The sequence below is a fragment of the Vanessa atalanta genome, chromosome 18, assembly GCF_905147765.1.
Source record: "Vanessa atalanta chromosome 18, ilVanAtal1.2, whole genome shotgun sequence".
Classification (NCBI taxonomy): domain Eukaryota; kingdom Metazoa; phylum Arthropoda; class Insecta; order Lepidoptera; family Nymphalidae; genus Vanessa; species Vanessa atalanta.
The window spans coordinates 6,666,944-6,870,651 of NC_061888.1; the positions used below are offsets into that span (position 1 = coordinate 6,666,944).

Sequence of the window (203,708 nt, forward strand, 5' to 3'; positions counted from 1 at the left end):
AATTATTAGTTTTCGATAATCATTTTATAACCTTTGTTACAAGACGAAGCGTGAGAGAAAAGACTTTAATTATCTATTGAATTATTTACTCTGATAACATTTATTTGTATCAAATGTGCAAACTTGTTTTTGCTTACTTTTTAATTATTTTTTTCTTTTTTTTTAGTTAAGTCAATTATGATTTTAACTAGTTTGATATTTTTTATAACTACCTCATAATGGAAGTTGGTGCTACTTCTGTTGAATATATATTACCTTTGACAGACCTACAAGATTTGGTATCCCCTTCAATCTAACACGTTAGAAAGAGATAGCTATAATCCTGTCAATTAGAGTTTGATTAGAAATTATATACATCAGAAGTGGCACCATAGCCTTTTTCTTATCTTAGTTTTTTTCATATGAAATTGTGTTCACTGTCATATAAAATATCATATATATTTGAACAGTAATTTTAATAAAAAAAATACAATTATCTAATATACCTCTGATTTTATTGATTAAAGACTTCATAGTGAATACATTTAGTTCATGGTTCATAGTTTTATGGTATTATTATATAAAACGTTATGTGATGGATGAATACAATAATTGTGAGTGATATAATATGTTAATTATATTTTAATAAAAAAAATATTTTGTACTGGAACTTATTTTTATTTCCTTACTATAATAAAAAGCATAGATTTTTTAGTCTAAGGCACAATAATAATTGTCATTTATGGAAATTATTTCAAATATAGTTTTGTCAGTTTGTATATTCATACAAGAAAACACAATCGCCGATTTTACGAATTTTTAGATTTCCTGATTTATTTATTATTTAACCCATGGCTAGAGATTATGACTTATAATGAAAAAACCGATGACTTTGAAATTAGGTTTTTACAATTAATGCTAGTGAAGTAAATTAAACTAAACAGTAAACTAAACAATAGTTGGAGGCACTAATTGCAAGTAGTGTAGACTTCAAAAGATGAAAAATGAATATGTTCCACAAACAGTAGCATTAAAATAAATATTAATCGTTCCATTCGATACTAATGTGGCACTAATCATCGTACCTAAGATTTTAGTCCCTTGCCTAAAAGTATAACAATAATTGATGAGTAGGCCATGGATACAGGCTTGCATAAGACCATCCTGATACATATCACACTTATAGGGATATCAACACTGTCCATTCTAGTTCAGAAGTCAGGGCTGTGATTGAAATACTATAATAATGTTCACAATAAAGTTATTATTTACTGCAAGAAAGTCTAAATATATTCAAAAATAATAATTTATTATACTTTAATTCCGAACAATCATTTTATTATCAATAATAAATTTGGCACTGAAAAGTAGTAATTTATATACACATCTATAAATTATAAATATTTATATATTCACATCGAGATCACTGATTAGTATACACACAACTAAATTGTTCGAAATCCCTTTTTTAATTAGTTTTGTTTTCAGATATTGTATAATTCATTTTTTCAGTTAAAATTTCTTCTACAATCTTTTGAATCATTATTCTATCTTCAAGTTTAATATCTTCGGGTTTTGTCTTATCGTCATAAATTTTTCTATCTATTAAACGGACTATTACCTCTTCGACTATAGAATCAATATTTACATTTGTGTTATTAGTGGGTTCATGTACTTCAACAATATCTTCCGACGGTTCAATGTCTATTTGTACATTCATGTTTGTAGGAACAACTAGATTAATTTCAACATCAGGTATATCTCCTCTCCCATCTTCTTCTTTCTCTACATTGAATTTATCTGATATGTGTGTGTCAGAAAGTTCATCTGCGATATGTTTATGACGTTTCATGAGTTCCTTTAATTTTTCCTTAGCACTAGCCACTACTTCCTTTCGGGTCTCTGATTTTATTTTTGATATGGCTTTTTTCTTTCTTTCTTGTCTATTATACATTTTAACTTCTTCTAACGTTTTTCTCATCTTCGAAATTTTTGCCGCTGCCTGCTCAATTTCTTCTTCTGATACATTGTCTTCGTTATCATCATCCGTTACTACAACAACGTTTTCTTCTGGAATTGTTTCAATGATTTCGATAGTTTCCCCCATACCATCTGTAGTGTTTATTTCAACTTCTAATATTTGATTAGAAGGTTCTTCAAGTAATTCTTCACTGAAATTAGTATTATCCATTTCCTTTTCTTCAACACTCACCCCATCTAACTCCACATCCTCTGTGTATCTTTCCTGCTTGGTCAATTTAAAGGCATCGTCTCTGAAATTCTTTCTTTCTAAGATAAATAAAGCTGGTTTGGTCTTTATTTTAATCGGAGGAAAGAGTTTGTATGTCACTGTAATTTGTGAAAACGATTCTACACTATCTAAAATATTATGTGTTTGAGAAAATGCCTTAAGATTTGATGAATATTTACTCTTTGCTTCAAAAATAAGATGAGTAAATTCTTGTAACTGATCAACATTTAGTGATTCATTTTTACTGTAAGTCCAGTGGTCATTTAATTGCGTGAATCTAGTCACTCCAGTCTGCGCTGCTAAATTACTAATATGTACATGGACGTAAGGTTCATTTTTCAATAACTTGTGAAATCTGTAAAGTTATAAAAAGCATGTAAGAAATTAATACGCAATGTAACGACAATGTTAAAATGGTCTCGTAATATATTAACAAACCTTGTTATCGCAATACCTCCTGGGTAATTTGTCATTGCAACCATAGCTAGTGCTAAGGAAAATATGACATTACAAATTATAATTAGCACTGTCCCCCAGAAAAGTAGTTCATAAATTGGTGATTTAGTTCGTCGTATAAATCTGTAATTAATGTTTCGGGATAAGTATATTTACTGATATTAAATAATTGAATGTCATAAATATTCACTACCTACAGCCTATTCCAATCGAAGAAGAAAAAAGGTAAACAAACCTTATCTTTACGTATTACATGTGTGTTTATTTGGTTATGGTTCAATTTTGTACGATGAAGCGGGTGAATATTGATAACGCTTGTTGTCTTCTCAATAGCTTTATTGAGACTAAAATATTATAATAAATATTAACTATTTATTTTGAGCAAAAGTATCGAACATTGTTTTTTATTAATAGCTCAGCTATATATTGTGTACTACTAATAGTTCTTGATTAATATACATATATACGTCACTTACACTTCCAAAGTTCCGATGTCCGCTTTTTCGACATTCGAAACGCCATTTTTTCGCAAATTTAGTGACTATCATAGATTATTAAAGCTTTCGACCAACCAATCAAAATATCTCGACAAATGTTGTTTATTTGTCTTTTATTCCTTGTTGGAATAGGCTATACATTGTCTATGCACTGTCGTAAAAAATTTAACTATTATCTCTAGTGTTTATGTACAGTCGGCATGATATGTAGTGACATTTAAGATTACCAAAAACATATTACATATAAAACAGATCTAAAATGAAACCAATTTATATTAGGGTCTTGATACTTGACGTATTTAATAAAAGAAAAAAATTAAACAACCGAATTTTACCGTAGGTACCGTGTCTGACCGTGTTTTTTATGCCCTTATCCTTATCCAGGTTTCAGGATATCTCTGACAAATTTCATTAAGATCGGTTTAACAGATTATGTAACAAGCAAGCATACAGTATAACATTAACATTTATAATATTAGTCCTAGTCCGCATATATGTATTTCAAAAAAACTTACATGTATGAGCATACTGCAGCTGAAGATACGTTGAGCAAAGGAAAAACGTATATTATGAACCTGAGCTCTTTGTGTGGTAGAAAAGAGAATAGCAAGATATAAATTAAGGCCGGAAGAACGATTGGTACAAGACGCCTCTCAAGGTACAACCCTATGGGCACCAAAACAATGCTGGGACCAAGACCACGAGGAAGCGCTGAATAAAAGTACCATAGAAATGGTGCGGTCTGGTTTATAATATATGAGTAAAAATTGAGAATAAATATTTATTCAATTATATATGTTATTTTATGTTCATATGACGAAAATAAATTAAAACAAGCGATTAATTTAAAGCAATTAATCGCTTGTTTAGACCTCAGACCAATGGAAAATTGGTAAACGGCAAACATTTAAGCACAATTGGCGTTCACAAATAAGTGAAGCAGAATCTATGAAGTTGCGTGCATGAACTTGTGTCCATGTATTTAACATGTGTCTATGATCAGAGAAAAAAAATCTAATTGTATGCTATTAACCCCCTCCAATAATATTGTAATAGGGATATTACAATATTGTTTTTAAGAAATAAAGAAATAAATATAAATTTTATTTTACATATTGGTTAGTTGATAGAATCGAATGCAAATTGAATCCTTATAATATTACTCTATCATTTGTCACCGAATTTTCCGAAACGCATGTTTGAAAAAAAGTATTTTTTTGAGTAAACAAATTATTTATCGCAAATATCGTAACATTCCGCTTCTTTACTTAACTATGTTACATAGTATTGCAACTTGTAAGACTACAGCGCTGTTAATCTTTTTCTATTGGTCTCTTTGGTTCAAATCAATAAAAATATATAATCTGTTTTATAGTCTAGACGATTATTATTCAAATACATTAAAAAGGATACACCCCAATCGGAACTTTTATTTAAAATTGTATTGAACCAAAAAACCTCAGCTTCTGGCCAAACAAGACGTCTCCAAAATATTGAATCAACTAGTAATGTTAGTGATACTAAAGTAATTCCGGCCGGAATTACTATTTTAAGTAACCTGAAAAAAAAAATATAATCATAGATAATTTCAGATGCCAGTCATCAATCCTCACATAGGTTAAGGTTTAATCATATTTTATCTATACCTAATACATTTGTAATAAGACTTTCATACCAATACAATGAAATACAAATGTACTTTATTAATACTGCTCAAATTGTAATTGTATTCTTGCGAATAATCTCTTCTAGACAACATTGAGATAGATGACATAAAATTAATACAATTATGAATATTAACATTTAATTTTCTCATATCATCATATAATATCTCATATATTCACTTTGTATTCTGTCTATTCCCATCATTCATTTTATATTTGTAAATTAATCATTTAACTTCATTATTAATTGAGCAAATGTAAATAAAAATATATAATTAAAACTTTAAAAAAAAACACAGTTTTTAGTTATTTTGCTGTTTGCCCTTTTGGCATTTTCTCAAATATAATTAAAAACTAATCAAAGACAATCATGAGATGTAGATATAGACAAATTTTTCCTATTTACTAATTTTTATATTCCTAACATGTTGTTCATAATCTTATAACACGTTATGTTTCGTGAGTTTAGTATTTCAAACAAACATATTTATAAAATATGATTTTTAAGAAGTTGGTAATTATCACTTTAGTTTCTGTTAACCTATTAAAAAAATATTTTATAAAACAGTGTAGTTCATTTATGATCAAGGAAATAAAAGAAATAACTTACGCTGGAACATCAATCTTCTTAAAGTAAAGGTCTATTATAAGGTATAAACCAAACAACATCGCAAGTTCAGAGCGGAATATAATAATTGAAGCACCTGCTGATATTATGAACTGCTTATGTTTGCCAAGTAACCATCCTTCAAGTGCTAAGAGTACTAGAAGAGAATTAATATAAAATTATATATTTAAGCTTTTATTATAAAATTATATTATAAAATTATATATTTATTAATGGGGAAGAAGGCCAAGATAGTTAAGAACTCATTAAATTTAATTTTCTTTATTTCGCTAGTGATATCTGTTCTTTATATAAATCTGTAATAAACTAACTATAAAACATTAAGGAAAAACACAATTAAAAACTCATGACCAAGCAAAACATGTTTATGAAAAATATATAATAATTGCCACTAATAAGACAATGAGATAAATAAAACAGTATTTTTATTGAAATAGAAGTATCACCTATTCTAGTCGAAGGAATAGAAAAAAGAAAATCCTTAGATTTACTTATTCCATATGATTTGCTAAAAGCTCAGCTATATTATGCACTACAAACTGTTTTTGATTAAATACCTAATATACTTAATAACTTATGTATATACATTAATTTTACTTCTAAAATTTCAATATAACTTATGTTGACAGTCAGAACACAAATATTTAACAAATTCATAGATTAATAATTCAAGATCTTGAATTACATTGTTTATTATTGATTATTGAAGTCATTTATTTCCCATCACTCTTCCTTGATTCAGAAAAGGCTATATTCAGCAACATATGATTACTATTCAATAGAAACAAATAAGTATTCATTATATAAAAAATACTTCTTAATTTGATAAGACGTAAGCTATTGCCATGGCTGTACCGGTAATAAAAATTAAATGAATCATCTAAACCATATTTCAATTTTTATTTTTTTAATAAATTAACTTACCAAGTGGCAGTGCCATAATATTAGGTAATGGACGGCCCATATAAAACATAAAGTGGTATTGGGTTAAAGTGACTAAAGTAAACCACCAGGCAAAAGTATTCCCAAACTGCTTTCTTAAAGCATTTCGAAGTCGATTCCATGATGCTATTACAGTCAATGCTAAAGTCAGTCTCACTGTAATTAAAACAAAATAGAATTGAATGAATCTTACTTTTCCAAAATTAACATTGTATATGACTATATCAAATCAATTGTAGACTTTTGTGACGTCGACTTACCTACATACTGCATCCAAAATTTATTTACACTAAATAAATGAAATAAAAAAGCAACAGGTGAACATAATGAAGATATCACAAGTGGTCCAATAAAACTACGCGGCACTACACCCGGGAACTCATTATGATCGTACTGGAAAAAATAGATTATTATAAAAACACAGACAGTGCGCAACATATGAGTCCAAAATTAGAACTTCTTTTATACCTCTGATATGTTTAGCCGATGATACAAAATATCATGAAATGCTTGAATATTAAAACTTTCCTCGACTTTTGTGAATGGACATAGTAGCACATGCAAGCTAGTGACAATATAAAATAATTGAACCATTTCTTTTTATTTACGAAAGTTCTTTAAATCACAACTTAAGCCATATCTTAGATTATTTTCTATTCCCGGAGCTGTCTAATACAATTCGAGTCAATTGACAATTCACTCTTTTAATGTCAATGCTCATGTATTGACAATTATTGACATTGACAAAAATCAGTTATGCTTAAGAATATAATTCTATGAAAGTTTTAAATATTTACTATTAATCTGTTATCTCATCTGCTAAGCTATAATAGTCATATAATAACCAATAACTATAACTAGTTAGCATTAAGTTATAGTCCAGTTATGAAATTATAAAAAGGAAATATTTAAATTCTTATATTGTTTGTATTTATGAACGTTTTTGCGTTCAGTTGTTGTTAATATTTACGTTTGGTAATTTATAACATTTTAAAATAAAAGTCCTAGTTCTCTGTGTATGTTGTTTAAGTATTTAATTTTTTTTATGTAAATTAAAAAAATATTTAGTACATTATATTTTTGAAGAATTTTGGAGTATCACTGTGTTTGATCAAGTATAACCTTGTAAATATGCCATATCGAAACGCTACTTTGACAACAATCGTCAACAATGGTGGAACGGATTCTGTGACATTTCTGAGGCAGTGTTCGTTTTCTGATACGAAAATATCAATAATGATCAATATTTTAAAAGTAATAACAACTGCGATAATATTTTAATAATATTTCGCCTTATATTAATACAAAACGTCGAGAATGTGTGATGTTTGTTCGGAGTTTTCACAGCTTTTAGTAAATTGTAAGTTACATTGTTTCGAAATATTGTGAACCATTTACTTTTACGAGTATTTTCTTACTTAGAACTTTGATTATTTATGCTAAATTTTTATTAAATGAATGAGTGTAACCAAAAATTAATCTAAATGCCCTTTTTGTTTGATTTATTTTAGGTGAAACAAGATTAACCGACGATGTGTCCCAGTATCCAACTATAAGTCAATCCGAACTCGAAACAGTATTAAATTATATTCTTTCGTGGCCACAAAGGTAGGAATAGACTTATGAGAGTAGTATTCATTTATAAAATAATTATATTAAGATAAAAATAATTATAAATATTAAATAATTTGTGTGCCTTGAATGGTATGCATTCCTTTCAAGGCACATTTGTTTTTGTATCAATGTATCGTTAAAAATTTATTTTGATAGTTCGAAATCTAATTATTTTTTTTAAAAAATTTTAAATTATATAATGTACTTGTATTTAAGGCAATGTATGTGCTGTTACCGTGATGTGAAGAATTTTGAAAGATTTTATTTGGTGGTTCAAAGCATTCTGTGCTTATCCGTGTGCCAACTTAAACAACTTAAAGATGATTTATTAGCTTCTGTTAAAACTGAAGCAAACAGTGATAGTCAAGAAATACAAAAAGAACCAGAAGTTTTAAACACATTACAAAATGAAGAAGAAAGCTCGGAATCAAAAGAAAAAGTTCTGGAAACAGAAAGTACAAAACCTCCAGAACCAAATGAACCATCTGCAGATGAAGCCACTAGCATAGATAAACCTGCAACTCCTTCTGGTGATACGGAGACATGGTCTATGCAGCAGAAAGAGAAGCTAATGCACATAGTGTCCAAGATATTTCTCCTAAATTTCCCTCTTTATTTAGCATGTAAACATTCAGCACTTAGCCGGCTAGATGACTTGTCAGCACAGGAGATATCAAATCTGAGCTCATATTGTGATCTTCATGATACAGAAATACCAGCATATTTACTACGGAATGTTAGCTTATTTTGTAAACTTGGAGGAGTTTGTGCCATGACATCAGTATTTGAAAGTGCAACACCTGCTAGTCTTCCTTTGTCTATGGCACATGCAATAGTGGCTGCTGTTGGTAACTTAAAATTGTGGTTAAATTTCAGAGCAGTTGCACAACTTTTTATGCCTTTAAGGAGCAAGATATTAAAGTATATGTGTAGTTTGGAAGATAAAGACTTAAGGGTGCCAGCTGTCAAGTCTATGGCAGGTGAGTAATTATAATTTTTTTCATAATTAATTAAATTTTATTTATATATTAACCATAAAAAAATTGTTACCAGATTTTATGTGGGGAGCTGCTAAAGAACCACTTGATGCCCCGCTAGCATTTGACGGAGATGGTTTGGCATTAGCTTTCAAATATTTCAACAGCAGTACATTGACCATGAGGTTGGCTGGAGTAGCACAGATCAATGCACACATAGCTGCACATAATGAGCTTTGTGCAGGAGAACCGGCTGCTGATGCAGAACTAGCCGGACAACAATTGGCAACTTGGTTAACTAATAATAATATCATTGAACACTTGTTCGGTCCCAACTTACATGTTGAGGTAAATAACCTATTTCTTTTTTTGGATTTTGTGAGTTTTAGGATAAACTAGTTTTAAATATAATAATTTGTTACATTACAGGTGATAAAACAATCCCACATGATTTTAAAGTTTCTCGCTGTGGAAGGTCGAGTTACCCCCGAACATGTAGAGTTGGTATGGGCGGCTGCGCAGCTCAAGCATTGTGGTCGTCAAGTATACGACCTACTACCTGGATTTATTAGGGCCTTAGCACCGAAGCCGTGTGCACATCTGTATAGTCTGCTATGTTCTCTACCTCCCAAGGAACACACTGAACAGGTCAGTTTTACTAATGAACATTTAGTCCAAGAACAAACTGGCACTAAACCACGAACAGATCGAATGAAACAATATTCGGTACGGGTAGTAGCGCTATAACGCGGCATGTGGTCTCAGAGCCTGTACCTGGCGTCGGCGCTGATGCGCGCGATGTGGGCGCGCGGCGGCTGCGGCGCCGGCTCGCCCGCGCCCGAGCCGCCGCGCCTCGCGCCGCCCGTGTGCAAGCCGCACCACCGCTCCTCCTCCGAGGCCAGCGTCAGCATGGACCAGACCAACTCCGACGACGACCCGGTAACGACCCTGAATCGATCATTCGTGGGACCGATTCTACTCACTTTTAACACTGTGCCTATGAAACTTTATATAGACACGTTTTGTGTATATGTTGAATTAAAATACGTATAAAAATAATAATGTATTGCTAATTGTAAATTATATAGATAATCTTTTTAAAGTGTGAAGAATTAAGTACCTCCGGGGAAGAGGCGGGACCTACACCTCGAAAGCAAAGCAAACATCAACGTGAACTTACAGGTATAATTAACTTTTGTTTTTCTGGTTAATTACTTAACAATAGTAAATTATTTATATATTTTGTATTTACAGCTGAGCAAGAATGGCTCCGAGAAGGTGAAGAGCTGGCTAAGAAAGAATGTTCTTCACTTAAATCTTGTCAAAAGTAAGTAAATCAGATACTATAAATTGTTTTAAGCCCATACAAAAATTCATTCAGAGTTTGTCACAATTAGATAACAACAACAACAAACTAACTAAACTCCTATTTATACACATTATTACGCGCGAAACAACAGCAATTTGTTTAGTATATAAAAAATAAAAATTATAAACGATGAGTAAAATATAAATTGTACTCTTATAGACGTAATAAGCGAGCAGGAAGCAGCGGAAGTGCCAGCAGCGGTGCCGAAGAGTTGCTTCGACCGCGGAAGAAGAAACTTTACAAGAAGCGTCACAAGCCAGGCAAGACGAGGCATTTCCGTGAGTGCATGGTCCATATATTTCATTGGATCTTTTTAGAGATATATGAACTATCAAAATTTGAGTACAGATCTTTTAACATATTATGCACTAGCTGTGCCCGCGACTTTGTGCACGTTGTTTGAATTTAAGTTATTTGGATATTGTAGCGTGATTTTATTTTTATTCTATATATAATTCTAAAATAAAAGTAGCCTAATTACATCCGCTATCTGCCAGTGAAAGTTCCGTCGAAATCGGTTCAGTCGTTCCAGAGATTAGTCGGAACAAACAGACAGACAGAAAGACAAATATTCTAAAAAATGTTATTTTGGTATATGTTCCGTATATACATACATATGCATTTAGTAAAAAGCGGTTATTTTAATATTACAAACTGACACTCCAATTTTATTATATGTGTAGATATTGCATTAAATTTATATTCTTAATTTGAATAATCGATTTATTTTTTATTTATTACTGTCACTAAATAAGATTTGTAATTAAATTTTCGACCAGTAGCGGCACAATTGAAAACTACGGACTTAGCGGAATCTGTGTCCGACGTGGAGGAGGAGTCGTCCGGCAGCGACACAGCGCACTGTCAACTCCTGTGCGACAACGTCGATGCCAGGTTGGAATTTACTTAGAGTTTTTATGAAACAGCATATCACATGCGGTTTATTATGGGAGCTAGGACTCGTCGTCTTTATATTTATTATATGTCCATTTGGATAACGTACATACACATTTTGCCAGGCAATATTTGGATGTGTGTCTTCATATCCACTTTGACATAACTACTAAAATCCCATCAGAAGATATATGAAATGCTCCGGGTATCGAAATAATAATATTCTCTTTGTTTTACAACTCGAATAAAGAATATGTGCGATCAAGCAGGCGGCTGATGGAACTGCGACTGATGGAGAGCTACAAGCGGCGCGAGGAGGAAGAGGGCAGCGCGTCGTCGGCGCTGTCGGCGCACTCGCACTCGCACCGACACCTGCCCGACCTGGACGAGGACGACTCCGCCTGCGAGGAGGAGCTGGCCAGGCTCGCCGCGCAGGCACTGACGAACGACATTATTGCATGTTTGTAGATTATGTGATGAGATGGATATTACATGGTGCGTCTAACGCTTTCTTGTAGGCGCAGTGCCTGACGGAGTACGGCGGCGTGGGCTTAGAGGCGCGACCGCCCTCGCCCGCTCCCGCGCCGCTGCCCTTCAACGTGGACGACGTGTGCCGGCCCGGGAACACGCTGTTGTGGGATCTGCTGCAGGACGGCGCCATTGTGAGTCGTATGACGATGATACACATATTATTATATCCTACTTTAGTTGCTCCGTAATATTTTAAACAGGTTTTGTTTTCTTTTTTTTTGCATTTAAACAAATATTCGAAGTTTTAATTGAATAAAAAAAATATATACAATATTATGCATAATTAGGTGTCTCGACTTATACAGGTAAAATTCATAGTTTCTTAGACTTATCTTATTTCCTTTATATATAGATAATATAAACAAAAATATCATACATATTTATCTCATATGTTATAATAGCTATAAAATTTATAGGAGCAACTCGGCGAGGGTCTGGCGTTAGAGGCGGAAAAGGCTTTATGTGCACTGCTATGTTTTAGTACGGACAAATTCATCAGAATCAAATTCATAGAGGGATGTCTAGACAATCTCGCTAATCATAGGTAAATAAACTTTTATATTCACTTAATGTTTGCTTTCTTTGCTATTAATGTGTATCTAAACATCATTAACTCGAACAGATCCGTTGCGGTATCGTTGCGTCTACTACCAAAGCTATTTTCGTCATTCCAACAATTAAGAGGAATGGATATGCATCAGGTACAATTTTGTAATTTCTTTATATGTTATATGAAAGAACGAAAATTATAATATTTTTAATTAATAATAATAAAATTCAATAGCAACACTCTACAGTTTACAATAAAATGCGAATGTAACGAGTAGAACTCTGCGCAGGTGGTGATGTGGGCGGAGCGCGAGCGCGGCATGATGCGGCTGTTCCTGGAGGACCTGCGGCACTACGTGTCCACGCGCGCGGGCGCGCCCGTGGGCGACGCGCAGCACTACGCGCACATCACGGAACTCACCGTGCGCCTGCACTTTCTCACCGCGATATTTTCGCCCGTCGGCTCCCCGCACCATTTTAGGTGAGATATACTATTTTATTACCGATGAGTCGATCTTTGATACTGCAGCCGGGCGCTATGCTGAGTTGACCCTCCTTATAGTCACGAAATGAAAACATTCGGTGTCGTATTTCAGCGTTAGAACGAGTAAGAAGCGAGTTACTTTTTGAGTTATTGTATATGTAATGATTGATAGAACTAGGTTCCGAAGTTTTCGGGCAAATTTTTACCAATCTGGTGGCAAGTATTTCATCATCCATAGTCCACGAATAAAACATCGAGGTGCTCTCGTCCACAGACTGACTGTGGAGCAGGTGGAGGAGCTGTGGCAGTGCCTGGTGGCGCGCGGGTCGAGCGAATGCGCAGACTGCCTGTACTCGTGGCTGCTGTCGCACACCAAGTCGCCCGACCAGCATGCACTCGGTCTGGACGCGCTACGCTTTCTCTACGTCGAGAAAATGCCCACACTGGATCCAGAGGTTCATTTAGAAACTTTAAAAGTGTTATATATATAAAATTTGAACAAACCTATTCTTAAAATTCCTGATGTTTGCTTATTTTATAAAGGTCATTAATTCTATATATAAAAATAAATGTAGTCAATGTAATTATAATTTCCATTGACCAAATCATAAATTGTAAATTTTATAACTACTAGTCTCGACCACTTTGTAACAATAACAATACTCCATCTTTGATGATGGAATTATAAATGAAAGTCTGATTGATTGTTCTCAGACTATCAGCATAATGGGCCTCAGCCTGTACCAGCAGCTGTGCAACTTGGCGCGCATGGCGCTGGGCGCGGGCGACTCGCGAGACGCGGCGCACCCGCACACGCTGGCCATGGACCATCTGTGGAAGATCGCGCTCAGGGCCAATAGCACCGGTATATTCACTTAAACTTTCCAAATCAGTAATGTGTAATCTGTTAAGTTATTATTTGTATAAGTCAAAGTCAAAGTCAAAAATCTTTATTCAATATAGAAGTGTTTACACTTGCTTATTGATTGTCAAAAATCTACCACCGGTTCGGAATTTAGCACCTCGGACCTGAGAAGAACCGGTAAAAGAAACTCAGCGGGATATATTTTTTAATTTTTTTTAACCATTTTCCATGATAAGTATGATAAGTATATTTTAGTTATTTGAAACAGCCTGGAGGCGATCATTTCATTCCCAAGGTGTGCAGTCAACTAAAAAGTCATTAGTGTTGTAATATCCTTTAGCACACAAACGCTCTTTATCGACTCTTTTGAATTTTATAATTGAACAATTTTGAACGTTTTCTGGGATCCTGTTGTAAAAACGTATACATTGCCCCAAAAAAGAGTTACTAACCCTGTGTAAACGGGTACTTGGAGTAACAAGTTTATTCTTGTTCCTAGTGTTAATAGACTGTACGTCACAATTTCTGGGAAAATCATTTATGTTTTTGCGTACATACATAAAATTTCTTAATCGTCATATATATACATATATATATATATATGGAAATATCATGAAAAATCTTTTCATGAAAAACCTTATTTTTATTGTCATACAGATGTATCGATGGGCGCTATTCAATATCTCAACAGCTACTATATGGGTCAACAGTTACAGCAAGAAGATGACTTTGTTTCCAAATGTATGTTTCATCTGTCATCTGCCGCTGAGAGATTAATATCTAAAAATGATGACGGTCAGGGCACGTCGCTGACGTCGAGTGTTCCAATAGAGGAAAACAAAGAGACTGAAAAAACTACAGATAAACAGAATATTTATGAACATATGACCGAAGAAGCAGCATTACAGTGTATACAGAGGGCTTTGTTGTTGTTAAAAACACACTTAGACACATTCAAAAGAAGGTATGTTGTTATTTTAATTTAGTGTTTGTAAATATTATTTTGATCAAATATATATATTATATATATATACAGATAACTTAAGCATTACAGAATTTAATAACCTCATTAGATATATTTACCACCTCGCATTCCCATACAGCCTCAACCTTGACTAGTACAGAATGCGTTCAGGTATTGAGTTTACCCACTTTTTTATATCGAGGATTCTATGCTCTAGTGTGAGAAGATAAATGATAGCTAGTATAGTCAATAAAGATATAAGAAACATAATAATTTCGTTACTATATCTGACATGTGCAAGGTAACGTATGGCTAAAAGCCCATGCAATGAGTGCCTATCAACACTACTCGTCTGCCTTAGGAGTCTAAGTAAAAAGAATAATAACGAAGTCCCTCGCGAGGCAGATACGCGTACCACCTGCGGCGCTGGGCGCTGGCGGAGTCGGGCGCGTGGGAGGGGGGCGCGAGCGGCGCGGGCAGCGTGCGCGTGACGCTGCAGCCCGCCGGCGCCGGCCCGCGCGCCTCGCTCGCGCTGCACCAGTCCGACCTCGTGGCGCATCTGCGTGCGCACGTGCACGTCTGGTGGGAGAGACAGGTCTGCGACCCCTAGTTTTAAACGTTGTCGTTATTAAATTCAATATGGTTTACTTATATTTATAAATAAATTATATGATTATAGATACAAGGGGAAGAAGGCGTCACTGCGCTTGCAACGGATGGTCCTCTCCGAATGATAACTCAGGGCCAGGAGTTGACGATCGACTATGATGAGCGGACGCTTTACGACATGGGGTTTAAGGATAACCAGGTTTGGAATAAAAGTAATATTTATAATATACTAGTCTCACTTAGGCATATTTACAGTTTCAGTCTGTTCAGTATTATGGGCTGCAGTCGTTTTGTACCCTATGTTCTTTCCTGTACCCCAGACAACGTGGATGCAAAATTTTATAATGATCCGTTGAGGAGTTAAGAAGTGAAAGTGTAACAAACAAACTCGCATTCGCAGTTATAATATTTATGCTTAAATGTACCCCTAAGAAAAGAAAATATGAATGAGTGCCCCTTCCTATCTACATAACTCACTCCTTGACCGTAAAGTCGCATCTCTTTACCACGTCCCCAGTTGGTGTTCGTGTCGGTGGGCGTGGGCGGTCGCGGCGCGTGGGCGGAGTGGCCGTCCGCGCAGCCGGCGCCGGCGCGCGCCCGGCTGCCCACCCACCTGCTGCTGGACCCCACCTACTTTCACCACTTATTCACGCTAATGCAGGCGCTCGGCCAGATGAAGGAGCCAGGGACTGGGGTGACTGACTATTATATTTTGCTTTTCTTAAATTAATTATAATTTTAATTTCAAAATAATAGAAAGGTTTTTATTTGAAAATAATGAAATATATTTAATTTTGCTCATGAACCTTTTTTGGAAATGTATCATGGCCTAATTTATAATTTTATATCTTCTATCATTTTCAGGAGCCTGTAGCTCATACTAAGGCACAACTTTTATCTCGGCGCGTCTGGGATATTCTTCAAGCTGTGCCTCTTAACCCTACACTTCTGGAAGCATTTCAAAACCCATCAGAAAACAAGCTTCCCGAACTCTTAGACCCCATGAGTCCACAGAAACTAATGTATTCTCTACATATTATAGACAAACTAAGTTCAAACAACAATGGTTCTAATGTGAAGGAACCCACCAGTAGCTTGGATAAGACTGAAGAGAAAGTGAGCGTAGAGAATTGGAATGAATTATTTATTAAGAAGGGTGGACTGAGGTTGCTGTATGATATTATGATGTCAGGTTAGTACATAAAAAAAACTTTCTCAACAATATTCGCTAACTTTTGGCCATGGTAGTTAATATGAAAAAATTGTGTCTTACTAATTCATTGACAAATAAACTCAAGAACTAATTTTGACGAATAAAATATTGGTCTGTTGTATTTTATAAAGATTTAAAGCATTATCTATCTGATACTAGTTAAGGTCGAAAATGCTTGTAATTTAATATTCTATTGTATTAATATTACAAATTAAAGGTTTGTCAACCTTGATAATCTTCAATTGTACAATGTATCATATGTATACATGTAATTTTGTTCTCAGGCGTTTTACAGCGGAGCGACGACAGCGAGTGGCGTCAAGACTGCCTTGCGTTATTACTGCAGTTGCTGTGTCGCATCGGAACATTGCCCACCTCAGAAACCGGACAGACTCCAAAACTACACCCAGTACGTTATTCATACTATCTTTAGTAAAACCATTTAAAGCGATAGAACCAATAAAAGAATGAAAAGTAAATTAACTAGTTATTTTTCTTTCGATTCTTTGCAATTATGTGGCCAAAATTATTTAGTTTGACTTAATACAAATAAAAGAGATTAATTTAAATGTGGAAATAAATCGTATAGATTATTTCTCGTAGATTTTGATTTTAAAATAAATTAATTATTTTAAAAGCAAAAGATTTTATTTGTGTTTTGTCAAATATTCTTGTGAGATTGCAAGCATTATTACATTTTAAATTTATTTAAATATATATGTATACAATGTAAAGACATCTATAGTGTTGTGTGTTTTAGTGAAACTTAAAACAACAAACTAATACAAATATTTTGTCCAAGGCTCTACTGTCTCTGATGAACGTGGAGGAAACGACGGAGAGGTTGATATCTATACTATGCGAAGCGGCCACAATGAAGGAACCCACCACATACAAGACTGGATTTTGGGGGAGGGCGCAGGTGAGTCCCGTGGCGCCTAGAGTCGGTCGGTCGCACCGTCGCGCGGCGCAGAGGTAGTGAGTGTGTGCGTGCGCAGGTGGTGCAGCACGCCATGCGCGTGTGCGTGGTGTGGGCGCGCGGCGGCGGCGACGCCGTGGCGCTGGCGTGGTCGCTGCGCCGCGCCGCGCCGCGCCTGCTGCTGGACGACGCCGACCCCGCCGTGAGTACTGCCTCTGCACTTTTCATATTATTTCGATTAAGTTTCTTTATTACTATATATCTCAGAGGTTTTGATATGAGGCAGATTCTGAATCAGATCTTGAGGCTTCATACTCTAGATTATATCCATAAATAATTATTGAGTCTGTTATTTTATTCGGTTTTAGAATCTGGAAGAAGAAGTGCCTCGGAAAGCACGTGAAGCTATTGGTCTTGAGCCTGAACTGATAGTGTAATTTTCGTGGTGTCTGCAGGCCGAATCCATTCTTTGTTTAGCTTTGACGTTTAGCCAATTTGTTCCGTAGGTTCGTCGCGAGGCAGGCAGCGCGCTGTATCGCCTGTGCGCAGGCGGCGAGACGGGCGTGCTGGCTCCTCTACTGCAACTTTTGCTGCAGCATTTGCCTCGTGCTGCTGACATGCGACCGCACAATTACCACCACCATGAGGTAACCTGGGAAGACGTTAGCTTGTTGCATGTTTTTACAAATAATCTATAAATATATTTTATGCACTTATTACAATTATTTTGGAGTAGAAGAAATCAAATAATAACTTTATTTTGCTTTTTATATATTTGAAGGTTGCTCATCATCACGCCGAAGAAGGAAAAGAGCCATATGGTCCAGCATGTAGAGACTACTTTTGGCTTGTATGTAGATTGATTGATGGGTTACCAGAAGACTTTTTTAAAGGTATTTTGTTGTATTTATTTACGTAATATTAATTAACCTTATATATATATATATCCTTAAAAAAGAATATCTTTGTCTATTAATGATGATGTAGAAAAAATCCATTTTTTAGAAGGTGCAGTCGCAGAAGATAGTGGAGCTCCAGATTTAAACGAACTCTGTGAACAAATCCGTTGTTCTCTTGAAAAACGTGAGATAATAGAGAAACGTTCTGAGCCATGTACCCCTGACGACGGATTGTACGGCCAACTGAGTCTCCTCACGCATTTATCGAAACACCCCCTACGTTTTAAAAACTCAGAACAAGGAACTAGAACTTTAGAAATGGTATATAAATAATAATTATCTTTTGGACGGCTTTTACTCAGAACTATGTTTGAAAAACCGTTATAAATGTACCATTCTCCCTCAGGTTTTCGGGTTTCTGTTCGACGTCCCCAACCCCTCCCAGAGAAATCTTCCCAAGTGCAAGTCGCAAAAGTCTCGCGCTGCAGCCTACGACCTACTAGTGGAACTGGTACGGGGCGCACCAGACAACTATATGGTCCTGCACCACAAGCTTATGGAACATCACAAACCTGGTGAGCGACCTCGATCCGTCCGGATCGTCGGGCAGCCGAACGCGCGTACTAAGCCAGTCCCCCCCGCAGGCCCGTCGTCGTCGTACCCGTGGGACTACTGGCCGGCGGAGGAGTCCCGCTCGGAGTGCGGCTACGCGGGGCTCACCAACCTGGGCGCCACGTGCTACATGGCGTCGTGCATGCAGCACCTGTACATGATGCCGGCGGCGCGCGCGGCCGTGCTGCGCGCCGACCCCGCCCACAGCCGCCACGCGCCCACGCTGCACGAGATGCAGCGCATGTTCGCCTACCTCATGGTACGTCCGCGCCGCACACTTTCGTGAATGATACTTTCTGGATCATAAACGAATATTGCTAATCGAACATTCGCTCCCAAAATTTATATATACATATTGTTTTTTTGTTAAAGAAAAACCTTTTCTAGAGCCGAGCGTCGCTAAAATTGGATGTTAAATTTGTAAATGATACAAAGATTTTGACTATCGGGTAAAATAACTGATCATGCCTATGTTTTTTCATTATATTCTCTCAGGAAAGTGAACGCAAGGCGTATAATCCGCGTAGTTTCTGCAAAGTCTACCAGATGGATCACCAGCCACTGAACACTGGCGAACAGAAGGACATGGCAGAGTTTTTTATAGACCTCGTCTCCAAGCTCGAGGAGATGACTCCCGAACTTAAAAAACTAGTCAAGACGCTATTTTGCGGCGTCCTAAGTAACAACGTTGTATCATTGGTGAGCTATTTACTTTGTTTCATATATTACGTTTTACAAACTTCATTTACATATGTTGGACTACCAAATTTCAATCCACTCCCGAATTCAGCGTCAAGTTGATCTCCCTTGAAACGAACATCTAAATCGGTTACAGGGTAACATAAACTAAGCTGATAGGGCATTAGATATGGTGGGCCATCACAGGTGCACTATATCTAACCTATATAATCAGACCGAAGAACTATTGACTTTACGTGCTTTCGCAGCTGCTTAGAACTTCTACGTGATAAAACCTAGTAACTCGTTACCGGGCCGACCCCCTACCTGATGTAAATTTTCATAAGCTAGCCACCAACAGGGCGTTTTAAATCGATATTATGTTTACCTCATACGTGGCCATTAGTGCATGGTGTAATCAGTGGCCTTGTCCCGCAGGACTGCCCGCACGTGTCGCGCACGCTGGAGGAATTCTACACGGTGCGCTGCCAGGTGGCGGATATGCGCAACTTGCACCAGAGCCTGGACGAGGTCACCGTCAAGGACACGCTGGAGGGCGATAATTGCTACACGTGTTCGCAGTGTGCCAACAAAGTTCGCGCCGAGAAACGGTAATTGTTTTGTTTTTAATTTGATGATAGCTTTCTTTGTAAATAACTCACATATAAAGGAACGATTTAGAAGAACTTGTCAGATTATAGTTTTTATAAATTATGCGTCGTATCGCCATGATCGTATTGATTACACGTTTTGGGAGTTAAAACACTGAGCTGTTCCTAGGCAGGTTGTGCGTCGACCAACGTTCAATAAGAAACTGCCCATAAGCAGACCGACTACGTGTCCACTTAATTTGATCAGTGTTGCTACTTTATTAATAAATACGATTAAATCGGTGACAATACTAAGTATCTTTTTTAAAGTTTATTTTAATTGTTTCAGTTTTAAATGAAGCATAGCATTAAAAGTAAAATACTTATAATTTTTAATTATTGTTTACAGCAAATCTTATTCTTCATAATAAGATATATTTTTATAAAAGATGTATTCATCAAGATTATAATGACATATTGTTTTTATATTTTTAGGGCATGTTTTAAGAAACTACCTCGCATCCTTTGCTTTAATACGATGCGGTACACTTTCAATATGCTCACGATGCTCAAGGAGAAAGTCAACACGCATTTCTCTTTTCCCATGCGGCTCGACATGTCTGGCTATGTCGAGAAACATTTGATGCCGGCCCAATACCAAGGTAAGCATTTATATTTATTCATCTTAACAAATATCGCCGAGATTTTATGTTTGTACAAAGAAAATTAAAAATAGTGTTTAATTATTTATGTGACACTGGTATATTTTTCAGAGGAAAAAATTAAATCAGCTGAGTTAAAAAAAGATGGCGAAAGTAGTTCTTACAATGAAACTGAAGATTCGGATACAGAAGAGCATTATGAGTAAGTATTTTTGGTTTCAATGACATCTTACCTGACACCTGACATTTGACATATAAATAAATAAAAGTGCATTAATGTTAAATAATAAGATTATGAGAGATGATTATTAGAGTACAATTTATTCTACATTCGTTTGCTATGAAAATAAAGCCAGTGTTTCCAATCTAAATATTAGTTTAGAAACTAATTTAATTTATACTCTATATTAGTTACTTGTAATGCTAGATTGTTTCATGCGGATCATGTATTTTTATGTATGTTTGACTAATTTAGTTATCTTGCGACAAAAACTTGGGGAGATTTCTATATAAATTAACAAAATTCAAATGTCTGTCCGTGAATTTAGAATAAGTTTAGTAAAACAAATTGTAATTATTCATGACCATAAGAACGGTAAATAATAATTAATGGGGTTATTATAACGAGTACTCCACGGGTTTAGTTTTAATTTTTAATTTATTATGGTAAATGTCGACAAATCGTCGCCTAGTGTAAGACTAATGTTGCGCGGGCATCCAGATACGAGCTGATAGGCGTGACGGTGCACACGGGCACGGCGGACGGCGGCCACTACTACTCGTTCATCCGCGACCGCGAGCACGAGCTGCACGACCGCTGGCTGCTGTTCAACGACGCCGAGGTCAAGCCCTTCGACCCCGCGCACATCGCCGCCGAGTGCTTCGGCGGGGAGATGACCGTGAGCGCTTACTTCACGCTCTCTCGATAGCGGCACTATCCCATTTACATAGGACCGCTGCAGAGGGTTTTACAGCCATAAGAAAATCGATTAGACAAACTTTTAAGACTGATTCCGTGCCTGGCCCCTTTCTTGAAAATTATTTTGTTGGCGGGTGGGCTTTGCGCGTGTATGCGTTTTATGCAAATTTAGTTTAAAATAGAAATAAGTAATTTTTGAAATGATACCTTCTTATGGGAGGGTAAGCCGCTTCGTTACGTAACATCTTACGGCGCCCGTCTGTCTGGCTGCCCTGATGACAGCAGTAGGCAGGCTCCTCCTCTCTCACTCTAATCCTCTGCGCTAGCCGTATTTCGCACGGTTTAAGTTATGATTTCTGACGGGCGCGCAGAGACGCACACCTTATTGGTTTTTTTTTCGCAATTTATTTTTTTATTTCAGAGTAAAACATACGATTCGGTGACTGACAAATTTATGGACTTCTCCTTCGAGAAGACAAACAGCGCTTATATGTTGTTCTACGAGCTAAGTCCGCCGCGCAATCAGCGTGGTTCAGACTGTGGCCAGCAGGAGGAAGCACAGGTGCTTGGGTCAAAAATATTTGTAAAGTTCAACAGGGCATATATTTTTGTTTCCATTTACTACAATTCTTTCATGATGTCAATAATAATAAAATTCTGAAATATGTTTTTCAAATAATCTATTTTAACCGAAGTTCGGCATCAGTCCTTAATCGTTCGGTGAAATTTAATCACGGCATGAAATAAAAGCGACGAGGAACAATTATAAGACTATGACTCCGCAAAGTCAATAAATCCCTTCTGAGTCAAGGTATTCGTTTCTATAAAAAAATGGCATTTTGCTAATTCTTAAATTAAAATAATTTGTAAAAAAAAAAACATAAATAAATATGCCATATTATTCAACTCGAGATTGTATAGATGATAAAAAAGCGTGGGGTAAATATTTATTAACTTTCAGGCAGGATATCTCATTAATTTATATATATAAGTAAGATATATGTAAGTGTATTTAACTCACATAACTTTGCATCTCAAATGTTGAAAAAGAGTAACTACTGAGTTTCTTGCTATAGTTTTGAAACGTTTGTGTTGTTCAATAGTTCAATGATCAAATGTTCAATATATTTTTTTCGCCTATTTGATTAAACGAAATCTAAAAATATGTTATGTTATCGATTCAATATTGTCTGAAATTTAGTATTTATAATATTAGTTTATAACTGCTATGTCATCAAGTAGATAAGTAAAGTAACGGCATAGGACTGACCAGTCCGTCTGCCCGCAGTCGTCGCGGGCGGAGGAGAGCGCCAGCGCGGCCGTGGAGCGGCGCGAGGCGGCGCCGGCCGTGCAGCTGCCGCCCGAGCTGCTGCGCTGGATCTGGGACGACAACATGCAGTTCCTGCACGACAAGAACATATTCCAGCACGCGTATTTCACGTTCGTTTCCTTCTCGTATATTTACGAGATAAGACGCCGAATTACATTTCATATAAAGGACGATTGGGTCTACCTTTGAGTATAAATATAATACATTAAAAATCTTAACATGAACAAATCAAACGCCTGAGACTTTAATGTCACCAGCGCCAAAAGTATGAACAAACTGTTTGTAGTAAACGTAGTTGTTTGAATTATTTCAAAATTCAGTAGCGTGCTATAACAGATGAATTTAAATAAAGGGTTGCAATAAAAAATATGATTCCACGTAGAAAAAGTGGCCCTGAAAAGTGGGCGCGATCATAGCTGATAGAAAAAGTAAAACACGCTAAGATCGTTGCTCGTGTTTAAGCATTTGTCATCGAACTTAATAATATAGATAGTAAGGAATTCTCAAAGGCTTCGTGTCCTAACAGGTTCATGGGTCAGATGTGCAGCTCCGTACCGCAGTCGCTACTCACGCTGAGGCCGGAGATCACGGAGGTCGCCGCCAGACTGTCGACCTCTTTCTTCATCGAAACTTTTATACACGCCAAGGAAAAGGTTAGTCGGCTCGATGCTATTATAATACTGTTGCATAAAATCATCATTTTAACTAGGTGGTCATGTCTCCTATTCAAAGTCACTTATCTCCAGTGTGTGAAAGGCTGTTCTAAGTCAGATTTTTAATTTAGAACATGAGACACAAAAATCAAAAAAATTACTTATCAAACTACTTTACCGCAAACAGAAACGACAAAATGCCGATCACCATTATTTCCTTAATAATCCTTTAAATATAATCTGATCGCTTTATAAATAATAAAATCAACATAATAAATTTATTGCGAATATATTTTCGGACAGGGTTATATTTCGGGGATTCATTCAAGTCAATTTGATGGCTTTTTGTCACTTTGTTAAACTATATTTATTAATCATTTGTGCCTTTTAAAAGATATATGCGAAGCGTAATTAAAAGCTCAAATTATAGAACATACATATGTGTATTTAACATTTATGTCATTTGTCCGATATTAATCGTCAGTTTTGTAATCATACATCTTTTCACTACGCTCCTAAAGAATATATTACATAAAAACTGTCTTATAGCCTACCATGGTGTCATGGGTGGAGTTGGTGACGAAACAGTTCAACGCGTCCGCCGCGGCCTCGGAGTGGTTTCTCGGTCACATGGCTGATGACACGTGGTGGCCGATGCAGGTAAAGCCTTTTGTAGCATATTAAGACCTATTGTATCTCTTTTAAGAAGTCAACGTTTTAATGAGTATATTTGTGAAATTTTAACATTTTGATATATTTTTTCAGGTGTTAATAAAGTGTCCGAATCAAATGGTTCGACAAATGTTTCAGAGGCTATGCATGCATGTTATACAAAGGCTGAGGTGATTATTATTATTCTTTTATTAATTAACTTCAAACATATAAATGGACGATTGTAAGAAATCCTTTTAATTTCAGATCTAGTCATTGTGCCTTGTATCTTCAGGGTATGGAGGAAAGTGAAGACAATAGCAAATTAGGAGAAGCGAGTTGTGTTACTAGGTTTATAAGGATGTTATTGTCTTTGGTGAGTTTTTTTTTCTTTTATATTTTGCATGATATCAAATAACAAGAAATAAGGTTTTTGTGGTATTTTATTATTGTATTATATCTCTATAAAAACACATATAATCATAGTTTGACCAATTGTATCAATTAGATGACTGCTGTATCTAAAAGTCTGTTTGTTATTATCTTTATCATCTATAATTATAATATATAAATATAGTAATTGTTCTCCTGGACTTGGTTCAACTATCTTATATATATCTAATATATATATAAACAGCGTTTAGTTGCTACAGGTGAAACTTGATCTTTGAGTTGGGCCTATAATTCCTTGGGGTGTCTAATATAATTAACATTTGTTGGTTAAACATTTGAGGCTGAATCTGGAAATAACTGCTGTATTCTGAATGTATAAAACATCGCGATCGATTATTTAAAAAAGTATAATTTCCTGTTGCTAGATGGAAAGCGGAGCGCGGTCTCATTTACGGCACCTGACGGAGTACTTCAGCCTGCTGTACGAGTTCAGCAAGATGGGCGAAGAGGAGGGCAAGTTCATGTTGAGAGTCAACGCTATCTCCTCAATGGTCAACTTCTACTTGGGGCAAAACTCTAACACGGTATTATGAATTGTTTATTTTTAGTTATTTATTATGATCCATTTGTATTAAATTATTATACAATCTTAAGCGATATATTACCCAATTTTCACACAAAAAGATATATTCTAAATGATGGCTCGGCTCTTTCACGATCCGCTTCCGAATTAGAATTATCAATTATATCATATATTTTGTCAAGAGTCGGTCGGTAGCGACTATAAGCGATACTGAGCGGCAAAGTGCTGCAGGTGGAATCCCCCAGCGAGGAGGCGAGTGGCAGCGGCAGCGGCAGCGGTGCGACGGACGGCTGCGGAGACAAGCTGCGGCCCGGCGCGCTCGACAAGATGGTGGCGCTCGTCAGCGGCCTCGTGGAGCGCTCGCGGGACCCCGCCGGACACCTGGCTCTGGCCGAGCCCGACGCGCGTGCGCTGCTGCATGCCAAGGTACGCTGGCCCCGTCCACGAAAAACAGACAAATTTATTAGACAAACTTTGCGCACAAATATATCTTAATAATGACATGTTCCTGTTATTGTCCTAATATAATACTTTGTTTATGTTCAATAATGTACGTTTCAGGGGTTTCCTTTCATCTATCAGCAAACGAGGGACAGTCTAAATCTACAGCAGACTAGATCTCTAATCTTCGCTCTGTGTCGGTGGAACGAAGCTCTCGCCCAAAAAATTGTGAATATGATCTTCCAGGCGATCGCGAAACACTCGGAAGTTAGTATATTTTTTCGGTCGTCAAAGTAACCCGACGACGTAAACTACAAACAATCGTTCGTTCCAGAGCTGCGGGCCGTTTTTTAAGCTCCTGACGCTGCTAGTGGAGGGCAGCGGCGGCGGAGCGGGAGCGTCGGGCGGCCTGCCGTGCTTCACGCAGCTGGTGCTGGCGCGGCTGTGGGACGCCGGCGACGTGTGCCCGCACGCGGCGCTGGAGTGGCTCGCCATGCAGGTGCCGCGCAACAAGGCGGCCCACGCGTGGGCGCTGCGCACGGCCGACCGCTGGTTGGAGACGCAGCTGCTGGCGGCCGGCGCGGCGCGGGTGCGGGCGGCCGCCGCGCTGCTGCTGGTGGCGTTGGTGCCGTCGCAGCACTTCCGCGCGGGGTACGCGCGGGCGCGCCCGCTGCCTGCGCCCGCGCTGCACCTCGCCAAGCTGCCCGACACGGCGCACCACACGCTGCACCAGGTCCGTGGCGAGCCACATTGTACCTTTGATTAGCCATGTGAAATTTTATTAGTAGAGATTTAATGTTCGCTTCTCATTATCCAGGTGTATACGATGCTGTTAGGAAAATTAAAAGCTGCCAGAAAATACACTGACATCGCCGTCCACGGAACTATGAAGCTGACTGCATATTTTGGAGTCATGTCGTATTGTGTCGTAAGCAGGGTAGAGAAATTAATGGTATGTAATTGATCTACTTTAAAACTCAGTGACCTGAGTGAGAAATGTACCTATCCTACAGTTTTCTTTTCCTCTTTAGTTCGGTCAGTACTTCAACGATCTGTGGGAGCTATACCATCCTGCGATATCGGAGCCGTCGGTGGCGGTGCATCCCAACAAGCAGGCACTGCTCACGTTTTGGCACGCCGTGTCTGTCGACTGTCCTGAGAACGTGCAACTAATGCTAGCCAACCAGCGTCTCACCAAACACATAGCATTCAATTATATTCTGTAAGCTACAGTTTTGCTTATATTCTTCATATAAGTCATAAAACATATGAATAAGATAAAAACCATCTAATAGTTTATATCATTGAATATATATAGACATTCGCTTCTTGTATTGTACTATACAAACTCGCAGTGCGGACCACGAGGACGGCGAGGTGGTGGCGTACAACCGCGCGATGTTGCCGCCGTACTACGCGCTGCTGCGCCTGTGCTGCCGCCGCTCGGGCGCCTTCGCGCGTGCGCTCGCGCAGCATCAGAACATACACTGGGCCTTCCGCAACATCGCGCCGCACGCGCACCTCTACCCCGGCGCCGCGGACGAGCTGCTCAGGTTCGACCGGCATTATAATGCAAGCTCAACGAGCTAAAAAAAATTAATCCTTATTAATATATGTATAAGTAATATAATATGATCACCAGGCTAGCGAGAATCCTGGCAGCTCGCGGGGGTGCCGGGGGCGCGGGTGGCGCGGAGGGCGTGGACGCGCGCGAGGCCGCCGCCTTCCGCCGGAGCACGCTCTCCGCTTACTTACAGGGTGAGCAGACGCGTCTCTCGACTAAGCTTATAACTCCGGAGCGGTTTCTCCTAGTGGTTACATGATACGAATTACTTTTGCAGGTTTAAATGGACGGACGTGCTGGACGACGTTAATATCGGCGTTCTGCACGCTCGTTGAGAATGAGGACGATAGACTGTACGTAGTTTACAATGGTGGACTCCAGATGACTTTTGAAGTGAGTAGTAATATAAATTATATAACTTTTTAACTTTTCTTTTGAAATTTATAGTAACGAGTTTGATTTAGAGGTCTAATGCTGAAAATTTGTCGAGTCTACGCGTGGCTATTTATGTGACTCGCATATCTCGAGGACAAACCGAACGCATAAATCGAATTCGATACTTTTCTATAACAGGCACTGCACAGCCTACACGCGGTGTACGTGGAAGGCGGCGGGGTAGGCGGCGTGGGCGGCGCGAGTGCCGGCGCGGGCAGCGCCGTGCGCGCCGAGCTGGGCGCGGCGCTGCGCTGGGCGCGGGCGCTGTGCCGCACGCTGCGCCTGCGCCGCGACGCCAAGGAGGCGCGGGCGTTGCTGCTCGCCTGCAAGGACTGGCCCGAATGCGCCCGCCGCCTGCTCACGCTGCTCAACCTGCACCAGCGCACTCCGCGGCTGCCGCATGCCGCTCTCGGTTAGGACATGTTCTCTTATGTGTATATCAAGAAAAATAGCACCTCGATAATCTTGTGGCTAGAGAATAAAATGTAAATTTCGAGTGTCTGGGCATAAGTCCCGCTCTCTTTCGTTCTTGTCCTATCGGATTTTGCTCAATTGACAAGAAATGGAGAGTAATGGCGACATCATTTGTGTACGATAAATATAATATAACGCGTGCTTTTGCCAATCTTTCCTAAGACCGAAGATCGATGAGAACATCATCCGTATATTTATTTGATTCTAGACAGTTTGTTATGTATAATATTTAAATTTTCAAATGTATTCGAACATATTAAAATTTTAACGTTTATAGAACTTAAAATTATATGTTTGAAAACATGTCCATACACTGGGATCGTCTATCTGATGGCGCCGTCGACAGGTGTTCTCCGTGAGCTGGTTCTGATCGGCGGCGGGGCGGCGCTCGGCGCGCTCGTGCCGCTGGCGGCGGGCGCGCACGCGGCGGCCCGCGCGGCGTCGCGCCCGCGCCTGCGCACGGCGCACGCGCACGCGCACCCGCACTCTCCGCCGCGCCCCGCCTTCTACCGCCCCTACCACAAGTTCATCGGTGAGTAGTAGTAGTACTAGATGCCGTTTTATAGATTATAACGAGCGAGATTCAAATATTACAAATTCAATTTTGCAGACACGTGTTGTCGAGTCGCGCGGAGTCAGCGCTGCATGTCGGAGCAGCTCGTGCTGCTGTCAGCGTTGTGCGCCCTCGAGGCGGTACCGCTTCGTTTTAATTATTTCGCAACCTTCTGGAGAGACGTTGCGACGTCACCGGTGAGGAGCTACTGAATTTAACATTTCAATGTACAATTTCGTCAGTGTATATACTTTTGTTCTGTTCAGACCAAGATAAAAAAAAAAAAATACTGATCGTCTGTGTCTCTCTAGGCGGACGCGAAGTTAGAAGAAATGTTGCTGGAATGTAGTGTTGTGTCGGAGTACGTTGATGCGGTGTTATTGGACGAACGAGAATCGCTAGCCGATCCTGCCATCTACGACTTCATGCAGCATTATTATCCCAAAGTAATCTTCATTTAGTTTGTGTAGTGAGATTAATTTGAATATTGAACTAGACAATTCATTAAATATTTAATTTGTAATTCAGCTGGGAGGGGCGACGAGTCCGTGCGCATCGGGCGCGTCTAGCGTGGCGGGGGGGTCGGGCAGCTCGGGCGCGGTGGGCGGCTCGTCGCGGGCGGCCGAGGCACTGGCCGAGGAGCTGGCCGGCAGCGCAGCTCGGGCGCCGCTCGTCACGTTGGTGGGCAGTACGCGGGCGCTGCTGCTGATGGCAGAGCGTGCACGTCCGACGACGGGTTCATCGTTAGCGCGCGCTTTACATCGAGCTGCCACCGCGTTACACCAAAGGCTGCTTAGACCCACCGGTAAATCGCTTTGCTGAGTTTATTTAGTCTTTGTGTAGCTTTATAATACATAATAGTTAGCTTGCTGTGATATACCTGTAATTTTGACTATGCCGTACGACTAAAATATCTTTGTCCTTAAAAAATATATTACATGTTATTTACGCTATTAGAAAATATCGTTTTCTTATTTATTGCTATTGTAGTAAATTATAATAACCGAAGATATCATAATGTTGCGGCATTTTATTGAGCAATAATAGTTTCCATAATAGAAGAAGAAACCGGCGAGACAGAGGCGGGGGGTCCGACGAGCGAGGCGCGTTGTCCGTCCGCGGAGGGCAGCGAAGGCGAGGAGCCGCTGGAGGAGTCCGACGAGTCCGCCGAGGAGGCGGCGCCTGCGCTGCCCGACCTGCTGCCGTTGCTGTCGCACGCCCTGCGCCGCCTGCACCAGCTGCAGCCGCCCGACGACTGAGCGTCGCTACGAGGACATTACTCTCATTCTGTCTCTATGAGAATATTTCGATAGACTTATAACTGAACCCTGGACTGTGACATCAGAACGACTCTAAAACCCACCTTTATCACATTGAAATTTAGATTATGAAATGAGAGCACTTTAAAAATAAACCGCATTGTGTTTGATATACCTCACGGTTTTTTTCTAGTAAACCGTTACAAATTAGATTTTTTAAGCACACATATCTGTAAATATTATATGTCTGCAACCTGTAATTATTCTCAATATTAAAATAATGGCTACTCTGTAGCGTGAATCGAATTAAATTTTGATTATTAAGTTTAGCTGCAATTGACTAGTTTTATGAAATATCTTACTTTGAAAACATATTTTAAAATTTTAAAACATGTAAACAATATATTTGGGAAACTCTTCCTATTTAACGTTTAGTAATTTATATATTTGTTGCACTACTTACAATGAAAATTGTTTGAAGGCTAAAGAAAATCTAGTAGAAAAAAAAAATTAAAATCGTCGTAATATTGTTACAAAGTGAATCCGGTGCTTATGTTAAAATATGTGCAGTTAGTTTCATTTATTTATTATTAAATTTGTAATTAAAAATTCATGACATAACAATGTTAAATATTTTTGGAACATTCCAAGCTTTGATCAATTAACTTCTACGAAAAGGAGTTAGGGTATATTTCTATCTGTTTTACAATAAGTAAAATACAAATTAATACACCCAATTTGCGCTCTTACGTAGAAGTGTATCGTTTTTAACTTCATATGACGATTTCTTTGTAAGAGTATTTGAAAAACAATTCAGACGACCAAATTTAATATGTTTTGGGTATTTTGGCTTGTTTGTCAAAAGGATAGATGCTCAATATGTAATTTTATAAAAATTTTTAGATATTGCCTTTTTCGTTTAGTGTATAAGGAGTTTGTAACAAACGATGCTTAAAGTAAATATGTATAGAGTCTGTTTCCTACTTGTTTGAAATGACTATTTTATTTATGTTTAACATTGTATGTAATTGGTCGCAGATATTTTAGTATTATATCGGAGGTCGGATGAAACAAAATTAACTATCTCTTTTACCCGTATGTTTTAAACACTGCAGGTATGTGTCATACTTAATTTTGCTTGTTTAATTGTATCACAATTATAAACATGGTCTTTTAATTAACATATTTTTCAAAATTCCTCATTTTGTTACTTTTTTAAAAGATTGATGTTAACTTGTAATACTTTTTATTCCGACCCCAAATGTAAATTATGTTACTTCTGTGACCGTAATATTAGGGTAATTAAATATTGTGTATTGAGTGTAACTAAAATAATGGTAGATGTTTTTATTGTATCGCTTGATCCTGACAGAATCTCTTGGAATAAATTCAATTCATTCCCAGATGAGATCATAGTAAACACCACATGAATACTTAGTCATAAGATGTTTAGAATAGGAATGTTTTTTTTTTAAATTAAAAGGTCCCTTAAATATTAATTGAGACCAAAAAATATTTTTTACAAAATATTTTAATCTTAGCACCCATTTTTTTTAATATAAGAAGCAGGATAGAAGAAAATATAGATGGCTATTTTAAAACAAGGAACAACCTTGGAAAAATTAGTTTTCATCAAAATTATAATTACGTTTCGGCTGTGAAAATTTTGTTAGTTTAGGAATAAATTAAAATTTGTGAAGATTGTTCCACTTACCCACATAAGAGTACCCCAGTGAATTTCACTTAGATCACAATTTTTACCTACTGTAAGAGAATACCCGTCCAAAGTCCACTTATTTTATTTGCCGAACATTTAAACTAGGCCAGTTAAATTTTATAGTCCCATATGTCTTATTAAGTTTTTAAATGTAATGTGTGAAAAAATGTATTGGCACGCTCGTCGTCAATAGAAAAATGTTGTAATTCATACAACATTTGAAAGCTTTTTGAAGTAATGTTCGAAAATTATTTGAAGGCAGCCGACTCAATATGTTTTCCTACAATTTTATTTTTAAGATTTTATATTAGAATAATTTTTCTACATCTAGATTCTGTCATCACCATTTTATACTACAATGTGTTTACTTTCTTCGTAATCGCTAGTGTTATTTAATACTTAATTGAATTAGAGAAAGAAATAGCACACTGCCCAGATATTTACACAAATAATACATTTAAGATGTCTTGTAGTATTTCGTCAATAAGTAGTTTAAAATGTATAGTATTCAAAATTCATCTTTAAATATGTCCATTTATGATACATTCAAATTGTAACATTGTCTACCCATAAAGCTTTTCTTGTAAATTATTTTTGACTGCAATAGGCTACATATATGAAAATCTCATTCTCGAATATTCTACAAAACAATAGCTAACTAGGGAACACTGGAAGCAATAATATTTCTCTGTAACTTATATATTATTATATATAATTGCTGTTAACGTATTTTGATAAATATTTCACTGAATATTGTGTTGTTTTATATTGAAGAACTTCGTTGTTTGGTGAAGGCGGTCACTTTTATAAAAGAGTTATGATGTATTGTGGTGCTAACAATCTGAATTGAGTGACAGGCAGTGGCGACAAAATATATATACGTATATATATTTAATTTTGTCATTTTAGAGCTTATTAATATATTACCGTAAATATAAATATGCTGTAATTATCTTTTTAATAATTTTAAGATTGTATTTTCTGTTTCTGATGAAGTGTGGGCATCTGCTGGTTGCTTTTTTATAGCATTGAGGTTGTATTTTGCGTATTAAATACTGGCTTGTAAAAGTTATTTAAATTTATGTATTATACTTACACCGAGACGATCAAATGTTTTGGTCGAATGTAACTGTGTTATTGAATTAATTTGTGAAAACTTGATAAAAATACTGTAAATCGGACTGGAAAGCCAAAGTAAACAGTATTTTGTAAAAAGTGTTTTATTTTTGAAGATGGAGATTGGAGATATATGACTTTGAATGTAATATTTTAAATGTTCAAAAAAAAAACAATTTGAATGATTAAATAGTTGCGTAAAGAAGTAAAAAAAGTATCATTAATTCTTTTTTATTTTATTAGTAACTTCTATTGGAAATTTATCAAGACAATTTTTTACACATTCTAGGCAATATGTTTTAAAATAGAAAATGCTACATGTTTTACTTATACAGACTGTTTTATCACAAATGGCACAATCCGCCCCTAGAATTAAAATTTCTCCCTTCCCTGGAGGGCTAAATGGATCTTTCATTACATAGCTTGGGTATTTAAGTTCAATCTTTCGTGAAAAAGGTGGACTCACACCTTTATAGTGAGCTTCTTCATTAAGGTCACACTGAGAACACTTAAAATTGTAGGTAACTTGTGCACATTCATCTTTTGCTTTTGAGCTATCCATTTTACTGAAACAAAATGCCATTATAAACAATGGTTTTCATATTGGAATTCAATAAATTTGTAAACTTAAATAAAATAACAAGTTTATTATTAAGGCAATGTTATAAGACCATATTTTTATTTTAAGACTTTAATAGAATAATAAAGTAAACCAAAATAATGATACCTACATATTTCAGATTTTCATAAAATTTTGTTTACAATAATATATTTGTCCAGCAATTATTAAAGAAGGCTATTCACTCTTTATAATTTCCTTAGGGGCTTCTATTGGCCACCACGACGGTTTTAGAACTTCAGCTTGATATTTGCTAACCATAAGAACTTTAGCATCAAGTGCCTCTTTGATTCTTATTAATCCTATTCCATAGTCATCCATCACACCTTTCAATTTTCCCAAATTGCTTTTTGGTTTATTACTAGCTGAGATTACAGAATCTTTTTCAATGATTTCACTTATACTTTGATTGAATTTTAAAGGCATTATTCGTTTGCGAACAACACCCGTATGATGAACTCTAGCTGTCAACTCCTGACCAATATAACAACCTTTATGGAAACTCACACCATGGAGGTAGTCACAATTTACCTCCAAAGGAAAACAAGTTCCTGGTGGCAATTCATCGGCTCCTTCACTTACACCTAGTTTATATCTTAAATATTTATAGCCTTCTTCACAGTCTTTAACCACAATATCCTTTCCAAAAATTTCTACTATCTGTGACTCTTTTGTTCTAACAGTAGAGATAATGCGGAAACCTAAGTCAGCCAGTCGAGGGTCCTTATAGATGTTTACATTAGACGTTGAATCATGGATCTTGTCTGTCTCGGGATGAATCAAAGCCCACATAATAAAACTTTTATCAACGTCTTCAATATTGATTTTGCGTTTTAATTTAAATATTTTTAGGTGTTTTTGTAATACATTAACCAATTTTTTGTCACATTCTATTAAGAAAGATTCGTCATTATCCCATTTATGTATAAGAGTATCGTACATAACCCTACCCTTGGTGTTTAAAAACATTGCATACATAGACTTAGCACCTTCTTCAAAATGCCTCATGTCGTTGGTAATTAGGCCCTGAAGAAAGGAGGATGATTCCTGACCCGAAATCTTGAGCAATGCTCGACTTTTTAATGGATATAAAACTTTTGTCGGCATTTCGTTATGTACATTGCGTGAAAATTTATTAATAACATAACGTTTGTTTAAAATTCTATTTACCTGATTAAATATCATTATATATCACCGTAGATTATATTTTGTGTAATGTTGCTCTAATAATTAGTTTTTTTTATGAAATCATATTATATTGACATTTGACATTGTCATATTCAAAACATGTCAAAACTCAATCTAAAGTTTAGAAAACTCTATGGAAGGAAGTAAGGAAATATAATCACGACGAAGTGTTTAAAATGTTAATGTGTTGTCAATAATTTTAAAAATTAAATGTTTATTTGTTCGGTAAAATAAACGATGTAACGAAGTAACGTCATTTTAATGATGTTTCACACAATACTTTTGAAACATGTGAAATCAATTGGAATTTCATAATGACACAAAGAATTGTCTTAAAATTGAAAATATATTTAACCGGAACCAACCGTACAAACTTCTTTCATTTTATAAACAAGGTCTCATTATTATAACTGAAATAAAATCAAATTGATAAATGTTTTGTGCTGTCCATGCTAAAAATCAGCATTTTCCGATAAGTATACAAATTTTCTTAAATAACGTGATAAATAAATATATGAATGCTTCTTATAAACATTTATTTAATAAACATAAACTCATTAACAGTAATTAATTACACAGCAATAAAATCAACATTTCATAGACAACTTTTAGTATAAGTATTTTAAATGCGTCCTTTAAGTCCGTTATATATATACATATTTAAGCTTTAAATAAATTCTTAGAAAAAAACTGTTATAATAATAACTTAACAAAGTACATAGGTGTTTTCTCGCGTAAAATATTCAAGCATTTAATGCAGTTGGTGTGGGGTTATAGTCATTTCGATGTCTTCTCTTCCATTCATCGGTTTTATCGGAGTTACTTGAGGCGAAGGGGGCACGGTGTCTTGTCCTTGTTCCACGGAAGCAGTAACAAGTTCCGTGGTAGCCGTAGGCTCCGATCGAATAGATGCATTGTCATTTTTGTTTGGAGACGTTTTCGAGACACGACGACGCTTAGATTTTTTTAGATATGGTGCTATTTTCTGAAAAACATGTGAAACAGCATACCGTTAATACCAAGTTTTAGTATATGTCCAACTGTTAAAATCAATCATTGTATTTATTTAGTCTAGGCAGCAGTCAAAGGCTACAAATTTTCTATACAAAATAGTCTTTACATTAACGATGAACAAGCTGCGTACCTGCTGGGGGTCGTTGAGGTAAGCCCCGGTCCGCCTGATCTGGAAGTCGGGCGCGGTGAGACAGCGCGCGAGAAAGAGCGCGGCGGCGCAGGCCCAGCTCGCCCACACGCCCGCGCTGGCCGCCCGCGCCGCCGCCGCGCGCGCGCCGAACGTCCACGACGTGTTCCGCGCGAGCGGTAGGTACGGATTTACAGAGGAGCATCTGTACATTTCAAACTTTCATTATTTTATATGTTTTTATCTCTAATTGTTATCGGTACTCGTATCTTTAACTGTGGGTTATAATGAAGCCGTTCCAAATTAAGCTGAACTAGAACTGAAACCAAGTATCTCGGAGTCTAGATCCTCATTCGATAGCCACTAGTCTAACGAGACAGTACGTACAATACACAAGGTCCATGTAAGCTAATGACTTTATTTTCCTTATATTTCATAAATCGAATACCAAGGGTACCCTAGTATATTGAAGTAACGAGAAAGTTGCTCTAATATGTTTTTTTGTTCAATATCATTGAACAACAAAAAATAATAAACTTTAAAATTTTCGTAATTTAAAAACTTTCGTTTTAGTTAGAGATTATACTCAATCTACCAAATGATGCAGTAGTATTCTTGGATAACGTAACTTACCATAACTCTGGTTCAGAATAGATGCGAACTTCCAAAACCAACTATTTATAAAATCAGAATTGGCTTTGTGCACATAATATTACATTTTCAGCAAGTTTTACAAAACTATTAAATGGTCATTGTTTCACTGCACTACGCAATTAAAGCACTTGCACTCTCATCACCGGGACTTTAATCCAATCAAAAACATATGAGATATAGAAAAATTATGATGCCATAATGTTGATCTTAATTATAATTTAATAATTTCAATTTTAAACTAATTTATAGTAATTATTATATATATGTGTGTATGGATGACATGGATAGCGCTAAGCTTAGCGATAGAACGCGCTAGATTCTAGAGTATGAATTTGCAGTGTAAGCTTAAATTGCAATGTAGCGATTTGAGACTGGAGCGCCTCATTGCGGATTTTACTATCTATACAGATACTTACGTCGTAGCGTTTGTGATGTTGTAAAATGCTGAACAAAACGCATACAGGCCTCTATTGGTACTTGTAAAACTGTGACCGGTGAGACCAACCATTATAAGAGCGAAAAGCAAGGCCGGTGCTAGAATCCGCCAGGGTTGTTGTAATCTGTAAATTGTATATATTTTAATTCAAGTATTATTTTTTCTTTAATATATTCAAAGTGATTTAGTCAAGGTATGATACAGGTTTGTATTTGTAACGGTTTGGTTGAAACATATACGTCCGTGCGTAACACATACGCAAGGGTGTTTCTATTTTAATAACATTTTAATTATTCTCATTATTTTCTATCAACTCCTATGCTATGGTTGGAAAAAATGAGTAGTATTTAAATGCTCTTAAAAATGTATATGTCTGTTATAAATAATTCCTGTCTATTTTACCCAGATCTTGAATAACCGCCCCCGGGGCACATAGTAAAGAAGGTTGCCCAAGCAGCAGCGAAAATCATGGACATGATCGGCATATATTCTGCATACTGACAATCATTGTCCCATCCGAAGAGAGTACGCGATGTGTCCAAAACGAGACGATGAGTTTCATTTACTGTAAAGTAACAATATATTGATATAACATTAACGTGATATTTGACGATAGAAGCAATTTTGTTTTTTCGAATGGACAGTTGCTGTTTGACAGAGTGGCCTCTACAGCGTCACCGGGCGGGCGGGTGGGCGTACTTAAGCAATGCAAAGCCAAGGTAGATCAGAGGGAATGATCTCAGCGCAATGAAAATTTCAAACCGAAGATAAATCACTGCGTTTCCTCTAAGACCTTTATCTTTTACATACAATATTTTAGATATTCGTAAGTATATACAAAATAATTATGCTGTATATTGTATGTTCACTTACCAAACAAAAAACGTCTGTCGTGTTTTGTTACACAAATCTCTTAAATTGATTTTAAAATATATGACATTTTAAGTAGCTACCAAATAGTTTCTAAATACATGTTCAGAAATAATTACTTTTACTGTACCTGTGAGAATGTTAACGTCATTTTCAATTGTGCCCGACTCTGTGTCATTTCGTACTGTATTGTTCATATTAGTCACATTTTTCTCTTCAACGCTTTGGATTCTGGTTACATTTTCTACTTGGACGGGTAAATTTTGAGCATTTCGTATTTCTTCATTTTTTGTATAGTTTGAATCATTAATAATGCTTGTCGAATTAACTGAGCTATATGTTTCTGGCACATCGGGTAAGTCTATAAATCGGAATGCTAGTTCTCTTGGATACAATACGCAATTGTTATCAACGAGTTGCATGGTGTTTCGTAGGAACACATAGTTGAGAATTCCAAAGATCGCCGCCAGAGCGTAGAGTATTAAATGCCATGCTGAAAGAAAGCAATGACGAATAATTAACAATAATTATATAAATATTTTTATCTGTGACAATAACTATTCGCTATACTTTTTGATGCGTAAACTTAAACCTTTTCATAGGCAATATATTTAAGCACGGTAACAATAGACATTAATAGTAGCCGCTACAAATTGACCTCATTTTGCAAACATGAGTCGTCCTATATCTCGTGGGATATATTTTTAACTTTTATTATCAGCAGTAGCCATAAGTTATGGCTCATAACGATCATTTATACAAGGTTACGGTACGATTATTATTAGTTATTCACGTATTTACTTATATTGATTACCCAAATAAAATAATTTAGTTTTATGAGTTTAAAAATAAGAAAAAAGTATTGAAAGTAAACAGATAAAATAAACGTGACCTTTTAAGATAAATAAATATAATGTCAACAATGAATTTCGCGTCCAAATATCAATTATTTAAATGTGATGAGAGAATCAAACTTTATTAGTGACGTCACGCCACACGCCGTTTTTTTATTATAGGCATATTAATTTAAAATTATACCGACCAATACTAAGAGAAAATAAACTTTAGAATCTATTTTACACAAATTCATTTTGAAATTCTAGTTGAACATATTTATAAGAGTACCTCATTAAATCTTAAGTACGAATGTGGGAAGGTGATTTCGTCGTAATAATTAACGACAGTTTCTTTCAGCATAGAGAATGTTTTTCAAACATTTTTAACGGTTGCAAGTTTATTACTTAAATAGAAGGTAGAATTTTCCAGTTGCGGAGATTTACAGTTTATGTGATTCCGTATAAAACTAAATGAAAGCAGTCATTAAGTACAGTTGAGTAAATTTTTGGGGAGAAGAAATGTTAGGGACTACTTCGCTTATATGATTATGAAATTTATTATTATTATTTATTTGACATCCGTTTTATGTTCTATATCGAATAGGCTATATATATATTACGTATCTTTAAACATTACATTTTATATACCACTTCAGTTTTCGTAATTAATCAAAAAAAATCATTAATAGATAATATTATTTTATATACTAGATTATATTTGTTAAAGATAAAACAGTATGGAGTTATTAACTAAACGTTGATTTTATCACAGGAAATCTGATTTTATCTAACTACAGAGTTTATTCCCGATCTTTCGTATTTAATTCGTAGTTTATATTTTTGTTTTCTTTCAATATTAAAATAAATACTAAAATAGATTAGATTCTCTCAATCTTAAAATTTGAATACGAAGATTCTTTATTGTTTTATAATAGCGTTGTATATTACCTTTCCAGACATTTAGATATCTCGAAGCCCGTTCCTCCAGCTCACGGTAGTCATAAAGAAGTATTGTCATTTTGATCTCAAATTATCTCATTTTCATTCTGAAACAATATCAATTCGAAATATAATTAACTTGACCGTCGAGCTACATTTTAATAATTATTTAAACGCCAGCTAATAAATGTTGTGTATCCACATAATTATTTTTATGTCATACTTCACGGTTCAACGAAGTCCCGCATGTTCTACCAATTTGGTCCTTCATCAATCCGTATCCGATCCATATACATATATTATATGTATATGTATGGTACTTAAGTCTAAATTTAATAAACAACAATAACAGTGACCTGTGCTTATATTACGTTAAAATTAAAATGTAACGAAATAAAATAGTAAACCTTTCTACGGTATATAGTTTAAGCACATTTATTATTTAGCCGAACGTTTTGATAGAGTTGCAACTTGCACCTGTTTTGGTAAAGAGCTGATTGCGCGGCTAAAATTTAACAGTTCAAATCTGGATATCCTATCTACAATTATTATTGCCATAATGAGTTTGTTTATTACGTTCTTACGTCTTAACTAATCAAGATCCTAATAACACTGTAATACATCCTCACATACACTCTGCTAGGGCTACAGAAAATGGCAACTCAAATAAAAAGTTATTAAATCTCTAAAATGGAGGTGAATTCTTATTATAACGGAAAATATAGCTTTTTTTCTGTTTTTATAGTTATAAAAGACCGACTATACTCGAGACCAAGCAAGGGAAGGGCCAGTTTTGTTTACCTAACATTCACAGGACGAGGCTATCCTTCCAATGAGATTATTTATGCCGAATAGTCATGCGATTGGTGTCTAATTAGTAAAAAAAACTTTTCGGATGGTCATATTTCCCACGGGCTTGAGCCTGCCTTGACGACTGATGTATTTCATAAATTACAACTAACAGTCCCGCAAATGAGGTCATTGAAGTAATAACATAATTATTTATCGATTTCATTACTGGTCTTGATAAAATTAATATTAATCGTGTTTTATTTTTACGTTATTACCACATACTCCTATGTTTTTTTTTAAATAAAAATAAACTATTTGGAAAAGTTCCTATATTTCATTATTTATAATTGTTTTGTTAATTAAGTTCCTACTCATGAGGAAAAAATCTTTCTTTTGACATTTTTTAAATTGAAAATGAAATACAATATAAAATATTTAAAAAAAAACTAACGTGTTTATTTTAATTTAAAGAAGGATACTTGTTGGGCTTTGTGCAAGATATTCTACCGCCAAACACTAGTACTCAGTGTTTTGTCCGGGATTGAACGGTGAGTGAGCTAGTGTGACAAGGACAAGTGACATAGCATCTTAGTTCCCAAAGTCGGTGACGCATTGGCGATGTAAGGAATGGTTAATATTTCTTACAGTGCCATTGTCTAAGGGTGGTGACTGGTGGTGAACATTTACCATCAGGTGGGTCATGTGCTCGTTCGCTAAACTATACCATAAATATATTGAAGAGTAACAAAAAAAATGTGATAAATATATTTTTGCTTGAATTTAGGCTATGTATATTGTGTAAATATATGCAAAAAAACAACTGGATATAACAATTTTCAATTTAAATGCTTGTTTGAATAGGCTATTGATAGTTTAGGTGTGGTAAGAGTTATTTTTGAACGATGTGAACCTACACCGCATCCTATACAAATCCGTGCACACACATCTGAATTTCATCAACCATTGTTTGCTTTTCTTTTCACTTCTAAGAAAATGAAAAGCTAATCTTATATATATTTTTTTAAATATAAAACTACCATAAAGTAAGCCAAACTTGATTATATATACACCTATGTACAATATGTAAACATTAATTAGTGTTGCTCTATTTAAATATTGTTTTTTTTTTAGTTTTTTTATTTATAAATAATAATAATACCTAGGCACGTCTGCCGTCTCTTCCAAATTAGAGTAATTTGTAAAAAAAAATGTATTTCCTTATTTCATAAAATACTATAGTTAAATACATATTGTGATGTCATTGCACGACTCGTCACAGTTCGACACACTCGTCAAGGCTAACAAGTTTTGATCCTAAATTTAGTTACAATAGTATTTAAAAACTTATTAAAAAGTTGAAATAATTAATCTTTAATTATCACATATTTACATATTATTATATTTAGAAGTAGTTGCAGAATTTAATAATAATTAACAAGAAAATAACGAAACATGAACATAGTAAACACTATCAAAAACTAACTTGTATTAATTACACGGCCATTCTACATTTGTTTTCAAGTCCACCGCTAAATTGGCTAGATGCCACATTTTAAAACCAAGACCTCATTTTGGTATAAATATAATGATGATGATTTATTTTTCATTAGACACACATTATTCGTAATAGTATGTTGAGGACATTCAATAGAAATCCGAAATTATATGTATAATATAAAATTACATCTGCTTGTATTCCTGCGTTTCAAAGCCGACGGTCAGTGTCCTTAGGTCATTCGCTTTTACGAATGATAAAATTATTTATTTTTATAAGGTGTTTTATTTTTTATTAATACATAAATAATATTAAAAGTATTAACACTTAGAATAAGTGAGTTATAAAAGAATATTGGGGTTCAAAGTATTATTTTATTGTATTTTTTCAGTTATTTGCAAGACCCCTTTAAAGGTAAAGGTTTCTTCCAAAGATCTCCTTTATGGTCCACCTCTGGTCTCTTAGGCGCCCCACATGTCCGAACAACTTCTATTTTAATGATTGAAAGTTTACCGTGTCGTGCCTTGTGTTTTTGTATTTTTTCGATTCTGTTTTAATTCTCATCTTACTGTCAAAGTTATTTTGTTTACCCAGGTAGGTATAATATGTATTTGTTTGTATACTTGAGAGGATCGCTACTAACATATATTCTCAGTATTCTCTTTGAGCTGTCGGCCATCAATGTTGTTTTGCATAGGATCATTTCTAAACCTAGTTAACTCTAAACCGGCTCTGGTCTCGTTTAAGATAATACATATTATTCGTTTACTTTATGCTTTTTTAAATACATATTGATTGTTTACTTTAGTTGTATAATTTGTTTAAGAATATAGAAAAACCAATACTACTGAATAATTGTTACTGTATCGCAATCGAATCAAAACGTAATACTTCCTTTCCTTTTGTACTAATACAAAGATCCTGTTCGGTTTGTTCGAAATTTAATCGGGACAGAATCGGAAACGTAACGTATCCGTTATAAATTAGTAGGATTGGCCTCCTGATTATATTCGGAGCGTCTCGTAATCTCATCAACAGAATGACGTAATACTACTTATTATTCATATTCGTTGTTTCACATTTGGCAATACAATACTTGACAATTGTAAGCTATTCTTTGTTTTACCGATGCGATGTTTATATTTTTAAATTCTATTTTCTTGTTTATTAATTAATTAATTACAAACACGTACGTACAACATACGTAACCGTACCTAATATATGTGTGTGTAATATTTTTTAAATATAGGTGAATCGTTTCAACTATAAATAAGCAAAAAAAATAATAGTGTCTTTCATTTTGTGTATTTATTTATACCTTACCTATAAACTTATATAACAGTGGCTAGCTTATTCGAGACCCACTGCAAAAAATGGAAGTGCCTTTTAATGATAGGCACATGAACGTGGACGTCGGCTAGTCATCTATATACACCACACAGCTAGGTATTATTTTAAGCGAACTAAAACTGAAATTGCAATTTTATCTAGTTACAGTATATACACAATCTAAATATATAAAGTTTGCGGTAGTGGTAGACAAACTGAGCTATAAGGTCCATTCATTGGTTTTTAGAATAGGTACAATCGTATTCCTGGTTATCCTCGTAAAAAATTGTATATGTTTAATCACGTATGTGGGAACTTAGGATTCAATTATAGATGAATGTATCAGCGTCGTTGTTATGCGGACGACAGGTTGGTTGAGGAAGAGTTTCGAGAACACCAAAGAACTTGCCAAGCTCAGGGATGAATATCGTCGTCGGTGCGATCTGGCTGGGCTTTGAAACGTGGATAATATGAAAGGGACAAGTTACTTTCCATCTCACACTGGTGACTTACCGTTACCGTTCATGGTTGCTATTGAAGATCTTGATTTGCGTAGTCGGACGAAACCTCTGCGGGAGGGAGTCGGCGTGGTGGGCTGTAGCCTTCGAGGATTTTTGTTAGGTCTCAGGATAGAAAAAAGCAATTTGCTATTTTTTAAATATATTAGGAATATTTACAGAGAGAAGAAAGAAGAGAGCTGTATAATTGTCTTTAATTTAATTTGACTTACTTGATGTTAAGCAAAAGTTTATTAAAACTTTTTAGAATTAGTTTAGAACGTGTCAGATAACTTGAAGAACTTGAAGAAGCTTGGTAATTTAAGAGAACAAAATATAATAGAAAATCGGTTATGGTGCTGACGTTGATGAACTAGGAGACCTCTTTCGTATCATCTTATATCAGACTACTGAAAAAGTTCACAACTTTAAGACTAGGACCTAAAATATTAAATTTTAAATTGGGATTCAATTACAATTGATAGGTATTTGAAATTTTGGATTTTATTCTTAGATTTCAGAAAATTACTTGATTCAATTATCGTCTACGCCACAAAGTCATTACTGACCTGCTTGTTTTTATTGGTTTGTTTCAGCAATAAGAGAACAAAAATGTCATTATACACAAAATAAAATCAATTCTACCGGATTTCTAGATAAGTATTTTTAAATAATCTTCAATAAAGAAAGAAGTAACCAATTCAGGATTTATATAAATAATTATATGTAATAAATCTATCATCAATTTTATTACTAAAAATTTTGTTATAATTTTTTATTTAACCTTGTCCTCTGTTGGGTGCTATTCAGTTCATAATATTCCTAATATTGTGAACTTCAAATACTCTTTATCATTGTTAGAATATCAAACAGACTTTCGATCGCCGACCCGATTAAGTTCTCACATCTCATAATCATACTACCTTATGTCTAATGTTTATTATAAGCCTATACACCCTGGTAATGTACATTTTCGTTGAATTGATTTATATGTTCACGGGAATCCAAAAGAGCACATAAAACTTGTCAGTTTATGTATAAGTATGGTTATCTACTGTTTTCACAGTGCAATGGCTAAAAGAGCGACTTTTATTAAATTATGTTTTATTGTATATTAATGTATTTTACATTTTTTTTTTATCTAAGTTAGGCTTCGATTGTAAACGTTACTTTATAAATATTATGTAAAAATAAAATATTTCACAATTAGTGCTTGACTATAATTCGAGTCAAGTCACAAGTCTTTGTTTCGCAAAAGAGGTGTTAATTAGTCGACATCCGTTCCGTTTAAACACGAGATAAGAATCCTGCGTTTTTGTCATCGTTAAATTCTGCCTGAATAATTTCCGTATATGTATTTCAGATACATTTAGCAAATGTTAATTAAAAAAGTTTTAATGGAAAATTTTAGAAAAGCAATGTAAGCTTTAAAAATAACTACTACAATGTATTTATACTTCTCTAAAGAAATACTTCCGATTTAAAACGTAAGCATTTGCTTTATTTTAGTTGCCAACGCGATCGTTGTTATTTTTATAAGTTTGTATGCACGTTATTGGTAAGCAAGTAAACAAATTTGTTTCGATCTCCCTTTTATCCTTTACAAGTAAAGTTCGACTGTTAGACAAATAACTCCTCTTCTGTAATTAAGTCAAAGTTATGTCAATTTTATAAACCAGTAGTATATGTATGTAAGTATTTTAACCAAAATTGAAAGTTGAGACGTAGGACATGTACATTGTACGTTTTGATGCTTACTCTGGTTGAATCCCGCAACGTGTGTTCTCTCTTGACGCTAATCCTTTACCAAGGATTAAATTAGCGTTAAGAAATGAAAGTTAAGCTCAAAGTATTTATATATATTATATAAAAGCAAACGTTTCAAGTCCTGGATTCGAAGTCTTATAATTATAGCTATCCAGAGGTTCTCTTTACGTGACGTTAACTTAGTTCTTAAAATTTGTGTACAAGGTTAAATAACAATAACATTTTGGAGTACAGATCGTATTGCATAAGGTCGCTTAATTTACTTTAAGTTACTTCTAATGGAAAATACAAATGTTGACCTCGTAATCTTAACTTGAGTGTCGAAAATTCGTCTAAATTATGTAATGTAAAAACTATGAATACTATTTAACATGCAGTGAAAGACCTAGGAATAAAGTTTAAGAAGATCTATTCGAAAAATTAAGCTTTATTTTTTTTTCTTATTTACATGACGTTTTATTTTTTAAACGCTTAAATATTTGAAAAACTATGTCAACGACACATAAATACTTATGCATTATATCATGGTTTCAATTTTTATCATTTCATATCCGATACATTGTTTACTTATCAATAGTTATAAAAAAAATGCATGTAAGTTTGATACAAACCTTGTTATTAAGACATCCGCTAATACGTTTGATTGTTTCCAGTATTTTGCGAAGATAACTATTCACATTTTTATTGATAAAAATGTTATTTCAAAATAAATTGTTTTAATTTTGTGTGTTTGATTCTCACGTATTATAATTATTATAACAGAAAGACACAACACGAAGACCGACAGTCGACGAACTGAACTGACTCAAATAGAATTCAATTCGGCACATGGGACTTTTCTACTATGAGCACCGGTGTTTTGTGCAAGAAAGAGATAGCATGAAAATAATATTTGTGTCTCATATTATACTGTTACTATGAAATTCTTGTGCGTGATAAGGATAACAATATTTACGTAGATGCAGTCTTCAAATTGCAACATGTACTGCGTGACGTAATCGTGTGATGTCATGGCAACGCCATAATATATTAAACATATTTTAAGCTAAGTTTATTGCACTTAAACTTTTTAAATATTTTAATATTGAAAATATAGTTCGAATTTATTATGAAAGTTTTTAAAATTTATTAATTTACATTTTTGTTTTTTATATTCATGTGCAAAATATACAGAATTAAATATTTAAGAGCTCTAGTACGTCTTTACTGTAAGCATCTATTGATTTTTTTACGTATCGTAGTCCTAAACTAGAACTCGATCAATGAAACTTAGCGTGCTTGGGAAGCTGAGTTCACAGATCACTTATTATACATGCGCAGTAGGCTTTAGGAATTTTCCTTATTTGCTTATTTTTCCTTAACGTGTGTTGTTTTATATTTCTTTTCCATGGAATTTATAAAACTCAATCAATTAAGAGAAAAATATGACAATCAAATATGAAGCCATTGCGTAATCAAAATAAACAAAAATGCATACCTATTCTGTCAGAATACAATACAACACTTACCCCAAAACACGAGCGTATTTGTCAAAATGTTTTACGCGATATTGATTGTAATAATTACAAAATTTATAGGATACACGTATGAAAATAGTGTATCATCATTTTACGAGTGAGATACGAAGTTCATTCTAACTGAATCGCAATGCTCCAACTAAATTTGCTGTTAGATAATCGCTTATTCAGCTGCCAGCTGAGTTTTCGGGTTCCGTACTCAAATGGTAAAACGGACACTATTACTAAGTCCATCCATCTGTCCGTCTGTCACCAGACTGCATCTCATACGACTGTATAGATACGGTTCATGAACCGTAATAGTTAGACACTTGATATTTTCACAGATAATATATTTCAAATAACAAATACTAAAGAATAATATAAAAATAAATTAAATATTTATGGGGTACCTGATTTTCCGTACATGATTTTCCAGACATTATTTTTTTGCCGTTTTTATAGATAATGGTACGGAAACCTTCATGTGCCAGATCTACTCGTACTTGGTTTATAATTATCCTGGTTAGGAGAAAGCACACAATAACCAAAAATATAATACCCTATATTTCACATCTAGTCGGTACTCATGTGCCTGGTGTGCAAAGTCATCATCACAAAGTCTCATCGCCTAAAATTCCATCATTCAACATTTTCTTTTATAAATATATATATTTGCTCGTACGCCTACCTATTTAAATTACCTTCCTGATGGTACGTGGTCACTACCCTATGTCTAGTATGTCCTGAAAATGATTGTATTCATATTCAATAAAAGTAATTTAAATCAATTTCTAATCAAAATATAAGTCGTTACCACTGCCCATAGAACTTGGCGCTGTATGAAATTTTAAATACTTCTTACATATCCACCAACCAACATAATCTAATCAAAGACATTAAAATGATCCCATAGACAATTACTAATATTTATATAACCACTTTGACAATTGTGCAGGCATATAATAAAACCATTAGATAGGATAGATATATTAAGAGGTTTGTAATAAAACATAGAAACAATTGATAAATATTTATATTTTTATCGAATATTCAAGATGATGATGAGAGTGTTCGAAGTTTAGATATATCTAGGACAAAACCACAAAGCTTTTATTCCAGTTAATTTATAGCTATATAACAAAAAATTAAACAAATAATATTGTAAAAATAAATAATAATGAAAAAACATAGTAATGAAACTTAGTAACCTAGTCTATCTGTCGACACTTGTGCCATCACATATATCTCAGAAACTACAAACATATATGAATTTTAAATTAAGTCTAGTAACAAATCCATTAAAGTTACAGACGCTTACTAATATTTTATCTGTGATGACAGTATTTCAAAGTATGAAATATTGTGTTTTTTTTGTTCATACATAAATGTTTAATATTTTATATAAAAATTGATGTTGATATATTTGTTCGAGATTAAAAAGCTTCGACACTGTTTGACTCACCATGAAAGTCAGCACATAAATATAAAGGTACTAGTGTCTAGTGATGCTGCGCTTCATCCGTTCAAAACTATAACATTAAATAATTGATATATTTATATATATGTATATAATATTATACACAATAGTATTTAAAGACGGAGAACATTTTCCTTTGTGTTTTGTTTTAAATGAACACTATATTTTATGAATCTGATGCTGAAACACCATTTTTATATACTTATTCCCTATACGACATTAAATGAATATAATTACTATAATGTTTTTTTTGGTATTTCATATTATTTTATAAATGTTTTTCAATGTATAAATCTTATTTAAAGAAGTGAAAAATAAAAAAATATATTATATTTATGTATATTATTCAACACTATCCCCAAAACACATGATTTTTGGATATATTTTTTATACCGGTGTCAAACCTTCTATAATACTGATATCATTTTTTAATACATATAATGGAGTACTAATAAAGAACATATTCGATATAGTTTAATGATTTTGTGAAAGTTGTGAAACTGATTTATTTAACTGTGGTTGAATATTCTTTAATTTTCAAGTTTTTTTTTTATTATTTTAAGCGATTACAACTATAACCGTAAAATTAAATTACATTTTTATAAAAGCATAAACTTACGTACAAATAAACGTATTGTATAGAAACAGAACATAACATTTTCCTGTTTGCGATACAGTTTAATATAACTCTCATCGTTTAGAGGTCACTAAATCTAGTGACTCATGTATCGTATTTATTTACCTATTTAATCTTACCTCATAAACTTTATCACACATGTGTCAGACAAAAAGGCGCGTTCGAATAATTCAAACAAGAATGTTTTACGTATCTTAAGCAACCAGTCTTTTATTTCTAAGCTTTCTCTAACAGAACATATATTCTCTTACACAGATAGGACACCTATCAGACGTCGCTAGGCACTTTCTTAAGCAATCTGCATGGAAAAAATGTGCACATGGCGTTACTCTTGCTGATTTCATTGTACCAAGGCACACGGCACAAACGTCTTCTAGAGTAGAGAGTTCCTCTGGAGTCGCTCGTCTGAATCTTGCTAGAGAACTCTGAGCTTCATTCAACTTTACTAATGCTTCACCGAGTCTGTGGCGGCCGTGCACAATGATACAAATGTACAAGATCAAAAATGCTAATCGCCAGCGCTCGTTCCACGCAAGCATAGGGACCAGAGGAACTGCTATTGCCGTTGTGATACCTCTAGCCCAAACTCCGCAATATAGCGGTTCCATGCCTTCGAGTCGTTCTAATTTCAATGCGGTTAAGGCAATTGGCCATAATTCGAGGAACGTCTTCTCTGATAGAAGATAATAAGTCCCAGTAACGATCGTGTACAAGGCCGTCGGGCGGAAATGCTCCAAACCTTGCTCTAATCCTAGCGTCAAGAGAATGAAAGTCATCGTGACTATGAAGGTTACTGCTTTTGTCCACTCCAAAACTATTTTGGTTGCGGACATTGCGAGATGTTTTACTTGTGAATGACGAGTCACGTTCACGTACGGGGACCAGTCTTCTTTTGTGCAAATTTCGCGCACATAGTTAACTGAGTATGTGATAACATTGTAGAACATTAAAGAGTAGAGGCAGGTCAGTCTTCCACGGTATACTAAGAGGCGATCACATGCAGTAAACAAGAGTAACTGAAAAAGAAAACATTATTTTTTTTTATAGTAGAATAAAAATGAAATAAGTACAGGAATCACTTGGTTTTAATTTTTAGTATAACATTTTTTTTTTAATGTCGTTATTATTTAACCTATAACCTTACTCTATATCTACCTGGCTAATCATTGTGGAAAGATTATTCATTTGAAGAAATAATTTCTCGGCGCGATCAATTGGTGCATACGCCGTTTTCAGGACTCCGAGTACACATGCAGTAGGAGCACGAAGGCGACGAATGATCTCTGTGAAAAATACATAATTAATTATTACCATTACTACATAATTTGCAATTTATTATCTATTTCATGAAGATTTCTTATTTATTTGAAGAATATAAAGATTATATTTAATTTATAAATTTAATCACTTTCATATTTTTCTTTTTTTAAAACAATACATATCAATAGTGATTTTATATAGATACGACAAATTGAGCAATTCCTATGTGTCGTCAATACTGAGTTCATAGTAAACAACAACAAAATCTCTGCAGCTGTCTGCGGAGACAAGGTTATGTTTACAGAATGTAGTCCAAAATAGATAGACATTTGTAAAATAACAAAATCTAATGATCCATTCTTCAACTTCAGAGCTGAGCATGAGCGCGTGAAAATTCAGTGGTGCTTGCCCTGATTTGAACCCGTAATCTTCCGTAGTGTGGAAGAGACTACAGTATCATCGGACGAAGATATACAATTGTAGAAACTACATGGTCTGCTAAGTCTTATGCTTTTTTAAATTATTATGACCCCTGACGACAAAAACAATTTGGCCGACAGTCAGCTTACTGAAGTTGAGACTTATATTTTTCTGAATATATATATGTATAATTAAGTTCATATTGGTTGTATGGAGTTAGATAATCTATCGATCAATACTATCGAATGCTTATTATAATTCGCGCTCTTTGATTAAGCTTTTAGCAAAAATATCACATCCTCTTTGGTGACAGCCTCTATGGTGATCAGTTATTATTAGAAAGGAGGTGGATCATAAGCCTTCTTAAATTATATCTAAAGCGTGTTTGAATTAATTTATCTCTTTTTAGATAGTAAATTGAAATATATTTTAGGGTGTGGAAATGATCAGTTTTAAATGAGTTTGATTTATTAACTTGATTTCCTAAGCATTCGATTTTAATACAAAACAGCAACTTACAATAACATGTATGTCTTATTTCTATATTTATGCTTATATATTCTAACAATTAAACCAGTATTAATTCTTACTTTAATTAAAATTAATGTTCCTAGCAACATAATTTCAAGGTAGTGACTGTCACAATGTATTGGCTACTGGAATCTTTCCGATTCAAAGAACTTTGCTTATTTACATATTTTTTATGATAAAAAAAACTTGTGACAGAAATAATGAATTAGGTAAATGCAGTATGTAGTCAAGAAAATCATTTTATAATTTATTTTTTTTTAATGTTTACCCAAAAATTGTGATGATAGTACAATATTAAAAAAAGTCTAAATGGTTATGCTTCTTTGAAAAAATTGTGAAGTTTCGAAATGTTAAAAAATTATATGAGATATTTCGTTATTGTATATTCTTTTGCTTTAAGAGTCGTTACAGATTAAACTTACAAAATAAAGTATTATATATCATATCAGCATATTTTTGAATGCTTCATACCGCATTTTCTTGACCATGTCTTTTTGAATAATAATATTCTCAAGGGTTGAAAAGTATAAAAGACCAACCCTTGTCTTAGCAAAAGCAGTTCAGAGCAGCCATCCATCGGAAGCAACAGTACACCATTTAACATCACAACTCTGGTAAGTTTAATAAATAATTCATATTTGAATTAAACAAACAAATTTTGTTATTTATATGACGGGTAGCCGGCAGGATTATTTGGTTCGGGGTCACCATCTTCGTCATACATATCGATAGCTGGATTATCGTATATTGATTTCTACAATATTTCATAGGAGACAACATCTGTCATATCCTTCTTAACAACTGACATTCCATGTTTTTCTAACGTGAGAAAGAGCAACTGACCTCAGTAGCCATCCAGAATCAAATCTAAAAACTAAGAGATTACAATCAAAGTATTTAATTATCCGACGCTGCAACATATATATGTATTTTATTAAAATCGAAATGGATATTGACTTTTTCATGAGCTCTCGGCTCTTACGAATATTTAATACATCCGCTTCTCGTATCTAGAGTATTTACTAACTGTTGTATCGGGTTCGAATCTAGCCATTAAAAAATATTGGGCTTTTCTGTCAGGGGATTCTCAATAGTAGTCAAAAGTTTTGAAGTTGGCACATATTGTGTGCACCTGTGCACATTTTTATTCACTGTACCTAACTCCTGCGCAGTTAAATAAGAGTTTGAGCCGCCGCGGCCGAAATAAATACGGAGGGATTGAAACTTGTATCTAACGAAGAGATTTTTGATATTTGGTGAATATCAAACTTGACGGCTTAAAAGAATGTTTATCAAAAGTTAATAAACATTCTTTAAGACATTATTAGTAAATTGGACTGACTGTGACGCACATGCACTGGCTCGGGGCCAGCTTCCGTTGCTCCATTCAGCTTCTCGACAATGACCTGACTCTCCCGCATAAATACATATAATATGAAACACCATGAAAAATATCAATTTTAAAATCTTGTTCGCAATACACATCGTTGATTAATATATATTTTTTGTTGTTTTTATTTAATTTCTTTGTAAGTCTCTTTGTGCAAACTTTAGTATGAAATTTTAAATGTAAAGTGTAGTCTTTGTTTCAATTTAATTTAATATTGTAACTTGATTCAAAAGTTCTTTATAAATTAACATAATTAAAAAATATTTTGATTTGATTTACTGTCAAAATGATAATAAAATGTAACACTAATATACATTTCAAAGAATACTATATGTTTCACTTTTTACTTTTTGTAATTCTCAAGAGTGCAAATATATTTCAGGGTTCATAGTATATAGTATTAACTATTAAATATTTATAAAATATATTATTATTATCTTACAGATAAAAAGATACAGACAAATTTATTTTCAGACAAATCTATTTGAATAAACACAATGTTTAGTAAAAAATAAACCCATGACTCATGACGTTGAATGTTCGTTCGTAAAACATTTATTCTCGATCGCAAGAGAAAATATTTAAGATTTACCTCGCAAATTTTTCAATATCAAAAACGGACGTGACCCGATTCTTAAAATAAAATAACTTTGATTTGTTTATTTTTATTTTAAATTCGTATCTGAGATTTAAGGTTGTTAAAATAATATTTAGGTATTCATTTCCGTTATAATATATGTGTTTATTATAAAAACTTCTTCATACTCTTAGTAGAGTAACTTTATACTCTTTTTAGAGTTCATTTATTCATGTCGCCTTTTTCAGGAAGAGAATTAGTTGTACGAAAAATTTAAGTACCTAAATATTATTAATAGATGTTTATTTATTTTCACATGATTTATTTAATAAAGTACATTTTCTTATCTATTCGAGGGATGGGGCGATTCTGACGATATCAGACTATATATAGCCAATAAATCATAGCCAATATTGCACGTCATATCATCATCACCCTCTTTTCCTGAACCCACTTCGCGTGGGTGAAATGTTTTCATATCTCATACGCTCAAGAGCCGGTGGCTTTAGATTTTGTCTTTCTCTTATAGACAACAATACTCTTGTTGTAATAAATGTTAATCTCACGACATGACCATATTACTAAGGTTTCTGACAGTTAATTTCAAACTCTCTCATTCATCGTTTTCCATTATCAGCCAATATGGTTAGAAAGACGCAAGGCTATAAATTTATTTAAATGAAGGTAATAAATCTCATAAAGGTGATAAAAAGGAATGTCTTGTATTAACTTTTATTTTTATGTATAGTGTAGGGTATGTGCGAATTTACACAACCGTAACAATATGTTTTGTATCTTGTCATAATATGCTATTAATAATAGTATTTTCGTATTTGAAAATAAAACGTTATTTTTATCTTGATTTATAAACAACGCAGAGGGATCGATAACTAAGTCTGAATGGCGCACCCCTTGTTTACAAAACAAGGTGACGTACGAGTTTATGCGAATAGAGAGTCTTAAACAACGCATTCAAAATCATCGAATCACAAAATACAATCGAGTTTCCATTTCCAAAACTACTTTTAGCAATAAACTTAAGTCAATTCGCATGATGTGAGATAAAACGTCTTATTTAAATCATTATTTATAGAGTTTGATGTTTGTTGATTAAACTGAAATGTCAGAAATCAATTACGATAGATGGCAAACACTACTCAATATAATGCCAAATCGGATATGAATTGGAGTGTTTCAAAGTCTAATGACTTCTATACACATCATCTACATACGTATAAATAATGAAAATAAAATATTAATTATCTTGTTAAATAAAACAATGCCTTCCAATTTGAATTTACTTATATACTTATTACTTGGTAAATTAAAATGATTTTTGGTCAACGCAATCATCGTTATCAAGTTTATTCTGTTTTTAATTATTATTAAACTAGCACTTATTTGGTAAATATTAATTTTCTTTATAAGTAAATATCACTTATATCTATTTTTAATAAAAGATTAATAAAATTATATCGTTTACTTACTTCTTACGACTTTTGCGACGGCAGGATACCACCTAGCAGGATAACGGTAGTTCGCAGAGATAAGCAATGGCAGTACCAGACAAGTATAAGCTGCCATTAACCATGCGCCTCCTAGCGCGACCAGTAGTCCTCGGGGCGCCCAATATGGGAGTAGAAATACTAACGATATTAACCACACTGAAAATAAAATATCGTACATTTACAACATATAACATCCAGGGAAAATAATCTCTCCGGACCTTAATTTCAAATCACATATCTTATACCTATATTATTTACATTACAATACAAGAATAAGAACAAGTGTGAATCGTGACAAGGAAAGTGAAATGTATTTTTATAATGTTTGCACAATATTACGCTAGAGCAGTAGTGAAAACAAAGTCACACCATATGACATTAATAATTTTACGCGTGCGTTGAACAACGAAGTCCAAATATCTTTATATATAGCATTTGATAGCACTGATGTACTATCTAAAGTAACAAAATAAATAATTGTTTTTTTTTTCTTTTAATTATTCATTTATATTGTTCATTGTCCACTTACAATCATGTAGGTAATATATAAAACTTATTTGAGTAATTTCAGACAAAAGCGTTCGGACTTCAAACATAAATATTTAGCCTTACCTACACGCTCCACACTTAAATATTTTTAACGATAACAATTAATAACATAAAATAAAATATTAATTTACCGATATTGGCAATTTTGTCCTCAGATTTAAGTGTATGAAACTTCGAGAAAGAATCACTTCGAAGACGTCCGCGCACTCGCGAAATCATTCCCATTTTTTACGTAAAAATTAAACACGTATTTGAAATATATTACTTTCAAGATAGTTATTTGTTAAATATTTCGAGTTATAAACAATTATCACTGAACAAAAGAGTCGAACACCTTTATTACTTGAGTTGTGTTTCACGAATGCGCATTTTACGGGCGGGCGCGGGATGCTGGGCGGGCGGCGCTTGCGCAAGCACTCGCATCGCACTTATCGCTTTGCCAATGAATTAAAATGTTTTCGATTCCAAAGCTCTATATTTCTTAACAAATAGCAATGATATCTAAACATATGCAGCATGACATAGTGTATTGATAATTATTATCGTTACCGATGTCCACGCCAATAATCATAATTAGATATCATTTAAAATAACGTGTCAGTGACTTGTAATTTTTTAATTATTTTTTTCTTTGTAAATATACCTACGTGTTCCTCAAATCGTGGAATGTGGTTACTTGAAGGCTGTACAGAAAATATACGATACTATTATTTTTGAAGAAAAAATACTAGAAATATTATTATATTAATATTTAGGTAATAAATGTTCATTTATATTTGAGAAGTAGCAATAACCATTAGTATTTGTTTTAAACTATTTAGGTACCTACAAAACCATACTTGATTTTATAAATTTCTTAAAAATGAACCCTGCACTTGTTTTGTCTCTAAAAAGTGTTCGTCACACCCATGAAAATAGACCAATACGTGTTAAAAACCACGCATGCATCGGCAGTTTAAAATTAAAAACAACATGTTCGCAAACAAAACAGCGTGATCGTCGGACACACCTACGTCATATGAATAAATGCCACGAGAAAAATCCTTGTAATTCAAGAAGATATATAAATGATTTATATACATTGCTGTTGATCTTTCACAAACCATTGCTGTTTCGACTTTGTACGCTGACTTGTACGTTAATTTAAAGGTATTAACATTAACATACAAATGTATGTATTTATATCATTGGATATATTCAGACACTCCCACGAGTTTCATTCATAATTTCTTAGAATAAAAGATGATTTCAATATGAATTATGCTACAATATACTTATTCTAGTCGTGTTATCGTTTCAAATACAATATGATTGAATAAGTAAAAATCACAATGTAAAAGCTTTTATTTTTTATATGTCAAATTATTATATGTATATAGTCTTTGGATATAATACTACAGCATGATCTGAACATATAACAAAACAACACAGACTGTGGTATGACAATATGAAACTTAAAAAACAAAAACTAATAACACTCTTGTAACTTAATTTCCATTTTTAGTCATAATATATTACGATGATAGGATATGCTAATGAGGTATTATAAAATTGTCATTTTACGCCTTAACTAGCTACTCTTCACACGGGTAGAATAGGCAATTAAGGGTCTATGCAAAAGGTTTCTATCGTTATATCAAGACTTAACGACAAGTCCGCGTTGATATGATTTAATTTGATATGACATCATCATATTTCAGAAAATTTATCAAAAACTTAATTAATTACAAAATATTTTTCATTAATCACTCCGTTGATTGGTGAAAACCTTATTAAAATCTGTTCTGTAATTTTTCAGTTTATCGCTTATTTATATATCATGTAGTGACAATTTTAAACTGTTTCAGAACTCTAAAATGCATCCCGTAGTCTTTGTCCTCATCTTAGCTGGTTCATGCCTGGCTCATTATAGAGGATACGAATCCAGAAACCTTATAGAAAGAGATGAAGCACATGCCGAAATGGAAGGGTAATTCTGTGTCAATCGATGTTGTGCAATGTACTATATGGTACGGTAATTTTATTTGCATATATTTGTTTTGCCTTAATATTAATTGATAAATAGCTTAAAGCTTGTTAAATGGGCGTGGTGAATTAAGATTATTTATGTTTGAACTTCGGGTTTCCAGAGCTCGACGAAACGTAGCGTAAATTTGTATGAAATCTACAAAACGGTTTGGCAATTTATGCACAAATGTATAACACAAAGCTTTATGTTACACAGAATCGTTGAGTGCCCCGTTTGCGAAAATTCCCACAGCTGGTTGCTTCCACAAGAAGAATGTGACATTGTAAAAGGCAACAAGCGGTTCAAAAAATGTCACATGGGCACTTATTTAAACGAGAAATGCGGAAATCGTTTGGATTGTTATCGGGTATTTTTAATTACTCTTAAACTTTGTATAAAGGTAGAAGTTGTTAACTGAACGCAGTCTTTTATTGTTAAATGCGAATATCTTCGCTGTAGTTGAGTGTGACATAATGAGTAATTAGAGGATAATTATTTTTGTTATACGTACAGGGTCCGGGAGAATCGTGCACTGAAAAAATGGAATATGATATCTACGGGCAGAAGTGTGCACGCGGGTACTACTGCAACAGTGCCCTACACGTGTGCACCGGCCTTCGCTACACTGTAGATCCACTTTCACATTTGATACTTTCAAATCGTCTCTATCGATATCCTCTTCATTCCCAAAATGACGACTTAATTGATAAATCTGCATTTTTTGTCGCTTAAATCATGTTTTAATTATTTGAATGCAAATATTACCCTCAGCTATACTAACTACTAATAAACTAATACTCAATTATTTTTATTTTATTTAACTAAACCAACCTAATCCAAGCCTAGTAATTGCACGTCAATATATTTCCCAACAAACATTTTTGTCGAATAAGAAGAAATTACGCGACTAATAATGGTATAAGTGTTTAATAGAAGTAATATTTAGTCGTGTAAAAACGTCGTAGAAACGTCTATACGACTATTACACGGTATGCAGTCTTGTAACCAGCGTTATGGCAGTAGAAACGTCTTTGCGACTTTTATACCGACAATTGTCGTATTAGAGTGATGTATAAAAATTCTATACGAATTTAAGTGAATATGACTTTTTTAAGACATTTATATCACTGAATGTCCTATGAGAATTTTAAAATACACTATATATTACACACACCGCCCTTCATTTGCGTAGATGAATATCGAATCGAATAAGATAGAAAAAGCTGGGCGAACATAAAAAGTCTCTACTTTAAGAGTAAAGTTAAAATAACCTATGCATAATTTCTTACCTCCAATTGTATTATATCGAATATAAGTACGCGACAAGTTAACTGTAGGCTAACTGGAGATGGTTCCGTACAAAATTTAGTGAGTTATGAGCAATGCAAATGCAAAGCAAATTAATCACAATTCACTAAATTCACACAGATGAATAAATAAAAGATAATGTTCACAATCAATTAAGTTTGTTCGTGACAACTTTCAAATTCAGTTTACAATTAATATTTTTTAGAACCAAAAGTTACAGTTGGCATGTTGTGGCGACCTGTCAAATGTTTGTTGGGTTGTATACATATATGGAAAAATAACCAATATACCTAATATTAATTTAACATAACCTGTCATAAATATTTATCCCAAACCAAATCCTCTGACAAATAATATAGCCATTAGGCCCTTCAACGTCAGAGAGAGTTGCTCACAAATGAGAGTTGACTCTGGTTTTTCTCAATTTATTACAGCTTTGTAAGAAATGTTTATATTCAGTAAATTCTTTGAAACTCCAGCAAAATGATATGCACTGATTAATAAATACAATGTTCTATAGTCTATCCCAACTAATAGAGGACAAAAGCCAAATAGACAACAATTGACATCGAACTGACTCGGTATCATTGGTCGAGAGCTTGAATAATCTATATACTCATTATTTTAAGAATTTATTTCTAGGATTTAAACGTTGACCAAACTGTTATGGGAACTTAGGAAGCAAAATTAAAGTAGATATAAGTAGTTTAGTGGAATAGTGTTGTATTTTAAATAAAGATATATTAAACAAGAACAATATGATGTCCAAAGACGCGTTAAAAAAAATACAACAACAGAAACATTAATGAGAACTTTGTCTCCGTCATTATCCTTTTTTCAAAATTTATTCACTGACTGTCGATAGTCCAAAACTATCGATACTATCGATAGTATCAATTGTATCGCTGCTACCAATAGTATTGCTTACTATCGATAGTATCGCCGTTATCAATAGTATTGCTAGAAAGCCATCATCACCAGTGTCGTTTTGACCAAAACTATCGATAGAATGGATAGTATTGGTCAAAACTAGATATCCTGAATAGTTTTCGATGACAACTATCGATAATTCTGTAACACAGATTTCAATTTGACGGTGTAATTAATAGTAAATTTAGTAAAAGCTTACCCAAAACCTAATTAAAAATAAAAACGGGAACAAATGTAAAATTGCAATTAATTTTGAACAAACTAAATACGAATGATATCCCTGATACAAATCATCATAAAATATAACCTATATACACTATATAAATCGATCATAAAATCGATTCAAGCAGCTGTCAATTACGTTAAAGTAATAATAACTAATAATCGTTCTTTTATACTATTTATATAAATTAGTTATATAGCGATTTGAGATATGTCATTAGATTAGTTGCACTTACAATGATAAATTCAACTGCAAATTTATTTACGGACAACAACGAATATAGACACGTTGTTATATTATTTTAAATTATACAAATCACCTAAAAATTGCGAAACTAAAACACTAGGACCTAATTTTTCACCAAATTACCATATATACTGCTTAGAAATTAAAATGTTTTACAAGTACGTATACAAAAGTCTCAATTATTTTAATGAATTTACTTCAATATTGACAAAAACTAGTGCAATAACGTTGATCAAATCGTATAGCTCGAATATCGGTTTACTTCGATTGTACTTCTAATCGCTATCCATATTGTTCGTCAATTTTTGGCTAACAGTCTAAAACTGTTTGTTTAATCGTAAGATTATAATAATTTAAATCTTTACGAATATATTATTTAATCATTTTGATAGACTATAATATTCCTTTCAAGCGATACCAAAATATTAAATTAATTATTTGACTAAATGTCTTACCGTTAACAAGATCGTTAACAAATTAAAAAAAAAAAACAAATTAAATAAATTATAAACAACATCTTGTGAGATTCAAGTGCAAAACGTTAGAAACATTATAATATTACTATTAATGACAGTAAAAATTAAAATGTTTTGCTTTTTACTCTGTGTGCAACTACAGGAATAAAATAGTTTGTGGTCGGGGAATTCCAAGTTTATAAAGTAGTTTAAGTTTATTTCAACTGGTTCATACGTGTCTAGAGAGTTCCAAAACAAATTATTTTAGTGTCCAGTCCAACTTAAAACTATTAGTTTCAAAAGCGGCAGTCCTAACTGAAGGTAGGTAATATTTGATATAGGTATATTTAGTAATATTGTTCTTTGTGTTTCAAATTTAAAAACTGATAAGTCAAAATGACATCTACTCCAAACGAAATACTATTTTCCGATTTTTATCATAATTGGTGAATGTTTCTGAAATGAATTTTATTTTACAGTGATAAACAAAATGTTTTGTGAAGTGTGCGGCATAGTTGATGAACATTATGATGAAAATGCGCTTGTTTTTCACAAGGATACGCCTAAACATTTATGCAACTTAATATTACTAAACTACAAACACAAAAAGTAAGTTGTACATTTTAACAACAAGTAGTTGATAATTTGCGTCTAAATAAATAAATAATTTCTTAAGAAGCTAAAGTTGAAATGTGTATTGATTCATATACCTTATTCATATTTATTTATTCCTAAGACATTATAGACTACTTAAGTAATTAATTAGATCTTAAATCTGTTATTTATACACTAAATATTGTTTTCTTTCTATCGCTACCAAATTACAATATGGAAAAAAAAAATTAAGACTTCAATTTTGTTGGTAAATGAAGTATTTCATTAATTTTCTAATCTATAATAGCAGCTATTCTTTTCTACATGTACTCTACAATAAATTTTCAATAAATTTTTTTTGCTTAGACGGTTGTTCAGGAAGAACCGAGATGGGGTGATAATTTTGTGTAGTGCTAAATATATGTCAGAAAACACTACTGGTGTAACTGTACAAGACAGCGATCACCACAAAATCATAATTTATGTAAGTATTATTTGTATTTTTTGTGTTATTTAATTGTATTATTTTAATAAAAATTATGATCATTTACATACTTGATATAATGTCTTAGATAGTAGAGTAGACAAGATAAGTAGTGATTCTTTCAATTTCTTATCTATAAATTGTATAGCTGCAATAATATTACTTAAGCATAAAATAATTTCATGGTAAAAAATATATAAAAACTATTCAAGTTACATCTATTTATAGACTAATTATAATAAAATGGTGAATTCTTAATGGTTCGTTAGTTCTTTTTAACAATCTTTTCATTTTATTAAGAGTATTGATTTATAGAGAGCACATTTTGAACTAAGTTCAAATAAAGAATAAAGAAAGCTTCTCTCGTTCGCCTATTTCTTTGTCCTTGTGTTATATTTGCAAATATAACATGACTGTATTATTATACCATATTGATAAAGTATATATGGATAGATTGTTCTAGTATATAAAATGTTAGTGTACTATTTCTATGTACAGGCTAGATGATATAATAATTTATTAGTTTCAAATTAAACAATTTCAATCAAAAATACTTTCAATACTTGGTATGCTAAAGTTTTTTCCACGAAATATGCTCCCAAAGTAAATTGCCCTTATGCAGTCATTGGTTATTTCTAAGGATTGTCTAATTAATTAATCCTTACACATCGACTGATGAGGAGTGAATGTTTTGTTTCTTTGGAGTTCAACATGTAGTTTGGACTTTTTATTCTACTTACTATTCTGTTAATTTAGTGGCATGTTAACTTTTTTATTGAATTATTATTTAATTTTTACAGGTAAAACCCAATGAACAAGTAACATTTTCATTCAGCATTCAAAATGATATGAAGAATGAGGATTTACTGGTGATAGGTGTTCAACTAGCTCACCCGCAGCCACAATTTACAATGTCCAAACATCCCTTCATTTTTGGAAAAGATCCCAATATTTTGATGAAAAGTAAGTACATATATTTATATTTTTTTCTTTAAGTTGTTGATTAATTTTGAGAGTTATTGTGATAGGTGGTACATTTTTTTATTAGTTGATGCAATATACCTTGCTGCCGTTACCTACTTTGTATGGGTAAAATTTAATATCAAGTACCCTTTGCTAATCCTTCCCATTAAATTGGTATTTCCAAAAATTTTTTTTTACATTTTTTTTCTTAAAACAATGATATTTAAATTGTAGCAAATTTTAAAATGTTATTTTTATCACTTATATTGAAAAAAAACCTGTGCATTGGTAACTTGCCTTATGATAAAAGTAAGATAAGTTTTGAGTACATTGTTCAATGCTATCAAACAAATATGTAATTCAAAAGGTTTAGATGAGTCAACTCTTTGTATATATATTAATATTATTTTATCAGAAATGTGCAATAGTTTTCACTCTTACTATTTACAATTATTTTATGTATTGTTATAATTTTTAGTTTTCTTATCAAATACATGTTATTTTTTTTATTTTTTTATTACTATTGTATTATCTGATGATCTGATGTTGCCTGTTTTTTTGCATGAAGTGCAATAAAGTATACATATTTAATTAATTGAAATATAAGTTGGGTTTCTTGTAGTATCTTGTAAAAACTATTTTTCGTTTTATATAATTACATTTAGTTTTATGACTCAATGTTAGAGTTTTAGCAAGTTTTAAGAATATGTTCTTTAAATAGTTATTTATTATTGAAAAATATGCACATTTCCTAAAAATCATATATTCATAGTAAGTCTCAAAGGAAATTTGTTTATAAGTGTATGTATAAGTTCCTTGTATTTGTTTACAGAAGAGTAGTTCTTTTTTAACTATTTCTTTTATATGTGTATGACTTTTGACTATATTACTTATTGTCACCATGCTCGCACTATATCTTGCTATTGATATAATGTACTGTATATGTTATTCTCACAGAATCGTCTATAAAGGAAGATGTTAGTGTCAATTTTAAAGCAGTGGATATTGGACAGTACGAGATGCCTATAATGTTTACTTTTCATAGAAGAAGTGATGAGAAAAACTTAATATTCATACGTGAAATGGTGAGTGTACTTATCACATTTAGTAATGGAAAATATATGGATTATTTGTAAAGAAATACTGTTATCAAAATATTCATTTAAATACTACATACATACTGTAAAGGGCCATATTGATCTATATGTGTTTAAGGTACTTATTGGATAAGGCTAAATGCTGTATTGCTTAAAATTGCTTCGTAAATATGCCATTATTTCTCGTAAAAAATTAAGGAAAAAAAAATGTTATTGTGGGTTATCCCTAAGAGATAGACATTTACCATAACGGACTTTTTTGAAAACCTTTTTAAGGTGTACAGTACTGTAGGAAATTATTTTGATCTATCTCGTAGGGTTGTCAGCATTTGCAATGTTAGCGCAAAAAAATGTGTTTATTAACGACATCACTTTAGAAACCTCTAAAATAATCAGTTTCTCTACTATATTGTGCATGGATTATACATATAAACATTCCATGTGAGGGAGAGTTATTGCGATGTGAATATCAATAAGCAGTTAATACGATTTATCATCAGGTGGCCTATTTGCCAGTCGACCTTTCTATACTAAATAAAAAAAATAATAACTTGAAAAAACTTATTGAACACACTTTAGCAATAAATACAAAAGATAATTTAACTTAGTCAAAACTATATATAAATGGAATTGATATTGTGATAGTTATTTATAATATTTTAATTTACAGGTAGTCCTGGTACAAGAGGAGTTTTTATTACTAGGAAGTAACAAAAGTCCATACACTTCTTCAAATTGGGAGAAAGCTGAGCATTTCGTCGAGTCAACTACACATGTGTATGTATATATTTTTTGAGTGACTCGGTAACATGATGGTCATTGGTACGGAATAATAGATCAATCTAAATATTTTTAAGATAAATTATATTACTAGTTATTTGACGTAATTTGTAGTTTTGTATTTATTTAAATGTCCCTAAAATATCAAGTGAGATAAGAGCAACAAGTCGTTATTTACTATTTCATTACTTTAAAATAAACATTGATACCACATAATAATTCATTAATAGGCCTTATCAAGTTAAATACAAAATTCCAAAGCTATTGAAAATTTTACTGCCCCGCGGTCTTGACGAGAGGGCTTTGGAGGAATTGAAAGAGTCTCCTGAAAATCTAATGAAGTTGAGGAAACTATTAATATCTACCAGGTAAAGTTTTTAAAAAATTTTTTTTGCCATACATATATACATAATAAATAATCTATAAGGAACTATTAATAAGATAACATAGTCTATAAGTTAATAATCTTACTCAACTATATTATAAAGTTGACTTCAATGAGATGAAATATCTTATAGTTCAGTATGTATAAAAGAAAGTAAGGTCAGCCAGACGCTTGTTATGCCAGCAGGTACCATGTATGTGTAGATTTGATCTTAATAGCAAATGTTTTATTAAGAGAACAAAAATATATAAAACTTCCTCCAATCATGATTTCAATGTACAAATTATTGTATATATACTGAAAACAATCCAAATCAATTTGAATTTTTGGTTACTATTTTAGCCTTGTTAAAGTTGTTAGAGTTCTTAGCATTGAATACAACATATATTTCTAATATAATAACAGTGTTATTAATTCAATTATTCAATGCATCAAACGGATCAGGAAGTGATAAATTATGTGATAAGCTCATCCATTTTTAGTGTTTTAATTTGTTATTGTGGACTTTTCGATGGGAATATTCATGTATATTTTTCAATTTATTTTATAAATTAAAGGTCCTCTTTGTAAAAATAGGTTTATTTACTATAAAACTTATTAAAGTTGTATATTATGTATAAGAAAAGAGAAAAACGTCTTCAGGCCTTTGTCTAGAAGTTGGATATTTACTGTCTGTTGTTTTTTTTATATATAAAGTACTATATCATTATATCACCTTATCATTTTTAGAGCAATATTTGATGAAGGACCAACAAAAAACAACTACATGTTATACTTTCACCATTTGCTCTGGTGGGAGGAAATTATTTCCAGAATTAATTTAAGGGTGAGTTATGTTACTTCTTATTAAAACAATGTACTTAAAAAAGTGTTCTTATATATTCAAATCAACCATGTTTGTCTAGTAGTTCATAAGGCTGCAGATCCTAATGTCCTGAGTTCAAATTCTGGTTCAAAATCAGTCAGAAGGACATCATCACTATCGAAAAGCTTATAATTATAGTCAATTTGAGTAAGTGGAGTAAAGATAAATAACAATCACTGACATGAAATTGTTTGGTCAATACCTAAATATCTAAATTTGTTTACATAATCTGTGGTATTAAATATTATTTATGAATTATTAATAAATATGAATTAGTCTTAAACAAAAATGTTATAACAGAGTTCCAGTAAGTAGAGGGATAATTATATTCAATTAATGAGCCAATTTGAATTGCAATAAAATAAGTTTTTATGTTGGTTGTTTTTTTTTTGTAATATAATTTCTATTACATATTTCAATTGAGTTTATTTTTATTATGCCTGCATGTTATGCATTATAGCTTTATTTTTTTTTTTTCAGAAATATAATATGGCAGGTGTTCAAATTGAACAAAGAGGAGATGTTTTTGTGCTGGAAGTGCCCGGTTTGGCTGAGAAAAGACCGTCGCTACTAAGAGGTAACTAAAATCTATGTCTTATGTGTTTTGTCATTATACTATGCGTTTGGAAACGCTGTATTTTAAATTTAATGAGATAATCAACACAATTATCACATTACGTTGAATTTTATTTTATTGTTACATGTCTGATGGTTTCTATCATAGTAACATCATTATCGTACAGATGGCGCAAGAGTCGTATCGACTACTTCTATAACAGATGCCTACGCGGAACGTTATAAAATAAGGCGCACGCGTAATGCAGGGGCGAACTAAATAAATACCTATTTTGAGAGTTGTTAAGGAGAATGATGATGACGTTTTTTCGGCTTTGCACGATCGTCGCGTTCGATATGTTTTTCTTGCATGCACATCAAAACTAAAAATTACATTCACTAGTTATTACATAATTGAATGAGATAAAGTGAGTCATGTAAAACGCACTAGTATATAAATGGTTATGGTGTTTGTTATTTAGTATCCTTTTTTATGGTGAAAGTCGGCAGACGAGCAAATAGGCCACCTTATGGTAAGTGGGCACCGCCGTCCATAGACAATGGCGCTGTAAGAAATATTAACCATTTATTATATCGCCAATGCACCACCAACTTTGGGAACTAAAATATTATGTTCCTTGTGCCTGTAGTAGCTATACTGGTTCACTCATCCTTCAAACCGGAATACAGCAATACTGGGTAATGCTGTTAGGCGGTAGCTTATATCTTGTAGATTCTTAAGTGATTTATTTATGTTTCATTTTCCAGGCGATCGGGTTTTCATCCGCCCAGCGACAGCTCAGAATGTGATATTCGAAAGTGTCATCAAGGATATTGATGACTGCCATATTCACTTGTCTAATATTGATCAATCGTGAGTACTCCGATTCTCAAATTATAAAAGTTTTATGTCGATTCGAATACCTTAAAATCGGAGGACGCGACATTAAAACATACAAATCATCATCATCGATCATCGATACAATTCGGAATGAGGTAAATAACTCGAGTGAAACATATTTTCGAAACGATTTCAGGTTCGCGCTGTGCTACAGCGCGGGCGCCACGTACGACGTGCGCTTCCTGATGTCGCGCGTGCCCGTGGAGCGCATGCACGAAGCCGTGTCGGCGCTGTTCAGCAGCAAGCAGGAGAGCCGCGTGTTCCCCCGCCCCGCGCCGCGCGCGCCGCCGCTCCGCGCGCTCGCCAAGTGAGTCGCGCCCCCCTCGCCCGACAGCGTTACCGGCGGGATTGATTCACTAATCGATAAATCGATTCGCGATTCGAACCCCCTGTTCCACTTACTTTTGCCATTACTAATATATTAAATCTACTAACGATCGCACCGCAATTTGTTTTTGTTAGGTTTTATAACCCACTAATATCTGGCAATGCGGAACAAAAGTCGGCGGTGGAGCACATCGTGGCCGGCACTTCGGGCTTGGCGCCTTACATCGTGTTCGGGCCGCCGGGAACTGGAAAAACTATGACTATTGTCGAAGCTATCATCCAGGTATAGTGAAATCGTTGTTTTTACCAATAAAATGATCTCAAGTATCGTTAGCTTCAAACATCAACATTTTAGCTATACAATATTCCGATTTAAATGGCGAGTGAGTCAATGTATACTCTATTCCAACCATAACAGGAAAAAAGCCAAATAAACAACATTTAACAGCAAATTGACGTGATATCATTGGTCGAGAGCTTGACTAATCTATGACATTCATTCACATATGGATTTGCGTAAAAATGGCGTTTTGAAGAAACATTTAACATTTAAGAAAAAAAAAAGATGAATAGTGAATAAAATTTAAGTACACAATTATAATGTACCAACGTACATTACAATGTACAATAGTCCGCTTAATAGTTGTTGAAAACATTCACACTTTCGCACACATTAATTTTTCTTATAATTTACAGCTGGTAGTGCGTAATACGAAAAATCGCATTATGGTGTGCACTGACTCCAACATGGCGGCGGACCACATTGCTCTGACGTTAATGCAGTACAACAAAAAGCTAAACATAAGCAACTTCCTCCTTAGAGCCAACTCGCAGTCTAGAGAATGGTATGCACTTGACTTCCTGCCGATATCAATCCGTAGAGTAAATATAGCCTATAGAGACTTTAATTTGAAATTCTCGGCCTTGCATTTAGACTTTTAAATTCTTTATGGCATTAGTAAATTCGTTTCAAAATAATTGCCTCGGGCAGCCCTTACAACATCTACCGATTCAGACAGTGATTGTTATATCTGCTGGGCCTACACGGCACTAATGCGAGTGTACACGCGACAGGAGCGTGATGCCGCCAGCACTGGCGGGCGTGTCCAACGGCACGAGCTACGAGAGCTTCTTCTCCGTCAGCAACGTGCACGTATCCAGTTACAGGATCTTCGTCACCACGCTACTGCACGCTGCCAAATACGGATCGTGAGTTTCCTTTAAAATACACCTTGAATTTTTATTATATTTTTTACGTCACCGGCGGACATAAATTTATCACAACTGACTTTCTTTTTAGAGATATAAAGTTATAAATGATGGTTATATTATATAAACTGCAAATTAATATGTCCATACAATAAATCAATTTACACAAAACATTATCATCCTAATCCGTACTATATCCATTGGGATAAGTCCTTTTGCAATGGAACCAATTGACGCTTGTCGGCAAAGTTAGTAGTTACCACCATAGTGAATATTTTTAAATCTTCATCAAAAATAATTGTGGATTTGAAAATACTTGTACATTCTAAGACAAAGAAAATTTTAGACGTTGGTTTTTACCATCGGTACGTTTTTACTTATATTGATTTGTTTTACGTTCTTTTTTGTACATTATTTTTATAATCACAAGCATTTTATTTATACTAGTTTCCGCATGCATGCATGTAATACCGAGACTGATGACTAACTGACCAACATCTGAAACAGGATGAGGAGCCAAGCGGCGTACAAATTGCAAATGACGCATCTGTTCATCGACGAGGCGGCGCAAGCGTCGGAGCCGGCCACGCTGGTGCCCGTGACGGGGCTGCTGGCGCCCAACGGTCACCTCGTGCTGGCCGGCGACCCGCAGCAGCTCGGCCCCGTCTGCATCTCCAAGGAGGCGACAGAGAGAGGGCTAGGTGAGAGTACTACGTCGCCATTCATCAATCTTCGTTATTACTTTAGTATTTTTTTAATTTTGTAATATTCCAATAACAGAAGACGAAAATATAAAAAATCTTAGAATCTATTAATCCGTGCGATTTAAAAAAATTATATGTTATACAACAGTTTCCAATATATATATATATAATTTTACTAATCATACAATACTATCCACTTTACTTTTTACTTTACTTCCAAAGTTCGATAACAACTTCGACGACATTCAAAATGCAATGTTTTCACCGATTCCTAATGATTCCTAATTCCATAGATAATTTTAGATCTCGACCAATGTTGCCATGTTAAATCTAAGAATTGATTTTAGAGTTTTGTACCCATAGGGTAAAACGGATCTTATTACTAAGATTCCGCTGTCCGTCCTAAATTCGTGTCTGTTGTATGGGACAACAGACACGAATTTATTTACTATTTTTTTTATAAATAATGTTACGAAACCCTTTGCGCGCATATTATTCATACATTTAATGATTGCCACCAGGTCAGTCGCTACTAGCACGGTTGAAGCAAACACACGAAAACCTTTACACAGATCCAAACTATATAACGATGCTTGTCAAAAACTTCCGATCGCATCCGGATATTTTGGCAATACCAAATGAATTGTTTTACGATAATAGTTTGGAAGTAAGTATGTTCAGCATTCGTGTATCTTTTTCTTATTTTGAATACAAGAAAATATGTAAATATTTTTTCTTTCCCTTCCTATCTATATTATAAAAAAGACTTATACATAAGAATACAAAGAGATAGATTATAAGTATAGTGATAGGGATAGATTATGTTTTAAGACAACATTAAGAGTTAATAGTAATCCCAAAAAATTTTTTATCGAACTTTTCAGCCCTTGGCAGCCTTAGATCCACTCAGTGACAAGAATATCCTGGGCTCGGAGGGCCGAGAGGGCGCAGTTGTGTTCCACGCCGTGCACTCGCGCGAGCAACGCATGGGTAATGCGCCCAGGTACAGCAACCTATATTGTATATGCGTTGTTATCAAAGGTGTTATATTTTATTTTAATTAAACATTAAGTCTGTTTGGATGGGGTCATGTGGTTAAAGACTAAACCATCTTAGATCCGTAGTTAACGGCGCAATGAGGATATAGGAAAGGGCTTAATTTATTTTTATAACATTTTAATAAATAATTTCTTAATCATCTCAATTTATGACGAACCAATTTCAGTATATTTAAAATAGTAAATCGAATTACTAACGATATTTTCTTATTAAACTTGCTCGTGTTGCTCGTTATAATTTTTCGAACACCACTTTCCTGGTCCTATATTTAAAAAAAAAAAAACAATATCTCTCGACTAAATTTATATTTAAATAAGAGACGTAAATAACGTGCACGGCATATGTGTGTTTCAATATTTTTTTTTTTTTTTATATTAATTAAGATATTATAGATATTGTGATAAATTATTGAGAATATATTTTATTAAAATATTTTAAAAATAGAAATGGGCTTAATCGTCACCCGAACCGACACAGTGTATCATGTTCATGCGTACATGTATATTTCTCAAAATTATGCCATATTACATAATCATAGCAAAATTTGAAATATATAAACGTAAAATATATGGCTTTCTACCATTAAAAAATTGTATGCAATTGCAACCAAAGTATATTTTAAAAAACGTAAACTACCAATCAGCCTGTAAATTTTCCACTGCTGGGAAAGACCTCCACTCCCTTTTTGTGGAGAATTTATGGAACTTACTCCAATAAATTCAATATATTCGAACTGATTTACTCATGTACATGTAAATGAAAAATATTGTCAATAAATATTAGTATTGTTTTGTACACTAATTTGTGTTAACCTACGCCCATTTGTTCAACAGTTACTTCAACGAAAAAGAACTTGAAATGCTGAAGAGATATACAAAGGCTTTAATTGAAAAACACCAAGTGTCTCCCAAAGATATCGGCATCATCGCTCCATACATTAGACAAGTATTTAAAAAAACATACTATTATTGGTTTTCGTTTAGGCTATACTTGGTGGTTCGAGATAACGCATACTACATATTTACTACATACTAAATCAAATAGGCTCAATTTCGAATATTCATTTCAAAATTAACCCTAGAACACTAACTTTATTTTTTAATGCCTATACAAGAGTCATGGGCGCTGGAATAGCGCTCACAGCTCCCTCTAACCTACCACTTATTCGAAATGTACATGCTACCAAGAACTGACATTTTTTTACCAATATGTTATGATGTAATTAATACATACTTTTAATGGCATGTTAATATAAAAGGTGTACAAGATGAAAGGCTGGTTGACCAGTGAGAACTATAAAGAAATTGAAGTCGGCACGGTGGAGTCGTTTCAAGGGAAGGAGAAAAGAGTTATCCTCGTGTCTACAGTGAGGGCTAACTGTAGACTTTTGGACTACGACGCCAAATATGGTCTCGGCTTCTTAGTTGACGATAAGGTTAGTATATCAATGTACGTGTTACTGTAAAAGCTCGAACTACGGTATATCTTAAGATTTTCTAGTAAAACCTAAGATTTACCGATTATGTATATAAAATATTATGGTCCATTTGATGTTGCAATGGTAAAAGTCCGAAAAAGTCCCTTTATAATAAAAACTTACATTTACCAAATCATGTCGATATTTATTAGGTTTTACTGGAAAATCTTAAGATTTACCTTAGTACGAGCTTTTACAGTAACATATACAAAAAAAAGAAGAAAAAAAATGTTTTATAAAAAAACCTTCTTAGACATGAGATAATAAGCTTTTTTTTATTACTTTTGTAGCGTTACAACGTAACATTGACACGAGCTAAAGCCAAGCTGATCATAATTGGCAACCCCACGTGCCTGACGCGCGACGTTAAATGGCGTAAATATATGGATTACTGTCGACAGAAAAACAGTTATTACGGACATGAAACACAGCAGATAGAAAGAAGCTCCGCTCTACTGACAGAAATAGCTAGGTCACGATTCGATAAATGCCGACTCTCTGACTTTTTAATGCCGAAAATTGAAACTGTTACAAAGAAAAATAAAAAGTAGACGCTTTTGATTTCTTTGGAACTTTTAAGATATATCGACAGAAATATTTTTTCATAAGCATTTAATCTAGTTGTTTATTTTAATGAATGTAAACATTCATTATATTTTTATAAGAAATCATGTTTGATACCATACTTGTTTATTTTTCGTTTATTATTACCGTTTATGCATGAAAATAAGCAGGTACATGCTCAATCGTTTTTATGTGTGTGTAAATTTTCTTTTTTCTCTTTTATATTCTTTATATGGTTTACAATTGCTCCTCTCTCTTTTTCTTTTTAATTAATATTTCCTCCTTTCTTGTCTTAAACAAAAAAAAGAATCTTAAATTTATTTTTCACCACATATTTAAAGCTAATATTAAAAAATATATCTTTATAAAAAAACTATTCCAAATTTTAGGCTATAAGACAAAAGTACATTGATGTAGGAATGATACAATTAATATTGAATGTACTTCAAATGTATATATATTCCTGTGATATTAAAATAATTTTGATACTTATAAAGAGATGTAAGGTTGAGTAACTATTTTGACAAATATTATATAGAGTTACATTTGAACATTGATTATAATTGAAACTTAAATTAGAATTATTATTTTGGTTCTATTAATTACAATATATATAAAATCAATACTTATTATAAATAAGTAAAGGGGAAATTTGTAAAGATATTATTTAATTTTAATTTTTTTATTTGATTAGATTAATTTAAAATATTTTGCTCTTTATTTTTAGTAGATGACAAAGGCTATTGTAAAGCTTAAATCTTTTAAAACTGAATGTTAATATGCACAGTTATGGTGCTCAATTTTGATTGAAATGCTACAGACCATTGTAAATTAATTTTAATATTTGTTTAAATATTAAGGAGATTAAATTAATTAAACAATCTATATAATATAATATTCTATGGTAAACCCTTCGATATTTAAGTAATTATTAAAATAAGCTACAATTTTTAGAAAGAAACTTTTGCGTTTTTTTATATAAACAATTATAATATATGTTTTTTTTACCAATTTATACAAATTGATAAATGGATTTCAGGAATAAATTGAACATTTAAGGAGACAAATATATCCTTTAGTTTTAAGATGTAGTTGTTATAATAATAAGAAAAAATATAATTATATATATTACATCTAAGTTATCATATGATGTGTGTTAGCAAGTGGATTAGTTACATAGGATTGACTGTGGGACGACAGTCGAAAACTAAAAATAAAAACTTGTATTTGTTAAATAATTCAATAAGACATGAATGGAATCACCGTCGATGCTATATGACTAATTCTAGTAAAATTATTATAGGATTACCAAATGTTTAATTTAATTTTTAAATTCGTATTTTACTATACAACATGATAAAAAAGTTTTGATCGAAATAAAATATATTTTTATAGACAACTGTCTTTTTATTTTCAATCACTGTACAGTTGTAACTTCGATTAATCTTATTGGAAACATTATTTGACGAATTAAAACTAGTCTGCTAAAAGACACTAGTGGATTTCCTCCATGAGACATTTCAATTTATCTTTGATAGATACTACATTATTATTACAGCCATTAACTTTAACCAATTAGTCTATTAAAAATATAATCAGTATCAGTACTAGTACTGATATTCGTAAATGGCATGGAGCTCGGATATCGGATATCCGAAATAAAAATCTATCAGAAATTATTTTTAAACAAAACCACAGAAAATAAATGTGCATAGTCCTTATTACATTGCTGTCAAGAACAGATCTACCCTTATGATCGGCAGTGCGTGATCCAAGTTATTCGACGTGAAATCGTGGTGCTCGACGTGGGGCATTAAAATCGCCAAGAATCACAATCTCTGCGGATCGGATCTGATGCAGCATGGAATTTGTAGCTAGTGGGACGAGCAGTCAACGAGTCAGTTATTTTCGGTATTACCGGTATGGAAGTTCCATTGAGGACAGTAGGTTGTATGATACAACTTCTTCGTGTCTTTAAGTAGGAAAAAAGTCAAAAGTCAGTGACACTGACATAGCATATGACATAGACATACATCTATATTCTGACATCACTTCACAGTTCACATCAGTAAAATTGACATTCGAGTGACAGTGGTTGTGAAAAATGTGCATGGCAGAGCTTTTAAATTAAAATTATTTTATAAATCAAAATCTTATATTTATGTCCAATCCATTAATTACAAAAATAGCGTGTAAATTACAGTAACATATATAAAAATAAACCAATTATTATATAATGTATTTATGTTATTTCAGTACATAAATGTCTAAAGCTTATTAGATTTGTGATAAAATATCAGAATTTGTTAAGAGATGAATGAAATTGTGAAATTTGTTAATATATTGGAACCGAGGAACTCTCAATTCGGAATATTTAAATTTATGACACGATCATGGGAGCCCACAAAAACCTTAACCCTTGATAAATACTATTTCCCGCAAGAACTCAAAAAAGTTGTCGCCGATTCTGTGTACATCGATGCTTTTATAGAAAAGGTAAATATTAAGTAATCATTAATGAGTGTCGTTGATTACTATATCTGTAATTCTTATTTAATTACATGGTTATTACTCAGGAAAGTATTAGAAATGGCATTCCAAAAGAACAACTTAGAAAAGAGGTATTGGATTACTTAGAAGAAATTGCAATGGATAAGAAATTACATGTAATTCGTTGGATGGGAATTGTGTTCCTCAAGATATGTTTTATGATGAAGATAGAAGTATTTGTGAATGAATCTTCGGTTTTAAAGGTATAACATTTGTTATTTATAATATTCAGAAATTATTTCATTAATTTTATGGTAAAGATTCAATACATTTATTAAATCAATTATCATTTAATTGTGATTTAAATTTATATTAAATGTGCTATTGTAAAACTTTGTATGACATTTGTTTTATATTCAAGTTAAAATCGTCGATGGGGAAGAATCCTGTGTTGTTCTTGCCGACACACCGGAGCTATGCTGATTTTTGTCTAATGACGTACCTTTGTTACCATTATGACATTGATCTACCTGCTGTTGCTGCAGGAATGGGTATGTAACATATGTATAATGCGTAATGTATTTGTTGATTGATTGATGAAATTAGTATATTAACTTAGTTTAAGATTATCAGTTCATGACTAGAAAAAAGGTATACATATTACAGTAATAATTTTCATAGATATATTAATATATCTGTGAATAGGGTTGTCAGGCATCCAGATAAAGCTGGACATAGTTAAGCTTTTCCTGATTGCGTGTCCTGCCAATATAAATGGTTTCCTGCTTGTCCGGATTTTGCTAGTCTTTATACATTTTATTTTTTTCATTTGGCAAACGAGATACATTCGATTTTATTTATATTTCATTAGAAATTAACAAGATTTATGGAAATAAACAGAAAAGCTTGATTTTACATACAATTTGTTACCATATCATTTAATACATGTCCGGTCTTTTTACCCAAATGTCCGGCCAAACTAGCTGGTCTGTCCGGCTATTACGTTTGGTGACCTGGCAACCTTACCTGTGAACATTATAACGGAGGTGTAAGAATTTGTACAAATATCTGTTGTTCAAGTTATTATTATATAAGATTAATTTGAGTCATAGATTTTGGAAGAAATTGTATATACTCTATTATTTATATTTTATAGCACAATAAAGATCATAGCTGCAATAGAACACAATACAACAGTTAGATACCTTAATTAAAAATTGTAAATAAACAGTGTGATACACTTTTACATGTATTATGTTCGTTATTTTTATATGCGATCGAAATCTTGGCTTCACATATTTTACGAGGCAAAATAGTAGGAAATCAATTAGGTTTGCAAGTGTCAATTCCGTAAATCATTCTCGTGGATATCTATTTGAGAATTCCTTGATAAAAAAATTAAATGAGTTACTTTTCTCAAACAATATTGAACCAAGCTTATTGGTCTCTGCAACTTTTTAGTTAGCCATTAGACCAACGGGTAAAAAAGGAGCGAGAATAATAAAGCAGAGAATTAATATAATTATCTGAAACATGTATTTTTACGTACACATGTCCGTTATACAACCATCGGCCATGTTTACGTTATTTGTATAAATAACATTGAGAATGTTTGCTTACAATGATACCTATACAAGCAAATAATTACTGTGCTTCATCTTAGAATACCTTTGTGTAAATATATACATTTATTTCTATTAGTATTACATGTTTGTCTCGCATGTTAGATGAAATAAAATATTTGATAATATTTCATCGTATGAAATTAATTTACAAGCTTAATTAAAAGACTAAGAAAGTGTATGACTGTTATATGTTTAGGGTTTAGATAATCTTTCTTAGTGTGCGTCCATAATTTTTTGATTGGGTCTGGGTAGGTACCATCCACTCATCAGATATTCTACCGCCAAACAGCAATACTTAGTATTGTTGTATTCCAACAGGCATACAGGCACAAGGGTCATAACATCTTAGCTCCCAATGTTGATGGCGCATATATCTTAACATTATATCGTCGTAGCAGTCTTCAGGCTCAAATTATATTATATTATGTGAAAATAGCTCTGTGTATATTTTATCTCATCATGATAAAACTACTAAACTGATCGTATTGACATTGAACATAGATGCAGAATGATATCTCGATAAGGATATAGGCATTTAAATAACGGGAAAAAATAATTTTATGACGTCGGCACGAATGGTGTAAAATGCAAGTAAGCAAGTATAGGAATAGTAGGAATTTGCGCAAGTCATTCATCTCTCTTAATCCTGTGTTGAACCGAGATGGCCCAGTGGCTAGAACGTGTGCATAATAACCAATAATTGCTAAATTAATTGGGTTCAAACCCAGGCAAGTACTACTGAATTTTCATGTTCTTAATTTGTGTTTATAATTCATCTCGTTCTCGGCGGTGAAGGAAAACATAGTGAGGAAACTTGCATGTGTCTTATTTCAATGAAATTAGACACATGTTAATCCACCAAACCGCATTGGAGCAGCGGGGTGGAGTAGGCTCCAACCATAAATAATTCGTATTTCTTACTATGACAGTGTCTAAGAACGACGATGGTCCCTTATCGTCAAACCACCACATGTCACATTAATTATCCGTATTCATGTTATTCAAATAGATTTCTATTCTATGGCCGTGGTCGGTCAAAAAATGCGTGAGACCGGCGGGTTTTACATCCGCCGCACTCTTGTGGGTGCGCCGTTGTACTCGGCCACGCTTCGCCACTACGTGCGCACTCTGGTCGCCAAGTACAGCGCGCCCGTAGAGTTCTTCCTTGAGGGAACCAGGAGTAGGAGTAATAAGAACCTACCTCCCAAATATGGTGAGCAGTACTTGCACCTGAATATACAAGGCAGCAATGCTTAAATGCTTTTGAAACTTATGCTAAACTGTAATAAAGTCACCTTTCACTCATGTAAGTACTAATATAATATAAAGGATTATATCGGAATTATTAGCAAAAATCCGTCTGGGGTACCCCTTTAAAAGTTTTGTTCAAGGGGGGCTAATTTTTCGTTATAAACAGGCATGCTGTCAATGACCCTCCTGCCATACTTCGCAAGCGAAGTGACTGACATCACAGTGGTGCCTGTGAATATAAGCTACGACCGTCTCATGGAGCAAGGACTGTTCGCGTACGAGCACCTGGGTGTTCCAAAACCAAAGGAGACTACAGGGGTTTGTAGTCACTATGTTTATCTGCATTTTTTGTTCTAAAGATGAGATTTTTGATTCAGAACGGCAGTATTATCATACGTTAGTTTTTGGAAATAAAATAAATAGCCACTATAAACACGCATTTCCATATAGCTGTAATAAAGTTATCGTTTTCAATTTGTTGCAGGGTCTCCTTAAGTCTCTACATAAGTTAAACGATCACTATGGCAATATTTACATAAATCTCGGCGATCCAGTATCTGTAAGAGAATATGTCGGCCATCAGTTGCCACTTTCTGCAGAAATGTTGAAACCTTTAGATTTGCAACAACTAACTGCGGATCAGTTTAAGAGTGTACAAGACATCGCCAATCACATGGTGACAATGCAACAGAATTGCACAGTGGTGACGATATCCAATTTACTATCGATCGTTTTGATGGAAAGTTTGACCAAGAACGAGGCGTTGATTTTAGATCAGGTTTTGGAGAAAATTGAATGGTTGATCCAGGTTCTTAGAGCCCTCGGTGCATCAGTATTTGAAAACAATGTTAAAAGTAGCGTCGAAAGAATATTGGTGGTGCACAAGAATTTGATGAGAGTGGACGGAAAAAATAGATTAAGACTCGTATCTAGTGCTCTCGTGAATATCAATTCCGATGTTCAGAAGAAAATGAAAGGTAATGTCTACACTTCGTCTAAATTTTATTATGACAGGGGATTATATCAGTAAACTAAATATATCTGTGTAAAATCTGAATACTTTAAATGAAATGATTAGATAAATAAAAAGTGACTGTCCTAAAAAAAATAGTTCAGTTCAAGCGTTAATATTTTTTTTGTCAATTATCAAATTAAATAATATCACTGTGGTATCTAATCGTTTCGATAACAAACATTTGGTCAGATTTTTACAAATATCTAATTATCAAGTGATTTCAAATATTTTAAATTTCTTATCTAAAAAATACGACAACAATGTTTTCTTTATATTAATCGGACAAAATATGATGTCTTCCTGACTGACTTCAGCCATGTCGGTCGACTATAGTCTCCTGTACCCTACGTGTCTTATAATCGTAAGCAAGTATGTCCGCAAACATAAGTGTAATCTCATAATTCGATGGGATGAGAAATCAAAGAGTAAAGGCGAAGGTTCACATGTTTTATGAGCTTTCCGAGGCACAGAATTGCCAACACTGCCCTCTGCCAGGCTATTGAGCTATAGCTGCTATGTCCGATAGCTTATTTATTTACCCGACTCGTGATTTAAACCAATGATATATGCCTAATTAGTCTAGTGGGCTAAAATATAAATTAAATACACTTAATATATATTATAAAACACGAAACACATTATATGATAAGTATTCATGAATTATTCTATTCCGGAATGCTTCTGTGGCCCTGAGAATGGGATTTTAAATAATTTATATAAAGTAAATTGAATTACGAATTATATAAGAAATCAAGTTTTACAAAATGTACTAATTATTTTTTTTTATGCAAATTATAATAAAGATAGCGTGTATTTAAATGGAACCTAAATTTTGTGATTGTTATAAAAATTAAAGGCGTAACTTTTATAATAATTTATTTTTAAGAAATATTTGAGTGCTAATTATAAACTTTCCTTGGAAAGGATTTGGGCTCAGGTCATTAAGAATTTCATCTTCTTAAGGATTTCCTTCTTACTGAACTGAGTTAGACAACCCTAATTCTTTCAGTAGTAAATAGTAATTCTAAACTTGTCGAGTGTTTGAATGAACACATCTTTCCTCTCGCTACTACTGCTTTCTACTACGTGAGAAAAATTTAATGAAATGGGACGGAAGTATGTAACTAGAAGCCATGGAAACGCGCGTTATTTGTATTGACCAATAAGCGTGCGCGGTGCTATAGTTTCACATCAGTTGGCGCCAACACATTTGCCGAGAATATGTAAACTAGATGAAAGCCCGACTTCGCTCGGGTGAAATAAATAAAACGAAACAAATACGGTTTATAATTTACTTTTCAAATATATTTTTATAAACTTTGTGTTTATCAAACATCCATATTATCTATTTAGGTTAAAACTAACAATGATCATTCTTTACATAGCTTTCTAAATGCACCCGGAAACATCAAACATGGCCGCCTGTTGATTTTTATGTCATTGAATTTTATGGATTTAAGATGGAAATATCTTGATTATACGATTTTTGCGGATATATGTTGTCGATTAATAAATTATAATTTTTACCGATGTATAATTGTGGATAGACTTCGATCGGCTCTATCGTATCGCACGAAATTATTAACATAGATTGCTTATTATCAAGGTGAGACGACAGATTTTACACATCAAATGCTACTATTGTAAGGCTCGCTCCTTTTTGTGTTTCTCTTCGTTGAGACACATTTTACTGCCATAATTTTAATATAGATTCAGTCAAAACAAAACAGTTATCATTCTTTAGTTTACCATAGACGTTTGTGACCCTCGGTATCACAATATTTATATACTTTTTTAGCTTTAATGCAGCTATAATGAGAAATCTGATTAGTTTACTTTGTTACTAGTCGCACAGCGTGGTTTCGTCCGCGTTAAACGTTACTACTACGTCACAACTGGTCCACGGTTGTTATACATAACATGGGAATTCCATATTTAATATATTTAAATGCTTGTAAGAAATTTAACACTTATTACTTATCCATAGGTCACATTTTAAAGGCAGAAACCATTGTGAATGCGATACCGATAATACAATTACAGCTGTATGTAAACCCCGTCCTACATTACCTGGTGCCGCCCGCCTTCATATACCTTATAACCACGAGAGGGGTCACGAATAAAGGTACGAATTATGTAATAGATAACCCTTGTAGTTAAGACTTTTCATGTGCATATTCATTCCATGACTAACATCCATGGTTTAAATGCGGATTTATCATTGATTTTTCATATGCTTAATTTTGTTTTATACTCGTGATACGTTTAGTGCTCAGCGGTGACGGAAAATATAGTTGCGGATTTAGAATGGATCGGGGAATAAGTAACTCCTCTTATAAGGGATTGGGTCATACAGAACCACTAATCGGTGTGGAGACATGCTTTAATGTTTATTTCTTATTAAGTATGTTTTTTGTTACAATTGTTTTTTTTGTTTTGTAGAAGAACTATCTGCGGACTACTATAGACTTAGGAAATTGCTTATACACGAATTCTTCCATTTGGAGAAGACTGAAGAAGTTGTAAGTATACTTTTGATTTATGTCTGTTTAAATTTGTCACGTTATCAAAGATTGTGTATATTATCATAGGTATATGATATAAAGGCATTCTTACGAAGACCATATTTAAGTCTTTATTTAATGTTTGTACAAACTCGTCTGGCCCACTTAGCTTGATTTCGGTTTGAAGTAGAATGAGAACTAGTTTAATTACAGGCTTAAGGCGTAAAATCTTATACATCGATAAGACCGCTAATGGTGCATTGACATAATAAGGGCAAGTTCACGCGAACGCGAAATTATTCGCTTACCTGCCGGTCTGGCCTCAACCATTTTGGAATTTAATATTTATTATATTGTGATAGAGTGATGCTAAAATTATAAATGCAAAAGAAACTCTGTCTGTCGGTCTGTTTGTTAATCGGTCGTGGCCAAACCACTGTACCGAATTTGAAAAAAAATAGTATGTAGTAAGCTTGAACCCCAAGAAAAGACATAAGCAACTTTTTTAAACCTAAACCCTGATGATCAACGACTAAGAGGCGAGCGAAGCCGCGGGCGACAATTAGTGTCTTATAGTGCGTTCACCCGGTTGGGACCGCCCGGCTTCCGCGCCTCCTACTTCCACTTTTGTGATGTCGCGAAGATAATACTTGATCGTTAATTTTTTACTTAAACTTTACGGAAACAATAAACATAACACTCATACTCGTCATACTTGTTAAATTTCAAAATACAGTTAAAGTTAAAATAATGTATCATTAAATATGTACGAGTTTGTGTTTTTGCATATTATATATGTAGGTAGGTGTTATTTTTGTGACAATGTAAATTAGTATTTCCTTACTATTAAATAATTGTCAATTGTTTTCATTAAGTCGTTGAAAACAACACGATACAAGTTAAACCGAACTTTATACTCATGTATATTGCGCTCTAGCTGTTGAAATCAAACCTTCAACATCGTCAACATTTACATGATGTTATCAGCAGTCACCGCATTGTAATAATCATCGATACTCTTAATTAAATACATTACGTATTTAATTAAGAATAAAGCATTCAAGATTATTTTATATTTTAAAGCCATTGGTCAAATAATTTAATAAAACAATAAAAATAACCATGTTTTTTTTATTGTACATGAATAATACAAATAGCACATTAAAATAATTAAGATTCTCTTGTATTTTTTGTTGTAATTTTTTATATTTCGCGTTCTTTACTAAAGTTTACTTCAAAGAATCGACTTTATCGACTATTTCCCTCGCGATTTTACCTGCGTGTGGTTTTGTACACCTCTAGCAAAGAAGCGCTACGATAGCGTAAAAAAGTATAAGTAACGTCTTAACCTGCCTTCGTAAGTGCTATGGTAGCGATACAGAAGTCTGTATCGCTTCTATATGTCCAAAAAAAAGAGCCCAGCCAATACGATAGAGGCATGGAGAGTTTGTAAAGCATACAAAGGCGTGCGATAGGTGATTGAACGATCAAAAAGGTATACAAGAAGGTCTTTATAGAACCACTTTTATAGAATACACCCAGGATTGCGAAGAAATTGTAAATCTTCACTTTTTTTTTACTTTAATTAAATTTATTATAAGAATCAGTGACAGAACATAGATGTCAAATATTATATCAAACAAATATTGGTTATGATCTGTTATGGCGAATCAGCTTAAATGATTTTATGATTCCTTATACGTAAAATATTGGTACGAGCTCGAATTTGCATTCATTCAATAGACTTAAGCTTAATACTTGATTACGTTGATTGGCTTATTGAACTCGTCGTAGTTTTATTAGAACACGAAATACAAAATGGCTTATCATAAGGGTCAAGTTTGCCATCGAATGTAAGGAAAGTGTTTGTTTTAATAATCATAGGTTGTGATTATGTCAAAATAAATATGTAATGGCGCCTTGTTACAAAAGCATTAGACGTCTACTAAATAAATTCTACCGGCTTACGAAGTAGTATGATGCTAGTAACAACTATTTTAAACCTTTAAAATCTACATTTACAAACTACGGCTTATTTTTACTAATTTTAGTCTAAATATATAATTATTATTATTAATATTTAAATATTTTTGGATACTCTTTACTTTATATTACTATTCATCTTTCTTAATTTCCGCGCCTTTTTCCTATCTATGATTATGTTATAAATCGGGGGCGTTGATGTAATCCTATTGTCAATAAGATTATTTAAATTTATTGTATAGCCTTTAATCTTGTAATAATCACACAGGACATCAAAAATTCTTATAGACAAATATAAAATATCATGCCTAATGGAGACAGTTTCAGTATTTTTAAGTTTTGTTTCACAAAAATACCACTTCAGGTGCTTCTGTCGAGCTACAATTCTCCAATGTTGTAAAATTTGATTTAAAATTCTCATGATATATTTTGTAAAGTTATAAACTACATAATACTACTTAGAATTTCCTTAAATAATTTAAGCAAAATTAATAACTCGATTATAGCGCATTTACCTTCGTTTCTCTTTTTTTGGATCTCGTAGTGTTATTTAGTATATTTGTAACTCTGTTTTGTATCCAACGCCTGTACTAAAACTCTATATCACACCTTTATATAATCAAACTCAAAATTGTTACTAATAAATAAATACATAAGAAGATATACAAGATACAAACTTCAATAAACAGGTTAAGGAAGATACAAACTACTTTATATAGCAAAAACGTGATACAGTGTCTCCTCATACCCCTTGTGTGTTAAGTGGAAGGTGATTGGTTAAATTACCCTCGTGTAACTGACCCACAGTTTTTTAAATAAATTAAATAATCTAAAATTAAATAATATTATTACAATTTCTCAACAGACATGTATAAAATGTTTTCTCCGATTTTAAAATAAATTCGTATTTTTTAACTATATTGTAGTAGTAAGCTAAAATACTCGTTGGGCAGACGTTCAATGCTGCGCTACAATACTGCGTGCGTAACGACGTGACGTCACCCACGTACACTCCTGGGAGCGCCCACGCGCTGCACACGCTGCTGCGCGTCGCCGTCACACCCGCGCTGCGCACGTTGCTTACTTGTGCGGAAGTCATGGCGCAGGTGAATAAAGCTTCTTTTATTTATTTTTTTCGTTAGTAATTGATGATTGATGTCGTCCTGATCGATTATAGTGCACAAATGTGCGCGCAAACACAGGTGCACTCTCCATTGCCTCTCTCTCATAATCCGATGGGATGACAAATCGGACACGACCAGAAAGAGTTCAGGGGCAGGAACAACGGCTTAAAGTGCTTTCTGAGGATCAGCAGTGTATACACTCAAAACTTCCAGCCCACGGGATATTACTGAGAATTTTTCTATATAAAAACCCATTAATATTTTATCGTGGTTGGAACCTAGGGTGTGAACCCAGTACTTCGGGATCTGCCTTCGCCTTATATTTAGCCACTAGACCAACGAGGCAGTCAGTAATTCGTTAATAAAACTTTATAATTCAATCGCAGGAGTAAAGCACATACCAAAGATTTACTAATTTGCTTTCGAAAATATGTAAAAAAACAATGCTTCTTATGTTAATTGTCAGAAATATTTCAATATTACCAAATATTTCAGTGTAAAAGATGTGAGCACAAACGGGTCTTGAAGTTAGTCCAGGAACGCGTGGAGAATGGTCGGTACCACCCCTACTGTCTAAGCCTCGAGGCGGCCAACAACTGTTTGCAAGGACTGACCCATTACGGAGCTCTCGTCAAACAAAGGAGGTAAATTATATATTTTTACATATTTTAATTATCACTAATTCACATGAAATTAATTAAAAACAATTATATATTAATAAGTATTAATAGTGTGGTATTGGCCGCATTAAATTTGTATTATATATTTATAATATTAAATGCAGTAGAGCTTAAACTAAGGCTACACAGAGTGGATTCCAATTAAATTCGGCCTTTGCCATAAACAAAATCGACAATCTATTGGTTTTGAAGTTGCCCTGGGCCCGCTTACCGTTAGTGGTATAATGGAGTTGAATGAAGTCACATAGGCTATTGATATTAATAAATAATACTGGTAATAAACTTAGATTGTTAAGTAATGTCTTATTTTTTTTTTAAATAGGATAAATTTTTTGTTTCAGCAAACAGCAACAAGTTACCTATGATACGGTGCCAATAAAACTCGAGGAATGTCGTCTTTTGATATCATCAATATTACCAAGAAATGATGTTGATTTTGGTAACAATAATTCGGTTATATTTAATCAAGATGACGTCAAAGCTAAATTGTAGAAAAAACTCGCCTTAAAACAAAAAATATTTACGAATAACTACTCACCAACCTGATGAATTCGGTTACAAGCGGTTATTTCCAATTTTTATCTTTGCATTTTATAAAAAGTATTTTTTAGAATATAACTATTGGGTAACTCGTCACATAAGTTCAAATTCGTAATATCTAAAACATATGTTTAACGTGGACACTACGGCAGGGCTGGATTAGGCAACTATCTTGAAGCCATTATGGATAAAATACCCCAATTGCCTAGAGGCAAAGTTGTACAAAATAGAAACAAATGTATTGTATTTAAAGATGACATTCCCGCTGTGATATTGTTACAACAATTAAATACATAACCAAATACACAAATATGGTCGGGCGACTAACTGTAAGTGGGAAATGGTACAATACAAAAATATACACGAATGGTACAATACAAAAAGAAACAGTGACAATCGTTGCATAGACAAGAGATTGACATAAACTGTGTAATTAAAATGACGCAAAAGTCTTAACTACTGACTTTCTTGACAGTTTTTCTGGGTACAATCTACTTTCTGAACCGGTGGTAGCTTTACGTTTAATTCGATATAAGTGACGTGACGATTCAAAAGTGGTTTTACGAGCCTATGAATATGATTGACTTTGATCCTGTGCCTCGGGAGCGACATAAAGCTCCGAAATAATATAGGCAACCTGAGCATTCATTTCGCTAGTCATTGAGGTTGGTCGGCGGGATCGATATTTCGTCAGGACTACTTTATTTTTAAGGAGATAATATAATTTTTTATGGTATAAGTTGGCGGACGAGTATATGGGCCACCTGATGGTAAGTGGTTACCACCGCCGATAGACACTGGCGCTGTAAGAAATATTAACCATTAAAAAATCCTTATATCGCCAATGCGCCAACAACCTTGGGAACTAAGATGTTATGTCCCTTGTACCTGTGGTTACACTGGCTCACTTCCCATTCAAATCGGAACACAACAATACTGAGTAATGGTGTTTGGCGGTAGAATATAAATGAAAAGCTTATTCTTCAACGTGCGTGTGCGTGTTCTCACGTTGTGGTATTCGTCGCCTTCCACGGCCACGCCCTAGATTAAGACGATCGAGACGGGTACTTATTATTATTATGCATATTTTGGAAAGCTAGACTTTTCTAGAGTTACTTCGTAGAGTTGGTAAAGGTAAAGATTTTTTGTACCTGGGTTTAATTAAATGATTATTGTTACCATAGTATTATTTTTACATTTAGTTTGCAGTTATTTAAAAATAATCTGTGTTATTTGATTCGTAAAATCATATATCGATATGCTGTGTAATTTTATTAATTGTTGTAGTTTTAATTTATCTACATTCCGAACCGGAAGCTTTTTTTGTAACAGACATGATATAAATCGTTTTTATAATTTAAAATTCAGTATAGATTAAAGTAAATTTGTTTTAATTTGAATATTTGAAATTTACTGTTTTTAATTCCACATCATAGTTTAAACTTAAATGTCAACCGTATTTTATTTGGTATATGAATTTATTGTGAAACGGTTGTCGAAGTATATGAACAATGAAGTAATAAATTGTATGAGTCGTTTTTTTTTTAATTATTACATTATGTTACTAATATATTAAATAGTATACAGTTCATAACTATACGAACGAGGGGAAAAAAAAAAAACAAATATTTTTTACGCTATTTAAATTAAATTTGGTAATATTATTTTACTTGTGTAGCGAATCGTTTGAATTTTGTTTTTTCTTTATGTTCTTAAATTATTCCACAAGACTACTGCCGTATTATTTGCCATTAACAATGTTATTATAAAAGTATTTTTATTTATTAATTAAATATATTATATAGTATTAATAGACAATTTTTTTTTATTTCGAATGTCAATTAATTAAGTTTCTTTTTTTATAATAGTACAAACACAATTTTATTTATTTTGTTTTTCGCAACGAAAGATAAAAAAAAATATTTTTAATGGACCATGGTTGCGCGTCATAGATAATACATGAAAACGTGATAGTTAGCTTTTTTAATTGTATAGAGTAGCTGTGATAATTCATTATTGTAGTCATTAGAATTTTTATAATTTATCGGTTTTTAGAATTAATGACGGTTAAATATTTTCATTGTTAATATGTTTGTAATGGAAGCTTTGAATAAAGTATTTGAATAATTTCATGTGTCTTTATTTTTATTACTGTTAATTGTTTTTTATATGTTACTTCGTTTTAATAAAACAAAAATAGTCTTATGTAATAAATGAATGGCCTTATTCCAGCATTTCCAGCCGTTAACAGTTCGTAACATTGCTAAAATACGTAGATACGTAATAAATAACAAAAACTTGTAGGTTTATATTTTTTTTAATCCCTTCAAAACCAGCCTCGTCGAACTTTAAGTTCTTTTTGCAGCAAATATTCTAATTTTAAATTATTCATTATAAATTCGATAAGAAAGTGGCTTCTATATGAGTTTCTTGTATTACAATGATATTCTGTCATCTTTTTGCTCTGGTAAATACAGTTTAATTAAACTTCAGCGCATATATACATATATATATATGTAAGCTATTAAGAATCCTTCGGCAAACAATCTGACCTTGAGGGCTGTATCTGTTACTAGGTATTACTTCCTTGAATCGAATACTTGTGCAATGGACACTAGTTCCATGATGGTAACTTTGGACTGATAGCTTATTAGGCTTCACAAAATTTTAGTCTCTTTTAAAAGAATCTTTAAAACAATACTGATAATTGACAATTTTTTGTTGCCTTCCTTAGAATACTACTAAGCAGGGTTCGCGGATATATATCAATTGATTTTTTCCTATCTTCTCAACAACACTCACAGATCTATGCTTAAGGCCTGACTCTGAATGATTACTTTTTATGATTAGTCGATAACAAATTAATATTAAAACAAAATTAGTTGAATTATCTCACAAACAAATGAAGACATAATAATAAAAGGTACTTGTTTTTTAAGTGTTCATTAAAAATATATTTCTCAAATAGATAGACACTAATTCCTTTCTTATTTTTTTTTAATAAAAATTGTGGTATTTCTGCACTTGTATTATTTGTAAAATACCACAATTAAGCCTGGATATATATCAGATATACATATATCGGATGTATATAAAACAATCGGATTTTTGATATTTATTATAAAAATCGATTTTTTTCAAACCCTGCTACTAAGTACTACACTCTATTCCAACCATAACAGGAAAAATAAAACAAATAAATAACATCAGACAGCAAATTGACGCGATATCATTGGTCGAGAGGTTGATTAATCTATAATATTTACAATGGATTTGCGAAAAAACGTATTGAACGACGACGGAACTGTTATCGGAATTTTGGAAGTAAAATTAAAGTGGACATAAGTAGTTAACTGCAATATTAATCATAAACTCTTAGTAGTGTACAACATAGCTGAGTTATTAGCAAATCACATGAAATACGCAAATCTAAAGTTTATCTTTCTTCCTGCTTCCATTGGAATAGGCTATAAGTACGTAAAATATACGTATAGCGTAGCTAAGACGTTTTGATCGATTTTGATTGAGTATTTATTTTAACTTTTAGTAAACTTATTCAACTATAAAAAAAAAAAAAATATTTTTCTGATGCTTTCTGAATGATCATACTTTATATCGATTGAATTGACTAAGGTAGTTGTAATTATGCACACATACGCAATTACTCGCACATATGCTTATAAAATTACAGAAACTGAGAAAAGGCAATTGGAATAAGCGCTCTTAATTTTAATAAATCGTCACTTCCGCTGGAATCTTTTAACATAACGACGTACTGTCACACACTACTTATCTCCGCGATGCGCGAACAAAATAAACGAGTCGGCTTTGTGTCTGTGTGTCGTTTTGCTGTTGGCCCTACTGGAGTTTACAGCGTCACCGGACGTGGAGGCACAGACTTGAAGTTTGAGCCCTGTCGGGCTCCGGGTAACATTCGTCCTGAGGGTGTCTTCTATGAGATCGTACCTCGGCTAAGAACGTAGTATTAACACATTACGAAACGTATTTATAAAAAAAATCACGCAGACAATCGAGTGACGGAAAAAGGCGCGAAAGCGAGACAACCTGTCTCTCATCCGCCTATGACTAGTAAGTTTTATTTTAATAAGATTCGTTAGGGCTGGTATATTTTTTACATGAAATTCCTCGAATATTCAAAAAGGCGCTTTTGATGTGTCTGTTTTTTTAATATTTTTATTACCTTCGTTTTACCTGTGTCGATGTGAGATGATTTCATTTAAATGAAACATTTGTTATATTTAATTTATATTTACAAAGTATCAAGTACATGTCGAAACTATAATATATACAAGTATTATATTTTATTTGAAAATTTATAAAACAAAATAAGGAAACAATATAACATTATCCAGACTTGTGATTAAATTCAATCTTGGCACTTGGCCAAATGAATCAAATTAAGAGAAAAATTATCTTAACATTACATTTCATAACAAAACAATAAGATTGTGATCTATAAAGATAAAGAGATCAAACATTAGTAATAATTCAATTTATCTGAATTATTTCGGAACGAGATGTTCCATCTGATGTTAAAGTGTCACCTTCGTTCGAAGACAGTGGGACTATAACAATTTTAAATAAACGTCTAACACCGGCAAGGTGTAACCAATCACGAGATATAAGATGTATCTCGTGACAAGACAAGTGAAAGACACAGTATTACAAATTATTCGTGGATAGAACAACTCTTTATTTGAATAGGCTATTTGACAATGCGAAAAATAAAGTGTCAATTATTGTAATCACTATATATTATTAGTTTAAAAATGGTTATTTATTAACGAAAGTTGAAACTAATATTTAATTTATGCAAAAATCTATAAATAAATATGCATTTTTTTAACGTTTGTCACGTGACACAAAACGCTCCTGGTCGGGCTTATGATGAAGTCACTTGCTTGATAACCTCGTTCACCTACTGTATGTGGATTATATGCGTCACAAATTACAATATAGGCACGTGACGTCACCGACCCCATTGCAGCGCCATATTGTCTAAGTAGCGTTTTCGCGCGCTATTTAAATATTGAATTTTTAATTTTACATTTTTCAGCAAATATGTACTAGAATTAAAAAACACAACTTTTACTGGGTTCCTTAACCTCTACTTAACAGTATAAAGTGTATTTTAAAAACCAGTCAAATAGCCCATTAGTAACAATAATGAAATTTATCCACTATCTTACAAGATAATCTTTAAGCATATATGATAGATACTGATGAAAAATTCGGATTAGTTATAAATATAATACATACGATTGTTATAAATATAGTACATATTTTAATAATTATTATAGCGAAATATTATGCCGTCTTATAATATGCAAAAAAATAACGAAAGAATATAACAACATAAAATAAAATAAATTATTATTGTGTCTATGGACGTGTTACATACAGTATTAATTTTACTATTAAAATTAGTTTAATTTGAATATATTATTATATATACAAATTCATTAAATGTGTGAGTGATTTATATATTATATAATGATTTGATCTATTGTGCGTTAGTACAAGTACAGAAGTATATAGATGTGGCATATTAAAGTTAATTTCTAGTAATAATTGTAAATTGATTTAAGTCGCTTTATACAGAACCACTACTTGGTATAGTCTATTCCGATCGAAGAAGGATTAAAGATTAACAAACCTTATATTTACGTATGTCACGCGATTTGCAGCTCAGCTATATTGCACACTACTAACTGTTCTCGAATAATATATATTTATTTATATTACGACAAGAATCCACTAACTATTAATGTCAGCTTTAATTTTACTTCCAAAATTCCGACAACAGTTTGTAGACGTTCAAAACGCCATTTTTCAAATAATTAATGACATAGACAATTCAACCTATCAACCAATGATATCGCGTCAATTTAATGTCAAATGTTGTTTATGTAACTTACGACCTTTTGTGATTGGAATAGACTATATACGTTATTATTAAGAACATTCCAAGATTACATCAACAATAAGTAATATTTTCTATACTTATATAAGCACGTACTTAAATAACAGATGTGAATTTAAGAATGAGATTAATTTAAAATTGTTTGTCTTATTTTCTCTCTAATTTTGTTTTTAAGTATATAATAAACATTGTCTAAAATTTGGTACAATAATTTACACCTTATCCATTGAATAGTATTTGTTACTAATTAAGTTTTAGGCGCGTTTTAACGTTTGATTGATGAAGACAGATCGTATTTCCATCGGACATAGCGCGATAAATGCTTCTGGTACCGGGTTCCTTACGTGGACGAATGTCAAAGAACTATCGAATATCTGGTCTTGCTGTACGTCCACCATATCTGTCAATGGTATCTGGAAAATTAAAATTTATTTATTAAAAACACAGTATTAAGGCCAATAGCTTAAATAAATTTGACATTTTACACATCTTAAAGGAAAGGATTAAATTCAAGTAATTAAGAATATTGTACCTGTCCCTCGCTAAGTGGATACCACTTCTCAACCGCCTTGTTGCCGTAGCAAGTGTCCAAATGTACTCGCTGGAAGGTCATACCCATGCCGTGGTGTGTGGCGCCGTCTTTATTCTGGATTAAAAAAAAGTTGTATATTATTTAGGGATAAAGAATATTTATTTAAAAACATAATTAGTCAAAAATGAGACTACGATAATTTATGATTTTGGCCTCAGAAAGATAGTAAAAGACATACACGTTGGCTTTGCTTGCGTGACTTTATTATTATTTTATATATAATTCTAGAATAAAAGTAGCCTAAGTGACTCCTTATTACATCAGCTATCAGCCAGGGTAAGTCCCGACAAAAACGACAACAGTCTAGCCGTTCCGGAGATTAGCCGTAACAAACAGACAGACAAAAATTGTAAAAAATGTTATTTTTGTATATGTACCGTGTATGCATATTATATTATATAATACATATACATTTAGTAAAAAGCGGTTATTTTAATATTACAAAGAGACACTCCAATTTTATTATATGTATAGATTTTGTGAAGATATTGCAAAATTAAGCTGATGGTTTTCTAGGATATAATAAAATATGGCGATATTAATAAAAAAAATTAAGATAGATAGCTCAGGAGAAATAAGCAAATTCCTTATTTATATGTAGTTAATACTTTCATAAAAAGTTATTATGATTACCAACTAATTAAATAAATAAATATATAATTGGCCATATATGCCCAATGTCACGAATCTACGTGGAAGTTAATGTATAACTACAAAGAAAGTGTAACTCACTTTGGCCGCTATATGAGAGTGGAAAGCTGCCAACACGACGTCCGGAGCGCTGACGAGGGAGCGGGAGTACGAGGGCCGCGGCGAGTTCTCGTTGGCGCTGTAGTGCATCGTGATCAGCGGCTGCAGCAACATCTGCTGCGACACGTGCGCGCCCAGCGTCAGGTACTCGCTCGTCTGCTCGGGGGATTTCGACTGGGAAATAACAAACGTTACATATTATACTTTTTAGTTGACCTTGAATTGCTTCAAATCCATTATAAAATACTTTACATATTCAAAACGGGCTAATACATATAAATTTCGTGTCATATAATAATGAATTATATATGAAACGAAATTTTATCAAACTTTAAATTAATTATTTTATTCGAATAACAGTCACTGATGCCAAAGTGCTCTATGGTAAATAGTATCAAGCCAAGTATTAGAAATGTAAAGTTTCACTGGTCGATTGTCGAGCTTCTAGCTAAAAAGGGCACAAATCCCCCAAGTCCCTGGTCGGGTCAATGACAAGTTATCAAGAAGGGTTTTTTTAACGAGAATTTCTCAGTAGGAGCTCGAAGTCTGCAAGCTGCCACTGCCACAACTTTCACGGGATTTGTGCCTTAGAAATCAAGTAAAGCTACAAGTCGGTCCTGTGGCTGATCTCCTCAAGGTCATGTCAGGTTCGTCCCATCGGATTATGAGAATGAAGGAATAGACAGAGCACTTTGGGCCGGAATCTCGCATCATCGCGTGTCAGTACCGCGCAGACTTGTGGGACGCGCTCGAGCAGCAGGCGGAAGGTGTGTCGGGTGCGCACGTTGTCCAGCACGCCCTGGTTGAGGCCGCGGTTGTCGTCGCGGCTGAGGCGGCGATCCTGCATCACCTGAGAACGGATCATTTATGAAGTACACGTTTACTTATTAACCGACTGCAAAGGCAGGAAGTTTCTCTACATTTGCATCGATTTTTCAAAACTTACATGACCAATATCCATGATTCACTTAATGGTGTAATCTTACAGTGTAATCTACGTCTTTATAAGTATACGTTATTATATACAAGGGTACATAATTCTTATGGAAACAGTATTTTCATAAGAATTGTGTATCCTTCTTTTGACTCCTTCCCGTTTCGTGGGGGCGCGGCCCACGGCGGCAACGTGGGTATCGTGCGCCACGCTTTAATGTTAGCTAGTAGGGTAACTATCGATTATCCTTCTCGTTTCCTACAATAATGTCACCCATCCCTCGCCTCGTGGTCTTCGCGTGCGTCAAGGGCAAGGGAGCGCGCCCAGGAAGAAAGTCTCGCGTGGCGTGTATCGCGCAGCGTACCTCCAGCTGGCCGCTGCGCAGCGCGGCGGCGCCGAGCGGCGCGGACGTGAGCAGCGTGAGGCGCGCGCCGCCGTCCTGCAGGAAGGCGGCCGCCGGCAGCGGGTAGAAGTTCGCCTGCAGCGGGAGCTTCTCGAAGTACCGGCGCTTGATCATCTGCACGCGGTATATGTATGTAATGGAAGACGGGGTCGGACTGTTCGGTGAGGAATTTTGATATAGAATCGGAACCGCATTCCATTTTTATTATAAACAAAGTCCAAGTGGACATACGAGATTGTAATTTCTGATATTTCGTTTGAAAGCGATCGGTAATACTTTTGCTCATAAAGTGGACCCGCGGCTCCTTCCGGAATGATTGGATACCTCCTCCGCTATTACCCGGAGGCTTTGAGTATCAGGTAACAATAATATATTTCATCAGTCTGCTAAATTCGAAATTCACCTGCATTCCATTGAGGTCCGTGTAAAAGATGTCTCCGTTCTTGATGGGGGTGGAGAAACGCATCGCGAGCTCCAGGTCGTCCACCTGCGGGTCGATCAGCAACGTGTTGCTGATCTCCAGCTCCGCGTGCGGCAGCGACGGGTTGTTGTACACTGAGATCTGAGGATGGATGATTTGATTGTAGAATACATTTATTTCATTTAAATTCGGTAGGCTGACTGACAAATGAGACATCTGATGGTAATTACCATCCCACCATGAAAATATTAATCATCCCGCCACCAGCCTTGTGAACTAAGGTGTGAGGTCCCTAGTGCCTTCGGTTACACTAGAGATTTATTGCAAACGATGCACAAAAATATTCGAAATAGATTTTTTTTATATTAATATTGCCTTTGTATAAGTCTGTTTGGGAAGGTAACGTCCACTCATCATGTCATACTCTACCGCCAAGCAGCAATACTTAGTATCGTTGTGTTCCGGTTTGAAGGGTGAGTGAGCCAGTATGACGTACAAAATGAAAATATTTTTTATTCAAGTAGGCTCATAAAAGCACTTTTGAAGCGTCATGTTACATTGTTTAATTAAAAGTAAAGCTATCGCCAATTCGGAAAGCAGTTTGTACCGAGAAGAACCGCTAAGAAACTCGGTAGTTACTCTTTTCCGCCATTTTAATTACAATATAGTAATATCTTGTATTCAGTAATTTGCTTTATTTATTATCCTCATCGTGTCTATACGATGACGGTTACTTTGTGCGCTTATCGTGACGTTTAGACGCAGTCTATCGAGAGAATTAATTATTGTTTTACGCATGGATTGTCAAGTGGTTATAAATTACAATAAAATATAAGTATATTATAAGTGCTTTTTGTTATGTTTTATCTTGACACTTAATGGAAATATGTATTCTGATTAAATGAAATATTATTCTAGTTTCGATGAGACTATAGATAGTTTACTAGTAAAATAATCACCTCCGATATTCATAGAGTTTAAATTCATTTGTCTTTATAGTTCATCTCGTGGTCGGCGGTGGAAGAAAACATTGTGAGGAAATCAGCGTGTCGGATGAAAATCTGCCACATGTGTACCTTCCTTTTCTCTGTCTCCTAATAACCGTCTCGTAATAAGGAGAGGCCAGTAGCGAGACATTTATAAATAATTAGTATATTGTTTCTATGTGCCCTCAAAATAACTCATTATGAATTCAACTAAATTTACTACTAATCACGACACCGACAAATACCTCTACATTTATCATCAGGTGCCTGTCTGCCATAAAATAATAAAATAGGTAGGCAGACTGTCTACCTATTTTAAAATAAAAAAAACGCAGTCTATATTAAGTTAAGTGTAAGTTTATTGCCGGTATAAATAAAATTGAGTAATAACAGGAAAAATACCTTTAATATAAGAATTAGTATCACTAACTCACCGCAAGTAATACTTCAGCAGCTTTAGGTCCCACTAGTCCTGAATATAGCGTAGCTTTGAACGGCCCTTCCGTGATCACAATCTCCGGGAACGGGTCGGATTTGAAAGGCGTCGCCGGACCGTCCGGGATGAACAGATACGCTCCACTGTTGTTATCTTGAGCTTTTTGTGTATCATATCTACGAATTTTAATTAACTGGTTAATGGCTAAAATAATATTATTTATTAAAAACTACTTCTAACAGGCCAATTCTATATTCTTAGATTTATATGTTCATACAGTTGATTTGAAACTTTTAATATTTGTAGTCGAGATTTGCGTGAAGACTTCTGATGAAATACCTTCAACGTACAGTAGGTGACGAGCGAGTCATATTAATAATAATTTAAGACTCAGCTATATGTACACAGACAGAGCTCCTAATCTTCAGTCGAATTGTAAATTTAATAATTGGCAAATGTAAATAAACGTTATCGAGTATTACAAGGTTTTTATGTTTACGTTACTCACTGGACAAAATCCATATGGACGGGCATGGTGTGCCCGTCGGGCGTGACGACGGCCTTGAGCAGCCCGTTCATGGTGGCGACGACCCGCGAGCTGTTCCCGGCCTGCAGCGTCACGTCGTCCGCCAGCCGCGCCGCCGGCTGCTCCACCGCGAACATCTTGGGCAGCTCCACCGACCAGTAGTCCGCGTTGTAGATGCGCACGCGCGAGTACGACGTGTATCTACGGACGTGCACGTTATTTTATTATTTTATGAAAACCGCTGCCCGTAATTTAATTTTAATCATTCCTTACATCTCCAATGCGCCACCTTAGGGCGTAATTATGGTGTGCCAGTAATTATACAGGATTCAAATAGCGAGTGAGTTATACCTTACTCGGATGGGCTTGCAGAAAGCCCTACTACCAAAAAGTCTTCTTCGTTTTATTCATTCAACTTTGTATGTGTATATATACTTTTTGTTAGCAGAAAACTTGACAAAATCGACATTACTGTTTTTCACATACTTATTGATGGCCATGTTGTCTCGCAGCGACACGGTGTAGACGGTGATCGCTAACGCGTCCACTACCACCGGGAAGGACAATTGAAACTTGTTCGCTGCGAAGCCGAGGCGTTTCTCTCCAGCTACCACGGGTGATATTTGAGCCATTATCGGGCTGCCATCGGGGTCGAAGACCTAGTTAACATACAAAATGGGGTTTCTTTTGAAACGGTTGAGATTTTTAAATATAAGATCATTTTATGTGATTAAATTTTTATCAATTATTTATTTTATTTTAGTAAAGTACTAAAAAAAACATAGCAAAATTGTCATAACAACGAATCTTACCTCAACGTGCGGCGTAGACACGAGTACGGTCACAATTTCGTGTCTCTTAAACGCCAATGCATTATAAAACAGCAACCGTCTCGAGGGCGACATCAGGTCTAAGGCGATAGTTATCCGGGACGGAATCTCGTCGTGTTTCCGCCAGATATCGTCCACGTCGAAGTACACGTCCTCCTGCGTCTGGTCCTGGATCGCAGGTTGCTTCAAAAGATAGTATGCCGCTTGCTGGATCGCCGATTGACTGTATTTGATGGCTGTTAACATTCTATAAAGATAAACCACAGATTTAAAAACATAACATAGGTATATAACATACATACATATAAATCTTCATACGCGCAAGTGTTAGGTGTTAGGGGACGGTCGACCAAAATCAAAAATACTTTATTCAAGTAGGCTTTTACGAGAACCTTTGAGTCGTCATTTTACAAAATTATTAAAAGTATAGTTACTATCGGTTTAGAATGTAGATTCTACCGAGAAGAACCGGTTTTAAACTCAGTAGTTACTCTTTGCCAACATTTGAAATACCAAGTTGTGTCAATTAAATACAATTACATATATATAATACAAGTTGTCGCCCACGGCATCGTTCGTATTTTAGGGGTCGATCGTCAGGTATTCGGCATGAAAAGTACGTCCTTCCTACGACCTACGTCCTTTCTCAAATTCATCAAATTCGGTTCAGTAGTTTGTCCGTGAAAGAGCAACGACCGTCAGAGTAAGCTTAGCGACTCGACTCACTTGCGCGCGTAGTCCTCGCGCACGTCGTCGCGCGCCGTGCCCGTGACGCCGTCGTGGTGCTGGAACAGCGCCAGCGCGCGCCGCGCCTGCTCCACGCGGTCGCGCAGCTGCAGCGACGTGATGTAGCTCACGGAGCGCGACGAGCTCGCCTGCGCCGTGATCACTTCGGCCGCGCTGCGGACGGGGACGGGCTCGTAGTCGATTCGCATTCGGTCGGCGTCGACTCCGCCGATTCGAAACTCACCGCACGTAGGCCAGCAGCGCTCGGTCCATACTTTTGTAGAAAGGTCGCGACGTGTAGTACCCGCTCCAGTAGTGTTGGTTGCGATCGGCGTACGTGAAGAAGTCGCCCGTCAGCACCGGGAAGTCGGCCAGTTTGATTTCCTCGTGCACCGCCTTGAAGTAGTCTTGGAGAGTGCCGAATTGTACCTGTTGAGTGAAATTACGTTAGCTAAGTTAGTCGTTTGTTAAACAAATTCTCGTTATAGATCTCGAGTTGGAGATGTCAGCTTCCTCCTTCATGTTTTGAGCTAGCGACTCGTCACCTCTCTCTCAAGATGGAAACGATAACGGGTAGAACTTCTCTAAGACGGCCTTAGCGAGAGATCAGATCGAACTTGTTCCCGAAAAAAACATACGGCAACTTTACATTAGCAATAACGATTTTGAAAGACCTAGAAGCAAAGTTATAGTCCTTTTTAAGCGGTGGTGGATTCGTGCACGATCCATACCCACGTCTACAGAGAATGGAAAGGCCCTCAATACAAGGGAATGTTCCATCTTGAACCCTAAAAGGGAACTACTACCGCAATCGCTATTAGTACCCAATACCCTGGGATTTTAAAGTCGATTATTAGTGAGAGAGTAGTTCTCTAATGCTGAATCTTTTTTATAGTTTTAGTACGATAAATATTATTCATTGTAAGTAGTTCAAATCGTAAAACATACGTATTGAACATTCTTACAATTTTATCTGCATTTGGTTAGATCGAGGGAAATTCTTACAACGCTTACGGCGGGGGAAGAAGGCCGACGGAGAGCGGGGTCTCCAGACACAATGTGTTGTAGAACTTAAATTAAAATTCAAAATCTTTATTCCATATAGAAGCATTACATTTGCTTATATATGTCAAAAATCCACCATCAGCTGGAAAATAAGAATCCTCAGATCTAAGAAGAACCAGCGAATCTCAGAATTAATGCAATATTTACCCGCCTACAGATACAATAAAACTTAATATATAAAACAAACTCACCTCTGCATTCCACGCCTCGTTGCTGTTTATGTAATCAATGATCATTTCATAGTTCTGGTACTGATTGTCCCATTCATTCGCTCTATCGTAGCGGAAATCGTCGCCCAGTGGTACGAGGACTACATTACTACGGTACAGTTGAGCCTTTTTACGCCATTGATCCAAGATCATGAAAGACCTGTAACATAAACATGTGATGAATGAATAATTATAAAACTCTAATGTAACTGTAAATAAATACTTTTTTAATAGGTTAAATTGTAGGTAGATCGCAGGCAAACGTAAAATACAATGTTATAAATGGGAAAGTTTGTTTATTTGTTTGTTTGTTACGCTTCCACGTCTACTACTAACTACTCAATCGACATGATATTTTCAGTCTGAGGTACATAAAAGGACTTAGGGTACCAAACGTCAAAACATTTAGACAGAGAGTGGGATTCTTTCTCCTGTCACGCGGGCGAAGTCGGGGTCGAAAACTAGTATTAAATTAGTTAATTGACGCTTGCGGCTTCGCTCGCGTTTTAGGGGTTGGTTGGCAGGTGTTAGGCATAAAAAAGTAGTCTATGTCCTTCTTTGGAGTTCAAGCTTGCTTCATTTATCACAATCGATTCTGTGGCTAGGCCGTAAAAGACCAACAGACACACATGTATAAATGCGAAAGATACTCTATCTTTCGCATTTATAATATTATATTAGTATAGTTTTTACGCATTTATATGTTGATGCTCTAAAGTTCTTGGAAAAAATATAAATATATAATTGGAAAACTTCACTCTACCTTTCATCAACATTTTTCTGGACAATCTTTCTAGGTGGTAATCCCCAGGGACAAGTGACCCCATTCCCGGGCAATCTTTTAAAATCAAATTGACAGCAGATCTGCAAATTAATATTTATTAATTTTTTTTGACAAAAATACCTTGTTGATAAAATTTAAAACAAAATATGTATATGAAAACAAACCTTAGGGTCTGGTCCGCATGTATGAGGAACATCATACGAATAGAAAGGCATCATGTGGGTGAACATATCGGTTTTTCCAGAACCATCTGAAATAAAAATTATTAAAATTTGTCTGTTTATATGTTATCTCGGGAACAAATGATCCAATCCTAAAAAATTTAACTGGTAAAAAGCTACATTATTCTTGAGTTACATAGGGCACAAATTAGGTATACACATTCATTTTGTTTATAACGACACAGTGCAACATTCGAAAGATATCTGCAGTGCTATTCCATAAGAACTCACTTTGTATCTAATGTTGAATAGAAAATTCTAGAAATATTGCTTACCCCACATTTGTCTCCACTTAAACTCCAGTTGTCTGTTCAAAGCAAGTTCCTTCTTCACTCTGTAATGTACTCTTTGTATAACAGAATTTTCTAGTCCAGTCAACTTCAATAAGTAAGGCTGACTGCTAGAATACCCAAATGGGTCGATTGCCCAGCCATTTTTGGCTATGTAACCCAGATTATCAAGTAGCCATTGATGACCAGTTGTTAGTTGCTGCGCAATGGATACCCAGTGGGAATTAGCTTCATCATTCATAACCCATCCACCAGTAACTATTTCAATTTGCCCTGATTTCAGTAAGCTGAAAAAAATATGTTCAATTTACTTAAATTGATATTAAAAGTTGTAAATCAAATGTGTGCTATGTATTAATATTTTTGATACCCCATAATGCATAATGATCTCATAGCTTATTTGACTTTTATCATACACAACATATCATAAACAGATCAATATCTCTGTATGAATCATTTTGATTTTTATTTCCTATCTATGGATAGATATAAAAATGTTATCCTGGTGATTATTTATTAAAATTTCAAACACACTTATGTAAAAATAATTAATCGTAGATATTAAATAATACTAAGCCCAGAAAGCACTACAAAAAACTATACTGCAAGTACTGCAACTATAAACAAAAAATAACTTATTCATAAAAAATTAAGTAGTACTTTTGAAAATCAGTTTTTTCCTTATCCGTTGCATCAGATGTCCACCACAATGAAAGATAACTGGTTTCTGCCCATATAAATTTCCTTCCAACATTTTCCTTGAGTTTTTCCACCATATTTGTAAATATAGCTTTTGTTTGAGTCTTATAATAGTTCTCAAAGGTCTTGATCCACCCTGTATAATTTATTGCTTTTTAATACTGATAAAAAAGTATTTTCTCATAAAATGACAAATATCTGCTGCTGCCACAAACCAATATATGGATATCATATTTATGATGTTTTACAATGTATTTACCCGGATCATTGTGCGAATGTGGCACTATGAAGACCTTCAACTTGTTTTTACTACTCCATTGATTATCTTTATACTCTATGTTCCACCCCTGCTTCCACACTCCACCATCAACATCATCAAACATTATTCTGTCATACATTGAAAGCATCTGCAATAAAAAATATAAAAAAAATTGTTGATTCTGTTGCACACATTCATTACTACAAGAGGACTAAAAGGTTACCTGTGAATTTTATAATATTTTATTATTTTGTGTTATTAAAAAAGGAATGGTACATAAGGATATGCCTTATGTACCATGGATATATATATCATGGTTTTAACAATCTTTTAAATAACCTTTAGGTGAAGAACATTACATAATAAAAATATATATGTACGGCTAGGCAGCTAATTAACGCAGGCAGATATTAACAAATAATAAAGACATCATAAATAATATACACCGAAATATATGCACACACAATAGTTTCCATATAGTAATAGTTACATAATTAGCAAATGTCATTCTTAAGTCCACATATGTGAAAATTAGTTGATTTGTAGTTCTGTATAGTTAGATTAGTCTACCATTACGAAAAATACAATACATGACATATTAATAAAATTTTTTGTATCTCAATATAATATATATGAACATCAAAGTATTATAAATCATAACTCATTTTTTTTTATTAAGGACAACTTACAAAACATACACCATTCATAGGTTTCAAAATATAGGTAATTACATTTTTAGTTGAGTGTTGTTTCAATTATAAGTTAGCACTGCATGGAAAAGGACAGTTTTATCTATTAACCTAACACAACTTTTTTGTTACTATGTTGTATGTTTTTTTTTAATATTAAATATTAGCTTATTGCTAATAAACTGACAACAATATACTCTTCCATATATAATAGATATCTAAGTTTGGGTTTTAAATCTTATTCTATTAATTAATTAATAAAATCTAAATACTGGTTTATTTCAAATAAAAACATCTAAATTAGTGTAGTATTGTGTAGTCAAAAATCTGTAACTATATATAAAAAATATGACAAAATTTACCTGAACATCTGTTTTAGAAGATGTTTGAAAAATAGGACAGTAGGACATATTTATTTTTCTATGCATCCTTGGTGGCTCATCGCCGACAACTTTAAATTCCCTGATTTTTATCTCTTTTTGTACGGGCTTAGGTCTTATTTGTGGTGGGTGAAACTCCTGGGATTGTTCCACAATCTGATCCATGGCACTTTTAATCTCTCCCACTACGGCATGATGCTGGTTTAGTTCGTTTTCAATGTTCCGTAGCTTTGATTCAAATGAAGACCATTTGTTCTAAAAAATTCGATTAATTAATTAATTACTTTGTGTAAATTATGAATTTAATAAATCTGTTCTATTGACTAGACTACAATGACATATATTTTTTGAAAACTTACATCTTCAAGATCCACCATTGCAGGTTTTATACTAGGCAATTTAAAACTAAGATCTGTTACAACATACAGAATAAATATAAATGCTATAATACAAGTTGCCCAAAACAAGGCAGACAATCTTCTTATCCTCATATTGCTTTGCTGGCTTCTCTTGGTCAATAAAACTTATAAATCTCATTCATTATATGCCACATGCTAGAGTTAAATTATCAAAATTATGTTACTTGAACACGGCTCCTATAAAGGTGGATAACAGTATAATATTAATTTTATCAATTATTCCGGCTGATAAGATTTAATCACAATAGTCAACCACTTTTAATAGTTATTAGAATATAAATATTTCTTAATACACTATATTTACAACAAGATACTTTTTTTCTGTATTTTTCGGATAAAATTTAATATCTGAATAAAACTTTTTTGCAATTTTATTTATTATTCTTGACTGAGGCTGTTCTGCTTACATTTTAAGAAAATGTCAAACTTGTAACTTGTAATAGCAAACATCTTATACCAGTTGACAAATGGTCAATCTTCGAAATGTTTCACAATCTGCCTAAAAATAATTCACAATATTTAATAATAATGCGAACTAACTAGTTAGTATCGTTAGACGTTTTACATGATTAATTGAAAATAATTTTATTTTTATTTGGCCCTTTGAATTAAATGTATCCGAACATATAACGTATCGATTTGTAAAATATTTGATACGAAACGTCAACAACAAATTAAACGTCAAACTGTTTGTGTGTGAAAATGGCGTCAAAGGAATCTCTCGATGTAAGTAAATTTTCTTTTTGATTTACGACCTATATTTGATGTATTATTGAATGATAATGTCCGTACTAGATTAACGCATTGTTTTAATTTCTATAAATACGTAAACGAGTTCTATGGACCCAGTAAATCTACTAAAGACCACGCCCTTCCAAATACTACTCGATTTTTCAATATTAGCGGCTTTTATTCCAAAATTTGAATAAGAGGACTGGAACTTCAGTTCTTATTAGAAGAAGATAAGTTTTTGAATTATGTTGCTTATTCCAAAATCATAATAGTATCGATTTTATTTCTTAAAACTTAATTTAAACATAACATGTATGCGATAATGATAATGCGGCTTGTTAATGTTAAAAATGGTTTGAATAAATTATATTATACTACATATACTAGATACTACGAATTAGAACGTAAGTCGGTATATAGGTTACGGAAGTATTGATTTTTATCATTCCTACTTATTTTGGACGTAGTTGATTCGAAACTATTAAATATGAATTTCTCCTATCAAATTAAACTTCTGCTATCATTCTTTTGAACATTGGTCTTCAAGTTGATTAAAATACTGTTGGTTCACATTATCACAAAAAATATTAAGTCAGAAGATTATTTTTTAAAGTAAAAATATTTATTCAGCGCACATAATTTTTATGGGCAAAATGTTATGACATTGCCTTATTTAATGAAATATTCAGTTAAATATCATATGAACATTTACATATAATTTGTATAGAAATACGAATATGTAATGATTTGTCCTAATTTAAATGTATTCCAAAATACTTATGTAATAGCATTACATACACAATTTGCCCTACAAGCTTCTCACTTAATATATAAAACAGTGGTAACTAAACTTATTGGTATATTGACACGGTAGTAACCTGCTCAGGTTTTACGTTGATCATAAAATTTACTTTACTGGTCTAGTTTCTAGCTCATGCGGTTTCAGAACCAAACTTCCCTAGAGCAAATCCTGGGTGAGATCTGAAAGATTTTTTGTCAATAGATTCTCAGTATCAGAACGGAATTTAGATGCTGGAAATGGTACAGTTAGAATGGTGCGAATTAATTAGTTTTTCAGAAATATAGGTTTTTTAAAAGTGTTCGCTTATAAATTCTATGTTCTTAAATGAAAGAATATTTCTTTTATCTATTTTCACAAATGCTCTTCATATGACCTTAGACATTATTGATTGTTGGCTATTATTATGATGAATGATAAAATAGCATAATTATGTCTTTCTTTGTATGAACTTTACCAGCTTCGAAAAAAAGAGTATATGTACCTTGCACGGTGTTTAGCGCGGTTCGATACGAACCAGCGCCAATTGAGCGCATCCGCATTTGTGCCAGAGGACACAAGCACGCTCCAAGACGCGCTCATCTTCGCCCAAGGTTACCTCGCCGGCATAGGAAAAATACCCACATGAGCGAGTAGGTTGTATTTTATTGCGGACATTTCCATCTTAATAATATTCTCACCTTCTATGAAGAGCTATCTTTTAGTATTATATTTTCCGTTTATAATTACAATAATTCGATTAATAGTTATTGCATATGTTAAACAGGAAGTGATCTCGGTGTTATCGGTATAAAATAAAAATCGCAATTAGACTTAGCTATACCTACATTTTTATTAAACCTATGATCTAATATTTAAACAAATAATAGTACATAGTCTTGAAATGTATTTTAAATTAAAATAAAATAGTTAATCATATATTAGGTTAAACTAATAATTAATGCCACCTTTTTTTTTCTTTACTATTACGCAATAAAGTTAACACCAGGTAAAGTTTTCGTATAGCATTCCCATTAATATCGTAATAAAATTATTAATACTTTTAAAACGTAAGTAATATAAAAGTACAAAGTATAATGAATGTGCATATTAATTAAATAAATTACTTCTAGATACCATCACTTGTATTCGATTCAATGTATGGCCATTACCGAGACATGAATAGCTCGACCTTACCAACCCATCCTAACATTGTATGATTCTCTTTACACATTGCAGGATGCACGGGACTACTTGAAAAACTTATTTTTCTCATATTAACTAACTTGATGATGTTGTATGCCATCGTTTTCCAACCTATGGTTTAATTGGGCAAAATAAATAGTGACTAGCTGTTTGAATACGAAGCCTCGTGATATGGAACAAAAAGTTCAGAAAAGACGTTGTGTATTAGGGATGGGCTCACACATTATTTAATTCAATTGCTATCTTTGTGTTGTGCCCTATAAATATTTATATATGGTGTGCAGTAAATGACTGTTAAGGTTTATTACTGACTACCGCGTGTTGAAATACGGCCACACCTAAGAGAATAGAAAGAGACGATGCAATACAAACATTCTGTATAAATCTTTATGAATTTATAAAGATCGGCAATCTTCTGTTTGTTAACTCAAGCAAATTTAATATACTCAATAAATATACTTTCTCAATATTAAAGATAGAATCCATAATGTATCTCATACCCATGATTCTAATTTCGATTGAAAGCCTTTTCGAAAGGTATAACCTTAAACCTGAATACAAATGTGAGTTTTGTAATATTTTTATTACAATTTTAATTCAAAATTCAATTTTATTCTTTCTAACATTTTTAGTTATACGTGTGAAAATGAGGTTTCTCATGTAAACCTAATAAATGTTTATATCGGTGTATTTCATTCTACCACTGATGGTAATCGTCTGACATGTCGTCTAGTGCGGGCTAAGGTCCTCTCCGCTGACGCAAGTGGTCCTACTTCCCGTAGGATGTCGGGAATGAGAGCGTGTCCTTATAAAACTATCGTGGGTAGCCGCTGGCGACTGAATCCGGTCGACTTTAATGGTCAAATTTAATATGCAATCTAAATTTTTGTGTGAATATAATATGAACAGCTTGTCATAAAACATTTGGTTTGATTACCATTTCGGGTCGCAGTTGTGAAAGCTTTCATAATGAGGATATTATTCAGGACGTTCTCGGCAAAGCCGCATTGCGTCTTGTTCTTATAGTGATTTAAAGTCTAATTACATAAATTCTGCGTAACATGTCAACGTTAAATATCAAAATATGTACGTACTTGAAAAATTGGTATGTGGTTAAAATATAGGGTATGCAATGTGCTTATTTTATTTAGACCTACATACATGAAAAAATCCTACAAACACTAGAATTACAATGGAATGTTCAATCAACATTATTTCTACAGACTTCAATATGAATAACTTTGATTCGAGACAGTGAATAAGAAACCCTATTAACTGCGTGACCTGACTCGAACTTGCTATAAAATATATTTTTATTTCACAATATAAAAGTCTATTATTATTGGTACCATGGAATCATTAGGTAACTTTGCTTAAAAATATTAATTAAAATATTTAACTGAACTCATGTAGTAATGGCTATTTCTGTTTATGCTTTGACAGAATATAATATTGTATTTACAAATTACTTTTGAATTGAATAATGATTTCGGTTAAAAGTGTATTAAAGCTAGCTTAAACAAATTGGTTTTATCATCTTTACTTATATTAACGTAACCAACTAAATCGATTATAATCGTAAAATACGGAGAACATAAAAATCGATTAGGTCGGTCTGCTACCGGTATGAGACAATCGATTTCATGTATTATTGGAGTCGAAGCAGACCGTAGACGATACGAAGGCCGATAAAGGTTTATGCTTGCCAGACGCAGGCTTGTACGTATATTACGTAACACGGCTGGAGTACCAGAGGTACTGGCAAACTGCGAGGTTACATAACAGTGCGTGAGCTATTCTTAGTGAGATGGCCTCGGTTACAACGAGTTGCTGAATTACAAATTCTAGTCTATCTCCAACTCGTGAAATTTTGAGCATACTTAACTTACATATTTTACGAGATAAAGTCGAGAGAAATTTGAACGTGAGACGACTATATGCCTGTTTAGACCTTAATCCATTTTAAAATCGTATCAATGTTTTGCAATGGAAAAATTGTGTAACTTCTCGTAGATTTAAATTGCAGAAGAAAATTACTAACTCGCTCAATTATAAATAATCGAAAACTCCCATTTATTTTTTATTAATTACCAATAAAAGAACATTAAACACATCCTGAAATTGATGAAAATTTATCGGTTCATATCGCCTACCGATGTCGATGTTCTGTAACATTTCAGATTATTGAAAGAAGTTCTGATTTTCAATTCTTTAAATTAATTGTCTTGTATGTTTGTCTTAAAATTACTGAAGGTATATTTATAATTGGAGTTCTTTGGAAAACTCCCGTTATTCCATACATTTACAGATCTTAAGTGTTATAACAGTATACGATTAGCTAAAATATTTATCTTTTAAATATTGTATTGAATCAAAATCTAAAAAATAATTATCAAATGAATATATTTTTTAATTTTCTTGACTGTTATAACTATTTGGTTTTGAACCTTTCCTGTTCTTAATGTTAGGTATTAAACTATCACATAAAGACTTATTTAGATTATTGCGTGTAATTCGCTCATTTTTCGTTTACAGCTAGTTTCGAATTTTAAATTTCAGTGTTAGTTCATTTTTAGTCCACTTTTGTTATAATTAGGTACTACAAACAGGTTTTAGTAGATATTCACAAAATATTATCTGGATTCTATCCAGTACTACCATATGGATACTAATGTTTGATATTATTGCTCTTCGTAAAGTAAATGCTACAGGCAAAGGGTGGAGCTCTACAGTTGTACTACTTTTATACAAAAATAGACGACTAGTGTTAATGTTATTTTAACTAACATAGAACAATGTAAACTGTATTTAATGTATGTTTCTATGGCTTTGTGTTAAGTGACTTTTAATGCGCGATACAAAATAGATTATACAAACACAGAGTGAAAAGAAAATACTAGTTCCATCATCCCCCTATCGATGCAGGTCAACATTACTTAACAAAACCATCTCATCTTACAAGTCTGTCCTACTTTTTGTTTTCCGTATCTTAGGTTTCTTATTACGATGTATGCACTTAGTTCGTTTCATTATAAATAATATTATATATCTATACAATGAAACCTGAATAAAATTAAGTCGATCATAAATTCATCGCTTTATGACAAAATTTTTGAAACCACATATTTCAGCTCTGTATATTTTATGCCGTCGACAAAAGTCATATGTATATTTGGTATTATTTTTAAATTTAACAGAGATTTGTAATGTTAAAATACGAAATGGTTACATAATATAGAACAAAGTCGGTTTTCCCGGGCATTCAGCTAGGTGCATTGGTCGGTAAAGGGGTCGCCATCGATCGGGGCAACTCGTCGCATGCACGCCGGCTAGATGCACTGGCGCCAGTTTGAAGGCAGTTATATTTTATGAAGTCGTACACCGACAAATAGCGATTACGTTTTTTTTTATTTAGGCCATTATAAAAATGAACTATTTTATTTCTAGATAATATGATGATTTTTTTAATGAAATGTACGACACTCTAATTCATTTATCGATATAGTCCTGGTATAACAAAATTTTCTTATAATTTAAACATTATCGAATTCGAAATAGAAATAACATGTATGATAACGTACATGGGAATCAGGAAGGAGCCTATTAAATAGAGAAGCGGAATTAATTAGTCGTGGAAGGTCAGTTCACTATCCAGATTAATTTGGTGTCGAGTTGGGCGCGGCACCATCGAATGAAATGCTTTTATAAAAATGTAATTATCTTAAATATACTTTAGCATGTGTGTTTATTGAGTGGAAACTCCTCGTGGAAAATAATTTGAGCAGAAGGCAAGCACTAAACGTTGGTGTAAGCATTACGTGACTATATTTTTTAATCAAGTTTTTATATAAAACAAACAAGGTGTGAACAAGCAGTACAATTAATAAAAGGGATTTATTTATAAGACTCGGTTATCTTAACAAGAGTGGAAGTTTTATATAAAAAATAGCATTGCTACGCTTTTAATAACTTTAAGACAATGTGTCGAGTTAGAAACAATACACTGACAAACAATGTATTAAATATTGAAATCTATACGCTTTAATGTATACGAGTGTTGTATTAACAGAAATGACATGACTAATTTAATAAAACTGTTTACTTCAATTTGTTTATTTTAATTAGGTATGGCGTTAGGATTACATGTCCAAAAAAAAGTCTATAATATCGTTATTATCCTTAGCCCCATGTTCGTCCACTGCTGGTCGTAGGCCTCCCACAAAGCTGAGTCACAAAGTCCGAACTACTGACAATTTACTGTTACACTATTTTTCAACAGTCATCAGCCATTTTGCGTATGTCGACGTTCCATATACTGAGGACACAACAGATATAAATACTATGTAAAACTTTAGGGAATACCAAAGTGCCTCTGTAAGCATTCTGTTATAAGATGCGAAAGGTCATGGGTTAAAGGATTTATAGGTTTGTGCGTACGTTGCTAACCAAAAAGGGTAGCTTAGTATTAAGTCTTTAAATAAAATCGTCCTGATAATTGTTTGATATATATCATTGTTGAGCTGTTTTTGGGTTGTTAATAATTATCGTTAGGATCTGGGATCGTTTTTCAAAATGTTCACCGTAGCCGAAAGTTATGATTTATGTTATCGGATACAAAACAGCTTAAATATTATATTGCAGTTGACACAGAAAACATTACTGTGACAGCAAATAATAACAATTCGAAATAGTCTCGCCTTCGTGTAGCGAGAGAGCTGTAGTAGAAATCAAATGTTTAATATAAGAAAAAAGCGTAGCTGTATTATACAATCTTCCAGCAAGCGTTCCAATTGAAAATTGTAAGAAAGGAACAAGTTTTTTTTAAAGCGGATATAAAAGTTCACGATATCTTCTTTTGTGTAGACCATTCCATTGTTAAAAAAGATCGATGCTAAGATAGGTGGAGTATCAAGCGCTGTGAGCTTTTTTCCGTGCATTAGCTTTACTTCAAGTGCTGCCGTATTGATTAGGACAGGACTCTTAGAGGTTACATAACACGACGCGACGCGCCCCGTACGCCTGCAGACTATCGTTGTAACTTACTGTAACCTACTTTCAGTAACACCCTCTGCTCGAATACTGTTCGTCTTCTAAATCTAAATTATATAAATGTTACAGTTTAAACCTTTTAAATAATGTAGATATGATTTACTACGTCTATAAAGTATATGGAACTATTGATATAGTGTAAGTTCTTTCTTTAAATTTAATTTGACGAATGACTGAATAGCAAAGTGGCGCCTGACAGTATGGATGGTATTATGATTGATGGATGGCCGCATTTGCTCAAAGACAGTGGAACTGTAGGAATTAGCAACCACACCCTAAAATGCGCTGCGCTGCCAAACGTAGTGTCTGAAACATAAATATTCCTAGTCAGTAGTTACACTGGCTCACTAACTAATCACTATAGCATTTTCCAACAGTACAAAGTACTGATATTTTTCTGCAGAATACATCGATGAGTAGGCTGTACCCACATAGGCGGTTATTACATTACATTACAAAACCCTTAAATAGAATTACATGTACTAGTATACTATATAAAAAAATTTTTGGCCATTATTTGTGTATTACGTTGATAAATAAAAAATATAATACTGTATGAAATTTCCATACAGCTATACTAATATTATATTTAAATTTAAATAGTCTGTAGAGCACAGATCGACCAATCCTATTTGAAAAATTGTCTAGGTTATCTAATATTTATTTAACATTTATCGAGATTGCTTAGAAATTATTATTATGTAACATGGCGCTACTCACGGTGGCAGATATTTTTACCGCGGGTGAAACCGTGCGGCGTAGCTAGTTTTATATGTAGAGTGCCTTTTCACAAGTTAATTGAATATTGAGTGACACTCGGTGCCGTAATTACAGCATCACATGAAGCGAATGGTAGATAAAATGATACTCTAGAATTTTATATGATAATGCAATATCAAATTTAGGTTAGGTTAGAGTGATATTCTCCGAGTTCCTCCAATGCCCTCAATTAGATTATCGTATTAAAATGTGTATGCCAACTTTATACGTAGGATAAATTGAATTTTAAAGCAATTTATTTAAACAGTGGTCGAACTTCCACTATAATCATTATTCAAATTTTGAGGAAAAGGTTTAACTTCCACTATAAGTAATCATCATTCAAATTTTGAGGAAAACATATTTGAACATATACTTTTCTATAATTTTCTATACCTATTTAAAATAATTAATAAATCTCGATAATAATTGTGATGATTGGGAAATTGGACAATATATTGACCCGGTACTTCTTACAAAACTGTTTTAATTATTATTATTATTATAAATACATATTATCAAAATCAAAGACAAAATATTCTTTATTCAAGGAGGCTCTAGTAGGCTGTAAATGTTACCACCGACTCGTAAAGTAGATTTTACAGAGACGGACCGGTACTATTTTCCACAATTTTAATTACGGAGTATGTCAGTAAATAACAATGGTTACTTTATATATCCTTATATATTATTGTACAATACAAGGTACAATGAGTTACTAGACCTATGGTATTATCTATCGTGAGGTTCGTGATTATGCTTGAAAAATCAATTAACACAGGTGTTCATGAAGTTCTACATTGGTATTTTAAATCGTAATTAGTATTAAGTGTGTTTTCAAAAGGCCATTTGATATAAGTCTAAAATAAATTTCAAGTTAATAATAATAATAATGAAGTTATAATGAATTTGCTAACGTTGGCGCTTTTGATGATTTTATTTGAAATAATAGTATACAAAAAAAGATTTGTATTTCAAACCAAAACAGTTTTTTTTTTATTTATAATGCTTAGGAATCAGGGTTCAGATCTTTAATCTTATTATTAAATTTGAACTATCAAAGCACAGAAGAGAATCCTTATAAGGATGTAGTTATTAACACCGTTTCCTTTGAACTCATTGCACTTTGAATTTGCAATATTAGTTTTGTCTAGATTCAGCTGCATTGCGCAAGTGTAATGTATTCAATCCGAGTCTCCTTTGACACATGCGAGCATCGTTGCTTCTGGATGTGGTCGTTAGTTTGTTAACAAATTTAATATGTCACAATATTTCAGTACAACGACGCTTCGTAGACATAGTTTACGTAGCAACTGCTCTTTTTCACTCGATATAATTTTCTACTAGCTATGTCAATTCTAATGTATATATGTGTGGCAGTCATTATGTGACAATTACCTTTCGTAAATAAATATTTATAGATAGATTTGAATATATAATATCCATGAATATAGTGTGCTGAACAAATGTTTAATATTTATACAGTTTTTTTAAGAGACTGTTTAAGATAAAAAAATTTATAGCTCGGCAAGATAACGTTTTAATCTGCTGTTGTTGTAATTGATGTATCTGAAAAAAATTAAAATATACCATATAAATGTTTCCTGTCGATATTCCGAGCGACCAAATAATTAAATAAAAAATTGCAAAATAACATATTACATATCAAGATAACGTCGACGTTGTACAAAATATGTTTCGCTTTTTAAATATTTTATTTTTATTTTGTAACGTACAACACTTCACACCACAAGGTATATTTATAGCGAAGCTTAATGAGTAGTGAAGCATTCGTGACCAATGGTTGTCAATAGTCATATTGTCATCATCTATACTCTGAAAATCATTTGGTCCTTGCGAAGTTTTCATTTCCATATTACTAGACTTTAGTTGTATAAATTAATTGAAATCAAGGTTAATTCATTTTGACAGTCTGCGTTAGTACTAGGTAATTTGGTGACTGATGATGAGGCTTAACTGTTCCTTTCCTCTGACTCACATCTCACTTATACCAGATATACACAATGAACAAGTCCAAAGGCCGAAATGAAATCCAGATTTAACTGCAGATAACAATCATTTAATTATAATTTGGTTTAATTGATTAAATCGCGTGCAATCACATGGTATTAAATTATTAAATACTTTTTTGTGACTCAATAACGAGATTGTTTGATGTAACCTGATAATTAATCACGGATCTGGTGAAAAGTTTTTGATATTTATTATTATACCTAATATTATACCTACTCTATGGTCGCGTGGGGGCAGATGTTGCGTACCCCGTATGTCATATACTTTTCTATGCCCCTGACGATGTGTATGCAATATTTCATAGTGAAATCGAAACAAACTCACTATCACATTTATAATAGCTGTTAAAATGCTCATTTAAATGCTATTCGGGTCAGGTCAGATTCGATATTTATAATATTATTATGCTGAACGAAAGTAAAAATTAGGCAGTTTTCATAAGCAAGGACGAAAAAATAATAAATACAGTTTATTACGAATGACTCGGAGTCTTATATAGCGCCAATGTCAGTTTTCTATTACAGGCATAAAACCTTATCTTTATTAGAAATCTTACAAAAGCATTACTATGTTTTAGATACTAAATGCAATTAACGGTGTCTTTGTATTAATCGCTGGTGTCAGCTACACTACACATGTGTGTCGGCGTCGACGTCATTGTAATTTATATTTTACTAATCTTGTCCTTATTCTGACATTGACAGAATTTATATCGCCGAAATAGGACAAGTACACGCGACTTAAAAGTTTCATTATTATATAGACTAGGGAAATGTTCTAGTTCTCAAACCGACATTTAGCAATTTGTCTACGATATATAGATCGTCGAGCGAACAAATCGTCAAATGGTTTGATCGTGTTGAGTTGGTTGAAAAAAAAAACGCTAAAATTCTTTCACCCGTGCTTTTAAGATAGTGATCCGATTGTAGTTTTTATTTTGACTACCAATAAACAAATGTAATGCTTATATTAAAAAATATGTTATTTTTATGTCGCGTATTTATTACTTCTATTTTTAGTCCAATACTGACTTGTATTAAAATCTTGTGATCTTGACTTTGTACGCATACAGTTGCTATCTTAAGATATGATGAGATTAATGTATATAATATCTTACGCCTTCCTCTTCAATTTGCGCGAATCTTATCATTTTTTTTGTTAAAATCACCTACATCAAAGCATTTTTAAATAATATCATTATTTTGGGATATTGGATTATGTTTTTTATTTGATTAATTTTCTGAAAAAATCTTTGATAAGAAACTACACTTATTTTCTAATTGAAAGTTTAATGCCTTACACGGAGAGAACTCATGCAGGATGAACTCAGCACTGACATCTTTAAATTAGTTATATAAATTAACTACTCACTCAATAATCAGTATACACATGTACATCATTGTTTGGATATGGATTTTAATATTATCATATTATTGAGAGCATTATAAGACAATATTTAATGTATAGCAATACGTAATGATATAAAATGATTACTATACTTCGAATTCAATTCAACTAATAAAACTTCCTTTTTTATAATATAGATTATATGACGTAGCCCGTCTGCACAATGTGATGGTAAGTGGTCACAACTGCTCATAGAAATTAACGCCGTAAGAAATTTCTTCATTCAACTAAGGTGTTTTGTCCCTTGTGCTTGTAGTTACATTGGCTGACTCACTTTTCAAATTGAAACACAACAATATTAAGTACTGCTGTTTGGAGGTAAAATATATGACGATTGGATGGGGCAAGATAGGCTTGCACAGAGTAAAGTAAAGTTGTGTTTTCAAATTCAATCATGTGGCGTGTGGAAAGAACATCCTTTATCGAAGAATATTCAGCCGTGCAACTGTAGGGTGGAATAAGCTCTAAATATTTAGTTTAAATAGTATGATTTCAGTGGAAGATGGCCTTACGTTTTCACTGTTGTCCAATCTAAGGAAGTTCATAATCTCGATCTAGCCTTTTAATATCACGATATAAAGAAACGTTCTTAAATAAATATATTATTGAGAGCGCGTTGTGCTGTACCATACTAAAATTTACTCTAAACCAGTGTATACAGGTATTAACTGACAATTGCAAGTTCACAAACCTCATTCATGCTCAAAACCTACGCGCAATTTCGGTTAGATAATGGATTGTTAGTGAACCCATTACGACGTACACTATCCATACAATTTTTGAAGTCCCGATAACTTAATCATGTGACGGAATCATTAATACTAATTCTAACCGTATGTTTTCAGATAAGACTAATAGACAAGTTGGTCTGTTGCGAAGAAGCATTAAGTTTGTTAAAACAGCTTCAACTTAGCCAACTTGCCAAAAGCTTCTGCCAAATGCCTTGTCGAAACACTTCATCATTACGTAAAATCGTTATAAGTTTGATGCCCCCATTCATAACGTACAATGATAAATCTCCGCCTATTAAAGTGCAGCTCGTGTTCGACTATTTCAAGAGTTTTTCGTGCCTTGTCACTTTTAGGTGTAATTTTTACTTATATATATATTTTTCTCATTTGTATGAATTAACGTTGAATATGACGTAAACAATTATTCATAGTTTGGAAATAAATTATACAACGTAAAACATACTTAATTCGTTTGGCTTATAAGTTGTCCCATAAAACTAATGCACATATAGTAACAATATAACAAATAATTAATGCTGTAAAATTATTTGTTTTCGTTAATATGAAAATGTTATAACCTTAAAAACAAAAGCCGAATCTTTGTTGTGGATAATCAACAAATTGTACTTACATTAACAACCTGTAAATTTTCCACTGCTGGGCTAAGGCCTCCTCCCCCGTTGAGGAGAAGGTTTTGGAGAATATTCCACCACGCTGCTCCAATTCGGGTTGGTGGAATACACTGTGGCAGAATTTCGTTGAAATTAGACACATGCAGGTTTCCTCACGATATTTTCCTTCATCGCCGAGCACGAGATGATTTATAAACACAAATTAAGCACATGAAAATTCAGTGGTGCTTGCCTGGGTTTGAACCCGTAATCATCGGTTAAGGTGCACGGTTAGAACGTTAGAAACGTTCTAACCACTTAACATGTACTAAACAGGAGTCGTCGATTTAAACATTTCTATCCATACAAAAATTTAAATATTTCTCGAATCTTGCCTACTTAATATTACATAACTAGAGTTCGATTATTCTGTAAATAATTGAATTCAACAAACACAAAACACATTATATATTGATTATATTTTTACGCCGAAATAATTCGTTTCATGAGATATTTAGAATTTGAAATTTTTATAAAGCTAAGATATCGGAATTTCTAAGTGTATTTCTTAGAGTACTTTATATTTTTTTCGTTATATAATATTTTATCTGTGTTAATTATTAGTTCTTTGTCACATCATAAAACATCATAAAATGGTCATTGAACTTCTTGGCGTTAACGGATGTGTAGAAGTATGGTCTAGTCTGAACCGCCTTGAGCGGCTCACGCTGGCACTGATTGGTTTCGAAAGATTGCACCCATTTTGGGAAGTGAATGATATTCTCATAAAAACATCACAAGCTACAATTTCACAAATTTTATAGGATAAAATTAGTTTAATGGCTTAATTCTCGTGACAAACGTGATAAAAAACTATGTATATCGTGTAACAGCAATGGAGGGAAACGTTCAATTTCTTTCAATTAATTCCTTTTTAAGAGTACGTTAATTCAAACGTTCCCACGAGTCTAATATTTTATCTGACCAAGTTTATCCTTCATACAATACCTTTGCGACGAACCGGCAGGCTCATAATTGAATTATGTCGACCGCGGCAATTCTCGCATGCACTTAACGTTAGCCGATTCACGGTTGGATTTACATAATATAATATACCCTGGACTGTTTAGCGGATAAACGACCCCGTCCTAGATATCTTATTATCTTTTATTTCTTATATGATTTGAGCTAACTTCATATATCGAAGCCATTCTAATATACTTTTGATTAAGCTATGTTTAAAACGTATCCAAAAATGAATCTTGGCATTGAAAATGACTAATCGTATAGTATTACTTTCTTTTAGTAGATTTACTAAAGAATATTTTATCTGACCAATGAGCCAAGAAGCGACTTGGCAAATTTATGGACATAATGCCAAAAATACTTCGAGATCTAGTTAAATAAAGTGTAGTAGATTCAAATGCCAAATTTTAAGAATAAAATGGAATTCAGCAGACTCGGGAATTGAATTGGGTAATAAAATGTCTATAGTACTACTATTCGATGTTATTATTTAGATATTTGAATTGGATAACACTTGGGTTGCAGAGCATGTAGTATTTATACTAACAATTTACTACATTTAATAATAGTGCCAAAAGCATCGATGTGCTTTTAATTATTTGATGTACCGTGAACTGTTATTATAACAGTAGAACAAACAAATACATCAATCGTAAATCAACTCTAATGATTGTAATGAACAACGATATTAATTTACATTACATTGTAACATAGGTTTGTCTGCGATCTATCTTTCGTAAGGTACTTTAATCAATTGCAAGAAGAGCGTTCAACTTTACCCCAGTTCGTTTTGCTCTCTGCGACTGCGCACTGTTCTCTGACGAACATTGTTCTTTTTTTGCCTTGAAAAAAAGTATATAAAAAAACTAAAGTACAAAATGTCTCCTCTTGATTTAGCACAAGAGCTATTAAGTCTCATTTAACTTTTGCTCGGTTTTCGTTAGCTGAATTTGTGGTTAGGTTACATAACGGTGCCGTTGTTTCAAACCTCGCCCATAGGACTTGTCAGGAGAGATTCAGCTAGTCTGCTTTGAATACTGCATTGCAAATTACCGCAGCTCTCAAATGTCACCTGGCGGGTTTATTTACGTGTGGAGTTTCATGTAGCTGAAGGTTGATAGGTTTCATGGTATTACGTAACCACATTATATTGTGTGGCTTTTTCTCTCCTATGCCAGTTTCAATAATCTTAATATGCCATTGCTTCCTACAATAGGTTATACATTAAAATAAATAGTTGTCATTTAGAAAAAAAAAAAACTTTAGTAACGAAGGTACCATTTTGAAATTCCTTTCAACTAGTGACGTGCGCAAGAATATTTCTGTGAACTATAAATCTCATCTATATTCTAATAAACTTCCTTCGTCTTCACCTTCGGCTATAGGTATATGAAAGCTAGTGATTCAACCGAATCAGCTTAGTAACGGCCATGACGAGATTTGTTTATATTCACTCATATTCAGTTTACTCTATAATAATTTCATTGACTGAAATGTTTTAGAAAATGTTACGTCTGAGTCTTGTAAGCGCCGACATCGCTAAATGTTGCGTTTATATGCTTTCCTTCGTTATTCTGACGTCTTTCTTGCTAAGTTCAAAAACCTCTTAAATTCCTTTGTCGTTTTTAGAGAAGTATATCTGCAACTAAACGATACTTAGTTATAGGATAAGACTTGGGAACCTTCAAGAAAAGAGGGTACTCATTCCTTAAAGGCCAGCAACGCATCTGCAAGCCCCCCGGTGTTGCCAGATGTCCATGGGCGTTGGTAGTCACTTTCCATCAGGTCCTCCCGCTCGTTTGCCACCAAAAACATAAAAGAAATATTGTTAATTATTCAATTTAAATTAAATTACTTTACTCATTTAGGTATTAGACAATAAGCACTTTTGAGTAGTAATTTAAAAGCTTCAGTCAAAGGTAAAGCTATTATTTACCGGAATGTAAATTCTACATCTACTAAGAAGTGCCGGCAAAAACTTAGTAGTTATTCTTTTTCTTGGCTTCTTTCTTCGACTTGAGAAGTAGGTTATTCATCCGCTCTTTTTTTTTGTGTATGTTACACGATAACTTCGCCGGCTGTGACCCGATTCCGATGATTTTATTTTATTGGATAGTTGTTAAGTAAAGAAAATTTCTACTCCCGAAGAGTGATGTTAAAGTAGAATTACTCGACATTATCATATTAATTGATTTTAATGATTCAACTTTTATAGTAATGATTATATTTTAGCGATAATTTTAGTTGAATATGATAATAAAGTTGTCCATTTAAGTATATTATCATTGATATGTAGTAAAGCAATGTTATGTCATAAATTCTGTCTTATTTTTTTAGTTAAAATTAAATTAACCTAACTATATTATGGATCGGCTATAGTTATAGAAATCGACGAATACTTCACGCTTTTTTTATCGTAAATCTAATCATCTAGCAAATAGTAACAATATAACGCTTATGTATTAATATAATTTTTAACATAAAAAATATTTTTATTACGATAAAATTAAAAATATATTAATTGTTATAGATTAATAAGTTGACATTATTAAGTGCTTCCCTTATATGCATCAAATGTATTTGTACATAGTTCAACGAATTAAAATCGATAAAATAAAATAACAATAACTTATTAAGCCGACGCCGTCTGTCTTGCGAAATTTTTGTATCGGAAGAATTTAATATCGGAAATCGACATGGCTACGAGTTATATTCGCTCTGACCTCGATGGCTTGCAGCGTAGGTAACATCGGAAAACTATAATTGTGGCATTTCCATTTAAAATGTTTCGTTGAAAAAAATTTACATTTAAAAACACGATGACACTTAGGACTTCATGTTCTAATTTCAGTTATTTTAAACTTTAAATAAGCAGAAACTATTTTTAAAGATGGAAATGTAAAGGAAAATTTTAATCCATTTCATATAGCTTTTTATAGTGACTGTTTGTATTTGTTCCACTTGCTTTATTTTTTATAAGTAGTCAAGCTCTCTGGTGTAATTAAAGTAGACAGAATCAAATAAAAATGTTTTCATTTTTATATCTCCATTGCAAGCTCTTGGGGAATATAACAGAACGATTATATTTTTGATAGTATGATTTTACTTGTGCAAGTGTAGGTACCATCTATTCCTATTCCATATATCCATTGACATATTTGTCACATTTTATTCGCAAAGAGAATTATTTTGTATATCTGTGTTCCGCTTTGAAAGAAGGGTGAGTCAGTGTCATTAAATCCACATAGCGTCTCAGATTCCAAGGTTGGTGGCGAGGTGGTTCTTTAGTGATGTAAGGAATGGTTAATATTTCTTATTGCCCGTGTAGGTGGCCTATTTGACTTTCTAATTCATAAAACACTAAGAGAAACGATATACAAGTAGATACCTAAAATATTATGGTTTTTAAAAAAAATAAATTAGATTTTAAAGATAGAAGTAGATCGATCAAATTACTATTTTTGGCATTTTTCGTATCTTAGACTATCGGCTATTTAAATAGTTCGCTTATTTTGACGTTTGGTTTCCGGCAGAATAAAACATACTCATTTAAATTTATGGCATGAAGACAAGTAAATGATGAATGTTGATTCGTATTGACAATCGCATATTTATACATTACAAATAAATCGATTACATAAAAAAAAATCGTTTCATTATAGAGTCGCATACATTTAGGACTTTCTGGAGTTATATCATTTTAATCATTAATTTGTTACCAATATCTCACTTTTGGCTTATCTGTGGCATCTTATTTAAATCTGTTTTGCAACGGAAGACATTAAGCTATTATTAGATGTTGAATTACTTGGCGAGTTATATCGTAAAGATTTATAATTAAATTAAAATTAGTATTCATTAAATTAAAAATCAACTAATTGTTCCTGTATAAGTTTGTCAGACTGAAGGTGTCGGAAATAAAATAGAATGTAATGTTGCATTTGTATAATTTTTTTTTTTTCTGGCTTTTATTTGTGCCAAAAGGACACAGATTATTGCGCCAATGTCACGTGCGATTTGTATAATTTAAATGAGGTTTAAATCACGACTTAGACGTCTGCAATGTCAAATGTGGTACTGTAATCTAATATTGATATAGTGACGCAGGAGGCAATTGCTGTGTCTGCACTTAGTTTCAGTTTCCTCTTCGAAGCGGTTCGGAGCGGCATCTGCTCGTCTCGAATATAATACCAACAGAGGCATGCATTGTGTATTCGATTTACTAAAACCCTCTAAATGGGATTGCTTAGTAACCTTGTTGTTAGGCTTTTATTGTTGTATACTATTACGTTCTGTATATATAAAGCTGAGCGAGGTGGGCGAGCGGAGAGAACACGTGAATCTTAAATGAAGGTTGCGGGTTCAAAGCGTTACTCAGCTTTCATGTATTTAATTTGTTTTATAATTCAACTCGTGCTCGGCTATCAAGGAAAATGTTGTGGACGGAGTGCAGGCTTTTGCCCAACTGTGGGTTATTACTATCTGTTATTATATAAAACGGGCATATATTCAAACGATGTTGAATGATGTAGGAATCTTTTATGAATGTAAATGTTACGGGACCCTAGTCAAAGTTCTGAGTAATGTATACTTTTTGTGTTTTCCAAAGTTTTAATGAGATTTCTAATAAGATTTTTATGTTAATACGTGAACATCGAATGCTTGATTAAGTTTTCATTATATTCGCTTCAGAATATGAAAGTATATTAAAAGATCAAAGTATTAGGGTGTGAATGATTAGTGTCTGTAAACGCTCGTTGCTGAAAATATGAGCAAACTCAGATTTACTTATCTGACTTAATACTGATCGCTCATTGGCCGCCTATTGCGTCAAAGGATGTTATCGACCAATGAACATTGCGATTAAAGTCAAATTAGTTAATCTGACTTTGATAAGTGTTTCAGAAACTAGAGTTAAAAGAGACAGATGGGAAATTTGTAGTGTGACCGGCAAATCTCTTTCAGACCCGCTTTATCCAATTATTTTAAATATCACAGACCCTCAAACATTACAATGACGGTCCTGATAATTATAATATCATACAGTAATTTATAATGTCTTTGTATTTTGTGACAGCTATACCGGTCGAGCTAAAATACTAAAAGATTATATTAAAATACTCTCTCCACGAGTTTATCAGTTGAAAATTTGCAAATGTTATAAGATGTTATAAGTCGGCCTATAGTATGAATATGTATAACGTAAACTAAACAAATGGAAGATGATGAATTATAAACACGTTCTAAATACACTTTGCACTGAATATTAAATTTTGTATCGTTTTTATTGGAGAGACGGATTTTTGCCGTTATGTTACTCTAGATAATCGAGAAAATCGACTACTGGGATTTAATTCTACGAACTGATTCTCGATTTTTAAGATTTAATTGACACTTCATCTCAATCAGATCGGTTTGTATCAAATTCGTTGCTGTATAGATGTTTTTATATTCTGCTAATACAACGATGCAGTTGCGGTTCGCAGCTGTTATAAGTTAGTAGAATTCTCCCCGGATTAGTCGTTTTCCCATGATTATAAAGGGACACATAATCAAGCTTGATTTTATTAAAACCGTATATAGTTTATACTACAAATACCCTTTATAAGCTAATAAAATTATTATTTAAATAAAGAATAACGTAATCATGAACCGATATGTGAAATGTGCTAGGTGCCGGCGTTTGAGGTTAGAGGGTGGTTGTGGTTGTTTCCAGGATAAAAACTAAAATATGTGCTATTCCAGATTATAATCGTAAATGAATTATTGTATTGATTACGTAACGTGTGTTTATATGAAATAAATTTATTTTTTCTTAAAACTCTTACACAACTAAATACGTATACTAATAAAATACTCGTGTAAGTAAATGACTCGTCAATTGATTTATTTAATTTTTCTCGCTTTTTAAAATATACTTTTTTTTAACATAAATTAAAGATAATTTATGGCGTAACTAAAGTTCTTAATAAATATTTTTTGCACTATTTTATAACGTTCATTTCTGTATATAAACACTAGCTAGTTTCGGCTTCGGGTAGAATGAGAGTCTACGTAAAACATTTATATCAAAGGAAAACATACAAAAACATGCTTATTTTTCTTGGACCAGGAACCTTTACGGGCGTACGTGAGAATAACTAAGCAAAGTTTAATCACAATCGAATGAATAATGCATAGAGGACATGATCCAAATAACCATTTTTATTGATATATAAATATTATATACAATCCATCAATAGGAGATAAAACTTCATCCCGATCTTCCATTTTCCAATGTCATATCAAAAGCAATTACAAAACAATGAAATCATGACGTCATGACTGAATAGTCAATATATAATAATATGGTCTATTACAATCATGTTAAACATGATAAAGTATCGTTCTTAGTTTTGTCGAAATTAAATACATTTAAACATATTTTTTTTTCGTTTTATACAATATAAAGCGAAGTAAATGGATATAGCACGCATGGCGGGTTCGAATCCTGAGTTTCATGTGCTTATTTTGATCTTGTGCTCGGCAATGAAGAAACTTATGTGCTAAATCTTGCCACATGTGTATCCGTAATAGACGAATCTGCTGTAATACGCTTCAAACCTTCGAGAGAAGAGGAGGTCCTTGCCCAACAGTTATATATGAACAGGCTGTTTTTATACTCTCTTAATATATTTTCACAATGATACAGATAACACTACTCAGTACTAGTCAAATTAAACACATTTAAAGGATAGTATGTCAATGTATCTTGCGTTTTTTTATTTCTTCCACAATGAGTCATTCTATTCTAACCCCCTGTATAAATTTTTGATGCATTACGTACTTTCCACCATCAATACTGGTACTTACTTTGAATCATGAATTTGAGTTTGTATTTAAAAAACAACCCATATCATATTACATTATAATTTCACCTGATATAATCTATAGTTCTGTATTTACTATATTATAAATTCGAAAGTACCTCTGTGTGTCTGTCTGTTACTTTATCACTGCCTTAGGCTCTTACTGAGAAACATGCTTGAACCCAAAGGAATGACACATACTACTTTTATGTCTAACCCATAAAACTCAGCAAAGCCGCGGGCGATATCTAGTACTGAATATATGTATATAATATGAATTGAAAAAGAAAAAAATATATACCATTAGGCATAGCTTGATGTGAAAAGTTTGCCAAACTCGATTCGGTTAAAATGCAAATTTTCGGAATAACATCGTGTATCCTATTTTCATATTTACTATTTCGTAAGTCTCAACTTCATGACAGTATATTGGAAAGCTTAACGCGATATTTATGGAAATATAACGCGGTGTTATCAGCTGAGCAAACATTTTTTTTTTAATTCAGCTTACATTTCGATGTCTAGATAACGCTGTTTTTACATTAAAGTTAAAGTTTAATACTACTATTGTTTTGCTGTATGTATGATGTAAACGTGAATGGGTTTTTTATCAACTTCAGAATCTTCGAGCTCGAAACGTCTCAGTTAAGCTTTCAGCGCTCTTAAAATAATATAAGCCACTTGAGCTCATAGTGATATAGTGCCTCCTTAGCTGTTCTATTACAAGACGTTTGAATAAAGATGATCATAATATTATTATTGTAATTTATGTTTGCGAAAATAAAACAGTTTATAAGTATTGTTCTTTTCAAAATGAAGAAAAACCATTTTCGTTTTATTACAGAGATTACCAAGGGCCGTTCCAAAAGAATAAAATATTTTTAGGTTACAGAGGTCTTAAAATATTTATAAATGTTACGTTACATAAACATTCACTAGACTTTGGTTAGAAACAGACTTCATGGCTGCCGGCGAACTTAGGGCGGGTCTTGTTTTTCCGTATTCATTGTTATAGGAAACGCTCGCTAAACGCAACGCTCTCAATACACCCTCACAGCAATAGTTCCTAACATCGATATTGGAACCATTATTGTTTATAAGAACGATTAATAGAATAATTAACGTCGATAAAGCAGTACACGAGACGGGTTAGGTAGATGGCAAGGCGGCGCAAGTGAGAGGGTAAACGGCGCGCGCCGGCCCCGCTTATTGATCGTGAGGAATGACGCCCGGGGTGACCCAAATAGAACCTCCGTTCGCCCCCACCCTCAAACCACATGATCCAGCCCACTACAAACGCTCCACGACGAATTTTCATATCAGCCGATTCTCCACGCCGAAGGAATGGCCCGTTGCCCCGGCTTTGATACTAATGCCTTACATAATACATTACGAACGCCTTGTTCAATTATCGTCGCCTGAAACATCTTTGTCCTCTCAACTTTTGACGTATGTCAAATATAATTAGCGTAGTTACGAAAAATTTTAACCGATTTGACAGGTAGTCCGATAAAATTTATTTTTAGGTTTAAATATACTAAATACTACTAAATTTAACAGACCTCATTCAGAATAATAATCGCCTTAAACGTTTTATTTAAATATAAGATTATATCTTTTTTATTTTGCTGTCTTATTATATTATTCTCAACGTAATATATAATAAATAGACAACAACAAGTAAGTTAACAGACTCAATTTAAACACATATTATATTATATATTTATATACCTACGCTTACCTCCCCTCTTTCGTTTTCATCCCTCTATAAGTCAATAACTGACCTATTCCTGGGAAAATCCAGCTCGGGCGGTGCATGCGTAGTTTATAGTATTCCAATAGCTGACAGGCTGCACTAATATTGATTGTCATATTTAAGTTCGGAGGGTGGAGCTCCGTAGTAAAATTTATAAAGGTACAAATTGTCAGGAACTTACAACGACAAATGATTGTATAGAAACAAGAGACTAATTGAATAAATTAAAATAAAGTACACATCTACATTAATCGATTAAACACAACGCTATTTTATTTGAAATTGCCATGAAATCCAGATCATAATATGATATTCTATATAGTACAACGTTACAAAATTAACAACTTTTCTTTTTTAATATGCTATTTTTAAAACCAGAACAGATATGTATTATTAATATTGTCATAAATAAAGTAATATATTTCACACAATGGAGTCGTTGAACGTGAAAAGCGAATGAACGGGAAACATCCTTTTGTTTAAAACATTCCGGAGCAGAGCTGCTCAAATGAAAAATTTCCACAAAAGCAGGACACGGCGGACGTCGGTAGTGGAAGAGTAGGCAACTATGCGTATTGTTTTCTATGTATACACGGCCTCTCTTTAAACCCTTATTACAAACAACGCCTCGTCCAATTATAACTTTTAATTTGTAGCTCCATCTCTTGGTTATATAGTATATCTTTTTACAAATTATAAAAATATATATATATACGATATATGAATATCGAAAATCACTCAAACGCATAAAAAAACCCCTGAGCTTTGTGCGTGTCTGGGGCGAGGTTCTCATCCACAAATGGGGCTATCATAATAGAAGGTCAAGTGGTGGCTGTGATATCTCGAAACCCTGTCTCGTAGACGAATTTGATAAAATCTTTAATTCCCACAGCCGTCGCATAAATCAGCCTCAGGTTTGACTACCTTAAAAGGTTACCATTTGAATAATATTGATTTTTTTGTAAACGAAATCTGTAAGATGTGCAGAAGAGAATATTTGTCTGCTATAAGTTATTTGCGCTGATACTTTTGTTTACCACAGATATATTTATATTAGATATCTTTAAACTCAACGAGTTATTATTTCAGTATTATCTAATGCAATACATTTTCAAGTTTTAATGACGGTATTTTTATCAGAACTCGTACCTGGCAATAAAATGTATAATTTCAATATGGCTACGTGCATAAGTGGTGTGGGGCGAACCTGACCGGTGGCTAGCAACGAGCTGGCACGTCTATATTTGCTGACGTGTAATTGCGCGAGGAACGACGTCAAGTGCCGGAAATTAATATCTGACAGGTGGCGCCCCCTCACGATGAAACTACTGCCGTATTTGTGACTATATCCACCTCGTAGCCATCTCGAATCAAATTTGAAAATCATTTATTCTGTAAAGTCGGAAACGTTTCGATCTACGAATAAAAAGTAATATTTAAAGAAAGTAAGCCAGCAACTATAATAATTTAAGTAAAAAAATGTACACGTACATATTTAACGAATCTAAGATTAACTAATTGAATAAGCGTGTGTATAGATTACTTCAGCGTCTCCTGTGGCGTAGAGAATCCGTACAGGAAGTATTACGAGCGAAATTGTTTTTTAAAAAGAAACTTAACACATTTTATTGCCATGATATACTACGTACGTAGAATAAATGTGTATTTAAAAGCTGCTCAATCGATTCTTTATAAATAGTATTGAGCATGGCGTACATTTCTTTGTTATCATTCAACCAACTTTAAAAATGGAGGAGGTTTCCAATTTTTTCATGTATGTTCGGGCTCACGGGCTCGTAAAGACGAATTTACGAAATTATTCCTTTGTTTGAAAGAGACTTATTCCGAAATGATCCCATTTAAAATTCGTAAAAATCTGGTGATGAGTTTTGAAGTTAGACAATTGGTTGGTGAAGTTGATTTGTTTTATTTTATTCCTTGAATTAAGAATTGAATTTTTCCGTTGTATTGATCTGTGCTCGAAGTACTTTCATCTATTTAAACCCCTCAAGGTCACTGGATATAAAGATTTTGCGTGTTCAATTTATTTATATTCGGCTGTTATGACATTATCAAAATGCGTATGCAATAAAACTACCGCAAATGTGTGCCTTAAAATAGTTTTACTGTTCTACAGACGCTCCAATTCTAAAATATTTTAGTACATATATCGAACAAAGTCATAAAAATTACATTTTATTGTATTTTACGTGGAACTTTTATAGTAAAATAATATACACATTAAGGTACTTCAAAATTAAAGATACCAGAATTACCTATACTACTATTTAAGTTGTTATCGATTGGCAATGTATTTTTATCTCAGTACCTACTCAATATTACATTAAACTTGGGCGCGTCGCCTCAAATGACCTGCCGCTGTGCAAATAAAAATTTACAAATTTATTGGCAATTATACAGTACAGCTCTAGTTTCTAACATACGAAACATTTTAATAAACATTGGAGTATGCTTTAATAACTGCAAGGTAGGACTCCTTCGGCAACGTAATATCTTATATATTGGCCGAAAGAGGCGGTTGTCATCGTGTCGGTTGTGGAAGGTTACGCGCGGGGTGGAGCAATCGGTGCGGCGGCGCTAGAGGGCGCCGTGCGTCGCACAGTGGGGTGCGCGCGCCGGTGGTAGCGGCGGCGCTGGCGTCGTGACGCAGTGTGACGTCAGCGAGCCGTCGGCTCGATACGCGCCAGCCCCATCGTCAGTCGCCGCCCGAAACAGGCCGCCGAAAGACGTGCCCTACGCGCCTCCTCCACCCGTACACTTCTCTCATACCGGGTTTTAGTTTCGTACCATAATGACATAGCCTCAGTGTCGTGCGACGAGACTACGTGAAGCGCACATTTTAGTTTTTCCATTGAGACGAGGAAGCCGTAACGGTCTCCGTTGTTCCAGAACTAGACGATCTACTTCATTCCGTCGAGGAACGCAGAAGAGACCACAAGGCGGTCTGCTCTTTTAAATCCGCCTTTGCATAAAGACTAGCTAAAATGGGCGAGGTGAGTGCAGTGCGCTTGCAGTAGTGTTTATCAGGGCGTTTAAAATAGCAAATATTTCCCGATGGCGCAGTGCTTTCGTGAAGATGTGAGTGCATGTAGCTGGTAGTGAGTGCGGAGAATCTACTGAACACCGATCGTCGTCAGCAATTGTCGTTGCTTGTGTATAGTGCTTGCTTTCAGCCAAGTCCCCTCATTCATCCAGGGGATTCATTTGCACGTCTCATTGTCTTTGTTCCCTCATAACATAATCAAGTGTTGTCTTAGCTTGTGCACCAATTAGAATAAATTGAACAGACAGTCGGCAATTCGATCGTAGCTTGCGTTATTTTTTCCTTTAAATTTTTTTGTCATATAGTCTTTCTTTTTATTTCAATATCGTATTTTATACTATCGCGATTGTATAATACAAATTTGATTAGAACGAAAAAATATATATGCAAGAATGTCAAAAGAGTAAAATTAAGCGCCAGAGATAGCGCCAGTCCAGTTGCGTAACAGCTCGTATTGATCTGTGCGGCAGGCGAGACACTTCGCTTTGTGTTCTCCTCATATACCATCACTCATTACTTCATACAATCTACTAATTTAGTTCATTGAGAATATTTCAAATATGAAACACAGCTTTTTCTAAAAACAGGACTTTAAGATTATTTCTGTATATGATATGAAATATAAATCGATGACTTGCGTCTATAATGAAAAGTAACGTTAAACATTATAATGATTTCAATTGAATACGTTAATAAACTATTAATAGTTTTATTTCTGAATGTTATAAAATACATATAACTACTGTCACGTTTAAATAAAGGATGTACCACAAAGCGATGCTGCTAGATGTTTCATTACTCAATGCTAATTCGAAAATTTTCAAGATATTAAATAAATTTCTTAAGCAGTATAAAAAATAATTCGAGTTACTTCGATTTTTGCCTCTCATTAAAACAATTCCTTGCAAGGTGTCCTGAAGGAAGTAGCTAACGGGTTGTCGCGGGAGGCGGTTGTGGTTCGAACACGAGAACTAGATATAAGAGCACCGAAGGTTTATTAGAAAATTGCCTTGTCATTATGTCATTTAAATCGCATAGAGTGCCGTCGGTCTATTGGAGTATTTCCTTTATCCTTTATGACGATAGCACGCACCGAGCAATTAGGTTGCTAGACAAAGTCCTTCAAGTTCACTTATACGTACTAAAATTGTACGATATACTTTGCGACAATTTGCATTCGATTCATTAATATAAAATACTTATATTTCCCTTCAGTTTAGTGAACCTTTACCGGTTAATACAAAAGTTATAGGGCTTTGGGCAAGGGTTCATTATGTAACAAATTGCTGATATATGCTATTGAAGTCGAACGATATTTTTTTTTAAATTAATGATATTCTTTGTTACGTAATTAAAAATATATTTAAGAATTACAACGGACTCAATTCTAAATTACTATTTAACAGAATTAAATTAAATATGCTACTACCGGTTTTACCAGAGGACCTGAAATTCAATCGGTGCCTTATTAATCTGCTCACCAATCAAATTACATATATATAAACTTATATGTTAGTAGTCTTATAATATGAATAGTAATAATTCTTTATTTGAAGTATTCAAAACATTATTGAATTAATAAGAAGTCGTTTTGGTACTTAATTTTTTGATGGCCGCGACAATAACTTTAAAGTGTTCGATAGCTAAAACACAATCTCAGATCTTATGAATAATATTTAATAGATATCAATAAAATTCAATCGTTAAATTGATATTTACATTATTTAACCTTTTTGTCTCTTACGAAACAATTAATATCACAAATATTATTATTGTTTTCATTTACCTTCGTTATCGCGGTAATTAAGGTATATTAAATCAGAGTTTACGTAATATACATGATTAAAATAATGGTTCTAGTAACAAAAACATTTTCAAATCACACGGCGGCTATCTGCGGCAATTAAGTGCAATAACTTGTAATTAAAATTGTTAATTCAATGTTAAATTAGTAATCTAGATATCTTAAAGTCTAATTCTTATGTCTGTTGATAGTTAAATAATACACTCATTATGATATAACGTTGATTAAAGATTAAGAAATATACAATTGACTTAGAAGTTCTACAAGAAATATTTAAATGCGCGGTTAGCTCTTTTGTTCTGGATGCCAAATGGTAAAGAGACACTGACGCACATGTTACACCATATCAACAAACACACGTGAATCTGGCTACTAATAGTGTTTTGGCAACAGTCGCATATTATAATTGCATGTCGGGAATCACGCGTCGAGCGTCGCGACGCCGACTTAGTTAAAAATAATTGTCTCATTCACATGTTGTGGAACTACTACGATAGTAACCACAAATTTTCGGTATAAAGCAGTTTCGTGACCATGACAATGATTATCTGATCGCCGACATTTGGTATTGGTTCGAACGTTTTTTTTTTTCATAACTACTCAAAGATAGTTTGAGCGAACTAAATCTGTTAAATGTACAGCGTTCAATGATTCATCCATTCGAAATAAATAAATCAACGCTTGTTCAGTCCTTGTAAAATGAGACATGAATTAAAAATAATAGTAGCTATCAAGTATATGATTAATTAAGAACTTAGCGTGCTAGTTGTGTTTAAGTATATTTTAATGAAATAACAAGCATAGTTAAAGGATATGTTCGCTTCATACCAGAAACCATTATTATTTTTTATCAAGCTCAAATATCACAATGAGTCTTCCATCTTTATAAATGTGAGATCGTTTTATTTTCGACGGAACCGGATTCTATTTTCCATCAGATATTCCGGTTTAACCTTTACAGAGATTATAGAATGCGGTCGCTGGGGCCCGGGGGTGGCAACCTTGTCTTTCAGCTATTTATGTCGAGGGTAGCGGGGGTTGAGTCGCAGTGCGCCTGCGTACTGCGTGCCTCTTATGTAACGAATCGAGCACGCCTTCCTTCCAACGTGCAACCGTACTTCCATTTCCATCGTATGAATTTTTCATCATTTTCATACTTATGTTAGCGAAAGTTCCTTTGTCGTTTATTCGTCCTAAAGATAAATTGAAAAAAATATTATACGCCAAATGCTCAATTTCCAAATGGACTATAAAAATACCGTAAATTTATATTTTTAAGGAATACTTTTCGAAGATCTGACCAACGCCCATAAATTGTTATTGATGTATTGATAATACTTCGTGACGTCTCTATTTTATGGATTAGATTACTGCCTTTCATATAGAAAAAATAGTATTGCATCTCGCAATCTATTATCCCTGTCTGACTGTAACCTTCATGGAAATTCAGGGCGCGGTTTAATGAGGTCCGTTATGAAAACGTTCATCAATTATCGACGGCGACGGCCGGCTTGTTTACGGCATCGCGGACGCATTTAGCCTCGGTGACATTATGGCTAGTTTGCACATAGCTATATCGTTATTGCCTTCATAAGCCCAAGTGCTTTTCCAGGCGGTACTAAAACTGGGTCATAATTCATCCAATGCGCAGTTAAACACCACTGATATTTGAAACGGGTTCCAAAGAGCGATGAATTTAGTTCAATGGTGAATGAGTCGTGCGCATGTGTAGTGAGGCAGCGATGCACAGAGGTGCGCGGTGCCCTGCTTCCATATTGTCGCTGTGAGTTTCGCACACGCAACTAGTTCAGTTCAATTGAGCGCCATTGAGCCGGTGATCCCTAACAGGACTATAGAGCAGCTTGTCAAGGTTACACCTCGCGGACACGCTCACTGTTGCCGTGTGCTCCCTATACAATACATCGTATTATTACTCATAGCATACAATGGTAATTGGAATTACTTTTTTATTTAGTTTTCAGTGGTCTTTTGTAGTCTTGTTTTAATTCATTCTTATGGTCTCTTTTTTTGTAATATTTGCTCGATTCCATTTTTAAATTATTTTCATTTAATGCTAGTGTTTGTGTGTAATTACCGTCATAATTCCTTGTTTTACTCATGTCTTGTTATTTTGAATATTGTGACAACCAAGAGATTTTGAACATAAAACTAAAATTTCATTTTCAATAAAAAAATTAACGAACATTACTCTTGAGTGTTGATATTCATTTTCACTCTCACTTAGTTTCATTGCATGGCCCTAGGGCCGCCTTGTAGAATGTGTCTAGCCCCTAGTTATGTTTGCAGCATGGCCGTACCGACTCGTACCGCGTCGCCACCATCGGCCCCATAAAGGATGATAATAGAACTGCTGATGGACAGTACAAGGTTTATAATTTGCATTATCACATCTACATCTAACGAGTGACGTTTGACAGCTGTAAGTCTAGCATTCGCAACTGTCAACCGCCCTCGCCGAGCATGCTTTTACTTAATGTCATACATTTTATTTTTCATTTTATTTAACTGTATGCCATAAAACCTATATTTAAGACTTGATTATTATAAGCAACAAGTAAGTCTCTTGATCTTTATAATTTGACTATGATTATACAATTCAATACATCGTTATAAAATTTTAATGGGTTTGCTTTATTATGTGTTTTATAGACCCGTCGGAAACCTCCTGCGAAAAAGCGGAAACCCGGAGACTTAGATGACCTAAAACAGGAGTTAGATATCGATTACCACAAAGTAACGCCCGAAGAACTTTACCAAAGATTTCAAACACACCCCGAAAATGTAAGTTCTTGTAGATGTTGAAATGTTCTAATTTAAATAAACACTTCAAACATTATTTTTTTTTATTTATTTACGAGGAAGGATACTAAGATAAGTGCAATTTACAGGGACTCAGTCACGCAAAAGCGAAAGAAAACCTTGAACGAGATGGTCCAAACGCACTTACACCTCCAAAACAGACACCCGAATGGGTAAAGTTTTGTAAAAATCTTTTCGGCGGATTTGCGTTATTATTGTGGATTGGTGCTATTCTATGCTTTATTGCCTACGGAATTCAGGTCAGTATTTTTTGAAGTGTGTTTTATTTATGCGGTTAAATTTGTAACATAATTTCACTACATAGGTTTTCCTATATTTTTTTGACTATTTTTTTCTTTAGGCGAGTACCGTTGAGGAACCTTCGGATGATAACTTGTACCTTGGTATTGTATTGGCGGCTGTTGTAATCGTGACTGGAATCTTTTCATACTACCAAGAAAGCAAGTCATCCAAGATCATGGAATCCTTCAAGAACATGGTACCCCAATTCGCCACGGTCATTCGCGAAGGAGAAAAATTAACGCTTCGTGCTGAAGATCTTGTGCTCGGTGACATTGTTGAGGTATTTTAACATAAACAGAAAATTTATCAATCTTCTAAAAATATACTGTACTCATGATATATTCTATAAAATAAATGTTGAATTTAAACAAAGTGATTTTCATCGACTAGGTTAAATTCGGCGACCGGATCCCTGCTGATATTCGTATCATTGAAGCACGTGGCTTTAAAGTAGACAACTCGAGTTTGACTGGCGAGTCGGAACCACAATCCCGTGGACCTGAATTTACCAACGAGAACCCCCTAGAAACCAAGAATTTGGCATTCTTCTCTACCAACGCTGTTGAAGGCACTGCTAAGGGTGTAGTAATCTGTTGTGGTGATAATACGGTAAGAAAATAATTGTTGTATTCAATTCTAAGTATATAGAGAAATTATTTTTATGACTATTTAACTCTGAATAAAAGTATACAGTTTGATTTAAATAATAAAAAATGTCTGTAGGTTATGGGTCGTATTGCGGGATTGGCATCAGGCTTGGACACTGGCGAGACCCCCATTGCTAAGGAAATCCACCATTTTATCCACTTGATCACCGGTGTCGCTGTATTCCTCGGAGTAACGTTCTTCTTAATCGCCTTCATCCTCGGCTATCACTGGCTGGATGCTGTTATTTTCCTCATTGGTAAATTATTCATACAAATGAAGATTTTATCATAGTGTTTCGTTCAGCAACATGATCAATGTACTGATTATTCGATCATTTCACAGGTATCATTGTAGCCAACGTACCTGAAGGTTTACTGGCGACTGTAACTGTATGTCTGACTCTCACTGCCAAACGTATGGCCTCCAAGAATTGCTTAGTTAAGAACTTGGAAGCCGTCGAAACTCTCGGATCAACCTCAACGATTTGCTCCGATAAAACTGGAACTTTGACCCAAAACAGGATGACTGTAGCTCATATGTGGTTCGACAACCAGATCATTGAAGCTGATACGACTGAGGACCAGTCTGGAGTACAATATGGTAGGTGAAATTGATAGCAACTTAAAAAACATTCTCAAGATATTAAACGCTTTGAGTATTCAAAAATTTATTTTCCATTCATAGATCGCACTAGCCCAGGATTCAAAGCGCTTGCCAAAATTGCTACTCTTTGCAACCGAGCTGAGTTCAAAGGTGGACAGGACGGTGTGCCAATCTTGAAGAAGGAAGTTGCTGGAGATGCGTCCGAAGCTGCTTTACTTAAATGTATGGAACTGGCTCTCGGTGACGTGCTGTCGATCAGAAAGAGGAATAAGAAAGTATGCGAGATTCCATTCAACTCTACGAATAAGTACCAAGTTTCTATCCACGAAAGTGATGACCCCAGCGACCCTCGTCATTTGCTCGTAATGAAGGGTGCCCCTGAAAGGATTCTGGAACGCTGCAGCACTATTTTCATCGGTGGCAAGGAAAAGGTAGCTGTTATATTTATAATTTACGAAAAGATATTAATAAAATGGAAAATAAGTCACCAAATAATTTTGTATTATCAAATAGGTTTTGGACGAAGAAATGAAGGAAGCTTTCAACAATGCCTACTTGGAACTCGGTGGACTCGGCGAACGTGTGCTCGGTTTCTGCGATTTGCAATTGCCTTCCGACAAGTATCCCATTGGCTACAAGTTCAACACCGATGACCCCAACTTCCCCTTGGAAAACCTTCGCTTCGTTGGCCTCATGAGCATGATCGACCCTCCCCGTGCCGCCGTACCCGACGCTGTTGCTAAGTGCCGATCTGCTGGTATCAAGGTGAGCAGTGGTTTGCTTAATTATTGTCCATTTCTCAAATCTTTCCTACTTACATACTCTTTTCTCATATTTAAAGTTGATATTGTATTTATCTTCATATCTGGTAAATAACAAAAAAATATTTTAGGTTATCATGGTAACCGGTGACCACCCCATCACTGCCAAGGCTATCGCCAAGTCTGTAGGAATTATTTCTGAAGGCAACGAAACCGTAGAAGATATCGCCGCTCGTCTCAACATTCCCGTATCCGAAGTCAACCCCCGCGAGGCCAAAGCCGCCGTAGTCCACGGAACCGAACTCAGGGAACTCAACTCTGATCAACTCGACGAAATTCTCAAGTAAATAAATTATTAATGCCTTGTATAATAACTAAGTTACCTTTCTACTAAAAAGTATTGGAAGATTTCCTTTAATACTATCAACGTTATTGTCTAAACTACATATTTTGGTCTTTTGGCCATTTCTTCGTGCAAAAACTTGCGGACACATTATTTAAATATATATTTTGAAACAAGGTTCCACACCGAAATCGTGTTCGCGCGTACGTCCCCGCAACAGAAACTGATCATCGTGGAAGGTTGCCAGCGCCTCGGAGCCATCGTAGCCGTCACCGGCGATGGAGTCAACGACTCGCCTGCCTTGAAGAAGGCCGACATTGGCGTCGCTATGGGTATCGCCGGCTCTGACGTGTCCAAGCAGGTGAGAACTTCGTAGCAAAATATAAATGAATTAGGGGAAGTATAAATAGATACGTAATAGAAATCAGTATTATACGAATGATTTAAAGCGTTAAATTGGGAGACTAAAAATAACGAGTGCTTTTATTTCAAGGCCGCTGACATGATCCTCCTCGACGATAACTTCGCGTCCATCGTCACAGGTGTAGAGGAAGGGCGTTTGATCTTCGACAACTTGAAGAAATCCATCGCGTATACCCTCACCTCGAATATTCCCGAAATCTCTCCCTTCCTTGCCTTCATCCTCTGCGATATTCCGCTGCCTCTCGGTACTGTAACCATCCTTTGCATCGATCTCGGAACTGACATGGTAAGTTGGACTCTAAATTTTAAACGATACACCTCAATATTTGACTATATTACATTGCAAGTGAATATAAATTATACAAGTTACCACATGTATTTAAACCTCTTTAAGGGAATTTATTGAAATTGTTGCGTAATTAGAAATTTAGAAGTAACAATGATTTAAGTACACTTCCAAGTGAGAATAAAACGATTACATTGGAAAGCCAAATTCGCTGTGAACAAAATATTGAGAAAGTTATAAAAACAATTGGTTTACGCAGTCGATACAAGTAAATTTAAGAAGTTGTCGACTTGAATTTTCTTTATTTTGAACTGGATTAGCCGCCAGCTGTATTATTGAAATAACTTGCAGCTGTAAAGTCGCGGAGGACGATATAGCTTATACTTAATGAGATATTGATACTAGGTGCCCGCCATAGCGCTGGCGTACGAGTCAGCCGAGGCGGACATTATGAAACGTCCGCCTAGAAATCCATTTTGCGACAAACTTGTCAACGAGAGGTTTCTTTTTCGTTACAATACAATGTGCTGCCTTCTTAACCCCTAACCGGTTTTCAGCTAACGCCGCTGTTGTCTCGGTATCGTGACGAGTGCAGTGTGAATTTAATACTAATTGTATGTAATCATAAAATTTATGCTTAGTAACGGAATTTTATAAGTAATATTGGTTTTTATATATATTTTTTATGATTACAAACAGTTTAATGTGAAGAATGTGTTGAAGTTTTTATTCTAATATGTGGAGTTTTAGCAAACGTCGAGTTCTACTAATGATGGAGTGATGCTTGATCTTATGATATGTTTCAATGTCGTTATAATTTGATGACGAGTGAATATTAATAACACAAAAGAACTCTAGATCTAGAAAGATCGATGACTGATTATTTCTAAAACAGTTCAATAATTCTATACTCGTCACCAAAATATAATACCAATAAATTTTCGTGCTCCATAGACTCGGGAACTAATTTATGTGTCTGATGTTAGTATACAAAAATGTATCGGGTAAGCAACCATAAGGGACTCAATAGTAAACACAACTACTAGGAAATACAAATGATCGAAAACGATAGGTAATGTTGCACATGAGAGCGGACATGACACGAACCTACAACAATCACAACATAATCATTTCCATCGTCATCACGAAATGTTTGTCATTTGGACACGATACCCAAAGGCAATTCCGAATTCATCCACCGATCATTCGATTAGATTTTGTTTTACACCCTGGAGGTATTAAAAACGAACGTCATATCATAGTCTATTTTTATTGTGTTTAACATTTTGTTTTCTATGATAATTTTAAGTATCGCAAGATTTTGTAAGCAAACGTCCAAAATGATTGGATACGATTTCGACGTACAAAATATTGATACAAAATTGGGGTTAAGTAATTTGGGAAATTTGGGCGTATGCTTGCAAAGGTCTTGTTAAGTGTTGGATGTTGTGGACACGTGAGTGGCGACGCACGCTTGCCGATCGCTCTCATAGCTAGTGTTTGTGTAGGTGCCCGCCATTTCCCTGGCTTACGAGGAGGCCGAATCTGACATTATGAAGCGACAGCCGCGTAATCCTTTCACTGATAAGCTCGTTAACGAGAGGTAAAAATACGGCGAGTGACATCGCTCGTACAAAGATATTATTCTATCTGCTATTTGCTTGCTACCACGTGTAAATTAGTCTTCAATATATGGGGTTTGGTTGTTGCCTGCAGTGTGAACGGTGTCCCGTAGGTACACGAGTTAGAGTGTGGATATTGAAGGCGACAATCGCACCGCTCCAGTTTTCTGCCTTGCGTTGTCTTTAATACTTTTTCTTTATTAACTGATTTCCTCTATCCTTTAACGTAGCTTGATGTCTTTGTGGAATAACGTGTTTCTACACCTTAGCCTGGTGCCTGCCGGGTAAAACACATTGTTCCATTTCTAATTTGTGGTTTTATTGATTCTTTATTACTATTTGTGGTGTATGTAAGTGATCGCTCTTAAGGTAAGTTGTCCAAGAACTTCCCTGTGTCTGCCATCTGTCTTCCTTGCATGCATTCTAAACACACTTTAACGTCTTTATAATACGGATATCGTTTATTTTTCTTGTATTTTTTTATCTATATTTTTTATTTGTCATACCTTTCATGCACACCATGACACACACTTCTACATGAGTATCGTTACCATTCAGGATATAACGGCGTACGAATCATTTCACCGCATTTATCGTATATATCGTGCTAGGATACATTGACAACTATATATTATATTAGCACATACACGTATTCGTATTACATATGAATTATTCTAGGTCTGGTTTGTACCTGTCCTCTAGCGTAGTATTTCAGACATCCTATATTGTGCTGTTTTTAATAAACATCGACGTGCTATTTTACATCTAACACGCTATATCTTTCTATTTTACAACAATTTCCTAGTATTTTCTAATATGATTGTAATATTAAGTAAATATAGTGATACTTTATATTTATTTATATGTATACCGGAGCTAGAGTTAGAGTTGGAGGCGACTGGGGTGTGTAGGTAACCATATCGTGTAAGAGGAGCGCGGTCGTTGTGTTGGTTTGTGCTGATTGCTTGGTGTTTACGAAGGTACCCGCTATATCATTGGCGTACGAGGCGCCAGAGTCCGATATCATGAAGCGGCAGCCCCGAGACCCTTACCGTGACAACCTCGTCAACAGAAGGTCGGCCCGCACTCGCCACCACTGTCGTGGCAACGCTTACTAGATTCTCATTTGGGTGTTAACGCCATGTATAGCCTCACTATCAAAATTATATATAGGGTACAATTTATTAACGGAATGTCCCATAACAGTGCATGTAGATGAAAACAATGAACATGTTTACAACATCGAAATTGATTATTTTTTCACTTAAAGACAATTAGTTACACGACGAAGTGAAAAAGTAAATAATTTCATGACATAAAAACAAAGTACGATGCAGCAGTTCTAGACTCCTAATTCGATAGCAAACATATCATTCATTATAACCAAAATTGTACCCTGTATTAGTCTACGGAATTGGTCAAAGTAAATACAATGAAATATTTTAATGGTGCGGCTACTAATGGTTAAACAGTTCCATTTGACATGGATGTGGAAGAGTGATTATGAAGACAGGCCCCCACCCTCAACCCAGCACTACGCAACCACCTGTGTAGAATCGAACCGAGCCCCAGTATCAAACTATCTCTGTACTAAAGATACTCCACTCTGTGTAAAATACACGACATATTCTTTGTTTCCTCTTAGACCCTTGAGAATGAATAAAAATAGTTTTTTCCTAGAACCCTTTTAACTTTAGAATATTTAGATAATAGTATTTATCTCTTTGCAATCTTCACTCTTCCATATTTTAAAGATAGATTAAAAAAGACATTTAGTGAAATGTCAATAATTGCACGTTAGTGAAAAAAAATTAGTGAAAATTAGTTATCATACAGGCGTACTAGTGAATTAACTGTGTGTGATTGTGTTTAGAAATTGTAGAAGAAATAGATTATTTATAATAGAATTTTTTTTTTTCAAGGAATGACTTAGGCGAGATGGAGCGTACTTTAATAGTTACCGTATTTTATTTATTCTTTAATACTATGTATTTATTTAATTATTATGCGGTTATATTTATTATAAAATATTGCAGTTTTATTAGAAGCACGACGCTAAGTCGTTTCACATTGCTATAGAGCTTACGTCACAACACAACACTCATAATCTTGGTAATACTATCGAGCTATCTTCTTTTTCCTCAAACGCTTTAAAAAATCTCGTTTGCTTAAGTGCTTATCGATGGTCCCAATGTTAATGCATGTATGGCGTAAACTGTAAGTACCTACTAACAAATGATTGTACTAACACCAGCGATGGTGATAAAACGAATATTTTTTATGAAATTATGACAATACAATTTAAAAAGTCTATAAACTTCGGTGACTGAGTTTTATCCTCATCGCAATATTTTGCTACCTAAATATGGCGAATGTAGATGGTGCATCGATTTTTCATACATCGATATAATACATCGATGTTTTCAGATAATTACAATTTTTCGCAGTTTGCCTTGTTTAGGTTCGCAAAATGTATTAATGTGCTAGATCTATATTATAATAATCGAAATGCTGCATGATTACTGAATTGTATAAAGTGCCCCCGAAGAAGTATAAAAGTTTTGAGAGTGTTTTAGATAAAAAATAATGACTAGAACTTTCTGATTTGCGTTATGAGTTTCACAGAAAATGCTTAAAGAGTGCACGTATAATAACAAAGTGCTGGCTTTAAGTTTTTAATTATTTAAACAAATTATAAAAAGTAAATATCTTAATTTTTCTAATTAAATTTGACACAATAAATTAACGTAAATATATATTCAACATAAAGCCGGTGCTGTCATAATCGCCAAAAATCCCTGACAAGTTCTATAACATTGATTTTGGGTGTTAACAGGCTGATTTCCATGGCTTATGGTCAAATCGGAATGATCCAAGCTGCCGCTGGATTTTTCGTATACTTCGTGATTATGGCTGAGAACGGATTCCTTCCCTTGAAACTCTTCGGTATCAGAAAGCAATGGGACTCGAAGGCCATCAATGACTTGACTGACTCCTATGGACAGGAATGGGTATGTAGCTTCAAAACTTGGTGCAAATTATGTTTTATGTTCAGCGTGTCATATTTGAATACTTAACACATTGTTCGCAGACTTACCGCGACCGTAAGGCTCTCGAATTTACCTGCCACACCGCTTTCTTCGTGTCCATCGTGGTAGTGCAGTGGGCTGACTTGATCATTTGCAAGACCCGCCGTAACTCGATCGTGCACCAGGGCATGCGTAACTGGGCGCTTAACTTCGGACTCATCTTCGAAACTGCGCTCGCCGCCTTCCTCTCCTACACGCCCGGCATGGACAAGGGCCTGCGGATGTATCCTCTCAAGTGAGTGCTTCTGAGACGTTACCTTAAGAGTCGTGTCTATTCAATATTTGTTAGTGACCTCGATATTAATATCGAATCCGTTGACAGGTTCGTGTGGTGGCTGCCCGCCATTCCATTCATGTTGTCGATCTTCATCTACGACGAAATCCGGCGCTTCTACCTGCGTCGCAACCCGGGCGGCTGGCTCGAACAAGAGACTTACTACTAAGCTGCACCGACCACTGTCCACACCGTCGCGTCGTGCAACAGTTAGTACCGCGTACATAAAGTTCATTTGTGTTCTTATATCAGACTGACAGAGGTTGCGGTGCCGTTTCGGTATATGTGTAATCGCTGTCGTGTACGCTTCTCACCGCTTGTTACCGCATCGCCGCCCGCAGGGCTCCCGAGTACCTGCCGAGTGTGTCTGTCCACCGCGTCGGGCTCCGCCTCGGCCGCGGACGCCTCGCGTTATCGTTTCTTAACGAACTATCTATGTATATATGCAGTGAGGAATGAATTGAATTTGTGATGTTAAAAAATATTGTACACATATTATAATTTTAAATTTGTGAATCGCGTTATTTTTGTATCGAAATCGTTTTGAAATGTAATCTGAGTAATCTCGAATCGCCAAATGCGATCTGTTAACGGATCTTTCTGGGAATACGTTGAATCTCTGTTGGCGCGCGGAGCACGCGCGGAGCACGCGCGGCGCACGCGTGAGCAGCGAGCAGCACGCGAGAGCACGCGCGAGCACGCGAGCACGCGGCGCTCGCCGGACACCTCCGTCATCGCGCAAGCGGCCGCGACGCGGACACCATGTCGCAGTAGTCGTTCGCCCTCGGTCATATAAGATAGAATAAAGTATAATACTAATAATGTTGTTTTACACACACTATTCGATAAGTAACAAGATATCGTCTAGCGGTAGATCATCGTTCCGCCGCGCCGCGCTCGGCGGCCGACGAGAAGCATTTGTTGTAAAATTACATTTAAGAAGCCACGATTATAATTATTATTTAAGTGATTTAGATTAAGTTGATTTTTTCGAGTGAATATTGTTTAGTTGACGATTCGAACGGGTGCATGGTGTGTGAGAGGTCGATGTGGAGTGCCTGAGTTATAGTGTACTACTGCTTACTGTTAGGTAGGTAGTTGAAATTTTGAGCCATATTTTCAATCGTAAAGTAGATAAACGAAGCATACACAGTCGCGATAGCTTGGAGGGCCGCGGACGGAAGCCGGCGCCGGCCCGGTCGTCGGAACACCGGTCCTCTCCGGCCGACGCGGACCGACACCGACCGACCCGGACTGGCACGGGCGTCTCCGGTCGCCGCGCGCCGGGGCCGGACACTATGCTTTTCTTTTTCTAAAATTAACTGAAAACTTAGTGATTTTCGTGAGATTTATTAAAATAGGCTGCTCATGTTTATTATATAAGATTTTATTTCTTAATTAAAAGATAATAAACAAAACGTAGAAATGCGTAATTAGAAATTTTTAAAATTATACAGTTATGATAGAGTCATCTTGTTTTGTCGCCGCTCGGCGCTCCGCCGGCCGCGCGCGGAGCTCCGAGACGAGCGATTTATTTCAATTTTCGTAACGAATACATATAACATATAATAATGGTTACAAAAGTAATAATTATATTACATTATAGCGACTATAAATCTAAATTATATGAAATGTTTATAGATTTAAATGATGTTTGTTTCTTTAGAGTGACTTTCTGTGCTTGTTCAAGAGAACGATGTACATTTCACAGACAATAGTCGTTGATTATGATTGATATTATTGTAATGATTGGATCTTTGTAAGCTATTCGTTTAACGTACACTGTAGAACTAACATTGTTTTGCGTTCGACAGTTCTTTACACCGTTTTATTTTATAGTATTACTCTGTTGGCTAGGAACGCTGTAAAAATGTAAGTGTTAATAAAAAAAACATTTTCAAAATATTATTGCGATGTTTCATTGATATTAGCTAATATTTATTAAATTCTATTTATGCTGAACCTTGGTCTGATTTGCTTCCGTGCATAATTATACCTTTACCTTTACATTATAAAGAATCACATTAAGGTAAGCACACACTATCTTTGATAACAGATAAAGTATCAAAATTACCTGGAACATTCTGTATTATTAAAAAGACAAAAGTTTTCTATGAACAAAATATATACATTTAACAAAGATTTTAAATTATTTTAATCAATATTGAACCCAAAAAGAACCTTATTTATCACTTCCTTGCACAAAATAATAAAAGTTTTATACTGTAAGTATATAATTTTTGAATTTAGGAATACATGACATTTTTAAAACACTTAAACTCACATATCAACAGCATGAGATCATGTGATTGAGTAAAAAAAAAAACAATTTTTATTCGAATTACATAACATTATAATACAAATCGAGGTAGTTGTTTTGACTTCCTCTTAGTAAAAAGCTTTTTTTAAATCGTTTGTATCTTGAAAAGAACTTAAAATGAACATTATTACTCTTAGGCGAGGACGCTCTGAATTATTATGCTGATTAGAATAAAGAAATACATTATTTAAATATATATACAGAAAAAAAACTATGTTCTACGTCTCTTCACCTTCAGTGACAGATGTCTAGGAAAAAATAAGTATCGAAAAAATAAAATCGTTTTGTATTTTTATATTTACGACAGAAGAATACAAGAAAGAAAAATAATTGATGGAGGGTTATTTTAACAAGTACACAAATGAGGAACATTAAATATTTAGTAATTATACATTCATAGTTATTTTATTAATACAGAACATATCAAAATAATAAATATTATTAAATTTATAAGGTTACTAAACTGATAGGCAAGTATTTTCGCTGATTTGCACAGGTTCGATTAAGGATTAAAAATAGTTTAATCAATACCGCTTTTAACTCTCAGGGTGTTGCCAGTAGGAATGTACACTTTTTATATAATTTCGCCAAGTATTAGCTTAAAATAAAATATTTAGACAGATATTAGATAGGAACAGATTAATTGTATTAAATGAATGTAGAATAGTTTAACAGTCTATACCGAAAAAGAGTTAAATAATATTTTTTTTTTATATGAAATACTTTAGCAGTTATACAAATGCAAAAGCGTCGGCCGGCAATCCATGGTCCACAGCGCAAGACTATTGACCCGAATAGTTATGTTGATTAATTAGCTAAGTACGCGCCAAGTTTATTAATTAAAACAACTATCGCTGGGCCGATGTTTATAAAGGAGTACCTTTTGTTTTTTCTTTAATATGACATTAATTAAAAACTATTATTACACTTATAAGTACATATTATCCTTAATAGATAACTGGGTATTTTTACTCCTTAAAACACGAAGACTACCTTCGACGCCGTGGTCAAATGTAACGTGGCATTAAATTACGTCACAGGGATCATATATGGTAACATTTAGCGGATCTTTACCAATAAATTGGATATGAGTAGGTAAGCTCTTTACCAAAATTACTCATACCGATTATGAACATGATAGTTGACGTTTTAAAGGTTAATTTTGAGAATATATATATATATCCCTATATCTTAAGAAATATGCAGACCAAGAAATTCAAAAAGAATAGGCGATAGCCCCTGCATTGACATTTTAAGAGAAAACGGATATATTTTTTTAGAAGGGATTCATTGTATACTGATCGAGTAAGGGACTATACTTGTTATGCTTACTTACTTTTGAGTCACTGTCGCATTATATATATACTATATATATACACAAATATAAGTGTATTAACGAATTCCGACAATATTTTTTTCTTTGTCTTATAGTGAAAACACAGATTATGAATAAAATTGCGTTGTGGTAGAAAAAATACATTTCAGGAAACTATAAAAGGCAAAGAGGCAACAACCAAACCAACATGGTTAATCCAGCCCTGACCGTAATTCCTTAGGCTGATATTGTACAAAATATTGACATTTCTTCGACAGAATAACATTTTCGCACTGGTCTACTTAACCAAATCTCTCTCAAACTCAAACTCGACCAATGTTGTAGATTCAACAATAGACACTTACTGTACTCGTAATACCTACAGTAAAAGTTAATTACCGAAATTAATACTTACCAAGTGTAGAGGCATAAATAATCACATAATATTTTCTTTATTCACTAGAATATTAGATACATACAGAACAATCTGTTGGCACATTCGTGAACTAGCTCGCTAAAACAGTCTGTAATAATAATAGCACAATTTTAACTCAATTGGTACGATACACTTTCAGGCTTTACAGCAAACAACATCAGTGGCGGCCATAAGGCGGCGCTTTAAATTTTAATGTACCCTACTTACGAACACAAACGTTCTTAAATAATAAAATACCGACGTAGATATTTGTTTTCATGGAAAATAATATATGTTTTAGAGGCTAAAATTTAGACCGTCTTTTATTTTCAATAATTGATCTTAATAACCATGTATTTTTGAAAGATGTACCATGTTATTTTTTAAATTATTTTAGGAAGGCAAACGAGTTAATGAGTCAATTCGTGTGAGGTGATAATTTTTAGCCCTAAGTACTTATAGGCAAAATTTTTGTCAACACATGATTACTGAAACATGTCTACACCAGACTGAATCACCGGAATAAAAATCCGTAACTAGAAAATCTTAAAAATAGGCAAAACAAAACAGTTACCTTGGTTTTTTTTCCATTTTTCAACCGGTCTCTTTTTTGTATGTGTTAACGAACTTTAGTGTTATCAATAAAAAAAAGTTTTTATTTGAATTAAGTAGGCAGACTTGCCTATGGAACACCTAATGATTAGAGGGCCACCACTACTTATTTGGCACTTTGAGAACTATCGTTAATGCGCCACTAAACTTGGGAACTAAGATAGCATGTCTCTTGTACCTAAGCTACGCTCTTACACACCCATAAAACCGGAACACGATTGTCTGGCAAATTCACATTGCACTTACGCTCGCTACGTACGAAAAAAAGATAGTCCACGTCCACTTCTAACAGGTCCTCGGAAATATTAAAGATCGCCCTGGATCCACCCGGACCCTCACGGGTCAGCCCGACCCTGGTCTAATTTAAAAAGGTGCCGAATGCATGATTAGCCCGGGGCTCCTAGATGATTAAAACTTGGTGGTAAAGGATTCACTAATCGGTATCAGAGCAGCGTTCTGGCATAAACTCTATACCTTCTGAAGAATAAAGAAAGCGTTTTCTTTGATATGCCACATAATTATAGAGCTTTAACTTTATTAATTTTACATGATTCTAACAATTTACATATTTTATTTTTGAATTCTTGAATTGAAAGAAAACTCTTTATTATATAATAATTGACGATTTTCATCTATATCTATATATAATACAATAAAATTGAAAGTAATAAATATCTATACATGGAAGATATTCTAGATAAACTGGAGGTATTTATCAACGGAATAGATCATATAACATATGCTATAAACAATATTATATACATATATAAGAGTGACTAATTTACAGAGAAAGGTGATAGAAATAGAGATCTTAACAAGGAGATTCTGGTTCATATCTCTCTCATTCCAAAAAACTTTTCGTTTACTTTTAACAGAGTCCAGTTTCCACTGAACTTAATATGTTACGCAATGACAATTAATTAAGAACAGGGCCAGACAGTGAGTTGCTAGTGTCTCTTAGTAATAGCTTTTTTTGGCAGGGGTAGCTTTATGTGGCTGTCTCCTCTGTAATATCGTGTACAGAGAAGAAGAAGAAGAAGAAAGAAGCATTACTGTAATTATTATGATAATAATGGTGATTGTAGCGCCGGCTCACTTCTTTCACGTTCCGCTTTCTATTTTATCATACATTACAAAATAGTATCATCATCAGCCCGCATTCGTCCACTGCTGAACTTAGGCCTCTCCAAATGCACGCCACTGTGGTCTTTCTATGGCAACTAAAGTTATATATATATATATATATATATATATATAGTTTAATAATGTATATAATATATACATTATTAAACTATAAATTTAAAACATTCAGTAATGTCATTCCTAATTTAGCCTCCCATAACTTCCTGAACTCTAAATTCCTGAACCTATTTTTATTAAACATGACGAAGCACACTCATGAATAAGTCATCTCAATAAAAAAAAGACTTAAAAAAATCGGTTCATCCATTCGGACAACTTCAATACACGTCAAACTTGTAATACCTATAATAATATGTATTTGATATGATTTAGTCACACGAACGGAGTCGCAGGCACCAGCTAAGCATAAAAGGGTATTATTAGATAACAAGATCTCCATATTTGTGGTCAATCAACCAACAAATCACATGTCAGAAAACGCACAAGTTTCAAATTTGAAAGTGATCTTGAAACGAAGCTTGTGGCTTAAGCTCGACGCGTCCCGTGTCCTGACGTGGCGCTACCGTAGGAGTGACTTAAAGGTCGCAATACTTTACTTACTCGGTAGGTAAACTTTTTATGGCTTTTTTTCAAGGACGTTCACGCTGACCAATTCTGGCGCTATTGAAATTCTGATACTTGATTTTTTTCTGTTTAGAATTATATTATTTGTTATAAATGTTTTTATGTAAACATTTATAACAAATAATATCTAAATATTATATTTATCGTATATAAAAAAAGTTGTTTTAAGTATCGGCAAAATAAATATTTACATTTATTAAAAAAAAGGTATTTATTATTACAATAAATAAAATAAGATACAATGATAAAACTTAACCAACAACAGTTTCTGAAATTACATAAATACAAAGGTTTTAAAGGTGTGAAACTTAAATACGGTTTAATAAAAATTATCAAATTAAATCAGAGGTTTGAGAGATAGAGTTGACTGTGTTTATATTTATTTAATACATATATGATGTGTATTTACATACCGAGCTTAAGTTTTTTTTATGCTATAGTTAGACGGTCGAGCAAATGGGCCACCTGATGGTAAGTGGTCACCAGTCACCACCGCCCATAGACAATGGCACTATAAGAAATATTAACCATTCCTTACATCTCCAATGCGCCACTACCCTTGGGAACTAAGATGTTATGTCCCTTGTGCCTGTAATTATACTGGCTCACTCACCCTTCAACAAACCGGAACACAACAATACTGAGTACTGTTGTTTGGCGGTAGAATATCTAATGAGTGGGTTGTACCTATTCAGACGGGCTTGCACAAAGTCCTACCACGAAACGTATCAAAATATCTACATAATATGCAGATTATTTTGTAAATGAATTTGAGAATGAGATCACTGGGCCAATAGGTACGTCATTAAGTCACTGAAAGATAGAAACTTTATTAAATTATATATTCATGAAAACTAGATGCCTTATGAAACAACTATCGCTCCCAGCGGCTTGGCAATATTCCAATGTGTCCTGATTGCAACGCTTGTAGACGTTACGCAATTCACAGCTTTATTTATCTCCGCTATCCGCATTACCTAACGCGATATAAGTTTAGATATTTTTTTTTATTTTTAAGATACATCATACATTTTGGAAATCGTATACATTTTTAATATTCATTATTACATTTGTACACATTTTTTTTGCGTTTTAACCTTTTTTTTTAATTGGTACCTCTCTCGTTCAACGGAAAGATTAAGCCGTAATTATAAATTCAACATAAGGCAGTAATTGAGTTAATCGATGGAATCCATTCCTTTATCCTCTTTGTCTAATCATTTACCCTCACGTCCTACCGAGGTCACTTGCCCTCGGCCTTGACGGCGCTTTGCTATAGCTGTTGAGATATTCAGATACCTGTAGGTCCTTCGTCCTATCACCGCGCAGTATTCCACACGCCTTGCCGTGCCCCTCGCTTACGGCGCATGTGCGCCACTGACAGCGACCGTGCCAACGCGTTCCATTTTTATTTCCTTATTAAAATTAGTAAAAAATCAGTGTTCTATCTTGGAATTTGTTTAGAAAAGGTCAGTTTATAAATAGGTGTGTTAATGCCGCCCAGCAATGGACGTGTGAGCCAGGATGGTGGCCAACATCGGTGTCATCACTCCGACTAATGGTAAACAATGTCCTACACAATGCATTGTGAAGCTTTCAGGCACCTAATGTTTTTTTTTTATGCAGTTGAGGCAACGGCATATATAAGCGCAGTAGCCGCATTTGCCGTGATCGTATTGGTGGTGCTCCTGTTTCTCGGAAGGCGGTGGTGCCACTCTACGGTATTCGGTCGCAAATGCTGCGATGACATCCTTACCGTCAACGCTGCTGTAACATCACCGGGCCTTCCCATCGACAATGCTCAATTTGGTAAGACTTGCATATTTTTTTTTATTTTTGTGTTTCTATAGATTACCTATAATTGTTGTCACCTTCTTAAATATATAGCCTTAATATTTTCTGGAGGCTAAACTGTAATTAGCCTTAAATAATCCTAAAACGTCCTTAGAATAGTCAATAGATAAATCCCTAAATTAAAGCTTTATGAAATAATAATGTATGCATCCTATAAACCATTTGCTTTTAATTTAGGGACAATAGAACCTTAGGTCATTGTTAAAGTAGTGACATAGTTCCAAGGACAACGAATGCGTCATGAAGGTGTTCCGTTAATTAGGGATTATGGTCGTCGATAGAATAGTGTATAATTCACTAAGCACAGTTTTATAATTTTTTTAATTTGTAGAATATTAATTAGTTCTTAGAGTGTTATTATATTGATTGACGTTGTGCGTACGTCTGTGTTGTTATAGATGCTTTGTCGAAACCGAACCATTACCCAGAACGCATTTTCACGTTCGAAGCCTCCGACTCAGATGAAGAGCTGCGCTTGCGCATACAACAGGTAAATAAGTCTACGAAAAAGTCTTAGTGTGTCTTCGATAATGATACGTGTACCCAAACTGACAATTATCACATAACTAATTTGTAATCCAAATAATTGAACACGCAATAAATTTTATTTGATCTATTTGCGTTCAATGAGTGAAATGACATCAGTATTTGATAAAGAGCCACATTACAGCTTATAGCATCTTGGAACCAAAGTAGTAAAAAAAGAACTTCATCAAATCATATGTAAAGTAAGCAGCTCCACCCATCTCAAATTAATTGGTATATTATCAGTGTCTAGCTAATACAGTATTTGAATCGACTGTATTGTCATTTTGTTATCGTAATCACCACCTGTAGAGCGCAACCTACCTACCTAATGGCTCTATCGATATTCTTGTTTTCAAAGAAAACTTCTATTTTCTTACGCTGATATGTATAATTTTAATCGGACGAGTTAAATTAGTTTTTTATTAAATTATCTCCTAATACTGTAACTCATTGAATTTGTATTAATTAAGAATTTATCTAGTAAAGTAAACACTTCTGGATTTTAATGTATGTAGCTAAACAAAGATAGATTATAATTTTTATTTATTTACCATAACAGGTACGACACAATGTAAATATTTATGTGTTTTAGTTTATAATTTTCAAAATACTTGGTTAATTTTATTTTGCAAACTATTTTTCTATTACAGAATAGTTTTCTAGTACAGTTTGTGTATTGGTAGTACTAAGAAGAAGTTGTTGTTGTCTGATCATATACATTGGTTTTTTAAGAGAAGCCATCAGAATTTTTTAATTTATTTTAGAAATAAAAACAATCAAATGGGACCTGTCATCTTTCGCACAAAGGCATATTAGCTCTGCTAAAAATATATAATACTGTACCAACGTACCAACAGAAACCCCTTTTATTGCAAGTATTTAAACAATAATATCTTGAATTCCGTATATTGCCTCACATTTCAAGCCTTACGTGACATTAGTGAAATAATCAGTGTCTTTTGGGCAACAACAATCCATAAAAATAAAAATCATCAGTCTTGGTCCAAGAGAAGCCTCCATTGTTTTTAATTGGAAAATGTCACCTTTTTGTAATATACCAAGGATTTATGATCACGCCAGTAACTCGTTAGCGATACTTCTACTTACAAGACAGTTCTGAACAGAGCTCTCTCTACTTTACAAAATCAATGTAACGCCTGCAATATTAATTTACTGAGCATTTTCCTATAATTATATATTATAATTTATTTCAGGATAAAGATGGGGTGGAATGTAGATACGAGGAAAAAAATGAGAACCAAAATCAGGCGAAGGTGGAAGTAGACCTAATAGAGACTGCAATGCGAGAGACAAGCCTTCGAGAGACAAAAATTGATGAGGTTGTTCCACAGCGTGCTGAGTATATCCATACCTTAGAGGCGCAGAGCAGCGTCGAAAGCGACGTGATCGCTCATAATGTAACTTTTATTTTAATATATATATATATTTTTTCATTTAACTGCTACTTTATAAGCGCATAATTTTATAATAAATTCTTACAGGATACGTCCTTGCTTTGCGGTGAAAGCGGGAGTTCCCAAGAACGTGGTTCCGTAGAATTGACACTGCTTTACGACGCACCCGTAAGGAGTATGACCGTGCACATGCTGCAAGCGCGCTCGTTGCCGCAGAAAACTCAAGGCCAAGTATTACAGAGCCAGGTATCGTTACAAAAGTATATTTTTGATCATAGATCCTCAAAAAAATAACACCATCCTTTAGTATAAAGCTGTACAAAAAGTATCACCTCTAAAAATTTTCACATTTTTTTTTCAGGTTCGAATCGTACTGCTGCCGCTGAAAAAACAAAAATTTAAATCAAAAATTCGTAACGGGGAAAACCCACAATATATGGAAAGTTTCGTGTTACATAAAATAAATCCGGGTTAGTAAAGATTTAGGATTATATAAATCAATCATTAATAACATAGAACTTTAATTGAAATTGATCTAATTTTATATTGCTAACAGAGGATGTTCATGGTCTTGGACTTCGTATCAGAATATATGGATGTGAGCGCATGCGCCGGCAGCGATTGCTGGGCGAGGCCACTATCAGCTTCGCCTCGCTTAATTTGGAACTAGAAAACAATTTATGGTTGCAACTGGCACCTCGGCAGCATCATCAACCTAGCCTGCAAGTAGGTATCATGCATGATAAAATTATATTTGAAATTTATGGTTGGATAATCTCACCACTGCTTAGTACCTGTTTTTTAAAAGTAAATTCCTGGATATATAAGAGCCGTGTCCATACTCATATGGAATATTTATAAAGAAAAAAAAAATATTTAGCTAATTATATTGAAGCCGATGAACCGTTCAGGAACGTTTGTTTTATATGTACAAATTTTACTAAAATTGTATTCGTTTATTGTATTGTATGTAATTATATAAACTTTACTGCCGTATTATACTAGCCATGAAGGGCGAGGATATATGCTAACAGTTACTGACGTAGTAGAAAAAAATTCGTATGCTTGAAAATAATTTGAATTTACATCTAACAATAAGATATTTATTGGATATTACTTCTATCCGCTTATGTAAGCCTCGTTTAGATATTTTTTTCACATTGTTAGATTTAATCAGCTACTCTATGTTAGGATAGAATAGGATACTTATAGACAGTAAACATTTGATATATTGTTAGGTAATCAAGTCAAACTAAAAGGGGTAATAAATTGAAACCTTAATTATATATTCCTAATAATTACAGTTACCAAAATTGGATCCTAATCAGTCGGTAACGGGAGTGTTAGCGAGTCCGTCATCGGTCACGACGGTGATGTCTCCGGGCGCGGCCGGCGGAGAAGCGTGCAGCCTCGCGCGCTCTGACTCCGCCTCTTCGTGCTGCAGTACGCGTTCCGCGCCAGAACTGTTACTAGGCCTGCAGTATAACGCTACCACTGGATATTTATCCGTTGAGGTAAGTTATAAAACAGCTTAGAATTTGGTGTACGCGCACTTAAAAATTATTATTATGTGAATTCATTTTGCAAGAATAATAAATACTTCTAGAAATGCTAATTTATGGTTAGCGTAGGATAACATTTTATGGATATTGATTGTATTTGTTTGATGGAGGGTATATTAAAAATGCAATTCACAATATGTTACTCTACTAATTTAATTTAAACTCTTTATAACAGATCATCAAGGGCACTCACTTCCGCAAGTTGTCTCCGAACAAGGCGCCCGACACTTACGTCAAGCTCTGCCTCATCAGCTCGCTGGGAATGGAGATGGGTCGATGTAAATCCACAACGCGCCGCGCTCAGTCTAATCCGCTTTACAAAGAGCTCTTCATATTTCAGGTTCAAAACTAATCAAGTATTACATAATGTCTGACCATATTTATAGTCTATTTTTTTTACTCAGGGCCTTCTTAATATCTTATAAAGGAAATCCTGAATATACAAATCCTGAAGTTCATCCATTACGTTAAAAATAAACTTGCAGGCTTGTTTTTGAAACTGAATTTGCACAAATTAACACGGAGAGCCAAATCCATTGTTCTATGTTATCCATTGTTTTAATAATACGTTGTATCCTGAGCAAAGTTTATCATTTGGAAAGTAGAAACAGGAGGAACAGCACGAATCACGATACACAAACTATTAAAACTACTCGAAAATTGTGGATAAGAAATGATACTGGACGGATAAAAAAGTTAAATAGCACACGTCACTGAAATTAATTACAAGCCAAATACATGGACTAATTGAAGTTTAGAGTTTAGTGGAAATAACGTGTTCCAAAAGTATTCAACCCAGCTCCAGGACCATCTCGGAAACTACACTACAACAGGGCAAAAAATATGCTTTTTAAGAAAATATACAATGGATTCAATACTATTGATATAAAAAGAAGGATTAGAGGCGACAGTTATTATGTAGGTTTAGCGATATTTAACAGGGTAAAAACGTAGCCTGACTCCACGCCTATAGTAGCGTTATTATTAGCCTTAAATAGAGTGTCAAGTTTTGGCTGACCTTAAAATCTTTTTATAAAAAGATATTTTCGGATCGACAACAAGAATAAAAATGAAGATTCAGACTATTTGTGCCTAACTGCAAGATTCAGACGTTTACATCCATAAATATTTTTATAGTTTTTCATTACAATGTATACTGATACGCTATAACAAAATAATTTCGACACTAAAACTCATTAACTGTGTATTGACGGGTACACACACAAAATAACAGAAAATGCTGATATGCGAAGTGGCAGCACTGCAGGACATTGAGAATCAGAGTGATCTTGAGCAAGTAAATATTTTGTCATTTGAATAACCACGGTTTAATAATTTGTTAACTTGGTGGCAGGGGTTTGTGCAAGCCCGTCCAGGTAGATAACACCCACTCATCAGGTATTCTATCACCAAGGTTAGTAGTGCATTGGCGATGATACCAGTCTCAGTGGGTGGTGGCACCGTCTGACCACCAGGTGAGCTATTTGTCCTTACCCTATACACGCCATAAAATAAAAATAAAACAGCGTGCTTTAAATATGGTGTCGTGGTGCCATGGGTCCGTTCTAATAAAACACCGGGTAAAACGTTTTATTAATAACTTTCAAGTAACTGGATCTGCCCTGAAGAAAACCAATAGAACGACAAAGAAGTTTACTCCAAACAACGTTGTTTTTTGAAAAATTAACAGAGTATAAAATAAACTGTTAATGCGGATTATCGTGAGGAAATATTACAGTCTTTTGTTTGGCATTAATTGAACAATTATTTACACGTTCAAGAAACCTGATTTCAAAATGACTGCAACATCACACATTGAACACCAAGCAACGGAAGCTGTGCGAGAATTGATCGGTAATCGTGTGGTCTTGGTTGTATAGGATTGTTAAAAAATTCCCGTTTTGTGTCACTTGTATAATGCTACGTATTCTTAGCTTTCCGCCATTCAGTATAGTTTGTATTATTCAAGGTGGCTCTATTCCAACTGAGTGAGGTGACGCTGATGGTGTCTGTGTGGTGGCGACGCAGCGTGAAGCGCAACGAGATGGTGGGCTGGTTTTCACTTGGGCACAGTTCCACAGGAAGAGAGGAGGAGCGGCACTGGCAGGAACTGTGTGAGAGGCAAGGACAACAGGTAAAGAAATTAGTACCTAAACTACTCCTTGATTTAAGCTGCCATACTTTTTTAATTATATTATTTGTAACTGCTATTAACACTGCGTAATTTAATACCCCGGCGTTCTAGGTACAACGCTGGCACGTGTTGCTAGACTCCTGACGGTCACCCACGTAGTCCGCGCCCACCGCGCCAGCCTGATCCCGCCCCGCCCTGCCCCGGCACGGCTCGCCCCGGCCGCTCGTGACGCGCTGTGACGTCACGATGCTTTCACGCTGAGCCTCGCTCCCGCGTACGCCGGACCCGCCAGCGACACGCTCGTGTTCCGCTGGCGCCTTTTGGATCCTTCTCTCGACCTCCGAGGTCTTTTCGAGTTAGGTGTTGTGATGTCGCTTTGTTTGTCGAAGTTTTGTGTACTATCGGTACAGTTGTTCAATTATAGAGTTTGGTGTGCTTAGTATTTACGGGCTCTCGGCTTCGAGGTGCGCACGTTTTCGACTGATCGAGTTTTGATGTTACCGTATATTATGTATAAAATTGAAAAAATATTTACGATAGGGATTAAAGGGAACGTTACTATATTTGTATGTAATACCAAAAAGAGTAAAGAAAATATTAAAATGTATTAGGAATATCTTATAAAGATGTAAAAGCTTAATAAATGTTTGAAAATATTTATTAGAAGATTCGAATTGTAAAACATTTTGTAGTATTTATAAGCGATGATGAAGACTTGGAGCGCACAATACTCGTGAGATAGGATAAATTAGCGGAAGAGTATTTATTGATATTTAATATATTATACAATTACTGATAGTATCTATTATTATTAGACTTGTTCGACTTTCGAACTTATCGACAAACTTTAAGGTCATTTTAACATACCTGATTCTATATCAACAAACAAAATAATTATAAGTCAACTAAGCACAAATAAAACACTCGTTTCTAAATACCCATCCACTATTTACATAATACAGCATTTTATTGATTCTAGTTATATTAAAAAATCATATTAAATTAAGATATTTGATTCGATATTATTCAAATTAGTATTTTTTTTAAAACAATAATAATAATATTGTAAAACTTTTCTGTTTAAGTAAATGTCTTCTACTTACAACTGATTATACTATTTTAAAATATTACGCACTACATGCGAACGATTTTGTGTGTAAAATATAAATTTATTAAATTATTTACAGTAACTATTTTTAATTCATATTTGTATATATTTATGCACTTAATGTAATTAATTATTATGTTAATAAAGTTTAAATATGTATTTATATATATATAATGGCGATAATGTCAATTTACTCGTAATAATTTTGTAGAGACTTGCATATAATTTATAGTACCTGCAAATATTGCAGACTCTCTATTTTATTGGATGTTACGACTGATATTTTCAAAACATTATAATTTTATACTTAGATATAAGAAATAAGTTTTTTTATATACTTAATTATTTACACAATTTTATCTCATAATTTTTCATGTATAAAAAGTATTTACAATTTTATTTACAAAAAAAAAGTTTTATCTTTGGTAATTCAGAATATTATCATCATTTACATTAGTATATTTGAATGTTGTATGAAGTATGTATAATGTATAGCTTGCTTATAACCGACCAATGTTTTGATATTACAAGAATACTAAGTAAGATAAACTTTTTACATGTTTGAACGATGAATAAATATGACCTTTTCTTAAATTTTAATATTACGGATATAAAAAATACTCTTTTAAAAATCGACATAGATAATTAATAATTAAGAATTTAAAATAGATAAAATCGAAAAAACAGCAAGCCGTTTTTTTTATTTCTTCTAATATTGCAATTTTATCTCTGGTTTCTATGCATAGAGTAATAATGAATGTTACGCTTTTTACAGATTATATATTACTTTAAATTATAAAAATGTATACAATTTAAATTATTATCTGATAAAATTTAAATCGTTTGAGAAATATTTGATTAAAGTATAAAATATTATTTGATTATATTTTAGGAATGTCTTGTTATAATTATATATTAATATTTATGTGTTGCTGATTCCACTATTTACAATATTAATGAAGTATGGATGTATATAGGTATTTGCTGTAATCCAAGCGGCATGCATATATTTGCCAATTTTAGCAAATAGTCACAGTTATGTAGAGTATTTCAATGTATTATGTACGCAATGTATGCGCACAGTTTAACGCATCGCGTTTTGGTAGTTAGGAAGCAAAAGAGCAAAGAATGAATTCGAAGTGTTTTTGCATGATATTAGTGTAACAACGCGTGGGCCTCTTTCAACTCACAAACTTATTTATATTTATAGTCACAAAATGTTTTCGTATTGAATATATATATATGTATAAATTAAAAATTCTAACCGATAAATAATTTCTCAAGACGATTTATGATTACAGATGTGACTTTTCATGAATTTAGCGTTTTAACGAGCAATGTAAAACTACATTCGTATTGCACAATTAGCTTATTAATACAATTAGTTTATTATATACCAATTTGTAGACTTCTAAGAAATAGCTTTTATATGTATACGATATCGATATTTGCCTCAGATATATTATTTTAAAACTGTTATAATGTCTACCTATTAATAAATATAAATATTTTATTTTTACTCAAGCTTAATCTTGCCAATTAAATTAAAACAAAACTTATTTATATTCTTCAGTATTAGACATGTACTTGTATCAATCGTTAATTCTGTAGCCTAGTGCTAATAGGGCTAGGGTACATTTTTGAGTAAAATGTTTACCACATCTTGCCATTTGCCAAATCATTTAAAAATAATATGTTTATTTGTGCTAAAAGGTCGTAATGGTATTACTAATACATGATATATAAAAAGTTGTACACGACTTAATTAGTTCATATATTTCCAAAAGTAAGTGTAATTGATATTGGCCCTTTTAGCACCAGGCCACAGAATTTCATATAATATGTATTTTTCTGATTGTAATAATTCCATAATTAAACATTCAACTGTTAATGAAGTTAAACTTAAAAACCGTTTTCAATAAATCACTTTATACAGTTTCCTATAAGGTGTTTAATATATTAAATCCTCTTCAAAGTATACAAATAATTTACTATAAAAATATTTTTTAAAATACCTATTTATTATTTTGCGGCGGCATAAACCGCGTACGAATATATTTTATACTGCTGAATAATAATCAAGTGCTGACTGCTTTCGCTTGCGCTACGCGGTTTCCTGTATATGTAACTGTCGTGTATTATATAGCCTATTCCAATCGAAATAGGAATAAAGATAAACAAAACTTAGATTTACGTATCTCATGCGATTTGCTTATATCTATATCAGATGCATCACACCCAGATAGAGTGTGCCGCTTAGAAGCCCAGAGGCATTCAATGGTGGCGATAATCGGCGGAGATCTCTCGTTGCCAAGCGTAATAACCACTATACTACGCAGCGAGAGGTGCTGAAAGGAGATGGTGTCTTTTTGCGAAAGTGTTATTTCGCAGAAGGAGGCCGCGAAGCGGGCGCGTGAGAAGAGTGCCTCCACGCGCTATGCGCACCTTCTCCCCCCGCTGTAAGCGTCGCCGGAGTTCTCTGTTCCCCGAGAACTCCTTCTAGAGAATTTCCGTTTTTTTTTTTTATAGTATAGTTCGCCATAATGCTTGCCGCCATGCCAATGCCCCACAATGTTTAAATTGTACTTACATGCTTCTATTGTCAAACAACTGGTTTTGCTTGAAAATATGATTTACAGTAAAAATACAACTGAATGTTGCCGGTTCTTCTCCGGATCTATATATGGAGTTGATGGTCTCCTTGCATTTCATTTAATAATGTAACATGTCGATAAAAAATCGACGCTTCTCTACTACTCGTATCAGGAATATTTTGTTATAAGATTTAAATATATTTAATATGTATCAACGACTTATATATTAGAAATTATTAAAAATAACGTGACAAGTAATTTTCTATTGTAGCGTGCCAAACACTAGGGTTATCATGATCAATCAGACAGGCAGGTGTTTTCAAGGTTGAATATGAAAAGTCAATATTTGTTCTGCTTACAATTTATTAATCAAATTAGTACGTTAAATGTCAAAATATATTAAGATTTTTAAGACTTATTAAACTAAAAGCTAAAATAATTTAGTTCAGTCCCGACCCTCTAGAGGTCAATTTAAATATCTTATAGAGCTCTTTGAATAGTATTAAACAATAACTTAACTATTAATATTTTCAAATTACATAAAAACGGAGTATAATACGAATGGACATATAATTATATATATATGTAATACATAAGCATATTAAGTCAAGGAATGTAATGATTCCAAATAAGTCGTCGTATAATTCGTTCCACTAAGGAATGGCATTTATTATGAATAACTTTTTAAACTCAAGTAGGTACCTAATGAGGAAAATTGAATCTATATGATAAAACTAAAGCTCACATGAGATTTTAATTGCAACAATTTATTCGCATAGCATGCAAGCAAGTACCTTTAACGCTGCTATTATCATTAATTTTATTATATGTATCTGTTTTTTTTTTCTATATAATTACACAAAGGTATATACTCTGGCTATAATTATAGTTTCACGGTGAATTGACTGTTGAACCTTACAATTCAATTTACAGTTCAAAGTGTGACCGTGAATACTGAATAAACATGGAAGGAGACTTTAAAACTTTATTCCGGAGATTTTGTCTCGAAAGTAGCATTTTGGGCCTTAAATATTTTTATATATATCCCGATACAATGTCAAGGTTTGTTTTATTAATTGTCATGTTTCTTTAACGTACTGTAAGCAATCGAGTAACATAATGCGTAAATGTTCTAATTCTGGGCAAACCCCTTCTAATTCTTTGTTTCATGTAATTTCTGCACTGTACGTTGGTATATCATATGACTTAGCCTAAGTTTGTCTGATACAGTCGTTACAAAGGAAGGGAACTCAACCCTGATTTTTAGCATTAGACCAAGAAATAGAAATTAAAATACTAAAATTACGTCTCTTCGCAAACAAAACAGTTGTTTGCGAAGAGACGAAAGTCAGTATAGAGCATTTATTATTATAATGGTATTAATCTGGAAGAAAATCCATAAGGCATATTTTAATTTTCTCGATAATGACGATGTACCAAAATGTACATGGTCTTTATGTTAAATTTTCCTCTTCAAATCTATTTCAAAGTATCAGATATATGTCTCTCATACAAGAACCGTGTGATTCGCCTGTACATAGAATGGATATATGACTAAAAGATGAACTTGATTGCCAAGAATCTGTCTGCAATTTAATATACCTAAATACAAATGTAAATAGATTGTTTTGGGCGATAACGATGGCACTAATTCTCTACATGGCGTGTCTGCTTACGTGGTTGCTGCATGAACGATTCGAGGAGATGCCCACGCGAATTGCTATTGAAAACCAGTATGAGCCTGTACGAAACCTAACATTTCCTGCCATTATTATATGCTCGCCGAATCAGATAACTATAAGCGCAATGAAGCACTTCAACAAAACTCTTGTGTAAGTAAAAATATGTATAAACCAGAGGTTACCAACCAAAAAAAAGCTTATAGATTTTTATCACTTTAACACTTTACACTTTTGTTTGTGGTCTCGATAATAATAATTTAAACTTTTCGTTCAGTTTAATAACTTGTTAGTTATTATCTTGTTATAAATTTTGTACTTTAAACATTATATTTAAACCGTGTTGTGTAATATTGAAAAAAATATATCATCCAATTTTGTAAATAAACTGACACTTTTATTTAGAGTGACTTCAGCTCAATTGAAATTCTGCCCAATTTTGGTTTTGGCGATTCGTCAGAAAGTTTATAATTACAAGGCATTTTATTTTTTGTTGACAATACAAGATAGGTAAGTACTTAATATTGAAACTTGACTTCAACATGTATATATATATATTCATCATATGTCTGATATAAATTTATTAGGAAAATGCTTAATAATGTAATAAAAGTAAATAAGTAGTAATTATATTTATAGGACCATGTTAATATCTATTATTAAACATCTAGTACTTTAATGTACAGAAGGTCAGAGGGCTTTGTGTGACTAGGGTATTTGGGCATACCTACAAAAATAAATACATATAAAAAGTATTAAGATATATACGAGATCAGAGATTTATAATAATAATATAATGCCGAAAAAATAATACGTAATTATAACATTTTCAGCAAAAAAAATTATTTTATATGTCAATGAGTTATTATTTAACCTCCATTATAAATGATGCTTAATTGAGTATGAAGTCATAAAGTTAAAAATGATTAACTTAATTCTCAAATGTAAAATTAAGTCCTTTATTTACTCTAGTTTATTTATTTCATTTACTCTATAATAGATTATTATTTGTCATAAATCATCCCTTGTTTTTTTTTTCAGAGAAGGTAAACGAGCTCTGAATTTGAAAATTATTCTGCCACAATTATTGGGTTTCTACGAATTAGTCGGGGACTTGAGTCCTAGAGATCTCGAGAATTTACAGAACTTAATAACTCTTAATCGATATAATGTAAGTTACAATAATATTTTTAGTAGTATGCAATAATATTTATATGTAACACTTTAAAGCAACCTAATTCAGAGGCGACGTAAGGCGTAGGCACATTAGCTTCGGTCTACGACTCCAAAGTTTAGGGTAAATCTACCGTACTTACTTTTGGACACTTCATCTTTTTTATTAAATAATAATATCACTATTTTTATATGTAATTTCATAAATAAAAATAAAATTTGCAATGTCCTGTTATCCTGCCATATCAAAGTGAACAAATTTTTAAATTTTTATAAATAAAACCAGAGGACTTCGCAAAATGTATCTTACCCAGTAAAACTTTGTTCTTACCCCGCCACTGACCCAATTGTTAAGGTATTGTTTACTACGAATAACAATACTAAGCCTACACCTTTGTACCAACTATTGTGATGTACCTAATCAATATTTTAATTTACTAATTAAAAATAATAATAATACATTGTTTTTCATATAGGTACATATTAATAATAATTTTTTTTTTAGCATTAGCAGCCTGTAAATTTTCCCACTGCTGGGCTAAAGGCCTCCTCTCCCTTTAAGGAGAAGGTTTGGAGCATATTCCACCACGCTGCTCCAATGCGGGTTGGCGGAATACACATGTGGCAGAATTTCGTTGAAATTAGACACATGCAGGTTTCCTCACGATGCATTCCTTCACCGCCGAGCACGAGATGAATTATAAACACAAATTGAGCACATGAAAATTCAGTAGTGCTTTAATAAAACTTTTCATTACGAAAAAAAACATCATCAGCCTTCCAGATTAAGCACATGAAAATTCAGTGGTGCCTGCCTGGGTTTGAACCCGAAATCATCGGCTAAGATGCACGCGTTCTAACCACTGGGCCATCTCGGCTCATTAATAATATTATCTTTAATAAATAGATTATTCACTATTGCCTATAATTTCTAAGAAATAGTAACTAGTTTATTTGTTACAATAGGATAAAACGATGTCCCTATGAAACTAATAATATCAGATAAAAAAAATATATATTTATTGTCATTGCAATATATTTTTGTACTTTTTCAGTCCTTAGAAGTGATGGGTATGTTACCACAAAGCTGTGATGACTTCCTGAAGCTTTGCTTTTTCAAGGGAAAACGATACCCAAACTGTAAAGGTCTCTTTAATCCGATATTAACAAAACATGGCATGTGCTGCGCTTTCAATAGTAAATACCATTATAAAAAAAATAAAAGGTAAATAATTGTTGTTGTTTTTAAACTATTAACCTAAATATAGCGGAGCTGTAGTTTCATGTTTCTATTTTGGTCATAATGCCTCGATTCAAATTCAGTAAAATATCAAAATTTATTCCTACGGGTAGACAGTTTTTTCATATCTGTTATAATTTTTGCAACATTATATATGGATCTTAGTCTAATTATTTCAACGTAAAGAGGGATTAAATTTCAAGTTATTGTAGTTTTCGACGAAATTTGTCTACTGTGCGTATCATGTGATATTCAAAATTTGTACTAAAGCTTTAATCATTAATCAATTTGAACTTAATTTTATAATAAAGAAAGCCAATACAAATATTATTTGTTCTTACTTCTTTTAGAAATGAAAGAATATTTAATTTCAAACCAGAAACAACGTCAAAGACTGGTTTGAGGGAATCTTTAATTGTTGTCGCAGATTATAATCCCGATGACGCTCTGGCTGGAACTATTCTGAATGCAGGTGCCATTAGGGTGAGTACACAATAAAAATAAATAATAATCATATAATCTAAAATTGAATTAGCCATTATCACGTATTTTACTTCGTGCAAGTTCGCCTGGGTAGGTACCACCCACACAAATACTCAGTATTGTTATGTTCCGGTTTGAAGGGTGAGTGTGCCAGTATAAGGCTACAGGCACGAGGGACGTTACCAGAGCCTGATTTATAGTAGGAGCACTCGGGGCTAGTACCCTTGGCGATATTTTTCAGGGACGGAGCAATTACGAACACAAGAGAAACATTATCGCGTTATAATATTAATAATGAAACAGCAAATTTTACGGTGATCGGGTTACATTACTAAGTTCCGGCACAGTAGAATAGAAGGTGATCATCGGTACCCGTGTGGATTGTCTCTTCGTCGGTGGCGTCGATGATAACAAAAAGCATAAATGGGCGCGTTATGACTTTAAACAATTTCGCTAATGGACACATACATTTATTGATATTTTATAAGTAAATAAGTGACAATGTTTTCGTTTAGCTTATGTTTACTCACTGGACGGAATTCCCCGCGGATGATGAATCGAACTTAGTTCATCCTAATTCGGAATCGTTTCACATTATCCATCCTACATATACGTACTGCTCAGAAGACGTTATGACCCTGCCTGCCTGGAGGTATTTTGAATACGGATTTATTAATTAAAATATAAATAATTAAAAACATTAACGTTATCAACGACCTTTATTGCACGTTTTTTACATGTTCTATTCTAAAAAAGTCAAATATTTTTAATTAAATAATCATAAAGTCGATTTTACTAATTGAAAAGGCTATGTGTATTTGTTAATTGAAGAAAACGTGTTTTTAATATTTTTTTAATGTTTAGTTGATATCAACATTACACGTTGCACCAATTCCAGTCGTAAATGTTACTTCGAAGACGAGTACACGCTGCCACACTTCAGAAAATATCACAAATCCGACTGTAACCTGCTGTGTCATGTGCACGAGCTGGAGCGCCTCTGTCACTGCACGATGATCTATGTACCAAACTTGTATTTAAGTCGCGCTTGTAACGTTACCAGCATCGATTGTATTGTGAAAGCGAAGAGTAAGTTACTTTGTCCTAATAATACTTGTAGGCATTATAATTATATATTAAATGAATTTTATAATAACTTCTTAACTCTGAAGGCATTATCCAGAACACGTTTATCTTAAGATCTAATAGCCTAAGATCGCAATTTCAATTTCAATCACAGGAAAGAAAATTATATTTCATTTGCTTAATTCATGTTATAAATTCATCTTGTACTTTTCTGTAAAATGGCGAAGAATCTTGGATTCTTGGAATCATGGATTTACCTAGTGTATTGGTTTTATAAGTGTACACACCGAAGCATTTATAGAATTAATTCCTTTTTAACAGCTGAGGAGTGTTATCATGCAACTTAGATATGATTAATAAGTGTAGATTCCAGTGACTATATCTTTTTTTTTTGGCTTGTTGACTCGGAAGCAGTATCTCGGAGTTAGGAAATTGACAGAGATACACTCTTGTGATTCCAAAAGTAAGCTAACAGTAACCCTTGTCCGTTTTCTTACTGGCCTTGCCACACCTGTACCCTATGCACTATATAATACGTCTAGTCTTTGAGATTAACCACCGTGGTCGAATCTCGTAAGAGGATGGACTTCTTAAAACAATATTATTTCTTGTAAGAATAACTTATCCAATTTGTTTTTACAGTGCAAATAAACAAGTGGTACCGTACTGAACAGTGTGACTGCCCTCGTGATTGTGTGTCGTTTCGTTATCGTGTGGAAATGGTATTGGGCAACTTCGACGCGTTACCTCATATTATGTTTAATCCCTAGTAAGACGAATTATAATTAATTACTTATTCATTGCTATTTTAAAAATCCTTTATAATCAGCTATATTCCCTGATAGGTATATAAATAAACATTTAAGCATTAGGAACACGAGGAAGTGAGTGTTGCGAGAATTAATTATAACTATGTATGTATAGGATATCAAACAATTCTTTTGTCTCATCATAATTGGGTGTTAGGAGCAATTCTCTTATTTGCTAAAGGATAATAAAACTCGAGAAAAACTACTTGCTTATACTTGAAGATCAAAAAAGTTTCCTCTTTTCACTGACATTATAGAGTACTCGATTAATTAAATTGTTTTATCCTCAGTTCGGATATCGTTCTCAATAAAACTACAACCATTATGCAATTTCTCGTTCCGAGTCCTGTGTATGTAAAACAGAAACAAGAGACCGTTATGTCGCTCATAACTTTGTCATGTAAGTCTTTAGCTTATTTTGATATAAAGATATTTAATCGCACATGACATTGGCGAAATACTCTGTGCCTTCTTGGCACAAATAAAAAAGAAGATATTTAACGTTCTGCACTTATTGCCACATAATCATACACTTAACGAGTATTTGAAGCACACATTGGTGTAAGTACTGAGTGACGACGCCTGGTGCACCGTGGATCCACCGGCATAATGCAATTATTCGTGGTGCGGACACATGAAGATTTTTGTAAAAAAATGACTCTGTATATATATTAAAGTAAATTAAAATGAAAAAATAGTAAAGTTAAAATATGTACATATATTTGCTAACTAATAGCTTTTTTTTTTCCTCTAGCAAACCTTGGTGGCGTATTTGGATTATGTTTGGGCTGCAGCACGATCAGTATGCTAGAAATTTATTTCTATATTTATTTATTTATCAAGAATAAGATTAAAAAACGGCTACAGAATGCATTGAAGAATAAAGTGGATTTAGCTCAGTGAATGAATTAAGAATAATATAGTTTTTAATTTTATTCTAAAGTTTGGAATGGGGGGTGCTTTTCAAATAATTAAAATATAACTATTATTATTAATAAAATGGAAAAAAAAAAACAAAAAAAATATATCCCGCTGAGTTTCTTTCGCCGGTTCTTCTCAGCTCTGAGGTGTTAAATTCCGAACCGGTGGTAGATTTTTGACTATCAATAAGCAAGTGTAAACACTTCTATATTGAATAAAGGTTTTTGACTTTGACTTTGACTTTTAAAATTTAATAAGATTTCAGCCCCGAATATCTTACAAGCTCCTCTAAGTACTCATTTACTATCTGTAACGACTAGCAGTATTACAGTATGTATATACATGGTTTTAGCATTTTATAAATTGTTATGAATAATATGATGTAAAAGTCGTAACTATAATATGACGATTAATACTCAGTAATACCGCGTGGTTTTCGCGAACAGAAAATGTATTAGCGCCAAAACATTATATCGTTAAAAAGTGACAGCACTAAATGAGGTACCTATAAAAACATTTAATTCATTATCAAGCTCTTTCTTTCAGTAACTTATAGTAAATAAATAAAAATAAAAGCATCTATACTATCAGTCGTTGTTGGTGATAGTGTCAGAAATGTTTACACTCATGCCAACAGTATTATAAAAACTTACAACTCATTTTGAACATATATATACAAAACATATTGTTAGCGTTTAGTTATTTGAACGATAACCGGCGGCGAGCTGTCAATGGTTTTTTTTTGACGTATAAAAACGTCATTCGATCGAAGGCGGGAGCGAATGAGAGTGTGTCCCGTAAAAATTGTGTCTGTGACATTTTTAAAATAAAAACTGTTTAATACATTTGATTGTGTTTTCTTACAATTCATTAGAAAAGTTCGGATCCACTCATAAAATATCTGACTTGCAACAATATAATTATTATTACAAGTAATTATGAAGATCTGTTTGGTTAAAAAAGGCATATTATTCGATACAAGATTATATAGATGATAAAAAAGCGTGGAGTTAATGCTTGTTGACTTCCAGGCAGGATGTCTCCTGCTGTCTCGTTATATCTAACATACATATATAATTGTATTTAACTAACATGACTGTATTAGTAGATGTTGAAAAAGAGTAACTACTGAGTTTCTTGCCGGTTCTTCTAGGTAGAATCTACATTCGGAACCGGTGATAGCTTTACTTAAAATAGTTAGTTAAATGATGATTCAAAAGTGCTTGTAAAAGCCTACTCGAATAAAGTATATATTGATTTTGGTTCCTATTCTAGGCTTTTATGATTATTATGATAGACGTGGTCGCGGCCGATGAAATATTGTAAAAAATCAATATACGATAATCCAGCTATCGATTTGTTGTATTATTTGTGAATATGTATGACGAAGATATTGACCCCGAACCAAACAAAACTGCCAGATCACCGTTATATATATATTCTCAAATATTTTTTCGGTATCTTTGTATATTTAAGTAAATAATTTAGTTATACATTTTCTGCTTAAATAAACAACTGTAGCCGAATAAAAAAAAATATATTAAAATCGGTGAAGTACCCGTGTTGTTATACATGATACATGCATATATACATAATTGAAAATGAAAAGGCATGAAATAAAACTCATAGAGTCAGTGGTGTACGTAAACTTTATATATTCTGATTTACATATAAATATATATATATATTATAATTTACTACATCTGGCTGTAATAGTACAATAATTATTTTATCAAATATATTGCTTTGCTAAATTTTATGAAAAAATACAAAAGTATTCTACAATTGCGTTAAGAAAAAATCTTCTAGAAAAAATTACATCTCTCTTACAATATCTAAATGTTCATATTATGCTTAAGACGTTTTATTGTATGTTACTTTAAATACAAAAGTCGCTCATATAAAAATTCAAAAGATGATGATTCAAATACAATAATTATTTTAAATAAATACTCCGCATTCCTGGGCGTCTAACCAATAATACTTTTTCGGAAACGGCGGTTTATCCTAAACCTAAATTAACGACATAAAATCAATATTTGGCTTAGATTGTAATTAAAACTACGATAAAGCACATAAAATAATAATTTGGTCTAAGTTATGCGTATTACAGTTAAATGTTAAGTGCCCTTAGCCTAATTATTGCCTTAGTCTACTTGCTTTAACTCCAGCGGTCACCATCGGTACAAACGTGAACGACCCTGCCTCGTGTCACGAGGGCTAACTCTAACTCATTCATTAAACTGTCTCGATCCAATACATGACGACTATTATGATAATGACAATGATTTTACTTTAAATAATAAAAGTTACATAAAAATGCAATCAGAACCGACATCGATGCACCAATGTGACGAAAATTGACTTAAAACGAGGTCGTGAGTATAAATACACAATATAAAATGACCGTCTCCACTCGGAGCGCAAATCACTGGACGTATCACAAAAATTCTTATTAATAATTTTACACTACCAGTACCTAATCCAATGAACGGTATGACATTACATCGATATTGAGCTAACTTACATTCAATATATTAATTATTCATTAAGTAATATTGCTGTTAGTCTATGGTTAACTAATATTTCGTACTCAAAGTTATTGTATTCTTGAGAATAGACATAGCGAATGGCACTCGGTTATTATGACAAGATGTCGTGGATCGGTTCGACGGTGCCGGACCCCGCGGGCGTCGCGTAAAAGAGATCTTTTACAATATAACATATTACTAGTCTAGCCTCGCTAGATATTAAGCACAACTCGAAAATTAATCACTGAAATGCTTCAAATAAAACTCTGTTTTATTTTTACATCACAATTATTATTTACGCAGATATACAATCTAGTTATAAAAAATATTCTCCTTTAGAATACTAGAACAGCTCATCAATTGACTCTCGTAGGCTGGCGTCGCTGCGCCGATACGCTCTAATATTAGACTACAATTAAATATTCAGTAATATAAATACAAAGCACATAGTGAGCAAGTGTGTTACGTGGGCCCCCTCAATAAATAGAGAAAATAGCCGGCGGGGGCCCGAGGGAGACGAAGATAGCACGATAGAAACGATAGATAGAACGAAGTCACGAAGAATAAATAGCGTAGTCTTTACACGTTACGAACTAGGTTCCGTGCGCCGGCCGCGTCTGACGCGGGCCCGCGCACGAGGCACGCGCCGCTGCCTAATACTGCTTCCGAGAGATTGTGCCTCTGTTGCGCGCCGAGTTCTGAACTCGGCTGTCCTGGCGGCAGAGGGCGCGACGGCCGACGGCCCGGTCAAGGCCGCACTGCTAGTAGAGGGGACTCGGCTCGAGATCGCTGAGCAGGTCGAGCGGCTCGAAGAGGGGGCAGGCGGCGGAGAGGTGATCTCAGAGGCTCACGAGGCTGTTGTGCGCGTCGGGCGAGGCGAGGTCGGGCGCGGCACGTTGCTGCTGCGCGCAGGGGTGAGGGTGCGGGTGCGGGTGCGGGTGCACGGGGGTGAGCCCCGTACCGCCTTCCATCAGACTGTCGAAGTTGAACGGGATGCCATTGCTCGGCGTGCTGATCTCGATGCCGGCTATTTTGTTGTTGTTACCCAACGCTTTGTTGTTGTGAATCTGAAAGATCATTAAATTTTATATTAATATAATATAATAAGGCGATACTTTTATTTTACATAAGCAATACGAACAAAAAAATGCGTTGCTTTTTTATTTAGTATCGTTACAATGATTACCTGCGCGGGAGTGACGGTGAGCGGCACCTGAAGGAAGTTAGGTCGCGAGGGACGCACGGGTGGCGTGTCCAGCGAACTCGCACTCGTGACCACGGCCGGGTTTGCCGCCGACAGCATTATCCTTAAACAAAGAATTTTTTGCGTTAAAAAAAATCTACATAACATCTTTAATATATATTCAATGTCATTTAATATTACTTATAATATAATAAAATCAGAATTTTAATCATTACTAGAAATTGCATTATTTTAAATGAAACAAAAAAAGTGTTTATTATTATTGAAATCCTTTATATTCGCTACTTTTAACAACTGGAAAATCCATTAAGGAATCAAACGTGAATGAAATATTTTATAGCTGTAATTTCCCGAATGATTCACAATTAAACAACATTTTGATATTCGACAACATGTCAATAGATGCCTCGTCATGATGATCAGGGCTTACCTTTTGTCCGGCGTCGGCGAGGCGAAGATATCATTATCTAACCCAAGGACGGGGTCTACTACGGGATCCATAACCTCCACTTTAACTCTGACACCGTCTTCTGGCATCTCTGGATACTCGTAGGGGTCTTGAAACGGCTTCACGTCTGGTGGACTAGTCGACCTCTTCTCGAGTCCGCAAAGGGGTAGGTGGTTGCGCAATATCGCCTGCAATTGGTCTACATCGGCATTTAATTTGCGGATTTCGTCTTTGAATGCCTGGTTTTTCTCTTCGAGCCTGTCTGTTTCTTCTTGCAGTTCATTGGTGTGGTCCAGTCTTCGTTTGCGACAACGAGCGGCTGCCATTTTATTTCTCTCTCGGCGTATTTTTCTTCGTTCTTCCTCCTCCGGTGAGATGTCCTGGGGAGCCTTAGTCGGTCGACGTCCGCCCATGTTACGTCTCTTCGGCGCTGGAAGGCCAGGACTGCTGCTGCTGTCACCGCTAGCTGAGAGTGGGCCCGGCGACACATGCAGAGTCGTCGGGCCCGAGTCACAGTAACCCACAGGATTCAGGATGCCTGTAAAATTAAATCATTTTATTATTTTAAACCTAAAAAATATATAGGTATTACTTTCGTAATGTATGAAAACTGTCATTTTTGGTTTGACTAAAATTGGAAACGATGACATCCTATTGTTTGAATTGAAATAGTTAATAGTACAGATGATATTGCTAGGACAACTGGAATATTGTAGATAAGAAACACATGATGATAAAAGTTAGTTTGTCATGAGAACTACACGCCCAACTATAGTAGTAGAGCTAATAAAAATTACTTGGCCATTGTTATATTTGTTACTCTAAATTTGTCAAACGATTATTACATTAGCAGCCCGTAAATGTCCCACTGCTGGGATAAAGGCCTCCTCTCCCTTTGAGGAGAAGGTTTGGAGCATATTCCACCACGCTGCTCCAATGCGGGTTGGCGGAATACACATGTGGCAGAATTTCGTTGAAACTTCGTTGAAACGATTATTATTAACCAATATATAACATATCAGTGTATGTGTCTACACTGTCTTGATAAAAATGATTAAAGGTATAAACGAGTCTGTAGACGAGTACACCATGACATAATTTATTATCTCAGTGATAAAGAGCTAAAAAGAGTTTTTTATTGTATATAATAAATGGGCTAGTGATTGGGCTTTTATGAGACCCCACCGGATAGGAACTGCTTATATATAACACCACCTAATAGCAATATTTAAAATGCTGCTTTTGACTCGAAATGTTAAGGAATAACAATACAGATGAAAGAGAGAAATCAATGTTTTAACAAATGCGTATATAAGGACTTAAGTATGTTGGGCCGGATATGATCACTTACGATCAGACGATACAATTGCCATTTCTGCCATCTTATTAAAATAAAATAAATACATTTTATTATAACTAACCGTAATTGTTGGTCTGCGTGACGGAAGGCGGCACGAAACCTGCGTGGTTGCTCTGCTCACTGCGACAGTTGCTCAACTCGATATAGGTCTGCTCGAAGTTGCGCAACTGCGTGGGCGTTATGGTCGCCGTGGTGCGGGTTGGGACCCCCGACTGGAGGCCCTCAAGGTTTGCCAACTGGAAATAAAGAAAAATAATATTTAATTATATGAAGACGTTTCTGGAGACGAATGATATACAAAACTAAAAAGAATAAACTTTAACAGTTAACTCATAATAGTTTACATAAAAATATATTATATACATTGGCGGTGCTTTTAAAACGATGTTTGATTCTTAGTTGAAATTAATTCAGAAAAGATCCAATGTTTACTGGAAAAACAAAAACCTTTTTTTTTAGATGATTAAATATACTGTTTATACAGTTTTTATTTATAAATACATATAAAAAAGACATATTCTTGTACAAGCGTTGAATTACAAATTGAAATCGTTACGCAATATTTATATTTATTATATTGAAAATCAACGTCGCTTCCACATTCCGATCGCTTTTTATCAGCAAAACATTTGTGCGACATTAACGAAACAATAACAATAAAACAATGCAACAGACAAAAATATTTTATATCTCAATATATTATAAATTTATTATGTCAAATAAATTCATATACAAATATTATACATATTCAGTACATATATGAATATATTGAAACAAAGCTTTCTTTGGCGGAATTTCGAGTTAATCACCCTAGTATATTACCCACTTTTATTTAGAACTTATATAGAATCAGTAGTAGTACCACATGCAAAATTTCAGTACGGTTTTAATTCAATAGCAAGATTTGTACCAAAATTGTTTATAAGTAAGATAAATAAAACCTCTTAAAAATCTTAGTAGATAAATAATAACAATTAAGATGTTTTATTTATATTTTTACGAGATGTTATCATAATAAATCATGTTTATCCTTTGATATATGTATATTCTTGAAATCGAGTGTTGAAAAATTAAGCGCACGCCTTTCAACCGCGACCATTTTAAATAAGTGAAAATAAACAAATTGTTAGAAATAATTACTACTATGCACTTTGTTAAACGTATAATAATAAACTGATCGTTATAGTACAGGTACATGTGACGATCATCATATTTGATTACTAATTTTAGAAAAAGTTATATGTAATTGTTATTTCATCTGCTTTTACTTGTAGACGATCGTTTGACTTTGAACGAACAACAGTCGCGGAAAAGACAGACACATGTATACATTTTAGATGTAATACCGTTTGTCCTTCGCAAAATTAAGACTCGTATGTGAGCAATAATACGTATTATAGGTCTGATTCACTTCATCCTACTTTAAATTGCGAGAACGAAGCCGCACTTCGCATGCCAGACAGCGTGGTTTTTGGCACAATGTTGTTTTGGGATACGTAATATCAAATTTTACTTGTTAGAAAGGTGCGAATTGATTAATGCACTAGGGGTCACGTGTACTTGCACCCGTGCTATAATATAGGGTGTACCTGTTGGCACCACAACTCAGTGGCCAGCATGTTGGCGAACTCCAGTGGATCAATGTTCTGCATCTCGGCGGTGCTAACACAACCACGTTTATAATTAGACGCTTACTCTATTGTGTTGCGCTTTTTGCGACGCGACACCTTCGTGCGGTTCGAGTTAGTTAGTCGATTTATTCGTTATTATCCGCCCTCGCAAATAAATATTAATTGGGATTAAATTTTGATCAGTGCACTCGAATAGTCGTCGGGCGAAAAGAAATTCCAATGGCTCAGTTAGTGTTAAAGGGCGGCTCGGTATCGTCAACTGCGACAATTCGCTTTGGTAATCGTGTGCGCGGGAGTGCGGGTCGTTCGTTCGTTGTGCGCGCGTACGGCGTACGGCGGCCGGCCGCGGCAGATCGCGCGCTACTGCCGCTCCGCGCCCGCCCTCACTCGCCCGAAATGTTCGCCCACGAGCGACGTCGAAATCACGTATTTATAGAACACTCCTCTAACTCCGGAAATATTTCGCATCATTTCGCATCGCGCCGGCGGTTAGTTATCTGAGGTAATAGGCGCTTGCAACGCGAAAACAAAGCGCCATATGAAGAGAACCATTTACACTCGTTAAGTCAACGTTGAACGATTACGGACCATTAACGAAGAAAACTTTAATTTATGAATAAATAACTCTCACCTCTGGGTAAAATTTCTTACTCTACCTTTGGTAGAGATAATAGTTAGTGGGCGGGAGGCTTGGCAAGCTGGCAGGACCTTGCATCAAGGACGCCGCGCTACGCGCCCGTAGGCGAGACGTTTCGGCGAAGAGAACCTTATATGGTGCCAACTATTATTATAATTTATTTTATGTCTACCCGTTTAAAACGAGCTTTGACAAATTATACATTTACTGAATTACAATATCTAGACAAAGAATATTATAAAAATTGTATCTTTTATTTTGATTTTGTACATTGGATCGTGAGAAGTGATATGTTTTTGTAGAAAATATTTTTAACACTAAATGATATTTTCGGTAACTAGCAATAGTCTGCAATGCAATTTTGAAGTGTAACACTATTGCCAAAATTTAATAAATGACTGATAAAGCCACGAAATAATCCTGAGACTTTACACTTTGATTTGTCTGGGGAAAGAATGGATTTTTATTAACATTAATTAAAATGGTTTTAGATGAAATCCGAGTACCTACCTATAGCAAAAATGATACCAACTTAACCCAACAAATGTACATTTTAGTATAAAGTGTTAGCATAAAAACGATCTCAAGTGCATGAACTCTAAAGATTGCTAAATGTGAAGTAGTAGATAATAATTGTGGCAATCTCATGAGCTGGCAGGACAAAGCGGGCGAGCGCTCCGGAAGGAGCACACTCCGCTCAATTACCGCAATTGCCTAAATGAAATTCGTCTCAAATGCACGAACACACAGAACGAACACTAATTGGTCACGGTGCTTACCTATCACTCACCTAAAATAATCTTGCATTCCTGTGCATTATCTTGAACGAATATTATCAGTCAATTGGACTCGTTCCAAACTACATTGTATTTTTTTTAAATGGTTTACATATTTAAAAAATATTTCTTAATCGTTTTATGTCTTTAGGACCTTAAAATGGGGTTTAAAAGTTCAAGGGTTTGATATTTCTGTAACGATACAGCGTACTCAATGATTATTATTTTAACATACTATATGTTGATCAGAGTAAGTCAATTTGACCAACTATTATTCCTGTCGATATGAAACTTCGCAATTATATTGAATTCGGATGGCAATACAAAATATTGATACCACTGAGCTGATCAGCTGATTTGATTCAGCCAGAAGGTGAAACGCTACAATGTCTGCTAATAAAACCCTCGAGTTTGGATTAATTTAGTTATCATTTTTACGAGCTCCGTTTATATTACACGAAACTATTCGTGTTCTTTATTTAAATTTATATTATTGATCAATGAAGTTTCCATGATACCGTGCGTAGAGCAGAATATTCGCAATACGTGAGAATTTCATGGGACAGATAAAGTTCATGAAGAAGCAATGTTGTTATCGCGCGTTCATGAGATCACCACTATATCTAGTTGTGACGTAGTGAGTAGTGAGGTAGGCGATGTTTCCACATGGCCGATAATAGTATGAAATTAACTTATTACTTTAATACCACCTATGCATCAGGAACTAAAATGTTCTAAGAGCTGATATTTTAATATATCAGTATTGCCTAATAGGCGAATAATAACTAATGCTTTGGTTAAATATTATTTCCATTAATTACTTATAACGATATAGGTACATAGATAAATTAAGGAAATTTGAAATATGTTTCAAAACGCCAAAATAAAAGCGTTTTATATCATTTATTTTAAAAGCTATGTCACATAGTTATGTATATATTATAAAGTACTTATTTATGTATAGGCGTATCGACGATATTGCAAGCCCGTTATCCGCACGTGTGTTCGCCCACGTCCATTACCAGGCGAGTTATCTGTTAATACTATATAATATATTCATATGAAACATAAAATCTTTTGTAGGGTTTTGTGTCGGAGCGAACATATGCGTACAAGTGGTATCAAAATCAAGGAAAAAAAAATTGTCATTTATCATTCGCTGGGAATCTATTCATTCGAACAGTTATAATTATGATCTTGCGAAAATAATAAAAAAGTACAACTATACCATTAAATTCCAATAAAAATATCGGTAAAAGATTATTTTGAACAAGACAAAGAAACACATTGGGAATTAAAGTAATTGTTTCCAACTCGTTTAGCTAACTTTGTTTAAGTAAAGGCTACCAAACAAATCGTTGCAAGTTTCAGTTGATTTCTTAGCGGCTATTTTTATCGTGCTAATTATAGCAACGGTTACCCTTCAACCTTCACTACGGATGATGCGAGTGTTTTAGCAAAATAAGCATTGCAAAATTGCAATACGAGATGCGGTCAAACACCTCGGGAGAAAGTTGTGTATCATTTTATAAGAATATTTAATTGATTAAAAATATTATATCAACGCGTGAACATCAACTTATTATTATTACAATATATCCTGATTCTACTGATATATCGAAGATTGGAAGCGTAGTGAGCATTCTTCAATAAATGCCGAAAATAGCACCAGAATAAAATTGAAAAAAAAAAAATATTGACATGAAAAGTTAACATAGTCACAAAACATCCAGTGGTCCCGCACTAGGCAAGCCTGTCTTGCGGGTACCAACTACCGGTTACAATTTCAAATGTTTAAACAAGAGCTTGAGAGAGAGAATATTTACAAAAATTAATAATATTTTTAAGAGTATCAAATATTTATACATTTATGGAATTAAATGTTTCTCTACGCACGTTGTTATAATATGACCAGGACAAATAGTTACAATTTCCTCATTTGAAATATAAGCACTGATTTTGTTTACACAGTTAAATGAAATCAAAACATGTCATAGTTTTAATTAGCCGCGGTATCGCAACGGGGGGTTTCCGGGAAAAAGCCGATAGTTGTGATCGTTTTGCATAATATCATCAACACTAACAAAATGTCATTCGAAAATATTATGCTTTAAAACAATAAACATCTCATATATCTTGAGGCGTTATTAAAACCATCTATATATTCATAAGGTTAACGAACGAACCTATCGATTAAAGAATATTCGTATCTCTTGGTCATCGAAACATCTAAACGCGCTAATCTATGATAATCAGCTGACATAACATTTTACAAAATAAACAGTGCTATCATAAAAAATATCAAGTCATAAATCTGAAACAGCAATACGTGATGACAAACGGTAGAGGTCCTCGCACTCTACGGTCATCGATATGTCCATGCTCGTTTAGGCCCGAGCACGTTGTCGATGCGTACTACGCGAGCACGTGGTGACCGTGTGATGTGACTGGCAACTGGCAGGTGGACCACGCCCGCACAAGGCGTTTAGTCAGATTCATTTAACTATTGTTTACTTGGTACTTAATTCGGTTACCCATAGCTATTCTCTCAACAAAGATACATGATTTTTTTAACGGAACGATTCAAACTCTAAATTTTTCCGTTTTACAATTACTAATGTGTTTGAAAAACTAATATAAAAAATAGATTAGAAGATTAAAAACTAATTAAACTCCAAATAAAACATAGGTACGTCGTCGAAACGTATTTTATTAAAACTGATAATTTGAGAAATTTTTAAGAGCAGAAAATCACAGTCTCAAAATAGTAGGTATACTTACAATGAACTACTGTTAACATTTAAAGATTACCGTTACAAAACTTCACGTTAAACGAATCTAACCGAATTTTGTCTCGAACTCATCAAGCAACACGGAAAATTTGTAACAATAGTCAGGAACAATGTTGCGGCAATTAACAATGTTAATTTTCACTTAAAATGGAAATGTTTAAAATGACTTGTTTTCAGAACAATAAACTACGATACTGAAATAACTTTTGGCTTAATCTACAAGTGCACTGTAGGTATTTTAAATCATCGGGCATTTAGTAATAATTTAGCGTTTGCCGTTTCGACTACGCATCTTATGCTTCGTATGCTAAGCGTAGTTATCGTGTGTTCATTTCCTTCTTAATATCTCGTCAAAATTTCTTCTAATGTATCCATATTACAGATAAATATATATTTTAATGTGTTAAACATTGGTATGATATCTTAAGAATTTTAAATACTGGCCTAAAATTCCATAGCACTCCCAACTTATTAGGACATCAATTCAAAGAGACCATCGCTGCGTGCAGTCGTGCTCTACACTAAGAGATTTCGTATCTCGACGGTTGTTTGGAAGCTCATTAACGGAACGCTAATTGCTCGGACTAATAGCGTTGCTCGAGTTGTCGGCTTAGGAAATTCCTTGAACTGATTCTACACAAAGATTTGTTTTATATTGCATTTTATTCACTGTCTAACTGTATGCCGCCGTTTTAATCGCTCCGACGAATATCCTATTTGATAATAATTTTCTAGATTGGTTGACATTTATGATGGCTTCTTATGAAAATTAAATATCATGAAACTTTCTCAATAAACGAGCTGTAGCAAACGCATTCATATATAAATATTCCCCAGCTTTTGTTTTCATTAATATATATTTTACTGGTACCAAGTACACTCGAATGCCTTGAAGCATTATCTTTTCAATGATATGTGGTATTTACGTCAAACAGGATGAAACTGAACGATAGATGTGTGTGTAAGGATTGTTATCTCGAGTATATAGAGACTGTTTATTACGAGGATGTCATTGGCATCACCATAATTGGCAAACATAAACACGTGTCCGCTGGCGAATAATAAATTCTACAAGTACGACACTGGCATACTTTAAATAATCTAAATATTATGTCAATATGTAATTGAATGCAAATCCGCATAAGTTTACGTATTTAAAGACCGGATTTCACGAAAACATTCGATTTCATTAGAAGTCGTTTTCTATAAATAAATTTTATAATGTCAGTAAATATGTATAACTAGTTATACGGGAATCGAATGAGTCTTCAACAATAAATAACAAAAATAAATGAAGATGAGATCTGTATGCATTAACGTTCGCTGCCGCCGTATAAGTACTAATCTAACATTAAAATGTACAGGGTAAGTATTAAACTAACAACACATGCAAGCATTGTACGGCGCCGTCGACTGTCGCGACATTGACCGCCACTGAACGAATAATAAAATAAATCGACGCCTGGCACCGCGCCAACAGCCCTTCTCTTCACCTTTATAACATGAAGAAAACGCGTGCAACGCGACCATTGCTGTTCCAAGTTAGCCTTATTAAGTAAAAGCTGAAATCGATAACGCAATGTATAATTCCCGTATGCAAAATATTTAACAAAAACAGGACATTGGCAAAATCTACACCCTCCGTGTATTCGCTTTCCGTTTAAAGGGTTAAAAACCTCAGTTTTCAACACCGAAATATTATTATACGTATAAATAAAACAATTAGCTTAGCGGGATTGGCAAAAAGCAGTCGACTAAACGGAGCAGTGAACGGTTCTGAGCAGTCGAATCGACCTTCGTTTTCATGAAAACTGCTCCATTCTGTGTTTCTCGGAAAACCCGCATGAGTCATCGTCACTCGCTCTCTATCGCGGGTCACTACGACTTGCGTATTTCATTTGTCGGCTCGATTCAAAAAGTCGATTACGTTCAATGATTCATGCGAACTATGAATCAGCACGAGACATAAAATTTCACGAAGAAATCTGAATATAAACACTTTTATGACGAAAAGGCAACGGTGTTGATTTGCATTATTAAATAACATCTATGCGACAAGTACATTATCACATTAGGTAAATTGAAGGCTAAGAACGAGGAAGTCGTATGAAAACGAGTAAAACCGGAAAATAGAGGAAACGGAGAACTCGTTGAAATAAGTCATTCTATATATAAGCAAATTATATTTTCATTGATTTTAGTTATATGTCACATGCGAATTTAGATATAATTTATCATATAATCGGTAATGAGCGGCGCCAGCCAGAGGACCGGATATCGTCCGGAAATGACGGGCATTCCGCGCGTCGCCGTTTGCCAAGCCGCAGACTTAACTAAAAAAAAAATAACAATCCTACGCTTTTTATGATCGAAGCGAATAACAAAACATGTTTTTGCCTTTGAACTCGTTACATATTCAGCGCGAACTTAAATGGCTATTAAGTGTACCAAGTCTGTTATTTTGCGGTTTTCTTGATATCTGAACAAGGCAATGAGTCAATTGCTTATTTTAGTAAATCAATGGAACACCGCCGAGAACAAAACGATAAATAATTTTTGAAATAATATACTGTATGCATGATATAATTTTCAATAAGTAAATAATTTTCCTTCGATTACGTTTATTATGGGTCAAAACAGGTTATCTGTTTCTGGGAAGTATTTTTAATCGGTATTTATTGTTTGACGACGATAACCAAAGTAACAGCTGCGCGCTCGCGGCAGAACAAAGGATATAGTCCTAACGCGTTAAATGGCTATGCAAATTATATTGTAGCGCTGATAATAATAATGCTTCCTCACATGGCTCGATTACACGCGACCAACATATTATGTGCATTATCTCGAATTGATCGAGTCAAAGTTGTGTCGCAATTTTAAAACGATTATTAACCTTAAGTGACACGTCTCATGTTTCTTTGTTGAGAAAATATTTATTATTATTATTTTTTTATTTTTTTTAATGTCTTAAATCACACCAAATGATTGAAACGTATTTAACGCTTTTAAAAAGTGCTTTTATTTATTATTCCCTTTGAAAAACATAAATATACTGGTTCTTTGAAGATTTTTCCTTATCATTTAACTAGAATATAATTTAAAGGATTTAATGAAACCTATTATTGCGCTTCTCTAGATCTTGCCAATTATATAAAATCGTTGGCACTGTCTAGTACAGGAAAAACATGAATATAGCTATACTAGATGTGGTGTCGATTACAAATTAAAAACGATACGTAACTAAGATGTTACCGTTGTAACCGTAGTTTTTTTCGAAACATGTCGATCATCTATATGTAGGTGTATCGCGTAAGCAAAACGTTGACGTTATAATAAGAACAGAGCAAATATAATAATAAATTTGACATGTGCGGCGAAAACGAGTGTGCTCATGGCCCCTCTACTGCTTTAACTGTTCCGGGTGGTAAATAAAGATTTCAGTTAAATCGAGCGTAGCCGTCTAAAGCAGATTACACTCGGCTTAGGTACAACGACTTTTGCCCACGCACATGTTACTTGTTTTATTTAATTTTTTAATTGCGTCGCCCACATACGCAACGAGTGGGAGCGATTCCTACCAATTGATATATTGAACACTTTCTGATATAAATAATCTGACATCATTACACGAATATAATTGTCGAGATATATTTCCTTGTCGATTTATTTATTATAAAAAGCGACGTATTAGGAATAACGTTTAGGTGAATGTCTAGTGACAAAAGTTATGCTAAATACGTAGCTAACAAACTACTATGAGGAAATTAAGTTTTCACAAAAAAGCGCAGACAACAATTTTCGCTGGTAGGTAAGACAATAACCGACACGTTCACAATGCTAAGAACGACATTTACGCCATTCAGAGAGTTTAACGACATACCGTGCGTTTTTAGAATTACAATAATCACATATGACCATGCACCTTTTGGCGTTGACTATTTGAAATTACGCAGCAACATAAATGTAACAATATATACTTATAAACAGAATACAGAACAGTTGCCTACAGGCGACGAGCAGACGCTTAGACAGACAAAGCCATTGTCTCAGTGGCCGCTGTGTTTGGCGGTACTTATGCTAATTTCTTTTGAAGAACGCCACAACCTTCCTTTACGGGTTTAAAGATGTTTTATTGCCAGCAATATTTTTAACGCAATATTTTAGGTCGAACCATATTGTGATAAATTATTTTTCTTTTGCCTAATAAGAGATTTAAAAAAAAACTTAACAAAGGTTTTTTGTCAACGTGTTATATATGTACACACAAACAAGTACATATATCATTGGTAATCAGTATGTAAGCAAAGGTGGGGAGAGGCGCGGGCGCAGAGGAAAGTGTTTCTTGTTATCAGAGGAGCGGAAAGAGCGTCAATGCGACCCTGGCACCGCCGAGTACCATCCGAGATATCTTCACGCCCAAAGCGTTGACGTCATCATACAAAATTAGGTTGCAATCAAGGATACAACAAGTTTTCCTTTAACGCAAAAAACAGCTGCGAATTTGACCCGTGCAATATATTTGATTGAATTTTTTACAAAGATCGTATGCAAGATTTTAAGTTAAGGTATTTTTACTTAATAATACGACTGGTTATCATGTTCTGATCATAAAGTTAACAAGAAATTATTATTGCCCTGCAACGCAACAGTTTGCACAATTTGAGGATTTTAAAAATTAATTATTATTAATACATTATTCATGATTTTTTCTCTGTTATACATCTTATTTTAATAAATGTATACATAAATACAAATGTTTTACTGTTACTTGTAACATTTAAAAGATTTCCAGTCAACTTTTTTTTAGATCGCGATATTCGCAATATAAGTATGGAATATAGAAAAAAAATTGTATTAAAATGCAACAGAGTTCGAAATATAAATCTACACATTTTCTGGAAATTCTTTATATACGAAGTAATATAAGTAGGTAACTTTCTACTTTCCAGAAAATAAATTACATATTCAACCATACATAATTAAATCAACAAAAATATATTCTCTACGCTTTCTTGTATTGTATAATAAATCTGATTTAATGGTATTTAATATAAGATGAAAATTTCACATAAGACCATTTTAAAACTGTCAACTGATTTCTTTTATAGAAAAGAATACTCCGGTAAGGATGTATTGACGTCGCGAAATCGAAAACTCGGTGTCATAAGTTTACCTTTACTTCTCGTGTTTATACAATGTTTGTCGATGATGATATCAATATATATATATATATATATATATATTGATAGCATGATAGTGATGGCACTGTAATTATTCCTACCTAGTTTAAAACATGCCGAAATTATTCCTAAATGTACTAAAAACGCATGACTATTATGATATTAACGTATTAATAAATATATAATAAAACCCTTGCAAAGCAAAGCGAGGATAATGCCGGAATAAAGCAGGACAGGACACAAGTATTCTTATCATCGCTGATAGCGAAGTCCGAAACGTCTGCACACACTGACTTATCGCCCTTCCACGAAATCATCCACAAACACTTTCATTTATCGCTAAATATTTCACAATCGCCTACTAAAGGAAATTATATATTAAACGTTAAATAGTTAACATTTTACCATCTAGCTTACTAGATCTATATAGCTACATTATATGACAACCAAACATGGAAACAGTCAAAAAAATTTATTTGGTTTATAATTAATGTTTTAATGAAATAAAAATATAATAATGATAGCTAATATTACTCATAATATTACTCATAATAATCTTTTTATATTATTTGAATTATCAATTATTATATTATATTATATACAAAATATCAATCCTTTGGAGTTGATTAAGACAATTTAACCAATTATAGGTAGGTAAATGTGTTTATAGAGCATGTTTTTAAAATACTTTACATGAAACTTAATACTTTACTAAATAGCAAATCTTTTCAATCTTTAGTTATGATGGAAAACTCATAATTGTGCTAGTAGTTATATCATTATTAATTATATATATTTAAAAATCATATGTTAACTATTTCATTCGCCTTTTGTTAATTAATAAAAAAAATAACACTTCAAAATATTAAGGAAATTGTAAAACTTATATCAAAATAAAAATAACTAAATGCATGTATACTTTTAAAAGCACTTTTGAATCGTCCCTTTACAAGATTACGAATAATAATAAAACGAAAGCTACCACCTGGTCGAAGTGTAGATTCTACAGTAAGTATAAATTAATTGTAATGCATACTCGTACAACGGGAAACAGTTATGTTTTCACGCAGAATGAGATTACTTGAAACGAAAATAAGACCGTATGAAAATATCTGTTAGTTTGTGTGACTTTTAGGATTGCGTATTATAACAACGCGTCGAAAGAAACTAGTCTAACAAGCGTCAATTTGGCATATGGCCCAGAAATACAAGGATTATAGCAACAACGTATAGAATATATGCACCTCGGCTTATAAAAACAATTATATTAATATCATTAAACTCGAATTTGTACGATTGCAATACGACTTCAATTTGTTTTTTTTTTTTTGCGATATGCTAATCATTTGTTGAAGGAAGGAAACTGTATTAAACCGCTATATATAATCCAAATGCAACGCGGATAAAACCGAATTGCACAGATAGTAAAATACAAACTGCCGTTGAATACATCGTACATGATACATGTTTATTGTGTCGAAATATAAAACCTTATTAATCTTCATCACGCTTTTTATGTGACGGCGTATAAAAATTAAAAGGGACCCTTTATAGCATCGTCAAGGCGAGACATTAACAATACAAACTTGAAACTTTTACACGAACAATACGCCCGTATACAAAATTTATATTCAGAATACCATTAAATAAAACCATACTGCAAAGTTATAAAGACTTCCAATATAAATATTGCTTAGCATAAGCCATGGTATGACATAAATAACTAATCGTAATAAGTCATTCATATATAAACACTAAAATAACACTGTAAAACTGTCACTAAAATAAAGTAAAAACTTTTTATAGCTACACCGGTTTTGATGAATTTTAAAAATAGAGATCGACTTATTTTTCAAATACCCTGAAGAGGTTAAAATAGGGCGATTGTATGCGTATTATACAAAGTAATTTTTATTAATATATATATTTTCTCATTGGAATAATAATTTTATATAAATAAACGATTGTTATATTTTAACTCTTAAATATATAATATGAAATATGAAATATAGTTTTCAAATGTAACTCAACTGAATTTTTTCTCGAAAAACATGTAGGTAAATAAATAAATACTAATTCTACGCGAACAAGGTCGTAAGTAACATTCAGTATTATAATAAATACTGTTAAACTGACAAACGATGATAGATATCGTCTGAGATTTACGCTCGAAAGTTACAAACTCTACGAAATCGGGAACATGTTTTACAGACGTATTGATTTAAATCTATAGCCAAGAAATAGATAACACTAGTCCGATAGATAATTTACAGCAATGTTACTATTGCAGGTACAACCCGGAATTTTAAAGTCCTTGTTATTATCATTCTGTACATAGAGCACACTCGAAGTCCATTGTTTATAAAACAGGCCCGACCTGTATAATCTAATCATTTTGATTACCAATCGATATCTCAGGCGAGCGGGAATTTACTACGTAATTTTATTGGCGACGACGAAAGTTTTTTTTTTAATGTTTCGTTGCTTTTACTTGTTGGTAGGGTTGTGTGCATGACCGTTTGTATAGGTAGGTACCCACTCATATATTCTACCACCAATCATTGCTGATTACCATCTACTATCTACTTAGTCTGGTTGTGTTCCGGATGGAAGGGTGAGTGAACTGATATCTACAGGCACAAATTTTCCTTGTGCATCTTAAAAGCATCCATAGTTTTTTATATATAGTTCCCAAAGTAATGATGGTAATGATCACTTACCATCAGGTGGTCTATTGGTCCGTCTGCATACATAATAAAGAAATGTGTAATTTAGGACATAGATTTTATATTTAAAGATATTATTTATTTTATATATGTAATTTTAAATAGAGAGGCTATTAAAAATTACGAAACTCTTTTGTTATTTTAAGCTTGATTATACAATTATTTGCTGTAATCTCTAAACATTGACCTTTGCTTACCACTTTTACTTTGTAATCACCTGTAATGGATTAGGTACTTATAATTTATTTATATTATAAGTTTGATAAATATATTTTTAAAACATTTTATGAATGGAAAATTTATAGCTGGACAGGCGACATTTTTTTACTGTTATAGATAGCTGTCCTCGTTAAGGGACAAACATTAGAGATGCATTAATAAATAAAGTTTATATCAGATACGTCATACGATCAAAGGTATTGAAAATAATTATTAGTATCTACATCTTCAAGAACTATATCTTTAATTAAATTCAGTAACTATATAAGTTAAAAAAAAAATTGAAGCTCTTGTGTTGTTGTCATGTTTTTTAAAATGCATAAACATATACAAGTAAATGGAAAGTGCATATTTTATGAGTCTTTCAAAGAACATTTGATTTATTAGATAAAAATGTTAAAGGAAAATATGTACTTAGGTACATAAACAGTTATAAACAGTTATACAGAGTTTGACTTCCCAAACAGTATTGTAATTGTTTATCAAAATAAGTACCACCTGCCACCTGATATGTATTGTGATGAATATTGATCCATACCAATGACCATTTGTCTTGTTAGACAGACAACTGGAGGCTTGGAGGCCTCAGTGGATACAATGGTGATGCAAATAATCGCGATTATGGCAAGGTTGACGTCGGCTGAGGGTTCGTTCAACTGACCGCGAACGATGACACGGGGCGCGCGCGCAGCGTCGCGGCGTCACATGCGCGCCCGCCGCCCGCAGCGCCCCACTCACATTTTGTCAACATGACTTCAAGTTTTTGATGCATTATGATTATTTATCTCATATAAAAATCGTTTTTAGTACACCTAATTGCATGTCAGCCGACATTAATAATATAAAACAAAAACCAGACTATACATGATGCAACACGCTGTAATAAGGAAAATGTAATCTAAACTAATTTTCATTTCAAAACAAGCTAAGTTTAATGACATTGATTAAGTAGTTACAAATTTAGCGACACGGGTATTCACTTACCAAAGTCCCTTAACTGAAATGCAATCCAAAAGACACACTTCACACAAAAACTATCTTTTGTACAAACTTCTTCATAAACTTGTTGTAACTTGATAAGACAGAACGACACGCGTGCGCGCAGCGGAAACAATCGACTGACAGATGTCGGTCGGCGTCGGAAAACCCCTTGGTACGCAACACAGAGAACGCAAAGTGTAAATATTATGCTACGACTGGACAAAGGTTTTTGTTATCTAAAACCAGTGGCAGTGAGCGTGCACGACACGAGACGCGCGGTCAGCGGTAGAGCGTGGAGTGAGGCTCGCGCGCCGGCCCCGCCACCGTCTGATAAGCCTGGCGCGACGCCCCCCGGCGACGCCTACGCCCCACTCGGCGCCGTCGCCGGTGCATCGTAAACACCACCGGCCGCCCCTCGGCTCCCAACGCCGACAACCGCCACCGCCGACCAGACAGGGCTCCGCGCAATATGCACTGCACCTACGCATAATTTCACAACTGCATCGTATCGCCGCGCCTTGCAGCAAAATCGACAACTTTCGACTCCTTAAAAAGACGAGGAAACACGCGACGCTTGCGAAACCACGGCGGCAGCCCAGATACCGATGAGAACAATGAGCCGCAAACAAACGTAGAACCTTTTTAGTATCCTCCTAATTGGGCTGAAGTGCGACGGGCGAACAGAAATTCAATATGCAATGCAATCCGTTCGCTACATAAACGGAATAATTAAATTAGTGCAGACATGTTGAGCACGGGCAGCCGCAACTATTGGCCACCTATGTAGTACGAAGTGTTGAAATTCAATGTTTACATCAAACATTTTAGGTCTAACAACTCGATTAGAGTAACCAAGCGATATTAAATAAGCGGAAACCTTGGATAACACGTGGTATTTAATACACTGAGAGGACATAATATGATAACTTGAAACCTTTTCATAAACCTGTGTATAAAGAGGAAACCAATAGATACCGCTCCCTAGTTCCTAGTTCTTAAAAGAATATAGTTTTATTTGAAGCCTTGCATCAATAAAAATATTCAGGGTTGAGATGATGATGATAAAATTAAATTGCCCTTCCTCCTAAAAATACGGTCAGCATAACCTTAAAAGGATGTCAAATGCAAGGTTTTCAAAATCATCAACCATAAACTTAACAAAATTAATAAAAATTGAGTTATTTTAATAAATATATATTGACATAAAATTAATTTCAACTTTAATTTATCATTTCCACTTATTTAGTATAGAGAATATAGAGCTAATCTATAATTTTAATTTTATACCCGACAATTTTACCAGATCTAAATCATAATAGTAATAATTATGTACACTCAAAAGTCATATTGTATGAGATCTTAAAATTTTTTATTCATATTTGACTTTTTATAAACACGTTCAGATTACATCGACCTTGATACTGACCGATTCGCGTCGAATACTTCTAAATAGTGAACAAAAAATATATTCATATAAACTGCGCTGAACTTACAATATTCGCATGGATTCAACGGTACGTCGTAAAGTTGAATTATCGTATGTCAATAAAATCCGCGATGTAAACTCATTCGGGACGGCAAAGCAAGAATCTTAAAAAAATGATTTAAATAACATTGACGATGAAAACGCAGCCACAGTCGTAAACCTTTACGAGTGCATTACTCTCAAACTGGCACATCTGCGCAAATTATGCGAACCGGACAATTTGTTTAACACGCCTTTGAAAATATTTAATGGAAGAATTGATTTAAGTAAACATTACAGCGCTACCAACAATGCCCCAATCAGGACGCATCACAACATTTAAAACATAATGCAAGACAGATATTTAGGAGCTGGACAAAAAATTTATAATAAGGTTTCTTTTGTGATGCACGAGACCAATGTCATATAACTTGGTCCGTCAGCCGAGAAATCTGGCGAGACGCATTAGGCCCACATAAATTACGAGATTAATCTTTTCAAATAATTTGACCTTTTCATCTGACGAGGGTTCATTAAATAATGGCGTCGGTATTGGAAGTGCGCTTATTGTGCCGTCTATCACAATTTTTGTTGTGGGCGGGAGTGAACATTATTCAATACAAATCCCAATGGATTCCGATTTGGGATAGATAGTAAAATTGATCCCACAATTGATTAAAATATTAAATCAATTTTAATTAAAAATACATTAAACGGAAGTATAACAATGTTATCTATTTGTACGTGAGTATAACATTAACTAAAATATTAAATATACGACGCAGAATACTTTTGTTTATTATATCTACGCAGTTGTTGATGTTCCGGCTGACGACGCAAAAAATATATCGATAACCTGCATTTATTATTGAATAGACTTTGTGTCAGACCAGGTTTTCTAGATTTCATTTAACCTAACATTAACGTATTTTAAGTTGTGACTACGAACTCTAAGTTATAGAAAATATGCAAAGTATTTTAATTACTTGGCACAATCTAAGGCAATTTATAGGGTCTTTGCAGAATTGAAAAAACCAAACAGCATTAAGACTCAAGTCTTAGTAATAATTAAACGCACGTGCACTCATAGTAAGTATGACATCCTATAATAAGGCAGTCAAGGCGGAAACGTGGAAAATGTCAGTAATCTGCAGAGCTGTAAGCACGATTCATGACCATAATCGGAACAAGGACTTAGCAGCTGTTGTAAATATCAGTTCCATGCTTATTATTGTGACGTAACTGATATAGCTCTGTGCAACAAAGAAAATCAAGTTCGCAGTGGGAACTGTTACAGAAAATCCTTTGTTTATAAAAATGCGCATTTAAAAAAATTTAATCCGCTTGACCGAATGTTTAGTAATGAAATTGTTCGCGGCATGTTTTATATGTCCGACAAATACCATACATGCCTGTTTTATGAGTCACTCGGCACCCAGTTCGTCCGCTGGAATGGCTACCGCTACAATACCGTAGGACTACACGAAATCTTTAAGACATCTTTGACAGTTTTTCTACAACGGACCATGAGAACTTGACAAGTTTGCGGTATTATGTGAATCTTTTGTTTTCTAATTACATAAAGGAAACGAACAATAAGTTTACCGAAATAGACACTTAAGGTTTACGGTTATAGATAAATGTTTACAACACTTAAGGAATTCTCATAATTGTATACCGTAAGAATTTTCGAGGGTTGTATTGTACGGCTCTTTTAAAATTCTAATTGCGTTTGTTAGACCGCTGAGAAGCGGCCGTGACTAAAATGCACGACCCAGGAGCATCAATCAAAGACAGATTGACCTTCTAAAATTTGAAATAATTTGAATATTTTATTTCTTAATCGGAATAATAAATTCCAAGAGTACTTCATTCTGTCATAGGCTTTTCTTTCATGTATGAATAATATTTTTACAACAAAGGTCATAATTACATGAGAAACTAGATAACAACCGTACATGTTATGAGAAAATTCTTTAACTTAATAAGGTAAAACTATTCCTTATAAACAGCATTGACCATATGTCATAATCATTAAAAAAACCTTTAGCCGCAATATTTTTTTTTCTAAAATTATATAAAAACATCTTAAAACGGAAAAATACCAAAAGGCAGATTAAAGAAATCTTGTAATGTTAGACTTAGTCATTATTTCTTAAATTACTTTTGCAAAGCTTCAATTGATCACAGTAGAAATGTTGTGATAGTCCTTATCACTTTAAAACAAAAATAACAATTTAAATGTAAAGCCGTGTCAGACGACGACGTGGGTGGTGTTACAGTGACAGGGTGAGTGCGCAGGCGCGGTGACATAGTACCCGTGCCTCTGTTGGCAGGTAACAAAGCTTGACATAGTGTGAGAACTGAGTTATGACTGTACATAACTTAAGTTTATAAGGACAAAAGTTTTTAACAAAAGTTGCCATACATTATATATGTATTTGTTTGTTCAACCAGATATAATTTAATAAGAATTTTATTGTAACCTATCGGTAATTAAAAAACTTTGGATGTAAACAAAATAATAATATTTATATATTCAGAATAGCTTATCAGTTGCGTTTGGAGTAAGTGTTCATATGTAAACAGATTCTCCTTGCTTAGGCTACTTAAATGTGCAAAGCCGTAGGACGAACGCCCTTCTGGACAAATGAGACAGCGACATTTATAGAAACAAGTGATGGTTCACCTAGCTAGTTTCTACCCTTAGGGGTAGCATATTTTCTTTAAATTTTAAATCATTGAAATCATACAGAATGACAGATACAAAAGTGTTTTAGGCGCTGTTATTGTTTTTTTAATTAATATGGCGCGTATATATACATATGTACAATGTACATATATCCTTAAATAAACCATCGTAAAACATCCACGAAATAAACGTTGCACTGATAACCTCCTTTGCAGTAATGTTGGTTAAAAATACATAAGTAAGTAAGTACTTACTACTCGTAAAACTGTTTAGTGAAATTGTGAGCAAAGGTAAAAAACAAAGAGCTTTTACCGGTCTACATAATCACTTAAGATTTGTAAGGGCCATTGGGACTGTAACTTCTAAAGAAAGTAGAGAAATCTGTGGAAGACAATGGACAACACTTTAAGTAATGGACCAGAATGGATAACACTGGTCAAGTTATCTTCGACGGAGGTAATAAAGAAGTCAATCCCGACCTTTACTGTTGTCTTGCACAACTACTTAAATGGCTACTATAACTTTATGATCGACAGCTACCACTTTCGACATTTTTTTTGTAAAGACTTACAAGGACTTGCATAGACAATATTCTTTAGTAAGTCGTAATTTTTAAACTTTAAAAGAATATATGTATTTGAAGTAATTTGAGTATTAAGGCACCTACGCCTTCAAATATATATTTCGACAGACATCTTTTAAAAAATCATATTTCATTTTAATTTCATAATATTTAATACATATGTTTATAACATATGTATGTATTAAATATTATGTTCTATAAAAATAAATACAATTATCATCGTGTTAATATAATGTGTAATATAATCATTGATATTGTTCATTTGTCATGTCTGTCGGAGATCGTAAGAATAAATAAAAAAATAAATAAAACCATAACAAATAAATTTACCATTAATGTTAATTAAAAGGTATAACCTACTATATTAGTGTATTTTAAGATACCGTCTTGACTTCGTTCTACTTATTTTTTCTTCGTCTGTATTTTTATAAACCATTGTCCGTAAATTTATTTTTCACAAACATGAATAAAAATATGTAAATATTCAAACAGTTGTCCCGATTATTTCAACAATTGGTTATGAGTCGACCCGACTGAACCTCAGTCGGGTCGACTCAATTTAAAATAAAAGTCGAATAAAAAAAGTTGAGAGGCAGCAAACTGTTATTTAATCAATGTTTAATTTAGTCTGCTCGACTTCCCATTTATCAGCTAAAATCGGTGTGAATGGTATTAGTGACGTTCAGTGACAGTTTATATGTATGTATGTCTATATCTATGTTATCTGTCTATATGTTTTGTGTTATTTGACACCGGATTCATAGATTATCAATGTTATTCGAGTTTGACGTGCATTTCCATAAATCCACTTTTTGTTAATGGATTATTTGAGCCTTTCAACAGATAGAAAAAAACTTGACGTCTTATCGAAAATATGCAATACTAGTCAGATAAGAAATGCAATGATGGAAACAGTGCCGGCGGGCATTTCGGTGAAGTTTTAAGATCTTTGTCAGTCCGAAAGGTGAACCTCGTCTAAGAATAGCCTTTATATTATACACACTTAATATGCTTTAAATTTACTTTTTTGTCTTAAAAGTTCCTTTAGCTTTTTATCAAATGATTATATACATTTATCTTGTAAATATTAATATAGCTTGTGTAAGCTAAAAAAATGTTATAAATTCTCATAGACTACTTCCGACTTGGCGACATTAACGATGACTCACAGAGTTCTAGGAGCTCATGTACAATAAAGATTATTTACTTACATTATAATTATGGTAATCTCTAGTTGGCACGCTGTTGTCTCATACATATGTCAACACAAGGTTAAAATATTTTAAGATTTCTTTCGAATATTAACAATTACGAAATACTCAGAATATTTCTTACGAAATTGCGTTTAATATTGGAAATATCGTCATCAATACATTCGAAATACCTACAAGTAATACTCAAGTCTTTCGCAGATCATTCCTTGATATAGTATTTCCATATGGTTGATTCTAAGTCGACTACAATTAGAACAAATTGTCCACATCCGGCCTTTATTGGCTGCAGCCGTTTAATAGGTGTCGGTCAAGCGAACCCATCTGCTCGATTCAACTAGTCAGCCCAATGATATCCTAATCAGGCCACTAATTAATTTACAACTATAAATTGTTAATGCTAAGAAAAATTTTAAACGCACTATTCGTTTCTATATATTAAATTCATTACAGTGCTAAATTATTTGTGATCGGTTTTCAGAAACATTAAATGCAGGTAAACCGAAACTAGTTGCGGCTGAGCATAGCGTGTTGGGATTCCCAGGCGGACGTGCGTTCTTGGAAGCAATACAGTGCAGGAGAAATTTCACAAGAACGATGTAGGTCAAGTCAGCCGGACTTGAAGTTTTCGCCTCGCAAAGGTTACCATCGCTACCGGCGCGCCGCCAGCCTGCCGACAAGTCCGGTTGTAATCTTGCGCAATTGATAGACTCGTTTATCAGATCTTAAAAGATCAGTTGTTTCTAGAACAGTCGATAGCTAAATTGAATTTATAAAACAAAGGTTATATAAATTTAAATGAAACAAAGTAAAACTCAGAACTATTTGAATCAAAGCTTAGGTGCGTCAAATTCTACGCTGCACCACATTGGGAAAGCCCAAGGATTTCATTCATGCAGCATTGGTACCTACAAAACGTGTTTGGAAAGTAAACAAGTCTGCGGTTTGTAACGCTTCCTGATACATTAGGTTATTTACATACTAATTTTTCTAAAACAAAAATGAGACTTATATCTTACTTGTATCGTAAAATACATTTTGCTGTCGAAGGAAACGTCTGTCTACAAATATTGCGATAAAAGAAACGAAAGAAACGTACCAATACAGAAACAATAATAAAAAAACTATTAAGTTATATTACAAAGAAAAGTAGGTAATCGATTATAAGTATATTAAAAACGGTCGAATCAACAAAGAGGAAAATGACGCTTAAAATTTAATTGTTAATGCTACGTGATTAAACTCACATTACCAACCATCGAGAAACATATAACACACAACCTTTAAGGAAAATCATTAATAAAACAAAATATTGAAAACGAATTCGTGAAAACCCCCAAAAGCAACAGGCGAAATTAAAATAAAACATGTTAAAGGAATTATTATAGACGGATTGCTATAAATTAATTTAAAGTAGCGCGGTCGCGGTCGCACTACTTAGAACCTCTCAATCGGTGGCCGATAGTAATGTGGGGAACGTGACGTCATCGGATGACGTCATATACTGGCACGAACTGTTACGTTACTAGTTTTGGTCGATTGTTAAAAACAGTACATATTAAACATGACCAAATTTTATTTGAGCATTTAAATAAATAGATGGTTTAAGAGATATGTTCATTGAAATTGGATCAGGTATTTTCCCGAAGAATAAAATTGTAGATAAACTTAGATTGTTTTTTTTTACTTAAATAAAATTATAAATTGTAAATAATCCAACCTAATACGTAAAAATTATCATTATTTTATCTAAGAGGTGACGATATTATTTATTTAATATAAAAATCATACAAGATAATTTTGTTGACCATAACGCCATCTATGATAAATAACACGAACTGTTTCATTATTATCAATAAAGTAAGTAGCTCTATATGAATTATAAATATTAATATATAAAACAAAAAATACAATATAAATTATCATAATATTGAATTGTAACGAAACTCGATGATTAAAACGGAATCACCAAAACGATAATACATAAAAGTACAACATATGATATGATGTAATACTTCAAAATTAATTAATTTTTAATTAAAACATTTGTATTAGCATAGCATTGTCAATAAGAGTTAAGAATAATATTCATGCATTTTACAAATCAAACACTTATTTCATATTAAACAAAATTACTTATTACATCAGATTTTGAAAGTCATATTTTTTTGGATGAATTAAGTATTATTTGAATTAAATTAAATAAACTTTCTTCGAAAATACAAATAATATAAGTGCAAATGCCTTTAACAATGGTAACTTAGAAAAACAACGTTGAGTTCAAACTTCATAGCTAATGCAACTTTTGGAAAGTTGTTTGTAAGTCGATTGACGTAAATGTTTCAACGCCAAAGTTCAAAAACAATACTGCAGTGACGACAATAAATTCAAATCACTCACCTTTGGCTTATTATAATCCTCTATCTGGTAGTCGAACATGGTGGCGAACATAAGACTATCGTCTTGCTCGCTGCTGGGGAGTTGGTACGGTACCAGCCGAGACATGAAGACTGTTTTCACAACAATCGTCCAAAACACCTACCCTCAAAGGTTCAAAAACTAACGAAAGTGTTTAATTTCAGGCGCGGCGTGCCAATTCACTTCTTGATAACAGTATGACTCATGCGTATGTTCCTATCAAATACGTTCGCGTAGCTAGAATGTTTAATATCACACTGAGTCAGTTCGCGCGGTCGCGGCTGGTTTTGTATGATCAGTGGAGACCGTACCGCGCACGCGCAAACAACATTTCGCTACCGAAATGTCTTATGTCACAAGACTCACTAAGTATTCGAACAATTCGCTTACCGAGCCAAATACATTTTGTCTCTTTATATATAATTCTTTAATCGTAGAAACTCTCAATGATTCAGTAAATACTTTTTTCATGACACGCACTTTGTGAAAATATTATCAGTCAGAAAAGATTTTTTTTAGAAAATAGTACTATTACTTCATCTAAAGATATAATTTAAATATTAGTAAATACAGGTATAAATGAACAAAGTTTTGAACGATCAAAATGGTAATTAGCCGTTTTTAATTAACATGTCCCTGTCCATTACTAACAGAAGATCATTATTTCACATAATATAGTTTACTATTACGTTATAGTATATGCAAAATAAAATAGCCGACATCACTCAATGGATAAAAAAAGATGAATCATAGGCAATACTCGTAAACAGAAAATACCTCAAGTGCGCCAATATTCATCCATATTTATACCATTAGCTAACATAAATACTCGTATTTTGAAATAAAACCTTCTATCTCCTAATACTAATAATTAAATCTGCTAATAAATGCAGTAGAACATATTATTTTCTTCATTGTTTTTAATATTTTTTAAACAAATCTTAACATTTTAGGATAAAATAAATTGATTAAATAATTAAATTGCATTACAATTGGCATATACAGTGGTCTATGTTGCGTAACATACACGCAACACCATCCGATTCCTCCTTTTTGAAGCCATTGAGAAATATATCAGTAAGTACATTAACTTACGTTTAAAACGGTGTAATTAATTTTAATGGATATCAAGGAAGTGGGACTATGTCATGTATACAGTAAAAGTTGGAACCAAACTGTCTGACGGCCAAACAACAGGTTGTACAATCATAATATAAGCAGGTACTAGGTACCTATAATGTCATACGGATAACACCGTTCAGAATTCTAAGAATTAAGGAAACTATATCAACGTTCAAATTGATATCAATTTTGTACAACTTCAATTTCCTTCTTCATATCTGTTATAAAATTCTGAAAACCTAACGGATTTCGAGGATACTAAGAACAGGTAAATAAGCAATAAATAATAATTGGTTTATTGGGTCATATTTGAAAGGAAAATAAAACATTGTTTTTACAAAATCAACATTGTTGAACGGAAACCATTCTCACGTGAATTGTATCACGAAAGACATATTTTTTACAACTTTATCACAAAACGGAGACTGTTGATGACTTCTGAGTATTTTTTCAGACTTTTTTATTAAAATGTATATTATTGAACGCGCTAATCTCATGAACAACAAATTATTAAATAGATAATATATTAAACTATAAATAGGTAATAGATTTTGATAAGAAAAATATAAATATAGATGTTATCATCAAAATCTCTTTCGTGCACATAAAATTGTTGATGAAACTGAACTCTCTGCCATATTGGATTGATCAAATATATATTTTAAATATATCAGTAATTATATCTGAGTGAAATCAGTTTGAGTAAGTAGTATGGCAAACTAAGGGTACTATAACATAAGCGCATAATTATAATTCCCTTAAAGGTTCACATGACTACGAACTTCAAACATACCAGAGTATTATGTAAATACAAACTAGGAGTTCAAGGGCAGTTCGACGGTCACGCGATCAAGTTCACCCCATTTCTTCGAATAAGCGATATAATCATAGACAGCAATAAACGTGGTCTCACAAACGGTAACTATGGTTACAATGTTTACATTTTCGTAAGCTGCGTTCCCACTGAAAGAAAATTGTTTTGTCGGTGCGCGATGTTGATCAAAGTAAACAGTATTTTTTGACGTTTAAATGACACTAAAACATTTATATAATGTTGTTTTTGGTGGTTCTCAGAAATTGCAGAAATTATAACAATACCATATGTTGACAAACTTTTCTGAGGAAACGCTCCAATAGAGACAAAATAAACAGATTGAAAATAAAATAACCTATACTAATATTATAAATACGAATAACTGTCTGTTCGTCTGTTACGCTTTCACGGTTAAATCACTGAACCGAATTTTATGGTATATTACTTTTTTTGTATGATGCAATCTTGAACCCCAAGGAAGGACATAATCTGCTTTTTATACCTAAGAGCTTTAGCTCTTAGTCTTTAGACTAATCCCTAAAACCCGAGCCAAGTCCCAAATCAATCCTTGTTTTATATTAAATAGAATTGTCTTAAGGTGAATTCATATAAACGATTAATACAAACTTTTTTTTGATTAACATTGTCATTATTTTTTAGCATATTATTATATATCCATAAAACTAAATTTGTATAAAATGAATATCCTTACAAGGATCGCAATTTATGTGGGTTTTAATTAAATATAATTATGAAAAACTGTTTCATTAATGTACTAAAACTAGAATATTTATTATTCTAATAAACATCATTAAATCAAATAAGGAAGTTTGGAGATTGCATGTGTTATTTCATATAATGTTGTCAACTAGGAAATAATTAATTTCACAAAAAATCGCTTTGGATACATTATAACAATAATTATAAAATGATATCAATAGCAATAGTATGTGACTTTTATTATGAGATCAATTAATCGCATCATATCATACAACTGTTAAAGCATAAACTAAGTATCGTACTAACAAATCTCTAAGCCCGTTTCCACACGCCCATAATTTTTGAAGCTTTTATTTCATTGAAATAAATAAGCCAAAAAATAATAATCGAGCTCCGTCATAGAAATTATATACAATAAAATATAATCGAATTCAAATATTATGCCATACTAATTCTGAAATGACTTCGATTTTCTTTACAACATTGTTTTAAATATTATAGAAGTTCGATATCGTTGTCCGTCCAATATTTAGGTCAAACACTATGTAATGTGTATTATTGTACCTATTCTCAATACCTACTTGATAGTAGCTACGACGTGTTTATATATAAAGAGTTCCAATTAAATTCAAGAATGACATAGTTTCTATATAAATATAAAGGTCAAGGTAAATATCAAATGGCAACTATAACTTAATTAATACAATAAATTTAATAATACTCTAGTAACGATGTCTGTAAAAATTTGTACAAAATGTGACGGCAGTCGCTTATTGCCGCCATTTTTTTTTTTTACTTTTCCAGCCTTGAAAGTCGTGTTGGACAGCAACAGCAAGGTCGCTGAAAAATTAGATTAGGTTTTTGTATTAGCTGTACGGTATTGATTTATAAAGTGCAATGCAATTATACAAATGTCTTAAGTACCTACATAATACAACAATATTTTTCGTTGAAAATAATTGCAGCATTCCGGTAAAAAAAAATTACACAAAGATATTCTGAAGCCAATAATTTAGTAGCATAGTATCGAGGCGCAAGACAATATTATATTAAAGGTAGCCATTAGATTGATGCGTGGAATATAATAATAATACTGTAGGCACAAGTGTTGTGCGCGTGGGCAAGCTGTTTTCCACGAAGCTGTGACGTCAGTTGCGGTCGGTCATCGCCTTCCTCTATTACTTGTTAGTATTTTCCTGCTGTCACTTATCAATTTAATATTCAATTTGATATAAAATATATAAAAAAAGAATATTAAGAAATGTTATCGTAATTTCGGTAATTTAATATTTAAATTTTTTTTAAATAAAATGTGCCTGTCTGACTTACATAACAAAAAGTATTTCTTGGCAAGTTTTAGATCTCAGCAGAAACTTTTATACAGAGAAGAGTGTTATATTTTTTATGGTATCTGCTTAACATATTGGATATATAAATTGGCATGTACAACACCATCAATCAGATTTAGTAAAATCCCTAATAAACTGGACTACTATTACATAAAAAGATGCTGTAACTTAGTAACCTGAAATTTAGTAACCTGTGATATAACAATATCATGGTATAAACCCTGACAGCATCATATGAAAACAGCAGGTTACACGAGTCCTCGCCAACTAACAGCAGAGGTATTGTGTTAAGTTCATTGGTCTCAATGAATAGGATAAATATATTTAATATATTTGTTAGGTTTTTTTCATGGGTTATTAATTTTTTCTGTTTTCCTTAACATTAAAAGAGATTATGAATTCAGATATAATATATTTAATTTATTTTTTACTGTATGACAAAATACATTGATGACTTGCAATTTTCAATTTCGCAATGATTTTTTTTATTTGGAAAATAATATATATCAATCAAATGATGATATAATTTATATGAAACTGTTATGTTATCTATTTTATCTATTATTTATTTTGTTATGATACCTAGATTCTTTTGTCAAGTCACAAATACATCACTATTAAAATAAAATTATACATAATATTATGAGTATCCTGTAAGTGTATTAAGGATAAATAATATTCAATAAAGCTCAATATTATAAGGGAAACTATATTGTTTCTGTCTTAATATCAAAACAACATTGGTTATTATATTAAGCTGATATCAATATCACAGTATTTGCGTGCATAATATATACACGTGTTTCCTTGAACAAAAACATCAGTGTTACAACACCCATAATATGATAACATAATAATGTTATGTTACCTGCATAATACGGACATTTTATCATAAGCTTGGATATATTTTAATGTTAAACAACTTGTCCAATGTTAGTTGATCTTTCATATGGATATTTCTATTCCTCGTAGACTTGCATGTTATTCGTATTTTCAACATGAGAAATAAATTTATAAATTCATTTTGTGGTGCATTTTGATAAATAATTTTAATACAATTTAGTTTATAAATAGTTAAATATTATTGTTGATAAAAATGCAATGAACCATTTTTTTAAATTATATTATGGGTTATATTTGTATAGGTGTGTCATAAAGTCATCACGGGTATCAATGGATTAAGCAGTATTTACTTTTACTAAGAAATATAACTCTTTATTAGAAAAGTGATAAAGAAGATAACAATTAAATAAAAATAGATTTTTTATTTTTAGACATTTCATATTATTAAATAATTGTTTGCATTTAGCTTACCTTGTATAACTTATATATAATAAGTATATATTGTACATGGATGTAATACATATAGACATAATACATTGTTGATGGAAAATATTTATGACTTTAGGTTCAAAACAGATAAAAAGTAATCATAACATGCATACTTCTAACAATCAGAGCAAGTCAAATGTTGTAAGAGGATACCAGCTTGTTATTATGTAAGTAATACACTTGGCCTTATTGATATAATATTAAATAAGGACATTAAAAAAAGAACAATTTTACTTATATTTGATATTGATGGATTTGACTTTATATATTATTAAGTTATTTACTTTTAATAAAGAATATTGTTCACATTATGAAGTAAATCAAATATTTTAGGTCATAAACTTGTAATACATACAAGACTAATATTAATATTAAATCTGTTGATTGTAATTGAATGATAAGAAATGATGGAAGAATTATTTTTGTGAAATGACTAACACATGTTATTCCAGAATAATCAGGTGATATCTGATAAAGGTGATATCTCAAAATGATAATAAAGATTATCTCATTCCTACATAGAAGTGATAAATAGTTGTAAGAATATGAATTATGTAGTAGTTTTGCTACAACAAAAATAAATTAGGTTTCCCATTTTTTGTTGATACAAAATAATAAATTAATTAATGAACGAAAACACCTTTACCCATACAAGGTAGAGGTACCAGATTCAAATTTGCGTTTTTTTTTTTATAATTATATATTAATTTGAATAGCTCAAGCATTATTTTTTGAAAGTTTTATAAAATAAAACATAAAAAAGTTAATAGTTAGTTCAGATGTTTGTATAAGAATAGGGACTTACTGTTAGTAGGGATCTTGACGTCGGTACCGAAGATATAAATTCATTTGTAGAAGATCCTTGCGATGACTGGCTATCACAAGAAAAATCAGAGTGGTTGGAATGACTATCACTAACTTCTAACTTCATCGTCATGAGTTCTTTTAGAAAACTTTTAAAAAATAACACAAGCACAGTTTACGTAAGTGTTCGGAGAACGCGTAGATTATTATCACAACGTAGTTTCTAGCTATCAGCCTCTCACAATCAATGTTCTATTTGACAGTTTAATGATGACAGTAATATCAAAATATAAAGCGCGTCAAAGAAATTATACACAAACGAGAACACAACAATGATGACTCATCATTGCAGTTTGCTCGATGACGTCGTCTACTCTTTGGGGATGCCCTTCTCCTGAGAATTTCTAAGTTTGTTATTACGAAATGTCTTAACCGCCTACTTCTACCGTCGACAAATATACTTTTCTGTTATTCCATCCTTCTTTAGCTTTAACAATTTGAAGGGTGATATCATCGTCTATTTTAATATCATGGCGTGATATTCAACCAATGAAATCGTTTTCTTATGTGACGTCACATTTATGTTAAGCGGGAAAGGTTTTTTTATTCAATTCTTATTCGAAAGCAGCCTTGAAATACGACTAAAAAAAAAATTTAGCATACTATAGTAGTGAGTATATAGTATATTTTCTTTTTGCAAGATTATTGATACCAACATTAATCGTTTTTAAATATAATAAATAAAAATAAATTTAGTTTATAACTTGTTTTAATATGTGTAAAATTCTTACGTATAATAAAGGAAAACATTACTATTACTAATTACTAAACATTATATCTGTTTATCGAGCAGCTTACAGGATAACGCGAATGAAACACAAAAATAACACATGTATATTTTTCATATTTTGTTGATACTGTTTAAAGTAAAATACATTCGAAAATGGAATCAAAAGATTATACTAATTAAATATAAAATAAAAAAAATATTTTTATTATTTCACCTGATTTTTATATGAAAAATGATTTCACCGTTTCAAAATATTTGCAGAAACAAAACGCTATGGTACTGCTCTTAATAATTATGGGTACTCTTCATTGAACTTTACTGTTATCACGGTCTGCAGCATGGATTTGAAACATATTCGTTTATTTTTATAATTCCAGTACAGTAGAATAGTGCTTCTCTAAATTTTTTTCTTATAAAGCGTTAAACTAATCCACTAGGAGGAACATTAATCATATAAATTTTAGGGCCAATCAAAGTAATACCCCTTTGATTGGCCCTAAAATTATAAATTCTGAATTTAATTTCACAGTTGTATATAAGTATAATATAACTGTTATTTTTTCGTTTAATTTTAATATTCTAATAAGTTATGGCGTTTATAATATAGGATTTAATTTTTAAATATTAGTCACCTCATCATAAATGTACTCGATTTCACAGAAGCTTGTTACACATGA

General features: G+C 33.7%; 13 protein-coding genes across 24 annotated transcripts; 7 read left to right on the forward strand and 6 right to left on the reverse strand.

Moving 5' to 3' along the window:
• Positions 1-515: 515 nt before the first annotated feature.
• Positions 516-7,110, reverse strand: LOC125071157 (dol-P-Man:Man(7)GlcNAc(2)-PP-Dol alpha-1,6-mannosyltransferase). The gene is made up of 8 exons (XM_047681257.1): positions 6,886-7,110; positions 6,678-6,810; positions 6,400-6,573; positions 5,458-5,611; positions 4,597-4,741; positions 3,699-3,925; positions 2,669-2,809; positions 516-2,585 (listed from the first exon to the last, which is right to left on the reverse strand). The coding sequence occupies exons 1-8, from the start codon at positions 7,009-7,011 to the stop codon at positions 1,448-1,450; spliced, it is 2,238 nt and encodes a 745-aa protein (XP_047537213.1). The 5' UTR covers positions 7,012-7,110; the 3' UTR covers positions 516-1,447.
• A 479-nt stretch (positions 7,111-7,589) lies between these two features.
• Positions 7,590-33,025, forward strand: LOC125071145 (ubiquitin carboxyl-terminal hydrolase puf). 3 transcript variants are annotated; one of them, XM_047681236.1, is made up of 56 exons: positions 7,590-7,777; positions 7,929-8,025; positions 8,248-9,011; positions 9,085-9,356; positions 9,438-9,656; positions 9,774-9,947; positions 10,112-10,190; positions 10,263-10,335; positions 10,537-10,655; positions 11,157-11,271; positions 11,538-11,706; positions 11,790-11,933; positions 12,219-12,346; positions 12,425-12,503; positions 12,642-12,832; positions 13,110-13,290; positions 13,550-13,700; positions 14,358-14,664; positions 15,070-15,259; positions 15,344-15,472; positions 15,791-15,967; positions 16,138-16,465; positions 16,771-16,895; positions 17,289-17,408; positions 17,485-17,607; positions 17,912-18,052; positions 18,187-18,298; positions 18,411-18,625; positions 18,711-18,879; positions 18,949-19,175; positions 19,412-19,615; positions 20,033-20,205; positions 20,680-20,846; positions 20,958-21,048; positions 21,568-21,745; positions 22,187-22,327; positions 23,054-23,205; positions 23,622-23,748; positions 24,298-24,408; positions 24,514-24,590; positions 24,667-24,775; positions 25,218-25,376; positions 25,607-25,801; positions 25,937-26,083; positions 26,151-26,549; positions 26,634-26,768; positions 26,848-27,038; positions 27,172-27,369; positions 27,459-27,574; positions 27,658-27,773; positions 27,954-28,227; positions 28,636-28,821; positions 28,900-29,039; positions 29,154-29,288; positions 29,371-29,647; positions 29,890-33,025. In XM_047681236.1, exons 1-56 carry the CDS (start codon positions 7,735-7,737, stop codon positions 30,099-30,101), a joined length of 9,771 nt encoding a protein of 3,256 aa, XP_047537192.1. In that variant the 5' UTR covers positions 7,590-7,734; the 3' UTR covers positions 30,102-33,025. The 3 variants fall into 3 exon arrangements, with proteins under 3 accessions (XP_047537192.1, XP_047537193.1, XP_047537194.1); XM_047681237.1 differs by having other exon boundaries at positions 11,541-11,706; XM_047681238.1 differs by having other exon boundaries at positions 11,160-11,271.
• Positions 33,026-33,358: 333 nt separating this feature from the next.
• Positions 33,359-34,738, reverse strand: LOC125071173 (putative transferase CAF17 homolog, mitochondrial). The gene is made up of 2 exons (XM_047681277.1): positions 33,666-34,738; positions 33,359-33,500 (listed from the first exon to the last, which is right to left on the reverse strand). The coding sequence occupies exon 1, from the start codon at positions 34,736-34,738 to the stop codon at positions 33,731-33,733; it is 1,008 nt and encodes a 335-aa protein (XP_047537233.1). The 3' UTR covers positions 33,359-33,500; positions 33,666-33,730.
• Positions 34,739-35,260: 522 nt separating this feature from the next.
• On the reverse strand, positions 35,261-46,285 carry LOC125071170. The gene is made up of 7 exons (XM_047681273.1): positions 46,109-46,285; positions 39,627-39,724; positions 37,973-38,335; positions 37,375-37,537; positions 36,953-37,096; positions 35,886-36,087; positions 35,261-35,726 (listed from the first exon to the last, which is right to left on the reverse strand). Exons 2-7 carry the CDS (start codon positions 39,694-39,696, stop codon positions 35,493-35,495), a joined length of 1,176 nt encoding a protein of 391 aa, XP_047537229.1. The 5' UTR covers positions 39,697-39,724; positions 46,109-46,285; the 3' UTR covers positions 35,261-35,492.
• A 1,728-nt stretch (positions 46,286-48,013) lies between these two features.
• On the reverse strand, positions 48,014-55,759 carry LOC125071168. The gene is made up of 4 exons (XM_047681272.1): positions 55,477-55,759; positions 54,776-54,952; positions 50,266-50,393; positions 48,014-50,126 (listed from the first exon to the last, which is right to left on the reverse strand). The coding sequence occupies exons 1-4, from the start codon at positions 55,568-55,570 to the stop codon at positions 49,338-49,340; spliced, it is 1,188 nt and encodes a 395-aa protein (XP_047537228.1). The 5' UTR covers positions 55,571-55,759; the 3' UTR covers positions 48,014-49,337.
• LOC125071187 lies at positions 51,894-58,129 on the forward strand. Its single transcript, XM_047681295.1, has 4 exons — positions 51,894-51,935; positions 57,193-57,314; positions 57,570-57,720; positions 57,867-58,129. The coding sequence occupies exons 2-4, from the start codon at positions 57,202-57,204 to the stop codon at positions 58,083-58,085; spliced, it is 483 nt and encodes a 160-aa protein (XP_047537251.1). The 5' UTR covers positions 51,894-51,935; positions 57,193-57,201; the 3' UTR covers positions 58,086-58,129.
• A 2,565-nt stretch (positions 58,130-60,694) lies between these two features.
• Positions 60,695-73,875, forward strand: LOC125071152 (putative helicase mov-10-B.1). The gene is made up of 20 exons (XM_047681246.1): positions 60,695-60,836; positions 60,995-61,124; positions 61,476-61,593; positions 62,394-62,556; positions 63,514-63,641; positions 64,324-64,430; positions 64,664-64,801; positions 65,548-65,644; positions 66,164-66,260; positions 67,007-67,112; positions 67,276-67,446; positions 67,602-67,749; positions 68,163-68,311; positions 68,541-68,675; positions 69,183-69,376; positions 69,901-70,046; positions 70,264-70,382; positions 71,272-71,383; positions 71,697-71,873; positions 72,206-73,875. The coding sequence occupies exons 2-20, from the start codon at positions 61,006-61,008 to the stop codon at positions 72,464-72,466; spliced, it is 2,685 nt and encodes an 894-aa protein (XP_047537202.1). The 5' UTR covers positions 60,695-60,836; positions 60,995-61,005; the 3' UTR covers positions 72,467-73,875.
• Positions 73,876-74,673: 798 nt separating this feature from the next.
• LOC125070853 (dihydroxyacetone phosphate acyltransferase) lies at positions 74,674-86,489 on the forward strand. Its single transcript, XM_047680844.1, has 11 exons — positions 74,674-74,975; positions 75,056-75,232; positions 75,391-75,520; positions 77,604-77,807; positions 78,012-78,163; positions 78,330-78,822; positions 80,848-80,985; positions 81,303-81,382; positions 84,301-84,453; positions 84,967-85,115; positions 85,493-86,489. Exons 1-11 carry the CDS (start codon positions 74,793-74,795, stop codon positions 85,641-85,643), a joined length of 2,010 nt encoding a protein of 669 aa, XP_047536800.1. The 5' UTR covers positions 74,674-74,792; the 3' UTR covers positions 85,644-86,489.
• A 4,314-nt stretch (positions 86,490-90,803) lies between these two features.
• LOC125070933 (alpha-mannosidase 2) lies at positions 90,804-103,674 on the reverse strand. The gene is made up of 21 exons (XM_047680955.1): positions 103,662-103,674; positions 103,195-103,431; positions 102,818-103,090; positions 101,767-101,914; positions 101,469-101,643; positions 100,794-101,095; positions 100,462-100,547; positions 100,277-100,377; positions 99,496-99,673; positions 98,484-98,668; positions 98,240-98,413; positions 97,496-97,760; positions 97,170-97,342; positions 96,666-96,884; positions 96,156-96,333; positions 94,718-94,876; positions 94,276-94,428; positions 93,705-93,827; positions 92,960-93,151; positions 92,168-92,281; positions 90,804-92,048 (listed from the first exon to the last, which is right to left on the reverse strand). The coding sequence occupies exons 2-21, from the start codon at positions 103,324-103,326 to the stop codon at positions 91,890-91,892; spliced, it is 3,489 nt and encodes a 1,162-aa protein (XP_047536911.1). The 5' UTR covers positions 103,327-103,431; positions 103,662-103,674; the 3' UTR covers positions 90,804-91,889.
• Positions 103,675-103,936: 262 nt separating this feature from the next.
• LOC125070749 (sodium/potassium-transporting ATPase subunit alpha) lies at positions 103,937-144,139 on the forward strand. 7 transcript variants are annotated; one of them, XM_047680700.1, is made up of 17 exons: positions 103,937-103,980; positions 133,367-133,447; positions 133,730-133,861; positions 133,969-134,139; positions 134,241-134,462; positions 134,573-134,791; positions 134,906-135,086; positions 135,173-135,430; positions 135,515-135,864; positions 135,947-136,198; positions 136,326-136,537; positions 136,715-136,898; positions 137,031-137,246; positions 138,755-138,849; positions 141,705-141,879; positions 141,960-142,192; positions 142,280-144,139. In XM_047680700.1, exons 1-17 carry the CDS (start codon positions 103,957-103,959, stop codon positions 142,398-142,400), a joined length of 3,126 nt encoding a protein of 1,041 aa, XP_047536656.1. In that variant the 5' UTR covers positions 103,937-103,956; the 3' UTR covers positions 142,401-144,139. The 7 variants fall into 7 exon arrangements, with proteins under 7 accessions (XP_047536656.1, XP_047536654.1, XP_047536655.1 ...); XM_047680698.1 differs by lacking the exon at positions 138,755-138,849 and adding an exon at positions 137,652-137,746 and having other exon boundaries at positions 103,951-103,980; XM_047680699.1 differs by lacking the exon at positions 138,755-138,849 and adding an exon at positions 139,849-139,943 and having other exon boundaries at positions 103,951-103,980.
• Positions 144,140-149,890: 5,751 nt separating this feature from the next.
• LOC125071069 (synaptotagmin-16) lies at positions 149,891-156,832 on the forward strand. 2 transcript variants are annotated; one of them, XM_047681151.1, is made up of 11 exons: positions 149,891-150,221; positions 150,287-150,469; positions 150,913-151,004; positions 152,257-152,460; positions 152,545-152,703; positions 152,819-152,927; positions 153,014-153,183; positions 153,762-153,971; positions 154,195-154,359; positions 155,989-156,153; positions 156,265-156,832. In XM_047681151.1, exons 1-11 carry the CDS (start codon positions 150,185-150,187, stop codon positions 156,295-156,297), a joined length of 1,527 nt encoding a protein of 508 aa, XP_047537107.1. In that variant the 5' UTR covers positions 149,891-150,184; the 3' UTR covers positions 156,298-156,832. The 2 variants fall into 2 exon arrangements, with proteins under 2 accessions (XP_047537107.1, XP_047537106.1); XM_047681150.1 differs by having other exon boundaries at positions 149,891-150,469.
• Positions 156,833-161,496: 4,664 nt separating this feature from the next.
• Positions 161,497-170,570, forward strand: LOC125071125 (sodium channel protein Nach-like). Its single transcript, XM_047681216.1, has 10 exons — positions 161,497-161,588; positions 162,576-162,705; positions 163,763-163,932; positions 164,298-164,430; positions 164,946-165,082; positions 165,329-165,519; positions 166,159-166,285; positions 166,616-166,725; positions 167,080-167,131; positions 170,375-170,570. Exons 1-10 carry the CDS (start codon positions 161,497-161,499, stop codon positions 170,568-170,570), a joined length of 1,338 nt encoding a protein of 445 aa, XP_047537172.1.
• LOC125071070 (transcription factor kayak) lies at positions 169,509-202,496 on the reverse strand. Of its 3 annotated transcripts, none has more exons than XM_047681152.1 (5): positions 202,243-202,496; positions 172,851-173,025; positions 171,412-171,967; positions 170,964-171,084; positions 169,509-170,844 (listed from the first exon to the last, which is right to left on the reverse strand). In XM_047681152.1, the coding sequence occupies exons 1-5, from the start codon at positions 202,372-202,374 to the stop codon at positions 170,617-170,619; spliced, it is 1,212 nt and encodes a 403-aa protein (XP_047537108.1). In that variant the 5' UTR covers positions 202,375-202,496; the 3' UTR covers positions 169,509-170,616. The 3 variants fall into 3 exon arrangements, with proteins under 3 accessions (XP_047537108.1, XP_047537109.1, XP_047537110.1); XM_047681153.1 differs by lacking the exon at positions 202,243-202,496 and adding an exon at positions 196,083-196,358; XM_047681154.1 differs by lacking the exon at positions 202,243-202,496 and adding an exon at positions 174,379-174,794.
• Between the last annotated feature and the right edge of the window lie 1,212 nt (positions 202,497-203,708).

What these genes read in the sequence shown, in the direction of transcription:
- LOC125071170 (XM_047681273.1), bottom strand. Translation starts at nt 39,696, where the DNA reads ATGACAATACTTCTTTATGACTACCGTGAGCTGGAGGAACGGGCTTCG. An exon ending in ATATCTAAATGTCTGGAAAG is followed by an intron (nt 38,336 to 39,626) that starts GTAATATACAAC and finishes GCTTTCTTTCAG; the next exon opens with CATGGCATTTAATACTCTAC. An exon ending in AACATCACAAACGCTACGAC is followed by an intron (nt 36,088 to 36,952) that starts GTAAGTATCTGT and finishes TGAAATGTACAG; the next exon opens with ATGCTCCTCTGTAAATCCGT.
- LOC125071070 (XM_047681152.1), bottom strand. Translation starts at nt 202,374, where the DNA reads ATGACGATGAAGTTAGAAGTTAGTGATAGTCATTCCAACCACTCTGAT. An exon ending in CGTCAAGATCCCTACTAACA is followed by an intron (nt 173,026 to 202,242) that starts GTAAGTCCCTAT and finishes CTTTATTTCCAG; the next exon opens with TTGGCAAACCTTGAGGGCCT. An exon ending in CACGCAGACCAACAATTACG is followed by an intron (nt 171,968 to 172,850) that starts GTTAGTTATAAT and finishes TTAATTTTACAG; the next exon opens with GCATCCTGAATCCTGTGGGT.
- LOC125070853 (XM_047680844.1), top strand. Translation starts at nt 74,793, where the DNA reads ATGAATGAAATTGTGAAATTTGTTAATATATTGGAACCGAGGAACTCT. An exon ending in TGCTGTTGCTGCAGGAATGG is followed by an intron (nt 75,521 to 77,603) that starts GTATGTAACATA and finishes TTATTCAAATAG; the next exon opens with ATTTCTATTCTATGGCCGTG. An exon ending in GTGCGGAAGTCATGGCGCAG is followed by an intron (nt 84,454 to 84,966) that starts GTGAATAAAGCT and finishes CAAATATTTCAG; the next exon opens with TGTAAAAGATGTGAGCACAA.
- LOC125071069 (XM_047681150.1), top strand. Translation starts at nt 150,229, where the DNA reads ATGTCCTACACAATGCATTGTGAAGCTTTCAGGCACCTAATGTTTTTT. An exon ending in CATCGACAATGCTCAATTTG is followed by an intron (nt 150,470 to 150,912) that starts GTAAGACTTGCA and finishes GTGTTGTTATAG; the next exon opens with ATGCTTTGTCGAAACCGAAC. An exon ending in GTTACATAAAATAAATCCGG is followed by an intron (nt 152,928 to 153,013) that starts GTTAGTAAAGAT and finishes TATTGCTAACAG; the next exon opens with AGGATGTTCATGGTCTTGGA.
- LOC125071168 (XM_047681272.1), bottom strand. Translation starts at nt 55,570, where the DNA reads ATGGGAATGATTTCGCGAGTGCGCGGACGTCTTCGAAGTGATTCTTTC. An exon ending in GGACAAAATTGCCAATATCG is followed by an intron (nt 54,953 to 55,476) that starts GTAAATTAATAT and finishes TTTTATTTTCAG; the next exon opens with TGTGGTTAATATCGTTAGTA. An exon ending in CGTCGCAAAAGTCGTAAGAA is followed by an intron (nt 50,394 to 54,775) that starts GTAAGTAAACGA and finishes TATTTTTCACAG; the next exon opens with AGATCATTCGTCGCCTTCGT.
- LOC125071187 (XM_047681295.1), top strand. Translation starts at nt 57,202, where the DNA reads ATGCATCCCGTAGTCTTTGTCCTCATCTTAGCTGGTTCATGCCTGGCT. An exon ending in GCACATGCCGAAATGGAAGG is followed by an intron (nt 57,315 to 57,569) that starts GTAATTCTGTGT and finishes TATGTTACACAG; the next exon opens with AATCGTTGAGTGCCCCGTTT. An exon ending in ATCGTTTGGATTGTTATCGG is followed by an intron (nt 57,721 to 57,866) that starts GTATTTTTAATT and finishes TTATACGTACAG; the next exon opens with GGTCCGGGAGAATCGTGCAC.
- LOC125071125 (XM_047681216.1), top strand. Translation starts at nt 161,497, where the DNA reads ATGGCACTAATTCTCTACATGGCGTGTCTGCTTACGTGGTTGCTGCAT. An exon ending in CGAATTGCTATTGAAAACCA is followed by an intron (nt 161,589 to 162,575) that starts GTATGAGCCTGT and finishes TTTTTTTTTCAG; the next exon opens with AGAAGGTAAACGAGCTCTGA. An exon ending in CATATTATGTTTAATCCCTA is followed by an intron (nt 166,286 to 166,615) that starts GTAAGACGAATT and finishes TTTTATCCTCAG; the next exon opens with TTCGGATATCGTTCTCAATA.
- LOC125070933 (XM_047680955.1), bottom strand. Translation starts at nt 103,326, where the DNA reads ATGAGGATAAGAAGATTGTCTGCCTTGTTTTGGGCAACTTGTATTATA. An exon ending in ACATTCGCACAATGATCCGG is followed by an intron (nt 101,644 to 101,766) that starts GTAAATACATTG and finishes TAAATTATACAG; the next exon opens with GGTGGATCAAGACCTTTGAG. An exon ending in ACGAGGCGTGGAATGCAGAG is followed by an intron (nt 98,669 to 99,495) that starts GTGAGTTTGTTT and finishes TTCACTCAACAG; the next exon opens with GTACAATTCGGCACTCTCCA.
- LOC125070749 (XM_047680700.1), top strand. Translation starts at nt 103,957, where the DNA reads ATGGCGTCAAAGGAATCTCTCGAT. An exon ending in TCATCGGTGGCAAGGAAAAG is followed by an intron (nt 135,865 to 135,946) that starts GTAGCTGTTATA and finishes ATTATCAAATAG; the next exon opens with GTTTTGGACGAAGAAATGAA. An exon ending in ACTCCTATGGACAGGAATGG is followed by an intron (nt 141,880 to 141,959) that starts GTATGTAGCTTC and finishes CATTGTTCGCAG; the next exon opens with ACTTACCGCGACCGTAAGGC.
- LOC125071157 (XM_047681257.1), bottom strand. Translation starts at nt 7,011, where the DNA reads ATGGTTCAATTATTTTATATTGTCACTAGCTTGCATGTGCTACTATGT. An exon ending in AAGAAGATTGATGTTCCAGC is followed by an intron (nt 4,742 to 5,457) that starts GTAAGTTATTTC and finishes TTTTTTTTTCAG; the next exon opens with GTTACTTAAAATAGTAATTC. An exon ending in ATAAAAGTTCCGATTGGGGT is followed by an intron (nt 3,926 to 4,596) that starts GTATCCTTTTTA and finishes ATTATAAACCAG; the next exon opens with ACCGCACCATTTCTATGGTA.
- LOC125071152 (XM_047681246.1), top strand. Translation starts at nt 61,006, where the DNA reads ATGTTTTGTGAAGTGTGCGGCATAGTTGATGAACATTATGATGAAAAT. An exon ending in CCGCTCCGCGCGCTCGCCAA is followed by an intron (nt 67,447 to 67,601) that starts GTGAGTCGCGCC and finishes TGTTTTTGTTAG; the next exon opens with GTTTTATAACCCACTAATAT. An exon ending in CACGCTGCCAAATACGGATC is followed by an intron (nt 68,676 to 69,182) that starts GTGAGTTTCCTT and finishes CATCTGAAACAG; the next exon opens with GATGAGGAGCCAAGCGGCGT.
- LOC125071173 (XM_047681277.1), bottom strand. Translation starts at nt 34,738, where the DNA reads ATGATATTTAATCAGGTAAATAGAATTTTAAACAAACGTTATGTTATT.
- LOC125071145 (XM_047681236.1), top strand. Translation starts at nt 7,735, where the DNA reads ATGTGTGATGTTTGTTCGGAGTTTTCACAGCTTTTAGTAAATT. An exon ending in TGCCCACACTGGATCCAGAG is followed by an intron (nt 13,291 to 13,549) that starts GTTCATTTAGAA and finishes GATTGTTCTCAG; the next exon opens with ACTATCAGCATAATGGGCCT. An exon ending in GCTGCCGCATGCCGCTCTCG is followed by an intron (nt 28,228 to 28,635) that starts GTTAGGACATGT and finishes CGCCGTCGACAG; the next exon opens with GTGTTCTCCGTGAGCTGGTT.